Source organism: Pantherophis guttatus, chromosome 2, assembly GCF_059756535.1.
Source record: "Pantherophis guttatus breed Tessera chromosome 2, ASM5975653v1, whole genome shotgun sequence".
Lineage (NCBI taxonomy): Eukaryota > Metazoa > Chordata > Lepidosauria > Squamata > Colubridae > Pantherophis > Pantherophis guttatus.
The window spans coordinates 86,127,056-86,361,360 of record NC_142064.1 but is presented as its reverse complement, the minus strand read 5'-3'; the positions used below and the strand labels follow the sequence as shown (position 1 = coordinate 86,361,360).

General features: G+C 38.7%; 2 protein-coding genes and 3 long non-coding RNA genes across 6 annotated transcripts; 3 read left to right on the top strand and 2 right to left on the bottom strand.

The window, feature by feature from the left end:
* Positions 1 to 13,250: 13,250 nt before the first annotated feature.
* Positions 13,251 to 58,037, top strand: MUSK (muscle associated receptor tyrosine kinase). 2 transcript variants are annotated; one of them, XM_034410567.3, is made up of 17 exons: positions 13,251 to 13,546; positions 16,692 to 16,818; positions 17,646 to 17,797; positions 20,069 to 20,196; positions 20,569 to 20,710; positions 24,005 to 24,129; positions 30,079 to 30,238; positions 31,219 to 31,225; positions 40,831 to 41,097; positions 42,487 to 42,662; positions 43,921 to 43,944; positions 44,324 to 44,412; positions 45,178 to 45,337; positions 46,824 to 47,013; positions 48,661 to 48,852; positions 51,315 to 51,463; positions 53,593 to 54,638. In XM_034410567.3, the coding sequence occupies exons 1-17, from the start codon at positions 13,468 to 13,470 to the stop codon at positions 54,273 to 54,275; spliced, it is 2,850 nt and encodes a 949-aa protein (XP_034266458.2). In that variant the 5' UTR covers positions 13,251 to 13,467; the 3' UTR covers positions 54,276 to 54,638. The 2 variants fall into 2 exon arrangements, with proteins under 2 accessions (XP_034266458.2, XP_060546400.2); XM_060690417.2 differs by lacking the exons at positions 13,251 to 13,546; positions 16,692 to 16,818; positions 17,646 to 17,797; ... (3 more) ...; positions 30,079 to 30,238; positions 31,219 to 31,225 and adding an exon at positions 57,919 to 58,037 and having other exon boundaries at positions 40,837 to 41,097; positions 53,593 to 54,317.
* A 10,864-nt stretch (positions 58,038 to 68,901) lies between these two features.
* Positions 68,902 to 128,184, bottom strand: LPAR1 (lysophosphatidic acid receptor 1). Its single transcript, XM_034410566.3, has 4 exons — positions 126,979 to 128,184; positions 100,277 to 100,453; positions 93,114 to 93,861; positions 68,902 to 71,581 (listed from the first exon to the last, which is right to left on the bottom strand). The coding sequence occupies exons 2-4, from the start codon at positions 100,334 to 100,336 to the stop codon at positions 71,280 to 71,282; spliced, it is 1,110 nt and encodes a 369-aa protein (XP_034266457.1). The 5' UTR covers positions 100,337 to 100,453; positions 126,979 to 128,184; the 3' UTR covers positions 68,902 to 71,279.
* LOC148115177 (uncharacterized) lies at positions 126,584 to 162,801 on the top strand. Its single transcript, XR_015732295.1, has 3 exons — positions 126,584 to 126,746; positions 160,720 to 160,776; positions 161,553 to 162,801. It is a non-coding gene; the product is annotated as an uncharacterized LOC148115177 (long non-coding RNA).
* A 27,959-nt stretch (positions 162,802 to 190,760) lies between these two features.
* LOC117661999 (uncharacterized) lies at positions 190,761 to 197,568 on the top strand. The gene is made up of 3 exons (XR_004590219.3): positions 190,761 to 190,892; positions 192,916 to 193,002; positions 196,209 to 197,568. It is a non-coding gene; the product is annotated as an uncharacterized LOC117661999 (long non-coding RNA).
* Positions 197,569 to 206,201: 8,633 nt separating this feature from the next.
* LOC148115176 (uncharacterized) lies at positions 206,202 to 211,650 on the bottom strand. The gene is made up of 2 exons (XR_015731903.1): positions 211,561 to 211,650; positions 206,202 to 206,774 (listed from the first exon to the last, which is right to left on the bottom strand). It is a non-coding gene; the product is annotated as an uncharacterized LOC148115176 (long non-coding RNA).
* Positions 211,651 to 234,305: the final 22,655 nt, after the last annotated feature.

Genomic DNA, 234,305 nt, shown 5'->3' with positions numbered 1-234,305 from the left:
ATATTCCATCTTGATCTAAAATAAAGCTAGAACAAAAATCTAATACACGTCGTCCTCGACTTACAACAGTTCATTTAGTGATGGTTCAAAGTTACAACAGCATTGAAAAATGACTTACGACCATTTTTCACAATTACAAGCATTGCAGCATCCCCATGGTCATGTGATCAAAATTCAGATGCTTGACAACTGGCTCATATTTATGATGGTTGCAGTGTCTCAGGGTCATGTGATCCCCTTTTGCGACCTTCTGACAATCAAACTCAATGGGGAAGCCAGATTCACTTAGCAACTTAAGTTACTAACTTAACAACTGCAATTGTTAAGTTGTTAATTCACTTAACGGTGGCAAGAAAGGTTGTAAAATGGGGCAAAACTCACTTAACTTAGCAACAGAAATTTTGGGCTCAATTGTGGTCGTAACTCGAGGACTACCTGTAAATTAAAAAAAGAAAGTTCTCCCACTACACTTCTTTTTTTATATTTTTAAAAATTAAATTAAAAAATATATGGGGATGATAAAAACAATGGCCTTCTTTCCAAACAATACTGGGTTACCTTGCAAAACTGGTTAATTGGTTGATTGATTGATGCATTTTTATCCTGTGTTTTTTTTTCCTAAAAAAGCCTTTGATTATTTTTAGCATGGTGCTTGGCAGCACTGAAAGGGGAGCATCCATACTTTAGTACTTAGATAAGGAAGCAGTGGCACACCAGATATTTCTTGTTTCTACTTCCATGTCCAAAAATCAGAGCTGATGGCAAGCATCTTCTAGAAAAGTATATTATCCCAATTTCTTCCATGGAGAAAAGCCATCAATAATAACTGGCATGATTCAGGAAGGTGAATGATTTGAGCAATGACAAATGATTTGCTCAGCATAGTGCAGCTTCAACTCTTCATAGAAGAGTTATGTTTCATTGTCAACTGCACAAAGAACAATCCAGAAGTTTGAGATGGCTATAAAAAGACAGAACACTTGTGTCTTGTCGAGCTCACTGCATTGCCTTGGCCGAAGGTTTGTTTGCAAGTCAAAGCTTGGCAACTGTTTTGTGGTCTTTGTTAGGGGCTGATCTCATTGCAGTAGCTCCTGGACAGGTGTGCAACTGTTAAATGAGCCTCACCCTGGCACCTTTCTTAAATGTCAGGACCCAAGTATTTATGGAGAGATGTTACAGTTCAGTCTGTGTAATTTATTTTTTTCAGGCCAGAGGGGAAGACAGATTTTCTACCAGTTAAGAAATATAATTAATTAAAATTAATTTAATGCATTGTTCCAACCCATAGGTTACAATATAAGGTTCAGGGCTCACATATGTAATAAAATAGTGAACAGTAAAATGTGTATTGTTTTTAGCAAATGTTAAAAGATGAGTCTTTTATTAATAGTGCACATTTTAGGTGAGGTTTCAAATACACCACTTGCATGCAATAGAAACAACAGGGAGGTGTAATCAAATAAAATCAGAACAAGCTAGGCATTGCACATACAGTTGATGTTAGGCCATGCACAGTTGTCATTGCGATTTTAGATGCTACTAAGTTTGGTGTGTATAAAATATCAATAGCAATAACATTTAGACTTAAGTACCACATCCCTCTCTAAGCGGTTTACAGAGTCAGCATATTGCCCCCAATGATCTGGGTCCTCATTTTACCGACCTTGGAAGGATGGAAGGCTGAGTTAACCTTGAGCCTGGTGAGATTTGAACTGCCAAATTGCAGGCAGCCGGCAGTCGGCAGAAGTAGCCTGCAGTACTGCATTCTAACCACTGCGCCACCACAGTTCATGGAGAAAAGGAAGGTTTTGCCAGAGGAAAACAGTAATGTGCAAGTGAAGAACTTCACTCTCAAATGTATTTTTGAGTGGTAGAAGTTGTGAAGCAAAAAATAATGGATGCTGAATCTAACCTCAATTGAAGCATGCAAATTCACCAAGACAAATATGCAAGACAATTTAAGGAAAGAGAAAACAATTGGGATTGCACTGCTAAATGTTTTGAAAGATATAATGATATTTTCATCATTGATATTGATATTTTCAATATCCCTTTAGGGATATTTAGAATTGTTTGTATTTATTTTGCTTTCTATAACTATTTAGTATATATAACTATAGTAGTTATATTCTTTTTTTATCCCTTGCTGTAATATACATAAAAAATTCTGTTTAATTTTGTTTTCATTGCTTATTTCCATAAAGCTGGAATCAATTACCATATTTGGAATCAATTACCATATTTTCCATAGAAATATCACATGAGTAATGTGAATTTGAATAATGCAACCATTTCATGGGATTCATTATCCATATTAATTGAGACCTATCTGTTGAAAGACCTGAGGTGCCATTTTCAACAGTCCACATTTTCCAATCTTCATGCTTAAAATAATATGATTATATGTACCTGACAGATATGCTGATTCTCTACAATCCCCCAATAATTTAACTTTAAAACAGAAGGGACACCTCAGATTTACTGGGATGATGGTAATGGACATTTTCCTTCTCTAACTTTTGAGCAGTCAGCAGGTTCTGACAGGTTCTGGAGAACCGGTAGCAGAAATTTTGAGCAGTTCGGAGAACCGGTAGCGGAAAGTTTGACTAGTTCAGATAACCAGCAAATACTACCTCTGGCTGGCCCCAGAGTGGGGTGGGGATGGAGATTTTGCAGTATCCTTTCCCTGGAGTGAGTCGGGAATGGAGATTTTGTAGTATCCTTCCCCTGGAATGGGGTGGGAATGGAGATTTTGCAGTATCCTTCCCCTGCCACGCCCACCAAGCCACGCCCACCAAGCCACACCATGCCCACCAAAGCACACCCACAGAACTAGTAGTAAAAAAATTTGGATTTCACCACTGAGCAGCAGGCAGTCCCCTTAAATTCAGTTATATTATAATTCAGTGTTGGTTTCCTTTAATCACTTGTCTTTACTGAAAAAAAGCTCCAGAAAAGTTTGATGGGATCTATCTGCAGTATAGGAAGACAAATAGCCTATTGCTGAGAAAGCCTCTCCCTAATTCAATTCATCTTCCAGATAAACTGATCCGGAAAATGGATTGAATTAAGGAGAGCCTTTGTTTGCATGCTTTCAGCTAAAGAGCTACCTGAATCCTGAATAAGCTGAGTCAATTCATTTCATTCCATCGAAAGACTGCACAGTTTTATGATGAAGAGATGAATTGAGACAATGACTTATTTTTTCAAAGGATGAAACCTGTTGTGATGAATTGGCTGATTCAGCATGTCATTAGGCAAGTAAACTCATCCAATAAAACAAGCAATCAGGCTGTTGAACCAATAAATGGAGTAAGGAAGAAGGAAAAAGAACAAACAAGGAAAGTAATTATTCTCCTTTCTGTTTCCTTGTATTTCATTTCCTGTTGAAACTTTATAAAGCCTTATTTAAAAAAGAAAGTGAATGAATGAAGTCAATAAGTGTGACCATAAAATGGGTAAGATTTTCTCTCTTGTGCTTGGAAAAATATGTCAGAGTTTTGAGGATGTAATGCAGCCTTGAATTCCTCTTACTCCCCTCAAATCCCTGAAAGACCCAGAAGAAAACATTGTGGATTGCTGTCAGGCAGAACTGATTCTTCCTTGGCTCCCCACCATTGAACCAGACACTGAGTATATTTAATCCCGCCGGTCTAAATGCATTTCTTCCCATTACTTACTGTGGGGGAGAAAAAACAAAACTAGCAAAAGCAGCAAATACTGCGCCTTCCTGCTGATCACTCGCTGGCACTAGACTTGGAAAATTTGAAGCTCCCATGTTTAGAGCTTTCCAGCTAACACACAACTGCTGGGCCCATCATGTTGTCAAATGAATAAACTACTATCCTGTATATAGTTCACTTGGGAGAAATCCCATGGAACAAATAAGAACTTCTTTCTCAACAAACTTGTGTAAGTATTTGCTAGAGGCACATAAAATAAATGGGTACAGATGTATTTGGAGAATTCAAAAGGAACAGAAAAAATGAGGTGGATGCTTTAGGAACACCAAACTTTCACAGTGACTCTACACAGTATCTTTCTTTAGAAAATTGTCCTGGATGTAATGAGAAAATAATGCTCTTTGGAACATTCTGGACTTTACTGCTGAATTAAGTGATGATAAGCTACTAGGCTGGCTGGTGTGGACTGAACAATAATTTTTGGGCTTTCCTTCCCTCTTGTTATCCCCAACTATTCCTTAGTACCTTGTTAGATAAAGATATGGAATAAGGTACTTTAAATTAAGGTTCAGCGTCTACATAGCTTTCTTGCCAATTTCATCTTTATTGGGAATCCTTTGACATGGGTAGGTAGCTAGATATTCTATGAGGCTCAAACTTTTTATTGAGTATTGAATTTTGCAGACACTTGCACTTTAGATAACTATATACCCGTGATGGCGAACCTATGGCACGCATGCCAGAGGTGGCATACAGAACCCTCTCTGTGGTTGCCAGCTGATCGTTGGGTTTCTGAGGCACGCATACGTGCTAGCCAGCTGATCGTTGGGTTTCTGAGGCACGCATACGTGCTAGCCAGCTGGTCGTTGGGTTTCTGAGGCACGCATACGTGCTAGCCAGCTGATCGTTGGGTTTCTGGTGCTCTGGCGTGTGCGCGCCTTCCAGTTTGGGCACTCTGTGCCAAAAAGGTTCGCCATTACTGCTATATAAGAGCCTTGGTAGTACAGGGGTTTAAGGCACCCTGTTATTAAGCTGGTTATTAAGACCAGCTGCCTGCAATTACTGCAGGGTTCGAATCTCGCCAAGGCTCAAGGTTGACTCAGCCTTCCATCCTTTCTAAGGTAGGTGAAATGAGAACCCAGTTTGTGGGGGCAATAAGCTGACTTTGTATAAATATACAAAAGGATGAAGGCTATTGCTGAGCACATTGTAAGCCGCCCTGAGTCTTCGGAGAAGGGCGGCATATAAATCAAATTATATATATATATATATATATATATACAGTTCATTTGCTTTAGGAGCTAACGTGTTCAGTAGTTGTTGGAATGGCTATCTAGAAGCTATCAGAATGGTGTATACTGTACTAATTTTCCCATGTATTATGGCTAGGTAATTCTGGAAGTTGAAGTCAACACATCTTAAAAATTGATAACTTTGAAAACACTGGCATATACAGCTATCCTTCCCTTAAGCTCTCAGAACAAAAAAAATATATTTTGCTCCCATGTATTCGGTTTAAGAATGGTACATTAAGAAAGGAATCGGAAGGAATCCTTTTTGTTGGCAAAGAAAAAGCACCATGCGTTATGTCATCAAAGCTAAAACAGAAAAGACCAGTCTAGATAGGAAAAACTTATCCAAGATAAGAAACAGTTGACCATGTTAAAAATTGGGTATAGCAAATTTATTGTTCAGCTGACTAGAAAAAAGAAGACATGACTGAGTTGGGAAGATATTACACTGTCATTTATGTAAGAAGGACAGATTCATAGTCAATAAAAATGATTAGGAACATAAAATTATACGTAAAGACACTGAAAATGATAGAGCAACAGTTTTATGGAACATGCCAAATGTTGCCGCTATTGAAAAGAACCATATTTGGTGGACTGATGTAGCTATTCCAAGAGACAATAATGTTAAAGAAAAGGAATTGGAAAATATTAAAAATACTGACATTTATAAATAACTACTGTAAAAATGGAATCACTATGTATGTTCGCCACCTGATGACAAGAAAACTGACCAGGTGAGGAAGTAGTAATAGAAAATTAGGAAACACTTCTTATAATTCCGTGAAATGGGGGAAGAAAGAAAATGTTTAGAGCTAAAATTGTTTGGTTTTGCCTACAACAAAAGGAGTCCCTGAGGATTTTACTCCACTAGTAATTGCCATCATCATCTCTGTTTCAAGGCCATTGAGCTAGCACTGTCTGAAGACATCTCCGTGGTCATGTGGCCAGCATGATGTCATGGTGCATTTACCTTCCTACCAAAGTGATACCTATTTATCTACTTGCATTTACATGCCAGGTTGGCAGGAGCTGGCATGAGGACAGGAGTTCACCCTATTGCATGACACTCGGGTTTCAAACCTGGACTGCCAGATTTCCAGCCAACAAGCCCAGCGTCTTAACCACTGAGCCACCATGCCACCTTTTTGCTACAATGTGTGTGTGTGTGTGTGTGTGTGTGTGTGTGTGTGTGTGTGTATAGGTCTTTGGTTATTCGGGTCTTCTCCCACGTAAAATTGGAAGTGTCTTGGCGACGTTTTGACGAAGTCTCATTCGTCATCTTCAGGCTGGTGTTCTCGGCTTCGTGCTTCCAGGAGCAATGTGAGATCGCAGCTGTCTCTTCCTTTTAACTGCTAGTGGGGGTGTGAGCTGATTGGGTGGGAACTTGGCTGTGTTCTGATTGGGTGGAGGTGTGTTCTGATTGGTTAGGGGCTTGGCTGTGCTCTGATTGGCTGGGGGTGTTTTCTGTTTGGGTGGGGGCTTGGTTGTGCTCAGCTTAGTCTGAGTTGCAGGGGGATTTGAGCTGGTGAGCTGCGTTGTTGTTGTTTGGCTTCGTGTTTTTGGCCGTGCGAGCTCTTCATGGTGGGTGTCAGTCTGCTTCATGTATGGATTGGAGGGGTTTAAAGTGGCTAATGATGCAGCTGCGGTCTGGCTTCTGGTCCTTGGTCGTGGCTCATTATCAGTGTGGGTTTGAGTCTGCTTTCTGCGTGGATGTGTGGTGGTGACATCAGGTGTGGCACTCGTGAGTGTGGGTCTGGTGTCATTTGTCGTGTTAGGGACTCGTTTGTCAATGAGGGCGGGTTTCCAAATGGCTGGTAGGCGGGAGGTATCATCTCGTTTGTTCATGCTGTGTGGGCGTTTTTCTATCTCGATGGCTTCTCTGATTATTCTGTTGTTAAAGTGTTCAGTTTTGGCGATAGTTCTGGTCTTTTTAAAGTCAATATCATGTCCTGTGGCTTTAAGGTGTTGGACCAGGGAAGAAGTTGGTTCCTCTTTTCTGACTGAGTTCTTGTGTTCTTCTATGCGTGCACTTATTCGTCTGTTGGTTTGTCCAATGTATGTGGTGGGGCAGGCGGTGCATGGGATTTCATATACTCCTTGATTTTCTAACTCAATTTTGTCTTTGGGGTTCCTTAGGATGGTGGATATTTTTCGGTTTGTGCAGAATGCTGTCTTGATGTTATGTTTGTGGAGGATTTTGCTTATTCTGTCTGTGGTGCCTTTTATGTATGGGAGGAGGGCCTTGCTTTTGTATTGAGTTTCTCTTTTATCCTGCTTTCTACATGTACTGCCATCTCCACTATACAGCAAGGTTTTTTATCTAACACAAAAACTCAGTACAAAAGCAAGAACACACATCATCATTAGTTCAACATATAAATACAACAGGACACAACATTAATTTTAATAAAACAAAAACAGTTGCAAAAATAGAACATCTCAATGGCAGGATAATCAGAGAAGCAATAGAAATGGAAAAAAGACCATATTGCATGAATAAACGGGATGACACTTCACGTCTGCCTACTATTTGGAAACCTGCTCTCATAGATAGACGAATCTTGACACCATATGTGGAACATGGACCAAACATTGCACAAAAAAATCCCAACCAAATCATATTCAAACCAGCCACAAAGATAAAGCCCTGCCACCTAGTGGAGAAAAACCGACCATACACCCGAAGCCAAGCCAATAAACACATACTGGGACTCCCAACCAATCAGAATGAAAAGGTGGAGCCATCCCAGAATACCAGCACCAGATTTGAAATTCCAACGTCAGTTAGTGCAAAATGACTACTGGCATAAGCCTGATGATGGCAGATGGGATTCTGCCGAAACGTCGCTTCTACCCTTTTAGGGATATATCCACAATTACACGGGAAGAAACCCGAAATATTAACTATACACACACACACACACACACACACACACATATATATATATATGAAAACAAATAGAGCATGTACAGTATCTAATACTATTTCCCATTCCTATAGAACTGTGGCTATATCTGCTTTCTGCTATAGATGTGAGCATCTTGTTTGCTTATGAATTTAAAGCTTGGGAAAACATTATTCCTTTGTTCAGCTGATCATCATCATCATCATCATCTGAGGAAACAGTGGACCACCTAGTTACTTGTTTCAAGAAGATTGCACAGAATGGCTACAAGAAACAGCATGACAAAGTAGCAACAATGGTGCTTTGGAATATCTGCAATAAATATTATTTGTCTGCAAGAAGAACTGATGAGACCACAATATAGACAAAGTAATAGAAAGTAAAGAAGCTAAAGTGCTCTAAGATTTTATTATTTATTTTTATTTTATTATTCATATTTCTATGCTGCCCACTCTCTGAGGACTCTGGGCGGCTTAACCAAAGACAGTATACTAAATAGCATGTTGCCCCCAACAATCTTGGTCCTCATTTTACCCACCTCAGAAGGATGAAAGGCTGAGTCAACCTTGAGCTGATGAGATTTGATCTGCTGATCTGCTGAACTAGCAGTCAGCTGAAGTAGCTGCAGTACTGCACTCTAACCACTGCGCCACCTCGGCTCATTTTAGAATTCAAGTAAACACCTGCCATACAACACCCCAAATTTCACAATTGTAGATAAAAAACCTTGCTGTATAGTGGAGATGGCAGTACATGTAGAAAGCAGGATAAAAGAGAAAGAACTAAAGAAAAATCCCAAAATAGAAAAACCTGCAAATAGAAGTGAAACAACTGTGACAAAAGAAAGCAAAGGTAGTACCAACAATAATAGGTACCTCGGGTGCAATCTCAACACAGCTGGAGCATTGACACTGACAAACCCCTCTTCCGCCAAATGCAAGAGGCAGCATTATTGGAACACAAAAAGTATTTTGTGACAATACTTTTAACATCATCAAACAATATCTTCCTATCCCAGATCCTTGGGAAGGACTTGATAGGTGGATAAAAAGCAGTCTAAACATCTGTCTGTCTGTGTAATGAATTATAATTAAAAATGTTTAAAGATTTTTTGTAAGTACTTAACATTTGGGCTTTATTTATTCAGAAAGCAAATAGGCTTTTTCCATTAGTATGAGATGGAATCAAAAATAATGCATGGCAAGGTATTTTTGGATTATTTGAAGTTTTTTGAAAATTAAACAAAAAATATTTAGAAAGACTTGTTATTTTTGTTTTATATAAAGCAAATATTTTACTTATTGTGAACAGACTTAACAAGTTTACATTTTTATCCTGTATAAAGAGTATATCATTTCTCAGTTCACAGGAACAGCTGCTGGCAAGATCAATTAAAAGAAAAGCCATTCTATCCCCATTTTCTAAAACTTGCTTCTACTTCCTTTAGCCTTGCAAACTTCAGAATCTATTTCCAAGACATAACTCTGTTTTTGCAATTTGCTTCAGGGCTTAAGCTGACGAGTTTTGTTTGTCTTCAACAAATATAAGAATATTTGTTTTTGTTTTTAAATTTCATCCAATAAAACAAATTCTGATGAAACAAAAACCTTATTGAATGCAGCAGGGGATCAGGTACCGAAGCAATTATATTCCAGGGTATATTTTATTTTATTCTATTCTGTATCATATGTTTAACTTTAAAAGCCAATTTGTATGCAATGAACTGTATTGGTTATTAATCTTCTTGATTTTAAAGAATCCTCTTAATTTATGTTCCTCTGATCATTCACTTCACCATCACAGTTTCTAGCATGTTGAATAACATTGTTATGTCTAAGGTTCTCCCTCACAGCTGCTTTAACACTCCAATCCAAGTCAGGACGAAACTATGTTAAACATAAATTGCATTGTCCCGATGGCTGAATTGTAATCTGGTACACTAATGGGGCTGGTTATTGGCTCAGGGCAAGCAAGGGAGGAGATTTGTGGATTTCCTGGCTGTTTATCCTCCCATCAGCAGGAAAAACAATCACCAATTGCTCTCCCAAATGTCACGGGGTGGGGGTCACTTGAATTTGTGCAGACATTTGGGATGGGGGCGGTTTAGGTTGGTTACTTTTCAAGTAGTTTGAATGTTTTAGGTTCTGTGTTGGAGATTTGTCCTTTGGGCTATTTCTGAATATAGATATATATATGTGAAGTGCTTTTCTGAAAGACTGCTAGATCCTCCTCTATTCCATGGGAAGCAGCCTTCAGGGTATGCAAAATGATGTAGAATTAGACTTGGGTGGGTTCTACTTTACTACTGGTTTGCAACAGTAGCATGTGCGCTCGCTCGCTTCGCTTGCGCGCATGCACACATTCCTGCGCATGCGCAGATCACCCTTCATGATGTCAGGGCGGGTGGGCGGAGCCTCTCACCAATTTTACTACCGGTTCTATAGAACCGGACAGAACCAGGAGCAACCCACCACTGATTAGACTGCTTGTAGAGATTTTGGGCTGTTTATGGATTTGATAATTAGGGTAGATTATGGAAAGAAGTAAATTATAATGTAACCTTGTGAGTGTGTGTGTGGTATAAATAGACTTATAGCTGCTGTTAAGAAGATTGGAAGCTACTTTATTACTATGTATTGCTTTTTCCTTTTTTTCCTTTTTCTTTCTCTTCTGTTTCTTTTTCACTTTTTCACTTTCTCATTACTTATCCCTTTTTTCTTATCTTCAGTTCAAATTTTGTTTTGTTTTTATTCTGTTGAAACCTTTAATAAAAATTATTTTTTAAAAAATCCCAAATGGTGCAGAATTAGACAAAATACTCACTGAGAGGTAATAAAAACTGTAAGGAGTATGGTCATGAAAAAAATCCTTGTTGACAGAAGCAGCCAAAACCTAGAACATGCTTAGATGGGAGAGGTCACAGAAATTGGTTCTCTTTTCCAATTTAAATCAATTTCCTAAGCAGGACAAAACTAACCATCTGAAGAAAAGAAAGCTGCCAATTAAATTACAAGTCTAGCATGATTTCAAAAGTGTGCTAAAACCTTTGTTTAAAAAACAGATCTAATATGGGTTGGAACAATACTACATCCCTGCATATAAGAAGCCACATTATGCCTTATGAGTACTTTTTGAAGTGCTGATCAGGCATTATTTGAGTAGATGCCTCTATAGACGTGACATGTTTGGTCTTTCCTACTGCTCAAATTGAAATGGCCATGGAAAGCAAAGTCCTGGAGAAGAAGAGGGAATGCCCATAGACCAAAGTTTCTGATTGTATTGTCACCAACATTACCACTTGGAAATTATGTCCATGGAGATTCTTAATCATCCAGGTCATGTTTGTCCTATCCAAGCTTCTTGGATGAGAAGTGAACATTTTCAAGGAAAAAACCAAATAAGTCCAGTTGCCTTTTGGAAAAGCATCTTTGGGAAAGGGGAAGTGATGTAAATCATGTTTGTTGTTCTAATAGTCTTGTTTGGCTGATCATATTATATATATTTTAATGGAATATAGTTATTTTTTTACTGAATGCTTATTCTTATGGCATGCTGCCCAAAATCACACTGAATTGTGCAGCTTTATAAATGTTTGGAGTGAATGAATGAATGAATGAATGAATGAATGAATGAATGAATGAGAAGTCTATGGAGATTCTCAGTCATCTGGTCATGGTTGCCCCAAAAGTGCTTTTTCAAGAGGCAACTGGACTTTCTGGTTTTTCTTTGAAGATGTTTCACTTCTCATCCAAGAAGCTTGTTCAGCTCAAGAAACTTCTCGGATGAGAAGTGAAACCAGAGGTGGTATTCAGCAGATTCTAACCAGTTCTGGAGAGCCAGTAGTGGAAATTTTGAGTAGTTCTGAGAACTGGTAAAAACTACCTCTGACTGGCCCCACCACCATCTATTCTCTGCCTCCCGAGTCCCAGCTGATCGGTAGGAAATGGGGATTTTGCAGTAACCTTCCCCTGGAGTGGGGAAGGAATGGAGATTTTACAATATCCTTCCCCAGGAGTGGGGTGGGAATGGAGATTTTACAGTATCCTTCCCTTGCCACACCCACCAAGCCACGCCCACAGAACCGGTAGTAAAAATGTTTGAATCCAACCACTGAGTGAAACGTCTTCAAAGAAAAACCAGTTGCCTCTTGAAAAAGCACCTTTGGGAATGAATGAGATCCACAGCAAAATTTATGTCTGAAGCAGGAAATAATTATTTAAAACATAATAATAAAAATAACAATAAAATAATAAAATGAAAATAACTACAAAGGCAAGCTGCCAGGGATGAGATGATGTCATTTGTGTTTTTAAAATGGTGAGAGATGATCTTCCTGCTGTTGTTAGTAGGATGCGAAGATGAGCCTCTGCCCATAGCCTGCAGCTCAATCCTGACAGGGCTCAAGATTAATTCAGCCTTCCATCCTTCCAAGGTCTGTAAAATGAGGACCCAGACTGTTGGGGGCAACATGCAAATAAAGCTTGCATTGTAAACCATCCAGAGAGTGCTGTAAAGTGTTATGGGGTGGTACATAAGCCTAAATGCTAATGCTAAATGTTATTGCTTTCTTTAGAAACCTTTTCAACTGCTCCCTCCTTCTTTAAAACTGTGAAAACCTTTGCTAGATTTTAGGAAAGTGATTAAAACCTGCCTTTTCTACCAGTATCTGGTGATAGGTGTGTTATGAAGTGGTCCCACTGCGAATGTAGGATATAGATATAGATATTTTGTTTATTGTTCCTGGCACAGAATTATGGTTATTGATTAATTGTTATATATATGATAAATCTCATTTTATAGAATAGGATATGTATGCTGCTTAGAATCGGTTATATGGGAGCAACATCATAGCCCAGTAAAATAATGAAATAAATCTATGAACTTTGAGTCCCCAACCCCCTGTCTGTGGCGTGCCAGAAACCGGACAGCACAAACAAGTGAAGCCCCATCTGTGGCATGCAGGCAGCACATGAAATTATGCCCCCTCCAGTCCACAGAAAAAAACTCTCTCCACAGAATTGGTCCCTGGTGCCCAAAAGGTTAGGGGCTGCTGGTTTATAGTATTAGCTAGTGTGAGCAAATAGTTTCAGACAAGAGATGCATCAAGTTGTATAGTTTTAGAAGCATCCAGGAATATGTTGGAGAAAATGGGCCTTTGCTTTGGTCCAGCAAGAGAAGGAGGCTTTAAAAAGGTAAGAAGATCTCCAGACGAATCCACTCTTACATGATGCAAAAGCTCAACATGTTTCGTTGGCCCGAGACCAAGCTATTATTTTAGAAAGGCATTGAGGCATTGTGTACTCTCCACTGTTTGTTCAAAAGGCATTCCCAGGGGATTTGTGCTCTCTTGTTTCATGAGCCTCCACATTGTTGATGCTGACTGACGTTGAAGCACACCAGCTGGCCATGTCCATCACTGCAGCCAAGTCAGAGGATTCCTGCTTATACTTAGAACCCACGAGTCAGTGTCTGAGCAGAACTTTGCAACATATCATGCTTTAAAACTAAGCAACCAAGAAGAAAAATGCCTATCTTTGGCTAAAGGGGACAAATCCTCTCCCTCAACCCGTCTCCGGATAAATCATGAAAGATTGGCTAAACATTTCTCTTATACAGATCTTCACCCTGGCTGCCTTCGGCTTGACAGAGAAGCTCCCTAAAGGTAGGTATAAATAATGGGTCATCTCTTTGCTTTTGCCACTGGTTCTATATTTATTTTTGATCTTGGACCTGCCCAGGCTCTCGGATGAATATATAAGCTCCTGGGATTTGTATAAATGAGCTGGTTTTGCCTGTGAGCGCATCTGTAATTGCCTTTGGAGAATCACCATGGAAGAACTGAGCAACTCTTGTTTGTACATATCACGATGACTGGTGTTCTGATGAATTTTCCTGTGTAGGTTTTTTGTTTATAGTATGTATCAAAAACAGTTTCCCAAATATAAATAGCCAGCAATGTTGAATGTTTACTTGGGAATAAATCCACTTAACATAGTTGGGACTTCTAAGTAAATATGCAGAGATACAGAGATGCTTAAGGAATGCGAGTGAGGCAGATGCTTGTACGAAGTGACATAATATATATCTCCTCGATTAATGTTCTGATTAGAATTTTGAGGATAGCTCTCTACATTGTTACTTGCAAGGAAGGCCCATTAAGGTCATGTTGCTGACAACCAGGTGAAGCTCCTCTACAGATCAACTAAACCGGAAGTCCTGCTGGAATTTACTCCCAAATAAATTGGTATCCAGTTTGCAGTTGTAATGATTAGTTGGCTTCGCCATTTCTTAAAAACTTTGCTGCTTTTTTCAACACTCGACCTATATCATAAATTGTATTTGACCAATAACTATGTTTAGAAATGTTTTCTGTAAGAAAAAACAAACAAATCCATTCTGAAATTCCTTTTATGGGTTTTTTTAAAAAAGAATTTAAAATACAGAATACGATGAAACGTATTTGCAGGACAAAATGACAGGGATTCAGGAATATATGCCTCTTCTCTACTGTAGATGGGTACTCAGATGGGAAAAAAGTTCCTGTTGTCTTTATATAGATTTAATAGTCTCAAGTACAAAGATTGATTACAACAATGCCAACAATTAATAGATGAACTCCGTCTTATTTCAATGTTTGTAAGAGATTTAAGGAGACTGAAATATATGTGATGAATAAGTACACAGTGCTAAATTCTTTGTTTGCTCTGCCTTCTATCAAGCTGCTTTCCCTCTCATCAAAGAGAAATTTAGGAATCTTATACATATACTACTTTGCTCTATAGTTTGAAACTTGAAATGTTGACTAACTGTGGACCAGAAAGGGAAATCTTCAAATCGGACCAGAGTTGTTTTCACTACTAGGAGCTGCAGTCTCAGCATTTTTGAAGAGTACTTACAAAGGAAGAGTGATAACAAGAACAGTAGCATTTTGCAATATTATGAATTTTGGCGGATTCTCTACTCATAAGAGAATCAGATACCCATTGGTATGTGTCAGAAAGAATGCCAAATGCCAGGGTCAACAGTCAATATCTTTTAAAGAACTGGGTTTGTTTTCCTTTTGGCAATTGTGTGCAGTATGTCATTTTCCACTGAGAACAAAACAATTTATAAATTTTTTAGATATCCAGCAAACACAATTACGTGGTATGAAAACATTTTCATGTATTTTCAAGGCCATGCTGGCCCACCCACCTAACTAGAGTTACATTTATCTCTGCTAATGTAATATGTAATATATACAAAGCTTTCAGTGATAAAGAAATTAGGTATGTGCAGTAGAATTAAAGTTCCCTGCTTATATAAATATTGAAGAAAGTTAAAAGGCCTCTCTGATATCTTTTCGAACAGTTTGTGCTAAGGGAGGTGATCATTACGTTGCTGCTCGGCACTATCAAGTTCTTAGGCTGTGTCAGACTATATAGATAGCCTCCCCTTGGATCTAGAGTTGGCCATGATAACATAGCTAACTATGATTTTTGTCATCTGTCATGAAGCTAAATTACACTGAAGTCTGATTCAGTGATTCATCCTGACCTCAATCTTTGCTATTAGAAAAAATGGTGTTCCTGACCAGCAATCCTTTGTTCAGAATTTTATTGACTTAAAAAATAATTTGTATCCTGCCTTCCAATCCATAAAGGGTCAAAGTGGCTTTAAATTAAAAAAAAAAATAACACAGATAGTCACAACCTTTAAAATAGGATTTCAAACCATTGCAGAAACAAATTCAAATTGAAATGGCGTAGCTGCAAGGAGGGTCTGGATTCCTTCCCAGAACAGAAAGTACCGAGAAAGAATGTGGCTTCCATTTTTCATATCTGAGGACCCACATAGTAGAAGATGTTCCTTTCATATCTGCAGGACATGGTCTCAGAAAATGAAGCCACCTTGAAAAAGTCTTTGAATGTCTAGAGATTACAATGATCAGAAATGGATCATGCTTACAAAGATGCATGGAATACTCAGAAGTATTATAGCTGTGATGACAAACCTATGGCACGTATGCTACAGGTGGCACGCAGCGCCCTCTCTGGGCACACGAGCTGTCTCCCTAGTTCAGCTCCACCGCACATGCATGCGTGCCTCCCACCGGCCATCTGATTGTTGGGTCTCAGCTGCGTGGGGCGCGTGGCGTGTGGTGCAGGCGGATGGACCACACGCATAGGCACGGCGGGCATGTGTACATGCGCAGGGAGGGGGTGCATGCAGATGCACGGGGAGTGGAGCATGTGCGTGGCCCCCCTGCATGCATGCACAGGGTGGGGGTGTGGCGGGGCGTGCGCACAGGGGTGGGGTGCAAGTGCGGGGCAAGCACACATGTGCAGAGTGGGGTGCATGCATTTTGGGGTTCGGGCGCATGCGCCAGGGGTGGGTTCTACTTACCTTTACTATTGGTTCACAACGGGGCTGCGTGAACCCTGCATGCGCAGAAGCATTTTGATGATGTCAGGGTCGGTGGGCAGAGCCTCCCGCCGATTTTACTACCGGTTCTATAGAACTGGTGTGAACCGGGGGCAACCCACCACTGGCATGTGCGCTTTGATCACTCGGTCCAGAAAAGGTTAGCCATCACTGAACTAAAGCAAAGCTGAGAATCCTCACATTCCAGAATGGGAGAATAAGATAATGCATGAATAAATACATTTATTTGAATGTCTTTTCTCTATATCTTACTATTTTTCTGTCAAGTGTAATTGGTTTGGGATTTGTTTGGCAAATTTGCTTGGTCAAGCTGCAGGATCTAATGTGAAATTTATTCACTTTCTCATGCTGCCTTGGTGGGGTTGTTGTTTTTTTGGTCACAGCTCCAGTCATCACCACCTCTCTTGAGACTGTGGATGCGCTGGTTGAAGAGGCAGCCACCTTTTTGTGTGTCGTAAAATCTTTTCCCCAGGCAGAGATTACCTGGACACGTAATAACATTCCTATCAGGTATGAATTGAATGTACACAAGACTGCAGAGTGTGGGTACTCTCAGAAAATATCAGTATTGGTCTCTACCCATAATAGTAAAAGGTAAAGGTTCCCCTCGCACATATGTTCTACTCGTTCCCCTCGCACATATGTGCTACTCGTTCCGATCACACATATGTACTAGTTGACTAGGGGGCAGTGCTCATCTCCGTTTCAAAGCTGAAGAGCCAGCACTGTCCAAAGACGTCTCCATGGTCACGTGGCCAGCATGACTAAATGCCAGAGGTGCACAGAACGCTGTTACCTTCCCACCAAAGGTGGTCCCTATTTTTCTACTTGCATTTTTTTACGTGCTTTCAAACTGCTAGGTTGGCAGAAACTGGGACAAGTAACGGGAGCTCACTCCGTTACGCGGCACTAGGGATTCGAACTGCTGAACTGCCGACCTTTCGATCGACAAGCTCAGCGTCTTAGCCACTGAGCCACCACATCCCTCTTATCCATAATATTACACTCCATCTTAATTCTATTCACCAGTGCAGCATTCTATAAAGTCAATTCAGGCATTATTTTTATAGGTGCATGATAAATATATGTAAAATATATAATGGCATTTGGGAATGACATGGGAAGACAGGAGGAACAGCTGCAGAGTAGACAATAGTCAGATAAGAGGCTTAGTTTGCAGAAGTAATCTGGGCAGGGCAAACATCTCAGAAGAGCCCCACCTTTTGAAGCCAGTTATTTGAACTGTAAAAGCCAGGGAGGGCCCCCGCATAGAAATGTACATTCAAGCTTGCACTTTTAAATAAACTCTTCCTTGACGCATCTCAATATGCTCTCAGATTTTTTGATACTAGGTACGCCATACGAGAAAATGGGCAACTCCTAACTATTCTGAGTGTGGAAGACAGTGATGATGGGATATATTGTTGTACTGCAAACAATGGTGTAGGAATAGAAGCAGAAAGCTGTGGGGCATTACAAGTGAAAATGAGTAAGTATACCTATTCTGAGGACTTGTTTGGGGGGTTTGAATAAACACCTTTAGAACTCTTGCTATGCATGCATGTATATGTGTGTGTGGGGAGCAGGGCAGCACAGATAGAGCTCGGCTTCAACTTACAACACACAACAGTTTGTGTAGTGATGGTTCAAAGTTACAACAGCACTGAAAAAAGTGACTATTTCACACATATGACCATTGCAACATCCCCATGTTCATGTATTATTATTTTTTTTGGATTTATATACCGCCCTACTCCTGAAGGACTCAGGGCGGTGATCAAAATTCAGACACTTGGCAACTGACTCATATTTATGACGGTTGCAGTGTCCAAGGGTCATGTGATCACGTTTTGTAGCCTTCTGACAAGCAAAGTCTATGGGGAAGCCAGATTCACTGAACAACCATATTACTAACTTAACAATTGCAGTGATTCACTTAAAAACTATGGTAAGAACGATTGTAAAATGGGGCAAAATTCACTTAATAACTGTCTTGTTTAGCAACAGAAATTTTTTGGGCTCCATTGTACCAGTAGTTGTAAGCTAAGGGCTACCTGTATACACATTTACGACCACATCAGAATATCTATAAGTCACTGCAGTCATAAATCAAGTTGGATCTGATTTTGCGACAATTTACTAAATTCAGTTAAACTGAATTTAACTGAAACACACAATTATTAAGCAAATCACACCATCATTAAATGATCCCAGTTTCTCTAATGGGCATTTTTTGCTGAAAATTGTGATCACAAAACATGATAATGTGAGTGCAGGACACTGCATCCAATCTTAAATGCGAGCTGGTTTCCAACCTCCAAATTGTAATCATGTGACCACAGGGATGGGATGACAGTTGTAAGCGCCAGGTTGTAAGTCACTTTTTCCTAGGCCAGTTTTCCGGACCGAGTGCCCAAAGTGCCCAAACCCCCAAAATGCAATGTGCGCACAGCCCCCATGCATGTGCCCTGCCCCCTGCACGCACCCCATCCCTGCGCATGCACGTGCACCCCCCGCACATGCCCCGCCCCCGCACATGCATGGCAGAGACCCAAAAATCAGCTGGCTGGAGGGAGGCGCGCTTACATGCGTAGCAGAGTTGAACTGGGGCAACGGCTTGCGTGCCATCAGAGAGGGCGCTGTGTGCCACGTCTGGCACGCATGCCATAGGTTTGCCATCACCATCCAAGGCCATTGTAACTTTGAACTATTGTTAAACAAACAGTTGAAAGTCAAACGCTACTTGCTATAAAGCAATTTATCTAATTTATCTAATCCTAACTCTACTGTGTTGGTATCCGGGACCAGTACGGGTTACTCATGAAGTTTTTCCAGCTTCATAAAGATCATTAAAAAAAAAAAAAAAGAATTACATGTAAACATCAGGAGATCATATTCCAAGCATAGTTCAATGGAGGAATTGATACCATAGAGTAGGAGGAGCTAGAAGGGAGAAAACACTGAAATGTAAGGTGACCATTCTGAAACAAAGAAAAACTAGCAGATCTTGATTGCATGATTGCTCTGAGCACACAGAAATATGAATTGTAATCATGTTTTTTAATACATGGCCCAGAAGATCAATACCAGCAGTTTAAATTAGGAATGCTTCTGAAAATCTGGGCAATGTAAAAATTGGCTTCAGAGCAATTTAAACCCTCTATTAAATTTTTAGGAAAAAAAAATCAAGTTTTATTTTACATTCTATTTGCTGTTCTACCATCATGTCTTTATTTGTAAAATAAGAACTAGCTTAAGCTTTTTGAGCAGTGGCAATATTGATTTTTTTTCTGCACCAGCCCGTAATTCATTCCTTGTAATGTTGAAGTTGCAATCTTAGTTAACTTTTCCTGAATGTCCACGATCCTCCTACATATATTTTCCTCAAAATTTGGAGATAGTGTGAATTTCCTGCTTCTACTCTCCTTTGAAAAGCCTTCCCTCCATCTCTTTATAGGCCTTTGGGAGATAGCAAGCTCCATTGCTCTTTCATTGCTTTGTTAGAAGAGAGTATGGATGTTGATGACAAAATGAACCTATCATCTTGTAACAGTATAATGTGACTTTAGCACAGAGGTGTTCAATCTTGGCAACTTTTGAGACTTGTGGACTTCAATATGCTGGCTGGGGAATTCTGGGAGTTGAAGTCCACAAGTCTTAAAGTTGCCAAGGTTGGACTCCGCTATGCTAAAGTTTGGTCACCCCTTCTTTAGCATATTTGACTCCAGACTCCATTTCATTTTGATCTTTAAAATTGTAGAACCGAAAATAACCCGTCCACCTTCAAATCTGAAAATCATTGAAGGACTGAAGGCTGTCTTCCCATGCACTACAATGGGAAATCCCAAGCCTTCAGTTTCTTGGATCAAAGGAGAAAATGTGATAAAGGTGAGTATTGTTATTATTTCATTATAACCTGCATCTTTTTGTAGAACTGGTCCGAGAAAAAAATATTGTTTTATTTGTTATTTCATAGAGACGATGAATGATTAAGATACTGGACCAGAAACCTAGAATCTGTGAATTCTAGTCTAACCTTAGATATGAAAACCGGGTGGGTGTCTTTGACCCAATCATTGCCTGTCAGCCCAAATCATTTTACAAGGTGGCTGTTGTGGGGAAACTAGGAAGGACCATTATGTAAGCTGCCTCAAATTATACAAATGAAATAGGAATATAAATCAAATAAATAAATATATCTATCTGGGTCACAAGATTTATTCTACCTCATTTCACTTGAAGCTTTATATTTTATGGCAGGAAACTTCTCGAATTGCTATTCTTGAATCAGGCAGTTTAAGGATTCATAATGTACAGAAGGAAGATGGTGGACACTATCGCTGTGTGGCAAAGAACAGCCTCGGGACGGCCTACTCTAAACCTGTAATTCTGGAAGTGGAAGGTGAGTGATCTGTTTGGTGATGTGATCACTCAAATACAGAATCTGCATTCATCCAACATCCGTACTGCAAATATATTTTTGCAAAGTGTTCAGGACAAAAATGGAAGTCTTTGATCCCAGCTTTGAATCTATGAGTGAATAGAAACAAACAAGCAAATCTAATCAATGATCTAATGCAAGGGTGAAATCTACTTACCTTCCCTACCGGTTTGGAAGTGGGCAGGTGGGCGGAGCCTCACGCTGCCATTGCTACCAGTTCGCTGAACCACCCGCTGCCATCGCTACTGGTCCGAACCGCTGATCTAATGGCCTTCTTATCAAGGGTTTTGTTCGTCTGTCTGCAAGGAATGTTAATGGTGCATTCTGAATAAATATACTTCTAAAATAGCAATAGCGCTTAGACTTATATACTGCTTCACAGTACTTTTACAGCCCTCTCTAAGCAGTTTACAGAGTCAACATATTGCCCCCAACAATTTGGGTCCTCATTTTACCGACCTTGGAAGGATGGAAGCCTGAGTCAATCTTAAAGACATATATTTGGGGAATTATTTCATAGTCTTGCTTCCCATGGGATAATATTTATGGCTTTTCCAAGATTATTTGCATATGCATATGTGTGTGGAGTAATATGTTTGGATACACATGATACATTATTCTGAATGACAGGGCTGATATCAGCTCTTGGCTTGCTCTAGTTCTGCTTCTAGGAATACTTAGATTTGTCTTTCTTAACTGGATGACTTCCAGAGATGTTGGATTTTAACTCCAGAAGCCTCAGCCAGCTTGGCCATCAATCATGCGGCAAGGAAATTCTGGAAGTTTTAGTTCATCCTAACAGAAAGATTTCAGCTCAACAAAGGATGGTTTAAATCTTTCAACCAGGTGGATGAATAATGTACTTCATTAATGACTTATCCACAATAGAAATGGGTGTCACTAGCAGCATTGTATACATTAATATATATTGTATAGAATCATGCAATCTAAAACATAGTACAGAACCTCACAGTCTGAAGCTTATAACTGAGAAAAGCACAAGGACAAGCATAATATAACAACAATTGTGCCATTTAGGCATAAACTGTAAGCTGCCTAGAGTTGCCTCAGCAAAATGGGTAGTATAGTAGTCAAACAAACAAACAAATACCACACCAGCAGCTTTCAAGCAACAGGATCTGGATTCTCCTCTGCTGGCTCTATATGGACTTTCATATGCTAAAGCCAGGTGTAAAATAATGAGATGCTCTGCTTGTTTCTTGCACTCTGACAGAATTTATTTTGGATGTAACTTTTGTGACTGAAAATGTATAAGGCTTCCCAGTGCTCCTTCCTTTTCTACTATTGCTTCCATAGATAGGATTATTGTTTTAGTTATTCCCATTGAACCCATTTATTCAGCAGAATAAAACTAAGATCTCATTTAATGGTAATTGAAAAGTACTTAATACTACTTTTAGCCAAAATGGATACATCTGGGGCACCATTCCTAGATGTTTCCTAGAGCCACGGTGGCACAGTGGTTAGAGTGCAGTACTGCAGGCTACTTCTGCTGATCATCGGCTGCCAGCAGTTTGGCAGATTGAATCTCACCAGGCTCAAGGTTGACTCAGCCTTCTATTCTTCTGAGGTCGGTAAAATGAGGACCCAGATTGTTGGGGGCAATGTGCTGACTCTGTAAATCGCTTAGAGACGGCTGTAAAGCACTGTGAAGCGGTATATAAGTCAAAGTGCTATTGCTATTTCTATTTGTACAATCTCCTTCTGATCTGTGCTTTTTTTATTTAGCAAGTGAATTTTGTTCACTCAGCAATTACTATGCAGTACTGCAGACTCCCATTCCCAATCCAAATGAGACTTCAGTTCATCTCCTGTAATATTTCCTACTTCAGATCTTTCCAGCAATACAGCCTGGAGAATTAAACAAAAGGAATTTTATCTAAAGGCCACTGTTACATTTTGAAGGATAGCAACTGGGTTGAGTTTATTTTTCTTAGCCAATAACTTTTAGGAGAGTTTTGATATTTATTTGAAGTCACTGGGAAAAGCCATTAAAAAAACCTTTTAAGGCATTTTAGATTTAGTAGGGTCTGCTCTTTCCTGAACTGTAGTCTATTTTATCTGATGCACAGATTCATTGGATGTAGTTGAGAACTAAGCCAACAGGTAAGACTCTACATTTAAATGTACATTTGAGCTCCTTAAATGCATCATATATGAGCCAGCTCTAGCATCAAAAGACTTCTTTGCACACTTCCCAGGGAAGGTAATTTGAACAGATCTTATCCTTGCATGAACTTGCCTTTTGGAATTTGCTGCAATATATATTTCATATGTGGAAAATGAGTCATTTAGTACAGCAGATTTATATAGACACCGGACATTAACTATTTTAATGTTATTTATATTCCTCACTCCCACTACAGCCCCAAGTTGGGACCTGCAGATCTTATTGTCTCTGCAGGTTTCTTTTGGATCATTCATTTATGGAAAACATACCTCATATGAACTCTTTTTAACATTGATTTTTGAAAGCCTATATAGTTAACAGTGGAATTTTCATTTTAAAAGGAATTCAAAGGAAGGAGGGGCAGACTGGATCTTAGAGGTATCCACTCTGAAAAGTGTGCACTTTATAAGTCTTTGCAAGTGGGGAAGGATTAAATAAATTGAGTATAATACCCCAATATCTTTTGTTGTTTTTCTTTCAAGACTAGAGGCAATTCTTCCTTTCCAGAAATATTTCTACAGATATAGCAAATGTTTCTGTTATTAGCACTCATCATTCAGTTTATGTTTGGACTTTCTGAGGTGATTGACTTAAATAGTGACTAAGTATCCTTGTATAAAAAAGCTAAGTATTCAGAGCAATCATAACTTGAGAAAGATGAGTGGTTTAGAAGGTGGAAAAATCAGCCAATCAATCAGAGGTATGGAAACATTTATAATTTGCACAAGTTTTTTTTTTTTTTTTTTTTTTTTACAAAAGTGATATTTTGAGAAGAGCATTTGGGTTTCTGTGATACAAAACATTTTCTTTCTAGTGTGGGGTAGATACAATTCTCTCTATAGAGGACCAACAATGATGGGAAATACTTTTGTTTTATTTTTTGAAAAAGATAAATTCAATAGTGAACTCTTAGCCAAATGTGTGGGGTGTTTTTGGAGTTCAAAAATTATTGGGTGCTTTGGATTGGTTCCATCTTCAACTATTTTGTGAGTTTGGGAAATTGGAAATATTTCACCAATAGCTAACCCTCGGGTTTACTAATGTTTTTGCTTTTTTACATTTAGTTTTTGCTCGAATTCTGAAGGCTCCTGAATCCTATAACGTCAGCTTTGGCTCTGTGGTAACTCTGCAATGCGTAGCAACAGGCATTCCAACTCCTACAATAACATGGCTTGAAAATGGAAAAGCTGTAAGTATCATTGCAGTTCCTAAATTCTGATGATTAATTCTTTAACCAAATTCAATTAAGCTTTGAAACCAGGGTGAAACTGGCAGAGAAAAGTTGGAGGCTCTTGCAAAGCAGAGATGCAATATGGAAATGCAATTCATTATTCTTTCTGATGTGGCTAGATTAAATGATTTAATAGTTTGGAATGTGATTTGAGTAACAAACTTCCCATGTGTAAACACCTCCACCATATAGTCATGCATCCCTGTTTTGCTTTTTCAGTACAGGTTTCCTGTATTTTCATATACAGTATTTTGCACCGTTACATGTTAGAAAATGTGTTTAAGATAACTACAATAGCAGTCTTTGACAATAGATATTAACATCAGTTATTCAAGTTGCACAGCTCATAGAGGAAGTTTGAGCAAATTTTGGTTGTCCTTGGCTAAATTCAGTGCTGGGTGGCATATTGGATGGTATATTGTTTACATGGGAAAAGGCCAAGATTCTGATATTTTGGCATCTCCAGATAAGAATGAAAAAGGGTGTTTGATATTCTAAAGGTCCTCTGCAATCTCCAGAATTCTAGAAAATGTATTGCAACTTATATCGGTTTAGAAAACGCTGCTATCATAGATGCCTGGTACAAGCCACAATCATATCATGTGTGCCATTTCATCACACAGATGGTATCAATTATTTGAGTCAGTTTCATGAAATGACTGACATAAATTGCACAATTTGCATGGCAATGCCATGATGCATGCCACCTTCCTCTCTGCCCATGGTTGCCTGTGATTGCTGTGGACTTTCGGCCAATGGATACCTTTCCTGATGTTGTTGGGCTCTGATTTGGCTCTTACTATGACTTTATTTATTTTTAGTAGGTCTGCCAGTGCAATTATATATGAAGTAATGAGTTTGTTGTCCTCTATAAGTATAATATGTGGCTGAAGATTCAGTGCTCCAATTTCTAATCTTTGTATCATCCTTTTAAGCTTTGCCTATGGAAAGAAGTTTGTTTATTTTGTGAAGTGTGTAGTTCTTTGGTCCCAGCATGGTTCTTGCTCTTATCAATGTGCCCATCAAACTTCATATACCAGCAGTCCACAACGTTTTGGGTACCAGGTTTTTCTACAGATGGGATGATGGTGGTTTCACGTGCAGTCTGGATCCCATATGTGCGCGGATGGGGCTTCACTTGCATGGGTGGCCTGGTTCCTGGCAGTCCGCGGCCAGTGCTGGTCCATGGCCCGGGGGTTAGGGACCCCTGCCATTTACTACATATTTTCATTTACTTTGGCACTGAAAAACTGGGAAGCTACAGGATTGAAAAGCAATCAAGCATGTGTGTGTGCATGTGTGTGTGAACAAAACCCAAATACTGCACATTTTTCTATCAATATATATGTTACAAATTGTTAATTTTAACCTACATGGGCTCTCTTATTTAAATTAAACACAATTGCTTTTGAAGAATAATTAAGCTAACTTTTAAAAGGATGAAATTTGCCTCTGCATAAAACAGATGCCATGAATCTTATATGTAAATAGATATTATTTTTACTTCAGGTGCTCATTCATGAGCACCATTTATTATGTAGCCCAAAGATACCACCTTTGTACAATTGGGCACAAATTTGAGAAAATCCTGATGTTTGCGAATAAACAACTGCATATCCAAAACACCAACCAAAGTTGTGGAGGAAATGACTTCCCACCAGGGGTGAAATCCAAACTTTTTCCCTACTGGTTCTGTGGGCATGGCTTGGTGGGGGTGGCAGGGGAAGGATATTGCAAAATCTCCATTCCCTCCCCTCCTGGGGGAAGGATATTGCAAAATCTCCATTCCCACCCCACTCTGGGGCCAGCCAGAGGTGGTATTTGCCGATTCTCAGAATTACTCAAAATTTCCGCTACCGGTTCTTCAGAACCTGTCAGAACCTGCTGGATTTCACCCCTGCTTCCCACTTAGAATTCTGATAAGATCTGGTTTTGTTCAGGATCCACAGACTCCAGTTTTTTCATGGCTTCTATTTTTGAAATGCTTTATGATCTCCTAGTTCAGTTTATTTTTATTACCAGTAGTAAATTTAAAACGTGAATCTCTGTCCACACGAAAATGTATTCATTTTACATAATGGATAGAATAGAATAACAGAGTTGGATGGGACCTTGGAAGTCTTCTAGTCCAACCCCCTGCCCAGGCAGGAAACCCTACACCCTACACCTGGATGAACCAGGTCAGTCAGTTGTCCTACTGCAACTACATAACTTGGTTTACTCTTCCTGTGAATTTGTGGTTTACTTGGATTAGTTGGATTATTGTATAAACCACAATACTGGGATGGTATTGTGGAAGCCACAAGCAACCAAATCACATTATGCAGTTTAGCATGATCAGTGAATGCTAACTCTGAGAGGGTGGAATGTTTGCCCTAACACTGTCAAACACCTTGAATTAGTTATAGAATTAATATTAGATAATAACTCTAATAATTCAATAATAATTAAACAAAAAATATTTTTCATGGATTCCTAATAGTTCTTTGACTATGAGTCATGGAATTTCTGCAAATAAGAAAATGCAGGCTGATGGTCTCCGATTTCAAATAGAAAAACTGCCATCTTAGAAAAGCTAAAAATACAGTTATGAACAATGAGCTAAACTAAAGGCTTTCTGTGCATTTTTTATTAGTTTCCACAAAGCGAATGGCACGCTGCAGTATCTAACCCCCTTTCAAGCTGTTTTAAAATCAGCTGTGCCAATGATTACTTTACCTAAGGAAGACTTGATGAGAGATTGTCCATAAACTGAAACGGTTTGCAATCTTCCCTAAATTATTTTCCAACTCTCTGTGAGTTCTATCAGTGAACGTGGCAAGGAGAGCTTTCTACGCTGTGTGGTCCAGGCAGAGAATGAACTGTTCTGACTCACCCTTCAGAGTCTCATATTTCTTCTAATAAAAAGCCTTTACCCAGAGCAGAGGAAGATACACATATGAACTTCCTTCAGGTTTTAGAAGCAGCCTTTTTTACTGCGTACAAAAAAATCCCCAAACCGAAATCTAAAGAGGAGAAAATAGAAAGAGTTGCAGTAAACGTATTGAGCAATGAAGCTTGATGTGGCTACATGTTTTTTTAATTGATAAAGCTTGTACATTCATGTAGAATCTGAAAAACCTCTATGTAAATATTTAAAATAAACATTTAAGTATTGGAAAAAAGTTCAGGCTAAGACTCAGAACCTTAAGTATAAGCCATATATTGATTGTGTTGTGCCAATTCAGAAAACAGACTTAATTGAGTAACTGATGCTTAAACTAATTGTGGCTAACCGAGTTTGTTTATTTTGGTTTATTTAGCTTACAGTACCTGCGCAGCTACATCAATAGGTTATGAAAATAATAACAACAAAAACAACAACAAAACTTCCCAATTAAGATAAATAGATGCGCTCCCACATGCTCTGGAATCCAAAAGCCTACTGAAATAAAATCCTCCTTCCTCCCTTGTCTCCCTAGTATAAAAATACACATTTGCTCAGCTGTAAGTGTATGAATGGTCTCTTTGCAGAGAAATCTATTAATTCCATGTGGGAAAGCAGTTTCGCTTGGGAATATTATTTAATCTGATGCGTTAGCTCAGACATTACAGCACCTGGATGAACTGAAGGAAAACTGAGTTCATGCCTCGAGGAAATTACTTTTACACTCCAGTAGGAATGATTTTGGCACTCTAAATCCACAAATGATTTCTGGAGGAAGATATTCAATGATTATATATTTTACTCAGAATGAAGTGAAATGTTTCAGCAGGAGTGGAAAAACCAACTCAATCGTCTTGGGATTTAACTGACATAATTGGCATTTTTTAATCACAAACTATTTGTTTTCTTTTAACTTTTAGCATGAAATGCTTATTAATGCAGGAATTACAACAGTCTAATATGTAATTAAAGGACTGTGTGTGCATGTGTATCTATCCAGATATTCATGCTAGTCAGAGTAAATCACTGAATGGAAGCGCTAAATTATTGGCCCTTTTACAACTTTATCCTTATTCAGTCAAGTATTGAGGGAATGGTATTTTTTTTAGATAAAATGTTTCCACATTAGTTCATTTGTTGCATATTCAACACCAGCAAACATTTTAAGTTAAAATCATTATGTTTAATCTTAAAAGCAACAGTATCTGAATCTAGAAAAAAATACAAATTTCAGACAAATTAGATCTTTTGTAATCCTGTCAGGGTTAGGATGAAGCTAAGCAACTTGTTATTCTCTCTTTGAGAATTTTAGTTCCATTATGTGGGATAAAAATCCAAAACAGACAACTTTTATGATTCTTGATTAATTCCGTTTCCCAAGATTCTTTGGTTATAAGCTTTCACATTAAGGTTCAATCACTATTTCGGATTCCTGACATAATTGTCTCCAGGCTCCAAAATTCAAGCCCTCCAGATTTCTTGTGAGATGATGTTCTCATTTGAAATCCTGTTAGATTTTGGCCATTACATGCCAGATCACCAAACTCATATGAAATTTGGCAAATCTGTGAGTTGTGATGGTTGTATGTGGATGTGTGTGTGCTTTCAAGTCAATCTTAAATCCTGGGACTATATGGGAAAGACCATGGAGCTTTCTTAATGGTTTTTCATTCCTTTCTTCCTGGAGCTGAGAGATCATGACTGGCTGAGGGTCACCCAGGTACCTTCCATGCTAAAGGCCAGATTAGGACTTGTGTCTCACTGCTTAACTACTAAATCAAATTTTGGATGTTGCTCGTTCTCCTTGTCTATGGTAGTAATAATAGTTGATACACTAAAAAACAATGTACAACTATTCTTTTTTTTTCTATCGATTTTGAAAAAAGTACAAGAGCATTGGAATTATTGAAGGTTACCAAGATAACAGTAACAGAGTTGGAAGGTACCTTAGAGGTCATCTAGTCCAACTCCCTCCTCTTGTAGAAGACCTATACTATTTCAGTCTTTTCTCAAAAGCCTCCAGTGTTGGGGCATCTACAATTTCTGAAGGCAATTTGTTCCACTGGTTAATTGTTCTTACTGTTAGGAACTTTCTCCTTAGTTCTCAGTTGCTTCTCTCCTAGGTTAGTTTTTATTGTGATTGCCCTGGATTTCCTATACAATTCCCTAAACATGACAAGACATTGTATCATCAAATAATGGTTTTACAGAACCATGACAGTTAAGCTGTTTTCAACTTGAAAGACCAAAGTGTTGGGACATAGGTTTCATAAAATAAACAGATATATAACTGTGATTCCTATTCTATCATCAATGAGTATATATGCTTTAATAAATGGGCCATTTTGCTTTATTTTAATTACATTCAGGCTGAAACAATGCACACTTATCAGTCCCCGTGAATTTACTCAAAAATAATTCTGATTGAGTATTCATAGAACTGCCTTATGAATCCCTCAGCTGTTGAAATAGTTTCTTAATGGAACTCTTGTAAGTCCATTGACTTACAACAGTTCATTTAGTGTTCACAATTACAACAGCACTGAAAAAGTGGCTTATGACCATTTTTTCATATTTACGACCGTTGCAGCATCCCCTTGGTCACATAATCAAAATTCAAATGCTTGGGGAACTGATTCATATTTATGATGGTCGCAGTGTCCCAGGGTCATGTGATCACCTTTTGCGACCTTCTGACAAGCAAAGTTAATGGGAAAGCCAGATTCACTTAACAACCGCATTACTAATTTAACAACTGCAGTGATTCACTTAACCACTGTGGCAAGAAAGGTCATAAAACAGGGTAAATTTCACTTAACAACTGTCTCACTTAGCAAGAAAAAAATTGGGCTCAGTTGTGATCATAAATTGAGGATTACCAGAATGATTTGGTCTACAAGATGAACTGCTTAATGTTCAATCTCCAGGACTATGCAGGAGATGACATTCTCAATTTCTCAATTTCTCTTTTTTTACTTTAGGTGTCAGCTGGATCCATTGTAGAAACAGTAGAAGACAAAATGATTGATTCACGGCTGCAGGTTTATGTCACTCGGCCAGGTTTATTCACCTGTATAGCCACTAACAAGCACAGTGAGACTTACGGCACTGCAAAAGCTGCAGCGACTATTAATGTTTCAGGTATGCATCAGGGGGAAAAAAAGCTTCTCTTGAAGGATTAGATGATATTTAACTTTAGGCTAGGATTTTAGTCGTATTCAGGAACCTCATAGAATGTGAAAGGCACACAATGTGAGAGGCTTTAACTTCCTTGTAATTTCCTCCAGGATAAACACAACGTTAAGAATTTATTTTGTTCCTGGCTGTTTCCCCTTATAATATACAGTATTTCAGATATTGGCAGACCTACATGTTTGGTGCCATCTTCATTACACTATCCTAAAGACCACTTTGTAAATTCATCCAGAGGAAGGAAGCAAGGAAGGGTGATGAAGTGTTATATTAATATCCCCTAATGGCCAGGCGGAAATAGTTCAGTGAGCTTTCATCATCTTGAGTATAATATTTATGTTGGTAGTATGTTGGTCTCCAAGGAAAACAGAACTCCAAAATGTTCTTTATTCACCAGGACCCATATACATAACTCTTTGAGGATGGAAAATCAGGATGAACTTAGTCTGATTTCTTTTTAATGTGACACTCTCATAAAAAATGATGGAATGGTGATTTGCAGTCTTACCACACTGGGGACACTTTAATGAAATCCATTCCTCCATGCAAATCTTAACCATGTGGTAGCTTTTCATGTATGCCATACTTCAAAAAGATTTTAAATATTTCCTCCCCATTATCATATTTTGCTCTCTTCCAGCTTTAACCACTAGGATAATTAATTTTCTGCATTTCTGCTCCAGTGGAGTCTCATTTGTTTTTTTGTGTGTGGCTATTTTATCACATTATCCTTTTGGGCTGCATTTGCAGTATATGTTTTCTGACAGCTACTAACTAAAAGGAAAATGTGATCAAGTACTTTCAAACTTATTTGTATCCATAAATATATTAATAGATTTTTTTAGTACAATGCAAATTATCCTGACAATTTCCTTGTCTTTCCCCAACTCAACTGTTTGTTTCAATGGATCGCCTGTCTGTTCCTGTAGAATGGAGGTAAGAAAAATCTTGGCATAATTATTATGTGAGTTGTATGAGATAATGATGATGATGATGATGATTGTGAGAAATGTATGTAACCACTCTGAAAACTTTTTTTTTTTTGCTCAAGATGAAAATGGGTGCTTGCCAAGTGCATTTGTGCTCTTTTACTTTCAACTAAGTCTTTAAAATACAGATCATAATATTTTCTTGGTTCACTTCTTTCTATCTTTGCAAAAAAGCAGCTTGTGATGGAGAGTTTTGGTGTGTGTCTGAATTTAATCAAGAAACAAACTTATAATAAAATATTGATAAAGCTACAGGATAAGTACTGTCCAATATAGCAGCGGTCCCCAACGTTTGCAGTTTGGCGGCCCAGTGGGGGAGGGGGAGAGAGGAACCAGCCCACATGAGTGGCAGACCAGTTGACACACATGTGCGCAGCTCATGTGTGAGCAGCGGACCGGCACGCATGTGCATGTACACGCAGCTTGACTTGAGCAAGTTGAGCTGCACACACGTGTGCAGACAAGCCAGCCCACTGCTCGTGTGGCCTGGTTCCGAATAGGCCACAGTCCAGGGCTTTAGGACTGTATATCAACTTGTCAAGTAACTTTAAGTTGTTTAAACATTATGATACAAGTTAATTTCTGTTTTACCTTAATTGTTATAGCAATTAATTACTTTGCATGTGTGCTTCAGAAATACAAATAAGTGATATTGATTAAAAATTCAAGGGTCTGCTTATCAGATGGGGCTTATCTATGAATATATATGAGCTATCCAGTTACTTTAAAAAAACCTGAGGAACTGTATTTAATTGAGGATAAGCCCATCTGCAGATAAGCCAGACCCAAGTTTTAAGATGTATTTTAAGCAGCTGAAATTCTTGGCTTATCCACAAGTATATATTGTATGAATAATTTGGGTGCAGTTTAGCCATAGCAGATATTGAGACTAAGGAAAGATAGTTTCAGTAAGGCTATGAAAAAATAAGTATTAAAAATAAAATTCATCATTCGTTTTAGGCTTCTGATAAATCAGAATAGGGGGTCTCTTTCTTTTGGGACTAGTGCACTCTCATAACATGGCTGCCATTTGGGAATGGCTTTTCCTATTTATTAACTGTATAGCATATTGAGTGAGATCAGTTACAGAAGACAACTAGTGGGATGTTCTTTCAGTATAGGTAGTCTTCAACTTACAACCATTCATTTAATGTCCATTCAAAGTTACAACGGCACTGAAAAAAGTGACTTATGTCTTTCACACTTATGACTGTTGCATGGTCACATGATCAAAATCCAGACACTTGGCAACTGATCTGTATTTACGATGGTTGCAGTGTCCCAGGGTCATGCAAACACATTTTGTGATCTTCTGACAAGCAAAGTCAATGGGGAAGTCAGATTCACTTAACAGTTGTGTTACTGACTTAACAATTGCAGTGATTCACTTAACAACTGTGGCAAGAAAGGTTGTAAAATGAGGCAAAATTCACTTAACAACTGTCTCGCTTAGCAGCATAAATTTTGGGCTCAGAATGTTCAGTGCATTGTGGGCAATAAAGTTGATGCTAGAAATTAGTATTTTGCTTGGTTGTATGTCAGTTTCCTGTATACTTTTTAAAAAGTATACAGTATACAGTTCAGTAAAGTATTTTTTTTTTAAAAAAAATCAATATATTTTATACCTTTTAAAAATATTTTTTTTTAAATTAATTCAAGCGGGGCAGAAAACCAAGTTGGTGACTTGGAACCCCAAACATTTTGGAGCATCTGCAATGTAATAAAAGTTAAAACCAGAACCTGAACAGGCAAACCGATAAAGGCAACTTTACTGAAGATAAGGCTGATCCTGAGAGAGATGGGATACAAATATGAAACATACACAAAATAAATATGCTGTAATATCCTCAACTTTTCTATTATGCCACTACAAAGATTTGATTGTGAGCGATATTCCAATAGAAGCAAGGACTAGAAAAGAAAGTTTGAGTTTTTCAACAGTGAACACAGTGCAAATTTGTTAGGAACGGAAAGCAGTAATTTTGGAAAACCCATCCATCTGCCTGAAAATTGTATTAACCCTTGGGAAACCTGAGTTGCATGCTTCTGGTTGAGAGACTGAATAATGAAGTTATTCTGTCTTTTCAATAGACTTTTTTTTTCTGGTAAGCAAAAGAGAGAGAGAGAGAGAAAGAAGAGATTGGAAAACACTCCAGGGTTGTAAATTGAAAACATCAGTATCTTATCCTATTAAGATTCGGTGAATAAAGGATGCAAATTGCCCTACAAATTGCTCCAGAAACAAAGCCTCTTGAATGGAGACTTTGTGTTCACTAATGTATATATCTTGGTGGATAGATACATTTCCTAGACCTTATTAAAAATTACGAAGTACTCCCAGTCAAAGCTATTAGAATGAATCAAATGCATAATTTTTTTTAAAGAAACGATGTAATTTGATGAATTAAAGTTGATTAGATCTATTCCATTAAACATATTTGGGGGGGGGTGGAATCTTTTTGCAGGCATATTCAGCAATTGAATAGAATAAATACTGATATATTATGTGTTCTGCTGGTAAGATATTTCTCCCAGAGAAATATCTCCCAGAAACCCCAAGCCATGTTTCTAAAAGTATCTAAGGAAATTGCAAAGTTTAGTGAAATATAATTCCAATTACAAACTTGTAAATTTGGAATGTAGCTTCAAAAAGGAAGCCATTGAATCATCTGTATTTTCTGATTGTTTAGCTTTTCGCATTAAAAGACCAAAAGTGGGCTTTACAAGTGCGCACAAGAAACTAATAATGGCCCTATAGGTTAAAATGAGTTTTCAAAAAAGTTTTGAAATTGCTTATTATTGTCATTCTTCATTTATTTTACACTCAATTATCCAGATTAGTTTAATTATTGATATTGTTTTATTTGATTGAGCTAATTCTCTTGCAACTCACTTTTGTTAATTATTAGCTGTTTTAGTGGTTTTATATTTGCCATAGTATTTTAACTGTTACAGATGTTTTTGTTGATTGCTTTGTAAACAATCAGCCTCTATTCAGAGTTATCAATATAAGACAAACAAACAAACTATGGCTGGTTTGTACTGGCAATGGGCCAAGCAGAAAGTGCACATCTGGCTAGAAACTGGATAATTTTAGTGAAACTTACTGATATGCATAACCTCCTGCCCTGGTGGTCCTCATTCACAAGTTGATAAACACTGGAAACAGAGTATCAGAAATACCAGATGCTTGCCAGGTTTATAGGCCAATGTTGAATTGCAACTAAAGAAAAAAGAGAATAAATACAAACAAAAAGCAAAAACTCAGATCCAGGCTTTTTCTTCCTGGCATAAACAGAGCATGCCAAAAGTTTGTAGTCTTGACAGCATTTTTTTCAAGATCCATTCCTTATATAATATTCCATAAAGGTTAATAGGTCATGGCAAGATAGCAGCCAAATCTGTCAACCAAATTCCCACAGTTGGAAATGCAGGTGGGAAGGCATTTGAGGAATGTTCATATGACCTCTGACTGACACATAATGTGCTTGTCAAGGCCATCCTTTTATTTTTTTTTTACTACTGCCAGAGGGATTGGAAGCAACCTTTTGAAGAAGACATCCATCTGTTTTTTTCTGCCAGTCTAGATTCCTTTTGCAGGAAACCCAGATTTGCCTTCTTGTAGAATTCACTTTGTTTCTAGAACTTAAAGAGCGTCAACTACATGCAAGGAATTGGCTACTTTCTGACAACAGCATTTTAAGCCTCTTAGTTATATTAAGGCTGTAGAACAGGGGTGTCAAACTCTATTTCATTGAGGGCTGCATCAGGGTTGTGTTTGACCTTGGGGGGGGGACAGGATGGGCATGGCCAGGGTGGGCATGGTCAGCTTGACATCACTCGTGTCGGAGGCGCCTGTGGTGGCTTGAGCGCTCTGTCAGCAAAAATGGACTCCCGAGCTCTGTTTTCGGCTGGGACATCCTCCTGCAACCCTCTGCAGAGGCACCATGGGCTGGTCCTTCACTGTTTCCAGGGTGGACCATGGTGACACCCCTGCTGTAGAAACATGGATCCAAATTAGGGTACACAATCTGGAAAAGGAAGCAGCAAATTAATAAACAAGCAGCAGACCAAAAACATTGCTCATCTGTGTGGACCTAATAATGAACAAAAATTTACCTGCTAGACGGATGAATGATTTGGCTCAGTTCAAAGTGACTAACTTTACAGATAAGCAAATTTTGGGGAGAGGGGAGGGTGGTTAACATTAAATTACTTTTGTTTACTGAAAGTAATGATAGGTTATAGAGCTTCATCTGGCTAGTTGACAAAAGCAAGTTTAGATGAAAGCTAAAATCAAGACTGAAATATTAACTAGCTAGATAAACAGATATGCAAAATTCAAGGACATAAACTCACGGCCTGCTGCCATTAAAAGGAAGCACTAGACTAATGAGGCCTGAGCTTATTCAGTAACCTTAAGGAGCCATTTAGAGGAAAACAGTAAGAAAATGGGGATGCAGACAATGAACAGGCTGCTTATAGTATCCCCGGTGGAAGAATGTTTGGCTGGCAAATCTGAATTCTGAACAGGAGTTTTGTTATTAAGGGTTGAAGATGTCCTCCCACACGTTGTTGCAAGTCCTGCTAGTTGTCTTCCTTCAGAAGCTTGTCTGTGACACAAGGAAGGCTAGAAGTGGAGCTTATAAAACTACAGGCAGCCTCTCTGTATATCATTCATAAAATCAGAGTGGAAAAGACTTGAGCACAGGAAGAAATAGGACTCCCGGCTTGCCCTACTATATCCTCAGGGTCGCCGCACAGCGATCAAGTTACAGTCATCATTAATCACTTCCTTTCCTTCAAACTTGAGCTGAGGAGAAAGCGGTCCCATCCGGATGGTAGCCTTCTCCCCCCCCCCCAAAAAAAAAAGAAAAAAGAAATAGCATTAAAGATGCAAGTAAGTTGCAACGCTGAGAAAGAATTCTAAAACGGAGAAAGCTGACCGGCATTCTTGCAGTTGGAGCTCATCCGTAAATATGGAGTGTTTGGAAATGCTAGTCATCTTGTCAAAAGGCAGGCAACTCATTTTCCTCCAGGCGGACAGATCGGTGATGTGAAGGGTTCTGCAAAGGTGCAGATAGCTGGCATTTCCAAATATTTAGAAGGGATATAAATTGAACTCTGTGGCCTTTGAGTAAAGCTTCATAAAACAGCTCTGGCTGAGCAGAATTCTGCATGTGTTTCATATGAAGGGAGCTGAGTGGCTGGAGGAAGAATTGCCTTTGTTTTATTGCATACTGCCAGAGTCAACTTGTATGAGACGAGCAGCCATATAATCTGTGATAAATCTATAAATAAACCACTGCCACGAAAGGGTTACCCTTAGGATGGATGTGCAAGTGGATTAAACAAGACATTGTAGGCTAATGATTTTTTTGTGCACTTGCCTGTGAAGCAACACTGTGGAACAAGTCCCCAACATTGTAAATGCCTTAAGGACCTGGCTTTTCTCCCAAACGTTGAGAGATTAAGTGATATGTTTGTGTGGATTGGTGCCAGGTTTTGGCTTTTATTGTTTTTTAAATGTTTTCTCTTTTAATTGAATGTGTTTTAGTTTTTAAAAAGTGATTTTATTCGAAGCCACCCAGAGTTGTCTGAAAGATGGTCGGCTATATAGATGCCTTAAATAAAATAAAATAAAAGTGAAATATTGGCAGAGATGCCTTGGTTTGCCATCTGTGTCTAACATCACATTGGTAATCATGATTTGCCAAATGGATGAGTCAAATGGACTCCTTAGAACAGTAGTTTCCTTCAGAAATTAGGCTCTACGGGCAGTCCCCCATTTTGAACTGAGTGAATTTGCCATGGTAATCCTTGAGCAAGAGACATGGGGGTAGGGGTATAAAAAGCAGGCAAGATGGTGGTTTGGGATGGCAATTAAAGATTTGCCCTTTTTGCAACAAACATAGAAATAGGGTGGGAGGTTGAATAGCTGTAGCCACCACCTTGATTTTTTTTGAAAATTCACGCTCTGCATGAGTGATAGGTAGAAATTTTTGCTTTAAGATTGCTTTTGTACATAAGGGGTGTGAAACTCATGGCTGCGGGTCAGATGCGTCATGCATGGCCACGCCCACTCCCGGTTTAGCGAAGGGGGGAAAAGTCACGATACATCACGTGATGACAACATGACAACACAAGTTTAAAACCCTGTTGTACATGAACAAAAGAATGGATAACAAGTGGCATATATAATATATCCTACATTTCTGTTATTTATACTCAGAAGGTAGACTTTTAACTAATCTTCTGATTAAAGGCTGTGAAATCCAGAAAGCTATGAAATCTATTACAAAGGAATCTCAAAATAAGAGGTAATAAATCTATGTGGAATGACTATAATATTCTTCAGCTTCTGCCAACCTAGCAGTTCGAAAGCACATAAAAAATGCAAGTAGAAAAATAGGGACCACCTTTGGTGGGAAGGTAACAGCATTCCATGAGCCTTTGGTGTTTAGTCATGCTGGCCACATGACCACAGAGATGTCTTCGGACAGTGCTGGCTCTTCGGCTTTGAAATATTTATTTATTTATTTATTTATTTATTTATTTATTTATTTATTTAATATAACTTATATGCTGCCCTATCTCCATAGGACTCAGGGTGGCTCACAACAATTAAAACAAGCCAATAAAAACATAAAATGCATACATAAATAAATATTAAAACCCGTTAAAATAATCGAAAACCCCCTCAGTCCAGGCTAGGTGCCATGAACAGCCATGTTTTTAATTCGTGGCGGAAGGTGCAGAGGTCAGGCGCCAGCTGGAGCCCCAGGGGGAGTTGATTCCAAAGGGTGGACACGCCCACAGAAAAAGCTCTACTTTGCTCTACCGTCAGCTAGACATTGTCTAGCTGACGGTACCTGGAGCAGGTCCTCCCTGTGGGAACGCACCGGGCAATGGGAAGCTGTTGCTGGTTGCAGATGGTCCGCCAAGTATCCTGGGCCTAAGCCATGTAGAGCTTTATAGGTCATTACCAGCACCTTGAATCTCACCCGGAGGGCAACGGGCAACCAATGCAAGCCACGCAGGAGAGGTGTTACATGGGAGTATCGGGATTCTCCCATCACAACCCGTGCGGCTGCATTCTGTACCAGCTGAAGCCTCCAAGTGGTCCTCAAGGGCAGCCCCATGTAGAGAGCATTACAGCAGTCAATATGTAATGTAGCGCATGAGTAACTGTGCGTAAGGCATCTCATCCAAATAGGGGCGCAACTGGCGCACCAGACGAATCTGGGGATATGCCCCCCTGGTCACGGTTGTTATATGATCTTCTAGACTCAACCGCGAATCCAGGAGGACACCCAAGTTGTGTGCCCTGTCTACAGGGGGTAAAACTTCACCCCCTATAGCCAATGATGGAACCTCTCCTTTGGACTGAGATGCCGGTATCCATAGCCACTCAGTCTTGGCAGGGTTGAGCCGAAGCCTGTTCCTCCCCATCCAGATCCGAACAGCTTCCAGGCACCGGGACATCATGTCGAGGGCATCACTGGGTTGGTTCGGGGTGGGTATAAAAAGCTGAGTATCATCAGCATACTGATGGTACCTCACCCCAAAACCACGGATGAACTCCCCCAGCAGTTTCATATAAATGTTGAACAGAAGGGGCGAGAGAACCGACCCCTGGGGCACCCCACAAGTGAGGGGCCTCATGGTCGATCTCTGCCCCCGTGCCAATACCGCTTGCGTCCGCCCCGAGAGGTAGGAGGAGAACCACCGTAAAACGGTGCCTCCCACTCCCAACCCCTCGAGGTGCCGCAGCAAGATACCTTGGTCCATGGTATTGAAAGCCGCCGAATGATCCAACAGGACCAGAACAGAGGAATAACCCCTGTCCCGAGCCCTCCAGAGATCATCCACCAGCGCGACCAATGCCGTCTCTGTGCTGTACCCGGGCCTGAAACCCGATTGGTACCGATCGAGGTAATCCGCTTCATCCAGGGCCATCGGGAGCTGACGTGCCACCACACTTTCGACAACCTTCGCAAGAGATGAGCACCGCCCCCTAGAGTCGAGAACGACTAGCACATATGTGCGAGGGGAACCTTTACATTTACCTTTAAGTCTATGTGGAATAACCATAATATTCTTCAGGAGTAAGCAGCATTGTATTCAGTGCTGTTTATTTTTGATCACATAGAATCAGGTTCAATTACTACATTCAGATATTTTTTTATTTGTTGAGCAAATGGCCCAAAGGGAGAAGCTGTGCATATACATTTAAAAATATTTAGCATCTGCCAGGCACACCAGAGTCTTGATTGCATTGAGAAGGCCACATACTTTCAGCTTAATGAACAGAGGTTTTCCATAAAATGTACTTCCTAATATACAAAAGTTTAGAGAGTAAATAAGAAGTTTGCTATACAAAGTAGTGGTATACTCTTGAATGTCCAAGGAACTCTCTATCAGGTGTCTTGGTTAAAAACAGATATGTGTGTGGAGGGAAAAAGGAAATATGACTGATATTAGGATGTGTGCCTGTTAGTTTTAGCATTATTCTTTGGAAAGATAACACATTATTAGATAAAAGTGATTGTTGGATTATATTGAGAGTTATCCTAAGTCTTCCTGATAAAAAAGTGTTGATTTTAACAGCTGGGATTAATCGTTCCAAAAATGTGAACTTCCAAAATATTTGCTTGCTTTTTCTTTCCAACAAACCGGAGTGAAGTTCTAGGAATCTCTTAACTAAATTCTGAACTTGATCAGAATCTGATGACTTCAACTTATTCTAATGATGAATGTCAACTACAAAGATATGGATTAAAGATCCAGCATTTTTTTCTTTCTTTTCATCTGTTTTTCTTTTAATATTAGCCATCTTGTTTGATTCAGAATTCTTAGGATTATGAAAGCTTGCAATTATTTTGAAAATCTTGCTTGATATATTACAAAAGTCCCCAAACCCCAAGCTGTGAACCAGTACTGGTCAGCAGCCTGTTGAGAACCAGGCCATGCAAGCAGCGGGGAAGTGTGTAACGCTTCATTTGTACATGCATGGGAACTAGCTTGTACATTGCTGCCGCTGCCGCTGCCAATCCATGGAGCCAGAAAGGTTGGGGACTACTAGACATATCAACCATACATATATCGTAGAGGTAGTCCTCACTTACTAATCACAACTGAGCCTAGCAACTCTGTCATTGAGTGATATGGTTGTTAAATGAGAGATCATGTGATTCGACTTGCAATTTTACTGCTGGTTTCTCCACTGATTCTGTTTGTCAGAAGTCGGTAGTAAAGTGTGATCAAATGGTCATCACACGCCTGTGGGATGTTGCAACAATTATTAAATACCCATTGGATGTGAAGCATCTGAATCTCGATCACCTGGCTACAGGGACACTGTGACAGTGTGAAGGCTGGTTGTAAACTTTACTTTCCATAAAGGTACTGTTGTAAATTTGAACAGTGGCTAAACTGGGCAGTTAAGCAAGAACTACCCCATCCGAACTGCGATTGCTATTTCTTCAAGGGTTGTACACCTCAGTTCCAGCCTGCATGGAAATCCTTATCTACCTGTGTTTCTCCCATCAGCAAAGTCTACAAAGGTGATGCAGGCTACTGCAGTTCATATCGGGGAGAGGTGTGTAGTGCTTTGTTGGCAAAGGATGCATTTGTTTTCTTTAATACTTCCTATGGAGATCCGGAGGAGACTCAGGAACTGCTTGTTCGCACAGCCTGGGCTGAGCTGAAAACCGTGAATCCGTTTTGCCGTCCAGCCGCTGAGTCGCTGCTGTGTCACTACATCTTCCAGGAGTGCAACCCTTCCAGGATTGGACATGCTCCAAAACCTGTTTGCAGGTAACAGAAATCAGCAAAACACTTTCCTTTTGATTCTTGGCTATATCCCTCATATTATATGATGGTCTGTTACACAGACTGAATTTGTGCTGTGGGGTTCACGTAGATATCTTTTCTTGAAAATGTGATAGACTTAGGGAGACATCAAAGAAAAGATTGAATTTTGTGTACAATTAAATGCCATTTCAGCGCATAGGTATGAAGTCAGTATTATGGCATAATGGTTCTCTATGAGGAATAATAATGGTTCTCTGTGAGACCTGCGATGTATTCATATTATTCATTGAATAGGCTAAGTCCAAGTAAACTACCCTGTTTCCCCCAAAATAAGACATCCCCTGATAATAAGCCCAATCGGGCTTTTGAGTGCATGGCAATAAGGCCAAGCGCTTATTTCAGGGTTCACAAAAATATAAGACAGGGTCTTATTTTCGGAGAAACATGGTAGTAAGCTCCTTGGTTGATTTCACCACTATTCTACACACCTTAGTATAAATATGTTCATATAAGCAACGATGTGAGTGCAGTTTAGAATTAATTGATATATTTGAAATTCAGGGGTTCTGCATTGTACCGTACATCTAATTCTTGCACAAAACTCAACTTCTACTCTACTGGATCAGAGCAAAAGTTCTTTTTAATTTGACATTCTGTTTTCAGAGTGGGGCACTTAGATATTGAGAGAGAAAAAACCCTGACAGATAAGAAATGTCCATGATGTAACTTCACAATAAATGTGTATTTATTGTGAAATGATGGAATAAAATAGTTATGCTATTGAAAAAAAAATACTTTGGACCTGTTCTGAGTTTAAAGCTGTTTAGCATGGGGCAAGAAGTTGTATGGAATTATTGGAATCAGACCAGTAATATTTTCCACTTTGAATCGTGCAGGAGTATTGATTCCCAGATCATTCTGAAAACATTAAACCTTCTCAGATACTTTCTGGAGTAGGTTTCTCCCTTCACCTAGCAACTCTGTACACAGAGATTGTCAGTCATTGCTACCCCCACCTGTTAGCAGAGTAAGAATTATAGCTTTCTGCAGCTTACAACTGCAGTTAGCTTTTTGTGAATGGGTGTTCGGCCATTGCTGTTGACAAAATATGTTGATACATGTATGCAAAACGAATAAAGAAAACAAAGCCAAAAGGTGGCACAGTTGTACCAAAAACAGAGTCCCAGGCAAGATTTAAAAGATAATTAAGTTAATTTCAGTGTACAAAACAGATCTTCCACTAGTTTAAAAGAGATTCATAACTGATATTCCAATGCCAATCTTATTTACACCATTCTGTGGTTGTGTGTTTATATACAAATCCATTGTGATTGCAATATTGTGATTGCGTGGCTGACTATGCATCCCACTGTTGTTTATAAAACGATGTAGAGAGCATTGCCTTGCTGTAAAGGATCTCTACTGCTTTAAGGAATGGCTTGCGATGGAAGAAAATGCCCGCAAAGGCATTTACAAGCCGGCACTGATGTTGCTTACTTTGCCAGAGTGTAACAGACTTCCCAGCATGCACCAGGAACCCACCGTCTGCACCAGGATCCCACATTTTGGTAAGTGCCTCAGTAAATTGCATGACTCTGCAATAAAACTTACCTTATGGAACACCCTCCTCCCAGCAATCTGGCTAACCCTCATTCTTTTAGTCTTCTGGAAAGCCATCAAAAGCTGACTCTTCACCTAGACACCAGAGTAGTGTGAGGAGAGTCTGGGGATGATGGTTGGGGCATCCTGGGAGGATGACTGAGGTACAGGTAGTCCTCAATTTACAACAGTTTGTTTAGTGATTGTTCAAAATTATAACAGCACTGAAAAAAATGACTTATGACCTTTTTTCACAGAACAATTGTAGCATCTCCATGGTCACATAATCAAAATTCAGACACTTGGCACCTGACTCATATTTATGACAGTTGCAGTGTCCTAGGGTCACGTGATCCCTTTTGCAACCTTCTTCAAACAGGGAAGCAAGATTCTCTTAACAACCATGTTACTAATTTAATAACTGCAGTGATTCACTTAAAAACCATGGTAGAAGGCATGAGGCAAAATGAGGCAAAACTCATGTAACAACTGTCTCGCTTAGCAACATAAATTTGGGGCTCAGTGTGGTTGTAAGTCAAAGACTATCTGTACTGGATTTTTTTAGTTTTGGGTTTTCTGGTTTTAGTAGTTTAATTGTTGGAAGCTGCTCAGAAGATGGCCATACGATTTTTTTTAAATAAATAAAATAAATATCTCTCACAAAAGTTATTGTGAAAATTATGTATTTGATACATAATGCTGTCAAACCCAGAGTCCTGCCCAATTTCCCTTCCCATCTGTTTCCCAACTGATTACAAGGGAAGGGTCTATATTAAAATAAATAAATAAATAGTCATGAGTAATGGGATTCTGATTTAGCCTCTGAATAGTCAAGGACACAACAAGGCAAGAATGAAAAAGGGTAGAGGCAAGTATTTGGCAGCTTGGGCAGCTATGAAATGTTCAACCTCTACATACATATCACTGAATGTATTTTAACCAAACTGGTGAGGATCTCTTTCATCAAGTGCTCTGAGCTCTGGAAGAACAATGTAACTCACAGAAAAAAAAAATCAGGTTAAAATGTTTTTTTCATGATTTATAGTTATCTGCATATGGCCAATCATCCAGCTGGGGATAAAGGCATAGCTAAGATATTTGGTTGATAACTTAACATTCCTTTAATCATGTCATACTAAATACCACAGCACCCACCTTTTTATCTCAGGGATTATTATATAGGATCTTGCTTATATATATATTTTTTCTATCTTTTTCTTTCCTCAGATCTGAAAAAAGAAGGCACAACAAGTAAGCAGTTCTCTTTAGTATCTGGCATTTTAAAAGAATATATGGTTTTGTAAAAAGTGTTGGGCAATTTAACAGGATGGACAGAAGGGTTCATGACTGTAACAGTAAAAAATTAAATTAAATTAACTGGACTTAGAAAGAAAGAGAAAGAGTCTGAGGTTTATGAGGGCTGTTACAGCTGCCCCATAAATAATCATGCTGAGTTCCTGATCTGTCAAAAAGACGCCAGTGAAGCATATTCAGTCTCCCCATTTAACCCTTGAAAGAAAACTTAATAATTATTTTTTCAATATTGTCAGAGCAAATATGCTTTTTCCACTAAGGGGAATGTACCGTGTACTGTTATTAGACCATCCTGTTTAATTTTGTTTCTCTTCAGAAACTTGTTACAAAGGGAATGGGGTGACATATGAAGGTTCGGTGAATGTCACAGTTTCTGGCATTCCGTGTCAGAAGTGGAGTGCACAGGTAAGAAGACTATTTTTCAAAGTGGAGAAAAGCTTGCTGTAAAGTAGATTTGAATATATATCTCCCTCTGGGAATCACTGATGTCAAATCATTTCTGGGCTGGGCAAGGAAGTATATTAGCCTTTGTGTAGAGGAGAAGAGAGATGGGGGCTTGTTTATGTCAAGTTTATTTGCAGATTAAAAAGGGCTTTATGTTGGGAGACGAACACAGTTTGAACTGTATTGCTTAGTAAGAGCCTAAAATGAGAAACACATTGCTGTCGTACTTGAGAATTTTGCCCTTTCTGTGTTGCAAAATGAAATGGACCAACCTTCCTGTCTAATATGTGGATTATGATGCAAGTTCTCTTCTGCAGTTCTCACTGATTGTTCTGTAGTTTTTTTCTGTTGGAAACAAAAAAAGCACTAAAAATAAGTATGGAAACGAATTTTTAAAAAATGATACAGTAATATATTTTGAAAAGTGGAGAAAATCAGTTCAGATTCATATTTTCTTGCAGAACTTTTTTTAAAAAACAGATTAATGAGACAGTAAAATAGACCTGACAAATGGAAGGATATGCGAAACATATGGCCGGAAAGCAACTTGATCATTCCATTCATATTTTTAAATGGGGAAAGTATAGCCTAGCACTGATTCATCAGCCCTTCCCCCCTGGAGCTTTCATTCTTTACAAAATTCTGCTAGGATTGTTTCAAAAGTGCCCAAAATTTGAAAAAAAAAATACTTGAAAAATATTTACTATCTTCTCCCCTGTCACTTAGGTTCCTCATGCACATAGAAAAACACCTGAGATTTTCCCAGACCTCTTCAATGCAATAAATTATTGTCGTAACCCAGGGGGTGAAAATGTGCGGCCCTGGTGTTATACAAGAGATCCTTCTGTCCCGTGGGAATACTGCCACATACCTCAGTGTGAAGATGGTAAGATCCCATTGCAAACATTATTCAATCAAATGGAGTGGTTTGCTGTGAATTTTACCCAACAGATCTAGTCCAAAAGCTGCAAGCTCGCGATTTGAAATTTTTGATTTGGCATTACTCTATAAATTTCTGCTTAGGTTTGGAATTTTGATTGTAAACAGTAATACAGGTAGTTCTCGATTTACAACCATTTAGCGTTTAGTGGCTGTTTGAAGTTACAATACAGCACTGAAAAAAGTGACTTCTGGTCGTTTTTCACACTTTTGGTAGCTTACCACAGTACATTAAAATTGACTGTCCCAAAGGTGCTTTTTCCAAAAGTCAACTGGACTTTCTTGTTTTTTTCTTTGAAAATATTTCATTTCTCAGAACTGAAGAAGCTTCTTGGATGAGAAGTAAAATGTTTTCAAAGAAAAAAACCCAAGAAAGTCTAGTTGCCTTTTGGAAAAAGCACCTTTGGGACAACCATAACCTGGATGGTTGAGAATCTCCATACACATTAAGGTTGACTAGTACCAGTCATTAAATCTGATAATCAATTATGCTGTTTTCAGGTTGAAAGTTAACCAATAAAGACTCATCTGTTTTTGAATTTACTAAGTTGCAAGGGTTTAATATGACTTACAGTATAGTAATAAAAATAAGTACATCACTGGATCTTAGCTATTCACATTTGTTTCGTTCTTTCTTTTGAAGAACATGTCTCTGGCATGTTCTTCACATTCCATTAAAAGCAAAATGGTGATTAGTCAACAATTGAACTACATCATGAAGTCAATGTAGGAGTAGATTTGGATTTGATTTGCAGATTTTTCCTTGGAACAGTCGCACAGTATTTTAACCTCAGTAGGGCATATTGCTAGTTCTAAAATCATTTGGAGGTCACATGTGAAAGAAGGATTAAAACAGTTTTAGAAAGGTTTGATGGCCCCTTTCAGGATTGGGTGAAACACAAGGACTGGTTCCAAAGAGTTGCTTGCAATGAAACATCCCTCCTTGGAGCGTCAGGTGGTTGTGATCTTTAGAAGACTCGTGCAGCTACTGTGAAGACTATCCCCAGCTGTCAGTTCATGCATGCATATGCAGAGCTGTTTTCCTGGCAATCTCAATGAAAGGGTTGTCTGGGATTTTAAAACAGCTGCAGTCTGGCTTTCCAGAGAAGGTGTCTGCTTTAATGTTACAGGAGGAGGTGCTTTGTTTGGGTGCCAATGAATTTTGAACAGTGGCTCAGTCAAATGCATTGTTCCACCCCGTTAAATATTTCTGTCCATTATCACTTACAAAACAATCTTTATTTTTGCCATTTGAGGATGCTATGATTTTCTCTCCTCAAATATTTTTGTGCACTAAAAACAAGGAGCCCAATTCCTATTCCCTTCAACGCGCTGGACAGTGCTTCTGCTTCCAAACTAATTTCCATGGCAATATGATAATAGTATAAGCAATGATGCCTCTAAAACGGAAGTCTCATTTGTTTCTATTTTAGATTCCTTGACACTAGGAACAACAAAGTTGAGTACAGCATCTCCACATTTCCCTTTCTTCTCCTCTTTCTCTTCTACCTACTCCATGACCGTCATCATCTCTGTCATCTCCAGCTTTGCCATGGTCATCATTCTCATTATTACAGTCCTTGTCTGTTGTCGGAGACGCAAGCAATGGAAAAACAAAACAAGGTAAATGTTAGTGAGCACAATCAGATTTAGCAAAATGGAGAACGACATCAACTTTGCTGAATTGAAGAGTCAGTCTAGTGTTGTGATTAAAGTGCTGTACCAGAAACTGAAGGACAACAAATTCCAATCTTCCCTGAGGTGTGAAAGTCAGCTGGTTGACTTTGTGCCAGATTGCCTATCTCTTGTCATTCTATCTATTTCTATGTGCAGAGCTATGTATTTTGTGCTTTTCTCTAGTTATTTCTCTTCTATTCTGCTGTCTTCAGATACTGCCACATCCACTAGCCATACTTTTTTGTGTGTGTCTTTCTTATGGACAGTTGTTAAGTCTGGGATGCCATGTGGCAAATGCTTGTATATCTCATTTCCAAAATCCCACCATAATTTAGCTTCTTCGCTTTCTATTACTTCTATTATTTACGGGACCGCCTACTACCACCAATAGCCTCCCACCGGCCAGTACGCTCTCATAGAGAGGGACTCCTCCGGGTGCCGTCAGCCAAACAGTGTCGACTGGCGGCCCCTAGGGGGAGAGCCTTCTCTGTGGGGGCACCTACCATCTGGAATGAGCTCCCCCCAGAGATACGGAGGATCCTGGATCTGTGCTCCTTCCGCCGTGCTGTGAAGACCTTTTTATTCCATCAAGCGGGCTTGGCCTGATCTCTTCCCTTTTTAAATACGTAAATTTTAATCTGTTTTTAAATTATTGGGGTATTTTAATTTGTCTGGGCCAAATAATTTAATTTGATTTTATCGGGTTTTTAAATTTTGTGTATTTATGTATTTTATTGTTGGCTGTTCACCGCCCTGAGTCCTTCGGGAGTAGGGCGGTATACAAATCAAATAAACTAAACTAACTAAACTACTTTGTCTGTTTTGTAGTCCCACCAGTTTTGGCTTTCAGGCAAATGGTATTTCTTGCAGATCTTCTTTTATTAACTCTTCTGTTATAATCCTCTGCTGTTGTTTTTTTCATTACCCTTACATGGCCATAAATGGGGATTATATGTCCCAAAATCTTATAAAATTGGAAGAATCAGTTTAGGGAATGGAGCTTTTTGTATATAGGCAGATTTAGCCTTTTATAAGTGTTATCTTTAGTGCGAGATATCATGGACATAGATGCTCCTAGTAGTATTACTGGAGACAGGATTGCATACCTTAAGTCAGGCCCCCCCCAATCCCCAATCCCTGGTCCATGGACTGGCACCAGGCTGCAACATGCCAGAAACAGGGCAGCAACCAACAGAAGTCCATGGGATGCAGGCAGCAAGTGAAACCACCCTGGTCCGGTCTGCAGAAAAACCTCTCTCTGTGGAACCAGTCCCTGGTACCCAAAAGGTTGGGGGCCGCTACCTTAAATGACTGGGAAATAAATAACCTCCTAGTTTAATTTATGTTTCATCAAAATGATAACATTCCTCTATTTATTTATTTAGCATATGGCATATCATACATGGACTAGCATTCTAAATTAAAATTAAAATTTATATTTATATATTATATCTATAACATTTCTCTGTTTTTGCATATTCCATATATCCTGGTTGAATGGACACTAGAATTTTGAGTCACAAAAAGTTGTTGGTTTGTTTGCAAGGCTTGTTCCAATTAAGTCACAGATTCTTTCTCCCTCGTTCATTTCAGAGAATTTGCACCACCAGCTCTGACAACTCTTCCTTCGGAGCTCCTGTTGGACAGGCTGCACCCCAATCCTATGTACCAACGCATGCCTCTACTTTTGAATCCCAAATTATTCAGTTTGGAATATCCACGAAATAATATTGAATATGTGAGAGATATTGGGGAAGGTGCTTTCGGTCGTGTCTTTCAAGCAAGGTAAATGAACTGTTAACCAGTCATGATTTGGCAGCTGTCACTGAGTTCTTTCTGTTTAAAGTCCTGCAGAGCCTGAAAATAGGGACCCATTTATATTAACTGTATGTCACAGAAAGACTACATGAATCAATATTAGTTATATATCCTCATAGATTTATTTCCAGTTAGAGAGCTTTTCCACTTATTCCAGGCATATTAAGGACTTCCCTGCTGTGGTACCATTTTGATTAAGGGGGAATTCTGACTTGGATGCAGTCATGATCTCACAAGGAGTAGCTTCATCCATTGGCTCCTCAAACACTAAATATCTGCTGTTCCTTTCATATTGAGCAGAATGACTACTGGAGGAATAAATTATCACTAGATAATATATTATCACTTCATGTGGTGACTTTTTATTGCCATTAAGAACAGTTTGCAGGAATTGGATATGCCTAGTTTAATGAAAAGAAGGATTGGGATGACATGATAGCAACGTTCCAATATCTTAGGGGCTACCACAAAGAAGAGGGAGTCAAGCTATTCTCCAAAGTACCTAAAGTCAGGACAAGAAGCAATGGATGGAAACTAATCAAGGAGAGAAGCAACCTAGAACTAAGGAGAAATTTCCTAACAGAACAATTAATCAGTGGAATGACTTGCGTCCAGAAGTTATAGGTGCTCCAACACTGGAGGTTTTAAAGAAGAGATTGGATAAACATTTGTCTGAAATGGTATAGGGTTTCCTGCTTGAGCAGAGGGTTGGACTAGAAGATCTCCAAAGTTTCTTCAAACTGTTATTCTGAGTAAAATTAATCTAAATCAGGAGTGTGCAACTCCAAATCTGTAGACTGCATTCAACCACCCAAAATCTAATTTATAGTCCTCCATTTCTCAAGCTTGGCTGGCTGGAGAATTCTGGGAGTTGAAGTCCACACATCTTAAAAGTTGCTAATATTGAGAAACAGTGTTTTAGACACAATCCTGTCATAAAGTAGTTTATTGTAGTAGTAGTAATAGTAGTAGTAGTAGTAGTAATTTATTTAAACTACTAATCTTGTAATTCAACTGCTACCATATCACCTGTATTTGGTGACAGAAAACAGAAATAGAAAAACCTAATATGGTGCTAAGGAATGTAATATATAAAATAATAAAGTAATGTTTAAAAGTAGTGAAGTCATGCTTTGAAGGAAGCTGTAGCAGTAAGGACTTGTAAATAATTCTTTCAAATTGCAGAACTTTAGTTTTGTGTCTGCAAAATTCCAAATCTTATGTTTTAGCTCTAAAAAGCAACTAAGGGACCCCCATCCAAATTAGAACCCAGCTGAATTTCTATTGCTCCAACTGCTCAAGGAAGTCACACCATTTTCCTCGCCTCTTTCTCACAGAACAAAATATGTTGCAGATACATTAAAATAGATTCCTGTGGCTCATCATCAGAGCCCAACAGTTTCCTGAAGACATTTCATTGAGCTTAAATATTTGCAAAGAATTTGATGCTCTTGGTTGCAAAATTATACAGGCCTGGCTTGCAGTTGCTTTGCCACTCGGGATGATTTGATTTCAGGCTGGCATTTTGCCTTTTATTGGCATTTGACAATGATGTGACATTTGCTGCATTCAGCTGCACCTGTCTGACTGCGTATGGCCAGAACAGCTATCATAAAAGCTAGAAATATGGTTTGGAGACTAGAACCATTAAACGGCTCCAGAATAGTAAAACAGCTTGACATTTAAGCCAACAGCTGAGCAGGTTGACTGTATGCACTTACTGTTCCTTACTACATATAAGTACAGAGAGTTACTACATGACTAGGATATCTCTTCCTCATGGTCAGACCAGATGTATCTATTAACTTGAGATAGTTAGAAGTAGAAATTCTCTTCCTGAGCTTTAATTGTATTCTGTTTGAAGTGTGGTCCTAATTACCAATTGCTCTGCATATTCTTCCCCCCCCCCTTATCATTAGCTATTTGAACTTCAGGAAGGATGCAAATAAATATGCATACTTTATGAAGCAGATATCATTTCCTGCCATGAGCCCTATTATCTAAGTTAATCTTCCTATATAGGGATGATATACTGGTAGGATATGCTGTGATTTCTTGCTATGCTCTATCATATCCTATGTTTTGTCATAGTAATAGTTGGCTGGGATGTCTTCCAATCATAACTGATGAGAAGAAAATGTTTTTCATACAATGCTAAAGTAAAGTAAAGTAAAAAAGTAAAGTAAAGTAAAGTAAAGTAAAGTAAAGTAAAGTAAAGTAAAGTAAAGTAAAGTAAAGTAAAGTTGAAGTAAGACAGACATGGGGTGGCTATAGTAATCTCTTGTATCATTCTATAACTCATCTTCTTTTAATTCTCCTGTCCCAGTTAATCATGACAGTCTAACAATTGATGTCTGGAACTTTTGGGAGTTGTGTTCCATAAAGGACTTCACCCGATCTGTAACTTTTCTTTCTGCATCTTCCCTTAGGGCTCCTGGACTGCTTCCTTATGAACCCTTCACAATGGTTGCAGTGAAGATGCTCAAAGAAGAAGCCTCAGCAGACATGCAGGCCGATTTTCAAAGAGAGGCAGCTCTCATGGCTGAATTCGACAATCCAAACATTGTCAAACTTTTAGGTACTAAAGGCAATCCTCTCTGTTTTCCCCTTCACATGGTAGATGTAAGTTTTGAAACGTGTCTTTAGAGGATTGGCTTAATTATATAGACGACCATCAAAGATGACTTACTGATGAAGGAGTTGGCAGTACCAGAACCTGAGGTTTGATCTGGCAAAACTTTGGATACATCTGGCTCTTTAGCATCCTGTGCAAAATTACTTGCAATTTTTGAGAGTCTTCTTGACCTCAACCTAACATTTCAAAGGGCCCCACACTTCCCTTCCCTTTCTTTCCATAATACAGTGCATCATTTGATAGTCTCGTTCTGGCCCTTCTCTGTCATTTCCCACCAAAGGCTATTGAGTGTTGCAATGAAAATCGGAACTGGTTTTCACTAGAAATAACACCTGAAGGTTTTGTTGTGTCTTCTTCTGGCTGAAAGGATTGTCTATATTTCAGCAGCAAAAAAGGAAAAAGAAAACAGGAAATAGACTCTCTGCTGGAGAAATGTGTGTGTGTGTTTATTAACACCATATTGGATATATTAGGAAAGGCCAAAGGGTTATGGGACTGCTGAGCATCCTTTGACCCAAACTTTCATGTGGACACTTTTCTTGGAGTCAGATCCAGATGTTTTCACACTGAGAAATGCTTACTTTTTCTTTAAAAGATAGTTGAAGGCACTAGCAAAAATTCAAACCCAGCTACTGAATGATGATTAGAAAAGTGTTGTAAAAGTATGATTAATATTTATGCATTTCTCAGTCTCCATTTTTTCCCAATTTAGTAATACTAATTTAGTATTTAGTAATACAGTTTAGTAATACTAATAGAGGATTGCATGTTCTGATTATACAATGAACAAAATTCATCAATTTGATGTCCAGTGCCCTCATTTAACTCACAAATGACTATGAGTTTGAATAATCATTGGATGAAGAAGAGTACTTTGTATACGCTTAGGTGATTCCTTGTTTTATCATTCACATATTCCTGGCATCCAAAGCTAATTACATCATTCAGTTGTGATTGAATCCATTGTTACTGGAAGCTAAGATGTTTTAAAAAGTGGGACCTGTTGCTATGGCTATTGAGAAAAATTCATTTTGGGTAATACAGAAGAAATTGTTTTTGGAATCCTTTTCAAGACAGAGGACAGCATCTTTGCTATTCTCAAAGGGGAAATGTAGTCCTGGCCATTTGTTTTGCAGGTGAAATTATTTCGTATTTTCTTTATGTTGCCTTCTCTTCCTCCCTCTTCTTTTTCTTCCTCTTTTACCTCCATCATCAAATGGTAATGGTATTTCTGTCCTACAAATAATGATCCTTTAAAACATCTGCTTTTCTTTAGGATAACTCTCCTCTTTTGCGGATTTAATTTTATTTATTTATATTTAATTCTAAGAATGTATATGGCTACCCATCCCATGGCAGTGATTTCATAGCAAAAAAAGCAAGCTTCCATTTGGTAGCCCAACCTGGCAATTTCCCAGTGGGTTAAGCTACGGTCCTCATCACTTCTTGTAAGCCAGCAATGTGTGGGGAGCATAATATGTATTCAATTGTGAGAGGAAGCAATGTACAGATAATCCTTGATTTATGACCATAATTGAGACCGAAATTTCTGTTGCTAAGTGAGACATTTGTTAAGTGAGTTTTGCCCCATTGTACAACCTTTCCTGCCACAGCTATTTATTTATTTATTTCATGTATTTATAATAAAAAAAAGCTATTAAGTGAATCACTGCAGGTGTGAAGTTAGTAACACAGTTGTTAAGTGAATCTTGCTCCCCCATTAACTTTGCTTGACAGAAGGTTACAAAAAGTGATCACATGATCCCGGGACCGTCATAAATATGAGTCAGTTGCCAAGCATCTGAATTTTGATCATGACCATGGGAATGCTGCAATGGTTGTAAGTGTGAAAAAGGTCATAAGCCACTTTTTTCAGTACTCTAGTAACTTTGAATAGTCACTAAATAAACTGTTGTAAGTTGAGTCTACCTGTATTCTGGGACATAAACTATGAGGAGAACCAACAGGTACTATTTTTTTCAACTCTTCTGTTTCCTGGCATAGGGAATAACTCTTGCTTATGAAATGATGCAAACAAATCTTGTTGATCTAACAGAGTTTCTTGGTTTCAGGGGTATGTGCCATCGGAAAGCCCATGTGCTTGCTTTTCGAATATATGGCGTTTGGAGACCTGAATGAATACCTGCGTAACCGATCACCACGCAGCCTCTGTAACCCAAACAACAACAACCTGGAGCCAAAGATCAGACCCTCCAGCCTGAATGTGCTCACTCTTTCATGCACTGACCAGCTCTGTATTGCCAAACAAGTAGCAGCCGGAATGGCCTATCTTTCAGAACGCAAGTTTGTGCACCGGGACCTGGCCACCAGAAACTGTTTGGTCGGAGAAAACATGGTGGTTAAAATTGCCGACTTTGGCCTCTCCAGAAATATGTACTCGGCAGACTATTACAAGGCCAATGAAAACGATGCCATCCCCATCCGTTGGATGCCCCCTGAATCTATCTTCTACAACCGTTATACCACCGAGTCGGATGTCTGGGCCTACGGGGTGGTCCTGTGGGAGATTTTTGCCTTTGGCATGCAGCCCTATTATGGGATGGCTCACGAGGAAGTCATTTATTACGTAAGAGATGGAAATATCCTGTCGTGCCCGGATAACTGCCCTTTGGAGCTGTACAACCTGATGCGCCTTTGTTGGAGCAAGTTGCCTTCGGATAGGCCGAGCTTCGCAGGCATCCACCGTATTCTGGAGCGAATGTATGAGAGGGCAATGGCTGCTGAACAGGTGTGAACTGTTCTCCAAAGCAAGGGACTCTCAATCTGAACCCTTCAGGTGAATTGGATAACAAATCTGAGAATTCCCAGACAGACTACTGTAGCCCTATACAAGGGGGGCGGGGGAATTGGGTTGGGAAAGACAATTCTTGAAAGCAGCATGTCCTTTCTTCTTTCCTGAATGTTTACATTTGGAAAAAGAAAGAACTTGCACTTACCACATCATCTGTCTTTGTCATTATGTTTCAGGCAATGTTTCCCATAGGAAAGTGAAGCAGGGTCCAAAAAAGACATTGTTGTAACTTTTTTAATATATAAATAACTCATTATCTACATATCATTTTTAGTTTAAAACTTTCAAATAAAACTTTTTCCCGTGCCTCGGAATCCAATGTGGCTAGACATCAAAACGGATACAAAAAACAAAATAACAGTCAGCTAAATCAGTAGCAGAACCTCAAGTACAGAATGAGCTGAAAGAACAGACAAGCCTCAGGTGTCTCAGGTTTCAGACTAATTCTGAAAACCCAACTCCAAACAATTTAGAGCATATCACTGTTGATTTTACACAGCTGTCTCTGTATATAGTTGTTTTACCTGAATCTGAGCATTCTCTGATCCAGCTTTGAATCCTATTCTGACTGAAAGGGCCTTTGGACAGTGGTCTTTCCTGTTCTCTCTTAGATTGTTTAATTGATGACATGAGGGATTGTATTTGAGACCACTACTGTACCATGGAAATAGTAGGTTCCATCACTGCATGATTTCTTGGTGAAGATGTAGGGACGGCTGTTCTAATGGAGTTAAATGAAAGCCACAGCTATAGCTTGGAGGTTGGAATGAAAATGGAAGACATTGTGCAGATCAGGTAGAACCTATGCTTATGAAACAAAAAAGAAACCTGTTTGGAGGTGGGAAAACAATTGTGCAGTGAAAGTGAAAGTTTGCGCAAAGGTTCCTGTTTTTAGTTCATAATCTAGTGATTTGAGGATATGAACTAATTTGTCAATTTAGAGGGTGTATTCTAATATCTGCTGTTCCACCTTGCCACATCTTCTAATTTGACTTTTCCCAGAGATAGGAATTGAATGAGTGTTAGCGGTTATACCAAACAGTGGTTTTTATTATTGCCAATTTTAGTTTAACTATCATTCTAACAGATATTTTGATTCAAGGAATGGTGGTTGCTGAGTCAAATGATTGACCGGTTATGTGCAGGCAGATAAGTGTTAACTTTTAGCAACCACGTGGATAGGTTTCCCCTCCATGATGATCTATCCCTAATATGATCCCTTCAGAGCTTTTAATGATACATCCATTGCCACTGTAATTCAGTATATTCTCCTTGTTGCTGATCATTCACTTTTTCCCTTTCCTTAACTTTTCCCAGCACAATAGATTTCTCAAAAGAGCTAGTTCTTAGTAAAATATTTCCAAAATATGATAATTTAAATCTACTCATTTCATCTGCAGGTGAAATCAATTTATTCTATGATGAATACCTTTGTTTTTTTTATGGTCCAGGTGTTTTTAGGATTATTCTCCAGCACCAAAGTTCAAAAAATGTCAATGCACCCTTTCTATTCTGCTTCTTCAAAATCCAACTTTCTTTTCCATAAAGAATCTATGGAGATTCTCAGTCATCCAGGTCATGGTTGTCCCAAAGGTGCTTTTTCAAGAGGCAACTGGATTTTCTGGTTTTCTTTGAGGATGTTTAGCTTCTCATCCAAGAAGCCTCTTCAGGGAATACTATTTCTTGCCCTTTTCTGATACCTCTAGTTGTAGACTTTTTATGATATCTGAACATTTTTTCCAAGGCTTTCATGGTTGCTCTACCAAGTGCTAATATTTCTCGACTGTTTATTCCTTCACTGTTGATGGTTGATACTAAAAGGAAGAAACTATCCACCACTTTGATATCTTTGTTGCCAACTCTAAGGCTAATAGTTCTATTCATGCCATGAATTTGTTTTGTTCTCCAGTTAACTTCAGTTCATTGTTTTCACTAAATTGAAAACTAGTGGAGACAGGAAAGAGGCAACAATGAATTCTACTTCTAATCATGTTTCCATACATTCTCACACTCATTCTATACCCCAAATTCATCTTCTTAAAGGACATTTTGTTTAAAGCTAGATTCAGCAGGAGGTCTTGCTATTAAGAATTTAAAAACAACTGGTTGCATTTTCTCTTTCTGAGATACCTCACAAAGCTGCCCATTACCAGCTCCTTATTTTTCTCACTGAATCCCATATATGGCTCACATACTTCTAGGACCGAAAACAAACACCTAGATTACCATATTTTTCGGAGTATAAAACACACCGGAGTATAAGACACACCTTAGTTTTGGGGGAGGAAAATAGGGGGAAAAAATTCTGCCTACCAGGTATTCATCTGGCAAGCATCCTTAGTCTGGTCAGCTTCAGCACATTAATTTGCTGGTTTTGAGCGCGCACTTTTTATCCCCTGGTGGGGGATAAAAAAACAGCTTCTAAAGCACAGCTGATCTTCAGTGAGAGAAGCAATGAGAAAAGCAGATGAAGCCCAGAGGATCGCATTGCGTGCTAGTGCCTCGTAGGTGCTGAAAAACAGCTTCTAAAGCACAGCTGATCTTCGGAGAGAGAAGCAATGAGAAAAGCAGGTGAAGCACAGAAGATAGCTTCGCTCGCTAATGCCTCGTTAGGGCTGAAAAAAAGCTTCAAAAAAGCTACATTCGGAATATAAAACACACCCAAATTTTCAGCCTCTTCTTTTGGGGGTGGGGAAGTGCGTCTTATACTCTGAAAAATACGGTATATGGCCATAATGCCACATTTTTTGATGGATGGATTTCTTAACCAAACATCAGTGCCCTGTTGGAGGCTTTATTAAGAATGGTGTCATACAAGTTGTGAAAGGTAAATAAATGTTTTCACAGCTTTTTTTTAAATAAAGTCTTCATTGGTATACTGTGAGTTGGCCTCATCCTGGTGACTTTTGGCGGTGATGTAGTGGTAGAGTTGAAAAGAAAACGTGACTCTTTCTAGCCTAGCATTCCAACCTTTGTGGGATTAGTGGGAAATAGAGAGTCGAAGTCTATGATGCTTAGTAGCTTGTGGTTGCAAAGCAAAGGAGCTTCTAACTGTGTGGAACACAACTTCTCAGGTAACTGGTCCAGTATATCTGCAGAGCTCCAGGTTAGGAAAAGTGCTGAAATCCTTTCTTGCAAATAAGAGGGAATAAACAAGGACAAATCTTGTTTTATATCTTTCAGTGGTAAATACTATTATACGGATAGATTAGGAGCTATTGTTTTGATTAAATACTGTATCAATTTCAGAAATTTTATTGGTTTATCCCAATATAATGTAAAATATAAAAGAAAATAGTGGGGAAACAAGGGAGAGAGACGGGAAGGGAAAAGTGTAGGGCAAGGGAAGAAAGAAAGAAAAGGTGTTGACTTCTGACTCCTTTTGGTGCAGTAGAATAAGATAATAGCATCAAACGTCAACTTTTTACTATTATGTAATAATATAGACTAGCCATTTCAATAACAACAAGCCTATCTAATTGGCAAAAGCCAAAATCAAAGCTTCATTTTTTTCCGCCTCAAGCACAAAGTCCAAAAGCAGTTTCCAAGTAGAAACAAAATTAATTATGTTCTTTTCTTTCATCAGAGAAGTCAATTTGGCCATCTCTGCTAGCTCCATCAACTTTTGCAGCCATTCATCCATTGTGGAAATCAACGTGTCCTTCCATTTTTGCGCATAAAGTAATTTTGCTGCCAACAGCAAACAGTATTATATAACATCAAAGTACCATTTTTTATTCTAAAATCTTTTTCCATTAAACCCAAAAGAAAAGCCTCTGGTTTTATCTTTATATTCACTTTAACAATCTTCTGCATTAAGATGTGAATCCTACTCCAATATTTCTTTGCTTTGTCACATGTCCACCGGATTAAATACTGTCTCAAGGGGAGTTTAAATTGCCTTTCTGTTGCCCTTTTATAGTTTTATCTCTTTTGGGTTTGAATATTTGAATAAATCTCATGTTATGTTCCCACCTGTGCCATTTGAACTTATAGTGGTAGATGGAGTTCATTTCATAGACTCGATTATTGCTGTTTTACTGATAATATATCAGGTTTCTGAATTAAGATATCAGTGCAGTGCACATCCCAAAACAAGAAATTTAAAGTTTATGCTTGGATTTAAATACTGGATGGGGAATCCAAGTGGAATCCAGAAAGGGTCAATTGACAAGTTTTGTGGTGAACCTAAGCTGCAACAATCAATATCTGTTAGTTTTGTATTACCAGATATCATGCAAATCAAACACCAAGACACAAATCAGAAACAACTACTCTAGAAATTGGTCATTACCACCTGCTATTTTGTTTAAATATGAATGCAAAGGATCTCACAAGCATGAAGAGCACAATTTTTCAGGCAGCTGGGATGGACATATTTATACAATAAGACATATCAGAATTTTCAAAACCAAAGTCTAGAGTAATTAGGGCTTTTTGTATTTCATTAACTGGGAATTGATGGGGAGGTACAAGTTTTCCTTTTTCCATAGCTTTGCCTACCATTGCAAAGATGCCATATCAAGGGTTAATTCTGGAAACCAATGTATGCAATGTATAAACCTGTTTCTAGTTTTATAACTTTTGTTTCATAAAATATAGAAATAAACTTTATTTTACATTGAGATTGGAGACTTATTTTGAATGGCATATTGGTTTTTTCCCCCCCAAAGGTGACATTTATGAAAAGCAAAATATAATCTCCTTTCTGTGTCCATGTACTAATACATTATCACCAGATTTGAAGCAAACCCCCTCCCTCTGAAGGTTGAGGAATGGACTCAAAATATATTTATTTATTTAGTCAGGCCATTAACAATCTTAATATTTATTTTGTTTTAGAATTCAGGGGGGGATTGGCTTTACAGTTCTTATTTAAATGTTTTATTATTGTTTTTGTAGGATTTTTCTAGGCCACCCATAGCCATTAAGGAACTGGACAGCGTATGAACTTGCTAAACAAACAAGCAAATATATTACTTTTTTTAATATGAAGAATTGTGTTTCTGCAATCTGGTTGGTTAGTATCAGACTTCCAGAGTGCAGTCCTTTGGAGCTATGAGTTGATGACCTCTGTTCTAAATGATTTTTCTTACAGCTGATTTTATATTTGGTTTTAATACTATGGGAATTTGTCCCCAAAGAAAAGGTCATGGGAAGATATATCAGATATTTCTGCCTAAAAATTCAGCCCTGCTCATTTTTATATAGATGTGGTATCCCAGAAGCAGTCACCAAATAAATATCAGTCACTGATATCATTGTTGCAAAATTTTGACTGCCATAATACTTCTGGGACACTCCGCCTACAAACACTCATATATATAATCTACCATCACAGAAAGCATGAATGGGTAGCAACTGTAGTTGCATACTGATTCACAACTTATGAATGACAGTTTTACGTGTGGTTAAAACTCAACAGCTACTGTTGAAATGCTGCAAATATAAGCTCATTTCAGGCCTCGTATATTGACTTTGACTGCAAGAGGAGTACATGGTATGTATTGACCAGGTGCAGAGGGATAGTTCTGTGTTTCAGTCATAGAGGACTTTGAATTTTTGTGACTTTAGCTGGAGGATCAACATCCTGTGTAAACAAATAGCTTGGTGAAGAGCTGATCCAGTAGGGTTAGTGAATGAAAAGAGTATCATTCATTCTCCTTGGCAGTGATATCACTGACTTCTAAATTTACCAGTTGTAATTTGGAGCTGGGTTTAGTTCATGATCTGGGATGCCAAGAAATGAGACAGGCGGGGTTGGATTACAGAGGAGGAGGGTGGGGATCTTGAGCCCAGCGAGCAGAATGATACAGCATGTCTCCAAGAAAAGAACAGGAAGTTCTTAAAGGTCCAGACATGTGACGGTCTGTTGAGGAAAACGCCAAGTGCACTTCACCCCTGGTGAAAAGTCTGCAGAGCTATGGAATGGCTGGAAATCCTTTCATATCTGCTTACAATCCCACGGTAGCTGATCCGAGAAATAGGGTTTAAATTAGGGTTTAAATTGCAACTATGGACTTGTAAGGCCCTAGAGACAATTCCTAATAAAATGATCAAAAAGACTTCATTTTTCTGATGCAATCACAGAAAGGATGAGTTTCATCTGCAAAAGGAGCGTTCACATGAAATCTCACTTATCATTCGAATAATTGAATATTTGTGCCTTGAGACATGCAAGGTTGGCCTTAGGCTAAGGCTGAGTAGGCACTGGCCTAGGCTGCCAAAGCTTAAAGCAGCGGCTCCCAAACTTTTTTTGGCTTGAGGGACAGGTTTCATGCAAGACAATTTTTCCATGGACTGGAATGGGGGAGAAGAGGAGTGCCAAACCTAGATCCCTCCCATGTGCAGTTTAGAGTAGAGTTTGCGCTCCTATGAGAATTGAATGCCAAATGATCTGAGGTGGAGTGAAGTGGTAAGGCTAGTGCCGAAGAGCAGCTGCAAATACAGATGATTGGCTCATCTGCAGCAGGGGTGAAATCCAGCAGGTTCTGACAGGTTCTGGAGAACCAGTAGCGGAAAGTTTGAGCAGTTCGGAGAACCGGTAGCGGACATTTTGAGTAGTTTGGAGAACCGGCAAATACCACCTCTGGCTGGCCCCAGAGTGGGGAGGGAATGGGGATTTTGCAGTATCCTTCCCCTGCCACGCCCACCAAGCCACACCACACCCACCAAGCCATGCCCACAGAATCGTAGTAAAAAAATTTGGATTTCACCACTGATCTGCAGCTGTGCGGTCAGGTTCCTAAAAAGCCACAGACCAATATTGGTCCATAGCCTGGGGGTTGGGGACTCCGGCTTAGAGGATCCTGCAGTACCCTTCTTTGAGAATCATTCTAAAAATGTAAATCTTCAATTGACGGCAGACGATGCCAGTCAACGTGGCCTAAAGGTGCCATATATCTTGAGCCAACATCAGATCAGGGACAGGGTTCCAGAAGGCAGAAAAAAATAATGAGCTGCTGTTTCAGGCCTATCATCATTTAAACCATTTTGCAATAGAATTGTATTATTTTACCAAAGGGTTTTACAGGATCAGATTAGGGAATTACCCAATCCAAGAACTTATTTTGTATGGTGGAAAGCCCCATGATTCTGGAAATATGTGGCCAGTTACAAATAAAAATAGACATCAAGGGCACAGCTTTGGACGGAGCGTATTGCCTTTTCACAGAATGCTTTTAAAGATAAGCATACCTTTTCTTGGATTGACTGGAGAGAACTTGGTCCAGCAGAGATGCACTGCTCATCCCCGCAAGCATATCATTCTTGCTCAAAGAAACACTGACCGATCTCTGATCTTCTGATGGGCAGAAGCTACTGTTACTCAATCAAGCAAATCAGCACAACATTCCTTTGGTCAGAAGCACAACTCATGATATTTGCTGGAAACCGTATTTCCTGGAATATCTGACAAAGAAAAATACCCTTTTAGGGATTGGCACAGGATCTTCTAATGCAAGCTGCAATGTTTCAGTTGCAGTCCAGTTTTATTAATGACTTCCATGACAGAGACCATGATGCCAAACTAATGAGGCTGTTGTTTATTCCAAACCATATGTTGACTCAGCACAATGTTGCACAAATATTTTTCTTGGCTAATTTACTGTGTAATTAAGCACCCATTTTGAAACAATGTTTCTACTCCCCCCCCCCATCCCAAAGAACAAACGGAATAAGCCCAAGAGTTTCCTAATTTGGCAGTAGTGGTTAGGTTTTAGAGGATTTGGAAAGATAAGGCTCTGTTTTTTAAAAAAACACAGCGTATAGATTATGGAATCAAACTGATGATTCCACAAAAGCTAACAAAAGAATCCCCCCCACACACACACTGAGAAAAGCTTGTTTAAGCCTCTTCCCAACTTGACATCCTCCAGATTCATTGGGATTATAGTTTCCAAAATCCAGATGATTAACTTGGAGATCCTATTTCTTGAGTTCAAATTCAATTTTGGTATGTGTACGATGCACAGCAGAGTTGAGGAGCAAAGAAAGGGAAGGGAGGGCATAAGCAATCAGAAAGAATTATAGAAATCTGTTCTGCCCCAGCTATGGACACCAAAGAACGCAGCACACACAAAGTCTGTACAAACCTTAGTTTACTAAATTAAATAAGTTTTTTTTCCAAACAAAGGCTGTTAATTAACTTTCTTAACATCCTACAAGAATCCAAAGAATAAATAATCTCAATCTTACTATGGTTGGCAGAAAGCCCAGAAGCAATTTACAAAGAACTAAGATCAAGGCACGCAGGAGTGTGAATGGTTGTTCCCTGTAAATTGCTTCAGTCGGCGTTCCTCTTTAAATAGGCTAAGGGAGTGGCCAATTAGCCCCAAGCCTTACTCTCGAGGAGACCTCCTCCTGAGGAGCCACTCCTGCCTTTTGGCTGCTCTGCGCGCCTGTGCATTGAGAAGAGGCTCCTTCTCTTCGTTCTCGTCACTTAAGGGAGCTTCTGGAGGTTCTGAAGGTCCTGGCTGAATCCCCGCCTCTGGCACCACATCTTCTCCAGCCTCATTGTCCGACTTGAGTGCCAGCTGCACAGGCTGCTAGCGCAGCACCACACCAGCCTCCTCGCTGTCCGAATCAGCCACCAGCCGCACAGACCGCGTATGGGCCACAACAAAATCAATCTGCATTAATAACTTAAAAATAAAATCTTTTAGCCCATTTTGAAATTCAGTTTCTACTTTAAGGAAGTATAGGCAGTCCTCGATTTACAATGGTTCATTTAGTGACTGTTCAAAGTTACAACAGCACCGAAAAAAGTGACTTATGACTGTTTTTCACACTTATGACTGTTGCAACATCCCCATGGTCACATGATTTACATTCTGACGCTTGACAAGTGGTTCGTATTCATGACAGTTTCAGTGTCCCGGGGTCATGTGATCCCCTTTTGCAACCTTCTGACAAACAAAATCGATGGGGAAGCCAGATTCACTTAACAACCATGTTACTAACTTAACAACTGCAGTGATTCACTTAACAAAGAAAAGTATTAAAAGGGGACAAAAGTCACTTAACAAATTTCTCACTTAGCAACATAAATTCTGGGCTGAATTGTGTTCATCGGTCGAGGACTACCTGTACACATTTCACTCCTGTCTTCTTTTCTCAAGCCTCACCATGACTCCGTTGCACCCTCATCATGCTCCTTCCCCTACCCAGCAGCAGCCAATAACCTCTCTGCTGATCTGCTTGTGAGTATTCTGGAATTTGCAATTTCCTGCCAGATTCTGCACTGGTGTAGTTGCCATCAGGATGACTATGGAATTTGTCTAACGATGGCAATTGGGTTTGCAGGGATTGCTGTCACTAAGTGATATGGTCACACTTTATGATCATATCTCTTACCAATGGAAATTCTGGTAGCAATTGCAGTCATAAGTTGAAGACAACAATTTCACATGCAGAGAAATTAAATGCCGGTTACACAAGCATGATCCATGTCTTAGTGCTATCATCTTCTAGTATCAACAGAATCTATTGTTTTTCTTTTGGTGAGTTAGTGCAATTGAACAAGCTGAACCTTTCCGATGGGCTAAACCTCTATTTTTTTTTTATTGTATTAGGATAATTTTTAAAAAATCTGTTCTTTGGCATCATAAGGTGAGTTGACCTCATATTGCTTCTTGCTTTCCAAGAGAAATATAATAATCTATCATGTTGTTCTGTTTAAAAGGAGCATTCCACACAGTTTATCTATTCTTATTATTTAATTTTGTAATGTTTCCAAAAGATTTTAAAGAAAGTCTCCATTTTAATGTGGTCCTGAATTCAAAAGACCATTTTCAAAAAACAAGTATTCCACAATTTTGTATGACCTTCCAAGACCACACATGTCCCCCCCCCCCCGTGGGCAATAGGCAGGTTTCCCATAGCAATTTTGATTGTAAAATTAAAACCTATGTTCATTTTACTCTCTTTTAGCCAGCCCAATAATAACAGCAATTTAAAAGAGAATTAATGTGGAATATACTATGCCAGTCACCTTTCTTTGTAACCTAAGAGCAGCAGTTTAAGATAGAAAATGAGGCCAAGTATAGTTAATAGGAAAACCCTGTGCAGTTACAGATACTCCTCAGCTTATGACCATAATGGAGCTTCCCCATTATGTAATCGGTTACGGTGTTTATATTTAGTAGCTAGAGCAGTGGGTTTGTGCAATGAGCCAGAAGACGCAATTATAATTTACTGGTTGGAGAATGCTGGTTTCTGTGTGAGGCAATCTGTGCTGTGATTGGTTGTTGTGGGTCTGGAGGGGGAGTTTCCCTTTCTCCCCACATTTTTCTTCTGTGTGTCTTGTATCCTCTGTGATTTATCTCATGATGCTCCAGTTTGTCTAACTATCTTGTTTGCTGTAAATATAGATGTAAAATATATTTATTTATATAAAACTACAAGTTTGTGTCGGCATCTCTAACTTCGTTTGGACATCTGCTGCACAATTCCCTGACAGTCACATGTTGCAACCGCCATTAAGTGAAGCATCTCACTTAATGACCCCCCTCATCCTTACTCTCCCCAATGCAAATGAAAGTGCCAGTCATTAAGTGGAGCACAGTGTGCCTCAGGGGTGTGGGAGGCTCTTGCAGGCCTAGCACATGACCGGGCATACCTGCCTGCACTGGGCCTCCCAAGGCTTCCCCCATCACTGAGGCATGTGGTGCTTTGCTCCCTGTCTCTTGAGGTTCCACAGGCCTTGGCTGGCTCCCAAACCTGCTATTCAACTGGCAAGGGAACCTAAAGCTTGTCAGCAGAAGTGACCAGTACAATGGCAGTTGCAGTGAGGGAAAGACAATGTATCAGTTGTAACTTTGAAACTGGGTTATAAATATCTTTTGGAGGGTCTAAGATAATTTCTATTATAAATCAAGAACTACCCATACTTGAAAACAATTTCCAAAAGTGGTTAATGGAATCTATTCCTGCATCAATGAGTGATGGATTTCATATTGCTGTATGAAATGTTGCACTAAGTCAACCCAACAACTGTATTTCGTTCAGATGTTTGCTCCCCTTTAGTCAAGGGAAATTCACTGGAGTTGTGAAAACAGTCAAGACACTGGGTGCATAACCAACCCTCCTCCGTTTTAAAGTACATTACACCCATGTCAGAAAGAGTCATGGCTTCAAATATTCAATCAAGCCCACTTTCCTGATTTTTTTGGCCTCTCCTGAAAAGGCCCTTGTCTTTAATTCTCTCCATCTGTAGAGGTTGTGGAGAGGAGGCCAAGAATCCCAAAATATGAAGGAATATGGAATATGAATGGCAAGATTTGGCATTTTTGTTGGAATATTTTGTAGGAACATTGGCCTTAGAAAGTTGCATAAATGTCACCATTACATGCTTAAACAACTCAGTCAATGTATACATACTAGGCTGACCTATGGATAACCTCAGCCTTTATTTTGCTCTTAAGAAATTGGGCTTTGACAGAGGCATGTGGGAAACCACCAAGTTAAAGAATCTTATGATATACAGTGGAATAGTTCAAATCCCAAGAAGGCTGCATGGATTAAAATGACATGCATTCTCAGAATATTTTTGTGCCAGGTATATTTAAGATGAACCTTTAAAGAATTTAAACAAAACTGTAACTTGTATCCATAACTATAAAATTGAGCTTAAATACAAATGGGATTCTCTGAAGAAGGAAAGTATATTAACTAGAATGGTCAAAAGAGCTTTCCAGTAATTGTGGTTCAGGAAAAAAAAAACTTTAAACCAGAAACGGGGAGATTTTATCTTCTATTTATGGCTGAAATACAGCTCTCAGCATCCAAAATCCCTGGCGGTGGTTGGGATTGCTGTGACTGTATTTGAGGAGACATGAACTTATCAACCCTGTTTTAGAATTAGCACAATTTTCCATATCTGATAGGGATATGTGCAGATTTGCAGATATGCACATTTGCAGTTGACTACACAGGAAAAGTCCATTTTAACTAGAGCTGACAGAAATAAGTCACTTAACATTTTGAAAATGTCCAGGTGTGATTCCCTTAACAACTTTAAAAAATATGGCAAAAAACTCCCCATGACTCGCTTATCAACTGCCTTGTTTAGCAATAAATAAAATAAATAAATAAATAAATAAATGTTAAAAAATGGATTTCATTTCTGAAATACAATGTGCAAGATCATATAAAAGGGCAAGATGTAGTAGGACGAATTCTTGGATGCAAATGGTCATATGCTCCTTAACCATGACTTTAAAGAAAAAAATCTTGACCATGTGGTAAGTAAAACTGGCCTGTCAGTTTTCCTCCACCCAGTGTGGGTTGCTCAGAGGACATGAGTGGGTAAAGAAAAAAAGAGCAGCTTTGAAAATGGCTTTTGGCTATCAAGTAATGAAGCAATGCTATCTAAGTAAGAAACAGCCCTTGAATAGGTCTTCTCGGCAATGGCCACCGTGCTCTTTTGTTGGAATACAATGTAACAGGATTGAGCTGAATTTGGGAAAGAAACTGACTTGAGCACCTGAATGGAAAGTTGGGATATATTGTAAATTAATCAATCATGAAGAAATTCCAGGTCTTTAATGCTAAAAAATAAACAATTCCCCATTAGAGACCCAAAGAGTCAAAAAAGCAACTCCATGTATTTTTTTTAAAGGGCATGTCAAATTGTTTGTAATTTTCTGTGTGAGAGAATGATGACATTTTGTATATGATCAGTGAGAGGATAAGCAAATGTGTCTTCAGACAGCTGTCTAAACTGTAAAGGAAATCTTGCAGTTGTTATGAAAATGGAAGGGCAGTACAGAACACGCCTAATATAGCAGAACTCTTGCCTTGCGCTAGACAAGAGATAAAACTTATGCAATGCCTTTGAGAATTGCAAAGGATCATATAAATAAAAAGGGGAACGTTTCCAAAATAGCTCTCCTTTGGTTTAAAGGTAGCATTCTGAATTAAACTGGTACTTACAAGAAACTGAAAAAAGCTGAAGTATTGAGTACTTTGGCAGTATGTGCATAACGAATTTCCTGAGTTCACCCAACGGACTAGATTAAACCTGAGCTAGGTTCAACTGCTACTTCTTACTGTGTCTCAGTGGAATATCCAAGCAGGATTGGTCCAGATTAGCACTTGGGTGAAAGACAACCTTGGAATTCCAGAACTGTTGACTGGACAAGAAGTCAAAACAAATATCCCAGAAGAGGACAAACAACTTCCGTTCCTAACAAGAAAACTGCATGGAAATGGCCATGGAAATCATGAGAGTGAAATTTGTCTTGAAGGAGACTTTTCATGAGATGTCCATGAGGTTTGTTTGGTTTTCATATTGGTATATTATATGAATGAACTCATGCAGTATATTAAAAAAAAAATGTCTGAAGCAAAAGGATAGGGCCAGGTAAGGTCTTTGTTGTCTGTTGCTCTTTCTCATTTGCAAATTTTTCTGAGAGGGGTATTAATCCCGATGCCATTATTTCTCATTTGCAACTTTTTCCATTGCTTTTCATATGCCACCAAAAAAAAAGGAAAGGAAGTCACAGTAGCTCTATAGATGTTAGGAGCTTTCTTCAGTTGTAGGCAAATGATATTTCCACAGCTGGAACTGAGCTTTTCCAATTTCTTCTCTGCCTCCCTTGCCTAGATACCTGGCTGGAAACTAGGCCTATTTTAAAACTGGAAACAATCCTGTTTGGCTGCAGCTTCTTCTTCTGTTACTGAAAAACTGTGAAACAATATGACCAAATAAAACTATAATAACATTATTTGCATGTAATTTAAAACCCTTCTCAAAATTTAAAAGCCTTTATTTGCCAGAGGTTAGCTTCATAGTTGTCTGTTCTAAAATTTAAGATATAATCCTGAACAGAATATAATTCTGGACATGGTAAGAAAGCACTTTAGATTTCAGAAGTTCTCGATTTTCACTTGTTCTTCCTAGCCCATGCTTACTGTATATGCATCACCAAGTCTTCCTTGTCAATTTTTAATCAAGTACAGTATGAATAATTGAACTTCTGCAGCCAATGACCATTCAGTTTGTAAGGAACTTCCTAATGTATTAGGAAGTGTTTCCATGAAGTGTGATTTAGCATACATATGCATTGCCAGGTTGCCCCATCACAAGTATGGGCCACCAACTGTTTCTGGAGCGTAGGAAGAGATGTCACCAGTGGTGGGATTCAGCCAGTTCGCACCACTTCGGGAGAACCGGTTGTTAACTTTCTGAACAGTTTGGTGAACTGGTTGTTGGAAGAAATCATTAGGGCAGAGAACCGGTTGTTAAATTATTTGAATCCCACCACTGGATGTCACCTTCTACTTATCCATAGCTAGTTGCCAATGTGATCTCTGCCATGATTTGATAATACCTGGTGTCGAAATGTACCAAATCTAACATTTGTTACACATACAATGAAAATGAAACTATATTTACTATATATTTACTAGCAGAAAAAAATGTGTAGCAAGTTCTGGAAACCCTAGTATATGTTCTCAAGACAGAATTTCAAGAAGTTAAACAAATAGGAATTCCAGCTACTGCAAGATTATTTTCATTACAATACTTCAAATCTGAATAATGTTAAAAAGATACACACAGCATATATTATATACTTATTGAAAAAACTTTATTAGTGGCTTAGCATGTAGTGTATTTTTAAACTTTCTAACAGCCGGATCTGTTTTATTATACAAGTAACATAAGTAAAGACGAATGGGCTCACTGATCTTAATTTCATTATGAAATTAATATAGTATTTTTCATTAGATAAACCTTTCATGATTCCTGTATTCCCTCTGATAGAATCAGCCGTACTTCCCTTTAATTTTAACCTAGTCACTTTGTACATAGCTAAATAGTCTATCTTTTTGACATTGCTATATTTTGTTCTTAGAAATCTACCTACTCTATCCAAATAAACATGATACTAGCTCAAATCTATTATCCTTCATGTGAAAGTATTTGATTGATTTTATTGAACAAGAGTTCTAAGCAAATTTTTTTATGTAGGCAGGTTTTCAACATAGAAGGGGACTTCCGCAACTTGCCATCACTATACAATTATCCATAATGGTCCCAAATTCTTCTAAAAAATCCTCAGCCTTCAGTGTTTATTATTATATTTCATCTTAAGAATTTACAATTACAAAGAGAAATGTTATGTTTAAAAGTCACTTTCCTCATTCTTAAGACTTATTTGTTGCATTTGACTACTATCAAATACTTTATTTCATGGAGTTCTGTGTAAAAACTGTGAATGGGATTTGCACTTTGAGTCAGGAAACAGTTGGGTGTAAGCAAAATTACATAAGAGATAGTGCTCCAAATTTCTCATTCTTAAATAGTAAAATTGGGGTGCTATTTCAATTACTAGAGGATACTATAAAAATAATAATTCAGTTTCAGGTCCAACATTCCTTTCCTTTCTCCAACATCTTACAGATAGCTGCCTGTAAGAGGTGCTACAAGACCAGTTCTACCACATTATAAAATATTTTCATTCTGGATGGTAGATTAGTATATACAGTAGTCCACCCAATACCCACAAACCTGCTACCCAGATTATATCTTTCATTATAATTAAGGCACAGAGTGCTGTAGATGTTGCTCTAAAGGCAACAGTTGAGAAATGCATTGTGAGATCATGTCTACGGAAACTATCTTGTACAGACAGCTGCAGTAATCACCTCAGTTTACATAGCTCTGAGAAATCCTCAGATTTTTTTAACGGACCATCTGGGCAATGAATGAGTGGCAGAAGCCATGCAGAAGAGAATGATGGAGAGAGTCCTGGTTTATCTTCCACCTCAAGAGGCAAGTCTTAGTCCTGCTGCTGCCTAATTAGGTAGCAAGTTCTCCTAGGATGTCCCTGGGCAGCTGTCAATCTCTCTTTCTCCACTTACACTCTAGCATTTGGACAGACTGAGTACCATGCCATAGATTTTGTTTGAAACATCAAGAAAATTGGGGGAAAAAGAGCTTGATGTTACCATCCTCACATGTAGAACCCTTTAGCAAGGAAAAGACAATCCCCCAAACAATACATTTGATCACCAGAAAATAGACTTGCTTCTCAGTCATCCATTTTTGGGACTGTGGCATCAACCTTCCCTAAAATCTGGGACAGATCTTAAAATCTGGCAAATAAGTCTCAGCTCTCATTATTAAAAAAACCTTCCCCTTGATACAAGACAACAAAGAAATGGCTTTTTGATCTGATCTGATCTTTTAGGTTCTTTCTATTCCACATTAAGCTATTTGGCCACAAGAAAATTGGAGTTTTGTTGCAACTTACAGTCATCCTTCTGCTCTTTATTAATGACAATTAAAATTTCAGGGATGAAATAGTCAGACAACAACACTTTTATATCCCACTGATTTCAGTGTGAGGATTAAATGCACCTGCATATACACAACATGCTTCCAAACACTAATAAAACACAAGGTATAAACAGTTATTTCTTTCTGTTATTTTGATATAGTTCTCATTGTTACTGGCATTGTAATGTAAGTTAAAACTGTTTCATTCTTTGCCCAGAAAATGCGTGTCCCAAAGTGAAGTGATGGGGGATGGATTATTAAACTGAAATGCATTTGAGGTGAGGGGAAAAGACAAAGCTTTAGGCCCTAAATGAAAAGGCAATGGAGCACTTATGAACCTAAGAAGTGGAAATGATTTGTGTTAGGAGTGTCATAAAAGCATCAGCTGATGAATGGCTAATTGGGTGACCTAAATGACTTGTCCAAATATTTTTTTCAACTCCCAATGTGAGCTGCTTATACTTTTTTAAAAAAGGGAAAAAAATGCTAGCCTAGGGAATTTTTGTGGGCTGGGCACTGGTGAATAAGCACTATAACCCATTAGTGAACATGAAGAACTTGTAAAACTTATTTTCCTTGCTTCAAAGACTGTCAACAATGTTGTCAATAGCTTCACAACCAGGCATTCACCTAGCACTAAATTTATTTTAGTGGGATTTTGTTCAGACCACTGAGTGATCACTGCTGTGTACACCAGCCAAAATGGTGTGATTCAGTGAGGAGGCCGAGCGATCAGAGCCTTCAGTAGGTCCATTGGCGCTCTCAGTGCGCTGACAGCAAAGAATCTGCTTGAAGGTGGCACTCATTTCTTTGTCTCGGTAAGAGTAGATGATGGGGTTCATGGCAGAGTTGAATTCCGCGAGCAGCAAGAAGAACTTTTCATAGGCTAGAACATCGCACTGTGGGCAGCAAACATCAAGAAGAAGCAGAACTAATCCTGGAGTCCAGCAGATTATAAAAGCACCTGGAAAAGACAAATAAAAATACATTTGGTCTTCTAGATATTATATAATTATTATATTATATAACTGTTATATAGTAATAGTTAAATTTTATATAATTAGTTAATAATAATAATAACAATGTAAGATAGCCAATAACAATAGCACTTAGACTTATATACTACTTCATGGTGCTTTACAGCCTCTCTCAGCAGTTTAGTGTCAGCCTATTGCCCCCAACAATCTGGCCCCTCATTTTACTGACCTTGGAAAGATGGAAGGCTGAGTCAAGCCTTCAGCCAGTCAAGATCGAACTGCTGGCAGTCAGCAGAGTCAGCCTGCAATACTTCATTCTAACCACTGCGCCACTACAGCTCTAAAAAACTAAACATGTACATTCTACATTCAGACAGTAGACTTGTTGGAAACTACTCTGGGATAAGAAAAAGTCCAGAATAGAAAAGGTAACCATAAATATTCAAATAGTGCATTCTAACAATTACACCACCATGGTTCAAGATGCTATATAATATTGCCTAGATATTATATATTCTATCATATACTTTTTTAAAGGAGCTTCATGGCATGTTCAAATTTTATTCTCATTTATCCATTGAAAGCCTCTGTGAACAAGACTAGGCTTGATTAGTTTAATCTATGAGGTTGCTAGAAGTCAGAAAGAATTTGCTGGCACATGAAGTCTGAGATTGATGTTCAGTATGAAGCCAGGGGATGAATCTAGATTTATTCCTCTATATATTATATAGTATATATGTCTTTCAATGTTTTGGTTTGCTTTCTAAATATATATTCAGCCAGTGATCCTTATTTTCAAAGAATAAGACATACAATCACATACTTATTTGTGAATCTGAATTTGGATTAATTTTAGCAGATTAATTGATCACCTTCCAAAGTTTTTAAAAGTAACTAATACAATGAGTAGATTGGATATATGTTTTGAAGCAATTGATTCTGTAACTGAGCATTATTATTATAAAGTTTCTATACTGTACCTTGTTCCTGCTAACTATATACCTCAATTGTATCATACCTCCCAAACAGAAACACCAAGATTGTCTGTAACTAATAATCTGTGCATTGAGACATCTGCTGAGAAGCACAAATGATCCTGTTGTCAGCTTCTTAAATCTAATATAACTTCCCTTGAATAGCTCCAGTTCATTTGAGGAATTACCAACAGCTGTGATGTTTGCACCCAGACATATTTCAAATCACCTTTTCTCCTTCAAATCCTGTTCACTGTTGACTCTTGAAAACCATAGATGCCTTTGGAGAATAACTTTAGTTTGTGGAAGAGGTTTGTTTGCCTGGTGTATTTTATCCTTTTTGTAACCCTAACCCTAACCCTCACCACCATCCAGTTTGTTTGTTTATTATATCAATTTATATGGCTGCCCAAACCAAATTCATGACTCTGAGCGACTAACAGTATACAGACAAGAACACACATGTAATCTGCAGCTGAGGTTAAAAAAAAAAATCGAACTCCACAACAACAAATCAGCACAAGTGTTGTACTAGCTCTGTTACACACCCAATTCCCCCAGAGTTTTGCTTTCTTATTTCTCTTCCCCTCCTTTTCAATACTAGATTAATCTTTTACCCATCTTTATCTTCCATTCAGTTCATCTTCCTATCTACAAGTATGCATTATTTTAATAGTAATCTTAATAAATTGGAGAATGTTTTATAACCGTAAGTGTAATTTATATTTAAATAACTGGTAATAATAATAATGTTATTGGTCAGCTATTTTTAAAGTAAATGAATATTCCACTGTGTATAAAACTAAAAGCATACATCCTGGCTAGAGATGCCTTCAGCTAGCCAAAATGTGAATCGTAACATCATAATGCAATCACCACCTTTACATATGTTAATGCAATGTTAAAATACAAATATAAAAGTATCAAAATTTTGCATTGTGACACTGAAGCACAGGCTCCATTGCTTCTTTTCTGGCAAATCATAATGCACATACAAAAGGAGTCGAGTTCACATGTCATGTCATAATGCAGTTTTCATCATTTGCCCTTCCATAAGACATCCCTTATGGATGCCCATAGTCAGAGCTAATATAAAGTCCACTTTAGTTATACGAATTTAGAGCTAAGGGCTTAAGCTACAACTAAACAAACTCTATTTGAACAATTTCATAGTGATTTTGCCCCTTCTTGCTGGATAGCTGTTTAAAGTAATTCAGAGAACAGCCTAAGATGTATAAATATTAATTTTTACATTGCATATCCACTAGTTTTCTTTTGTTTTTTTATTACATTTAAAATATCACATTGTCCCTAGTTCTTATTTTGTTGACTGCATATTCTTAATTTGCTTACAGATCTATTTTAAAAAAGAATATATTGCTGTTATATACCGAAATCTATCAATCTATCTGACAGTTCACTGCTTTTGGCCAGCATAAGAATGAAATAATTTTCTAATTGCATTTGCAACTGAATAAAACTTTGTCACATTTATGGAAATTTCATTGTAGAAAAGACATCAAGGGAAAAAAAGCAACTCTCGTTTCAGAGCAATTCACACCATGAGTAAAAAGTAAGATTCTGAGTTGGCTGTGCCAATAGCAAGAGAGAGGGCAATGAAATAAAATATGACCTACTGTACTGATTTGATTGTGGAGAAGAACAGATGCAGAACTATTGTTCATAAGGGATGTTATTGTATCTCCCATCCATAAGCATCTAAGGTTAAGGCATTGAACCTTGCTAACCTTAATGCCTTTTGCTATTTTAATTGCAGTGGGCAAATCATATTATGTCTAAAAGGTCACTTCCTGCCCTGCAGCTGGGTGGGGAACGTAGATATTAGGAGTCTTTCTTTTTCTACTTTTAATCCCTTCTGGAGGAGCTGGGCTAAAGGCATTTTGTTTATGAAGAGGCTGGCCTGGATTTCTTAATGGGCACAAAATATCTATCTTTAAAGACTTTAGGCATCTGCTGGAGGCTGTTTCCTATAGCAGGGGAATGCTTTTTGGCTTTAAGAATATGTTTCTCCATTTCTCCTTTGGGGAAATATAATATTCTGCCTCTTTCCCCAAAATATTTCATTCTCTAGGAGGGAGGGGGCTTCCCACACCATGCCTATGGTAAGTAACAGGTTCTTTGCGAAATTCTTATCAATCAAACAGGATCAATATCTATCTGGTGGGTGGATGAAGCAATGTTAGTGTAATACAAAAGAAAAGAAAAGAAAAGAAAAACATGACACAGTTAAAGGCTCTGATCTAGATTAACAATTTTTGTTTCAATTTTAGCCAATATAAAATTTTATTCACCTCACATTTAGGGTCTGGAATATTTTACATGACTTAAATTACATTTTTTGGTTAACAAACAGGAATTGCTTATGCACAGAACTTTCAAGCTGACCAGAAGTTTTAAAAGAGGATGGGAAGGCCTTTCAGAGATAGTTACAGACAGAAAGATATGTGAAGTTAGTGGAATGGATGAATCCCAGCTGGTTGTCAAAACAATTTGAAATATTTATTGTTGTGAAACACACAAAGCTGCCCCTATGGATCTTATCATTGCTGAAGGCCAAAAATAAACAGGAAGTGTTTGTATTTTTCTCTTCTTTTATCAATGACCCAATAGCTCTGTGCTAGGAAACATACAGTTCGTAAAAAGAGATGTAGCAGGAAACATTTGGCTGAAAAGACTAGAACTGAAAAGAACCAGGTGCCCTATGGTTAAAACAAACTTTACATTAAAACAAACTTTACATTAAAACTATGAGCTTTAATCCTTTTTTTGAGGGATGAGTAATGGATTATTGTTTCTCTCGTGTCAGGGTTGTGTCTACATTACTTAAATGAAATTTCCCAAATTTGATAACCTTCATTTGTTAGACTTAAATCATCGTTCCAAAGCCAGAATGGCTAGGAAATTATGGGAATTCAGTTCTAATACAATTAGAAAATAGTGGACAGCAGAAGCTATCCCAAAACTGGGAGATAATGGCAGAATCCATTCCTAAGGTTATTCTAAATGTTAGATTTCATTTAGGTAATTATTTATTAATATTCAACTAGGGAGGTGAGGGAGACCCAGTTTGGTGTGGTAGTTAAAAGCACTTAGCTAGAAGAAGTAGATCAGTAATGGCTAACCTTTTCCAGACTGAGTGCCCAAAGCGCCCAAACCCCCAAAATGTAATGTGTACGTGGGCCCCCTGCATGCGCCACGCCCCCCTGCACATGCGCGGCAGAGACCCGACAACCAGCATGCAGGAGGCATGCGCACATGCACGGTGGAGCTGAACTGGGGCGACGACTTGTGTGCCCACAGAGGGCGCTGTGTGCCACCTGTGGCACCCGTGCCATAGGTTCGCCATCACGGAACTAGACCATGAGTTCTAGTCCTTCTTTAGGCACTGAAGTCATCTTTGGGCCTGTCACTCTTAGCCCTGGAAAGAAGATGGCAGTGACAAACAACTTCTAAAAATCTTGCCAGGAAAAGTGCAGATCACCAGAGTCAACATTGATTTAAAGACAGACAGACACATGCACACACACACACACTGCATGAATTTCATGTCACATTCTGGATAAACAGGAGGTTCTACTATATAATAGATCTTGCTTGCATGCCAGAGTTTTCATTTAATAATCTGTCTTTCTGAAATGTTAGCCTACATGAAAAACAAAATTAAGCAGATATTAACATCACTTTTGAGAGCTAGCAACATACTATTTGCTTCATAGTAAATGAAGGTTATGTATATGCAGGCTTCATTTTCTTCCAGCACTAGGTTGCAACTAGGTTTGGCTAAGCAATTATAATTGTCCAGAGGTCACCCAGAATGCAAATTGGATTCTGCATCTCTCCAGCCCAATCACAACGCCTTAAGCCCTACATCAAACTAATGTATCAGACAGGACAATTAAAAGATTCATATTAAAGCAATACAAATGGCAGAAGAAATAATTTAGACAGCATTCCTTCCTTTTGGTTCAAACCATTAATATTAAATTAGGGTCATTAACTAACCAGATGCATTTTTTATTGTTCCCATATTATGTGCATTGTTCTGGGAAGCACCAAGATTGTGCAGAAGAACATCTAAAACCTTCAAAATTCACAGCTGCTCCTTGACTCATGGAAAGAGCTGGAGTTTTCCCACATCACATTATGAAAATACTAAATGACAATTCTTCGTAAACACTTCCCCAGATAAGATTATGAAATATGAGGCTGAACTGTTTAGACATCTTTCGAATATATCCAGACCCGAAACACTTGCCAAAATTGCTTCAGAGGAAAATGATCGCTAAGCGTCACTAAGGGTGACTTGAGATCTTATGAAACCAGGCCACATTCTAAAACATTCCTTTGGCAATAAAGCCTCCGTCCGTTTCCTGCAAACCATGAAGTTTCAAAGCAACTCTGTTACTGCACCCTCTTTGGCTCACCACAAGAGGTCACAAGAAGCATAAAGTGGACAATGGGTATGCATCTGCAAAAGCTGGCAACAGCTCTGGTATACTTTTCCTAGTTAACTATGATAGGAAGGACAAAGCTTTAAACATAATGAGACCACACCTTCACTGTCAAATACCAGCATATAAGAGGGCCCAATTCTATTTTGTGCTGGTGAGCATATTTAGGGTTTTGAGAACATGCATAAGTCTCCCAGAAGAGACTTTCTACAATTCATAAAATATACAAAATGTGGGAGATCTTCCTTCTTCTGCTCCTCCATTTTTTCTGGGCTGATGGGCCTGATGTAGGGATGGGATTCAGCTGGTTTGGACCAGTTTGGGTGAACCGGTAGTTTGGCCAGTGGCTGGGCCCGCCCACCTGCCCTGGCGGTATCCCGTCTTATACAATCAACGTGTTTTTGATGCGGTGCGCATATGTGCAAGGTGCACACATGCGTGAAGCTATTCCATCCTATACAATCGCTGTTTTTGACACAGCGCACAAGTGCGGAAAGCCGCACGCAAGCGAAGCTATCCCATCCTATACAATCACTGTGTTTTTGATGCAGCGTGCATGTGCGTAAGGCACGCACGTGAGCAAAGCTATCCTGTCCTATACAATCACCATGTTTTTGACTCAGCATGCATGTGCGCAAGGCACGCACACGTGAATGCGTGCTCACATTTTCGAATTTGGGTGAACCGGTTGTTAAATTATGGGAAGCCCACCTCTGGCCTGATGTTTCCATTTATTCTAGTTATTACCCAGCTTTCATATTTGAACAACACTTAAACAGGGTGGCAGTCAACAATAACAGACACAATTTTACACATGCTTACCTGGAAGTAAATTCTACTGTGTTTTGAGCTGCATACTCTATAGCTTTACAGCCTAAAAGGGATCTTTATTGAAATCCTAATGAAGCCACCTCTATGCTTTAAATTCACTGAGGATTTAAGCAAACCACTGGCTATCATCTTCAAGTCCAGCAGAATATAATGAATTTTTGCTGCCCTGCTTTACTGAAGATAAATATTACCACTACTACAACTACTACTGTAGGCATATTAATATAATTACCTATTCTTACATCAATTGCTATTTTGGGAATGTTTGATTCTTTAATCACCTCCTTTGCTTTTCAGTTTTCTAGCAACTATCTCATTAGACCAGAAGACTGAAGACAAGCTTTGACCACATGACAATAGTTCAGTGCTGCCCAATTTAGAAGTAGAAAATACACATGGGAAATACAAGAAGCATTTCATGTCTGAGCAACCTATTTCTTTACATAGAGTAGAATTTGTCCTAGCTGCTAGTGCAGGGGTCAGCAACCTGTGGCTCTGGAGCCACATGTGGCTCTTTCATCCCTCTGCTGCAGCTCCCTGTTGCCGGCCATCTCCACAATTGATAAGTCTTTCGGTTAGGACAGGTAGAGGAAAAAGGACACTGCACTAGGAGGATACTCTATGGTGGGGGAACCGGACTTCTGGTCAGCAGAGAAAAAACGATGCCACACTAGGAGGAGACTCTATGGTGGGGGAACCAGACTCCCGGTCGCTCCAGAACTGAATGAGCGCCACAAAGGTTAGGACCTTTGTGGCTCTTGGAGTGTTTGAGTTGCCAACCCCTATGCTAGAGACTCTCCAGCACATGAAGAGTATTTATAGCAGTAACTCTTCACATCATCATTATGTTTTAACTAATGATGTCAGGAATTGAACCGAGAACTTTTCCATGCAAAACATGTGCTCAGTCACTGACTGGTCTCTTACATCAAATTTCAGCTGAGCATCTAAGCACCAACCAGCACCAAACTTATTTCGTCAGACCCCAATTATTTCAGACATACTTCGAATTCTTCCTATTTTAACACTGTATTTCACACCTAGCTTAAATATTCCATTGATCAAAAAGAGAGAAGACATATAACCCAATTTCATGTATCCCTCACTATGCTAAGAACAAGAAACTATTACTCTATGTGCAGCATTTCACAGACAATAACCTAACTGGAATATCTGCTATTGGTTGTTTTCTTCAAACTTACAATTTATAAGCCTGATTATGTAACATGCTTTGAAATGAAGACTTGACCAACATAGATGAATATATTAAGAGCATGGTGGTCAGAAAAGACAGGGTTTCATTCATTTTATTATATTCAATTAAATTTCAATTTTTTTTTCTTTTTACAACCATGAAATCCCTTTTTATCAGGGTGGACTCAGGGCAACTGAATGGAGCTGAGCATTTACTGGCCGGATGCCCTTCCTGATACCTACACAGAGTTCACAGATAATTTTCTCTTTGCACCCTGATAGAGAAACATCTGTTGAACTCTCAACCTTCTGAGTGGGAGGTGGTGAGCGTCTTCACTTCTAGGTCACCATACCGCTCTTTGCATTTCATTAAATAGTCTTCCCTAATTGTTATGTTCCAGGTGTGTTGGTCTCCCAGGATTCCCAGCAGGGGAGAAATTCAGCAGGTTCTGACAGGTTCTGGAGAACCAGTAACGGAAATTTTGAGTAGTCCGGAGAACCAGCAAATACCACCTCTGGCTGACCCCAGAGTGGAGTGGGAATAGAGATTTTGCAATATCCTTCCCCCAGGAGTGGGGGAGGGAATGGGGATTTTGCAGTATCCTTCCCCTGGAGTGGGGTGGGAATGGAGATTTTGCAGTATCCTTCCCCTGCCATGCCCAAGCCACGCCCATCAAGCACATCAAGCCACGCCCACAGAGCCGGTAGTAAAAAAAATTGAATTCCACCGATTCCCAGCTACTCCTTTAGCACTCATTGGCATTTTTAGATGGGCTTCGATTTCTGGGACTAATTTTCCCTAATGAAATGTTTAATTTTCCTAACACGTCTCAGCATCACAGCTCCTTTAAACAAATATGCCAACGAGTCTCTGAGTTTAACACTTTCAGGAAAGAACATAAAGTTTGTACAAGGGATGCCACAGTTTATGGAAAATATACTGATACAAGAAATAAAAACAGTGACTTTTTTTTAAAAAAATGCACTCAGCGAGTTCAAAAATGGGAAGTGTAAAAACAAAGAGTCTTATCATTGAGGACAAGGAGGAGAAGCATGGTAGCCAAAAAAACAATGGAATGTGACACATTTACTTAGCAAAGGATTTGAAATAAAACAGGAATGTTCCTCAGGAACAGCTTTCTGCTCCTTGTACCATTTTCAAAGACTGTTCATGTGAAAACGAGCTGGTGTAGACATCTAATGAAAACTGGGTTATTTGGCAGCTTTAAGACTTGTGGACTTCAACTCCACAATTGACGTCCACAAGTCTTAAAGCTGCCAAGTTTGAAGACCTCTGTGCTAGAGCTTGTCTGTGTATAGCATATTTAGAGAGAGTGAGAGACAGACAGATTGACTACACATAGTCCCTTCACCTCCACAGTGGGACAATTTCCTTTCTGTGCTGAGATTAGCCCTTGGTATTATCACAGTTTTTAAAGCTGACCAAGCAACCTAATGTTGCCCGATAACACAGATGCTTATTTCATAACTCCTGTCACTTAACAATCTGTCTGGAATATGCCCCATATGTGTGAATATTCTTTAAAAAAATCAATAGTTTGGGAACTTGCTGCTCAATGAAAGATGAGAAAAAATCCTCAGCAATTCCCTATACATTCTTCTTTTTGCCTGCCTTAATAAATGATGAGTTTCTTTAAAGGAAATCCCAGATCTTGGACCCAATTAATACATTTTAATGGATGAGTCTTCTTCAGGAAAGAAATAGAGGAGACTGAGAGCCTTGGGTAGTAAAGCATATTTCTTAGTGAGGAGTATATGGGTATAATACTAATTTCGGTTTAGTTTTAATTTAACTGGACGAAGAGCATAATGGAATGAGCACCGAATGATGGAAACTGACTGAAAAACATAAACATCTGGAAATTCTTTCAGCTTGCAAATATAAACTGATTTTGGAATATCACTAAATTAATATTACTAGGCTGGTTGCTAAATGGCAATACAACACAAACATAATCTATGTAATTATTTGAGATAGAAATGATTTCATTATTTTGTGAAATTGCAGAATTTTGACATTTGTTGGCAAGTCTTTCTTCATTCTGTGCCTCGGGTTTCTTGAGTTTATCTTTGCAGTTTTGGGCTATTTGCTGGTATTCTACCTTAGTTATGTGTCCCTTTTTCCATTTTTTGTACTTATCCTTTTTTTTCTCAGTTTATCAGAGAGTTCTTTGTGCAACCACGCTTATTTCTTCATGGATTTCTTGTTTTTTCTTTTTCAGTGGTATTGAGTTGGACTGGGCTTTTATAATCATATTTTTCAGAGTTTCCCAAGCTTCGTTAGTTGTTTTCACCTTTAAGATTTTCATCCATGGAATCCTTCACAAGCTCTAAGTTTATTAAAATCAGCTCTAAGACACTGGTTTGATTATATTCTAGTACTTCTGCCTGCATTATATTGAATTCCAGTATGACATAGTTCTTGCAACTTCAACCCTATCATTTCTTCTGTTAGTAAGAATTAGGTCCAGTATAGCTGTCCCACTAGTTCCCTCCAGACAAAGTTGTAAGCTAAATAAATTATTAGGAACCTATTCGATCTCCCACAGAGTTTGTCTCCCAGTTGATGTCAGGATTCTGTCAGTGACTGTAATAAAGTCTATTAGCAGTACCTCTATTAATTCACAAGATGTTTTAATGGATATTTAATTGAAAACAATTCTTCTTCTTCCACTTTCAGAAACAGGCTGAAAGCAGCCTGTTTTCTGTGTTTTAGTATCCCTTCTAGTCAGGGGTGAAATGTAAAATTTGTTACTACCGGTTCTGTGGGCGTGGCTTGGTGGGAGGGGGTAATGTGACTGGGTGGGCGTGGCCAACTTTTTTTTTTAATTTTTCAAAGCATTTTTTCTGCAAATGCAAAAAGATGCTTTGAAAAGCCTCTGCCGATCAGACAACAAAACTGGGATCTTTTTTAAAAAGCCTCTCTGACGATCCCAGCTGAGTTGTCTGATCATCAGATAATTTTTAAAAAGCCTATCTGATGATCAGGCAACTCAGCTGGGATCGTCAGAGAGACTTTTAAAGCATTTTTTTCTGCAACCTCTTCAGCGGAAGAGGTGGTTAAAAAAATGCTTTGAAAAGGCTCTGACGATCCCAGCTGCGTTGCCTGATAGGCAGAGGCTTTTCAAAGCATTTTTTAAACCACCTCTTCCCCAGAAGAGGTTGCAGAAAAAAATGCTTTGAAAAGCCTCTGATGATCCCATCTGAGCTGCGCGGTCATCAGAGGCTTTTTTTTTACTTTTAGAAGCATTTTTTTCGGCGGAAGAAGTTGTAGAAAAAATGCTTTTAAAAGTAAAAAAAAAAGCCTCTGATGATCGTGTGGCTCAGCTGGGCATGGTGGGGGGGGGGGCGCAGGGATTTTTGCTACCGGTTCTCCGAATCACCCGCCGCCATCGCTACCGGATTGGGTGATCCGGTCCGAACCCCTGGTTCTAGTCCAATCTAGCACTAAATAAGATTTGCTTAAAGAAAAGGCATGTTGTGGATACCACCATCTATGGACCTACATTTGATGGGTTGCAGGAGGCAGCCCTTCTTTTCTGTAGTGCCCACCCCATTTTCTCCATCTTGAAGTCAGGTTATCTCCATCCATGTTTTCATTCCGGAAGTCCCTCAGGACCCGGTTATGTCACCAGGTCTGGGGCCCACAGAGAACTGGAGACATTTAGATGACTCCACTGTAGCTGATCTTTTTTACTCTCTCTCTGTGGTTCATATATTATAACTATGTATAGTGGTATACATTCATTTTTAATGTTTGTTCTATTTTCATAATGATTGTTTATATATATATATTATATATCTGTTTTTTAAATTGATTTTTGTATGCCACACAGAATTGTTTTTGTCAGATGTGTGGTCATTTAAATATGAGTAATAAATAAATAAATAAAATAAATTAACCAACAAGACATTTGAATAATCTTGGATTAATAAAAATTCTGCAAAACATTTTGATAAATTGTCACTTCCTTTTTTAAAATTAAATTGCTGACAATAAACAAGGGGGTTTGTGATTCTGGCACATTCAACACAGGGATAAATAGACGTATTTTTGTACATATATATTTTCAATATAAACATTCAGAAAATTATACAGCCTTTCCACATGAACACAGCCTGAATTGCAATAAATTTTAAATTATACATTTTTCATATTATACCACAAATATTTTCTACATCTTGTTAATAATGGCATTAAAAATCCAGCAGAGACAAGGCTCTTTTATATTTATCAGGATATCTCAATACTGTCTTCCATATTATTTTATAAATATTGGCAACGTGAAGTCTACAGTCTTGTTATACTTGAGAATGTGCTTAAGGATAAAAACTATTTTTAGGTGTGCAATAATTAATTCAAGGCTTCCTAATACTTCCAATGTTTCTTATTTTTGCATTTACTATCCATAAGGACTACAAATTTTCTTTAAATCACAGTTGGCAAAAACATCAAGTTTGTTCCAAAGCATTCCATTTCATTTTCACGAACATTTGTTATTTCAACTCAATCCATCTTTAAGGATTTATTTTGCATTCCCATGTATTTAAAAGATTTATATGGCTGCCCATCTTAAGCACCTTTGGGCAGCTCACAACAACAATAATTACTGGCAGATTCCATTTTCACTGTCTTAAGTGGAAAACATTAGCGTTTCCCAATTGGCACTCTCTGATGTCCTCCTGAATCATTTTCAGTTATTTCCCATTAATACTGACTACAGATGACAAGACCAGAGGCAAGAACCATCCTTTACTTGTATATCAGATAAATTTATGATCCATTCAATTTAATAATATACTTATTTATATAAAAAGCAAAACTACAGCAATGATTTTCTGCTTTTATTTCAGAAGAGAACTCAGTTCTTGTATTTACTGCTTTATTTCCCTCCCCTCCCATCGAATTGAAGTTAGAGGTTAGTTTGGTTTGGCAAAATTGAGGCTGTCTTCCAAACTGAAAAGTTGTGGTAGTATTTCTCAGCACTGATTTCCTTGAATTCTCAGAACCATTTGCTGATATATGCTTACATGGTTTCAGATACCAATTTTCTTGTTTGAACATTTTAAATAGCAATTGTTCTCTGAACACTGATGCTGTTACTTAGTTTGGGTAATAAATTGGCAAGAAAACCACCAAGCTTAGAGAGTATCAAGGACTCCTCAATTGTTCTCTTCCTCTTGTGTTACCAATAGCAATGAAGTTATGAAAATGTAAACTTACTTTCCTCCCCCAAGTTCTACAGAGTATGCAAAATCTGTAATTTATTTCTGAATCAGCCTGCAGAGAGATGAATAGCCTCAGAAACCATTGAGATTGGTGGGCTCAAATTCAGCAGGATCTCCAGATAAGCACTTCTCTATTGAAATATGGCTTAATTGCCTTGTTCGAGTGATTCATTTAGCAGATGAGAACATCTCCTAACTGTCTTAAGTATGAACAAAACAGTTCTTTCTTCAATGGTGTTTGCGTTTCTACAAGCACTGTTTCATTCTGCATTTTCCCCACATTGTTTTCAAAATGCTCCTTTAAGGTCCACATGAAAATTCTTACGCTTTCAAACTATATACATTTTTGTATACAATTTCTCCGATCAGGTTTTGGAAGCACGTACTTTTAATATATGCCTTCTCATATACATTAATGTATATTAATTTTCTCTAATACATTAATTTTCATGTTCAGGTTTTTATAATTTATGCATATTTGTCCAGAGAGAAGTACATATTAAGCATTAGTTTGAGAATCAGTGTAGAAGCATAAATTGTGTTGCTTCATATGACCTTATGTATACCACAAGCTTCTACATTCCTTCCTATTTTATACTGTATGCTTGTTGCACACACTTATCAGGAATATAAACCCTTACACCACATCAAGGTGAATTGCTAGTAACAGTGATAGAAAAACAAACAATAAAATATAAAATGTGAAAGGAAGCCAAGGTCATTGTTTTGATAAAATAAAGCCATTGTGCCATGTAGAGCTATTCCCATCACCACTCTTAAACTCACACCTACTAGAAAATCCTTGGCTATATACTAAGAAGCATCTTTTGCTGCAGCTGTGCAAACAATGTTCTAACTCTGTTGCATTTTTAAACACTTATCTTCCAAAATCTCTCAATTCACTGCCTTTGATGTGCCAGAGCACCCTCAAGGGCTGAATTCAAGAGAAAGAATGCCTTATTAAAAAATAATGCAGCAATACAGGTTGTATTAAATGTGTATTACTAATTAGGTTTAACCACATGGGTTCTTTGTGGTTCTCAAGTCAATCAGTATCCATTTATGTCCCCAAGTAATGTGTGTTGTTGTTATAATTTTCCCTTTACATAATGGAGCATTAGACAGGTTCAAATGATAATCTCAGTTTAATGAATGAATCATGTAGATGTGCACTCAATCCCTTCGTTTCTCTCTTTACTGTAACAATGAACAAACCAGCATCTCTTCAGTTAACTATAATTTCTAGTTTCATCCCACCAGTCTACAAAGGTGAAAGATTTTAGGCAAGCCAGAACAGGATATAAAGTCAACTCTAAGACTTTTGCTTATATTCTGGTTTATACTGAAGTTATGATCCAGTATCCCGGATCTGACAAATTAGGGAAGTATGATTAGTGGAATATTAATTAACACAGAACGTTTACTGTCTTGTAAAAATAAACAGCATGTCTATCATTAATGTTTCTCATATCTCATTTTAGGAATAATATGATTGTTGAATATAGTAATAACATTTGTTGTAGGAAATACAAGTGGACTGAAGCTCTTGACCTTCAGGATGAAGGTGATAGTACACGATTAATCCCTGAACCCTTGGCTTTGTATTCTTGATAGTTCCAATTGTGGGGTCAAGGCTATTTCTCACACTATTTATACCATGGGACAAAATTAAGTGTAAATATCTTGAGCTGCGCAGCTGGACAAATGACATTTGAATTGTAAATTAAGAAATTTCACACAATAAACTGGCAAATTTTTGCTTTAGTGTCTCAGTTCAAATTTGCTCAGTGCGATTTCTAAGGAATTTGACTTCAGTAAAGTATGATTAAGATTGCAGTCTGTTGGAAATTGTACCAGTCTATAGTTCTGTACGGTTTGTTTTCAAATATAAAACTTTCCTTTTATAATTTGAATCTCTGCTTGCCCAAGGTCCATTTTCTTGCCTATGTAAGCTATATAAATCACTCCTATGTAATCCCCAGAGGAAAGAGACATGTTGTGGAAAAAGAATTTTTATATTCTCTATTGCTTTGGATATTTCAAAAGCAGCCTTGTTAAAATGAGAAAAGTGATCAAACTATGAAATCATTTCCTTCTGTTTGAAATATTTTACTCAGAGGGAAGAAAAGAGCATAAAGAGGACGGGGAAATCTCTTCTGTTTTGACTCTGCCCCAAGATTCAACATTTCAGCAATTCTGTGGGATGATGCCATTTGCCAGCTCCTGAATGCTCCAGCCAGAGGTTCAAGTCATCTCAGTCATAAGGAAAAACAATGAATCCTCTTGTGAAACTCGACTGGACTCCACATCACTCATACCATCAAGAGATTTTTCCCCCTTTTAGGAGAAAGGGGAGCTATCCTCTTGCATTGGCTGGAAGGAAATGGCAGACACAATGTCAGGCATTTTCTGAGATGGATATACAAGATTCTCTTGTTTGGCCTTTGTACATGTGCAGAAGGGTGTATGAAAAATACTTTTCTGTTCTTTGGAAAGAATTATTCCTCCCCCTCCCTCCCTTCATAAGGGATTGACTTCAAAGAGAGAAGGAGGGAGGGAGGGAGTTGCTTGAATTGCTTGGGAGGAAGTTAAATTAAAAGGCGCTATAATAAATCTCTGATTTTACAATCTGGTACAAAGACTGAAATAGGGCTTACTTCTATATGTGCTTAAATTATTTTTGAAGAGCTCTACGTGTGTTCCTATTAGAAGCAGTTTACATTCTGCAAGTATAGGCAGGTGGGTAGCTGTCATTAGAAATTTTTCGGCATTAGACAATCAATCAGGGAAAGAAGTTTTTTATATACTGTACATATCTTCAGTTTTATCTAGCCCTTAGTTGTGTCATTGTTATCTAATTCCCATTAAACCTGATCCATTTGCCAAAGATTTTCCTCTTTCAAAAAATACAATTGTTTCGTTTCCTTCCTTCCTTCCTTCCTTCCTTCCTTCCTTCCTTCCTTCCTTCCTTCCTTCCCTCCCACCCTCCCGCCTTCCTTCTTTCCTTCCCTCCATATATTTTGTCTAAAATATTGGTGCAACAATTAGTACAAATACTGGTGCAACAACTACAAAAACCTGTGTATAATTTCTCAAAATTGTATTGTATACAAGGCTTCCTGATGCGTAAACCAGATGTTCTTTGGAAAAATCCATGAAATAAACTTTTAGTAGTATTTTCCACACATACATTTCACGGCATAGGAAGATTCCCTCCCCCCAAAGTTGTGGAAATACATCCAAGTCGGCTGAAATAAGTTGCTATCATTGCCATTCATATTGCTTAGAAGAAGAAAAAATCCTGATGTAGAGCAATGAATTTTCCGTTTATCTGATCTTTTAATGATAGCGGTTCCTAAATGTAAAGGGTAATCAACAGGTTAAACTTCTATTTGTTTAAACATATAAAATACTTTACTTTAGGAGAACCCTCACTCCAACTTTCATCTGAACTAAATTGGAAAAGTCTAAATAAAAGTACTGTAGTCCCAGACTTTTAAAATAGTGGACTTGGTAATTAATTCCAAAAATAAAGCTTTCAGCACTAAACAGCAACAATGCTTTGAAACAACTGAAGCAAAATATGCATAGGTAGCACGATTCAAACAAGCTAACATGGCAAGAAACAAAAACTACAGATTTTGGGTTCATCATGGTAGCATAACTGTGATTATATCATGTGCTAACCTGATTCTAATCAACTCCAGTAACTAAGTAATGGAGACCTCTAAAAACAACTCAGCAGAATAGAGTTTGTTTGAACATTCCCTGCTTTGTTGTACAATACATTAAGTAGATTTACTTAGCTGGCTGAAGGTGCTTATATTCTAATAAATGTATTCAATATTTTCTCCCTTCGTAAGCACCGTCTGTCCTCTTAGTTATTAACATTCATTAGGACTATGCAAAGAGGTGCTTCAAAGCAAAGACAGATAAATGAAGCATCTCTTTTGGTATTATTGAAGACGCTGGGATTTTCAAGGTCAGTGGCTGCTTCTGGATATACAGTTGATTCACTTTTTCCCCCATGAGGCAAAACAATTGTGCATCCACATGCTTGCAGAAACAATCAGGAGGCAGTTGCTCCAAACCCTTGCAAGCAATGATCTGTTTCGATAGTTCCAAATAATTTTATACAGTCCTATTTTTAAACTTCTCATCCCAAATCCTGAAGACCTTGTCTTGTTTTCCATATTATAACATTATAAAATAAAGAATGATTCCCCAAGCTTGCAGGATTGTAATCTTTGCCTTCCTAATAGTATCATGACTGTAACTTTGTTGCTTGTATCCTTACGATTTATATGGATATTGATTGTTTCCTGATTGCTTATTTGTACCCTATGACTATCATTAAGTGTTGTACCTTATGATTCTTGATGAATGTATCTTTTCTTTTATGTACACTGAGAGCGTATGCAACAAAGACAAATTCCTTGTGTGTCCAATCACACTTGGCCAATAAAAAATTCTATTCTATTCCTGTGTATAAGTGTGTGTTAGATTTCAATTCTCATCAACCTTGACTAGTGCCAGAATTAGTATAATATATCTGGAAGGGATCAGGCTATGGACTTTGGGATAGGTTAAAAGATTAGCTTTAATAATAAATACAATTTACAAAGACATTATTCATAGCACAAAAGTCTATTTGAACAGTCAGGGATAATTAAGTAATAAAGAATGATAGAGAAATAGTAAATTTCATTTTTGATGGTTCTCTTTTCTATTCTGGACTTTTTCTTATGCCAGAGTAGTTTCCAACAAGCTTATTGTCTGAATGTAGAATGTACATATTTACTTATTTAGAGTTGAGGTGGCGCAGTGGTTAGAATGCAGTATTGCAGGCTAACTCTGCCAACTGCCAGCCGTTCAATTCTCACCAGGCTCAAGGTTGACGCAGCCTTCTATCCTTCCGAAGTCAGCAAAATGAGGACCCAGATTGTTGGGGGCAATATACTGACTCTGAAAACAGTTTAGAGAGGGCTGTAAAGCACTGAGAAGTGGTATATATGTCCAAATGCTACTTTCTGTGGCTATTATTTAGACAGAAAACTGTTGATTTCATACTTTTCTCTGTCTACCACCAAATTATTTTATTCCTGAATAAATGATAAAAACACTTGTTGGACTCAGGTGTGGTACAAAGACTGTTTCAATTTGGGGCCAGTAACTCTTTCTCAGCCCAATCCACCTCACAGAGTTGTTATTGTGACGAAAGTAGGAGGAAGAAGGTGTGTTGGATATGTTTGCCGCCTTGAGTTATTTGTAAAAATAATAAAAGTGGGATACATATTAAATAAAATACACATATAAGAAAATTATCTAAAGATAAATCAATAAACAAGGCAATTCAATTGTTTCACTGTGTTCCTTTGTAAAATTCTTAAGGCAGAACATTGTATAAAAGCCATTCTGTCACCAAGTGACAGAATATATATTGTGCTGCAGTGATTTCAAAGGCATTATATTGTATGTTTCTCTGCAGAAATGATAGGGCAGATTTACTTCCTGTATGTTGGGGCTGCTGAACTTATTTTTGGCAAACCAAATTCACTCTAAGTAAGCTTGTCAGACGTCTCCATGACAGCAGTGGGCAGGGACACAACACGCAAGGCATATATTTTCCAACAATTTTTTCTACATAAAATCAATTCAATCATGTATAAACACATTCTACTTAGTTATGTACATTCCTTTCTCTTTTTATGTGTAGATAGATGTTTTAATTAGACTTTAAATTAATTGGGCTTATAGGAAACAGTGGGCGATACTTTCACATTGAAAGATGGGAAAGGTTTAAAATGATTGATTTTTGCCTTTTCCAGCACAAACGTCCTGCCACTATGTCATAGTGTTACTTTGTGTAAACGTCTACTGATACCAATGGAAGTTCTTCTCAGGCGTCTTGTAATCTGGGAAAGTTAGTACAGTATTAAATTGTGCATTGCTATGGTTTGTAATGAGAAAAGGTTTAAGAAATGAGGGTCCACTAAATGGGGAGGCTCATTGGCTGCAGAGGTATCTCATACTGCAGGTAGTCCTTACTTTACAACAGTTCATTTAGTGACCATTCAATGGCACTGAAAAAAGTAACTTATGACAATTTTTCACATTTACAACCTTTGTAGCAGCCACGTGTAGATCACGTGATCAACATTCGGTTGCTTGGCAACTGGTTCATATTTATGACCGTTACTGTGTACCAAGGTCATGTGATCCCCTTTTGCAACCTTTTGACAAGCAAAATCAATGGGCAAGCCAGATTCACTTAACAACCTTGTTACTAACTTATTGACTGTAATGATTCACTTAATGCCTGTGGCAAGAAAGGTCATAAAATAGGGCAAAATTCACTTAACAAATGTCTCACTTAGCAACATAAATTTTGGGCTCAGTTGCATCTGTAAGTTGAGGACTACCTGTACCGTGATCTACTATATTGTGAATAATACAGTTCAGCTCATATTCAATTATTTATGTAAATATTACACCTTAATCTCTTGCATGGTAATACCACAATACTACAAGATAAATTCCTTCCTTCCTTCATTTATTCAAATGTATTAACAGCCCAACTCCAATGGATTCTTATTTGTAAAAAAACTCATAATGTTATATAAGAAGGGAACCTTTAATTTATCGAAAGGGAACATAACTTAATGTATATATACTTTTTACACATCATAAAAACAGACTGTATAAATGAAGATGATACCTCAGAGCTAGGTATGTGTTTATATATTTGAAAAGAAACATCACAAGTTGAATTCAAGGCTAATGGCTATTATCAGTGTAATGATAGACTCAAGATCTAGTTTCATACAGCGGTTAAAGGTACCAAGCTAAAAACCAAGAAATTCAATTCTACTTCTGCTTTGGACAAAATGCCAGCTGGGTGACCTTAAGCCATTCATTCTCCGAGAGGTCCTTGGTGCTCTCTGAGCTTAGCTGCAGATGTTTTATTACCCAACTAGGTAACATCATCAGTGCTAGCACTGATGAATAAATGAAACATCTGCAAGAAAACAACCAAGCTCAGAGAGCACCAAGGACCCTCATTTCAACCCTAAGCCACAAATATTTTCCTCTACCGGCATTCATTCTCCCTCAACCCTAGGAGGCAGGCAGTAGCAAGGTTAGGGAAGCTAACAGAGATGTTAGGTATGACTAATACTAAACAACATACAGGAGTGATGTCATTGGCTGCCACTGCAGGAAATCACCTTTCCATGCTATCCTAGTAGTGTTAGAAATTTGAATTAAATTATTTACTTTTTTTTTTTACAAGACCTATGTTCTTATGCAATAAATAAATCTGCCTGACTCCGCATGGCTTACAGATGCTAGAACAGTAGTTAAGATTAAAAACCTAAACATTACTAAGCAATACAACTGTAGTGAGTAAGGAGGATGATCTTGGCAGAGATATGCAGGCTCCATTGCAAGGTAACAAGGGGCTGAAACATTTTTAGGTCCAGAATGACCAAATAACCTTCAGCTCAGACATATGCCTCCCTGATTCACTGAAGTATAAGGAGGGGGAGGAACAGCACAATCAGACTGGCGAGATTCTGTTATTATAGCCAATCTGTATAAAAGCAGTTTAGCTTTCTTGTGGAGATGTTTTTCTGGTCTGGTCTATGTAGAGGGAGTGACAATAACAGTGTAATAAATAACATCCCAAGGATTGAGAAGCAAGCCTAACAGGGGAATGTTGTTTCAAAGAAGGAAAACAGCAACTAAAAAGAACAACTCATGGAGACCTACAAATTTCATTTCCTAAGAGTTGGGAGCCAGAGCAAGCAATAGCAATAGCAATAGCAATAGCAATGGCACTTAGACTTACAGTATATACCGCTTCAAGTGCTTTTACAGCCCTCTCTAAGCAGTTTACAAAGTCAGCATATTGCCCCCAACAATCTGGGTCCTCATTTTACCCGACCTCGGAAGGATTGAAGGCTGAGTCAACCTTGAGCCGGTGAGAATTGAACTGCCAAACTGCTGGCAGCCGGTGATCAGCAGAAGTAGCCTGCAGTACTGCATTCTAACCACTGCGCCACCACGGAAGCTTTCTCTTCCAATTCTTAAAGACAGGTAGACACAACAAGGAGAAAGTGGACCTACAAAGGTCCTAAACCATAAAGGTCCCGAACCATAAAGGACTTTCAAAGTGACAATGGGCACCTTGAGTTGCACCCAGAAACAAACTGGCAATCAGTATAGGTTGCAGAGCAGAGGTGAGACATGGGTAGGTTGATTAACACCTACAATTGCTTGTGTCACTGCTTTGACAGCAGGCCCAAGTTTCCAGATAGTCTTCAAGAGCAATCCCATGGGGAACACAGTGTAATAATCCACAATGGAGGTCATCAGTAACACTGAGCAAAATCTTCTGTTCAGGAAAGGTTGCAATTGGTCAATTTGTGCAAAGCCCTCCTTAAACACAAGCAGAACTATTTTCAACTTCCACAACTTCCCACTGGGGCATTATGTCTTACAGGACTCCCAGAGTAGAAATCAGCCGCACACAAGGAAACATGATCACTTTCAGAACCAAAGATGGAATATTTTGTGGAACTGGAGAGCTACCGGACCCAAAGCCACTTTATTTTACTGGTACAGAGTCTAAACATTTTTACGCATCATGAAAACAGGCTATATAGTGTGGATGATGCTTTTTACTGATCTGTATCCTGACAGTATAAAATGAACAACAGAAGCAACACATAGCATCTCCATGAAATACAGGCTGTCTATTTTGAGGGGTGGGGGAAATCACATCTGAAGATACTTACCAAGCACAATGACGACAGTCTTTAGGAGACTCATCATGGTATCCCGGTTCCTGCGAGGCCCTGAACTATGTCTTGACATTCTCATAGTCCTCTGGCGCACGTATCCAAAGATATGAGCATACAAGACCACCATGACTACAAAGGTGACCAAATTGAAAACAGCCCAGAAGACCAAGTAAGAGTCGCTATAGAGTGGTGCCATGTTAGAACAGTGAGCGAGATCACAGATACAATTCCAACCAACGCTTGGTATCGCGCCCATGACAATGGCCACAGTCCAGATGACCACAATTACCACCACCACTCGCCGATTACTCATCCGCGTATGGAGCTGCATACGGAACACGGTGATGTGCCTCTCAATGGCAATGGCCAATAAATTGGCAACTGAAGCAGTCAGGCTGGTGTCAATGAGTCCCTGACGAAGGAGCCACGTGCTGACAGTCAATCTTCTAGTGTTGGGTCCTGTGTTAAACATCAGGTAAAAATATGCCAGCCCTGCAAAGAAGTCAGCAGCCGCTAAGTTAGCCATTAGGTAATAAATAGGAAAATGAAAACGCCGGTTGACATAAATGGCCACCATTACCAAAAGGTTGGCTAGCATGATAAAAACACAGACTGTAATCCCAAGTCCCATTACAAGCTTGCTCACAGTGTTCCATTCAGTTGCTAGAGTTTTCCCACTTTGGTTATAAAAGAAGGCAATGGTTTCATTGTAGTAGCACTGAGGTTCGTTCATGCCTGCAGACTGGAAAAGAACAGAAAGCAGAATCTGAAGTTAGAATGAGAAAATACTGAAGCGTCAGAGACACAAAAAGCTGCTCTAGAGTAACATTTTCCAACCTTAGCGAGTTTAAGAGGTGTTGGGACTACAGCTCTCAGAATTCCTCAGTCAACATTGGGGAATGTCTTAAACTTACCTAGGCTGCTCTAGAATGTTGAGCAGTTTTATGAACAAAGGAGATTGTGATTACATTTCAAGTCTAAAATTGGGGCTGTAAAACGTTTTGAAAATGATAGTGAGATGTTTCTGTGATGGCAGAATATTCTGGCAGCTGGCAGCTGGCAGTCGAGTCGGACAATGAGGCTGGAGAAGATGTGGTGCCAGAGGCGGGGATTCAGCCAGGACCTTCAGAACCTCCAGAAGCTCCCTTAAGTGATGAGGATGAAGAGGAGGAGCCTGTTCTCAATGCACTCGGGCGCGCAGAGCTGCCAAAAGGCAGGAGTGGCTCCTCAGGAGGAAGTCTTCTTGAGAGTAAGGCTTGGGGCTAATTGGCCACTCCCTTAGCCTATTTAAGGAGGAACGCCGACTGAACCAATTTGCAGGGAACAACCGTTCACTCTCCTTGGTGCCTTGATCTTAGTTCTTTGCAAATTGCTTCTGGGTTTTCTGCCAACCATAGTAAGATTAAGATTATTTATTCTTTGGATTCTTGCAGGCTGTTAAGAAAGTTAATTAACAGCCTTTATTTGAAAAAAAAAACCTGATTTTATTTTAGTAAACTAAGGTTTGTACAGACATTGTGTGTGCTGCGTTCTTTGGGGTCCATAGCTGGGGCAGAACACAACGTAGCAGTTCGAAGGCACGTAAAAAATGCAAGTAGAAAAATAGGGATCGCCTTTGGTGGGAAGGTAACAGCGTTCTGTGCGCCTTTGGCATTTAGTCATGCTGGCCATGACCATGGAGACGTCTTCGGACAGCGCTGGCTCTTCGGCTTTGAAACAGAGATGAGCACCACTCTCTAGAGTCGGGAACGACTAGCACATATGTGCTAGGGGAGCCTTTACCTTTATAAGTAGATCTCAGAAAGAATCTCTATGGACATAAGTTTACATAAATTAACAGATAGAATAGGGTCTCCTTTGCACATAATCCCTTCTATATGTAAAACGTACTGAGAATGGCCTAGGAGAGGCAGAGTATCTATTCCCGTTGTACCTACTCATATTTGGTGCTCTTACAAAAGAACCCCTGAAGAGGGCGTCTCTCTCTTGCTGAATCTTTTCATAATTGTATTTATGAAGAACGACTGGTCTGAAAACTATAGAAAACAACATCTTTGTCAAAATTAGTGCTGATGGCAGGGAATATCCAGATTAACTTTGCAAGTGCTGATCTTTCTTCATATACAAGCAGCTGGTTTTCCTTTCCTTTCTTTGTGTTAGAAAGTCAACAGCAGAAAAATAAAATGGTGCTCCGGTTTGCAGTGAATGTGCAGTAGAAGAGACAAAATTCAGAGTTGTCTTTTGTTAAGACAGTATGGAGGTATGTAACTTATAAGAGAAATTATGTTGGAGATGGTGGTAGTTGTGAGAGAGTCAGGGACAAATATCTGTTATCACTACGATGACCCTCACTGCCATCCAGCCTCTTTTGGGAACTGTGAAATTTATATTTCCCCATCTCCTCTTCCCTATACTGAAGTCTTTTCTTCTGTTTTAAAATAATGTTCGCTTGTACTTTCTACATTCCTGTTAACTTATACTTTTTACATTTTACCTCCTTGTTTCATATATGAGTCTCTTCTGCAAACCACTCATTATTTTCTATTATTTATTTATTTTCTATATTTTTAAAAACTCTGTAAAACAATTAATAATACAGATTGAAGCTTTATCTTAAGTACAATAAGAAAAAAAAAGACAGCTGTTATTTGTGTGTTAAAGACTGGTAATTTGCTAAACTTTTAGGCTAAAATATTTTTCTTATTCTTTTTGGAAATGTGTTTCTCCTACCGCTGCCCACCAGAAATCAGAGAGCTATAATCTGTATTTTGGGACAAGCTTGTGTGATCGGCTGTTGCTGGGGCGGGAAGTGAGGGTCAGGGGTGATTTTATTATATTATTTGATTTTTTTATGAGTTTTACTGTTTTTTAAATGTAGTTTTTTATAGTCTGTAAGCCACCTTGAGTTGCCATGGGCAAATAGGCAGCAATATAAATATAATAAATATATAAATGAAGGAAGGAAGGAAAGAAGGAAGGAAGGAAGAATAATACCACAGTTTCTGGTATCCATTCTGCTTCCTGCATTATATCTTCATGTCCATCCAGACTTTGTACTAACTTCCTAAAACTTCAGGCCTTGGCATAAATGTACAATTTAGGTGTTCATTTATTAGTTCAAGAACAAATAAATCAGCAAAACTATGAGAATATTACACCATATTACAGTTCTGTTTCTTTTTGTAACCTTTCTAATAATTCCTGTTATTGTGTAATTTTTGTCTAGAGCAGTGTTTCTTAACTTCAGCAACTGTAAGATGTCTGCACTTCAACTCTCAGACTGGACAATCCATAGAGCAAAGGGAATGTGTGTTACTGAAACAACAACAACAACAACAACAACAACAGGAACTGATACAACTTATGCAAAAGGTCACAGATCTCATTGGAAGCTATGATTACAAACAGCCACTGTCCCTGTTGGAAACTATGATTAAATCCTCCACAAACCACTAGTTTAAAAAAAATGGAAGAAAATGCTGACCTTTCTTACTATTTATGTATTCTGAAATTACTACACACAGACACAATTTTTTTTTTTAAAAGATAAGTTTTTAAGAAAGGGGAAAAACAGAATATGTTTTAGGGAGAGTTAAGAAAAGACAAATGAATATAGGTTATAATGCAAAGTGTGACATTCTGAAAGGGATATTTCAAACTTTTTATTCCTATAGACCAGGAGTGTCAAACTCAAGGCCCTGGAGCCATATTTGGCCTGCCGGGTGCTTAGATCTGGCCCCTGGGGCTGCCCTGGAAACAGCGAAGTCTGACCCGGGGTGCTTCTGCCAGCGAAAACGGAGTGCAGCCCTCCCGAGCTCCTTTTCGCTGGCAAAGGGTTGCAGGAGGCCGTCTCAGCCAAAAACGGAGCTTGAGAGCCCGTTTTTGCTGGCAGAGTGCTCGGGCTGCCATAGGTGCCCCAACATGAATGATGTTGAGCTAGCCATGCCCACCCTGGCCACATCCCAACCCCCCCCCCAAGGTCAAACATGACCCTGATGCGGCCCTCAATGAAATTGAGTTTAATCACCCTCCTATAGATTATAGAGATGTTATAGCATACTTGCTTGTTGGAGTCCGGTGGTATGTGTATAAACCTTACACAAGTTTGCTTATTTACTTATTTTTTTATCCAAGAGATACAGTGCAATGGTAAAGTGAATGTGCTATGTAGAAGGTTTCTGGTTTAATGCCAGCAAGGAACAGTTGGAAAAACTTCTGTCTGGAATATCAGTCATCACCAATATAGTGGACTAAATAGACCAATAGCCTGATTTTTTAATATTTAATAATTTCTTTGTTAAATCATTTAAGGATCAGAATAAATAGCTACTGCAACAGAGAAAAAAGAGCAATGAGCACTGGATAAAGAAAAAAATATTCAATAAATAAAGGTTCACAATTATAAAAGGAAAAATTCATCAATTAATTTAGTATAGTTATAGAACTAAAGTCATTATCTCATCAAAATGCTATATGGACGATGCATACCTCATCATGATGCAGCTTCAAAATGCAATAAACAGCTAACTAAAACAAAACATTTGGTAAATTCTCAAGATATAACATTAATGTGTAAATACAAAGATAAGACACTTATCCCAAGAAAAAGAAAGCTTTGTGCAGAAAATAAAATAAATTTGTGACACTAAATAAAAGATTCAACAAAACATTTGGGACTATATTTGACAGGCAGTAACAAAGATTTATTTGAAAATAGTTACACCAAATTGTGGAGAGAAGTTCAATGTTTTTTTTTAAAGTTTTTAATTTTTTTAAACAGAAATTCAATGTTTTGAAAGACATAAAAATTTAAAACTGTCTTGGGTTAGCATCAGTTATGATTATTAAAATGATTACCCAAGATATTTTTTTAAAATTTCAAATGGTACTACTTTCAGTCCCAGAAAAACTTTTGTGAGATTGACAAAAACAACAACAACAAACCAGTTAATAAATGTATTTGGAAAACAAAACAAAAAATTGCTATTAACTCAGCATTAAAACTATGGTCCCAGAGGAAATAAAATACTTTTTTTATCCCTGAGATAGAGGGTTTTAGACAAAGTCACTGGTTGATATGGGATGTTAAGATCTTATCTTTGAAATTTTAGTCTTTATAGTGCAAAAGTACTGAAGAGAAACTTTCAATATTAGCCTTCAATGCAGATTAAAAAGCAGAAGCATTTATTGTGTGTGCCAATGAAAGTGTTAAGAACAGGAAATCATTTGTGACCATTTTTCATTTTCAAAGTCCTGTCTGACTTATTGAGTCATGTGGGAATAATGACATGGCCAGTCATAGCCATGAAGACATTCCAAGAGCCAACAATATTTGTGGCAACAGGACAAAGGAGCTGGACACCCAGATGTTTTTTCTTTACAATTTCAGGACAAATGGCATGACCCAAGAAGAGAGAAGTCTAGCAGTTATGTTGCATTGCATTCCCTCCTCCATTCCGCCACCCCCCCAGCACACAACAACTTTGTGAAGTGGGTTTGTTTGAGAGAGGTGTCTGGCCCATAGCCACCCAGCTAATTTCAGTGTATTAAAATCTGGGTCTCTCCAGTGCCAGTCTTACTCTTTAACCACTGCAACACAGTGAAACCACACAGTGTTGAGAAGACAAGACAAAACACAATGGGCTTAAATTACAATGGAATACATTTCATTGGACATGATGAATAATATTCTAACAATAAAAACTATTCTACAATGCAACAGAGTCTTCTTTGTACAGGTGTGCAAACAAAGGCCACCAGTCAGGGATGCTTCAGTTTGTCTGAGTAAGAGGTTGGATTAGCAATCTCTAAAGCACATTCCAACTCTCACATGCAACAATTCAACTGTATGTGGATAATGCATCTTTATTAGAAAATCTAGGAATCAAGAATTACATCATTTGATTCTAGTGCATATTTTCTGTTATTCAATAAATTGAATTAGTTTTTCCATTTGTTTTTGTCACAAACAATCTTCACATTGTGAGTTAGTGTTCTTACATATAATGTACAAGCTACTTTTATTGTTTCAGAATACGTCATATATGAAATACACATACATTTTTATTAGCTCTACGCTTTATTGTAAGGAGAGGCCTGATGGGACAGGGAAAGAAGTCAGAGAAAACAATGAAGAGGATGGTAGCCCAGGAAACCAGCAGAACCGAGAGTCACTGCCAGCAAATTTATGGTTGCTTCCTCCAAGCATATCAATACATTCTTCATTACCTACATGCAGATTCCTCAGATAGTATATTAGAAAAACACTTTTAGTACATACCATCTTAAACCATCTTTGGGTCTGCTTGAGCTGGGGGAAGACACTGAGATACAGGCAGAGTCCTGCAGACGTGTCCTCGAGAAAAAGACAGTAGCCTGTTCTCACACCAGGACAAGGAGGTTGTGTAGATTTGCCCTAAGGTTTTCCTTGCTGTGCTAGATTTTCCTTGATCATATTTACTTATAAAATCACTATGTAAATAGAATACTGTGGCAATGCAAACAACGATCCCTTTAGTGAGCCTAGCCCTCACCGAGGGCAGGCTAGGCAAAGGTATGAAAACAATTCCAGCATCCTATTGGATATAATGTATGTCTTGAACGCCACTTACTTCATGTGTTGGCGTGAGAAGAAAATAAAAGACGTTTCAAATTCTACAAAGTCTCGAAAGTTTCTCTAGTTGTGTTTTTGTTTGCTTTTGAAAAGATCTGAATCTCATCCAAAGCTGTCACAATTATATCTTCAGACCTCTCTTTATTACTTCCTCAATGCAAAATGTCTTTAAAAAAAAAAAAAAAAAAGATCAGCTCAATCATTTGAATGAAAGAGCCGTGGCAGGCTAAGTTACTGCACTGCCAGCTGTTTGATTGTCACTGGGTCAAGGTTGACTCAGCTTTCCATCCTTCTGAGGTTGATAAAATGAGGACAGAGATTGTTGCTGACTCTGTAAACCACTTAGAGAGGGTTGCAAAGTACTGTGAAGCAGTATATAAGTCTAAGTGCTATTGCTATTAATCAATCCTTACTAATTTACAGGCCATAAGGAAATCACATGATTGTATAACATAAAATCTGAGATATCTAAAGTCTGACAGTTTGTAGGTATCAAAGTTGTATATGAAAGGGCACAGTTAAGTTTAGAACTTTTTCAACTTACTTCAATTATTTCTGGCTGCGTCATCATAAAAAAAGGTACTTCCGCTGAAGGATCTGCCATATTTACTCAGCAAAATGAATTTTTTTAAAAAAAGAACCTTCTGCCTTCTATGCTTCAGGTGTTAGGAATAAATTCTCGAGATTCTTGATCAGTTCTCAGTCATGCTGCTTTTTATCCCTGTAAGACATAAATAGACTTTAAAACCTTAGGAGACAATTAAACACAATTCTCAATAACACAATCTTTTTAGATGAATAAACATTTAACAAAAAGCAAAATGCATAAGAACATATGCATTTTTCAATGCATAATACAAAATGTTAATATAGAAAAACACATACAGCTTTCAACAGTTTTTACATTAACAATATATTCTTTTGTTTATAAATCATGTATCACAAGTTTCAAACTAAAGCCACATTTCAAAAACTATTTTTAAAAATTAACTCATGGATTTGAATTTCTGCAGAATTAGGAAGCACATTCAAGCAAAAGTTTCTAAGTTGTAGGTTAGCTTTAAGGTTAGCACTGCCTCCAGAATCCTAAAAATATTGAGAAACTTTTGTGCAGGTTAAATATATATTTGTCCTTTTGCCTACTGAAAAATGTAGGGTTGCTAAATGTTCTTATCCCAAACCACAGACTGGGAGAGTGGGAAGAAACATTATAGTCCTGATCTTGCATACTCCTTCTTTCCTTCCTTCCTTCCGCAATGGGGGAAGAGATCTGTCCCTCATTAGCAATACGTATTTTCCTGTTGTCTTTAAATGCAACAAACTGCTGGTTGGGGAAGCATAGTTTGCTGCATTTATATGTAATAGGAACCTATAGTTTGCCACTGATTAGAAGCAGAAGCTTTTAAACCTTTATTTCCAAGTTCAGATGAAGGGAAGGAGGGAATATTATCCTACTTCCCATCAGATGCCACTTATTTCATGATTTGAAGTGTTATCTATCTAGATGTGCCACATAATTTCACATTATATGGTAGGTCCTCTTGCATCCAAGTCCTGGCTTTTAATGTAGTGGGGGGTTTGGAGTGGAACTTTCCCAAACTCACTGGAGGTATCTTCATGATCAAAACTGTTAGTTAGCTATCCCTAAAACTTCCTTGTATTTTACTTTAGTTCATTCAACGAAGTGCTCTAGTTTATTGGTGAAGATTTGGGAGCTAATGAGGAATCTTATATTTACAGACCCCTCACATCCTGGACATAAATTGTTTCAAATCCTACCCTCAAAATGATGCTATAGAGCACTGCACACCAAGACAACCAGACACAAGAACATTTTTTTTCCCAAACACCATCACTCTGCTAAACAAATTATTACTTCAACACTGTCAAACTATTCACTAAGGCTGCATTACTATTACTATTAGTCTTCTCATTGTTCCTATCACCCATCTCCTCCCACTTATGACTGTATGACTGTAACTTTGTTGCTTGTATCCTTACGATTTATATTGATATTGTTTCCTGATTGCTTATTTGTACCCTATGACTATCATTCACTGTTGTATCTTATGATTCTTGATGAATGTATCTTGTTTTTTTATGTACACTGAGAGCATATGCACCAAAGACAAATTCCTTGTGTGTCCAATCACACTTGGCCAATAAAGACTTCTATTCTGTTGTGTTGTGTTGTGTTGTGTTGTGTTGTGTTGTGTTGTGTTCTATTCTATTCTATTCTATTGAGAAGGACTGGAGAATTCCAATTCTTCCAACTTCTGTGCAAATGCCTATACTTGTATTCAGCTGGCTTCAGGGTAGGTCTTATGTGTGGAAGGGGTCTGCATCTTTATTTTAAAAAAGGCACCAGAAGGTTGTACAAATAGTCCTTGACTTATGACCACAATTAAGCTCAAAATTTATGTTGCTAAATGATACATTTGTTTTGCCTCATTTTATGACCTTTCTTGCCACAGTTGTTAAAGTGAATCACTGCAGTTGATAAGTTAGTAACATGATTGTAAAGTGAATCTGGCTTCCCCATTTACTTTGCTTGACAGAAGTTAGCAAAAGGTGATCACATGACCCCGGGACACTGCAACCGTCCTAAATATGAGTCAGTTGCCAAGCGTCTGAATTTTGGTCACGTGACCATGGGGATGCTGCAATAGTCATGAGTGTGAAAAATGGTCATAAATCACTTTTTCTGGTGATGTTGTAACTTCGAACAGCCACTAAACGAACTGTTGTAAGTCAAGGATCACCTGTACAATTTGGTGAGAAGAGTTCCTGTGCACTGAACAGCACGCTTGGCAGATTATCAATAAAACACTGATTGTATGGCCAGCCCCAGCAGGATGAAAGAAATGCCTTCCTCCTGCCCTCCGTGTTGCGCAAAATTCAAAGAAGGCCAGGCTTTTACATCTGGAATAACTTTCCCAAGTGCTCTGTTATGCACAAGATGCCCCACAGAAAGAGGACATTGCAGATATATTTGCAAATAGGGCAGCAAAAATCTTTCTTGGTATTTTTGATTGCCTTCAAAGTACACTGCAAAGTGAATAAATATTTTCAGTGCAGGAAATGTTGTGAGTCAAAGCCATAATAGGCATTCTTATTTATGCCAGATGCAGAGAACAATCTCTCTTTTCTCAAATACTCTGTAAGTGCCATGAACTAAAGAGATGGAAAGTGACTCCAAATGAAAACTGGGTTCTATGGCCAGAATTACTCTATGGGATCCTGACAAGGCAAGTAAGAACTTTAGATAAGGATATATTTTGTTTACTTCATTTGCATCTTTCTGGAATAAACCATAGAGATACAATAACTTAATTTGTAAGACAAATATAAAGTTTATATTTTCTACCCAAATTTGTAATCTCTTCTGAATTTGGATACCAAACTTACTTTCCTCTAAAGCAGGGGTGTCAAACTCGTATGACGTTATCTTGAGTTTTTCCTCCTTCGCTAAAATGGGGGTGGGTATGGCTAGCACATGATGCATGCAGCCCACGGCCCACGAGTTTGACACCCCTGCTCTAAAGCAAAGAAAGAGAGTATGAAGTCTTAATGCCACCCCAAGTTCTGTTTCCTGTAGCCCAGTGGCCACCAACCTTTGGGACACCAGAGATCGGTTCTGTGGAGAGAGGCTTTTTTCGTGGACGGGAAGGGGGAATGGTTTTGTGTGCTGCCTGCATTCTGCGGATGAGGCTTCACTTGTTTCCGTGGATCAGTTTCTGGCATGCTGCAGACCGGTGCAGGTCTACAGACCAGGAGTTAGAGACCTGTGCTATAGCTTAAATATTTTTGTGACTCCTGAAGCTTTCTCCAACAATCTTATAGAAACTTGTCAGTGCAAAAATCCAAAAATCAATAGAGCAATTGGGAAACATATTAAAATTATAATTTAAATTTTAAAATTACCTCAAAAAGAATGAATGAAAGAACGAAAGGGAGGGAGGGAGGGAGGGGAGGACAAAACCCAACTAATCTAGAAAAAATGGAAAATCCTGCCTTGATCAGTCTCCCCAACTCCACCTGCCCATCATATCATCTATCATCAATATCAACACCATCGAGTATATTTAGATACTGCTTGCTATGCCAAAACATCTTAGAACAGCTTACAGTAAACACACCAATAAAATATATAATTCAAAAATACAGTACATAAAGCAGTGTTAAACAATATCAACGATAATCAAAGAAATGCATTTAAGATGATTAGGGAAAATGGAACCAATCTTCCACTGTTTATACACGGAAGGCCACCCTAAGAGGAAATACATCAGGCAGCTGCTGAATTTCAGGGAACAAAACACGGATACCACCACAGCGAAGACCTATAAGCAGCTACTGGGGGCAGTCAGTGATTCTTAGTACATTTGACAGAACTCTGATTAGCTCAGTAACTAACTAGGGCTGTAACAAGCAAAAAAAGCAAGTTGGTAGACAGTCCGGTTACAAGTTGTCCTGTATCAGGGGTGGGTTCTATTTACCTTTACTACTGGTTCGCAATGGGGCTGTGCGCGCTTGCTTCGCTCATGCGCACACACTTCTGTGCATGCGCAAAAGCTTCCTGATGATGTCGGGGTCTGAGCCTCCCGCTAGTTTTACTACCGGTTCTATAGAACCGGTCCAAACCGGGGGCAACCCACCACTGTCCTGTATCATAACCAAAACCTTGACTCCAGCTCTGTAGCTAATTGGAATTGGAATTGGATATAATGTGTAGGAACAGTAGAAATTTGCCTAGTTTTTACTTATGGGTATGATACCCCTTCAATTTGAGGGTCTTGTGACTTATTAACTTCTCAATAAGTAATTAGAGGCTTTGGTAAATAATGAATTAACTTTAGCAGAGTTATTAGTTATGCTTTTCCTTGCAAGAAGTACCATTTCTATAGCATATTTTGGCAAGAGCTAGAGAAGTCAACCACAAACACATCATAGGGATGACCACAAATGTCTTCTACAAGGTTGTTGCTTTGACACTCAGCTACTGTGAGATACCTTGCAAATGAACCCGTTACTAAGGAAGGTGACTTTATATTTAGCTTAAGCAGTGGTTAGGAACGTCCGAACAAGGGTCTGGAGGTAAGCAAAGTTCATTGTGCGTACAGAAACAGAGCTGAGTGTCCTCTGCATATTGTTTACATATTCCTAACAATCATATCTAAATGTTTCATTATAAATATTATAAATTTTAGATAGCATTGGGACAAAGCAGGAACTCTTGGTATCCATAGGTATCCATCCATAGGTGATTCAATAATACTTTGTACACTGACCCTAACTCTCATCAGTGGTCCAGGAAAATTCCCTTACAGCATTCAAAAACTTATCAGATCCCATAAGGATCACCTAAATGGGTCCTTTTCCCCATTTTCAGAAAAGAGCATCAGTTAAGATATGGAAATTACATTTGTTTTAATTACTGAAATAGGTAATTAAACCAAAGATTTCAAAAAGAGATCAGTGATCCCCAATTGCTTTGTACTGATGACTCACTTCCTTTTAACACAAAGAGAGCAAATTGGATTGAGAAGGTCAAAATGTCACTGCAGCTCATCTGAGAAAAAGGAAATAAGTGTTAGCAACTAGTTAGAAATAAGGTAAATAAGGCAAACTATTATTTGCAAGAACCCAGGTGGGCACAGCTGTGTCAATTCCATACGACTCAACTCACTCAATAATAGATGCCAAGTCAGCAATTTCACATCCAGTCAAATGATACATGATTCCTGCCTTGCTGGAAACTGACCTGGTCCTTCCTATTCCCAAAATGGAAGTGTAGCCCACATGTGCACTAAAAATTTCTAGTGACGTAGATAAATGAAGCAACTTGTAACTGAGGAGCCAAACAGCTATTTTAGGTTACCATAGTTCCAGGGTTTGGACTACATGTACTATTAGGATTTTTTTTCTTTGAATAAAGTCATCCTATAGATCAGTGTTTCTCAACCTTGGAAGCTTGAAGATGCCCCAGCCAGCAGCGCTGGCTGGGGGATTCTGGGAGTTGAAATCCACCCATCTTCAAGCTACCAAGGTTGAGAAACACTGCTATAGATAGATGATAGATAGATAGATAGATAGATAGATAGAGAGAGAGAGAGAGAGAGAGAGAGAGAGAGAGAGAGAGATAATACCTGTGCTAGATCTAAGTGTACAAAAGAATCAAAGGAATTTCAAGCCTACATCTCAAAGGAATTATATTTTGAACTTCCAGATCTAAAAATCACAGTGTTTAAAGTATAAGTTTATGTCAACCCTATATCATATTGACTTAACATATGTACAGTTGAGAATCTACAATGTATGTCAGCAATAAAGCAATGATCTTTTTCAGAGTTACCAGATTCGTCTGGGGATCTGTCAGGCTCAATCTGTGATGTGGATAGTGCAGTTCTACAAATATGGACACAGGGGAATAATTAGTGTACAATTAGTACTGTATGTTCCAGGACTAATGAATCAATACATTTCTTATGTTTTGTTTTCCTAAAGTTGCAAATTACTTTTACAATTTTAAAAGATAACTTCAGAAAAACAAAACACTAATGTAAGCACTGAGATAATGGAAAGACTGATAATTCATTTGTTTTAATTCTCCTCTTACAAAATATCACAATGAAGCCAACTTCTGGTTAAGAGAAGCTTTATGAAGCTTCTATCCTGACCATTAAAGGCCTTTCTAAATGAACTTACTGAGTGTTTGGATGTTAACTTTTGTTTTTCACTTGAAATGCAATTATGGAAGTTATAAAGACAAAGTTTTATCCTAGGGCTTGAAAGAATTGTGAAGCTGGGAAAAAATAATTTATTCCACGCTAATATTAATACTTTTTATAATTGACACTGTGAGGCAGAACACATCATGTGACTATCACAGCATCTTCTAGTTCCTGCACTTGGCAAAAAGAAGCGACACATCTATGACATTTTGTAATTTTTAAAGTTTTAAAAATACATTTAGAGGCGGAATTATTTTATTATTATAAGCAGGGTGGATAAAAATCAATGATTTTTTTAAAAAAATAAAAAAAAATCAGATTTTTTTAATTTAAATTGGATTTTTTTGATTTTTATCAAATTTATTTTAATAAAAAACTTTTGGGGTAAAAATCTATCGTAAGATAGTTTTCTATTTAAGATACAAAAATAATTTAGTTTATTCAGCATGAAATGGAGCTTAGTTATATAGCATGAGGCTGTATATTCTGCAACACTGGGACTATAGGTGAGTCAACAGTGGGTCAAAGGAGTAGCAGAGATGACAGTTGCTCTTTAAAAATTATGATTTAAATCGAGTTGATTTAAATCAAGCCTTTTTACTAGTGATTTAAATCATGATTTAAATCGTGATTTAAATCAACTCGATTTAAATCAAATTCACCCTGATTATAAGGTACAGGATAGATAAATATGGACTCCACTCTTCTGGCCTTTTGGAAAGGTGTTAAAAACATGGCTCTGTGGCCTTGATTGAGGCTCACAGAAGACCACCTATCCATGGGGCTGTTTAGCATTCTGAAAGCCCTACCCTGCCTTTTAATATATACTTTGTCTGCTTGCGGCAGTGTAAGAGATTTTAGGCTGATCCCTCTTTTAACTCTGCCACCAGGTTCTGCCACTCCTTCTCCTATATGGTAGTAAGTGGGCCTAGATACCTACGTAGCCACAAGTGATCTAGGGCCAATGGTATTGATATTGTTAATATTTTTATTTCTTAAATACTGTCACGCCAGATACCTTGACAACATGTCCAGTATGTTTTTACATTGATAAAAATATTTCTCCCCAGATTTCACTGAAATCCAATTGTCAACATTTATGTACATAGTTATAAAGAACTTTGAACTGGCTATGGTTTTCTGCCAATCCTTTACTGATGTTTATTGATTTACTGTACTTTATAATTCTACCTAGGCAGAAAAAGAGAGTTGGATAAGGAAGTGCCTTATAGTTACCTTAAAAAAAAAAAACAAAAAACCACACATACACACACAACAAAGAAAGACAGACAGACAGACAGACAGACAGAAAGAAAAAGAAAAAGAAAAAACAAGATAAGACAAGAAAAACTGCATTTCATTCACACAACACTAGATTTTTGTATACAGAGATGCAAATTGAAGTCAGGTTTTCTTCAAGTGAAAATGATACCAATTATGTGGCCTTGGCTCACTGATGAAAAACAGCCCAATAAAATAAAATTTAAAAATGGTATAAAAGGTGGACAATTGGTATGCAGTTTTCTAAACAAAAGGGTGAGTTTTTGTACTTTAATCTCGAGTAAATGCTTAAACTAAAAACACAAATTCTACATTATTGGAAACTTGGAATTGAGGATGCCAGATGAAATCCTGAATATAATTTATGATGAATGTAATATTGATATTACTTCATGTTTACATAGGTACCATCATTCAATTAGAAAATCAAATACTATAGGAAGTATAATTATACCTCTTTAAAAGAGGTTCAATTAAGCATAATTAAAAATATTTCGGCATAGCACCTGTTAACATTTAAGCATGATTCCTGATGATAATTCTTTTTTTCCCTCCCTATGACTAGAAGAGCATTTTACCTTAATCTTCAGTTAAATTCTGGAAACTAATGCTGGGAAATGAGTGGGAGTGTGTGCTTTGAGTGTTGTTGGCTACAAAAAGACATTATGCTAACTCCTGGGGAGAAAGCTTTTATACAAACTTGACATTTAATAATCAGACCTGGACATAAATGACTTTCAAAAAACAATTAAGTGATTGACAGCTATTACTACTGCAATTTCCAGAAATGCTCAGAGTTCTTTACAGTAACTTCTTCAGTATCATCTTACTTCTTTCTATTTTATTAGAAAGAAAGAAAGAAAATGCTGAGACAACTTTTCGGACTCTGGAAGTGTCAGAAAACAAAACAGACCAAAACCCTGAAGAGTTCTTTTGGTTTAGTAACTTTTTCAGAATAAGTTACAACATTTTAAGATCAAACCAAGATTTCTCCCCTTATCTCAGTGTTTGAGATTTCCTTTTTTTAAAAAGGTTTTTTATTTTTTAAGACAAACAAGCATTTAATACATCAATCACCCCTCCCCTGTGACATCTCGGTATTATTTTCTTCAGTTCTTTTTATTCTTCTTCTTTCAAAAATTTCTTCTATCTTGATCTGCATCCGAACCACTGTAACAATTCATTCCTAAAACCATATTCTAGTCATCAAATTTTTACACATAGTTATAAAATTAATCATTTATATCTCTTTTCCAACCAACTATAGAAATAATTCCATATCCTAAAATATTGTTTCTTCCCTATCCTTAATCAACAAAGTTAATTGGTTCATTTCTGCACAATCTAAAATCTTTCTTATTATTTCTTCTTCCAAAGGTATTTTCTCCACTTTCCAATTTTCAGCATAAACAATTCCTGCAGCTGTTATTACATGTATAATCAAATAAGTATATTCCTTATTAATTTTATCAGGTAGGATACCCAATAGGAACAGCTCTGGTCTAAGTTCAATACGTAATTGTGTCATTTCTTCCAACCAGTTTTTGATTTTATTCCAATAATTTTTTGCTTCAGGGCATGTCCACCACATATGATAATAGGATTGGTAGTTGGTGACATTTCCAACATTTTGCTAACTTCTCCGGTGGCATATGCCATCTATAAAACATTTTATATTGGTTTTTCTTATATGCGGTGGACATCATTAGTTTATAATTCCTTTCCCATAGTTGTTGCCATTTTTCAAGATCAATTGAATGTCCAAAATTTCTTCCCCAAGCTATCATTGTTTTTTTTACTTGTTCCTCCTCCAATTCAATATACAGCAAAAAATTATAAAAAATTGTTATTAGATTTTCCTCCGTTCCTATGAGTATCCTATCCAACTCAGTTTTTTCCAAATAAAAACCATGTAACTTAGCGTCTTTTTCATATCTTGTTCTTATCTGCATATACATATACCAATCTGTCTCAATCCCGTTCTTCCAATTCTTGTTTCTCTTTCAATTCCCCCTTATCTATTAGCAAATCCTTATATCTAACAATATTTCCAAAATTAAAAACATTTGGGTTTATTAAAGCTTCCATCATTGATAACCATATTGGTATTTTCACATAGTATTTATCTCTAACCTTCTCCCAAACCAATAGCAATGCATTTCTTATATAATGTCTATGAAAGTATGTATGTATCTTATTTCTACCATACCACAAAAAAGCATGCCAGCCCAGTTGCAAATCATGCCCTTCCAATGTTAACAATCTTGTATTTTTTAGTTCAATCCATTCCTTCAACCATGTCAATGTTGCTGCTTGGTAATATAATTCCCAGTTTGGTAGTCCAAACCCCCCTGGCAACCTTGTATCTTATAGCATTTTCAAACTTATTCTTGCTTTTTTCCCTTGCCATATAAATTTCCTCATTATCTTGTTAAGATAATGAAAATATGTCTTTTCAATTTTTATTGGCACCGTTTGGAATAGAAATAACAATCTTGGTAATATGTTCATCTTTATCAATGCAATCCGTCCCATAAGTGACTTTTTCAGAATAAGTTACAACATTTTAAGACCAAACCAAGATTTCTCCCCTTATCTCAGTGTTTGAAATTTCCTTTTTTCGAAGGTATCAATAAAAATTGAAAATGGAAGAATAAATATAATGCTAAAGTGATTGCAAACCAAATACAGCTCTTGAGATAAAATAAGAAATTTTAAAAAACCCTTTTTCTAATTTGGATATATACTGAATTTGGCAAAGCATGAGCAGGAAATCCTTTACACTTGTAAATTAAAAAAAAAAGCAAATTCAGTATTACCTGTCCAATGCATTTTACAGACTTCTCCTTAGCTAGGTTTAATGTCTTGCCTTCAATCAAATTAGATGGAGGGTATAACATCTTTTTTGTAGAGTGATCATATCTCTGAGACCTGGAAGAATCTGAGACTCTTAAGTAGTGTTCCTTCAGTGTCCTTTATACAACATCTTGCGCGTACGCTCATAATTCTGTTCTGAAGACAATCACATTTGCTTTTTTTATTGTCAGATGGGAACTCTAAAATTTCCAAGAGGTTGCAATTTATTTTTCCCAGTTGCTATTATTCTACCCAAGGAAATACTCTAATTTAACTCCCCTAAACAAATATACAAAACCTTCTATGCTTTCTACGCTGTTTTATGTTTCCTGTTAGGTCTCTTGTCGGTAATCATAACGTCTATATATACACAAACACAAATTTATACTCAGTATTTTACTAACTCAGTATGTTAGTATTTCAATATTTTACTTCAAAGTACTTTTATGGTTTAGTCAGATTTAAGTATTTAAAATCCTTTAACATTTTGCTTTCACCATTTACAGTAATTCAAAATGTTTTGCTTACTTTTATTAATCTTTCAGATGGCGTCTATGTATATTAAATTGAAACTTGTAACTTTTTACTAAGATGTTGAAAAAATGGTGAACAATCACCATAATAAACATTTTTGAGACAATTTCTCATACCTTCAAATTCAGTATTCAACTGCCCAAATTCAAAAGTCTTCAATTACAAAGGTTAGATTCCAGGCCATATACACTGATCTGGGACCAAAACAGGTGGGGTTAACTTTTATATAGGACTCCACGCTTTGTAGAGGTCGTCCTTGACTTACAGCAGTTCATTTAGTCAGTTCAGGTGTGGGTTCTACTTACCTTTACTACCGGTTTGCAACAGGGCCACGTGCGCGCACTCGCTTCGCTCACTCTTCTGCACATATGCAGAAGCTTCTGCACATGTGCAGAAGCATTTTGATGACATCGGGGTCAGTGGGCGGAGCCCCTGCTGGTTTTACTACCGGTTCTATAGAACCGGTGCAAACTGGGGGCAACCCACCATTGGTTCAGTTACAACGGCACTGAAAAAAGTAATGACCATTTTTCACTTACAACCATTACAGCATTCCTATAGTCGCATGATCAAAATTCAGATGCTTGGCAACTGACTCATATTTATGACAGTTGCAGCATCCTGGGGTCATGTGATTTATCCTTTGCAACCTTCTGACAAGCAAAGTCAATGGGGAAATCAGATTCATTTAACAACCATGTTACTAACTGAACAACTGTAGTGATTCACTTAACAGCTATGTCAAGAAAGGTTGTAAAATGGAGCAAAATTCACTTAACAACTGTCTCACTTTGCAACAGAAATTTTGGGCTCGATTGTGGACATAAGTCGAGGACTACCTGTATCTTAAAATAATGTAAGGAAAAAATTCTACAGTATAACTTTATATATACTTTATTCCAGGATATCATATTTCAAGAGGAATAGCTATGTTGCCTAGCTAGATATGTTTCCTCCCCAAATTTGCACACTGTTTCGTTGTTATTAAAGTAAACACATTTCATGGCATAGGTGAGAATTCTTAGATGTTTAGCTTCATTAAATCTAGAAGGCTCCAAGTTGCAGAAAGCTATGACAAATAAAAATGTACTGGGCTAAACTAATACCTTAAATTAAGATAATAGATATGCCAACTAACATTCTATTTATTTGTGTGTGTGTACTTTTGAGTCATTGTTGACTCCTGGCAATTGCCTGGACTAGTTCATGCAGTTTTCTGGGGAATATTTTGAAAGTGGTTTGCCATTCTTATTTTTAGCTATCTGGAGTAAGCCAACTGATAAATTCTAAGAATTGCATTTAACTATAAAATTGAAGGCTGTGCACTGCAGTGTGCAGTGATCTTGATTTGAAAGGCAAACTGTGATTTGGATTTTGAATAAGTGCACATATAAAACCTACTAGGACTCTATTAAAGCAGCTGCCTTCTACACTTGGTACGTAATCCTGGAAAAATCTTTTTGGTTTAAAAGATTCCTGAAAGGAGATACACACACATTTGTATGTCCTTCAAATCACATTTAAAATCCTGGTAACTTCACAACCATATAAAATAGTTCTGTTAATGAATTATCTTCAATTTATGAAATATATAGTAAGTAATTCACCAGATTGGGTTTTCATGAGACATGATAGAAACATATTGACATTTTCAATATGTTGGAGAAGACTTCTAAAAGACAAGCGAATGGCTCATCAAAGAAAACAAGAGAATGGCTCATCAAACAAATAAATCTCACATTTTCATTGGAGATAACAAATGATCAGGCTGACATTCTCACAAATCATCAATCTCAAATTACCTATAGTTCAAACACATTATACGAAGACCTAGCTCTCTAGAGTAGCCTCTAATCTTGGGAAAGATGGAAAGAAAGACAAAAATTTAATCTTTTAAATGTTTTTAGAATGTTTTTTTTTTATTGTATTGTAAGCCACCCTGAGTCTCCGGAGAAGGGCGGCATATAAATTAAATAAATAAATAAATAAATAAATAAATAAATTAAAAAAAAAAAAAAAAGAGGATAACCAGCAGCAAGATGGATGGACTCAGAGTAGCAATGAGTCCACCACTGAAAGACCTGAAAGACCAGATTAGAAACATAATTTTTTATTTTATTTATTTTTATTTTTATTTATTTTTATAGAGCCCATCTTTGAGGGAGATGGGTGGTTTAGAAATATGAAATATAAAGAAATCTGTGTGCTTGCTAGAAATCAGGACCATTTTGATGACATCTAATTAATCAGTCAAATACCCCAGGCAATTATTCTTGAAGTTTTATCATCAGTGCACATATTTTGATTAATTAAAATCCTAAAACCCGTTCATTAAAATAAAAAAGGAGACTGAAGTAACTCCACCTGATCATGAAGTTTTCTGAACACCTTTGAGCAAATCACTTGCAGGACACACAAATAATACAGGCAGATTCTCAAATTGCCAGTGGACCAACAGTACTTCCTCAAACACTGCACAATTAGGCTATTCAGGGCATATAGAAAGCTTTTACTGTGGTAAGGTATGGTAATCTTTTCTTGGTGGTACAAGCAGGGAAATATAAAATCATCCCCCTTTGTCTGCCCCTTTTCATCATATTATAGCTGACGAGTCCTGTTGTTCTGTGCTGGCATTTGGCCATAAAAAAAATAATAATCCAGGTTCATGTTAAACCATTTCACTTCTGTTCAAAGAAGGCCTTAGACCAGCTTTCTAAACATCAATCATGTAAGATGGTTTGTTCTCTGATTGTTTAGATTCTGGTAGTTCTCATTTTCTGAATAATTCCTGCCTGTTCACATTTGCCACCTTGTAGTTTATCTGATCATGATTTGGGACCTTTTTGCTGATTTCTGGCAAAAAGTGCCCATTGGGGAATCTGGATTTGCTTCATGATCCCCACAATACTTAACAAGCACCATGAAAATTGTCTTAAAATTGGGGCTGACTTGACTTACGACTGCAATGATTTATGACACAAATTCTGGTTCCTATTGTGGTTGTCAGTCAAAGACTGTAATGACATTTCTCTGGTTAGGCACCAAGATTACACCATTCCATCCAAATACAATAGCATACCGAAAAGTTTCAAATAACTCCTTTGTAAAGTCAACGAGCACTGTTGTGTTTCTTTAAATTTATTAAGCACTGTTTAACAACTTTATATGATTTGCATTCATAGAGCAACCTTAGCTCTAAATACAGCTTCAACGAATCCTACATAGATGCTTTATTGCTCAATCAGGAAAAGAGCATTGTTGACTGGAATGCAGTTCAGCAAAAGACTTTCACAAAATACTGATTGAAATACTTACTACAGTATTTCATATTTTTATTTAATATGCTCTTAAGTGGTAAGTGCGATGTAAGGCCTATATTTTATGATCTCTAGATTGGCAGTCTAATGTTCAGAGATTAGTTCCATTACCTGTATCACAAAAAGAAGCATGTCAATATACCAGAGTTTATAGCATATAAAAATATGCAACAATTGAGGAAGGAAAACAACATGCAACTGGTAGAAAAGAAAATATATGGACATCTCAAAAGCTCTAAGGCATAGCTGAGTGGCTGGACACTAGAGTTTATTTCTTTGCAGCTTCTACTAAGCTCCCATGCATGTATTGTTGTAAAAATGCACGGAAAGAACAGAAATTTAGATTTTACCTGCCCCTTCCTTTTTCCATCTGAAGGAGACCTGTATCTTGGTTTGCTTGAATTCAGCTTGCAGAGCAATCCAGAATTATAAACTGTTACAGAATGCACAAAAAATATCTTTCCCACACTTCTAGTAGCCATTCTCATTCTACGGTTTTAGTTCATGTTGTGTGTATTACTACAGATCTGAATAGATGCTATATGGAAAAAAACTTTCTAGCTTCCAAGTTCCTTTTCCCCCACTTGGTGTTTTTTTTTTTTTTTTTTAAATCTTGTAGTCTGTGAAGATGAAAAGATAGATTTGGAGCAAAAGTGCATGATTTTCTGCAACAATGTCCTTTTATCAATAGTTTCAATGGTGGTTGCATGTTGCTACATTGCCTATAGACAGACATGGGGAACAGAATGCTGACATTCAGAGCCAGGATGAGTCAAGAGCCATTAACTCTTGGAAGAAAACATAGCTTTGCTTTAGTTTCAGATAAGCCGGTATAAAACCAGGAAAAAGTGGATAACACTGAAATCTGGAGCAGATTCTGAACTGGGGCAAAGAACTCATATGCTTAATCCCTTGACCGTTCTTTTCCCTAGAATTATTGGGAAAGAATATGCATCAGCATTCAATGTCTGTGAAATGTTAAAGCCACAAGTAGTAAATTAAACTAAATTTAACTTATTAATTTACTAATATTTTCTTTCAGAAGTAAGAAAATGTACTGTAGTATCCCTTCTAGTTGCGTAACACTGTAAGTCTCATATATACCTGTTGGCAATGCCAATTTAAGATTTGAGCCTCTGAAGAAAATGAAACCTGAAATACAATTATCTTTTATGAAATGTTATGATTTAGCTCTCCAGACCATATCTTTGTTAAAAAATGCACATTTTAATTGAACATGCACACAAAAATCAGCAAAAGGATAATGGATCATGATAATGAGACCATAGAGGTGAACAAGAAAGATTGTGAGGGCCCCTTGAGACACAGCCCTAAATTAACAGGAAGATGGATTCTTGCAAAATGAAAGAGAGGGAGAGAAGGAAGAGGCAATTTGCTGTAGTCCAGTGGAATTTGCCTTGGCATTGATAAAAATGTCTGGAAACAGAATAATTTGCTTAGGATCATCCTGTTCCATTAACCAATTAATGCTGTAGAAAAAGTAATTAGAAAATGGCATCAGGCCAATGTATCCATTGGGTAAGAGGGAGATGCATTAGTCTACAGGTGGATTTGCTGATTTGAATATCTCATAGGATAATAAATAGAATAGACAATAAATGGAGGCTACTATGCCCTTAGATGCACTCTTGTAGCCTCCATCCTGTTTAAACCTCTTTTCTGGGGCTCAATGCAATTTCATAAATTGTAATCCCATAAAACTGGCCCTGCACTCATCTTTATCTTAATAGCAGTTGTCTTAAATAAAATTACTAATGGACACTTGACAGGATATTGGACATGAATAAACTATTCAAGTGTCTTTACGCAGCATCCACAATAATTCTAACAAAATATATAGTAATGTCAGCAAAATACATTGCTTCCTTCCCCTTTAGTGCACTTCATTTAAAAAAAAACTCTAAAAATCATTTACTCAATTAGCTTCATTAAAAAATAAACCCATTATTAGGTTAATGTATTTTACTATCACAGTTTTTTTTAATCTGCAATCTCTTGCATCTGAATGGAGTTGGGATGACTCAATGGAGCTGAGCGTTTACTGGCCAGATGCCCTTCTGATGCCTATTCAGAGTTAGCAGAAGATATTTTGTTGGGGACAACATGCTGACTCCGTAAATGGCTTAGAGAGGGCTGTACAGCGCTGTGAAGTGGTATATAAGTCTAAGTGTTATTGCTATTTTCTCTTTGCGCCTAGAGAGAGAAATATCTGCCACTACCTAGAATCAAACTCTCCTGATTATGAGGCGAGAGCTCCACCTCTAGGCTACCAAACCACTCTTTACTGGCACACAGTAATTTATTTACTTACAGTAATTTTACAAAGCCAGATACACCAAATAATGTGTTACTAAACAGTAGAACATTTACTATGGACATTAGAAATGAGAAAATATCTCAGTTATTTTAAATGGTATACCTTCAGCAAGAAGGTATATATATATATAACAAAGAGCACCAAAAGGTAATACCCATTTGTCTAAATGCCTGCATAAAACAGACAGGTGCATATTAGTAAAAAAGGAAGTTTCACAGTACTAAAGTATAATTAAGGGCATATCCCCACTTACAGTTCAAGATGCTCCTGTCCTGTGCTTATGCTGTTTTAATGCTAAATCAACTTCAGAAAACTGTTCAGACTGATATTTTGGCAACATTTGGCAAGGTACTGGACAATTTCCCTGCTGCTGTGCTCTCCAGCTTCCTGGTCCAGGTAAAATAATTTGTAATTCCCGTGGGTAGACCTTACCAGAATATACACTTTGATATACGTACATTTAAATATACAAATACACACACACTGTTAAAATGAATTTCAATAAGTCTAGTAGAGCATCATTTCTTGGTCTTTTCAGTTAACAGATATATATATATATATATATATATATATATATATATATATATATATATATATATCGGTTTAATGTGGACTATTTTGGAGTTGGAGATGAAATCTTTTTAACCTTAGATGACTGAAAATTTAATAAAAAGATACAATGATGGACTTTTTAAAAATGCAAAAAAAATAGGTTGCTCAGGAAACATAAAAAGGTAATTGAAAAGGGTTTTGGCAGGGTTTTAAACTAGCAAACTTCTATTTACAATGCAAATGTTGTAACCACTGTACTACTGCAGCATTCTTAATAAAAAAATTGTTCAAAATAACATTAGGGACTATGATAACAATTACAGTAACTCAATTGCATGGGCATTCCTATCTCTGCATTGTAGATATTGAATTGCTGGCATTAGTTTGAAATAAATTGAAGTGCACAACAGAACTTGGAAATAACACGGAACAGTGTTCTTTAGAAGTGGACAACAACAAAAAGTATGCCCAGAAGTTGTCTTGACAGTGAGTAGGTGATCAATAAAAAGCAATGTTATCCATTTCTGCCCTCCACAAGTGGTTCTCTATTCCAGTGATGAGCTGTTAGTTACTGTAGATTAAGGCAATAAAAGGTGAATTCCAAACCAAATGACTTCCCTATTTCGAATCGCCTTCTAAAATGAAAATAAGAGAATATCAGATTTCTGTTTAAATTCTGGCCTTAAAATGTATCCTATTCATTTTAGTGTAATGACTACAACTAAGGACATTCAAATATTATTAATAAGATTTACATTTTCTTTTATGAAATTCTGAATCTCAGCGAAAGCAAAGCAACTCCATATCCACAGTTATTAAACCGGGTTTTCCCATCCTTGACAACTTTAAGACAGTGGACGTCTACTTCCAGAATTCCATAGCCAGATTGGAGTATTCTAGGAGTTAAAGTCCACCTGTCTTAAAGTTGCCAAGGTTGGAAAATCCTGGATTGATCAATCTCCCCCTTTGCTCAGCTATAATTTCTCCCACTGATTTCAAAGGAATTAAATTCAACAAATTTAATCTAAATCCAACCTAGTAGTACTTCTCAAGTTTACCACATTATTGTCACTTTATAATAATGTAAATTGACCCTGGTATTCATTATATTCTATGGAAGATGTAGCAGTGATATAACTAGAATTCTGGAAGCCTAATCTGAAGTCCTCAGTGTGTCTTAAATGACTTTCAGTGGAATTGGGATATAATGTTTTGTTTTTCAGTCTAAACAAATATTTTCCCCATAATTTCTTCCCAGCTTTCAACCTAACTGTTTGAAAATTAAATGGAATGCTACAGAGTAAAGCAGGAGACACTCAGCTACAAAGGTTAAGCCAGTAAAACATTACCTCAGGTTAAAAGAGTCAAACTGGTATTTGCATCCTGCATTAGTGCTTCATTACCACATCAAAGAAACATTCTTTCTTTCAAAGCGTTTTACTCTCACAACAGAACACACAAGTGTCAAACAGTCTCCCAAACCATTCAATCAATCACTAAAAATACACCTGCCCTGAGGCACTTGCAAGACATAGACTGACATGGAAATTGTTTTGGAATTTGGGATAATAATGCACTGTAACCTCAAAACAGAGCAACGGAGATGAGTCTTCTGTTAGTCATATTGCCTACTTGTTTCATTTTCTTTTCCTTCCTTTCTCATATTAGAATTTAAGAAATGGCTTTCTTAACAACTTTCTCCCTTCTAGTCACCAACAGACCATCCAGCCCATATTTACTTATTCATTTTCCATTTTAATAAGAAAATATTTATTTTCTAATCCTTCAATAAAACTGTTAATAGATTGTAAAAAAACTAGTGAAAAATAAACATCATCTTAAAATTTCTGATTTGCTTTTAGTGGGAAGCCTCACATAGAGCATGCATTTAAAGAAGGCAGTACTGTATATATTTTCCTGAGAAAGGATTGGAGCAGATATAAAAAACCAACTTGATAAAGGTATTCCTGGACATTGTCAAGATACCTCTACTTTCGCAAGCAGCAAAAAATCCAGGAAGAATTGTAAACCTCTAACTTTCCCCATTATCTGCAAGAGTTGTTCAACAGCAAGATGGCCTTCTGCATAGCAATGTGTATACCATAAAAATATGAAGTTCTATATACAGTGGGAGGGGGGTGCGATGGTTTAGTGGTTAAAGATGCTAAGTTGTCAGTTGGAAAGCTGACAGTTGGGTTTGAGACCTGAGCACCATGAAATGGGGTGAGCTCTCCACAGCTCCTGCTCATCTAACAGTTGGAAAGCATGCAAATGCAAGTAAATAAATGTGTACTACTTCAGTGCAAAGGTAATAGCCTTCCATGCACCTTGGCACATAGCACATGACTGTGGAAATGTCTCCGCACCACCCCCTAGATTCAGACATGACTGGAAGAAGAGAAACCTTTACCTTTATATATGGTGGGCAAATACAAACTTAGTATTGATTAACCAAACGTGGGTGATTAGAAACAAGACATATATTCTATGGTAGCCCATCATAGTAAAACTTTAATCATAATCATATTTCCAATATCCTTCTTGGAAAGCCCACTGAGATGGACATAGACACCATAACTGGAAGTATAGAGTCGTGGTGGTGCAGTGGTTAGAATGCAGTACTGCAGGCTACGTCTGCTGACTGCCAGCAGTTCGGCACTTTGAGTCTCTGGCTCAAGGTTGACTCAGCCTTCCATCCTTCCGAGGTTGGTAAAATGAGGAGCCAGATTGTTGGGAGCAATATGCTGACTCTGTAAACCGCTTAGAGAGGGCTGGAAAGCACTGTGAAGTGGTATATAAGTCTTATTGCTATTGCTATAAGTATTATACAATACTTTCCCCAATATTCCAAAGCACAACAAATATTAGTAACTTGATTCTGGCATCTAATTAAGGCAGGGTTTGTTAAGTATGTCACAGCTGATGAATTCACAAAGTATATTACACCATAAACCATAGATTATAAATTACAGAGTAATCAAATGTTGCTTAAGCATGAAGTATGTTTAGTTTCGATGTACACAACTGTGTAAACCCAGCCAAATGGTTACTAAATCCATCTGGTAAGTGAAAGAGGCAAACATAAATGGATTTTCTGGCTCACTCTATATACCAAGGAAGAAATTTCTATTGAATTGGTCAGGACTTAATATTTCTAGAGCTGGGGTGTTCTATTTTCATTTTGTATTAGGCTGTTAATTAACATACAAATTCTTCATTTCATGGTCAGATTGAAAGAAAAAACAGTATACAATCTATGGTAATTTAGTGTAAATTTTAATCCAACAAATGTCAAAATCTATCCAGCCATCCTCTGCCTGCCTGCCTGCCTGCCTGCCTGCCTGCCTGCCTGCCTGCCTATCTATCTATCTATCTATCTATCTATCTATCTATCTATCTATCTATCTTCTATCTATCTATCTATCTATCTATCTATCTATCTATCTATCTATCTAATTTATAATAAGACTAAAATATTAGAACATCTATCTTACATATTTTTGTGTATTCAAAAGCTATGACCTATTTTCATATGTTTGTTTTTACATAGTGCTGAAACTATGAATGAACTGGCAGGCCTTCCATTTTTTAAACATAGTTATACCATAGATATAAACCAAGAAAATCCTTGCTAAATCCTTAGCAACATAAACAGAAAGAGCAGGGTTCCCTCCCCCCACAAATACTGTTTTTTTCACAACTACAATCAATTTGTGTCTTGATAAAAGTTTCTCCAAGATGCAGAAAATGGTTCACTGAGTCATAATTCCTGAAACAAGTTTAAACCCTTATTTAGGGAAGACTCTTAACCAAGACTAGACTAAAAGAAGCCTTTTAGATACTCTGCACTACAATTTCTATAAACTGTGATAAGTGGCCCCATTGGCTGAGGTTTATGAAGCTTTATTCCAGAACATTTCGATGGAACTTTACTTCCTAACCATTTTTAGCATCTCAGCACTAAGTATGTGGCTTAGAGGATGACACAAAGTTAAAAAAACCCAAAACCCTACTAAAAATGATAAGACATTTCAGCCAGTGGATGTACAAGATGAATACATATCTCCAATGTTCTTTGGCCAACTACTCCTGATAGAAAATTATTTCCACATAGAATTATAGAGCTGAAAGGAGCTATTTAGGCCATTAGACTCAATCCTACACTCCATATTGGAATCCAGATTAAAGCACTCCAGACATATTAGCCATATCTTCACTTGAACATATGGAGTGAAGATAAGCCACTTTTTTGAACACAAAGATATTGTAATGCAAGCAATTATCAAAATAAATATTACTCCTTTACATATTTAACTCTATTGCATTTGATTTTTGTCTCCCATGTGAAAAACTTTGTAATTGACTCTGTAAAAGATCACTGCCCTCTAGCAATGATTAGAGTTTATTGGCTATATACTATAGTATAATTGTTTTTATTAAACTGAAGGGAACTTAAGCCTAGGCTTTGATCCAGCTAAGAATTTGAACAGAGATTCTAAATCCTCAAAGTCAGAAAGATTAGATTAGATTATTTAAAGCATTTTGATAGCCAGATACACAGGATTATATTTTATTGCATTTAACAATAAAACTTAACAGCAGACTCTTTTCATACTATAAAACATTTGGAACAAAAAACAGGCAGTTTATTCACAATACTTATAAGTACAGAATTTTAATTTGCCCAGAAATTGTTTATCATTTTTATATTGGAACAGAACAAATTACTATTATAAAACTGAAATATCAATTGCAACACAGTTCAGATTTTGCAAGGAAAATATAGGCTTTAAGGCTGCAGTTCTATGCAGACCTTGCTGTGATTAAATTCTGTAGACATAGCAGGACTTTTTCTCAGTAAATGTAAGGTTTTTCCTCTACATTTAAACACACTGCTTTTACAAATGACAGAGCAGAAGCCTGGTGAGCCAAAATTAACTGTATAAACAACCACTTTGACACAAATATCACAACCTAAAGTTTGAAATGCTAAAAACTGCTGTGTATATGTTTACTGCTTTATAGTAATATGAGAATTTTGCCCTATGACAGTGCAAGCGGATTGAAGAACTAGCAATTTTCACAGATGAACAGAAATTAAATGTTTCCCAAACTTGGGGGAAAAGGGACTTGAGGAGAAAAAACATAATGTAGTACAGGTATTCCTCGGTTTACAACTACAATTGAGCCCAAAATTTCTGTTGGTAAATAAGACAGTTAAGTGAGTTTAGCCCCATTTTACGACCTTTCTTGCCATGGTTGTTAAGTTGTTAAGTTAGTAACCCAATTGTTAAGTGAAACTGGCTTCCCCATTGATTTTGCTTGTCAGAAGGTTGCAAAAGGTGATCACATGATCCCAGGATACTGCAATCGTCATAAATATGACAAATTCCTTGAGTGTCCAATCATACTTGGCCAATAAAGAATTCTATTCTATTCTAAAAAATATGAATCAGTTGCCAAGCATCCGAATTTTGATCACATGACCACCGGGATGGTTGTGTGAAAAACAGTCATAAATCACTTTTTTCATTGCTGTTGTAACTTCGAACAATCGAACGAATTTTATTAAGCTTTTGTGGACATGAAGCACTTGCTATCATTGTCCGGTAACTCTGGACAGTTGAGGAGAATTTTTTTTAAAAAATCAGATTTTAATGAATTTTGTGAAGTAATCTTGCTCTAGGGTACTGAAGGAACCAGTGGAAGTGATCCTAGAACTTCCAAATATATTCTTTGATCAAAACTAGTAAAGTCTTAGAAGATCAGAGGAAAGCTAAATAGAGAAAAGGAAGACACATGAACTTACAGATCTGTAATAGCTTCATACCTATAGTAGGCAAGGTGTTTGAGAAGCATGTTGTCAGCACTTCAATAGGAGTGCAAAAAATCACAAGCCAGTATGGGTTTGTCCCAAGAGGTCATAAACTAACCTTATCTTCCTTTAGACAGAGTTACTAACTTATGAGATAAGAGTAAAGTTGTGGACAGTGTGCTGTGATCTCAGAAAAGCATTAGGTGAAACTTTTTATTACCTCCTCATTAAGAAAATGTTTAAAATATATGAGCTTAGATAATACATCTGATAGATGGATTCAGAATTAACTGAATGACCATCCCAGAGAGAACTCATAAACAATTTCCATCAGCTTGATGAGCAGAATGGATTTTGGATTTTTGTCCTGGGTTTCATGCTCTGCAACATTGTTATGAATGATTTGGATGAGGGGATTATCAGATCTGCAGATACATAAAACTATAAGAAGTGGTCAACATTTTAGAATGGAAAGATATTTTTTAAAATGCATATATACATGACCTGTGGGCTGAAATTAATAAGATGAAATTTAACAGGGAGAAATGTAAAGACCTATATCTGTGGCTCTGGATTACTTAACAGTTGCCATCATATCGTTTAGGCATTTTTAGCTTATGGTCTATTGGAACATCCTTTTCACATGTACTACTGGCAAGCCAGATTTGTTCAATGTATAATTGTGTCTTTCATTTTTTTCCCTTCAAGTTGGTCTCTGGAATGTTGTTCTTAAGAGAAGTCTATCCTACCTTATTCTGAATAGTATTCCTTTGATCAATAAAAGTCTTTTTGTTCTGCCAGATCTCTGCCCTGTTGAGTTGATTTGTGTTTCTCCTCATTGATGATGGTCTATTTTCCTTGTTATAATTCCTAAATATTTTTATTAATTGTATTCTACAATTCTAACTTCGTGGGGAGGCAAAAATGATAATAAAAATTAACTAATGACATATAATATTGTTTTAAAAGCTAGTACAATTAACCATGCATAATAGTGTATAATTATAGTATTAAAACATTTAACATTTTCTCAAGTTAGGAAGTTATTATGTATATATAAAACCTACCATCAGGAATCAAATATTCTGGTGAGCTTTTGAATGTTGCATTTGGTTCTCTGGATCTCACTGATCCAGGTGACTTCAAACATGGCTTCCAGACTGGTTCCTATAGTCTGGTTTCTTGGGTCCAATATGAGAAATAGATTCTAGCTCAAAAGATTACCTTCTGGAAAACCACCCAAACTAACATGGTTTGGAAAAGAACTTGACTGATTTAGGATCCAACAAAACATTTGATTCCTGGAATGATAGTTCTTGTCCATCTCTATAAATCATATATATTTATTCAAAGATGTAATTCCATAAATGCATGTCCATCAAGGTCTTATTCCTCATGCATACCAACCTAATTTTTCCTATCAAAGGCAGATAGACTTAGTTACTACTGTTAAAACAAAGGCTTATAAGAGTATTCTTAATTGTTGGGCGCCAAACTGTTTAAGGGTTTGAAGGCCAATGCCAATATTGTTCCTGGGAGCAAAACAGTTTAATTGTGTAGTTCCAAATTGATTTAATTTGTTCCAACCATTTAATCCCCAATTAGAACACTGATTCTTTATTGACATGCAAATTATGCACAACCTATAGTTTTCTAATTGGCTAGTTTAGCTTTTAGCTAAACAGCATCTCTATCTTTTCAGGATAATGGTTTTGCTTTGTTTGCCCTCCATCATCATATAATTGAAACCCATTCAGAACATCTATTGCTTGGGTAAAGAATGCAAGAGTCATAGTTTTATATAACCTATCTACTAATGGCATAATACTTCTAATATCCGGATGCTTCTTATAGCGATAACATGTTACATTACTATTTTTACTGCTTTTAAAGTTCAATGGCAATTATGAATCCTTTTAAAACTAATATGGCATCTTCCACTAAGAAGTGGGTGCTAATATGTTTGGGTTCTCCAATCTATTGTAAATGAACATTAGGTAGCAATTTCTTCAGAATCAGAAATGGACTTGGGCAAATTCCGAAAAAGAACAGACTCATGCAACATGGAGTGGAACCCAGCAAGGCAAGATAATATATGTAATCAATAGTCTTATGAAAAGAATTCCATTTCAAAGAAGACAAGCAATGAAAATGCTCTATGGTCCATTTGATTTTAGCATTCATTTATTTTCTTTTTGTTTGTTTTTCATGTGACAGACTTTATGTTTGGTTAGGCTTGCTTAGCTTACTCAAATCTTTTGTACATTTCATTGGATAGAATACTCAAGGTTCTAGTACATTGGTATTAAAGCTTCTCTGCCTTGATCCCTCAATTGATAATGTTTCACATAATTATACCAATACACTTTCTTTTCTCTTTGCTGAGGGAACCTGTGGATATATGATGAAGTAGCTGAATAAAGGACCTCTGAAAGGCCTTAAATCAGTCTAGAATTTGTGACAATTCTATACCACATAACTCATGTGCACCTTATTATTTTGGAAATGTCAGTATTGTCCATTGAAGAAAGTAACAACATACCTAGCATCTATACAGTACATCTAGCCTTACATTCAACCAAATGTAGAAGACCAACTCTACAAAAAGTGAAATGCAAATATTTAATCAGCTAAGACGAATCTCCTGATTTACCCATTCCTGTGTTCATAAACAAGATTTGGATGGTGATGCAAAACCGATTTAAAACCAAAAAGATTTTGTAATCAATGTTAGTACAGTATTACTGCCATGCTATACAGAATTCACGACACAGAAGAGAAGCCAATCACCGGCATAGATTGCATAACAGCCCATCAACCATTTTGCAAGGTTGCCAGTGTGAATATGAATAAATCAGCTCGATGGAATACATAATCCCCATTAAATGACATTACAGGCACTCTCTTAAGTAAATATTCTGCCTTGGGAAGAAGAAAGTTAAAGGAGTTAATGCTCCAGTAGAGCCTTTCAAGTATCCCAGCACTTCAACCCAGGCAATAACTCTAGCGGTGTCTTCTCTCTTTAAACATTAAAATACCACATGGCTTCAAATGAGAGGCATAAATACACATTTAAGCCATTTGGAAGATAAGAACTTAAAACTACAGTTTCTCTCCCCTCCCCACCTTGAGTAAGAACTGTAATTCCCCAACCACAGATGCTGAAGGAATCCCTGTTTATTATATGGAGTTTTCCTAAAACAAAAGCTAAAGTACACTTGAACACGAAGGCAGCCCACACAGAATAGACTGCTTCTTGTTTCCATTAACATCCCTAGAAGAAGGCAGCGAGGGGGGGAAAAAAATCCAGTTCCACTAATTGAAAAAGCCAGAGACGTGTCAGCAAAGGGGGGGGGGGGAGAGAAGAGAGAGCCCTGGAAAAGGGGGGGGGGAGGAGAGAGAGAGACTTCCAGACAAGAAAGTATCATTCCTAAACACTCCAATTATCTTTCTCAAATGCACAAGCAACGGGACAGAAGTGGGGGTGGAGGGGGGGACGGACAAAAAACACAGGAGCGGCGTAAGTTTTAAGTATACAAAAAGAAGCGGAAGAAAACTTAAAAAGTCGCCAGAGGCAAGAAGGGAAGGTGAGAAGAAAGCCGAGATTTTCGCGACGGCTTCTTTTCCCGAGGGTGGTGGGTGGGAAAGCAAACCTGGGCTGCTTTTCTTACCGAAGCAACCGGCCAAGAATGGTGGCGGAGACCCCAAAAACAGCCCTGCCCGAGCAAAAAGAGAGAGAGAGAGAGAGAGAGAGAGAGAAAGGAAGGGACGCCCGTTGCCTTTCCAGAAACTGCCCCTTAAATTCCCCAAGACGATTACCTGGGCCAGGCGAAGTCTCTTCCCCCACCCCGGGGGCTGCTGCCGTTTTTACCCCCGCAGACTTTCTCGTCCCACCGAGCTTGCAGATCAAGCCAGAGGAGAGGGGGGGGGGTCTTCCCGCCCTCACCGCCTCTTCCAGCCAGCCGCCTGCTTGGTGTGCCTCTTTCCAAGTCGGCGGACTCTCGGCGTTCACTTGGCTGCGGGGTAGCTGCAGCGGGGAGGCGGCGGCGGCGGCGGGGGCAGCAGCAGCAACGGCAGCAGCAGCGGCAGCGTAGGGAACACCATCCTTTGCCCCGGCGTCGGCTTCTGGCAGGGGGCGAAAGCGAGAAGAAGGGCGCGCTGGCCGAGAGAAAAGAGGCGAAGGGGAGGCTGAGGCAGCCTCTGGCGCGGCAACCCTGCTCATCCGACGCGGGGGGGGGGGAGAAAAGAGCGAAGGGAAAAGTTGCGAGGCGCCGCCCGCGCCTGCAGCCGCCACAGGGCGGTGTGTCTGTGTGCAGTCCGGTGGGTGGGGTGGTTTTCCTTGCGCTCCCTCCGCTTGGCTCCTGGCCCGGCTAGAAGCAATTTTGCGAGCCGGCGGCTTCTTCTTTTTCTTCTTTTTCTTTTCCCGCCTTTTCTCACCTGCCCGGAATGCCGAGGTAGCGCTCCGTCGCTGTGCGCGCAAATCTTCCCGTTTAGCGCCAAGCGGGGTCTCTCAGTTGCGTCCCCTTCACCACGGTGTGTCTTTCTTTCCTCTCCTCCGACCAAGTCCAGTTATTCTTTTCCTCCTCTTGAGCCGGTTCCTTGGGCCACCCCAACTGAACCAAGAGGTGGTTACGAAACCAGAAAAACTCGTTCGGGAGGGGTGAAAGTTGGCCCGGGCCAACTTTCCTTTCCTTGGTAAGCAAAGGTTCAAGTCGTGCCGGAGTTGAACTTTAAACCCAGGAGACAGATGGTAGTTAAAAACCAAACGGTGTAAGCTCGGCTTCCTCAACCAGATGTCCCCCAGATAACTTTAGATTATTATTACCATGCATTTATTTTGTTGATTTGAATTGCTCATCAAATTGTGGTTCAGCCAGTTTGGTTGAACTCAAGCTAAATGCTCACCTGTTAGAAGACATATAAGAAAATGAATAACTTCATAGGATAAGAATAAACATTGGTTCCGTTCTGCCAGCGCTCTTCCCATCTTTCTGGAGAATGAGGATCCCTGGATGCCTGGGGAAGTATATAAACTATAACACTTTCCTATAAGCTATAAATTAGCAGGAAATATGTGGGAGGGACATGACAGATTCCGCTCCTGTCCTGGGAAGAACGTTTTAAAAGTCTCTTCATGTATTCAGTTGTGATATTTCTCAAGAGCCACGTTTCCATGTGGTCTTTGCCCAGATGTTTAAGGAGATGGGTTTGAACTCTATGACCTTGACCCCACTTGCACTGTAACATAGTACAGTTCTGCTCCGACAATCCCACTCCACTCTTTTGGCCCCAAGGTGTAACTTCACAGTTGAAACCTTTTGATTCGTGTTGTTTCTTGGCATGTCACTCAGACGTGACTCTTGTTGACTACAAGTCCATGCATTTTGCTAGCCACCATTATTTGAAATTTATTTTTCAAAACACCAGATGCCAGGGCAAGAAACAATGGATGGAAACTAATTGAGGAGAGAAGCAACCTGGAATTGAGGAGGAACTTCCTAACAGTAAGGACAATTAACCAATGGAACAGCTTGCCTTCAGACATTGTGGGTGCTTCATCACTGGAGTTTTTTTTAAGAAGAGACTGGACAGTCACTTGTCTGAAATGGTATAGGATTTCCTGCTTGAGCAGTGGGCTGGACTAGAAGACCTCCAAGGTCCCTTCCATTCTATTCTGATTCTTCCTAGGGTGGAGAGGGAGCGCCTGGCCCAAGTTCAATGAGCTGGCTTTTATGCCTAAAGTAGAACTCAGTTTTCCCCACACCTAGTTTGGCATTTGAACTGCTAGACCAGACTGGCTTTCATTGTAATCATTTCGTATAGTGATTTTAAAGTCATAAAAATCTACTTTAAAAAAAAAACTTAAACTGGAATTATTTCACCACAGCTTTGGGATGGGTAAATCAGTAAAGTTTTATATCTGTTTCCCAAACTTTTCCCCTTCATTACCCAAAACTGCTTATCAGAAAGTCCTTGGATGCTTAAAAGTTACTTAATGTTAGTTTATCTAGCAATAAAAATCAATTGTACAGTCATGGGATTCACTCTTTTCTGGAGCTATTTCTATCCTGATGTCTTTCCTGACTTTTTCATTATTTCACTTAAAAAAAAATATGGAAATGCCTACTTGAGATGTGGAAGGAAAGGCAGATCAAGAAGCTAAGAGAAGCCCAATTGAGATGCAAAGTCTCTCTTTCATGCACACACATACACACACACAGATTCTAAAAAGGGATGGCAGCAAAGCCCAAGGAGAAAGCTTGAATGCCCTGTCTTAAAACAAGTGGCATGGTTGCAACACTATTCATCAGTAACTTGAAACAGATGCCAGCTAGGAATTGAGAGTGGGGACAATATGGTTTTTAATTGACTCAAGAATGGGTGAATAGCACTTTTAACTCAGAGGGGGGTGGGGTGAAGAAATCCTTTAGCTGGACTCAGACATTGTGGCAAGTTAATGTTCTTGTTACAGTATATGAATTGAACTACCCTGGTTTGAAAATCTTAGATTTGGCTTACAAGTGAACCAGGTTACTTGTAACAGTTCCTCTTTAGTTATTTCAGTATTTCTTGTTGTATTCCCAGGATTACCACTGTTGAAAAACAAATACTGTATGTCTTTCTGTACGAAAGCTGAAGCATTTATTTATTTATTAGTTTGTCAAACATGTACAAGATAGCAGGTATGAATATGAACATGGACATGAACGAGGGAAATTAATACAAACAAATAAATACCTGAGACATATCTTTTTGAAGGATAAATTGGTCAGTGTGTCTATTGATGTCAGCACAGTTTCACGCCAGTAGGAAACAAAAATAAAATAAATTGGTTAAGACTATCAGTCGCTTTCCTTTAAAAAAAAAATCAAGGAATGCACATCATGGACAAATGCAAACACACAAAAGTTTCTGCTTCATTTAGTAAATTTAGCCCCAGCATCCCGTTTTCTACAGCAGCAATGATATTAATAATAAGGGAGAGTTTATATCACTGACATAAGATTTGAGAGCTATGCTGGTGGTAGTGTATTCTATCAGAAGGGTCACCTGTGCCAGGCAAATCTTAGTGGAAGAACCATACAAACTATATCCATCAACTCATTTAATGTAGTGAGAAAATAGAAAAAGGTCCTATATTGTATTGGTCACCACCAAGGTCAATAAGGACCATGTCAAATGAGCATTTGTTGACAAGTGGGCAACAGGACCAGTGGTGGGATTCAAATTTTTTTACTACTGGTTCTATGGGCGTGGCTTGGTGGGCGTGGTGTGGCTTGGTGGGCGTGGCAGGGGAAGGATACTGTAAAATCTCAATTCCCTCCCCACTCCAGGGGAAGATTACTGCAAAATCCCCATTTCCTCCCAATCAGCTGGGACTTGGGAGGCAGAGAATAGATGGGGGCGGGGCAAGTCTCCTATTGTTTGTCTTCTGTAAAACACAACTTGTGCTAAGATCTATGGTATATAGGTGTTTTCAAGCATAATGGATTTTTGGACTCTCCTATACAGTATCACTTTTTTCTGATGATAGAATTTTAAAAGTTTCACTTTTCATTTCAGTTTAGTATAACATCCAACACATGAACTTAATTATGGCTGGTTGCATTGGAGGAGAAATGTGCAAACCAAGATTTCACTAAACTTATTTTTATAATTTCAAGCCAATGAAATGCTTATCAACATTGTGTAGTGTATATTTATTTCAAAAATAAATCCAATAGATTCCACCATGATTTATTTAGTTTTTATCATGTATATATTTTTAGCCATGAGTATACATAGAAAGTATAACTGAACTTCATGGGAAAAAGAATATTAAAGTTGCAGACTTCTGGTATGTTTTTCAGGCTACCCCAAAGACATTCAGAAATAAACAGTAGTAATTTTTTTAAAAAATTGAGATCTGTAGGAGAGCACCTATTGTAAAAGTTCCTCTATTAGGCAGACAGTAAAGTTCTTTCCTTGTGTGACTTTAAAACTCAGGAACTGTGATTAATCCCAATCTCTTCACTTTTTGAAAAGACAACAAGACATATGGTTTCAATTTATATTTCTGAGCTTTATTATTCTTTTTAAAATTAATATCAAAAATATGTTTTCTAGCCTTTAAAAGTGGAATACAAATTTGAAAAGTAATATGGCAACTGTCAGAGAGAGATTGGCTGAGCCAGGTGGAAGAGTAAATGGGGAATTAGACTGGAATCATTACATAGAAACAAAGGTCAACATCCAACACCCCCCCCCCTTGAATTCCGTTGAACCTTATCTAGTCTGGCCCAGGTGCAAACTGCTAATCTGGGAAGATTGCTATGAAATAGGATTGAGCTATAAAGTAGCTAGTTTGAACTCTGCATGCAGGTCTGGTTGTTGGTGCCTGACAGTAACACTCAAATCGATAAAATTAAAAACAATTTTGAATATGGTCTCATTTAAGTTTCTGCCTGGATTAATGAATTTCTAATTATCTGACATTATTTCTTCTTTGGAGTCTTCTAACATATAGTTGCAATTTACTTCTCAAGTTTGTTACACAGTTGGATTTTACAGGCAGTACTGTTCTAGATACCGTTCAGTGGTGGGTTGCCCCTGGTTCGCACCGGTTCTATAGAACCCGTAGTAAAACCTGCGGGAGGCTTCGCCCACTGACCTTGACATCATCAAAACGCTTCTGCGCATGCGCAGATGCTTCTGCACTTGCGCAGAAGAGCACGCTCAGTCCCATTGCGAACCAGTAATAAAGGTAAGTAGAACCTACCCCTGATACCATTGACTTCAGTTGTTTGATGTCATAGAAACGTTAGATAATTTACAGTTTATAGGTAGGCAGATGAAATCTAGAAATAATAAGTGATCTTGGAATTTTAACTCCAGGATCTATAAGGAACATGTGTTTTATTGAAACAAATAGTTGTTTCAGGTATGCAGCATAGCACCTTGGTACAGATTAGCTGAATATTTTTGAAGCCGCCTGATGAAAGAAGGAGAACAGTTTCTGATTTTGTACAAAATAACAATCCTTTGCAAATGGGAAAAAATAGAAAATATTACAGGAGGATTGGATAGTCAAAGATTATAAAAAGAAATTAACAGATTTTTTTTTAAAGAAAGATTTAAATGAAGACACAGACTTAAGAACAGTTTGAGACACAAAGTGGTTATTAAGGGCAATTTAGAATGTATACAAATTGTACAATTTTTAAAAAATAGAGGAGAAAACGCAAGTAATTTTACAAGAAAAAGGAAAGGTTGAAGAAATCACTCATAAACATAAATATTTCATATCAAATTAAATTATTACAACTCTTATCCATGTTGACACTAAGAGAAATGGAGACTAAACTGAACTATGTTAAACAAAAGAAATATAAATATGCAAAGAATTAGTTGGATTGGAGATTAAGGAGCCTTGGTAGTACAGGGGTTTAAGGCACCCTGTTATTAAGCTTATTAAGACCAGCTGCCTGCAATTATTGCAGGGTTCGAATCTCGCCAAGGCTCAAGGTTGACTCAGCCTTCCATCCTTTCTAAGGTAGGTGAAATGAGGACCCAGTTTGTGGGGGCAATAAGCTGACTTTGGTTAAATATACAAAAGGATGAAGGCTATTGCTGAGCACATTGTAAGCCGCCCTGAGTCTTCGGAGAAGGGCGGCATATAAATCAAATTAAAAAAAAAAAAAGGAAAGAAAAAGGAAAGAGGATGATCGTCAAGCTGCTACAGGGAGATATGATTTTAACAGATAATTTCACTATGCCAAAAACTTTTCATCAATACTATTCTAATTTGTGTAAAAGGAAGGACATTTCCCTGGAAAAAAATAGAATGTTACCTCGAGAAGCCAAATTTACCATGACTCACATATGAACTGTATGTTGTTCAGATTAACTATGTCAAAATATGGAAGGAAGTGAAAAAAAAGAGAGAAAACCACGTGATTGAAAGATTATTAATCAAATCAAACTTTATTATGGTTTTAAACCAGAATACAGTCAAAGTTGCCAAATTATATCAGTATAATATAATTTAGTTTAGTATAATAAGCATAGCATAGCATAGCATAGCATAGCATAGTATAGGATAAATATAAATGTTATTGCCTTTCCTCCAAATGTCTTTGAGTCAGCACTTTGGAGTCTTTTTGTGTGTTCTTGTTGCTAAGGAGTAAAATTTGGCAACTCTTAAGTGTGACCTCAGAATTTCTATCATCTAAGTAATTGAACATAAAATTCATCTGAATGTCTTGGATTTTATGAAAATAAAAGTTGAATTAAATTAAGCTGAGAATCTAATATTAATGGTGGTGGTAATGGTGTAATAGTAGTAGTAGTGATAGTAGTAATAGTAGTAACAGCATAGTGCATTTGACTCAATTTTACCAAATTCACATGGACAAAACTTCTGAGAAAATGAGGGTTTATGAAACCTGCTTTTGAAAAGAGTCAAAGGCAGAATATTAAATTTGGCTCTAGAGTATTTGGGTTAGATAAGCAGAAAAGCTGCCTAATTAGGAAATCTCTGTGGGGTTGATATATGTCATTCTGTATCCCAAATCCTCTGTTTTAAAAGCTCTTCAGTTTATGTAGTCTTAAAAATAATAAATGCTTGGACAGTAGGAATATATTTGTCTCATGCTTTTCCATTATGTGCAGTGTATCTAAAATTGTTAGATGGTACTAATGACCACAATCTACTTGATTTCAGGATGAGTTTTAGCTAGATTGGCAGGATAACTATTTACATTTTGGCTTCAATTTTGGGCAACACAGCCTCTAATTACCTTACCATGGTACTAGGAAGGCAATCATTCCAACTACATTGGAAGAACATCTATGAAGCTGAAAAAGAAAATTTAAGAAACTTGAATGAACTTTTTAAAAGCAGGATTTCTAGCTGGAATCAAGTCCTAATTATGTCCCATATAATAATTACAGCATAGAGTTTAGTAACTACTCTTTGATTTAGTTGGAAATTTATTATTACTAGGATACTTTTTTTTCAGCCATTAAGAAGGTGTAGTAAACTTGAGCAGTTTTCTTTTAGGAAGCTGGGAAAAAAGCATTCTAAGGGATGTAAAGCATTTGAATTTTTCTTTGTCATAATTATCCATATACCATCTTTCTAGTTGAATGACTTTTGTTTAAAAAAATTAATAACTATTTCTCTTGGTAACATTAAAAAAAAAAAATCCTTAAGGATTCTATTAAACTAAAGGCTATGTGACCAGATGAGCATCATCAGCATAAAGTGAAAGAGGAAGAGGTTTGCCCTACAGGTGTTTCATAAAGGAACATATGACAGAATTTTAAACACTTATACAAAATGAATACCATCTGTTAGGACATATATTTAAACATCTACTCAGATACGATACAGAGACAGAACAAAGTTAGTACAGGATAAAATGGATGCAAATTATAAGGAAACAGTTACAACACAACAGTGGGAAGAACAATGGACCAAGTTCATAGAATTCACTCCAAGTTATAACCTAAGCGAACATTGGTATAAATTGTTTTACTGTTGGTACACAATTCCGTCAATAATTTCATAGATAGACAAATCATACATTAACAAATATTGGAAATACTAGGAAGAAAGATACAACAGTGACAATATATACACAATACATCACAAAGCAAGGCAAATACAATCATGGTTTTTAAAAGGTTCTAAATGTTACAAATTCTTCCAATCAGGTGGAGTATAAAGAAAGGGGAAGTTAGAAATGGAATACCTACTTTTTAAAGAAGTTACTTTCTCCTCTTTTTCCTTCCTTCCTTCCTTCCTTCCTTCCTTCCTTCCTTCCTTCCTTCCTTCCTCCCTTCCTCCCTCCCTCTTCCCTCCCCCTTCCCTCTCTTTTTCTTAACATTTATGTACAACAAATAATAATTGTGGAGGTCCTAGTATTAAGCATTAAGCTCAAGACAGAAACTTTTTTATTATAAAACAATTCAATGCATTTGGCAATATATTGGCAATATATTCAGTTTACATTGACTTAACATTTTAGAAATTGTATTCAACATTGTTGTATACATTTTTCTTCTTACCTTTAAAAGTTCAACTTCTTGAAACTGGCATAGTGTGAACCATTTCTAGTTCATATTATATAAACATCATTGTACCCAGCTAATAGCTGTATTTTATATTGGAGAATTCAGATCTTATAATGAAATGAAACAATAACTTGGGGAACATTGAGCCCAAAATGCATCCTTACTTGATTCTATTGACCAGTGAAATGGAATTGGACAGCTATCCAGCATCACTGCATTTTACTACTGTATAAGTAGAACAATGATGCCAAAAAAGGATCCATCCATACTTTTGCCCTTTATTCATCCTGCTGGAATAAGCTCGTTACAAACAGCTTTGCCTTGTTTTAACTGATCTATTAACTTCTGGTCTCTAGATATTTTAAAGTGAATATAAAGATAAAACCAGAGACTTTTCTTTCAGGCCTAATGGACAAAGAACTTGAAAAAAAATGGAACTTTGATGTTATGTATGCTGACAGCAGCAAGAATGCTCTATGCACAAAAATGGAAAGATGCTTTAATTCCCACAATGGATGGCTGGTTGCAAAAGCCAATGAAGTTAGCAGAGATTGCTAAATTGACTGCTTTGATTAAAGAAAAGAATACAATTAATTTTGTTTCTACTTGGAAATCACTTCTGGACTTTGTGCTTGAGGTGGAAAAAAAATGAAACTTTGATTTTAGGTTTTGCTGATTAGATAAGTTTATTGTTATAGAATGGCTCATGCATATTACTATGTAAAAGTAAAACATCAAGGTTGTATTGTACAGCACTAAAAAGAATTGAAAGTCAATGCTTTTTTTTCCTTGCTATTTTACCCTATACTTTTTCCTCTTCCCTTTTTCCTCCCCTGCTTTTCCATTATTTCCATTTTTCTTTGTATTTTATATTTCAATAAACTAAATAAATAAATAAACGTCTAGACTCTATAACCAATACTAAAGTCTGTCATTGTATGTAGTCTGGTGAGTGGTCCAGCGAGAAAGCAACAGAGGGGAAAAAAAGCAACTAATCAAGTTTTAAGGCTATGAAAGAATTTAGCAGCCATTAAACTATGGAACTCAAAGAAATGAAAGATTATATGTATAATTGTATACAGATGTCATTTAATTATGGAAGACATTGTAGGCATCTTAAAAATCAGAAAAGGCAAAATTTTATGGAAGGTTTTAAATCAAAAGCTTATTTTAAACAAATAAGTACATTTAAAACAAAACATGGTATTTCTTTTAAACTCAGAAAATCTGTACCTTTCCTATAAAGATTAGTTACTTGATTCTATTTCTTGCTTAAGTGTCTAATTTATGTTTTTTTAAAAAAGCAGAAAATTCAACATTAAATTGAAGTCTGTTTTCTGCTCACTCAGCTGATGTCTGTATACTATTACAAAGTGCTTTTTAACTGTGCTTTTAGTTACATTTGAACTTAATATCTTTCGGCACAAGAAATTTCATAAAAGAAAAGCTCTCAGATTTTATTTAGATACAATCTGTTTTACGTATGGTTAGAAAACCAAAATCTAGATTAGTAAAATATATCAGACTTAAGCATAGTTGCCTTCAGATATCCCAAAAAATTCATTGTAAGTTGTTTCTCAGAAAAACATGAATAGCTGTGAAAAACGAAGTATATCTAAAATATGCTTACTGCTAAATATGAAAGTAACTCCTGATACTGAGAACATAAAATTCAGACAACGTTTGTCTATGTTTTCTGAGAATGAAGTTAGATGTACTGTACATTTACTTTCAGACATTACAAAACCAAAGCAAATCAAGGAGAAGACAGGGATGTTTTTCTTTTTGTGAAGGGGAGAAAGGTTGTTTGTTTAGTCACAGACCTGAGGGAATGTGGGGGAATAAGACAAAATAGCTATTAGCCTGTTTGAAAGGACAGCAATGGAAAAGAGATCAACTATCTCAATTGGCTGAGAATTCTCTGTGAGGAACAAGCCAGCAACCAACAAGCAAGTACTGGAACACCAGACATGTTACTAGAAGGACAAATCACAAAATTGTATCTCACTTATTTTGGTCATGTCACGAGGGGGGAAATGATTGCTAGAGAAAACAATCCTGTTGGGAAGAGTTAGTGGTAAGAGTAAACTAGATCGCTAAAGAACATGAATAGCTGAACACCATCAAAGCTGACACTAGCAAGAGCATAGAACAATTCAAAGAAGCAGTGCAGTGGAGACAGAGCGAGAGAGACCTGGCCCATAGAATCATCAAGAATTGGACATGGCTGAATGGGTAACATCATCATCTCTGGGAGCAATAGGTTTGCCAACATATGGGTGTGATCATGCTCAGACCACCTTCATAGAGCTGCAAATAGGTTAAAACAGTGTGAACCAATCTTGGATGAATTTCAAAAGATGTGGAGAAAATAGAAAGTCTGGTGGAAATGGATGAACGTTCTGGTCATTTGAAAAAACAAAACAATGGTCTATGGATAGAGCATAGAGCAATGGTTTTCAACTTTTTCTCACCACGGATCCTCTTTAAATACCTTTTGTGGTGACTGATCATGGCCATGGACCCCCAAGACTTAACTCAAGGTTAAGTCACCACATTTCTTCAAGCCTTAATGGACCCCCTGTATGATATCATGGTCCCCCAGGAGTCTGCAGACCATGGGTTGAGAACCACTGAACTAGTGTACAGTAATCAAGATCAAAGGGCAGGGATTGTTAACAGTTAGCATTCTTTAAGGAAGGGCTGTGCCACAGGAAAAAGTGCTCAGAAAAATAAGGGTTGTGAGATACTCAAAAGCCAGACAATATTTGATTTTAAGACATGGGCGGAAGAAAAAAAAGAGGACATATAGAAAAATATCCTTGTATTTTCAACCCCCATTTATACATTGTTTTAAAGTTTTGTGCATTGTAATTTAGAGGTTTGAATTGATAGTGGTTCCATGTTCAAGGAAATTCACGTGAATAATCACTATCGGTATCCCAAAAAACTGTAACGATGAATTATCCTGCTGAAATCTGTCCCCCCCCCCCATAGATGAAGTTTGTGATTATATTCCATGAATCGATTTTGACTTCTGGATCGTTATGGTGACCCAAGTTTCTTTGGCTGTCACAAAGCTGTGAAGACATTCTTCACTTTCATTCTCAAAGCATAACAACCACTAGTGGCAAATTTAAGCTCTTGAAGTTTTCAGCTTTGTTGTCAGCACAAACATTCCAATATTGATGAACATCAATAAAGCAATCCACATGTTCCTGTGAAATTCCAAACTTGACAGCAATTTCCCTTTGAGTGATCTAGCAAATGTCCTTAATAATTTCATCAACTTTTCTCATGTGAATCTCCTCGGTTACTGTCACAGGCCTTCCACTGTGTTCTTGTTCAGGCAAGCCAGCTCTTCTAGGTTCACTGTCTTTACATTTTTTCAGCACAGTGATGTACAGTACTCAGATCTACATTGGGTCATCAGCATGAAAACTTTCAGTAGATGATAAATTTCAGTTGGGGGGGACTTATCCAGCAATCAGAAATTAAATCAAGACATGTTGTTTGAAGTGCATTGACAAATACTCATGACAAATTTTCATTTCATGAACATAGCAACACAACCTTTTCTCATAGTAAATGAAGTTAAAAAAACAACAGATGCTAAAGAATACAGAAGGGTTTTTAGCACCTTAGAAACCTTAACCTTAACTCTTAGTATGGGGAAACTGCCAGCCAGGCTGGGAAGGAGAGATCAAGTATGGACTTAGGTTGGAATCCTTGAACAGCTGCAAAAGGCTTCACTGCCTCCAAGATCCATGAATTCTTATCTAGTTGTTCCTAGGGGAGGGTGAGCCATCTGGGGACATTCTTGTAATTTGGGTAGTAGACAAGTTACTTACTTTAGCTACTTATGAGTTATTCTGATTGCTTGTGCATTTAGTGACTTATAACACCAAACTCATTATTTTTCATCCAAACCATGCAACTATAGGAAACAAACAGCCCATTTTAAGGGTGAGTGTTCTGTTTTATTTATTAAAATATCAGTATTTAAAGTAAAGTTAAAATTAAAATAGAGAAGGTGTTTCATTTTGGATTAAGGATCTCAGTAAATCACAACCTATACAACATTGGAATCTAAACTGTGAAATTATACTTCTCATTGATTGTAGAAATGTCCAATCCATTCACTGATTACATATTTAGTTATCTTGAAGGGTGTTGTTAGAACATTAATTAATTATGAGGAATATTCCATGGCTATAAAAGGCCAAGTTAAAGTTCTGACTTCATTAATGACTAGTTTTTTAAAATCAGTTTGGGAATTAGACCAGTCCATATCTATTTCAGACTCACCATGGGACTGCCATTGGCACATGTAAAATCTTGGATCAAATCTGATGAGCCTCAAGTGTCTTCTTATTAATGGATGAGAAATAGTATTTGTTCCCCATTAGAATACTCAGGAAAGTTTCCTCAAAATTTTCAAGAAGCTGCAGGAAAACAATTCAGATTATGATTATTTATTTATTTTAAAAAATTGGCCCCCCATTTTGCCACAATTTCTTATTACAATCCATAATAATAATACTGAGAATATTTATTTTCCACTATTATTTTTTTAAATGAAAGGTAACAGCTCTTGTCTCTTTGTTGTACATGGTATCACATGTCATGGGTTATACATACTGTATAAGTGGTAGTTTTGTGGTACTCGGCCACAAATCTATTATGAAAGAAGTGGACATGAGCATGTTGAATCTGACACTTTAACAGAAAATGACTAAATATTTTAAAATAAAAATTCAGACTGCAAGGGCATATTTGTGGACATCCTGTTTTCAAACTTTTTATGTTGAGAAGACAAATTATTACATGAAATCTTCCTCTAATGCAAAAAAAAAAAAAGTTAACAAACTTAGCTCAAAATTCTACTTTGATTTTCTTTAAAATGTTGTACTCCCCCCACCTCTTCTTCCAAGGTTTAGTTTCTGCTGGTAGTTCTTAAAATCAATGGATCCAAATGTTTGGCCATCTTGAGATAGAAATAAAAGGTGAGAATAGATCATAGAACTATCACTTTTTAAATATTTGAAATGTATAATTTAACCAAAACAATTGCTTGACAAATAAGCAGGACAATGGCATAAAGGCAGAGATGGGCAACAATTTGCTTTCAAGGGTTGCATTGCCTAAGAGATAATTTGTAAAAAGTTGTGTGACAGCAGTGAATGGGACCCAAGCTAACAATGGGTGAATTAGAGCTATTTTATAGCCTCATATATATTTTCCTTTACCCTAAGGTGGCACGGAACAGGGAGTTATTAATTATCATCTCATTGTGTTTATATACTGTAACAATAATATAAAGATCTCAGTGAGTACAATAAAATATAGAAATCACATATAAAATTTCACTCGTTCTGGTGGTCCAATCTGATTGCTTGCAGGAAACTTAAATTTAGGCTGGGGGCCATGAAATAGATGATGAGTTGAATTTTGTAGTAAGTAGTTTTTAATTTTTGGAAAATGAAGAAATGAAGCTATTGTAGACTAAGCCTATATTTACTGGAGAATTTTCCATTCCTTTTTCTAGAAAAAGAATTGTATTTGTTATAGTATATCATCTGTTGTTGCTAGCATTTGTCTCATTGAGTTGCAGGGTTCAATTGTTTTCCCTGCACTTGGCTGCAATTCATACAGAAAAGCTATGATGCAACAAGGGATTTTGTTTCTCAGCTGGCTTTTTGCAGATTGAGTCAGGCTGCTATTATTTGTAAAAACAAGAACAGTGACAATAAGCATATTTTGACCTTAGAAAGTGGTATCAATTTATATGAAATAAATGAAGGCTCAGCAAACTGTTAGTAAACAATTAAAAGGGTTGGATTGCAAGGGCATATTTGTGGACATCTTGTTTTCAAACTTTTTATATTGAGAATACAAATTATTACACGAAATCTTCCTCTAATGCAAAAAAAAAAAAAAAAAGGTTAATAAACTTAGCTCAAAATTCTACTTTGATTTTCTTTAAAATGTTGCACTTCTTTACCTCTTCTTCCAAAGTCTAGAAAGTGGTGTCAATTTATATGAAATAAATGAAGACACTGGAAACTGTTAGTAAACAATTAAAAGGATTGGATTTAATTCTCATCCTAAATTAAACAGTTTATCAGAATGAATAAGCAAACTTCCTCATTGTGATTGGGCAAGGATAGACTGTTTTATCAAATTATTCAATATATAATTTTAGCCTAAACTTACTCAAAGTCTGGATGGCTATGCTTATATGACTCACTTGAATCCACATTTAAATGCATGTTCAACCTTATGAAGCATGTTAAACATTTCTATGACACAAAAGCAAACAATGAGAAAAATGGATTGATTGTGAAATTTTAACATAGAAAATGTTAAAGGATGAAGAATTCTACTCATTTGTTGCTTTTCAGAGGTCTATTTGAAATAATACAGTTGCAGTATGACTAGAAGCTACTGTGAGTTTTCAGAAATTGAGCCCCAAAAATTGATTCTATCAAAAAATTGTAATAGTTGTTACCTTTCTCTTACCTTACCTTTCTCAAATAAATATGTATATTTATTTGAGACAGCATCATGGAGTATTTAAATGGGGATTGGATTAGAGAAATTCAGTTCAAAATATTACACAGACATAAGGAAAGACTGCTGTTAAATTGGCTAACTTCACTGTGGATTAACAGTGCAATCCTATACATAAATATGAAGAAGTAGGTATATGATTTATCCTGCAAAAAATATAGCATGTTCTTATTGGTTTTCTTGCCCAAATATTAACGTTGCCATTTTAAAACCTCATATGAACTAAAATGTGGCCATTCACAACAAACATGCCCAGGATTGCCAACTGATCTCCTACTTAACGGGAAAGCATATCATTTGCTGTTTTCAATCCAGATTGACAAACTTTTAAATACAACTGAAATAAAGATTATATATTAAGGAACATTGTGATGAAGAAAAATTCTCCTTAGCAGGTAACAAACTGACTAGCAAGTGAACAAACAAGAGTAGGCCATTTCCCCTGCAAGCTATTAACATGTTTTTGTGAAGTTAAGAGTACTGTAAAGAAACAGGACTAAGTGCCCTTCTTGTTTCATTTTCAAACAAAGAAGTCACTCTTATTTATTTAGTAAATGGGCTTCATATATTCGATGGTGCTATCTATTTCTTAGTCCAGGCCTGGGAACATATGACCAAACATATATTGCTCTAATGCAAGGATTATTTGAATAAGCCATATGCCGGCATATTTCATCATGAATGTCATCCCTTTTGCTTTAAAGGTCTTAAATAGCCGGATAAACATCAACATTTTAAAAATTAAAACTTATCATTTTAGGTGATAGTTGTTCATGTACAAAAAGCCAAACAAAACTAGCATGTGGCTTCTTAACATTGTGAATTTATATAAATTCTGAACCTAAAAGACAGAGAACACTTACATTTTTTAATTCCTACTTCTCTCTCTCTTTCAGGCATCTGTACAAAGCAAACAAAATATTCTAAAGAGTGCAATTAAGTCGGAAGGACCTCTTGAAGACTTAGTGTATTTCCAGGAAGGCTGAATGCTGCTTTGTAAAGAAGTATTTGCTTTCCTGTTAATTAAGGAAGGGTATTGTGTCTTGCTGATGTGTTCAATAAGAATGACTTGGAGTCTCCCTTATTCTGTCCCTTTACTTTTTTATGGCTATGAGATGGATTTTGGAGTATAAATGTTTACAACTTGCTACAGTTTTCATTTTTTTCAATTCATTTGATGTATAGGTATGATTGCAAAATCAGTACTCATGTATAGATTGAACAATTTCCAGATACTTTTTTGCAATTTAATAGAAGAACATATGCTCTTCTGCATGCTGTGTCTGTTTATCCTCTGGTATATGAAGATTTTAAGAATGACTGCTCTCAGTTATACAATCATTTTATGATAATGCCCATAACATACTATGGACATTATCCTCATTTAAATTTAGGTTCAGATTTCAGTTACAGCTCAGTCATTGGGCACTCCTGTTTTAGACGAATAAATACATGGACAGTTTTATCATTCAAAGCATTTATTTCATTAATTATGAAACACATTTTCCTAAGAGACATGGATCAGCAGTATGAATTGTATTGTTTAATAACATTGGAAAGGATCCAATCTGGGTCGGTCACCGGGATCAGAGGTTTAGTCTTCCGAACTTTTGGATCCTCAGGGAACTTCTCTCTCATCAGAATGTGTGTTTTTTGAATAAACATTTAAAACTTATTTATATACTTATAAATTTTTATTTTAAAGGGAGTTTCCGTATAAAAATTAAATTTTCTTAGAATTTTCTTAGTAAGGGATATTTACCTCAGTGAAACAGTGCTTATTCATTAGGTTAAGAACAGAATATAAGCATTTCCCATCTAGTCCAGCCAATTCACTTTGCTTCCTCGATTGTTGTTTAAAGGAAATAAGTAGTATGCCATCTGGGTGAACAGTCCCCTTACCAAAGGGATATGTAAATCCCCTACAAACACTTCCTGTCCTAAAGGAAGGATGACTGCTCTTTATAGGAACTCAGAACTCAGGGGAAGAGCCAGCAATAACATTAGGAAGATATAAATGTCAGTCAATTTGTCCCACACACTTTCATAATCCCATCCAATTGTTTAACTAAAGAACATCACCCTGTTTATACTTTGCCCTAGTCAGTGAAATGTCCACACTGGATTTAAAATGTGCATCTGCCGTAAGAGTGTTTGTATTACTATTTCTTTATAACTTTAGAGACAGAGAGAGATTTGTGAGGTCAGATTTAGTTTAAACTCAAGGTACGTGCAGTTTTGGATACAAAGCAAAGAAAAATAATATATAATGCACTTACATTGATTTATTTCTAAGCATTTGTCTTCCTGATCTTTCAAAATGCTAGAAGATACTGTTAGTGTGGCCTCCTACAGTATGCTTGGGGAAGCAGTGGCCAGACTGGTCAGATTTCAGTACCTGAAATCAGGATAGCATGTAGACTTCTTCTTGAGTCCTTAACTGAAAATGCTTTTTATCTTTGGATTTAAATTCTTGCAATCTCTGAGTGCAAGGATGTTGGCATCCTAACTTGCTTTCGATGATCCTAAATGATCTCCAACACGTAGGGATTTCCATGAACTCAGTTTTTCCATGCTTGGTCTAATAGCCACCTGTTGTTGGCATGTGATTATTGTAAATGCCCTTCTGTGGTTCTCTTCTGGATCAGCGTTGTTAAGTTTTGCAGGATCCAATCTGGATCAGTCACTGGGACCAGAGGTTTAGTCTTTCAAGCTTTCAGACTCGTGCTGGGAGCCCATCCTCAGGGAACGTCTCTCTAGTAGGGTGTATTAAGTTTTCCACTCTTCTCCTTTAAGTCTGATGTTCCAAATAATACTTCTACTAATGCACAGTATATTAACTACATGGCAGCTTTTAGAACAAAATAATGCAGTTATTGATACAAAACCCAAATCTGATAGTGAGTTATGTTCCCTTTCCCTCATTATTCTATAAAATCTACCTTCATGGTTGAAGTTGCCATTACATCTGCCCAATGCTGAATATTTTAGAATGGTTCCAATATGTAGGGAGAATAATTTTGAAAGAAGGGAGAATATAGGGAATAGAAAACTCAGATCTTTCTCTTGCTGAATTCTAATTTAATTATAAGGGCATTTTGCCAGCCATTTACAGTTGGAAATCATTGAAATTATGCTAATTTAAGTGCTTTATTGAACCTTATTGTATATAATTTTCCTGGACAAAACATTGCTAAGCTGGAGACTTTCTCTTTCATTTACTCAGTATTGCTAACTCAAAATGCTACTTACCCATCCATTTTATTTATTATATTTTTATTTATTAATTTATTAAATTTGTATGCATCCCCTCTCACTTGAAGTGATTCTGGGTGGCTTATAAAATTATAACAGGATCCATATAAATGAGTCAGTAGAAAATAGTGCATTATCTGAAGTTGATTGTTTCCATTTCCTGCCCTTGCTCTGTCTTGGTTGCCCCTGTTCCCAGTCAGTGCTATTACTTGGTTTTTCTTCAAGGTTATGATAGCCTAATATAATTTGCATGCCTAGAGGTTGTCTTTGGATGGTTTCAAAATAACAAGAAAAGCATTCCTTGAAAACTGGTATAGCTAAAGATCACTTAGAACTGTTTCATTCATGGACTGGGAATGAGATAAAGGCAAAAATTTGGTGATCTGCCAGAAAAAAAAGATATTGGCATGGCATGCTGGTATTGTGGTTAGGTGCATATGAAAAAAAAAAAGCTGAGAGAGAGAGAGGGAGAGGGAGAGGGAGGGAGTCGGGAAGAGAGATTTTGTGTTTACAAGTTCATTTAGAACTGCATATTATAAATAAATATAATTTCCTAATTCAATGTTTGCCAGATAATTCTATCGGGGGATAATACTGTGAATCCCTCCATTACAGCACATCCCAAAGAGGTTAAGATTTATGCTGTTGGGATCTCCATTTTCAGAGGTCAAGCATGATGGGTCAATCATAGTAAATATCTGAAAACTGTCTCCATTTCCAGTCCTTGCTCTGTCTTGGTTGCCCCTGTTCCTTCCTAGTCATTGGGAAGGAATGAAGGAATGAAATGCCATTCATTAAAGAGGGAAATGGCAACTCATTCCTATATTTTGAAGAAGACCCAATGGACATTCAGAGCAAGATCTGTATTAATATGACATTGAAAAGAAGCTTCTCCAGCTCTGACTGGATGGTGGAGAATGGAAGGATTTATATGCCTTGTAGACAGCAGGTCGTTTGCATTGTTTTAAAGCAGCCAATGAGTGCATGTGTGTGCTCGTCTGGGCTGCAACCCAGAAGAGGAGCTGCATAGGGGGCATGTGCGTGCCGGAAAATAAACTTCTGGTTTCCAGTGCGCACATGCGCTCCGTCCAGCTAATTTTCTGGTTACTGGTGCACATTCCATCACAGTTTTAGAGAGTTGTTGAGGCCATTTGGAGATTTATCTGTGTTCTCAGAGTCACCTCCACTACTCAGCTCTCTGAGCATGGCTGTTTTCTTGAAGATGTTTCATTACCCAAACTAGGTAACATCATCAGTGCTAGTAATGATAACTGCAAGAAAACAACCAAACTCAGAGAGCACCAAGGACAATTCAATTCCTGCAGTGCCCTTACAATTGGCAAAAATCCCACTGCATCTATTCGGGTGGGGGGAATCACATGATGGCTGCAGTTTCTAAAAAACATACAGGCTTCTAATTCTATACCACACACTTACTTGCAGCATAACAGATTAGGGTAAATAAGAAATTAGAGTGTATTTAACTTTATTTCATATTGGGGATTTGCAAGAATGATGACAAATTCTACCTCTAAAACAAAAGTTTGCTGCCTGAAGAGTTAGGATGTCCCAAGAGCAAGCCTGGAACTGCTTTACCACTTGATTTTTACTGATTGAAAAACTTCTCTTGTAGGCTAATCAACATGCTTACAAAGACATGTACCTGAAAAGAATCCACCATGCTATTACCTAGAGAATAAAAATAAGAAGTTAAAAATTCAGTTCAGAAAAACAACAACCCTGCTTGAATATTTTGGAAGAACAGTGGGTTCTTGCATTATTTTTGTCCCCTAGAATTGCTTCTGTTACCTGAAAAATGTATTTGCTAGAGCAGTTTTAAAAGAAGATCCCTTGGTGATTTTCAGGAATGAGGTAATCCTCAAGTCCAAGAAAACCAAATCGGGCCTGTAACAAATGAACAAAGAGTTTCTTGATTTGAAGAATGATCAAGATATGCGGGCAGTCAAAGGTTGAAGCAGGGTGTTTTTAAATTTCTGATAGGTGCAGCATGCTATTTAAAACAAGATATATCTCATGGGCATTCAAAAGCACCTAAAATTTGTAGCAGTAACAGTAGTGCTAGCTTAAACCTGAGTTATTTTTATGCACATACCTTTAGGTTAGACCTCAAGCAGAGAGGCAGAGGATAAATTTATTTCCAGAGTCTGAATAATTCTACTAGGTCACAATGCTATAAGGAGCTAATGCATCAAATGCTGCTATATTCACAGACATATGGATTGCTAATATGTAGATGGATAGGAGATCATTAGAAATCTTGATATTTTACCTAAATATTGAATGCTATTAGTTTAAATTATTTGAATTTTTCAACCAATCATTTCCTCCCACCATGTGTCAGTCCTATAAGATAGGCCAGACGAATAAACCAATACCATATATTGTAGGTCAGGACTAAAAGTGGTGTGGTGGCCTAGTGGTGAAGATGCTCATCTCCCACTTGGAAGGTTGAGAGTTCAATCCTAGGTAGCGGCAGATGTATCTCTCCTAGGGTGCAAAGAAAAAGTATCTGCAGTGAACTCTACGTGGTGTCAGGAATGGCATCCAGCCAATAAATGCTCAACTCCATTCAGTGTCCCTGACTCTACCCCAAATTAAGGGATTACAGGGTCATAAAAAGGGAGTTTTATATAGGCTGGGACTACTTTTATTGTGATGTCTATAGTAACAGAATCTTGCAAGTCTGAATGTGCTTTCCTCCTCCCTCCCTTTATCTTTGTATGAGACTTTTCTCAAGTTGTTTTCTTGGCTCAGGCTCAAATCCCACTTATCTGATGATTGCCTTGGTAGTGGCTGTGCCTTCCATCCTTCAAAAGGCCATTCCTTATGCCCTCTAGAGCCTGGCATATTTTGTGTCTGGATGCACATTTTAATAGAATGAGAGTACTTGTTACCTAGTGACTTTTCTTGGCAGCACCTCAAAATGCCTTGCCATTGTCCTTTTCTGAATCCCTTTTCATTTCCCTTTCCACTATAGACTGTAGGCTGGGATTTCCCACAATTTCCCATCTAGGTACAGTAGTACTAATCAGATCTGGAAGCTTTGAAGTAGAGGGGAATTGACAGCTCGCAATACTACCCAGAGATATGTGTCTTTTTGCATCAGGCCTCAAAGCTTCTGAATCAATAGATCTTCTGCGACCTCCAGATGCAATTACTGTACTGAGTCAGAATGTCACAGCAAATATACTCTGCAGAACTACACAGTGTTCCATGATTCATTGGGTGGCGTTCTAGATTAGGAAGTGTGGATAAAGGTTGTTGAAATACTAGAAGCCCTCATGTGACTTTTGTGATTTGAAAAATAGTGGGATAATTAAGTAATTTAATTACAGGTCTGATCCAGGTCAGGTTACCTTCCTGTGACTCCACAGAACTGAACTAAAATGGCTGTTTTGAAAGTGGAGATTCAGATTGCCAAAATTTCAGCATATAGGAACAGTTGTCTCATCTTGAGAATTATTATTGAAAAGAACAGGCAAATATTACAATAATGCCCTACCTTGTTAGGTCACCTCTCCTGATTCTCAAACACAGATAATTCTGTACCATGGATGGTTCATTTTTTTACATTTTGTTTTATAGTAAACCATCTGGTAACTCTTGCCAGAGGTTAAAAATCTGATTAAAATAGTAATTAGTACTGCTTCTGCTGCTGATCTCCTTGTAAATCCCCAATCTCTTTTGGCTTTGCTAAAATTTTTAGAGGTGGTGTAGGAAGAGTGAATGGCTATACCAGGTTTGAGAAACGTCTCCTTTATGTTACATCTTGACTGGAAATGTAGATTTTCTTTTGATTCCCTGAAGAAGGATGCCTCTCCCTACTGTTCCCCCCTCCCCAGGCCTTTAACCAACTTTGAAAGGTGAGCAGATCAAAACAGTCAGTTCTGGAGTTGCTAGACAACAATGCACCGAATACAGATGGAAAATTCATTATTCCTCTAAAAACAAATAAAAATGAACAAGCCAAAGGCTTGTTTAATGGCCTTTGGGGCTGGGCTGGATTGAACATTAGGAGCTATTTACGTATCTCAGCCCTGCTGTTTATTCTGCTCTATGCTGTATTGCGCTTTGCCAGCTCTAGGCTGTGGGCTGGTTTAATTCTCATGCCGCTCACAGCTGCTTTAACTCAGCTGTACTAACAGTGAGCACTGCATGCCAATACTTCTCTCCCACTTTTCAAGCAGAGGACTAGGGAGAGATAATTCTTGAAGAAGTTTAGTCTAGAAAATCATGTATTATGTATTATATAATTCTTATGTGTTGCATAATAATACACGATTGTCATGTGTTATAGTTGTGGGTAGAACTTCACAATAATTAGGCAGCCTGTATCGAAATAGTTGATTATAGTAATAAAGAAATAAACCACCCAGAATCATAGATGAGATGGGTAGCTGCAGAAAGTAAATGAATGAATGAATGAATGAATAAATAAATAAATAAATAAATAAATAAACAAACAAATAAATAAATAAATAAATAAATAAATATCCATTAACTGGATAATTGGAGCAGTAAGGTATATAGGCAAAACACTAGATTTGTCATTTTATAAACGCATGTTTCTAAGATAAAATCACATCAAAAGTCCATGTAGGATTAAAGATCCCCAAACTCCTTGGTTTACTAACCCCTTCATAACATTTCAGATTGTTCATCAACCTCCAAACAATTATTATATAAACATACCGGTAATGTAATATATGCTACTTTAACTAATAGTACAACAAATAATAGGTAACAATATTGATCTCTTAGATAATGCCATCCATCTTAGGGAGTTGATATCAACCACTTGCGGAACCGTGATCTAGTCCAGAGGTCTCCAACCTTGGCAACTTTAAGACTTGTGGACTTCAACTCCCAGAATTGAACTGAGAGTCCACAAGTTGCCAAGTCTTAAAGTTGCCAAGGTTGGAGACCCCTGATGTAGTCAATCATCCTGCAGGAAAACTTGCAAGCAAAGCCTTGAGATAAGGCACTCAGAAAAGTAAATTATATTCACTTATGCATACTTACAGGATAATAGTCATCATGGGCACCAAGCAACCACTCATCCCTGAAAATATATGGAGATCAGGAGTGGGTTCTACTTACCTTTACTACCGGTTTGCAATGGGATCACACGTGCACAAGCGAAGTGAGCACACACGCCTTGCTTCTGCATATGCGCAGATCGCTGATGACTACATCTGGGGTGGTGGGTGGAGCCTCCCGCTGGTTTTACTATCGGTTCTTGTGAACCAATCTGAACTCACCACTGATGGAGATACAAATGAGGGATCCTTGGTATTCTCTGAGCTTGCTTGTTTTCCTGCAGACGTTTCATTACCCAGCACTGATGATGTTACCTAGTTTGGGTAATGAAGCATCTGCAAGAACACAAGCAAGTTCAGACAGCACCAAGAGCCTCTCATTTCAACCCTGAGCTACAAATATTCTCCTTTATGGGATGAAATTCCCAGTGATCCCATCTGTTTAGTAATGGCATGATAGTGTAATCCTGATTTATTTTACTGTTTCAAGGGTTTTTTCCCCTGATAACAATCAATAAACAAAGCAGATTTTTTACCCTTAAGCAGCTTTACTGTCTAGAAGTGTCAGACTACAACGCCTATCATCCCCAATGGCCTGGAATGATGGGTGTTGTGGGAAAGCACAATTTAGGGGAGGGTTTCTTAAGCAGTGTCTCTGAGGTCCCACGCTATCATTTTGTTTAATACCACAGCTATTAATACAACATTAAAATAGTATATAATCCAAGTTGCTGTACACCTTTTTTACCACAGTTTTTAATCATGAGTTTTCATTGTATTAATTTTGTGAAATTTTCTACTTAGTACTGTAAATTTCTCTTGGAACTAAAAATTCCCTTAGAATTGAACCAAAAGGCAGGGTAGAAATGCAGTAACAAACCAAAGAAAAAAAATACAGATAAAACACAAAAAAACAACAACCCCTGTCCTCAGTAAACAACCCATAATATCTTTCATAAGGGCAGCATCCAGGATGATAAGCTATCATTAGAACAGATGTTTTCTGATAATTCCTGCCCCTGACATACATTTTACTCCTGCCAAGGAAACTGGGGATTTTATCTTTTTCTTTGTTTATTTTAATTGTTCTCCTGTCCTTCAACAATTTTCCCGGCACAGCTCACACCATTGTTTTGGGGTTTTTTTGGGGGGGGGAGGTGTTTTTTCCTTTTGTGTTGTGCAGAAGTATTTGGTAGGTACAGACGTCAGCTTTTATAGGGATGGATTGAATGTGTAATGTTCTACCTCTTGGCCTTTCAATCTGTAGGCAGAGCTTATTGCAACTTTCCTTTCTGACTTTTTAAGGCTTTGCTATGTTGCTTCTGTATCTCAGCTTTTTCCTCCATGTTGCTTCTGGGTGACTCTATTCCTTAGGGTTCTTAAGAATGCCTTGTTCTCTGTGGTGTTCAGTTCAGACCTCCCAGTCTTATCTTCACTGGAGAGATGTTATTCTCTTCCATGAGGTCAGCACATTTACTATAAACCTCAGTTGGTTTTCACTTTGTGTTGCAGGCTCTTCAAATGGCTTCTCTCTCAACGAAGCATCATCGTCTTTGCTCCCTCCCTTCATCCATGTCTCTTTTGGAATTGATCAAGCTTTGGTCAAATCCTCTGTTGTTGTATCATGGGTACGATGACCCTCTTCTATGATAGTTTAGCTGGATTTGTCTGGATGGCTGGATTGTCATTCCTGAACTCTGGGAAGCATCTCAAGTTGATCTTAGAAGCTTGCTCAGTTTGATGGAAGAAAGGCATCTCTATGTCTAGGACCATCTGCAGAGTGTGATTAAAAAAAACCTCAAGATGGTGACCATGACAGTACAATCAAAACTCCACCTGGTTTTTATGGGTGTTGTGTATGCAATACATATTAAAAATGGGCAGAACTTTGATTCCACCATTGTAACTGCCCTCTTGACTTTTTGACCACACTCTGTCATCCCTCAAAGGTGCTTTTTCAGGAGGCAACTGGACTTTCTTGTTTTTTTTCTTTGAAGATGTTTTGCTTCTCATCCAAGAAGCTTCTTCAGCTCTGACAGGATAGTGGGGGATGGAATCCTGTCAGAGCTGAAGAAGCTTTTTGGATGAGGAGCGAAACATCTTCAAAGAAAAAACAAGGAAGTCCAGTTGCCTCCTGAAAAAGCACCTTTGGGACAATCATGACCTGGGTGACTAAGAATCTCTACAGACTCTCCTATCTTAACCTTTGAGTGACAGATTGAGAGTTACACTTCACACGCACAAGTACATAAAGGCAGAATCAGGACAAAGAAGTAGGAATTAAATTAAAGCCAACAGTATATTGGCTTTAATTTAATTTATGTTTGAAATTATATCAATGAATAAATGTAATCTACGTGGCTTTCCTCATAGGCCATAGGGCTGAAGAAGGACACGGAAACAGTTTTACCTCAGGAGATACAAAGCCTCCATTGCGTCCCACTTCCTGGCTTCTGGAATTTCTCCTTTCACTCCTGTGGCCAAATTCTGCTAATGTAAAATAATAAAAGGGGTCATGTAGATGTTCTCCTTGTGTCACATTAAACATTACATGCAGTAGTTTCTGGAGGAACAAAAAATCCCTCAGAGATTTCACATTTTCACCACTATATCCTACTTTATTAACTGGCATCACTTAGTATTCTTTAAAAGACTGTAGTTTTAAAATGTCAGAAAGAAGACAGATAAAGTGGTTATTTTAATAGTATAACCCTACTTCAACTTTAAAAAGGGGTGGAGGGTTTTTTCTTTTTCTTTTTAAAAGATAACTTCTCTCTGGGAGAGGAATAATCTATCAGAGGCTAGATGTCAGAAGTAGATGGGAGTGAAGTGTATGGTGCTTAATATTAATTTCCTCTCTCTGCTCTCGTTTATTTTTGCTGGACCTATTCACATTTCAGCATGTCTCACAAAAGTTCTCCACTGCAGCAGCATTCAGTGTCAGCCAAACTTATTTCTTTCTTTTCTGTCTCAAAGCTGGATTGTAAACATTATGACAGCTTTCCATGGCAATTTAAAATTTATATTCCATTTTATAATACCAGCTGCGCTGATTGATGTCAGTGGTTTTATCATTAGAAATTTTGATACAATATAGAACCTATAACCGAAAAAAGAACAATCGAGATGCATTGAATTCTAAATCTCAGAAAATAATAAATGAGAACATTTTATTAATTATTTCTAAGCCAAAAAAGAAAAGAAAAAAACCCTAAAACTAAGAAGAAAAGCAGGAAAAACAAAAAATAAATATGTGAGATTTATAAAGATTACAGAATAAAATAAAAATGTGAAAATAACATTAATTTAGTTCCAAATATGAAAGTATCTTATTTAATTTAAAATTTCAAATGATCAAGACAATATGCAATAATAGCAATAAGCAGTGTGATATAAATTATAAATCAGTGTAAGAGACTATAATTAATTTTGGTTAATGTAAACATTCTATGCTTTTTAGCAAATCAAAGAAATTTAACACAAATTTAGCTTCCAAAACTCTACAGGAAACAGAATTACGATGCTTTTGTGCAACCCTTAAATGGACCAGGCTGAGAATTAATGCAACTTTGATATTGTCTCTTTCCTTGTCCCATTCTGCGTTGGAAAAACATGTTCCATTTTTGTCCCAAAGCTATAGAGAATTGGTATGCTTTCCTATGGCAAAGACACCTTTGCTTTCAGGTTTGGCATGCCTTCTCAAATTTCAGAACTGGTTTGTCTTTCTAGGCCCCATGCTCATTTGTGATCAAAAGAAAAAGAGGGGAAAATTCTCATTGAGGAAGGTTACAAAAAAGTGAAGAAGTTTGATCCAATGTTGCTGTCTATTCTTTGGCCATTTCCATACTTGCCATCATGACAAAATAAGAATGTATCATATATAAATCAGAGTGATTTAGAATACTGCTTGGCATGGACTATTTAATTATTATTTATGGGTTTTTCCCCCCTTTCTGCTCTAGCATACATATTGTGCATCAAGTTCTAAAGGGAAAAATCCAACTGAGTGAAGCATTACTGAGACTAAGGCAATGTTAGCTATAGTGGCAGCAGAATTCCCCTAAGGCCAAACCAAGAAACACATCTAAAATAATAAGCATGAGACAATGCTTATCTCATTCATACTGCCATTCATTGTAAATAAAACTTTCATTCATAAAGGTCAGATTATGCTACACTAAAAACAGAAAATCTTTTTCTACATTTGGTTTTCCTATTACTACTTTCTGTGAATTGGTCCACTTGGGGAGAGGTGATGGTTAAACATTTGTGCTACCCTGTTTTTTATGTTGCTTTAGACCACAATTTCCTCTCATTGAAAAATTACAGGCACACAATAGGTTTCGCCAAAATCACACACATTTATTTTTCTGCAAGGCTTTATTAACCCCCCCGGCAGAATATGAAGAACTCAGCCCAGTCTCACAATATTTTGGCTGGGATGTTTATTTAGCAAGAGAGCACCAATGAGGTTTTAATAATACTGACTTTGCTGTGTTCAGAAAAGCCTTTCTCTGGAGTGATATACAATTCTGGAAAATAAATCCTCTTCCTTACTAGCAAAGCCCTGCTCTGGAATGTTACACAATGTTTGAAAACAAAATTCTGGTCTGTATCAGAAAAGCTCTGCTCTGGAAGAATAAGTAGCTTGTAAAGGATAAAGGAGGCAGGAATACTATTTAGAGTCAAAGAAATCTCAGACCACAACGTGTTTTTTGGCAGGTTGCAGCCAGCACTACTATAATGCTTCTAGTTGCTGGCCACTTTCATGATAATGGATAATGCCCTTTGGCCACTTGTTTACACATTAATATAAACTGAGGGAGGGGAAAGCACATTCAGAATTGCAAGATTTTGTTGCTGAGGCTGTTACAGTAAAAGTAGCCATAGGACGTAGACTTATATATCATTTCATAGTGTTTTACAGCCCTCTCTAAGCGGTTTACAGATTCAGCATATTGCCCCCAACAATCTGGATCCTCATTTTACTGACCTCGGAAGGATGGAAGGCTGAGTAACCTTGAGCCCTGTCAGGATCGAACTTCAGGCTGTGGGCAGAGTTTGCCTGCAATATTGCATTCTAACCACTGTGCCACCAGTGATAGATAGTTATAACTATCAACCAAAATTTAGAACACAATATCACAGTAATTTATGTACTTGGAGAAAAAAATATTTATTTTAATTCTGCCTTCATACTACATATTCCTTCCTCCTCCTAGTTTCCCCACAACAACAAACCTATGAGATAAGTTGGGCTGAGAGAGAGTGACTGGATGACCAGTTGGCTTTCAGGCCTAAGGCAGGACTAGAACTCATAATCCCATGGCTTCTAGTATTTTAACCACTAGACCAAACTGGCTTTTGTTTTCTTAGTAAAATTAAGTTTTACTAATAGATATGGCAATATGACAGAAGACTAGCTGAAAAGAAACTGGAAAAGATTGGAAAATATAAGAACTTAACTGAAATACAGAGATTATGGAATAAACCTGCAAAAGTTTTCTCTATAGTTATTGGAACATTAGGAGCTCTAACAATATATTTATATAACTCTATAAAGCCTTAGTAAGACCACACCTGCATCCAGTTTTGGTCACCACACTGTAAAAAACATGTTGAGACTCTAGAAAAAGTGCAGAGATGATTAGGGGACTGGAGACTAAAGCATATGAAGAACAGTTGCAGGAACTGGGTCTAGTCTAGTGAAGAGAAGGACCAGGGGAGACATGTTAGCAGTGTTCCAATATTTCAGGGGCTGCCACAGAGAGGAAGGGATAAAGCTATTTTCCAAGGCACCTGTATGCCAGATAAGGAATAATGGATGGAAACTGAACAAGGAGAGATTTAGCCTGGAAATAAGGAGAAATTTTCTGACAGTGAGAACAATCAACCAATGGAACAGCTTGCCTTCGGAAGTTGTGGGAGCTTCATCCCTTGAGACTTTCAAGAAGAGATTGGACTGCCATTTGTCAGAAATGGTATAGGGTCTCCTGCTTGGGTGGGGGGTTGGCCTAGATGACTTACAAGGTCTCTTCCAACTCTGTTAATCTGTAGAATTATCAAAACAGCCCCCCAAATTAGAATTATTTCACCTCAGCACATTCAGCATACAACAAACAGCTTTGCTTGGTCCACATATTATGTGTACTATAATATGATTATATTTGGATAATTCTTAACTCCCCCCAAAAACTACTTCTATATTCCTTTCCTCTTGATCTATCAATCAGTGATTAAAATTACTTGTTCTGAAGCAGAAGTTTAAACTTTTTGAAAAGTTTAAAGAAATTTACTGTGTGCTTACCAATGGATTTTAGACATTATAGCTAAACATATCAAGGCAGTGAATCTCTGAATATTACAATGGGGAGAATACATCACTTTCATGCCCAACTTGTGAGATTTCACTGCAGGCAAGTAGACAGAAAATGCTAGCCATTGAGGGCTGTTTGTTTCGAAGCAACATTGTCCAATGCCTATGTGTGATTTTGAAAGTTAACATCTAGTAGTGGAAACTGGGCTATGCATGATACAAGCATGCCCATTCTTTTATTATTTATTTATTTATTATTTATTTTGTCGAGTACATATTAGATAATATATATAAGCATGAATTGAATACATAAAATGAATACAATTAAAGGGAACATTAGGACAGGGACGGTAGGCACGCTGGTGCTCTTATGCACGCCCCTTACAGACCTCTTAGGAATCGGGTGAGGTCAACAGTAGACAGTCTTAGATTAAAGTTTTGGGGGTTTGGGGATGAATTCTGATTATGAATTCTGATTATGAGCACATGAGAAAGTTCAATAAGAAATATATTTTCATATTTGCCCTTGAAATTACATGTTCCAGATAAAACCAGAATTTGATGGAATTTAGACACGGGCACAAAGCAGGAAGAAACTTCCTCTTCTCAGCTTTTTCCAAATATCTTAGCAGCTAAAATTCCTTTGGAGAGTCCTGTCCTCCATCAATTTAGTCTTACTGCTTTGGAGTCATGTTTGGCAGAATTGAACTATCACCTTTTGACCCTCGTGGGACTTGCATGAAAAAGACCCATTTAGCTTATCATTACAATCTTTGCATTTTGATCATGGACAGAAGCTCCCAGTTTCCTCTTAAAACCGATACAGGGTCAGTGTAATAAAAAGCGGTCATTGCCCCAGACTTTTGCCTGTTTCCCTCTTCCTTTGTCAATGTGTGTCTGTCCATGTCAAACATCTTCAAAACCTATAACGTAGGATAGAAATGTACAGTCTGGTATAGAAGATAATATTCATGATTCACGGCAGAATAAACCCTTCAAAACATATTGGTATGAAATCTAAGATGGAAAGTAAACTTCGAAAAAAAAATCATTTTGTAATTACTGTGTTTTAACTTGCATTGCTTTATGCCAGAAGTGGGGAACTAGGGCTCTTTTATGATTTGTGGACTTCAACTCCCAGAATCCATGCTGGCTCAGGAATTCTGGGAGTTGAAGTCCACAAGTCATAAAGTCCAGTTCGCCATCCCTGCTTTACGCAGTTAAGACTTAATGCAGTTAAGACAGAACTGGCTTTTGCTTCTCCTGATAAATTAGCTTCTTAGGAATATGAAAAGCTGCTTTATCCTGACTGATGTTTCTTTGGAGCTTAAAACACTCAAAGCAACCATTTCAGACTTAGAATGTTGCAAGCTGAAACATTTTGTACAATCCTAATATTTCATTTATTAAAGAAAACAGTAATGCGCCTGCTTTTATATGTAGTAACAAACAGCAGTACTGTTAAAAGAGAAGTAGAAAGAGAAAACTCAGGAGATACAGGATGGGTGGGTTGCCACATATCACTGACTTTGGCCTTGTTGATTGATTTCTTTATTTTTAATCTTATTGTAAACAGCCAAGAGTTTTATGAGCCGAGAGGGAAAAATTATTGTAAAAGACAGGATGTACTTTTTAAAAATGTTGAGTATTTTGAAAATGAATATGTTCAAGCAAACAGGATCACAATTCTTAATATGATATGGGTCAGCCTTGCCAAGGGACAACCTTATTATAATTAAATTCATTCTGAATTTCTTAAACCTGTCATTTGGCACCGAGGCTTATTTAGATCTAACTTGTATAATGCTTGAGCTCCTGGAACAAATGTTGTCTACCAAATACAAATGTCAAGAAGAAATGTTTTGCATTTATATATCAAGTGACATCTCTTCAGTTTACATACTTGATATAAATCAGGGGTGTCAAACTCATGGCATCACGTTGTTGTCATGTGACATATTGCAACTTCCCCCCCTTCGCTAAACCAGGGATGGGTGTGGCCAGCGTATGATTCATTCGGCCCGTGGGTCGTGAGTTTGACACCCCTGATATAAATGAAAATAAAGAAATCAGGGTCTCTGTTCCCTGAAAGACAGGTTCAAATGGATTAGAATGAGCAAATGCCAGGTGATTGCTGTCTGGCTCTGTTGGAGTCATGTGATGTTAATAGCCTAAATAAGGTCTTCATTTCTGTTAATGCTCAGATACAATAAGAGCGCAGGAGCCAGGCTGAATCAGCCTTCAGGCCTATCTAAATTACCACTCCACTCCAGCTGTGGCTAACTGGATATTCATGGGAAGACAAAAAGACGGATATAGAGTTGCCCACAACTGCCGGTAGCCATCACTGCATACCTAAGTTGCAAAGGGGTTGATGTGTAAGTATAGGTTGATGGAAACACCTCCCAAATTCCGCCTGTGCATTGAGTGGAGATGCACATCCTGCATGCTGATTGGTTGATCTGACTTCCTGCTCTGTGCCCCAGCCAGAAAATTCACAAATATTCTGAATGCAACAGCTATGCAATCATCTACAAATGACGCATATGTTCCCTCACGCACAGTGACAGAGAAGTCTGCTTGACTCTTGAGAGATGAGAACAAAGGGCAGTAGCAACAACTTTGAAAGGAGACCCAAAGGCAACAGCACTGAATGACTTGCATTACCGCAAAACTGAAAGGAAAGAACATCTGAAAGAGGTGATAACACATAGCCATCATCACTAATAGCCATCGATAGCCAAGCTTTCTACGATAAGAGCTTCCAGACTAATAGATTGCTATCAGGATAATCCCAAGTGTGACATTAGACTCACACTTTGATTATATGCCTCTTTTTTCTAATGCAGTTATTCATGTGAGATATAAAGGCTAGGCAGTGAAAGTGCTAGAGGATGTCTGCATTTTGTATTGTCAAATATTACAGCCATGAAAATGTATTAAAAATTAATAAACAAACAAATAAACCTGAGATTTGATCAGTTAGTTGATCTTTCTAGTAGCTTTATGGAATGGAATGGAATGGAATGGAATGGAATGGAATGGAATGGAATGGAATGGAATGGAATAGAATAGAATAGAATAGAATAGAATAGAATAGAATAGAATAGAATTCTTTATTGGCCATGTGTGATTGGACACACAAGGAATTTGTCTTGGTGCATATGCTCTCAGTGTACATAAAAGAAGAGATACATTCGTCAAGAATCATAAGATACAACACATAATGATAATCATAGGGAACAAATAAGCAATCAAATCATATTAGGAAACAGTCAATATAAATCGTAAGGATACCAGCAACAAGGTTACAATCATAAGTGGGAGGAGATGGGTGATAGGAACGATGAGAAGATTAATAGTAATGCAGACTTAATAACTAGTTTGACAGTGTTGAGGGAATTATTTGTTTAGCCAAGTGATGGCGTTCGGGAAAAAAATGTCCTTGTGTCTAGTTGTTCTGGTGTGCAGTGCTCTATAGCGTCGTTTTGAGGGTAGAAGTTGAAACAGTTTATGTCCAGGATGTGAGGGGTCTGTAAATATTTTCACAGCCCTCTTTTTGACTCGTGCAATATACAGGTCCTCAGTGGAAGGCAGTTTGGTAGCAGTTGTTTTTTTCTGCAGTTCTAATTATCCTCTGAAGTCTGTGTCTGTCTTGTTGGGCTGCAGAACCAAACCAGACAGTTATAGAGGTGCAGATGACAGACTCAATAATGGTAGGATACATTTGTTTAAGAGAACTGGTAGGTATTCTTAGGAGACAAAACCAATATAAGATGTGTTTTAATGCAAAATTATGTAATTAACTCCGGCAACTGATTTTTGGGTACCCATAGATATCCTTGTAGAACTAGTCCTTGACTTACAACCATTCATTTAGTGACTGTTCAAAGTTACAATGGTGCCGAAAAAAGTGACTTATGACTGTTTTTCACACTAACAACCATTCCAATATCCCCATGGTTACCTGATCAAAATTCAGACACTTGGCAACTGACATATTTATGGCAGTTGCAGTGTCCCAGAGTCATGTGATCACCTTTTGTGACCTTCTGACAAACAAGGGGAAGTCAGATTCATTTAACAACCGTGTTACTAACTTAACAACAGCAGTGATTCACTGTGGTAAGAAGGGCCATAAAATGGGTCAAACTTCACTTAACAACTGTCTCACTTAGCAACATAAACTTTGGGCTCAATTATGGTCGTAAATCGAGAACTACCTGTACAGCATTCAATAATAATGCTTAAGATATAGCATTATGCTACTACAAATGATAAGTTTTCTTTCTGGTTTAGATGTCTACAAAGATCCAAATGAAGAATCAAAGTATTATTGGGTCAACTTCACAGTCAGTGAGTATATTATATGTTGAGTATATATATACCAGTATATATATCTATATGCAGCTACAATGTGATTTTTATTGAATTCATTTATTATTCTATTTAAACATTTAAGATTTCATTGACTGAGTCTTCTAGGAGACTCGGAAAAAAGATGGAAAAAATAAAAAACTGCAACGGAGGAACACAGCAGGAATAAAAATATCAAAAAATATTGAAACAGCAGTTTAACAAGAACTACAACAAAAAGCCCTTTATAACAATAATATTCCTCACAACTTCTGGAAGATACCTAGTGAGGAAGTTAGGTGTTAGTTACTCTGAAATAACTCTGAATTTCAAAGCAAGGGCCAGCTTTTGAAAATAGCACCACAGAGGCTATTAAAATACAAAGAGGCCTTCAAGGACGATTTCAACCTGTAAATGATATGGTACAATGTGATCCTTCAAAAGTGATCCAGGTCTAAACAGTTTTAAAGATTGCTACCAGCACTTTGAACTGTATGTGGAAACAAATTGAAATCCCTTTAGGTCCAGCCAACCAGCAAGCCAGCCAACCAATCAAAATGTCCATTTCTCAGTATAAAGTCATTGACCAAACAGGAGTCAATGGATTTACCCAGAACGATCTGAAATTGTGAAATCCATGAGAACCTTTCTAGAAAAATATTATACTTATTAGATTGTCCTAAATTCTGATGCTCTGAGTCCTACTATGTCATAGAAACAAAAATAAATAAATAAATCTAGTGTTAGATATTTAAATCCCTATTTATCATGATTAGATCCAGAATGGACATTTACTAGACTCCATCTGCACCATCCAGCTTCAGCACTTATTTCTAACACAGAGAAGTCTGTATTTTCTTGCCTGCTATCTTTGAAAGAAATTAAATATGAACTGCCTGCCTGAAAGAAGAAATGACAGCTCCAGTTCACAACACAAACTTGGCCTAAACGTACATCAAAGTCAGGTTTCAGAGTTCTCAGTCTGGACTGATGAATCTGTTAATTTTTATTGCTCCATCCATCCATCCATCCAGTCTATCAACATCTTGTTCCACTTAGGAAAATATTTGATAATTTGAGTACAATTTTGAAAAAAATGAGCCAAATAAAACATCCATCCCTATTTGTCGGTAAATCTTGTGCCATCCTCTTGCCCCCTTTACTTGCATTATTTTGTCTATCGAGTAGTCACTATAGGGCTTGTTGGGAATTGGAAATAGTTGATACATGACCTTTAGAATCCAAGTTGAAGATAGCTAAAATAACATGAAAAATATAGATGGATGAATGGATGGATGGATAGATATCAATAGCAGTAGCAATTGCACTTAGACTTATATACTGCTCCATAGTGCTTTACAGCATTTTCTGACTGGTTTACAATGTCACCATTTTACCAACCTCAGAAGGCTGGAAAGCTGAGTCAACCTTGAGCACATTAATACATGCAACTCTATTAACAATCAAGGAGCTCCAAAATCTCTTGAGAAAGTTCCTTTGCTTGCCAATTGTATATTATCTGAGTTACTTTTCTTAGAACTACATTGTGTATTTTTCTCAAACAAAAGTAGGATAATTTTAAAATTGTATTATTATGTTTGTTTTTTTCCAGAGTCAGTTGGAAAAATGCATTAAAAAATAAAATGAATGAATGAATGAATACTATTATCCCAGATATTGCTTCCTAAACACAGTTTGGATTTGATAAGATCTCAAGAAGAGTCCTGTGTTAGACTAGTTTTTCTCAATCCTGGCAACTTTAAGATATGTAGATTTCAACCCCCAGAATTCCCCAGCCAGCCATATGGTTAGAGAACTCTGGGTGTTGAAGTCCATGTATCTTAAAGTCGCCAAGATCGAGAAACGTTGTGTTAGACAATATTAAATCAGTCAATGGGAGAAGAAATATTAATTCAGGGGAAGGACATATATTGTTAAATCGTTCTTTCAGTATAGCTGAAGTGGATCTTTCTGATATATGACTCTTTTGACCCCAAATAGATAACATTTTGTACTTTCCTACAATATTTCGCTGTCTTATATAATACAGATGAAGTAATTCCAGATTGTGGGCAGAGTGTGCCTGCAATACTGCATTCTAACCGCTGCGCCACCAGTGAGAGATAATTATAATGCACACACACGCACACACACACAGAGAAAAACAAATATATGTGAAAAAACATATTTGTTTGTTTCTTTCTCTCCCTCTGAGTTATGTCTACCTTTCTGTCTGTCTATCTGTCTATCTGTCTATCATCTATCATTTTGCATTATAGAAATGATTTTCTATTGTAATAAAAATAATATATATCATCTAATTATATTCCACGTACCAGGAGTTGTAACTCTACTACATGTTGAAATTTATGCCTCCTGCCTGATTTATTAGCACTCACCCAGAAACTTCCCATGTTTTCTTTTGTTTCAGAGCCACCAAAGCTGCACTGTTTATATAAGCTAATTTAGATCATTTTTGGTCTCTAAGCCAACGAATTGCCATCCACATTATCAGTTTACTAACACAAGAAAACAAAAATTGCTTTCATTTGCTTGTTGTTCATGCTCCGGCTGTGCAATTATTTGTGGGTTTTACAGGCCACCACTGAGCTGAGGAATAAAGACGGGCAATGTGTGAAACCCAACAAATGGCAGCTTTGTCCTCTGGCGACCTCAAAGGCTGGTGTCACAGCGATTATCTACTCTTATGTCAACGTTACTTCAACAGGGCCTCAGCAGCAGTGAGAAACTCTGAGAAGGGCCAAGCACTGCCAAGTAGAGAGGAGGAGAGCGAATGATCTGAGAGGATCATGCCATCTATACTGATGGCCAAAGAGAATCTTAGCCTCTGTTTCCAAAGAGTAACTGGTTGGTAGCTAGAGTAGTTAGTGCCACCCTATGTAAACCAGCCACTATAGCTATGAGTTTACCAAGCAATCTAAAAGCTCCTTAATCAATCAGAATAGAGATGGGAGGGACCTTGGAGGCCTTTTAGTCCAACCCTCTGCTCAAGCAGGAAACCCTATACCGTTTCAGATAGATGGCTGTCCAATCTCTTCTTAAACACACCCAGTGATGAAGCACCCACCCAGTGGTGAAATCCAATTTTTTTTTACTACCAGTTCAGTGGACGTGGCTTGGTGGGTGTGACAGGGGAAGGATACTGCAAAATCTCCATTCCCACCCCACTCCAGGGGAAGGATACTGCAAAATCCCCATTCCCTCCCCACTCCTGGGGGAAGGATATTACAAAATCTCCTTTCCCATCCCATTTTGGGGCCAGCCAGAGGTGGCATTTGCTGGTTCTCCGAACTATTCAAAATTTCCACTACCGGTTCTCCAGAACCTGTCAGAACCTGCTGAACTTCTAAAGCACCCACAACTTCTAAAGGCAAGCCCTTTCACTGGCTGTTGTTCTCACTGTTAGCAAGTTTCACCTTAATTCCAGGTGAATTAAATCAAATTCCAGGTGAATTAAATCCAATCACTTCCTTGATTAGTTTCCATCCACTGTTTCTTGTCTTGCCTTCTGGTGTTTTGGAAAAGAAGCTGTCCCCCTCTTCTTTGTGGCAGCCTCTCATAACACTGGCATACTGCTCTCATGTCACCCCTAGTCCTTCTTTTCTCTAGACTGAACATACCCAGTTCTTACAACTGTTCTTCATGTTTTAATCAGAGTTTAGCAGATGACATGCTTGCAAAGGGAAACGGGTTGCTTGCCATTTCTCACAAAACCAACAGCGGTTTCCAAACTACAGCCCCTTTTTTCATTCCCCCCTCCCCCCCGAGCTGCTTCCCATTCTGTCTTCAGTGAAGTGGCCTCCTCCAGTTGCTGCTCCATAGTCATTTTGTCTTGGGCTGCAGGAGAGACCAAACATGTGGTATCCCCAAACATATCTCTTCACCTAATATATAACTAATATCTAACTATATCTATATATCTATATATCTATAGTACTATAGATATCTAATATCTATAGTACTATAGATATAGTCTATATCTAATATCTAACTATACTAACCTATAGAGTTTATTAGGGATTCTATAATATATATATAAACAATATAAATAAACAAAAGGTAAAGGAGTCCCTGCGGATTTTACTCCGCTAGTCATTGCTAGCTATAGGGTGCTTAATTATGTTTCAAGGCCATTGAGCCAACGCTGTCCGAAGACATTTTCATGGTCATGTGGCCGGCATGATGTCACAGAGTGCTGTTACCTTCCCACCGAAGTGGTACTTATTAATCTACTCGCATTTGCATGCTTTTGAACTGTTAGTTTGGCAGGAGCTGGGGGTGGGGGGCAAGGATGGGAGTTCACCTCTTTGAGTGGCTCTCAGATCTTGAACCTGGTCTGCCGGCTTTCCAGCCAACAAGCGCAGTGTCTTAACTGCAGAGCCACCGTGCCACCCCTCTATGATCCCTAATATCCCTATTAAAGCATCCCTAATATCTGACAGGTCCTTCAGAAAAAGTGCTAAATTGATTGCTTAAACACAGTTTTAGCAAATCCCTCAGACCGGTAGTTTAAAAATGAAAAGAGTGGGTTCTCCTTCTAGCAGCGCTATTCCCATGTCTATAAAGCTCCTGCATAAACAAAGGTCCAGGTCCCAGCATGGAAGAAGGATTGTGAGAAGAATTTGGGGCTTTTTCTCCTCCTTCATCAAGCGATCCTCCATAGCTGCGATAGTCAGGCTATTACTGAACACAGGTTTAGCATTCATTCAAAAGAGCACTAGACCTGAATTCAGAAATAGCCTGAGGGAGAGATTATAGAGCACCTTTGCATTTCTGAACCGTTTACTTGGGAAATCTGAAAACTATCTAAACCAGAGGTCTTCAAACTTTGCAGCTTTTAAGACTTGTGGACTTCAACTCCCAGAATTCTCTATGCTGGCTGGAGAATTCTGGGAGTTGAAGTCCACAAGTCTTAAAGCTGCCAAGTTTGAAGACCTCTGATCTTAAATTAATTTCATTTAGGATGTAGATTTATTTCTTCAGAAGGTCTTCAAAGATGCTTCTGTAATTGTAAAGGAAAATAATAAAGAATGGAGGTAGGAAGAAGAGAGCCTGGACAATAAGACATTATCCTAAAATGAGTCCTCATTGATTGTATGATGTCATCGCAGTTGTGAACAATTTTTACATATCTGTATGCCAGCAGTGTTGTATCTTTGCATGGGGAAACGGTTCAAGACAGCGAATAAAATAAAACATTGTCTTACACTGAAAGGGTTGTTTTGTGCTCTTGTTAAAGGATTCTTAGCTCACTCTGCCATCCAAAACTGCCACTGAAAGGCAATAGAGCTTTGCCACCATGGCAAGGACAGAAACAATAGGAAAAGTTGGCAGTTTTATTATCTTTTATTTTTGTGGCTAGATGAAATTAATGCTCAGCTCGGGGGACGTGGGACATGGCAGTGACTGGCAAGAGGACACTGGTTGGCTGGCAGTTCTCTGTAGGATTTCCAAACATCTAAACATTTCTGCCCTTAAGGCATTCCAATATCAAAATCTGAAAATAGTGAAAACAAGACTGGAAGAAGGAAAGTCAGGTTTCTGGAAATGCCCTGAGGTATCCACTGTAACTACTTTGTTGTACTGTCCCGAGTGGCACAAATCCCAAGATTTTTAGTCCAGGTAGCCCTAATTTTTCATAATATGTAACTATACTAACCTATAGAGTTTATTAGGGATTCTACAATATATATAAACAAAACGTAAAGGAGTCCCTGCGGATTTTACTCCGCTAATCATTGCTAACTATAGGGGGCGGTGCTTAATTATGTTTCAAGGCCCCATTGAGCCAACACTGTCGGAAGACATTTTCACGGTCATGTGGCCTGCATGATGTCACAGAGTGCTGTTACCTTCCCACCGAAGTGGTATTTATTAATCTACACGCATTTGCATGCTTTCGAACTGCTAGGTTGGCAGGAGCTGGGGAGGGGGGGCAAGGATGGGAGTTCACCCCTTCGAGTAGCTCTTGGATCTTGAACCTGGTCTGCCGGCTTTCCAACCACAAGCCCAGTGTCTTAACTGCAAAGCCACCGTGCCACCCCTCTATGATATATATTTCTTACTAAAAATGATCCTCATTAGATGGTCCTTCAGAGGCCATCTTCCTGAAGGAAGACTTCTGTATAGGATGTTTGCATCTTTAAAGCATCAAAGATAGAACACTTTTGAACAGTTTTGACAGGCAGCTTCCTCATTCTCCCTTCAGCGGATCTTAACAGAGCTGACCGCATTTCTTTAAACAGAAAAATGTGCTGTCATCTTTGTGGCTGATGACCACATCTGAACCAACTGATGGAGCTCTTGCAGGGCATCTCTGACCTAGTAAGACAAAACCTTCTATCAGCAGAAATGGCAAATAAGAACAACAGCATTTCTTTGGCTCTGAAACTTGGCAATTGCAGGTCAAAACAGTTTCACAATGGAGGGGTTATTCCGAAAGCAAAAAACCTCAACTCTCCTGGTACCAGCCACATACAGATAGTCCTTGACTTACAATCATTTGTTTAGTCACTGTTCAAAGTTACAATGGCATGGGAAAAATGATTTATGACCATTTTTCACACTTATGACTGTTATAGCATCCCCATAGTCACGTGATCCAGATTGGGACCCTTGGCAACAGGCATGTATTTATGAAGATTGCAGTGTCCGGGGGTCCTGCGAACACCTTTTGCGACCTTCTGACACACAAAGTCAATGGGGAAGCCAGATTCATTTAACAGCTAACTTAACAACTGCAATTGTTACATAACAATTGTGGCAAGAAAAGTCGTAAAACGGGGCAAAACTCACTTAACAGCTGTCTTGATTAGCAATAGAAATTTGGGGCTCAGTTGGGGTCATAAGTCAAGGTACAACCTGTACAAATAATTGGGGAGAGGGAAGGAACTATAAAGTAGAGAAACAGTCAATCCCTTATATGCTCTGGGCTGCAGAATTGATTTCTGATCCAATTTAGAAAGCCACAGACTTAATCTTGCTTTCCCTTAGCCATTTTAAGGGACTAGATCAAATAGGTCTCTCTCTCTCTCTCTCTTTCTCATTCTCATTCTCTCTTTCTCTAACACACACACACACATACACACACATCTCCCTCTCTCCCCTCCCCCCTCCCTCCCCCCCCTCATCTATTTGATCCTGGTACAGATTATTTTATTTCTTCCCAACCTTTTGGAATTGGATGATACACTGGGAACATTAAGGACGTGTTGAGAGCATTCTTTCCCAGTATCTACTAGAGAGGCTTACTTAGTCACAAAAGAGTTTTGGTGAAGACACACTGGAAAGGATGGTCTCCAATTCACATTTACAGTCACATTTCTAAAGAAAATACCGGATTGTAACACAAACACACATCTATATCGGTGGTGAGTTTCTACCGGTTTGCCCCGGTTCAGAGGATCTGCCCACCCGCCCAGATGTCATCAAGGACACTCTGCGCATGCACAGAAGTTCCTGCGCATGTACAGAAGCACCGTGTGCGAGCGAAGTAAGTGCACGCGCACACTCACAGTTCCAAACCAGTAATGAAGGTAAATGAAACCCACTACTGATCTATATTGTTTAAGCACGTTTAAGAATGACAGGGAGATTCTTGGAAATGCAAATGGTGAAGGATGCTCATTCTTTCGTTTGTAGCATGACAGGTACCCAATGTAATGTATTCTTTTTCAATTAAAGAATCTTTAAAAAGGACAAAGGACAACAGAGAAAATGTTCCATAGATGGAACTAAGGCTTATAGATGGATTTCTGTAAAATTATCTTCGGCAGTTTATGCTAAAGTTATTTCCCTATTTTTCCCCCTGTGCTGACATTCACCATAATTAAGAGTGATATCACTGAACTGGTATCACCCATGTTTTACTTTTGCTAACCTGGCATTTAAAAAGGGTATGGAATTAGTTGCTATAGTATGTACACATATAGTGTTTAGCAAGTCCAAGGAGCTTTCTTTAGTTCAGAAATCCAGAGAAAAGCACTTGAATGTATAGCAATATTATTTGTATATTGTGGAAAGAGGGCCTGAAGATCAAAGAGGCTTTACTATTAAAGCCACATTATGAATTCAAGACTTCCCAAGAACAGATGTGAGCTTTCAGGCTCCCAGTTCACATTTCTCCAAAGCAGTGATGTCTATTAATCTATGAACTTTGGAATAAAGTAAATTCCAGGAAGTCTTGCTCGAAAAGTGCATATGGTTGCGATTTTTGGATACTTCCACATAAGAACTCAGTCCCAGTTCAAAACCAATGTTTGAACTCACCATTGCCATGATGACCTCAGTCAGTGGTGGGATTCAAGTAATTTAACAACCGGTTCTCTGCCCTAATGATTTTTTATTTATTTATTTATTTATTTATTTATTTATTTATTTATTTATTTATTTACCGCCTTTCTCCCATAGGACTCAAGGCGGTGTACAGTCAAGAAAAATATAGACACACAAACATCATAAAATTGCTAATTAAAATTATTACTTAGTTTGGTCAATTAAATAAAACCCAAAATTAGATAACATTTAAAAAATCATTCACATGTTTGTATGTTTAGCCCTGCCTGTTGGAACATCAGGGTCTTGAGGGCATGGCAGAAAGCACGGAGATCAGGGATATTCCGTATCTCTGGGGGTAGTTTATTCCAAAGGGTTGGAGCCCCCACAGAGAAGGCCCTCCCCCTGGGAGTCGCCAGTCGACATAATTTGACTGACGGTACCCTGAGTAGTCCCTCCCTGTGAGAACGAACTGGTCGGTGGGAGGTTATTGGTGGCAAAAGACGGTCTCGTAGGTACCCAGGTCCTAAGCCATGGAGCGCTTTAAAGGTGATAACTAATACCTTGAATCGCACCCGGAAGACCACCGGGAGCCAGTGCAGCTCGCGTAGGAGAGGTGTTACATGGGCGTAACGAGCTGCGCCCATAATCATCTGTGCGGCTACGTTCTGGACCAGTTGGAGCCTCCGGGTGCTTTTCAAGGGGAGCCCCATGTAGAGAGCATTACAGTAGTCCATACGGGAGGTAACTAGGGCATGAGTGACCGTGCACAAGGCGTCCCGATCCAGAAAGGGACGCAACTGCCAGATCAGGCGAACCTGATAAAAGGCACCCCTGGCCACGGCCGTCAAATGATCTTCTAAAGATAACCGTGAATCCAGGAGGACACCCAAGTTGCGGGCCCTCTCTGTGGGGAGCAAGATCTCATCCCCTATTGTCAGTGATGGTACCAGCTGACTATACCGGGACGCCGGAAGCCACAGCCACTCGGTCTTGGAGGGGTTGAGTCTGAGCTTGTTTCTCCCCATCCAGATCCGCACGGCCTCCAGGCAACGGGACATCACAGCAAGTTTGCCAAACTGGTCAGAAAGTTAACAACCGGTTCTCCTGAAGTGGTGCGAACTGGCTGAATCCCACCACTGACCTCAGTGTTCAAATCTGAGGCATCTCTCTACTGCAGAACATATGAGTTATCTGGAAAAGTAAACTGTTTTAAACTTGAAGGAGGTCAGGTTCCCTAATTACAGGGGAATTGCCTCATTCTTGTCTCTTGTCTCCTCAACTTCTCAACTCCAGTTGCCTAGCATGACTTTCAATGACAAGGGTGAATTTTCAATTGATAGAAATTACTCTCATTCTCTCCTTCCTCCCTCTCGCCCCCCTCCCCAATGTAGACAAGAGGAAGAAAGGATATGGATGGAAAAATTGTAAGGATTTTATTTTATTTTTCTTTCTTTGTTTGTTTGTTTCTTGAGAAAGCAAGATTATTTGTTCTTTTTTTCAGTGCCGTGAGTGCAGAAGATAGGATTGAACTCACATGCTAGCGGGAGAATTTTGGGAGCTGAAGTTCATACATCTTTAAGTTGCTAAGGTTGAGAAACTCTGTTCTAGGGCAATTTGCTCCTTGGAAGAGATTTTTACAAGCACTGAGGTAAACAGCTCAGGGTCAATGTTATTACTAATATTCCGCAGATGCTGTCTCTCAGATTACAATATTAGGGATACACTTCCTTGGAGTCAATGAAGGCTGAGGGCCCAGATTTTGGGGGGCAATATGCTGACTCTGTAAACCGCTTAGAGAGGGCTGTAAAGCACTGTATATAAGTCTAAATGCTATTGTTATTGCTATTCCCAAGTTTGTGAGAAGTAAGTAGCTTTTCCTTCACTGTTCAGCCGCTCAAGTGGTGTTGGAAGACAGTCTCGTTCCAAAATCATCCTCACATACATTACCTGCATAAGACACAACTGACAACAACACCTAAACACCTAAATGTAATATCTTTCAAAAGGCATTTTATTTATTACAATTCTGCTTTTATTGTTTTTATGAATAATTTAAGGCAGCGAACATATCCAATGCATCTTCCTCTTCCTTTTTTCCCCCACAACAGAGATGGGTTTCAGCAGGTTCTCACCAGTTCTGGGGAACCGGTAGTGGAAATTTTGAGTAGTTTGGAGAATCGGTAAATACCACTTCTGACTGGCCCCGTCCCCATCTATTCTCTGCCTACTGAGTCCCAGCTGATCAGGAGGAAATGGGGATTTTGCAGAAACCTTCCCCTGGAATGGGGTGGGAATGGAGATTTTACAGTATCCTTCCCCTGCCACACCCATCATGCCATGCCCACCAAATCATGCCACACCTACCAAGCCACACCCACAGAACTGGTAGTAAAAAATTTTGAAACCCACCACTGCCCCACAACAACAATCCTGTGAAGTGGATTGGGCTGAGGGAAAGTGTCTGGCCCAAGGTCACGCAGATGGCTTTCATGGCTAAGGCAGGGCTAGAACTCACAGACTCCCATTTTTCTAGCTGGTGCCTTAACCACTAATCTAATCTATTAATTATTTAAATAGTCTAATCTACTAACCACTAATCTATTCAGAGTGGATTCAACTGAAACTCTGTGACCATTCAGCTGCAAATATGAGTAACTGGTTTTGGTGGTTCATGTAAAGTCATGGGAAGTCAGCAGTATGATCTCATCCTCCTGTTGCCTTACTGGAGCTCCAGAATGACTCACAGCAGCTTTCACAACTTGATGTCTACTAGATGCGGTGTCTAGAATTCTGAAAAACTGCAATACCAAGATATCTTGAGGCTATTAGATTTTTGTATAATAAGTACCAAGTTCACATCCTTTTTAAAAAGTCCACTTTTATACTACCTCATCAGAGTCTACATTATCTTGTGAAAGGCAGCAAGTTCAGAAAATAGAAGATACACATCACATCAGATCCTGGGATTAAAAGAAGCCATAGATGAGGCTCTGAAACAGTTGATTCTTCTTCTTGGGCTACTTTTTCCTTCAGCTATTGCCGTGATGGCAAACGTATGGCATGTGTGCCAGAAGTGGCACGCAGAGCCATGTCACCTGGCACGTGCAGCATTGCCCATTCCTCTTCCAGGTTTCCGGCGCACACATGCGCACTGGCCAGCTAGTCTTCTGGTTACTGGTGCACATGCACGAGCGACGATCAGCTGGGCTTCACACGTGTGGCAGTGTTAGAAACCTGAAGATCAGCCAGCCAGCTGATCGTCGCACACGCATGCATGCCAGTAATCAGAAGAGTAGCTGGCCAGTGCGCATGCGTGCACCAGAAACCGGAAGTTCATTTCCCGGTGCACGCATGCCCACTGGGCAGCTCCTCTTAGTGCTCATGCACACTGTTCATGCCATCAACACGTGCATGCAGCCCCGGGACATCCACCCCTTGCCAGCCAGGAGTGCTGCCACCAGTCACTCCCCTGCGCCTGCCTGCCTCATCACCGCCACACGCCACTGCGAGGAAAGGCCCTGAAGCTGCACTGCCTGGGATCCACATGGGCTGCCACAGGGGAAGGCCAGGCATGGCTGGCTGGACGCTGCCCAGAGTGTGAGGCTGGCAGGAGAAGGAAAAGCCATCGCTGCCTCTAAGTCAGCACGAACAGCCTGCCGCCAAAGCCTACCACTGCCCTCTTTGCCCCACCAGCTGCTCCTGCCACTGCCAGGGAAGTGGCAGCATGAGAACCGTCACCACCAGGGGTGAGGGGGTGGCGGTGGCAAGGATGGGTGGTGCATGGCTTCCCTCCATCTCTGCCCAAGTGAGCTTCTTGCGTGGCCCCAGGCCTCCGGCGGGGAGGGAAAGAAGCCCCAGCCCACCCGTCCTTGCCACACACCCCTTGCCCCCAGTGATGGCTGTTCTCACACTGCCGCTTCTCCAGAGGTGGCAGGAGCAGCGGCCCAGGGCTTCCCTCCCTCCCTCCCTGCCAGAGGCTTGAGGCCATGCAAGAAGCCCGCTTGAGAGGGGAGACAGGGAAGCCCCGGCCTGGCCGGCAGCACACACTTTTGGCATACAATGACAAAAAGGTTAGCCATCACTGAGCTATTGGATCAACGAGCAGATAGATATCATCTCTCAGAAAGAAATTTAATAATTCCATAATATGGTCACATCTAGCACAAGGAAGAAGGAGATAAAGATTGTATACTCATTTGAGGAAGGAATTATGACAGTTCTGGAAGGCGGAAATGTATTATAAAATGGAAGATTTATAGTAGGGCATATCTAAAATGGATTGTGGGCTAAGTGGAATGAAGCCTCATAATTTGCAATTCTGTACTGCAATAAATGAATAATCAAATTAGTGTGACTGTGGACTTGTTCCTCCCTTTGGTGCCTCAAAGCTTTATGCCTGTTTTTTAAAAAACAAAACAAAAAACCCCAACAACACATTTTCATCTCTTCCACTTGTTCTTGGGATAAATGTTTATTAAAACATATTCTTCTCTTATGGCAATAAGAGCTTTCAAGAAAAGGAACAAGATAAATAGAAGTGCACTTCCTGTAACAAGTTCCTAGAATCGTTTTTCTAATGTTACATAACCATAAGCAAAAAAAAAAAGAAAAGAAAAGAAAATGCCATTCATTCGTGAGACAGAGAATGAAAAATGTGATGCACAGACAGGGGCTCGGATGGGAAGTATAGAGCTGCCAACTTTTTTCTGGCTTAATTTCCAGGGTGTATGAATGACAAGTCAAAATACAGCCTTATAATTTTATTTTACACAGATGTCTTTCAGGAAAAAAAAGCTAATAGCTTTATAGGAGATAACCAGGGTTTGGACCTGTCCTATTACCGATGAAATCCGATGTCTCTGGAGAAAGCCAGACAAACAGCTAGATGAATTGTGGTAGTTGTCCAAGTTTCCGATTGGCTATTGAAGAAATAGGCCACAACTTGTTATCTTTCTTGGTTCTTAAGCCAATGTTGGAAGGCAATACTGCAGGTTAATCCACTGCTCACTCCAGGAGTTAGATCCTAACCAGCTCAAGGTTGACTCAGCCTTCCATCCTTCTGAGGTCAGTTAAATGAGGACCCAGATTGTTGGGGACAAAATGCTGATGCTGTAAACTGCTTAGAGAATGCTGTAAAGCACTGTGAAGTGGTATCTAAGTCTAGGTGCTACTGCTTTTCCAAAGAGACAAAATGGCACTACGTAGTAATATAACTTGTAATAAAAATCATTCTGGAACTCAAAGTAGTCCTTGGATTAACAATGGTTACAAACCACCACGAATGGTTCACAAATGTTTCCACAAAGCCCAAAGCAAATAAACTAGATTATGTCATGATGTAATATATAAATTTAGCAATATTGTAAGATTGGCTAACTATTGCCAATACTTACTACCTTCATATAGTCAATGACCCTGAGCTGCAACAAAAGTAAGGTGACCAGATTTTAACATTGGTAAAGAGGGACACCATTGTGGGCATGGCTTATTTTGTGGGTGTGGCTTGGAGGTCATGTGACTGGGTGGGCGTGGCTAGCTGGTCATGTGACCGGGCTAGCTGGTCATGTGACCGGGTGGCCATGGCTATGTGTATAGGGCTGAAAAAAGTCATTTCTGACAGGTTCTCGCACTTTTGACTGGTCTTCACACTTATGACCATCCTTACATTTATGCCCGTGCAGCATTCTTAACAACCATGTCACTCATTTCACAACTGCTTCTCTTCACCATGGTGATAAGATAGGGCAAAAAATGTAAAATGTGAGGACAGTCGTAAGTTCGAGGACTGGTCAAAAGTGCGAGGACCAGTCAAAAATAACTTTTTCAGCCCTCTGAGTAGTCCATATGCACAAAAGGACTAACCAGAGGGGTGAAAAAAGTCGTTTCTGACAGGTCTTCGCACTTTTGACCGGTCCTCACACTTATGACCATCCTCACATTTATGCCCGTGCAGCATTCTTAACAACCATGTCACTCATTTCACAACTGCTTCTCTTCACCATGGTGACAAGATAGGGCAAAAAACGTAAAATGTGAGGACAGTCGTAAGTTCGAGGACTGGTCAAAAGTGCGAGGACCAGTCAAAAATAACTTTTTCAGCCCTCTGAGTAATCCATATGCATAAAAGGATACAGCAATAGAGAGGGATGAAGGAAGAGAAGGGAAATTAGAGTAGGAGTGAGGGTAAGAGAGGGAGGAAGAGAGGAGAAGGAGAAAGGAAGAGGAAGTAGGGAGGAGAAGAAGAGGGTGGGGGGAAGAGAAAGTAAGAAGGAAAGAAAAGAGAGAGGTGGTAGGTTTGAGGAGAAAGATTGCTGTACAATAAAAAAGATGAAAGGGAAGAAAGCAACCCCAAACAAATATAAAGATATTAAGATAAAGAATGAATTGTTAAACTTTAAAGAATAAAAGAGAACAAATATGAATAAATAGCAATAATTAGAAACACACATACAAACATACAATGTATTTTCTTTGAACAGAATACTTGGCTGGTTCACAAATTTAAACAGTGTTTAGTCATTTCAATTAAATTTACAATTTCTATATTTCCTTTTTGCCATATTTATTCCTCATCTATTTTTTTAAAAAACAATATTAGCCTTCATCCTTATCTCTAATCTTAATCAAATTCAATTTTTCCCTTCTATTCTATATTATACCCCTTCCCATTGTCATCTATTTTTATATCCATCCTCACATTGGTTAATTATATAATTATGTAATACAGTTGTTTAATACAAATTCAACATTTTAATATAAATCAATTAGTTATATAACTATCTTTTTTGTATATTAATCAATATGAACATGAATATTCCAATTATTTCCATGCAATCCAATTTCTTACAAATCAATTAATTATATTTACCAATAATAATAAACCAAATAATTTCCCCATATATTCCTCCAAACCACAACTTAACCATTTCTGCTTTCAACACAATATACAATTAATAGTATCTCAATTATTACAATTCCCTAGTTAAATAGAGCTTTTTTTCTTTTGTGTTTTAAAATCTTGAACTCTCCTCTTTTGCCCTAAATTTCCCATTGTTTGCACCTACCTTTTTTGGTGAGGAAAAAGAAAAGAAATCTGCTGCCTAATTTTCCAATGTTGCAGCAAACAAGCCAACAGCCTGTTTCACTTTCAGTTTCGTTTTGAGCTTGGTTTGCACAAGGAGAAAAAAAAATCTGCTGGAGCAATTTAGCAAGCAGCAAGAGCCCTGCGCAAAACAGCTGAGAGCAAATCAGCTGAGAGTGGGGAAGCCGAGCTAATCAACGTGCTAATTAACCTACACGGAAGCTGTAAGGGGCTGTTTTTTCTATTTTTGCAGGCATCGGTCTACTTATTTGTTTTCTTTTAACACAGAACAGCTGTTGTTGCCGGCGGCAAGAGTTTAAACAGTTTTTTTTCCTCTAGCCATCAGCTGGGACTCAGGAGGCAGCCGGGACTCAGGAGGCAGAATGAAAAATCGGGACTTTTTTAAAACACCGCAGGATGCGGGACAAATTGCTAAAAATCGGGGACTGTCCTGCCAAAAAGCGGGATGTCTGGTCACCTTAAACAAAAGGCACAATCTAATCACGACATAGGGATGCGGTAGCTCAGTGGCTAAGACACTGAGCTTGTCGATTGAAAGGTCGGCAGTTCAGTGGTTCAAATCCCTAGTGCTGCGTAATGGGGTGAGCTCCAGTGGTGGATTGCCCCCAGTTCGCATCGGTTCTATAGAACTGGTAGTAAAACCTGTGGGAAGCTCCGCCCAACAACCCAATGTCATCAAAATGCTTCTGCGCATGAGCAGAAGAGCGCACAAGTGAAGCAAGCGCGCACATGTGGCCCCGTTACAAACCGGTAGTAAAGGTAAGTAGAACCCACCCCTGGTGAGCTCCCATTACTTGTTCCAGCTTCTGCCAACCTAGCAGTTCAAAAGCAGTAAAAAATGCAAGTAGAAAAATAGGGATCACCTTTGGTGGGAAGGTAACAGCGTTCCATGCGCCTTTGGCGTTTAGTCATGCTGGCCACATGACCACGGAGACGTCTTCGGACAGCCCTGGCTCTTTGACTTTGAAATGGAGATGAGCACTGCCCCCTAGAGTCAGAAACGACAAGCACATATGTACGAGGGGAACCTTTACCTTTACCTAACCACGATATAGTAATCTTGTTTCTGTTGCATCCCTGCCATATTCCTACTGATTCCCAACCATTACTTAAGGGAATTAAGTTGTCCATATCTGTTCCAGAGTTAAATTTTTATTTTCCCTCTCCCAGACATTTTCTTTCAGAAATGCAATGTGATACTATTCAATCAGTAGCATGGTGATTCAAAGCAGGTGGGATTGGCTTACCTCCTAATGGCCAAATTTCTATTAGACACCTTGGGCAACTCAAGTATTTCTCCTCTACTCAAGTTCCTGGATATTGTTCTCCATAACTATTTGGTTTGGGGCAGCAGGAAAGTCAGTCTCCTATATAGAGTGAGTGCAGAAAAGAGCAACAAAGATAATTAGGGGCCTGGGGCAGTGGTGGGTTTCCAAATTTTTTACTACCAGTTCTGTGGGTGTGGCTTGGTGGGTGTGGCATGGCTTGGTGGGCGTGGCATGGTGGGCATGGCAGGGGAAGGATACTGTAAAATCCCCATTTCCTCCCGATCAGCTGGGACTTGGGAGGCAGAGAATAGATGGGGGCGGGGCCAGTCAGAATTTTTACTACCAGTTCTCCGAACTACTCAAAATTTCCGCTACCAGTTCTCCAGAACTGGTCAGAACCTGCTGAAACCCACCTCTGGCCTGGAGGCTAAAACAATTGCAGGAATTGGGTATTTCTAATCTAGTGAAAAGAAGGACTAAGGGTGACATGATAGCAGTGTTCCAATATTTGAGGGGCTGCCATAAAGAAGAGGGGGTCACTCTATTTTCTAAAGCACTAAAATGCAAGGCAAGAAACAGTGGATGGAAACTAATCAAGGCAGGGGTGGGTTCTACTTACCTTTACTACCAGTTCGCAACAGGGTTGCGTGCACGCACTTGCTTTGCTCGCGCATGTGCTCTTCTGCGCATGCGCAGAAGCATTTTGATGATGTCGGGGTCGATGGGCAGAGCCTCCCGCCGGTTTTACTACTGGTTCTATAGAACCGGTGCGAACCGGAGGCAACCCACCACTGAATCAAGGAGAGAAGCAACCTACAACAGTGAAAACAATTAACCAGCGGAACTGGCTTGTCTTAAGAAGTTGTGGGTGCTGGACTGGACAGCCACTTGTCTGGAATGGTATAGGGTCTCCTGCTCAAGCAGGGACTAGAAGACCTCCAAGGTCCCTTACAACTCTGTTATTGTGTTATTCTGTTATCATATCATGCTAATTTTAAAAGAGGGATAACCATACCAACAACTAAGGGGTAGGAGGACTGGATGATGTTCTACAGAAGAGAGAGTTCATGGTGCAATCTTGCCATTATTTTTGCACATGGGTTTAACAGTCTACTGCTGAAAGCACTAAACTTTCAGCCGAACATAACTTGAAAAGCACACCATTAGCTGGAGAGTGCCAGTGGAAAATCTTCCTCTATATATGTCTGTCAGCTGTTAATTCACAGCTGATATGTATGGAGGGGAGAATGCGTAGTATGGTGGAAGATTGCCCTGCATTTTGCAATGGGAGAGGGGGTTTGCTATGGAGTGGGATTTTCTTCTGCTGCTTATTACAGCTCTCATCAGTGCTTGTCAGCTAGTATGTTAGTTAATGCAATACAGGAGGTTTTGTTTTGCTAAAGGGCATGGAAGGGATTCTGCTGCTCAGCCCAGATATATGAGCCTAGTTTCTAGTCACTTTTAACAGATTAACAGAGTTGGAAAGGACCTTGTTGTAGGTCATCTAGTTGAAAGCAAGCTATTCCATTGGTTGATTGTTCTCACTGTCAGAAAACTTCTCCTTCTACTTTGGGGTCAGAAGACCCAACCAATGTTGCTTATTAAAGGTAAAGGTAAAGATTCCCCTTGCACATATGTGCTAGTTGTTCCCGACTCTAGGGGGCAGTGCTCATCTCCGTTTCAAAGATGAAGAGCCAGCGCTGTCCAAAGACGTCTCCGTGGTCATGTGGCCGGCATGACTAAACACCAAAGGCGCACGGAACGCTGTTCCCTTCCCACCAAAGTGGTCCCTATTTTTCTACTTGCATTTTTTATGTGCTTTCGAACTGTTGGGTTGGCAGAAGCTGGGACAAGTAATGGGAGCTTACCCTGTTATGCGGCACTAGGGATTCTAACTGCTGAACTGCTGACCTTTTGATCGACAAGCTCAGTGTCTTAGCCACTGAGCCACTGCGTTTATTCAGGTAGCTGGCCAGAATAGGTTTGAATTCCAGAAGAAGAAGCATTTATGTGGGCGCGCCTACTCTGTGGAATCAGCTCCCCCTGGAGCTCAGGATGGCCCCTGACCTTCGCTCTTTCCGCCGTGACCTCAAAACATGGCTATTTGGCCTGGCCGGATTGGACTGAATGGGGTTTTTAAAGGGGATTTTATTGGTTTTTATATTTGAATACTGAATTTTATGTGTTTTTTATCATTGTGAGCCGCCCTGAGTCCTTTGGGAGAGAGGGCGGCATACAAGTTTAATAAAATGAAATGAACAATGAAATTTATACTATCTTGTTCTAGGTGATGGTTCCAAAGGATTACAGTTCCATATATTTTTATAGCTCCCAACAAAGCTTGGCTGATGCAACCTTGACCCTTTTCTCATAATCCTGGTACTTTCCCATCAGATTGCCAGTAACTTAACAAATTAACATAAGAACTATCTGTGGTTTTAGGAAGCATCTTTTGTTATGATACCTGTATCTTGTCGTATCTGACAAGATTCCAAATTGGAATATGCCTGAACAAATCTTTCTGCCTCTTTGACTTTGAGTAGGTCTCACAGAGTCCTTTATTCAATCATCGTAATTCATACAAATACATTGTTTAAAGCTATACATTGTCACAATAATGTGTATAGTTCCCACAACATTACATCCCAAGGATCATTAATGATATAAATATATGTTTCATTGATTAATATGTTACAGATGATTAACAATCTAACTGAAATAATGGGCTAAAACCCATTGTCTCCAGGTCAGACCTGGAAGTGGTAATCCTGGTTGTTATATAGATAGTCCTTGATTTACGACTACAATTGAGCCAAAAATATCCATTGCTAAGCAAGACAGTTGTTAAGTGAGTTTGCCTAATTTTACAACTTCTCTTGCCTGAACTTTTACAGGAATCACTGCAATTGTTAAATTAATAACATGGTCATTTAGTGAATCTGGCTTCCCTATTGACTTTGCTTGTCAGAAGGTCGCAAAACTATCACATGGCCCTAGGACAATGTAACCGTCATAAATACATGCCAGTTGTTTAGCATCTGAATTTTGATCATATGGCCATGGGGATGATCTTCCAACAATGATGCCTTCTCCAGATCCTAAAGATTTGCTATTTTGACCATAATACTAATAAAGAAGTGCTCCAAAAGAATTTCTCCTTCAATCTACATAACATTGTCGCACACAAAAGACTCCAACTTGCTGATCATGTTGTCCGAATGGAGAACAATCGAATACTGAAGATGGCAATGAGATGGACACCCCTGATGCCAAATGACCAGGAGGAAACCCTTGAAATACATAGCGAAGAACATTCCTGGAAGACTTAAAGACTTTAAACAGCACATGGGAAGACACTGAAGTACTTGCCCAAGATTGAAAATTCTGGAGATCCATTGCTGCCCAATATGCTACACAGCATGGGAGGATTTGAGTCGAAAGACCATGGAGATGCTGCAATGGTCATGTAAAAACCAGTCACTCTTTTCAGTGCCATTGTAACTTTGAATGGTCACTAAATGAATGGCTGTAAAAGAAGGACTATTTTGACTATGATTGAGAATAATCTATGGGACAGTGCTAAAGTCTGGGTTAAAATATGGTAGGTTCCTTTTCTGATGCCTTCTCTCTTTCTGCCCTCCAACATTCTTCTTTATCCAGAGCAAATAATTGGGAGTAAATAATTTCTCTTCCCAGAAATTGGGTGGCTTTGCTTGTCAAGGAATATGGAAATTAAGATGAGAGGCCCAGACCCTAAAACTTCACTTGACCCAGTCTAGTTTTAGATAGGGGTGGGCTTCAAAAATTTTAGCAAGGGGTTCTCTGCCCGGTTGCTGGGTGTGCATGGCCTAGTCAGCCTCCTGCACTATGGCATGGGGATGGGGGCGCGTTTTGCCTCCCTCGGCTCCAGAGGCTTTCTTCGAGCCTCCAGGAGGGTGAAAACAGTCTCCCCAGGCTCTGGAGGCCCTCTGGAGGCAGGAAATGGGCCCGCTTCCAACCTTCCCGAACTTCCGATAGGCCTGTTTTTCAACCTCCACAAGCCTCCGTGAGCACCCTGCATTTACCTAAATCTAAAACGGGCCACGTGGGGACTCCTGGGAGGGGTGGGACAGGGTGGGAAGGGCCAGCCAGGAGTGGGATTGGGTGGGGGGGTTCTCCGAACTGCAGAGAATCTTAGCTAGAGGTTCTCCCGAACCTCTGCGAACCCCCAGCAGCCCACCCCTGGTTTTAGAGGGAATTAATGAAAAAGACAGTAACGGTTCTGTTGAGAGTGATATAATGGAGAGATTAGGAGCCTGAAGGCTGCGGTAAGGTTTACATGTTGGTAGGCACAGTTCAAAAGTAAGCAAGGCCAGGACTCATTCAGAGGAGGCTTCAAGGTTTTAAGGGGTGAAATAGCTGCCTTGCAAGGTTTATGGCATGTGTTTTGCCCTTTCACCTTCCAAAGATTTCAAAAAATGCAAAAGGGCTCAAGGCGGGGCTTCATGCAGAAAATACCATTCTGCATGAAACCCCAGTGTATCAAATTCCTCCTTAGTATTTTCTTCTCAAAGTTAAACTATATACCCTATTCCTCAAATATGAGTTAGTCTCTGGTCTCCTGATCATTGTCGGTGACTTTTGGGGTGGCTCTTCTGTCCAATTCCTTCCTGAAGTTATTTGTTATAATACTATACTACATTACATTACAACTCAGAAAGCTCAAACTGCCCAAAGAGCTGCTGATCTAGTTCTACAGAGGAATTATTGAGTCTGTCATCTGCATCTCCATAACTATCTGGTTTGGCTCTGCAACCAAACAAGACAGACACAGACTTCCACGGATAATTAGAACTGCAGAAAAAAAATAATTGTTACCAACCTGCCTTCCATTGAGGACCTGTATACTGCACGAGTCAAAAAGAGGGCTGTGAAAATATCTACAGACCCCTCACATCCTGGACATAAATTGTTTCAACTTCTACCCTCAAAAAGACGCTATAGAGCACTGCACACCAGAACAACTAGACACAAGGACAGTTTTTCTCAAACACCATCACTCTGCTAAACAAATAATTCCCACAACACTGTCAAATAATTTACTAAGACTGTATTATTACTATTATTCTTCTCTTCCTTACTCATATCTATCTTTTCCCACTTATTACTATAACCATGTTGCTTGTATCTTTCAATTTATATTGTTTTTATTTGTTTCCTATTACGATTTGATAACTTATTAATAACCTTGACTATTACTAAGTGTTGTTATTTTTGTATTCTTGATTAATGTATTTTATTCTCCTTATGTACACTGAGAGCATATGCACCAAAGTCAAATTCCTTATGTGTCCAATCACACTTGGCCAATAAAGAATTCTATTCTATTCTATTCTATTCTATTCTATTCTATTCTATTCTATTCTATTCTATTCTATTCTATTCTATTCTATTCCATTCCATTCCATTCCATTCCATTCCATTCCATTCCATTCCCTTCTATTCTACTCCTGTACTAGAAGTGTGTACAATTTTATTTGGTTTTTTTAAGTCACCCAACTCCAAAAAGACTTGGAAGTTAACTGTTTTAAATAAAATAAATAAATAAATAAATAATTTTATTTCTATACCGCCCTTCTCCCGAAGGACTCAGGGCGGTGTACAGCCTATTAAAAGCACAAAGACAGACATCAGTTAAAAATAATTAAAATTATTAAATAATTTCGGCTCAAATTTAAAACCCCCAAAATTTAAAACACTCAATTTAAAAATCATTACATTGATAGCCCGGCCTGGCGGAACAACAGGGTCTTGAGGACACAGCGAAATATATGGAGGTCGGAGATCTTATGCATTTCCGGGGGCAGTTCATTCCACAGGGCACGGGCTCCCACAGAGAAGGCCCTCCCCCTGGGTGTCACCAGGGGGAGGGCCAGTTTATATATTTTAAAAGAATATATAATAGAAAGAGGGGGGGAAATGTAAATGTTTAGGCAGACATTTCTCCTGTTGCTCAATTTCTTATAAACTTCTGGTCTGGAAAGGAAAGGAGATTGAGTGGGACTAGACTGAGTCTTTGGACTCCTTTTATGTTCTTTTCTTAATTCGTTGTACAAACAACAAGAAACAGATGCTTTCGGTGGGAGGAGAATGTGGGTGTGCCTTTTGTTCAGTGACACATCAATAAAAATGCCCTATTGGACAGGTTTCCTGCCGTAGGGTGTGTGTATGTGTTTTTCCATGAAACAGCTGGTCCTTATTACCATACAGAAAGAGGATTCCCATCCCTTTTCAGTGCAAGGGAATATAGCAAGCATGAAATAATAAGCAAGGCAGTGGCAGCTGTAAATGTTGAAAAAATAAATCCATCTTCCAACACCGACACTATTGTCAAAAGCAGACTTGCCATTGTATCCTGTAAAGTAGTCTTTCCTGGCCATTTTTATCATTCTCATGTTGATTGGGAACGGTGTAAATGGTAGTTCAGTGCATCTGGGCAACACCACCAGTTTTGGGAAGGTTGCAGTAAGTCAAGGCAAACTTGTGAGTGTCTTAAGCAAAGCATCTGAGGAGTTTGGATGAAAGCCAACAAACAGATGTGATAAGGCTTTACAAAACCTCATTAACTGGGGTGGGGAAGAGTCAGATTCAAAGTACCCCTTGGCTGTCCCTGGTTAATGCAACATATAAAAGATCTGGGATGATCTTAAATGAGTCGGAGAATTTCTGAAGGAACTAAAAAGAGATTTTTGATAATGGGTTATACTTTTATTCTACCAGATGAAAGGAGATTTATATTCTTTCTCCAAATTCTCCTATGCTGAGATGTTTCACCACTGCAGGGATTCACTTAACAATTGTGGCAAGAAAGGCTGCAAAACGGGGCAAAATTCACTTAACAACTGCTTCACTTAGCAACAGAAATTTTGGGTTCCGTTGTGGTTGAAAGTTGAGGACTACCTGTATTACTCCAAAACCAATCCCAGTTTTTTAAAAAATCTTTATCTATAATGACACCTTGCTGAAGGGTAGATATAGTATTCTTTCCTCCTTCTATTTTCCTCTCAGCAAGAACCCTGTGAGGTCAGCTGGGTTGAGAGAGCGAGAGACTGGCCCAAAATTGCCATCAGCATTCAAAAATTTAGTTTCCTAATCTGATCTATTCTGGAATGCTGAAATAATATACTGTTCATGGAAGAGAGACTTTCAGAAAGCCAAGGAACCTGCTGAGGAGGCTGACATGAACACAGGTAGTCCTTGAACTACAAAAACAATTGAGCCCAAAATTTCTGTTGTTACATGAGAATTTATTAAGTGAATTTTGCCCCATTTTATGACTGCCACAGTTGTTAAGTGAATCACTGCAGTTGATAACTTACTAACCTGGTTGTTAAGTGAACCTGGCTTCCCCATTGACTTCACGTGTTAGAATGTCGCAAAAGCTGATCACATGATTCCAGGACACTACAACAGTCATAAGTATGAACCAGTTGCCAAGCATCTGAATTTTGATCACATGATCATGTGGATCAGGGGTGAAATCCAGCAGGTTCTGACAGGTTCTGGAGAACCGGTAGTGGAAATTTTGAGGAGTTTGGAGAACTGGCAGTGGAAATTTTGAGGAGTTCAGAGAACCGGCAAATACCACCTCTGGCTGGCCCCAGAGTGGGGAGGGAATGGGGATTTTGCAGTATCCTTCCCCTGCCACACCCACCAAGCTACACTCATCAAGCCACACCACGCCTGCCATGCCACGGCCACAGAAACATTAGTAAAAAAATTTGGATTTCACCACTGATGTGGATGCTGCAAATGTTGTAACTGTGTAAAAGGAAAACCCTCATAGGATTCAAACTTTCCATCACTGTGGTACTGGAAGGAGAAAATGATGGTACAATTCTCCTGTTTCCTTTCTCCCATTGGCTGGAACTGCTTCAATGGGTGGTGTTAACCTGAGGGCCTTCATCATTGAAGAGCCCGATCTTTGAGAACTGTGCTTATGCTCCAACCACTTCTACTAAGCTTTACAGGTTAAAATCAACACTTGAAATTGTGCCTAGAATGTAATAAACAACAGATGCAAACCTTTCAACATAGATACAGGTCAGTGGTGAAATCTAAAATTTGCTACTACTGGTTCTGTGGGCGTGGCTTGGTGGGGGGAGTAATGTGACTGGGTGGGCGTAGCCAATTTTTTTTTTTTACTTTTAAAACCATTTTTTACATGTAAAACCATGTAAAAAAATTGCTTTCAAAAGGCTCTGACGATCCCAGCTGAGTTGCCTGATCGTCAGAGGGTTTTTAAAAAACCCTCTGACAATCAGGCAACTCAGCTGGGATCATCAGAGCTTGGATCGTCAGAGCCATTTAAAAGAAAAAACCTTTTTTTCTTTTAAATGGCTCTGACGATCCAAGCTGAGTTGCCTGATCGGCAGGCAACTCAGCTGGGATCGTCAGAGTTTGGCTCGTCAGAGTCATTTAAAAGAAAAAGAGCCTCTGATGATCGCACGGCTCAGCTGGGCATGGGGGGCGGGGGCAGGGATTTTTGCTACCGGTTCTCCAAACTGCCATCGCTACCTACTCGCCCGAGCTGGTCTGAACCGGGAGCATTTCACCCTGATACAGGTAGTCCTCGACTTACAACAATTTGTTTAGTGACTTTTCAAAGCTACAATGGCACTGAAAAAAGTGACTTATGATCATTTTTCGTGCAGGCTGCATTTCTCTAAGGACATCTACCCATCCTATTAGACTAAATAGGGTGGCCTAGTCCCTTTCCTTAAATATTCCCACCTCATAGGACCTAGGAAATTCCAGTAGCAACCCCTGCCCTGTAGAACACTCTTCCCAATGAAGTTGGCAGAGCTTTATACTTCTAGCCTTCTGAGGATCTGGATTTTCCCCCAAGGTCTGGGATAGAACGTGATGACAGCATGTCAGAAGCTTGACTTGGCACCATTTTTGTTTTTTGTTTTAAATGTTTACAGTTTTGATACTTTTTGCATGTTTTTTTATATTGCTTTAGTTCTTGATTGGGAACCACCCAGAATTTGATAAAAGAAGGGTGGTTATAGAAATGTTTTAAATCAATAAATAAAATACTCTCTTTTATACAGTTATGGGTCTCTTTTCTAGATACGGTAGACCAGTGATGGCTAATTTTTTCAGCACTGAGTGCCAAAACTGGAGCATGCGCCAGAAGCGCCGGAACCCAGAAGAGAGCAGCTGGCCACTGTGTTATGGAATTCAAGGAACTGACAAGGAATTCCGGGATCAAACAGAAAAGGTTTATTGCGCAAGGTTCAGTAGCAACACAAGAAGCAAAATCTGAACCCTGAGGGGTTCTGATGCAGTTATTTTTATACATACATTTGACATTTTATGATTGGTTACAGTTTTGACAGCCCCCCTATCTCAGCTGCCCCCCCTTGTTGCTATACTATAGAAGCTAAATAACTTGTGCCCCATCACTAAGTAGGTCACAGGTTTCTTGCAAACCTATCTAAGTTTCCTGCCGTTATGTCTGTGGTTACCTCTGCTTGGCTATGTGTGACTTCCTGCTCACGATGTTACCTCTTACAAGCATGCACATTTATAAAGTAGGTCACATATAATGAGATTCATATTATTCCATATTATTCCATTTTTTTTTATTTATTTATATGCCGCTCTTCTCCGGAGACTCAAGGCGGCTTACAATGTGTTAAGCAATAGCCTTCATACTTTTGTATATTTATACAAAGTCAGCTTATTGCCCCCACAATCTGGGTTTTACCTACCTTAGAAAGGATGGAAGGCTGAATCAACCTTGAGCCTGGTGAGATTTGAACTTATTCCCCCCTTTGGAAGTTTTTTTCCATGCAGAAACTTCCACTGCTTCTCATTTGTTTCATGCTCTTCAGTAGGTAAAATTCTATACTTCTTAATAAGTAAGCAAGCAAGCATATAATATTTGACAGTACATGGATAGGACATATAGTAAGGAGAAGGAAAGGATAGTTAATACATATGACTTTCAATTCTCAATCTCTGAAGGCACTCTCTCCAGTTCCCTGGGTGTGAGTTGTACATGCCTGTATCAGAATCTTCATCTCTATCAAGGGGATTGGAGTCCATCTGATGGTCAAGAAGGCATTCCATCAAAACTAACTCTTTCTCAACTTGTATCTCCTTCACTGCCCTCATAGTCTTTTGAATGCGTTATAGAAATCTCCTTGCAATTTGGCCACTGCTATTTTGGTTCTCCATCTAATATTTTTCTCAAGGACCATTGTGGCCCGGGTCCTGACCCAGAGATCTGGCTCAACTGGAACAGCATTATAAGATGAAGGACCTGACAAGCTGACAAGCTGACAAGGACCTGACAAGCTGACAAACACAACCAGCATTTTTGACCTAGGGCAGGGTCAGACTGATTAACTAGGCTTTGACCCAATTCCAGTATCCTTAACATGTAGTTCCCTTTTTTCAATTGTTGTAGGGGCCCGTTCTCCCTTTGTTCTACCCCTCCCTTCACCAGGATTGTCAGACACTTGTCCTTAGGTCTTAGGGTTGGCCTAGGTCCAGGGTATCGACCCCACCTATCAATGACACATCATTGGCGAGAGCGGACCTGACCCACGGTGACCCCACTCTGTGACCTGTTCCTGTCCAGTTCCTTGGGGTTCTCAACATCCCTGGATCCTCCCTCAAGGACAAGGGATGTTTCTCGGGCATTCTCACAACATTGGGAACTACTGTTCAAGATGTTATCACTTAATAGACCCCTTGCCAATAACATCCAAAGCCACAAAAGCTCATAATTGCCCCCTCCCCATACACCCAAGATCTTATTCAATCACAATACCCTTATTCTACAAAATCACCATGTCAGGAAGAGGGTTAGGGTATATGTAACTTGGGAAAAGGCAATATCAGTCTTAGGTATCCCACAGAACCAGTCCTTATTTGTTAAATACAATGTCCACAGTCCTAGGAGTAGGACAGCAGCACAGAGTCCCCACTTCCTGGTTTCCTCAAACATAAGTATCTTCAGGAGTTTCGTACTGCTCACAGTCAATAGTATTAGGCACAGCACCTGTCTTTTGGGGCTGGGGGCGATTTCAAAAGAATAGGTGTCCTACACAACAATTTACAATCAGGACAATCAAACTCACTAAGGCCAGACCCACTGCACTTATGGCTACATATGATCGACTTTCCATTCCTTGACAAGTGGCCAGGTTCCTAATACATTTTATATCTAACAATTGGAATGTTGTCTTCCTCCATCACAATCTTTGGCCATACGTGGAGGGTCAGCTTCCGGTGTGATGCCAGTAAGGCCTCTTCTGCCCCGTATGTAACCTGCCCGTTGCCGGTAGGACAGTTATAGGGGGCGCTTCTTCAAGTGCACCACTAGAGGATGGGTTTCATCTTGAGCTCCCAATTTCATCAGCTGTGGACTTAACTCAAGTCCAGTGAATCCAAGACTTGGATTCCAACACTTGTGTTTTTTTTTTTATTATTTGATTTATATGCCGCCCTTCTCCGGAGACTCAGGGCGGCTTACAATGTGCTCAGCAACAGCCTTCATACTTTTGTATATTTATACAAAGTCAGTTTATTGCCCCCATCTGGGTCCTCATTTTACCTACCTTAGAAAGGATGGAAGGCTGAGTCAACCTTGATTAAAAAGGGATGTTTAATTTCTTTTCCTGAGACTGTTAAAAGCCTCTGTCCTTATAAACGGTGGCATGGACATAAAGGTGAGGAAAGCATATTTAGAATCAGTCCAAATGTTTACACTTTCATTCTTTGTCCTTTCAAGTGTCTGGATCAAAGCCCATAGTTCTGCTACTTGGGCACTAGTGCCCTTTGGGAGTGGTCCACTTTCTATGACTTGGTCAAGTGAGACCACTGCATAACCTGCATAGCGTTCTCCTGTTGAGATGAAACTTGACCCATCAGTAAACAAATTATGGTCTGCTGCTTTCAGGGGAACGTCAGTTAGGTCAGGCGTGCATGAGATCTGGCTTTCAATGACCTTTTTTTTTGACTGGATCCAAATCCAATTCTTTGGCTCAAATGGATGGAAGGTCTCCACTGGAGGAAGCATCTGGAATCATATGCTCTGCTTCCACAGATTTGAGACATCTGTGCAGGGCTAAAAGACATGAGAACGAGGTCCCCTCCCCCCTTTCTGGGTGAGGAAAGGCATTGCAGGATTAGAAAGGGGGGGGTACATAACTTCCAGGCAGAACAACACATCAGTATTACACTTAAGTGAACTTAAAACGTTTCCTCATAAATTTGGGCACAGAGAAGAAAGAAAAGTTGCCAGACCAAACTGGGTGAGTCATTTTCCTTCCTCTCAGCACCTTCAACTTTTTTTTTTAAACAATTTAAAATTCATATCTCTAGAGATCAGGCATTTAATAGTTGCAGTTACTTTGAAGGCAAAAACTTAGACATACACACTAGTCATTCCCGCCTTAAATGTCAGTTGAATTAGGGAAGGCACAGATCTTAACAAACGTACCACGTGGTTGCATAGAAGACAGAGAAAGAGACTAACAAACAACAAACAACAAAACCTCCAACATTTCCCTTTTCTTTTAAGGACCTTTATTTAGCCAAATTGGTTTTTTTTCTGTGTCATCCTCAGCAAAGCCCATTTCCTACATTTGTTTTCCTCTCTCTTCTTCAGGCTGGCCAGGACAGGCATCTGCCTCTCGTCCCATGGCTCAAACAAGTTTCCCAAAGGGGTATCTACCACCCTTGAGCTGCAACTTCCCATGTTTCCCCTTCCGATGTGGGGTTTCACACTTCGGTTCAACCGGGCTACACAACATCAGTTTTCAGGAAAAAGGCCTGGAGAGGACTCTGTTTCCCTTACGGCGTATGCGTACTTCTTGTTAGGGAATTCTCTGGCACTGGTTTTTCAGACCTCTCTTATAAATGGGCATCTGGGAAGACCTGCTGCCTCCAACACAGACTACAGACACCTCCTACACTTCACAACTTCACAATTTCCTAAAAATCCTGGGGTTTGCTTTTGGGATTTTCACAGGACAAAAAAACCAACAAATTTTCCTCTCACTCGAGCCATGCAGACTCGTATGAATTCTACTCGGCATTTGTGAAGCCAGTCAGGGTTCTACTTCACTTACTATTTGCCACTGATCAATCATTCTCACAGAACTTCTTTAAGTCACCTGGGTTGGCCTTGGGGTCTCCATAATCCAAACTGAAACCTTTCTTTAAAGTTATCTAACATACATTGCAGGGGTATCCGTGAGCCACCTCTTTTGCTACTACTACCACCCATGTTCTAATACACTACCGTTGACCTGATGTGCTGGACATTCCAATGGTCACAATGCGGGAACTGCAATGGTTTAACCACCCACACAGTCCTGACTGGAGACTTTAGGATGATGCCTTGTCTCCTAGGGGGTGATCAGTCCCCTCTTCCACTCCAAACGGGAGTAGGTAACAACTCCTTTACTTATACTTGCCTGCAGGCGTCTTCCACCATCCACGGACTAAAGGGCCGATTCTGTTTGTCCCTTAAGGATCCTTGACAGGAGTGCTTCGCTGGCGGGCATGTCCTCTATCCCTTCAACGAAGTCTCCCCGTAGGCAAGGGCTACGGAGCTGGCTTGGACGTTCGAGTGCCGAGACAGGGGTTTGCCCACCAGGGCAGTCCGTCTGGAAGGTCAATGGCCTCTTCCCGTCAGTCCCATCTGGGGTGCCAGAATTTGTTATGGAATTCAAGGAACTGACAAAGAATTCCGGGATCAAACAGAAAAGGTTTATTGCGCAAGGTTCAGTAACAACATAAGAAGCAAAATCTGAACCCTGAGGGGTTCTGATGCAGTTATTTTTATACATACATTTGACATCTTATGATTGGTTACAGTTTTGACAGCCCGCCTATTTCAGCTGCCCCCCCTTGTTGCTATACTATAGAAGCTAAATAACTTGTGCCCCATCACTAAGTAGGTCACAGGTTTCTTGCAAACCTATCTAAGTTTCCTGCCGCTATGTCTGTGGCTACCTCTGCTTGGCTATGTGTGACTTCCTGCTCATGATGTTACCTCTTATAAACATGCACATTTATAAAGTAGGTCATATATAATAAGATTCATATTATTCCATATTATTCCATATTAACTGTGCATGTGCTCTTCCTTTTCTGTCATGCATATGCGTGCTGGACAGCTGGTCTGGCATGCATGCACACTGGCCAGCTGTTTTCTTCCAGGTTCTGGTGCGCGCACAAGCGCAAGCCAGCTGGTCTTCACATGAAGACCAGCTGGATGTTGCTCATGTGTGCATTGGAACCTGGAAGAGCAGCTGCCCCCCACGCGCATGCGCACCAGACCAGCTGTCCGGCGTGCATGCGCATGACAGAACCCGAAGAGCAGCTGGCAATGGCGCGCGTGCCCAGAGAGAGGGCTCTGAATGCCACCTCTGGCACGTGTGCCATAGGTTCGCCATCACCGCAGTAAGCCATTTTCTAATTTTGATAAGAGAAAGGCACACCACAATGGATTTCGTTTAATACTAGTATTTGCAGCTTTGTGAAGATGTTGGACTGCTTTGTGCACTTCCACTCACAACTGAATCAGTGATAGATTTTATTTTAAAAAAATATTGTCCCCCTAATATTTTGAGCACAGTTGTTTAGAAATAACCTCACACCTGCTAAATACATTGAACTATTATAGCTCCTTAGTGTAGGATACATCAACATTTAACAACTGGGAATCTAAGACAAATGGAACTTTTAGGTTTATTTATAAATGTTTTTCAGATTATTCTTAGGCTCCAGCTAGACATTATAATACTGTAAAGGACACAGTGTGTTGATAAAATAACATGTGTTACTGTAATAGACATTTTAAGAAAGACTCCAAAGACAGACAAAATGTAATCAGCACCATGTTTCTAATTCTTACATTTGACCTTTTCTCTCTCTCTCTCTTAAGTCTAAAGTTTGTTCTAAACAGCCTGAAGAACAGGAATGAATCATCTGAGTTTGTTACTAAACATGGATGGTTATACATTCTGGAAGAAATCCCCTCATTTGAATAGAATTGGGCTCATTCTTTGGTGCAACTTAAGCACTGAATGAATTTGATCATACAACAAGTCTGATTTCTTGATGTTCTGACTTGCAATCGTCATTTTTGTTACTGCTAGAATTTCCACCCAACCAAATATAAACATATTTGTGCCACGTATATTTAAAACCTAAAGAAGTAAATAATAACCTCCTACCTACACACAATAGCGAGCGCAAAATTTGTTCAGAGAAACATAATATATATAAAGCAAGCATGACCCTAGTACTGTAGTTATGTGAAGCTAGTGGATGAGGGCATAATTACAGAGTATACCAAAAGTCAGTGGGTGGTTTCCTTTAAATTTGTTTTAAAGTTTAATTTTTCTGATTCTTGTTCCTTTTTGTAGAACTGAACTTTTCTGTTTCTGTTTACCTACACAGTTCCTTTCAACTTGATCCTTGTGTTATTCATCCAGGAATTATTAAGAACAACATTAATGCCTGATATCATGCCAGCCATTAATTTGGGTAAAATAGAACTTTTTTCTTTATTTTGCCTGAGCACAGGATAGGTGCTCCTTTGGGCTCTGTATATCTTGTGTCTAGAAATGCCTGCTATTTGCTTTATTCCCTTTGTTCTCTTTTCTTTTCCCCTTTTTCACCCTTCCCCAATTTTGTTTTTAATGAAAGGATTCTCTTTCTCACATTGCCTCCTAAGGTTGCTTTACTTTGAAGTGAGTGAATCAACCCACAGAGACAAATGGCTTAAGCCTCTAATGTCTTGGCATGGGAGCAAATTCTAGCAGCTGTTTTTGGATTCCATCGGTACGGCCTTCTGTAGAACCAGGGTTCATAGGGCGCTTTCTCAAAAGATGCATAGACTGTGCTCATTCAAGCCAGTTTTGCAGTAACATCATTCCCACACTTCTCTGTATTTTTTAAAGCTCAATTTGTGTCCCTCTTCTAGTTTTTGTACATGCTTTTTATCTATAAAATATTGTTGTATGGGACACAATAAAATATTTTTCTCAGCAGGCTTGTTTAGTACTCAACCTTCCTTTAAATTATGATGAGGTAATAACTATTTCTAACAATATTATCTCTCTGGTGCATTCCAGATATGTGGGTGTGTATAAGCTAGGCTGGGGAGACAATATTGTAGTTCATCATTTATGGGTTTTGGATCTCCGATCCAGAGTAGGGTACTGTCTGAATTTCTAGAGTGGGGAATTTTCAATTTTCTAATCTACAGAATATGTGTCAGCATTCATCTTCAGTCTCTTGGCTTTTCAATCTTTGATTGTATAGCCATATGCTTGTTCATTCTGGATACTACATTAGTAATATGGTACCTAGTTCCAAATTCTGCAATTATTGGGGTGGAGAGGGGTGTTTTCAACATACATACATACACATACGTTCACATGTCTATCTCTATCTCCATCTCCATCATCTCTATCATCTCTATCTCTATCTCTCTATATATCTCTATATCTATCTGTCTGTCTATCTATCTATCTATCTATCTATCTATCTATCTATCTATCTATCTCTATCTATCTATCTATCTATCTATCTATCTATCTATCTATCTCCCATCTGTCTGTCTCTCTATCTCTGTCTATCTATACCTACCTACCTACCTACCTACCTACCTACCTACCTATAGTAATCTAAGAACCAGGCTACATCTCTACAGGATCTTCCAAAGGGTTGAAAAACAAGTCAATTAATACCCTTTAAGACAGGATTTCCCGAAGTTTAATTGTATTGTTTTTATTGTTCACTTGTGCTCATTTTGATGTTTTGTATTTATATTGGAGGTTTGGAGTTTGGATTTTTAGGGGAGGTGTATGCATTAAGATTGCACAAAAGGGAAGTGTAATAGCAAAAAGTTTAGGAAGCAAGACTGATTTGGAGTTAAACATCAGCTACAAATAGGATTTACAATCCATCACCTGGTAGAAAGAAACAACCATCTCCTGGCCAAAAACCAAGCTGCCAAATTTAAACAGCATTTTCAAGTGATGAATAAAGTTCTTTCCTTAGTCCTTATGCTAAGGTTGCTGTTCTGGCAGTTTTGCAAGCCTGTAGAAGCCAAGAGAAAAGTACCTCTATGTGTGAAAGTACATTACCGAATATCAGACTCTGCTAAACCAAAGGGGCAAGAGTTCAGTTTACCTGGGAAATATATATACACACACACACCTTTTTTCTCTTCATTCCCTTTGTGTAAACTGGGAATATGAAAGATAAAAATTCTGGAATACATCATGTGAACCTCAGACTAAACATAACCATCTGCTCCCCTTAATGGAATTGTTGGTTTTGTTTTTAACAAAATGTGAAAGTTCAATTGTTGTTGTAACCTAACCTGTGTACTTTTAATTTCCTTTCTTGAGTTTTGTAGAATGAACAGAGGGACAGTTAGCTTTAGGGTTGTAGGGTAGGCATCAACCTGGAGCCCCAAGTTTCCAATATAAAGAAGGAACTCAATATAACCTCCTTGTAGGCATATATGTCTTCTCTATTTTTAGTAAGAATTGTTTTTTTCAAAATACAAAAGTACCTGTCTGGGATGCTAATTGTGACTTGGAGTAAATATATCCAATGGATTTCATTCAAACTAAGAGTCACCATGCAAATTATCATTGATACTCATGAATCAGTGAGGTAACCTAAATCTCTCTTTCTAAGACAGAACAGTAGAAGGTGACTTTATACTGCTTAAATGACAAGGTCATTTTTATTTCTTCCTCCTAGAGATGTTTGGTGGCTGAACATGATAGTTCAGCCACCAAAGCGGGCCAAAGTTTGAGATATATATATATAGTCTGGTCCTACCAACACAGAGGTGGGTTTCAGCAAGTTCTGACCAGTTCTGGAGAACCAGTAGTGGAAACTTTGAGTAGATCAGAGAATCGGTAAATACCACCTCTGACTTGCCCCGCCCCCATCTTTTCTCTGCCTCCCGAGTCCCAGCTGATTGGGAGGAAATGGGGATTATGCAGTATCCTTCCCCTGAAGTAGGGCAGGAATGGAGATTTTACAGTATCCTTCCCCTGCCACGCCCACCAAGCCATGCCACACCCACTATGTCACACCCATAAAACCGGTAGTAAAATTTTTTGAATCCCACCACTGCTAGCACAAGTAAAAAACAAAACATAGTAGAACCTACAAGAGATAAATTAGGTGCTGAAGTTAAGCTTGGAGTGTGAGGAGAGTAGGTTTTCTAATAAGTGTCAGGAATAAAAAGGAGAATTAAAAAAAAAAGCATGGTCAAAGTTGAAGGCCTAAAGGTCTGGTTCTAGATCAGTGCAACAAGAAAGAAAAAAAAATAAAACTGCTATATTAACACAGTTCCTTGATAGATAAAGATACATCCCAAGGAGGGAAACTTTGGCTCACACCCTGCCAAATAAACAAGCTCTACACTAATTTCTAACAGATTTGGGGCAAATCAATTCTGGGCAACCACAAAAAAAAAAAAGGCTCCAAATTGCTTCTTACATAGGAAGCTATGTTGTCAAGATTCATTAAAAAGTGCAGAGCCTTGATTCATTGGTAAAATTAAGTCTGCTTGTTTTATTTCAGTTTTAGTGGATGGGATGCAGTAAACCCTTCCTTTTTTTCTGTGCTGCAAATTAAAATAATTTTTAAGGCATGCATTGTATGGCAGAATGAGTTTCATATTCCTTACTTTTCTTCTCATATGTTTGTACCCCTGCCAGCAAGCATTCTGATCTATCTGAAGACGGCTGTTTTACACATGCCATTGATTTTGTCCTTCAATATTTCCCCCGCATGAGTTAATGTTGGAGTTTACGTTCCTGATATGGAAAAGAAGCTAAGGAGCCAGCCGTTCCCAAAGCAGTGATGCAAGTTATATAAACAATTAAGAACCACTCAGACGAGGCAAATCTTTGACTCATGGGTATCATTGCCTTTGGGTATAACAGGAAATTTTCAATTTCACCCTGGCAGAAGCCAATCAATTATTTTATATGGCATCATCCTAGTGTACAATAAAGATCCTTAACCAGACATGTCATGTTATTTGTTTGAAAGCTTCTAGCTGGATTGAACTCTACAAGTCTAACCGAATTGTCTGGAAGTTTCTGCTAAGATTTTGTCAGGAAGCCTGACACTTGTCTAATGAGCAGAATTCATTCCAAATCTCTTGAGACAGATCTAAGAAATAACCTCTTTTCTTTAGCATCATCAGAAATAGGTTGGCTCCTACGTTATCTGTTTTAAGATTCGGTTTCAGCTGTATACCCGATGCAGATTACCTATTTCTGCAAAGTTCAGACAGACCGTAAATTATTTTTTGGCAAGCACCTTTGGGCTACTCAATTTTCACAGAAAATTGGCTTCTTTCTAGACATCTGCCCTTCAAATGACTGCAGATGGCATTATTTGTTGTGAAGTAAAAAAGGGAAAGAGCAAGCAAGCACATGCAGCTATTTCTTCTGAAATGATCAGTTAGTCTAAGGGCAACTGTTACAAACAACGTCTCTTTGGGAAGAAACAACCACAATTTATGTTGTTCCAAAAACAATGACTGTAAACACCAGAAACGGATCTCAGGGGAGCAAGCAGACAAGTAAGATGCTTCCAGGCAATCAGCCTTTACATTCTCCAACTCTTCTTTTTGAACTTTAAAAGCCATCAAGATTTATCTATTTTGACATTTATGGACAACTGGGATGCTACATGCTTGGAAGTGATTAAATGTTTGCAAATCCGAAGCACACTCAAAGGATCAACAGCCAATCAACAATTGGCTTTTCTGGACAATTCCTGTACATAAAAAATTGTCAGCCAATCAATCCTCTCGGATTGAGCCTGATAGCGATCTTCCAATATTTGAAGGATTGCCAGAGGGAAGAGAACGTTGATTGATTGTCCACAGCACCTGAGGCAAGGCAAGAAGAAATGGGTGGAAGTTCATCAGAGGAGGGATCCAACCTGAAAATAAGGAGGAATTTCCTGACAGCGAGAACCATTAAGCAGTGCCTCCCGGAGTTGTAAGTGCTCCATTGCTTGAGGTTTTCAAGAAAATTTAGGACAAACAATTGTCCAGGATGGTATAAGGACAGTGGGTTGGCCTAGAAGACCTTTAAGGTCCTTTCCAGCCTTATGATTCTCTGAAAATTTCAAGTAGGACAGACTTTTCTCATCACCCAAATATCACAAATTTAGGAAAGTGCTTCAAATATTCCTTAAATTGAAACCACTGAGAAATGCATTTGTTTTGGGATGTAACATTGACAAAAATGTCTGTAAAAAGAGTATTTAGAAGCTATAGCTGGCACAAAATGCAGCAGTGTGAACAGTTTTAGGTCCTCTTGGGTGGCACATCTTACATTATTGCTGCACAAACAGTATTGGTTGCCGCTTTGCTTCCAGGTTCAATTTAAGGTGTTGGTCAAGGGTGGGATTCCACCAGTTCGGACTGGTTCAGGCGAACCAGTAGCTCCAACGATCAGCTGGGAGCAAACCAGTTCGCTACGATGATCAGGTCGGCCCACTCCCCCCGCCCCTGTGCTTTACTTACCTTTATCTTCTCAGATGATTGGTGCGGCAGAGCGGATTGCTAAGCCTCAGCTGTGTTACTCCAAAGTGGTAACACAGAAGGTTAGTATTTGTAGAACTATGCACAAGCGCGCGATCACTGAACTGGTTGTTAAACTGGCAGCATCCCACCACTGGTGATGGTCATAACTTTTAAAGCCCTTTATGGCATGAGTCCAAGTTACCTGAGAAACTGTTTCACCTTGATGGGATTGGCCTGCTCCACTCAATCTGGTAGAAGGGGCATACTCCTGACCTTTTGAACATCATGCTCCTTGAGGTAAAATCCGTCCCCCTCCCTCTTGCCCTTCCGAAAGGGTCTGAAGACCTGGATCTGCCAACTGGCTTATGGCCTTAATGGGGCATCTCATTTGGCTAGTAGACTAGTAGAAGTTCTCATCTCCGCCCTGTGTACAAATTGGTTCTTTTATTCGCTGTGTTGTTAACTTAATGTTTTAACTTTGCTACCCAACGTTTTAATCTTTTGATGTTTTGATTGTTTTATGACTTTATTTATAACATTGTCAGCTACCCAGATGAGATGATAATGAGATAGGTGGCATATAAATTAAATTAATAAATAATTTAAACAATTTCCTCTGAGTTGGATGGATTTCTTGGTAATTAAAGGTTAGAAAACTGGGAGAACTGAAGACATGAGAAGAATGAGTTCTATATTCATCTTGAGTGTAGATGGAGAAAATGTAAGTGCTTTGAGTATTTTCCCGTATATATTTATTTGAGGGTTGCTGATAAGCTCCATAGATAATTAAAACAACTTTAAATGTTTTATTAATTGCAATTCTAAAGTTAATGACCCATTGATATAATATAGCTACAGTCCTAAAACTATTGATATAAATTTGGTAGCTAGCGTACTACTGAATTAAATACATATAGCCCTCAACTTAGAACCACAATTGGGACTGGGATTTTGGTTGCTAAGCAATGAGGTCATAAGTCATCATGGGAATGATTTGGTTTTATGACCATTTTACTGTGGTCATTAAGTGAATCATGACATCATTAACAGAACCCAGCTTCTCCAGTTGACTTTGCTTGTTGGAAACTGGCTGGGAAGGTGGAAAATTGCAATCATGTGACTGCAAGATGCTGTAATTGTTGCAAATGCAAGCCATTGCAATCAGGTGACCTGATGGTCATAACGTTGAGGATGGCTCAAAAGTCACTTTTTCTGAAGCCCTCAGAACTTCCAACAGTCATTAAACAAATAGTCATAGGTCGAGGTCTACCTGTGTATACATTTGGGAGCAATGTCCATCTATAGGTCACAATTATAGGCATCAAAACGGATAAATAGAACATAATTCTTCATTAGGTTACAGCACAGCATACAGTTATGTATACAGTATGCTGGGGATGAGGTCAAAAAAGTCAGAATACTGGCTCAGCACCAGTGGTGGGTTGCCCCCGGTTCGCACCGGTTCTATAGAACCTGTAGTAAAACCGGCAGGAGGCTCCGCCCACCGACCCAGACGTCATCAAAACGCTTCTGCACATGCACAGAAGCTTCTGTGCTTGCGAACTGGTAGTAAAGGTAAGTAGAACCCACCCCTGCTCAGCACATAATCAAAGCGTGTCTCTTTGTATGCCACATGGACACACATACAGTACGTACAACTTAAGCAATGATTTTCACACACCAAACTCAGCCAGATAACAAACCCTGACTTTGGATTGCTACAAGTTCTATCTTACAAGACATCAAGATAATATATATGTATATACCCATCATGGTATTCCCTTAGGAGAGAAATTTTAGGCAAAGTTCAGAAATTTGCTCAGACAAAGAAATTGGGGCCCGAAGAAATAGAGATAAACCTAGCTTTTTCCAGCATTATTTGCTGTACCTGTCCCTATGTTTATATTAATGCAAAGCATTCTTGCTATCAACACATCCATACCAAAATAAATACCTTTATTACCAGTTCGCAACAGGGCCGCGCATGCACAGAAGCTTCCTGATGACGTCGAGGCCGGTGGGCGGAGCCTCCCACCAGTTTTACTACCAGTTCTATAGAACCAGTCCGAACCGGGGGCAACCTACCACTGGTCCATACATTGATTTGAGGGTGGGTGGGTATTCATTATTTTATTTATAAAATAAAAGTCAGTATTTTATTTCATAAGGTCACACTATCACAATACTTGCCTAAATCTCTAAACACAGAAATAGTGTATGCAGCAGCACATGGAGGAAACAAGCTTGGAAAAAAACTTGCACTATAGATTCGGATGCCTGAAAATCAGAAAAGTGTCCATACAGATTTTCCTACAGTAATGGAGGGCCTGACTCTGTAGGAGCTGGCAGCCTATACTTAAACGATTAAGGAAACACTGTTGATTAATCTCTCTTGGCTCAGTAACTGATCCACACTGGATATTTGTGATTTGCTTAAAAATAATTTAAAACGTTGCCTTCATGCAGAAGTGCTATAGGCCATAAGGCTAAGTCAGGGCCAACCACAGTTACTATTTTTCTTAGTTCAGGGGAGGGGGGAAAAATCCTTGGCTGAACATACTGATTATCTCAGTGGGATGAGTGGAGAAATCGGAAAGTAATTAGAGTTATATTCTATTTTCTAAACTTGGAGAGGTTTAAGAAAAGTCAGAGGAACCAAGGCACGCCTTAAAATGAGGAAATAAACAAAACGCTTGCATTTATAATAGCATACCATCCCTATGTATCTGGGACCTTAAAATACTGATCTGGTATTTAACTTCTCCTGTCCATTTTGACTCCATGTGCCCCATTTTCAGCCTCCGTGCATCCCATTTTTGGCCTGTTCCAGGCGGCAGGGATCGCCGCTGCTGTGGCCTATCCCCACTGCCTGGAGTGGGCCAAAAACGGGATGCGCAAAGACCGAAAACGGGGCATGCAGAGGCCAAAAATGGAACGTGCGGAGGTGGCGATAGGTGGCGGCGGCGATAGGTGGCAGTGGTGATCTCTGCAGCCTGGAACAGCTGATAGGCAGTATTCCAGGAGGCAAATCTAACCGCCAATCAGCTGCTCGTGCTAAACTGACCAGGGTGTTTGCTGCAAGGAGGCAAATTGCTGGGAAGCAGAGGCAGATTTTTCTTTTCTTGTTTTCCTCCCCAAAAGCTAGGTGCATTTTATAGTCTGGAGCATCTTATAGTCCAAAAAATACTACATGCATACATATACATATGATGAGCAAAACATTTGTGCTATGCCTACTTCGAAAGTTGTTCAGAAGAAATTTTAAAACTTTGCACAAGCATAGCATATCTCTGCTACTCATTAAAATAGACCCTCTTTTTTCTGGCTTTTGTGTAAATGTGAAGAAAGATGCCTCTATTTTAAGGAATCAGTTCATTAAAGAAGTTAATGTAACTTTTAAAGCAGTTACTTTTTTATTATTTTTTTACAAAAGTTCTATAAGGAAAATACTCTGGCTGATTCACTAAAGATGTGATAATGACAAAGAAATGGTTTTGCTTGGCTGACTGAACAGCATATAGTAGTTGTAGGTATGTATTATATGCGTCCAATCGCACTCACTAAGCCTATTGGCCCTGATAAGCCTATCAGCCTACATCATTGTCCAGATTTCTTCACAGAACTCAAGAACTTTCTGGGCTCCCTGTAAACACAGGGAGATCAGCAGTAGCAATGTTAATGACCCTTCTCATCTTGCCATTCCAGAGTGAAACTGGAATTTCAACAGAAGCACTATCCATCTCCAAAAAACTGCAGGGCATTTGGGAATCCCTTGGAATTTATATACCAAGGGATAATCCTGCAGGGTATGGCTGCCACAGCTAATCCAAAGCTCATCAGGAGATGAATTTATTACAATAATGGGAGTGACTTTCACTTGTCAAACTCATTCTCAGTCAACCTAATCCTAAAACTATGTTGAGAGTACAGCCTATAATTCAGAATCCATTCTAAAGCCTTGAGCTAGATGTAACCAGCAATTCATCTAGGGAATTGTGATAGGGAAATATGTATTTAGAATGTCTTTCTTTCTTTCTTTCTTTCTTTCTTTCTTTCTTTCTTTCTTTCTTTCTTTCTTTCTTTCTCTGACATTTTCATTGGGAATAACGAAACATGTGATTGTGAAGGCAGGATTCTGTTGGCTTTATCACAGGAAGAAACGGGGCATAAGTTTGCTGCTTCTATTGTGACCTAAGTCCTACTTTATATTGAAGGCTAAAGTAGGAAAAACTAGCAAATAAACCTTTTAGGAGCTGGAGTTCCCCATTTCCTTGTCAAATTGCCATTAGGGAAGATGGTTTGGATCTGTGTTGATGAGTGAATGTGAAACCTGCCAATCAATGCAGATATTACCGAAGCTATAAACAATAGGATTCACTCCAGACTTCCACTTATTAGGAGATCTTGCTGGATAACAACTTCAGTCTGCTTCAGGCCTAGATGTGAGAATGGTCCTCTATTGCTCTTTCAGAGTGTCAAAGCTTCTCTGCTTTACAGCTGAACCAAAAAGATCCAGAAATCTATCCAGATCTACCCAGAAAGACCTGGTCAATCCTCAACGGGATTAGGCCTCAACAAGTCTAGTCTCCTCCATAAAGCTCTCCTCTTTGGAATGTAGCTGTGGTACTCCAAAACAGACAGTGTGACATATTGTGAAAAACTGCCCTCTGGACACCCTAGAGTCTTTCTGTATGCAACTCCATCTTCTATCTATCTATCTATCTATCTATCTATCTATCTATCTATCTATCTGGCTCTGTGAGTGTGTGTGTGTGTTCCAGCATAACTCTGGAACGCCTCGAGCAATTTCAACCAAACTTGGTACACAGATGATTTACTCTCTGGAAAGAAATACTGTGGGAGTAAAACACCCCTAACAAGAACCGAGGTGGCGCAGTGGTTAGGGTGCAGTACTGCAGCTACTTCAGCTGACTGCTAGTTCAGCAGATCAGCGGATCAAATCTCACTGGCTCAAGGTTGACTCAGCCTTCCATTCTTCCGAGGTGGGTAAAATGAGGACCCAGATTGTTGGGGGCAATATGCTATTTAATATACTGTCTTTGGTGTAAGCCGCCCAGAGTCCTCGGAGAGTGGGCGGCATAGAAATATGAATAATAAATAAATAAATAAATAATAAACACCCCTCAGGGCCTGTGTTCTGTTAAGATACAGCCTGTTGTGCCTTAAAATGGCTTCTACTGTACAAGTGGAGTTGCCATGGTAATGGCTTCACAGTACTCCACAAGGGGGCTCCCTTTGGTAAGGGGGAAAATCTAACATTAGAAATTATGTTTGGTCCAGTCATTTTCAACAAGGCTTTGATTATTCTTGAGGATAAATGTATGGCCATGATCAATAAAACATTACTGCAACTCGACCTGCCTGCACCACTACGAGACGACATGACGTACTTCACACAGATTACATATGAGAAAAGAACTACAACGTTGAACAGTTTAGTGCATATATCGTGGACAAGAAGCCACTTCTAAATCAAGATCAGAAAAAAGCATATCAAATGATTATGGCAAAACAACAAGGTAGTATCATTTTACTTGACACTTCTGGGGGCACAGGGAAAACATTTTTAACTAATTTAATTCTCGCAGAAATCAGGGCTCAGGGTGAAATTGCTTGTCCTGTCTAATACAGGATTGGGATAAATAAATACCCGGGCAACCCCTGGTTATCAGCTAGTTGACTTTATAAATAGTGTATATTAATATGTGTATAGGGTAAATGGTTTCATGTTTTCTCATTGAGAATATAATTGTGATGGGTTTAACATTTTTGCCATACTCTAAATAAATAAAATGTGAAACCATTTTCCTGTTTTCTAATGGGAGAAGAGACCAGTTCACATATGTTTTCTCACTTGAATGAGATCTTTATAGAACAGGAGTCAAAATTATTACAGAAAAAAATAATTACACTTTGAAAACACACAGCCCCACTTTTTTCCCCACTGACATTTCAATCAAATTAGAAAACCTCACATACGTTTGATTGAATGCAATTAACAAAGTGATGGGAGACTGATAAGGCATTGTCCAACTTCCTTAGTGTAGCATTTTGTAATATCACTAGAATCATGATCAGTAAGCCATCATGATAACTTTATCCATCCTAGAATGACACTGATGTATATTGAGGCTGTTCGACATGAGCAGCTGAAGGATATATAGCAAGAAGACCATCTCAGGCTTCTGACAGCTGCAACTGGTAGAACCTATCAATATTCTTAGGTAAGGAAACTAAAACACATTGAAGTAAGCTGTTCTTTAGTTTCCTTTCTTCCCCATAGATCTGGTACATATACTAACCCAGTGTTGACTGATTACTGCCTATGACTTAATGATGTTGTATACAATTGTGTAACAATTGTGGGAAAACTTAAAAGACTCACCTTGAATGGAAATTATTTTAAAAAAGGAACAAAGGGGTAGCAGCTGTTTTGCTTCTTGGGAATCTAATGCTATGCAGTGCATCGTAGGGTCAAGATGTCCCACTGAGTTCAGTGAGACATGCACAGAATTGCAGTCTTAAACATATGACATTTTAGCCCCAGCAAAAGAATGTCCAGCATCTTTGAAAGTTGACAGATTGCTTGCTATCAGCTGAGTTCTTTGGACAAATGTAGTGACCTTAAATCTCTTTTGCTGGCTGATGCAGGACTTGCCAGTGTTAAGAATTTAACCCCTTCTCTGAACCTGGTTTTTTCCCCTTTCTTTCACAAAACCTTGTGATCTTATTCACACATCTTCCTTCCTTCCACAGACCCAGTTTTGTTAAGTGGACATGTGGAGATGAAATAGAAAACATATCCAATACTTAACTATAACTTCTTTGGTTTTTTACTAGATCTTTAAGAGCTTAGTAATTTAATTTTTTTTACATGAAGTACCAGTTTGTATTTATATGTGAGTACAAGCCTATTTATATCTATTCAAAAGGCCCACATATTGAAAAAAATTTGGCACAAAGCTTCGATTAAATTGTTCATTTGGATCATTTTCAGTTGGAGTTTAAACTAGGTTTGAAAACAATAACTTTATTTACCTTTGGCAGGAACTTGATACAGAAGAAGTTTCCCCATTAGTTTTTGATATATATATACCATTTTACATTCTTCCAGTTTATTTCTAGGCAATTTCATGATGCTTGTTTTAACCAACAAAACCCTAAACCCGTGATGGCAAACCTATGGCACGCGTGCCACAGCTGGCATGCAGAGCCCGCTCTGCAGGCACGTGAGCCGTCGCCCACCTCAGCTCCACTGTGCATGTGCACGCATGCCTCCCGCTGGCCAGCTGATTTTTGGGATGTGCAGGGGGCGGGGCACATACAGGAGATGCGCGGACATATGTGGGGTCATGCATGCATGCGTGAGGGCAGGGGGAGCACGGGGGAAGTGCAGAAACGGGCCTGCGGAGCCCAGGGGAGGCCATTTTTGCCCTCTCGGAGGCTCGAGGAAAGCTTCCAGACCCTGGGGAGGGTGAAAATGCCCCACCCCGCCATGGTGCAGTTGCTAAAATTTTTGAATCCCAGCCCTCGTCCGCATGCATGGGGGGGGTGGAGGTCACTGAGGGGTGGTCGCATGCAAATGCACACGGGGGTGTGGGTGGTGTCATGCATGAATGCGCGGGGCGCATGTATGCATTATGGGTTCCGGCACATGAGCGCACTTTTGGCACATGAAGAGAAAAAGGTTAGCCATCACTGCCCTAAACAATTTGCAGCTAGAAAGACTGCCATCTTCTATGCATATCTGCCCATAATTTATTATTATAATTGGAGGCCATTTTATATATCCTAAGACTAGAGGGAAAGATTGGTAGGTATGAAACAGAGGCTTTTAACAGTTGGGATCCAAATATGGAGTTTCCTCTTTCCTTATCTCTCCTGATTTCTCCCCATGGGAGAATTTAGAGCACGACATCTCTTGAACCTTCTCAGATTGGTAGATAGGGAAGAGTTTCCCATGGAATGTACAGAGAATTACTTGGTGTCAAATATTATATGTTTCCAAGGTCCTGAATTGCCATACTGTGTATATTTGTCATTTTGTGTAACACGTCTTAAAAAAAGAATATGTCAAAACATTGTGATTATATCAGAATATGACGACTCAGGAAGTATTCTTTCTATCAGCCAGAGCCTAGTATTTTCACAAACAAATCTGACTTTTATTATTTAAGTAAAAGAACTAATTTTAAATAAATATAAAGACATATGAATATCACCGTCCCAGAAGAAATAAACATAAATGTATCTTCTAGAAAGTTTGGCATAGACAAACTGGAAGTTGCTATTCTAGAGCAAAACTTCTCCAGATCATTGATATCAGATTTCAGGGAGTTTGCAGTAGATCTGAATGCAGGCTCAGGTTCTTCTATTTGTATGGACACGTGATCAGGCTTCTTTCCTAAAACCCTCATTTGATGACATTCACGATGGGGTTGAAAATTTGTGACTTCACAAGGGGGTAGATTGTCTTTTGATGGCAATCTAGAAGGAGATACTTTACAGTGTCTCGTTAAATGTAGGGAGGGACAATATTCTTTACAAGACAAAGTGATGGGATCTTCAGATTTACTTTTAGAAGGTAAAGATGAACAGTTGTCCCCGTTCTTTTTGGAATGCAAGAGACCATATTTTGCGGGGTTCTTTCTGGATGGTGAAAAAGAAGAGAGTTCTTCTTTCGAGTGCTTTGTGGAGGGGAACTCATTTAGTGATACTGGATCAATAAAAGAGAAACGAGACAATTTAGCATCCATAATCATATGACTATACAAATAGGATAAATAAATACAAATCAATATATGGAATGACTTTAAATGAGGTCCATCTTATTTCCTACTCTACATAGGTTATTTATTTATATTTGAATTCTATGGCTCCTCATTTAAAAACCCAACTCTGGGCATCTCACAAATATATAAAACCAAATATCATTAAAAAAAAATACTGTAAAAGCAAACAAAGAAGGAATAAAAACAGAAACCTAGTGTCACGACCCATCTCCTTTGATGTAGCCAAACACCAGTATCTTCCAGCCCCGATTTTACCCTATCCCAGTGCTAGGGGAAAGATTGTGCCCTTGATGGCCTTCTGGAAGGTTAAGAGGGCACGGGACTGCCAAATATCAAGAGCAATGGCTTTCAAGAGGATAGGGACTATCATAGAAAAGATATCCTTCATAGGTCCCATTTTTTCTTGGGGGTGCTTCAGTGTTGACTCCTGGCAAATGCCTGGCAGTATTCTTGGCAAGATTTCAGAAGTATTTTGCCATTGGCAGCCCTTTTTCTTAGGGCTGAGAGGGGGTGCTGGCTAAACGTCACCCAGCTGATTTTGTTCCTAAGGTGGGACTAGAACTCAGAGTCTCCCAGTTTCTAGCCTGGTGCCTTAACAGGTCCTACTAGGTAACAACATCGAAGGGAAGGACCTGGAGCATGTCTACGCTAGACAATCATCTCCCAAGCAGATATTCTCAGGGGGGAGCATTCCTGTGGATAATCCAAGACGTGTAGGGCTTTAAACCACCGATGAGGTGGTTCCGCCCCAGGCGCCTGATGGACCCGGATAGGTTCCAGACGGAGCTTGGGCCATTTCCTGAGGCTCTGGCACACGGCTCGACTGAAGACCTAGTGGCTATCTGGGATAGGGTGGCCGCTGGAGCTTTGGACCGGGTCGTGCCTTTGCGGCCTCTGACCCGGCGTCGATCTCACCTGGCTCCCTGGTTCACCGAGGAGCTGAGGGAGATGAAACGCCGGAAAAGACGCCTGGAGAGCAGTTGGAGGGCCAGCCGTTCTGAATCTGACCGAACACTGGTAAGGTCTCATATTAAGACCTACCTGGTGGCAATAAAAGCGGCAAAATGTAACTATTTTTCCGCTCTTATTGCGTCATCAGATAATCGCCCGGCCACCCTGTTTAGGGTGACCCGCTCCCTGCTCCACCAGGAAGCGCGGAAGGACCCCTTGGAGGGTAGAGCCGAGGACTTTGTACAATATTTGTATGACAAAATCGCTCAGATTCGGGAAAATTTGGACTCTGACTGGGTAGATTCGGGAGGGAGGATGGAGGCAAGTCTTGAGAATATTATCTGGGAAGAGTTTGATTCTGTGACTCTGGAAAACATGGACAAGATACTGGGCAGACTAAGCGCGGCCACATGTTTATTGGACCCGTGTCCCTCCTGGCTGGTGCTGGCCTCTCGGGAGGTTACACGAGGCTGGCTCCAGGGGATTATAAATGCTTCCTTGAGAGAGGGTGTCTTCCCTGCTGCCTTGAAGGAGGCGGTGGTGAGGCCTCTCCTCAAGAAGCCTTCTCTGGACCCAGCAGTGTTGGCTAATTACCGTCCAGTCTCCAACCTTCGCTTCATTGCGAAGGTTGTTGAGAGTGTGGTAGCGCGACAGCTTCCTCAGTACTTGGATGAATCGGCTTATCTAGATCCGTTCCAGTCGGGCTTCAGGCCTGGATACAGCACGGAAACGGCATTGGTCGCATTGGTAGATGATCTCTGGAGGGCCCGGGACAGGGGTTGCTCCTCTATCCTGGTCCTATTAGACCTCTCAGCAGCTTTTGATACCATCGACCATGGTATCATGCTGCACCGGTTGGAGGAGTTAGGGGTGGGAGGCACCGTGTTGCGGTGGTTCTCCTCCTTTCTATCTGATCGGTCGCAGTCTGTGTTGACAGGGGGGCAGAGGTCGACCCCGAGGCCCCTTATATGTGGGGTGCCACAGGGGTCGGTTCTCTCACCCCTTCTGTTCAACATTTATGTGAAGCCGCTGGGTGAGATCATCCGTGGTTTTGGGGTGAAGTATCATCAGTATGCTGATGATACTCAGCTATACATCTCCACCCCGGACCACCCCAATGATGCCCTTAAAGTGATGTCCCAGTGCCTGGAGGCTGTACGGATCTGGATGGGGAGGAACAGACTCAGGCTCAACCCATCCAAGACCGAGTGGCTGTGGTTTCCGACGTCCCGATATAGTCAATTGGTGCCATCACTGACTATTGGGGATGAGTCATTGCCCCCCACGGAGAGGGTTCGCAACTTAGGCGTCCTCTTGGACTCACGGCTGTCTTTAGAAGAACACTTGACAGCTGTGGCCGGGAGGTCTTTTTATCAGGTTCGCCTGATTCGCCAGTTGCGTCCCTTTCTGGATCGGGACTCGTTAAAAACGGTCACTCATGCCCTCGTCACTTCACGCCTGGACTACTGTAATGCTCTCTACATGGGGCTCCCCTTGAAGAGCACCCGGAGGCTCCAGCTGGTCCAGAATGCGGCCGCGCGGGTAGTTATGGGAGCAGCATGGCGCTCCCATGTGGCTCCCCTCCTGCGCGAGCTGCACTGGCTCCCTGTGGTCTTCCGGGTGCGCTTCAAGGTCTTAGTTACCACCTTTAGAGCGCTCCATGGCTTAGGACCGGGGTACTTACGAGACCGCCTTCTGCCACCAATAGCCTCTCACCGCCCAGTACGCTCCCATAGAGAGGGGCTTCTCAGGGTGCCGTCAGCCAAACAATGTCGACTGGCGGCCCCCAGGGGGAGAGCCTTTTCTGTGGGGGCACCCACCATCTGGAACGAACTCCCCCCAGAGATACAGAAGATTCCGGATCTGCGCACTTTCCGCCGTGCCCTCAAAACATTCCTGTTTCAGCAGGCCGGCCTGGGCTAACTTTCCCTTTATATTGCTTTTTGATTTTATTTTAAACTGGGATGTCTTGAATTATCTAGGACCAGAATGTTTAGTATATTTTAATTGGTTTTTTATTATTAACGTTTGTATTACATGTATTTTTATCGTTCGCTGTTCACCGCCCTGAGTCCCTTAGGAATAGGGCAGTATATAAATTTAATAAATAAATAAAATAAATAAATAAAGGTACCCTGTTTCCCCGAAAATAAGATGTCGCCGGATAATAAGCCCAATTGGACTTTTGAGCATATGCACTAAAATAAGCCTCCCCCCCTGAAAATAAGCCCTTCCCAAAAATATTTAAATACATGCGCAGCTGGTCCCCGCCATTTCCTCTGGTTAGGGTTAGGGAGACAGAGCTGGAAATCAGGTAACATGGCAAGAGGAGCCCCATCTTGCACCATGCACACCAAAATAATAAGACTTCCCCAAAAATAAGGCCAAGCGCTTATTTTGGGGTTCAAAAAATATAAGACAGGGTCTTATTTTTGGGAAAACACAGTAACAACCAATATTTTGAATTGCACTTGCAAGAAAACTGGGAACCTGTGCAGATTACTCAATAGGGGTATAAAATGAATGGAGTTGGGGCACCCAAAACTGCATGCTGCCACCTTCTGAAACAGTTGTAACTTCCTGGTGGTCTTCAAGGGCAGCTCCATATAGAGGATTTTGCAGTAGTCCAGCCAGAATGACCAAGGCATGGTTTTTTTTCTTTTTCATTAATTATTTTTTCAACTAAGGACCTTGAAGTTGCCCCTTAAAAGTTGTTAGCATTTTGGACAGGAGACTAAACAAGCATAGAGGTCAAACATCTTATTTCTGAACATCATAATATTATTTCTGAATTTGCATGTATATCAATTTACATGTGATTATGAAAATTGATTTCATTCATTCTCTGTAATGTGATGCATTTCCTTTCTTTATTTTTTTTGACTACACTTGTTTAAGTTGAGCCTTTTAATAATTACCTGGGTACTCTCTCTGTTTTTAATAACATACATATAGCAAGAAAGGTACTTTGTGTATATTTTCCAAGCTATAAATATTACTATACCTATTCCTTTCAATTAAACCCTAAGATTTCCTGCCCCCCCTTGCATATTAAGACTTCCATGTCTACAAGAAAAAATCTAATTAAACACCCTGAAATGGGAGTCAGGGTTGGGGAGGAGAAATCAGAGAGAGAGAGAAACACAGATGACGAAAAAGCAGAAAATAATATTCACTAAAGTTTTCTTTTCATTACTCATATGTTTATACAGCTTAATTATTCTTTACATTTCTTTTACCTACTTAGATTTCTGTATGTTACTGAAATCTTTTTTAAAAAGCAGAAACTTGCAATTAAAGGCAACAGGATTTCTTGGGGCAAAGGAGAGAGGAATCAGAAATCTTTAAATTCCCAATAATTTTATCCATAAAATTAAACTTGTAAAATTTCTTTTATGTCCTATCTTTCTGTATGTTACTAAAACCTTTTTTTTTTTTTAAAAGCAGAAACTTGCAATCAAAGGCAACAGTGCTTCTTGGGGCAAAAGAGGAATAAAAAATCTTTAAATTCCCAATAATTTTATCCATAAAATGAAACTTGGAGAAAATCCCAGAAACATCTTAAGGAAATGGGGATATCTGGTAGTGAAATCTCCCCCCAAACAGTGCAAATTGTTTTTTTAAAAATTGAAGTTTAAATCTAAGAGGATTTGAACTCAGTGAGCCACAACGGAGAAAAATGGACCATTCAGCTTTAAAATCAGTAAGTAAACAATTACAACCAACAAAAAATACCATTTCCGCTACATCTGGAAATACCTGGCCAGGAAGGATCAATAGGCATTTTAGAGAAGTGAGTCAGAGAGGAGTAACCACGCGATAGAGAGAGAGAGACTTCAAATGTTTCAGTTAGTGGGCATTTCAACTGTCACTCCAGTAGAATCCTCAACATATTTGTGCTATATGGCTTGTCAGAGATCCTAAAAGATTCCCCTATCCAGAACTCTTTTAAAGCCACGTAGCTTTTCCTCTTCTCAAATAAACTGGATGTGCTTATTGCCACATCCAAGCTATTGTGCTACATTAACAGTTCAGAAAAAGATCGCTCTTTTATTAGAAAGCTGAGTGAATTCTCTTTGGATAAGCTTTTGAATGAGAAAATAAAGGCTATGTTGAAAGGCAGTATTAGGATCTTATAAGCATTGTTCAGTTTTGCTTAGCATGAGCAGACTGTTCTCAGTCAAAGGACATACTCAATAATAGGTATTATTAAATTTAATCTCAGGAATTCAAAAGGCAATTAATAATAACTGGTCAACATCTTTTCTTGGGAAAAACCATAGAGTGCCTTAGGTCAGGGGTCTGCAACCTTAAACACTCAAAAGAGCCATTTGGACCCATCTCTCACAGAAAAGAAAACATTGGGAGACACAAAACCCTACCCGTGCCTGACTATTTCTTGAGCGGCCACAAAACTAGCATACATAGTTGAATTAAATATTCTGTTTTCTTCTGAAACTTTTCTTCTCTTGGATTTATCCATGGTTGGTTTACCAGGGGTTGAAAAGCTCAATAAATTGCATGCTGGCAAGCGTCGTACATTGGTGGCTGTAATGCACACTTTGAGTGACAAGGAGCCGCAGCAGAGGGGTGAAAGAGCCACATGCGGCTCCAGAGCCACAGGTTGCTGACCCCTGCATTAGATATAGATACAAGACAGCACATTCATGGCAGGTTTTAAGAATGAAGGTGAACAAAAGATGAAAGGGAGGTTTTTCTGAGTTTCTCCACCTAGCAATATCATATGTACCATGCTGAGTCCAAAAAAGGAATTTTGACTATCCTGCATAGTGGCAGTCCTCAACTTACAATACTCATTTAGCGACAGTTCAAAGTCACAATGGTGCTCACACCTCATCCCCATGGTCATATGATCAAAATTCGGGCACTTGGCAACTGGCATGTATTTACAAAGGTTGCAGCATCCTTGAGTAGAATAGAATAGAATAGCATAGCATAGAATTCTTTATTGGCCAAGTGTGATTGGACACACAAGGAATTTGTCTTTGATGCATATGCTCTCATGTACCTAAAAAGACAAGATACATTCGTCAAGAATAATAAGGTACAACACTTAATGATAGCCATTGGTTACTAATAAGCAATCAAATCATACTAGGAAACAATCAATATCAATATAAATCGTAAGGATACAAGCAACAAAGTTACAGTCATGAGGTCATAAGTGGGAGGAGTCATGTGATTACCATCTGCAACTGGCTTCTGACAAGCAAAATTGATGGAGAAAGCCAGATTCACTTAACAACCATATGTTTTGCTTAACTATAGTGATTTGCTTAACAACTGCAGCAAAAATGGTTGTAAAATTGGGCATGACTCAATTAACAGCCACTGTATTTAGCAATGGAAATTCAGGTCCCAGTTATGGTTGTAAGTTGAACCATCTGTACAAAGTTCAAATAAGATATTTGAGAGAATGGATGAGCATCAAAGGTATGGACAATTTACAAAACATAACTCAATTCAGTTTATATAACTCAACTCAGTTTATATAGTGGACACTAACCTGTTTCTACAGCTGAACCTATGCACATTTTCTCCTCCTTTGGATGCTTGACAACTGACTCACATTTAAGACAGTTGCAGTGTCCTGGAGTCACATGTCACATCTTTTGTGACCTTCTGAAAAGGAAATTCAACGGGGAAGCCAGTTTCACCTAACAACTGTGTTACCAATTTAACAATTGCAGTGATTCACTTAACAAATGTGGCAAGAAAAGTCGCGAAATGGGGCAAAATCCAATTAACAAATTTCTCACTTAGCAACATAAATTCAAGGCTCAAATGTGATCGTAAGTGGAGGACTACCTGTAGTTGATAGGAAAGCTGCATAAAATTCTCCTCCACAGTACTCTATGCTATATTTCTCAAGATAAATTAGCTGTAACTACAAAATCTGGCAGCAAGCTCCAGGCACCTTACTTTGTTCCACCAGGGAAGTTGAGGGCTGGCCTAATCCTTCTTGCTTTAAAGAACTACCCTGATAAAATTTGGGAGGTACCCTGGAGCTTGTCAATCCCCACTGAGTAATGTAGGAAGTGTTGGACAGTAGCAGACTCAGTGGTGCCACCCTTCCTAGCAGGCAATTGTCAAAAAGCCAAAATATTCTGGGAGGGGCATCTTAGGGTGGTTATGAGTGTGAGTTTGTAATCTACACTCATTGTTTCAACTGATCACTTTTGAAATCAGGGTTGAAATATCTCCCACACCTACTTTTACATGTTGAACTGTCAATGTTTAATCTCCAGGAAATTTATCAGGTTACAAATATACACTTTACTAGACAGATGAATTTATTAATTTGATGGTTGAATAACTGGTGGGACTGTGACTTAACACTACACAGTGCTTTGGATTTGGTTACTTGATTTTGGTACACTGGTGTAATGCAGAATAAAACAAGGACAATCTTTCTTTCTAAGCAATGGCTTAGTTCGAAAGTCTTGCTTGCATGTGTAGTTTTATTTAAATGTAGTTTTAAAATATAACCTTTTTGACTGAATAATAATAATAATAATAATAATAATAATAATAATAATAATAATAATAAAGCAAAACATCTTGAAGACTCAATAGCCAACTGATTGGAGAAAATGCAAAGTGTCCTATTTTTAAAATAACAAATCACAAGCATTTTGATTTTTGCTTTTCTGAAGTGGCAAAATGTAAGCATTTAAGATGAGGGAGGGGGATTACAATTTAGTCCAGTTCTTTATTTTAGAGTAGTTTATGGTTTTTGGATATCTTGCTGTCCCTAGGTCAAGAGCATATTGTTATTGGTTTTCTGAAGGGATATAGGATGATCCTTTTCATTACATGTATGAAGTCCTTAGTAGCCATTTACATACTATAAGAGTCTTGATAGCAGCCATACTGTGTGTTTCCCTGAAATTAAGACCCTGTCCTATATTTTTTTGAACCCCGAAATAAGCGCTTGGCCTTATTTTCAGGGAGGCCTTATTATTTTGGGCGCATGGAGCAAGACGGGGCTCCTCTTGCCATTTTACCTGATTTCCAGCTCTGTCTCCCTAACCATAACCAGAGGAAATGGTGCGGACTGGCTGCGCATGCATTTAAATATTTTTGGGGAGGGCTTATTTTCATGGGGGGGGCTTATTTTAGCACATGTGCTCAAAAGCCCAATTGGGCTTATTATCAGAGGATGTCTTATTTTTGGGGAAACAGGGTAGATAAACCAAAATGAGGAGGACACTCTACTTAATATAAGGAAAGAGGTACCCACAAGAAAGGAAGAGATCCTTCATCTTATCCTGAACACTTTATCATTTAAAACATGTTTTACCTAGCCTAATTTTTGAAGCTAGTGGAACTGGGATGGTTAAAATCAGGAAGGAGGGTCAGTTTTTTACCCTATTCTTGCATTTTGTTTTGTACATAAAGTGGATTTTTTAAAAAAATAAAATAAAAGTTTCTTATTTGAGTGGAGGAAAAAAATAATAATGAGTAGGCAATTATGTCAGCATATCTAGTTGGACCTAATGAGTATCTTACCAGTTTACAAATCCAGCACCGAATGATTCAAGGACAGGAACTGACAACTAATAGCTATCAGTCCACTGGACAAGAAAGAAACTTACAAAAGAGAAAGGACCCCCAGCAAAGCTATGTGAGAACAAATTCTCCCACAGTTACAGGAAAGCAGCATGATACCAAATTACTCCATAATTAAATTGAGAAAGGTAAAAAATTGTTTCTCCCACTCCCCCCCCCAAAAAAGCATGGCCCCCTAGTCCATTACACCATTTTGTGGGAGAAAGGTGCACAAATATGATCCTTGGTTTTATTACGTGAAGGCTTTATATTTGATACACATCCATTACTGGAATTTTTATTACAGCTTCATTAATTTTGGTACAATTTCCTTTGGGTCTTGCGTAAAAACAGGGCGGAACAACAACTGATGACCTCCTTTTACCGGTCCACAATAGAAAGTTATTGCATCACGGTACGGTATGCTGGTCTGACAGCCGCGGATAGAAAAACATTACAGAAGGTGGTGAGTACAGCACAATACATCGTGGGCTGTCCCCTGGTACCATTAGATGAGATTGCTAGGGTTCGTTGCCTTAGCCAGCCGCACAAACAGGCTGAAGAACAGTTTTATCCGTGGGCTGTCAGACTCCTGAATGAGAAATAACATCATAACTATGTAGTATGATGGACTGCAGGTCTGGCACAATGTGTAACCTGTTCACACTGCAATAGGTGCAGTAGGACTGGGTGTTTTGTTAATATGATTTATTGGGTTAGGGATTTTCTGTCTTCACTGTGAGCTGTGTTGGGGGTGTATACTGAGGGAGCTCAACCAATCTCATTTTTATTTTTTTAAATTTGATTTATATGCCGCCCTTCTCCGGAGACTCAGGGCGGCTTACAATGCACTAAGCAATAGCCTTCATTCTTTTGTATATTTATACAAAGTCAGCTTATTGCCCCCACAACTGGGTCCTCAGTTTACCTACCTTAGAAAGGATGGAAGGCTGAGTCAATCTTGAGCCTTGGTGAGATTCGAACCTGCAGTAATTGCAGGCAGCTGGTCTTAATAACCAGCTTAATAACAGGATGCCTTAGACCACTGTACTACCAAGGCTCTTGTACATTGTACATATGTTGTGCACTGACAATAAAGATTTGAATTGAATTGAATAAATCTAGTTGCCAGAGAATGGGTGTCCTTTCAGCTTCTTTTCTAGCCAGCTGAGAGAAGTCTGACAGCTAGTAGTTTTGACCCCACCACAGAGAATTTATTCCTGTTTATAGCCTTCAAAACAAAACAAAACAAAACAAGGCACCCATCATTTGTATATTAAAATAAAAAGAATTTACTGGAAAAAGGACTAAGTTTTAATCAAGGATAGCCATTTTTTTTTGGCACTATTGCATCAAAAATTTAGAATTATAAACACAAAGACATTCTTGGACCTACTCTGCCTGTAAAATAGGAATAATATTGACCTGTCTCCTGGCTTGTTCATAGACTAAACCCATTTAGTAAATAATTCATACATTGATTCAGGTAGAGAATGGAGTATGGCATATCTCTTCAATGTTAAAATAATTGAATAAATTATATAAATGTGGGAAATTTATTCCTCTGTTGGGGAAAAATGTATATTGAATTAATTACCGAGATATCTCTGGCAGCAGACAAGAAATTCTTTGGAAAATAGTAATCATACTAGTTCATTGGAAACATATTGTTCATTGGGGAAACTTAAAACCAAAGAAAATGGATCATTCAAAAAAGAAAAAGAGGGGAAAATATTTTTTAAAAATGCCCGGGGAATAAATACATACTATGTGTTCATTTCCTTGGGACTCTTATATTGATCAGAAGCATATTCTCTTATCTAACATGTTCACTTAATCTAACAGAACAGAAATGAGACTCAGTTAGGATTTGTTAATACCACTATATCAGGGATGGGCAAATATGGCCGCTTTATGATCTGTGGACTTCAACTCCCAGAATTCCTGAGCCAGCATGGCTGTCTCAGGAATTCTGGGAGCTAAAGTCCACAGGTTGTAAGAGGGCCACATTTGCCCACCCCTGCACTATATGAAAGATGTCTCAACTGATATGAAGAAGAGAAGCAACAGGAGGCTAGGGAGAAACTGAATCTTAAATTGATCCTGCTATATGAATACAGGTAGTCCTTGACTTACAACAGTTCATTTAGTGACCATTCAAAGTTACAACATCACTGAAAAAAGTGATTTATGACTGTTTTTCACACTTATGACCATTGCAGCATCGCCATGGCCATGTGATTTACATCCGGATGCTTGACAATTGGTTCATATTTATGACGGTTGCAGTGTCCCAGGGTCATGTGATCCCCTTTTGCGACCTTCTGACAAGCAAAGTCAGTGAAGAAACCAGATTCACTTAACAACCGTGTTACTAATTTAACAACTGCAGTGCAGTGGTGGATTGCCCCTGGTTGGGACTGGTTCTATAGAACCGGTAGTAAAACCGGTGGGAGGCTCCGCCCACCGACCCCGATGTCATCAGGACACTTCTGCTCATGCGCAAAAACTTCTGCACATGCGCAGAAGAGCACACGTGCGGCCCCGTTGCGAACTGGTAGTAAAGGTAAGTAGAACCCACCCCTGCTGCAGTGATTCACTTAACAAGTGTGGCAAGAAAATTAAAATGGGCAAAACTTACTTAACCAATTTTTTACTTAGCAACATAAATTCTGGGGTCAGTTGTGGTTATAAGTTGAGGACTACCTGTATGTTTAGATGAGATGGCTAAACATTGATGGCTAAATGCTACAGGAATATATTAATTGACCAGAAATTACAGGAAACCATACAAGAAAGTAAATTACAAATATTTTAATAAGTCTGCATATAAGTCAAAGGTATTTACGATTTATATTGACTGTTTCCTAATATGATTTGATTGCTTATTTGTTCCCTGTGACTATCATTAAGTGTTGTACCTTATGATTCTTGACAAATGTATCTTTTCTTTCATGTACACCAAGAGCATATGCAACAAGACAAATTCCTTGTGTGTCCAATCACACTTGGCCAATAAAGAATTCTATTCTGTTCTGTTCTGTTCTGTTCTGTTCTGTTCTGTTCTGTTCTATCCATTTTTATTAACACTCATAATATTTAGGCAAAATTAAAATTGTATTTCTCCCCCTAGAAATTAATTCAGCTTGCATTACAGTATGAACCAATTTCAGTATGAACCAATGGAGGCATTGTATTTTATTTCTTTGATTAGACACTGCCAAAAGCACTTCTTGAATCTACAGTACATGTGAATTTGAATGCATTTACATGTTGATAAAACAGTTTTCAGGATTCTGTGATATAGTTCAAATCCTCAAGAGTTTTTTTAATGTGAACTTCTTTTTACATACAGAAATCTGATTGAATTAGCTAAAATTACATTCCAAAATTGAACAAATTAAGGGAAAATGCATATAAATATGTGTACAGATTTAACATGCAAACCAGCTAGAAATGAGCGGAAAAATCTGATTCTGAACAAAATTGATTTAGTATATCTTTTCTCCAGAACAGAATAACATAGAGAGTGTAAGTATCCAGTAATTTGGCAGTTAATAAAGAGATAGATGAGTGTTGAGTAGGATTCCCCATTTCACTAACTGCCAGTGTGATATGATGCATTTATGCTTCTTACTTAAGGAAGCTGCATTTCCACAGCAAGGATGGTATCCTGCTTGCTGAGAAACTGATCAAATTATTTTGCTCCCCCCCAATTATCTTCTCCCAGCATTGTTATCAAATACATATGAGATACATTCTGAACATTCCAATCTTGGTTGAATACAGAAATATCCTTTGAATATTTTATCACATCTGATAAGATTTGATCTCAAGGTTTTCCACTTGGCATTATCATTGAATATTTGACATGGAATTTTATTAATATCTGACCTCATAATTTATGCTATGGCACTTCTTTTATTGAAGATATTAAGAGGCAGCCTGTACAGTCTCATGTTTTTATTATGCTTGCAGACAGGTATACTAATAACATGTATTAGGGCAATATAAGAGCAAAATATGTTATGGGTGTCTATGTGGGGGTCAGTGGGTGAATATTTATTTACTTATTTATCCACACAGCTCCCTCAAAAAGACAGTCTGGGTGAAGTGCAATATAAATAACCAATAAGTAAAACAATGTAGAACAATTAACACTAAAATTAAAAAATAAATTAGAGTTATTTAAACAATTTTTTAAAATCTTGCGAAGCTTCTTCTCCGGTAATATTGTGCTACAAACAAAGTCTTTGCAAACTTTGCTAGACCAGTTCTTGAATACAGCTCATCTGCCTGGAATCCGCACTGTATATTGGACATTAATACAATTGAGTGAGTCCAGAGGTATTTCACAAGAAGAGTACTCCACTTCTCTGCTCACAATAGAATACCTTATGCCACCAGGCTTGAAATTTTGGGCTTGGACAACCTAGAACTACACCGTCTATGGTCTAACCTAAGCGTAGTACACAAAATTGCCTGCTACAATGTCCTACCTGTCAATGACTTCTTCAGCTTCAACCACAATAATACATGGGCAAACAATAGATACAAACTCAAGGTAAACCGCTCCAAACTCGATTGCAGAAAATACGACTTCAACAACTGAGTGGTCAATGCCTGGAATGCACTACCTGACTCTGTTGTTACATCCTCAAACCCCCAAAACTTTAACCTCAAACTGTCCGTGGACCTCACCCCATTCCTAAGAGGTCTGTAAGGGGCATGCATAAGCGCACCAACGTGCTTACCGTCCCTATACTACTGTCCCCATTTATTTGTATCTATTTCCTGTATGCATAATAATGTTTATACTTATATCCGTTATTTTATACATGTTTGACAAACTAACTAACTAACTAAATAAATAAAAATTATAGAATAATGACAATTAGACATCAAAAGGGGGGGGGAATCCTAAAATGGTCATTTAATGTTGGATTATTATAGGCACCAGTGGGGGGCGGGATGTTTCTCAACCCCACAATTGTGTGATTCTCTGTACATACACTCACACACTGTGCAAGGCCGCAGAACCAAGTTTTGATGCCTTTGTGGAAGGACAAGAGATTGGGGTCTTTCCTCACCTCTGGGAGCAGAATGTTCCACAAAGTGGGATTGACAGCAGAGAAGACTCTCTTCTTAGACTCCCACCAGTCAAAAATCTTTGACTGACGGGGTCTGTAGCGTATCTTCCCAGCCTGATTGAGTGAGACAGGCTGATGAGATTTGGTGGAGCTAGTTCTGAATATTTTTGGGAGAGACAGGATTATTTTCCAGGAATTTAAATCGAGATTCCATGGATTTTCCCAATCGCAGTCTGAAGACAAAGAACTAAAACTACCCAACACCACATTTTTGCTGGTGTTTTGAACTTTCCCATGCTTGAAGTATATATGTACAAGTTTAGCAACTGTTTTAGAACAATCTCTCCTTCAAAGCTATCTCTGACATTTGCATGTTGAAATTGCATGCATTACAAAACTCTCTTATATTATGCTTTCTCTTACAACTTACAGAGCTGGTTGTATGATGCTGCAGCAATCGTGTGAAGGGATAATCAGTCAACCCTTATAAATTCAAATGAGGTGTGGCTGAAACAGGCATATGGTGAAACAGTTTTTGTCAATGCTCTTGGAGTTTTATTGGAGAAAGACCACCTCCTAAGGGGCCCAAGCAGCAATATCTGTTTAGGGCTGGTAATTGACAACAGACAGAAACCTAACCCTGGCCTCTTTTGAAGGCCTGTAACAGGTCAAAGGAGAAAAGGGAACAGCATGATAGAGGCCATATGGCTTCACACTGTAAAACCAACTAAAGTTTGCTTGCTCTTGAATGCAACCCATTCAAGTTCCATTTACATCATAAATTAGTTGGTTGCTATTATTACAACACTTATTACCTGCTTTCTGTATTAGATATAGCTGCATCATGCCATTACTTAAAGTACACAGAAGCAGGTAATATTACAATGAGTAAGAAACTAATAAACTATTCAAAACCAAATACTATGTGCTAGGTACCTCTGAATACAAGTGGCGATGCAATCAATACCTGAAATTATCTTATAAAGCACCTACATTCAACAGTGTCTATATTTTTGCTCTTGCGTTGACAGCATTATCTTTGTGCAAGTGTGCATAGTATAGGTAAAGGTTCTCCTTGCACATACATGCTAGTTGTTCCCGACTCTAGGGGGCAGTGCTAATCTTTGTTTCTAAGCCAAAGAGCCAGCACTGTCTGATGACAATTCCATGGTCATGTGGCCGGCATGACTAAATGCCAAAGGCGCACGCAACGCTGTTACCTTCCCACCAAGGTAGTCTCTATTTTTCTACTTGCATTTTTAAATGCTTTCGAACTGCTAGGTTGGCAGAAGCTGGGGCAAGTAACAGGAGCTCACTCCATTATGCGGTGCTAGGGATTTGAACCACCAAACTTCTGACATTTCTGATCGACAAGCCTAGCATCCTAGCCGCTAAGCCACCGCGTCCCCTTGCAAGTGTGCATACTGGATTACTAAAATATTAAATATTCCTGATTTACTCCTCCAAAATTTTATGCATAAACAATACAGTGAAAACATTACCGTAATCACTAAATTAATAGTACAATAATGTAGCTTTAGTATTAATAGTACAATAAATAAGTAGGGGCCTCGTGGCTCAGCAGACTGATAGCATTGTGATTAACACCAGCTGTTGCAATTACTGTAAGTTCGAATCTCACCAGGCTCAAGGTTGACTCCATCCTTTCTAAGGTAGGTAAATTGAGGACCCAGTTTGTGGGGACAATAAGCTGACTTTATATAAATATTCAAAAGTATGAAGGCTATTGCTTAATGCATTGTAAGCCGCCCTGAGTCTCCGGAGAAAGGTGGAATATAAATCAATTTTTTTTAAAAAAAGTATTTTAAGTATAAAATGCATAGAATCTAGACCTGTGATTGAAAACTTAACAACAGAATGTCTAAGTAAGAACCTTCTTTTGAGAATGGTCCACTACATCATTTCTTTTGTGACTTGGTCTTCCAAAATTGAGCAAATAAAAATGCTAATCTTTCACAACTGTTAACCTAGGCAAGAAAGAAAAAAAAGGAACGATGAGGCTTTTTAATATGTCATTTGCATGTATCCACAAATTAATTGAGTTACCATGCTTGAGGGAAAAAACCCTACACATTGCATTGTATGCTGGAAATAAAATTTAAAAATAAATGTTAATTGTAATAGAACATTGGATTAAAAGATAAGAAAACATTCACCAAATAAAATTTGCTCCACTAACTGTAAAAAAAAATCTTTATTGATTCATTAATCAGATTCTTGTTGATCTACCTAATGATCAGAGAAGGCAGTTGTGAATCAAACAAGTACTGAAAAGTGTATGAAGAAAGGAGTTCTTAGTACAAACTATGAAGAACAAATTTCTAAGGATTTAGATGGGGTGGATCCTAAACCAAATAAAGGACACTGTATTGGTACTGAAAACAGTATGGAGATCTCAGCTCACAAAACTCCTGTGGGACTAAGCCAGCTTTTAATGACCAAAATGCTTGCTTGCCTGCCTGCCTGCCTGCCCTTTCTTCCCTAACAGAGTGAATAAGAATGAACAAAGAATTGGCTTGTTCCCAATTGTGACAGGAGCCAGTCCTGGAAGGTTAACTCTTTTCAGAATTACTGAAAAAAATAAAAACTCCAGTCTCCTGCTTTCTGTTTCCTAAGACAAACTACCCAGAGCTGCTAATTATGCACTTACAAACTGCCTCTTTTAAAAGAAATGTCTGTTGTTTGGTGAGTTGTTTTCCCCCTAGACGTTTCGGTTGCTTTATCTATTTTTCATGGTACTTTTTCCCCTTTTCTTACCCCACCCCCCAAGTGGAGGTTTATAAAAAACATTTGAAACATGTTGTTTCCAGATGTAGGCCCCAAGTGCCCTGTCAAAGCTTCCTGTCCTGTTGAGTTCGGAGCAGATGGAATTACACAAGGTTTGGCTGACAAAATCCAATGTTCCATCTCCTTAATTAAACCCTGGGATGAAGAGAGTTTGCCCTGTTCCTGGCAAGATTATTCTTCACTCCTGTCCCCAACATTATAAACGAACAACTCATTAAAACCCCAACATCCCTAGTGATGAGCTGTCTGAAACCAGCATTTTCAACAATTATATTGCTGACCTCCTAATTAACTTGGCAGCTTTTCAGAGCCACCACCAAGGAGGTGGAGTCCAACTATTTGTGAATATCCCCTTTGTGAGTAAAGGATAAGTGTTATTAAAAGTTTTAAAGAGAAGATGCAAGCGAACAAAAACTAATATAGAGTAAACAAAGAAAAAGCCAAAGATAAAAAGAAATAAAAGCTGCTTCTGATTTTCTTTGCAGAAAATACAGGGATGATTACAAAGTTATCTCTTATTCTATGGTTACAAACAGAAAAGCTAATTTTGTTTTATTATCTAATTTTTTTTCTAATCATGAACACCAGAATTCATTAATGCATTTTTTTTCTGTTTCAGTCATAAATGTAGATATTGTCTTTTTTCTAATCAAAGAAGTTAATTTAGCTATCTCTGCAGTGCAAGTTCCATCATTTTCACCAACCATTTCTGCATTGTGGGTAGTGTTGATCCTCTTCACTTTTGAACATATTATAATCTTGCTGCAGTTGTCATGTAAAGACAGTGTTCATGGCATTCTTCTGTCTGTCTATTAGTCCCAAAAGAAGAGCCTCTGCTTTCAATTATTCCTTAGACTTTAAAAATATTCTGAATTAAGGCATGTATTTGTGTCCAAAATTTTTGGAATTTTTTTACATATCCACTGAACATGATAAAATGCCCCCTCATGTTTTTCATATTTCCGACATAAATTTGAAGTGAGTAAAGCAGAGGTGGGTTTCGGCAGGTTCTGACCAGTTCTGGAGAACTGGTAGCAGAAATTTTAAGTAGTTCAGAGAACTGGTTAATACCACCTCTGACTGGCCCCACCCCCATCTATTCTCTGCCTCCCGAGTCCCAGCTGATCGAGGGGAAATGGGGATTTTGCAGTAACCTTTTCCTGGAGTGGGGAGGGAATGGAGATTTTACAGTATCCTTCCCCTGCCACGCCCACCAAGCCACGTCCACCAAGCCACACCCACAGAACTGGTACTAAAAAAATTTGAAATCCACCACTGGAGTAAAGGATATGTTGTTGGATTTTGATATGTGGTATGTGATTCTGCCTTCCATTATTTTAACAAGAAAAAACTAGCAACAATTCTCCACCCCAACAAAATCCTATTTGGAAAACATTTTTTTTTCCCTTATGGTAGGCTTGCACATTTTGTGTGACCAAAATTAATGTGAGAAAAATTAGGGAGAGGATACAGAATTGAAGCCGTCGACGTTCAACATAGAATAGCTTGATCTATTTTGGCCGCTTAAGTAGGATGAATTAGTAAATTGACTAGAGATATGAACAATTGAATCAAATGCAGATGGTTATATTAATTTTTTTATTTGTGCTGAAATAAAGTGACCAGAGTTCCAAATACGTATTGCTTATTCTTTACTCATTCAGAGATGTTCTCAGTGGAATTGAGATCTAAATACACTTTATAATGGAAAATAGAAAAGGGTGTTTAAATTGACAATAGACTATATTGAATACAACAATTCTATTTAAATCTCTTGAAAATTTAATACTAGATGGACTCTGGGCTTAATGTTGCAAAGTTAACAGCTCTGGCCCTTTTGTTGCATGTTGCCTTGGTAATCTATTTGATTCCTTCACTGAAAGCAATGCGCAATAGAAGCAAATGGGAATTATTGAAAAGAATTGAGTGAGTTTTCTCACCCTGATGACTCCTTTGCTGCTCCCTGAGGTTTTGGGACTAAAATTCCTGGAATTCTGAAGTCCCAGCGCAACTACAGGGTGACTATTGAGAAAGGCTGAATGGAATAATAAATTTGATTTTTAATAGGTGGACAAACCCATTCTGAATAATAAAAATGAACACAGTAATTAATGTTTATTTCCCCTCTTATAAACTCAAATGGATCGATATTATAAAAAAGCATATTAGCAAAGATAATCAGGGACGGTTAGTCTCCATATACATTTTGAGATAACTGACAGCTACAAATCAAATACATCCAGCAACATTTGCTGTCTGGAAAAGCAGTTATGTTGCGTCGGTGCATGCCGACAAGAATCAGGTTTCTCTACTCCTAAATCTCAGATGTTCAGGGATCTGAGCAAAACTGATTCAAAAGTGCTGGCAACACCAGGAGTATAATTCAGAAGATACCTAGACACTACTTTTCTTAAGCAGAAGCTGTGGGGTTGTATAATGTCCACATCTATTGATTGTGAAAATTCCTCTTACACTTCATCAGGTCCCAGACATATCACTTGGACAAGTTCAGCGGCCTAAAACCACAATAAAAGCAGTTCCAAAGAGTTGAGCCTGCATAAAAGAAAAGGAACACTGTCTGCCTCCTAAACTACCCTGTTTCCCCAAAATAAGACATCCCCTGATAATAAGCCCATTCGGGCTTTTGAGCGCATGGCAATAAGGCCAAGCGCTTATTTCAGGGTTCAGAAAAATATAAGACAGGGTCTTATTTTCGGGGAAACACGGTATATATGTAAATCTTGTTTAACAACCACAATTGGGACCAGCAACTTGGTCATTGAGCAAAGCGGTTGTGCTTATGATCTTACTTCAGGATTCCTTTGCTTTACAGACCTGTGAAAAGTTATAAATGTGAGGATTGGTCACAGTTTCTTTTTCATTACCATTATAATTGCAAACAGTTGCTAAGTGATGCAGTTGCTAACAGAGGACTGCCTACATTCAAGGCTTGGTACTATAGTTTTCCTTGTAAAATTTGACAAGGCCTAGCTCAGGATCTATACTTCTGAACAGCCCTTAAGCCTTTTCTAGAAGAGAAATAACGTGTTTTTTCCCCTGTGAATACAGAAACAAGGCCTGGTGCCAGGAGAAAGATGGTAGAAGAAGCTGCATGCTAGAAGGCTGAAGAGGCTTCAAGAGAAAAGTACAAATGGAGTAGGAGGGAGCTATAGGAAACCAGCAGATTACTGAGTAGTGTAGGCTCTTTTTGCATACAAAAACAGGAAAATCTAGGTTGGGGAAATCTAGGTTTGGTGCTGAATGCTAGTTTCTGCTATCCTGAAGAGGTGTTATAAGTTGCTGCTGCCGCTGCCGCCAAATTGATTATAGAGAAATGGGAAGCTTGTCAAATTTGTCATGGAAACTCTTAGTTATTTGAAGTAGGAAGCACAAACCATGAGTAATAACACTATTTTTATTTTAAGATTCCAGTAACAGAATCATGCAAGCTTGAAATATATGTTTGCCATCGTTTTCTTTTACTTTCCAGAAAACTAGAGATGGCCCCTTCTGAAAAACTTCCAACACGTCCTCTCCTTTTGTGGGCTGAGGTGCTATTTGCATGAGGGCTACAGTATCTGTGGCTCTTCCTCCTGTCTCTCTAGGTCAGGGGTGTCCAACCTTGGCAAATTTTAAGACTTGTGGACTCCAACTTCCAAAATTCCTCAGGTAGGCAGCCATGCTGGCTGGGGAATTCTGGGAATTGAAGTCAATATATTGCCAAGGTTGGACAGCCCTGCTCTAGGTGAATTCCACATATCATTTACCCTGTGAGAGAAAAGGAAGTGATCCCTAGACCACGGAGGTCTCAACCTTTTTAGGAGTGGCAGGCCTGTTTTGTAAACCTTTCCACCTCCAAAGCCTCCCTTGTGTAATTTATCCCTTTGATGACATTTGGGCTCACAACCAAAGAGGAGCCTCTGTCCTGGACATTCCTGTTTCTTTTCTGTGCAGCAAAGTAATACGCCTTGCAGAGCAATCAAATCAAGATGTTCCCAATCATGGAACTGCATTGCAAGGAGAGTTTTCTTCCTGTTTCTTGCTTTTCTACCAAAACACAAGATTCAGGGTGGCTGCTAAAAGAAATAGTAATCCCCTCAATCCAGCTCACCTGCCTGAATATTTGCTGATTGAGTTGGCAGAAAACTATACCAGCACAGAATTTGTCATCCCTATTACTGATCCCATCCTGCCTTTATTTTTATTTAGTACAGTCACCTGACTTCTGAATTGGGAATAATAATTTCCAAGAATTTCTCTGTTGCTCAGGAGGCACCCCAATTCCACAGACAGCAGGAGGAAAACAGCCAGAATTTTATCCAGCAATTGCAAACCGTTACATCATGATTTCTATTAGTAAAATGAGGCAACTCCAAACAGGAACAATTTTCATCATCAACTTTAATTCAAGGCTTACCCTAAATGGCATGGAGTGACTTGCTCACTTTCTGTTTCTTATAACTGGTTTATGAAGTGAAGCTTTATCATACAAGTTATTTCAGTATTTTTATAGTTAGATAAAGGTAAAAGTTCCCCTCGCACATATGTGCTAGACGTTCCCGACTCTAGGGGGCGGTGCTCATCTCTGTTTCAAAGCCGAAGAGCCAGCGCTGTCCGAAGACGTCTCCATGGTCATTTGGCCGGCATGACTAAACACCAAAGGCAGATGGAACTTTGTTACCTTCCCACCAAAGGTGGTCCCTATTTTTCTACTTGCATTTTTTACATGCTTTCGAACTGCTAGGTTGGCAGAAGCTGGGACAAGTAACGGGAGCTCACCCCATTATGCGGCACTAGGGATTTGAACCGCTGAACTGTCAACCTTTCGATCGACAAGCTCAGTGTCTTATTCACTGAACCACCGCATCCCTTCTTTATAGTTTATATATATTGTCAGTGGTGGGATTCAGCCAGTTTGCAGCACTTCAGGAGAACCGGTTGTTAACTTTCTTAGCAATTTGGCAAACTGGTTGTTGGAAGAAATCATTAGGGCAGAGAACCGGTTGTTAAATTACTTGAATCCCACCACTGAATATAGTTTATAGTTATATATATATATATATATATATATATATTTAGTATTAGCCTAATTTATGCTATATTTTAATTATTTAGCAAATCCCTCCAGAGTCATAAAACGTAACAGATATTATACATAGTGTTTCCCAATCACAGCAATTTTATGATGTGTGGACCTCAACACCCCAAATTCCCAGCTTTCCATATATCTTAACATTCCTGAGATTGAGAAACACTGCCTTAGACAATGGCAGCATAAGTGAGAAAATATTAGAATAGAGCTGGAAGGGACCTTGGAGGTCTTCCAGGAGCTCCCAACCTTTTGGGCACCAAGGACTGGTTCTGTGGAGAGAGGTTTTTCTATGGACTGGAGGGTGGGCATGGTTTCATGTGCTGCCAGCATTCCAGAGATGGGGCTTCACTTGTTTGTGCGGACTGGTTTCTGGCATGCTGCAGATTGGTGCCAGTCTATGAACCGGGGGTTGGGGATCCCTGTTCTAATTCAATCCCCTACTCAAACAGGAGACCCTATACCATTTCAAACAAGTGGCTATCCAGGCTCTTCTTAAAAGTCCCCAATGATGAACACTAATACATGGACAACTTAAGCTTGTCTCCCTTAGGAACTGTGGATAGAATGAAAGCAATACCATTGGGATGAAACAACAACAAAAAGTTACTTTGCTTAAAGACAGCATATTACTGCTGTCCTTAAGCAAAGAAAAAACAAGAGGCATGTAGTAAGAAAATCTTTATTATGAAAAGTGATGGAGCTAGATTAAAGTTATGCGTCAACTAAAGTTATAAAGTTATGGCTAAATTGTCTTTTTAAACACTCCTCTACCTGCAAGCAATGAAATTTAAACAAAGTTGGGGAGAGACCATTTCACCAGATATTTCTTGGGAATGGAGAAGTTCTTCATCTTTTTTGGGGAATAGGAATTTCCTATGATAAAAACTCATTTCAAATGTGCAAGGAAATGTGTAGAACGTTTTCCACCTTCTATAGTGTCCTTGTAGAGTCATTATATGGAATTTTATGGAGCCATTTCATTTTTATTATTTTCCTATAACCCAAACACAATACACTTGTAGTAGTCCTTGACAGATTAAAAAATAATTTTTAGTTCGATTTATATGCCGCCCTTCTCCGGAGACTTAGGGCGGCTTACAATGCATTAAGCAATAGCCTTCATACTTTTGTATATAGTTTAGTTTAGTTTAGTTTTTATTGAATTTCTATACCGCCCTACTCCCGAAGGACTCAGGGCGGTGCACAGCCATGAAATAAAACACATAGATATACAAAATTTAAAATCGAATAAAATGAATTAAATAAATTTGGCTGAATTAATACCCATAATTTAAAATACCCATATTTTAAAATACAGTAAAAATTTAAAATTTACACTTAAAAGGGAGAAGATTTAGGCGAGGCCAGCTTGATGAAATAAAAGCGTCTTCAGCTCGCGGCGGAAGGTGCATAGGTCTGGAATCCTCCGTATCTCTGGGGGGAGCTCATTCCAGATCGTCGGTGCCCCCACAGAGAACGCTCTCCCCCTAGGGGCCGACAGCCGACATTATTTGGCCGATGGCACCTGGAGGAGCCCCTCTCTGTGGGAGCGTACTGGTCGGTGGGAGGCTATTGATGGTAGTAGGCGGTCCCGTAAGTAACCAGGTCCTAAGCCATGGAGCGCTTTAAAGGTGGTAACCAGAACCTTGAAGCGCACCTGGAAGACCACCGGGAGCCAGTGCAGCTCGCGGAGGAGAGGTGTTACATGGGAGCTCCACGTTGCTCCCATAACCACCTGCGCGGCCGCACTCTGCGCCAGTTGGAGCCTCCGGGTGCACCTCAAGGGGAGCCCCATGTAGAGAGCGTTACAATAGTCCAGACGAGAGGTGACGAGGGCATGAGTGACTGTGCGTAACGAGTCCCGATCTAGAAAGGGACGCAACTGGCGAATCAGGCGAACCTGATGAAAAATCCTCCCGGTCACGGCCGTCAAGTGCTCTTCTAAAGACAGCCGTGAATCCAGGAGGACGCCCAAGTTACGAACCCTTTCTGTGGGGGCCAATGATTCGCCCCCGATAGCCAGCGATGGCGCCAGCTGACTATATCGGGACGTCGGAAACCACAGCCATTCGGTCTTGGATGGGTTGAGCCTGAGCCCATTTCTCCCCATCCAGATCCGTACGGCCTCCAGGCACTGGGACATCACTTCAAGGGCATCGTTCGGGTGGTCCGGGGTGGAGATGTACAGCTGAGTGTCGTCAGCGTACAGATGGTACTTCACCCCGAAACCACGGATGATCTCGCCCAGCGGCTTTACATAAATGTTGAACAAAAGGGGCGAGAGAATCGATCCCTGCGGCACCCCGCATATAAGGGGCCTCGGGGTCGATCTCTGCCCCCCTGTCAACACAGACTGCGACCGGTCAGAGAGAAAGGAGGAGAACCACCGTAAAACGGTGCCTCCCACCCCCAACCCTTCCAGCCGGTGCAGCATGATACCATGGTCGATGGTATCAAAAGCCGCTGAGAGGTCCAACAGGACCAGGACAGAGGAACAACCCCTGTCCCGAGCCCTCCAGAGATCATCAACCAATGCGACCAATGCCGTTTCCGTGCTGTACCCAGGCCTGAAGCCCAACTGGAACGGATCTAGATACGACGCTTCATCCAGGTACTGGGGAAGCTGTCGCGCAACCACACTCTCAACAACCTTCGCAACGAAGCAAAGGTTGGAGACTGGACGATAATTAGCCAATACTGCCGGGTCCAGGGAAGGCTTCTTGAGGAGGGGCCTTACCACCGCCTCTTTCAGGGCAGCGGGAAAGACACCCTCACCCAACGAAGCATTTATAATCCCCTGGAGCCAGCCTTACGTCACCTCCCGGGAAGCCAGCACTAACCAGGAGGGGCACGGGTCCAACAAACATGTGGTCGCGTTCAATCTATCCAGAATCCTGTCCACGTCATCTGGGGTCACAGGATCAAACTCATCCCAGATAACAGTCTCAAGACCTGCCTCCGTCACCCTCGCTGGATCTATCCCGTCAGAGTCCAGACCTGCCCGAATCTGAGTGATTTTGTCATACAGATATTGAACAAAATCCTCAGCTCTTCCCTCCAATATACCTGCTTAGTAGGGCTTTCGGCACCCCCTAAGCGGTGTTCTTTTTTATACAAAGTCAGCTTATTGCCCCCACAAACCGGGTCCTCATTTTACCTACCTCGAAAGGATGGAAGGTTGAGTCAACCTTGAGCCTGGTGAGATTTGAACTTGCAGTAATTGCAGGCAGCTGGCAACTAAGTACTACTTTAACAGCACTTAGTCCACTGTGCCACCAAGGCTCTTATCAGCATATCTATTGCAACAGGTTGATTTATCATTCCATTTCTGTTTCTATTTTTGTGACCTTATCAGTTCTTTTAGTATATTTAAAAATTATTTTAGTTTTGATATTAGTTCAGAAGCAGGGGAGATAGATGACTAACCAAGTTTAGAAAACAAGTATCTTGATTTGTTTACAAAAATATGGAGAGTACTCAGAGAGCTCTATTACTCTAAACAGATTCTTATGTTATAAATACTTAAAAGTCTAAATAAATGATAAATGATTACTTTCAGTTTGGTCCCTATTTTTTAATTCAATAAGCAAGTGGCAGGTGTTCCCAATATGACAGCTTGTATCAATGTGTGACTGTAACCCATTTTATTAGATAAAAGGCAATATGTAATTGCTTTTCAACAATTGTAATTGGGTTAGGGAGTTGTGCTTTGTTTCTATTTAATAATATTCAATCATTTTTATTGTGGGGATCTTTGGAACTTAAGAAGATTGTAAAGTAGAACTCTTAGAGAATAATTTTTTATTTTTCTGAAAGGGGTTCTTTCTGTTTTCGTGGAAAATTAAACATTGATGATCCTTGGGGAAAAAGATGAAAAACAAAAAACAAAACTCAAGAGCTTTGTCCTGTTATCTAGGTCTGAGGTTTCCCACAGGTAGCAATTACAAATGGCTCAATAGAAAAAGGCTCTAGACGGAATTCTTTATGTCATTCAAGTATTCAAAAAAGAAAAAAAAAAGACAGCCTTTGTGACATTTATTTATTTATTCTTTCTGTAGTATCCAGCTCCTACTCTTGGGAAGAATCGCCTCATTTATAGTGCTTCTTTTCTTTATTAATTACATCTGTTGTTACATACAGTGAAAATGATCATTGTGAAAATTATTACTTTTGTGTCATTTTAAGAAACTAATTATTACAACTGTTTTAAAATATATAATTGTGTGTGGTTTAGAAATTTAGAATTCTTCAAGAATAGATTTACAACTGCGGTTATTTGCTTAACTGTAGCAAGAAAGGTCCAAAAGTTTGTAAAATCAGGTGTGACTCATTTAACTGCCTTGCTTAGCAATGGACATTCTGATCCCAATTATGGCTGTAAATTGGGGAATTCTTATATTTTTACTAATCAATTGACTGAGCTCCATACACTTCTGTGGCACTTTATAATGTAATACTTCCAGTGGTCGGATTCAAATTTTTTTACTACTGGTTCTTTGGGCGTGGCTTGGTGGACGTGGCTTGGTGGGCATGGCAGGGGAAGGATACTGTAAAATCTCCATTCCCTCCCCACTCCGAGGGAAGGTTACTGCAAAATCCCCATTTCCTCCTGATCAGCTGGGACAGCAGAGAATAGATGGGGGCGGGGCCAGTCAGAGGTGGTATTTACTGGTTTGCCAAACTACTCAAAATTTCCATTACCGGTTCTCCACAACTGGTCAAAACCTGCTGAATACCACCTCTGAATACTTCCAACATCTTTTTTCTTGATATCTACATTCCATTTATTCCATTTGAATTCATCTATCTTCTAATACTATCTTTTAATGCTACTGGGATTGTATCATTGCTTCCAGAAGTTGCTTTACTTTCCATCACTTCTAAATAATTTCTTTTTCTTTTTCTTGTAATAGATGGAACAGTCACGGCTGAATTCCATTTCATTATTTTCAATAAGACAAGCGGTGTCTTAGGCATATCTTCTGTACTTTTGGTCTTAAGGTAGTGTAACAAACCAGGAGCTTCCTGTGCAGACATGTCCTCAAACAAAATTTATGGGGATTTATTTTCCTGCTTGAAAGTTACTCATTTCCTTTTAAAAACGATCCATTCCCTTTCCGTCAGTTGCTTAAATTTCAGTGCCTGAAGTCTAGTCTTTGTGTACTATGCTTTTCTCCTCTGTCTATGGTCTGAGAGAGTTTCAGTCCTGTTTTCTTTCCTGTGTCAGGAAGAAAGAGGCAGCTGGATAGTGCTTTCCACTCATCACTTCTATACAACTTATAGTATGCTTTCCTTTAATTCTATTACCATACTTCTGTTCTGTTTACTATATCCTTCTCTACCGAGCCTCTGGTATCCATCTGAGAGCTGAATTCTATACATTATTGGCATTCTGTACTGCAAATACATGTAGTATGAATACTAGCTTCATTTTAGAATATACTTTGAGTTGCGTCATCTGCCTGGCTATTATATACAGTATAAAAGAAATATGTTAGACTTATGATATCAGGACTTATGAAAACATTTTTTCATACACATTTTAATTTCACATTATATAAACTGTGCAGTGTTGCCTTTGTTCTGGTTCATACTGCTGTTGCAACCGCTACAAGTGATTCAGTAGTGGGTTTCAATTTCAGTCGCTACCAGTTTGCTCGCAGGCATGCAGGTGCTCATGCTCGCACGCAACGCTTCTGTGCATGCGCAGAGATCAGAGGTGGGTTTCAGCAGGTTCTGACCAGTTCTGGAGAACTGGTAGCGGAAATTTTGAGTGGTTCGGAGAACAGATAGTAAAATTTCTGATTGCCCCCACCCCCATCTATCTTCTGCCTCCCAAGTCACAGCTGATCGGGAGGAAATGGGGATTTTGCAGTAATCTTCCCCTGGATTGAGGAGGGAATGGAGATTTTACAGTATCCTTCCCCTGCCACGCCCACCAA

Excerpts from the sequence above, each read along its gene's own strand:
- LPAR1 (XM_034410566.3), bottom strand. The coding sequence starts at position 100,336 with ATGGCAGATCCTTCAGCGGAAGTACCTTTTTTTATGATGACGCAGCCA. Across the intron at positions 93,862-100,276 it reads CGCAGCCAGAAATAATTGAA|TCTGCAGGCATGAACGAACC; the intron begins GTAAGTTGAAAA and ends GTTCTTTTCCAG. Across the intron at positions 71,582-93,113 it reads GACTGTCGTCATTGTGCTTG|GTGCTTTTATAATCTGCTGG; the intron begins GTAAGTATCTTC and ends TGTCTTTTCCAG.
- MUSK (XM_034410567.3), top strand. The coding sequence starts at position 13,468 with ATGAAAGATTGGCTAAACATTTCTCTTATACAGATCTTCACCCTGGCT. Across the intron at positions 20,197-20,568 it reads AAGGAGAAAATGTGATAAAG|GAAACTTCTCGAATTGCTAT; the intron begins GTGAGTATTGTT and ends ATTTTATGGCAG. Across the intron at positions 24,130-30,078 it reads GGCTTGAAAATGGAAAAGCT|GTGTCAGCTGGATCCATTGT; the intron begins GTAAGTATCATT and ends TTTTTACTTTAG.